The following is a 277,285-nucleotide window of genomic DNA, read 5'->3' as shown; positions in this document are numbered from 1 at the left end:
TTTCTCTCTCTCATTTTCTCTTTCCCTTTTTCTTTCACCACAACTTAAGGGGTAGCCTGCTCTACTTCAAGGGAGGTATGTGGTAGGAAGGACAGAAAATAAATATCGTATGCAAAATACTTTCCTTTCTGGCTTTTACTTCCAAAAAGGTAAAGGCCAGAAAGAGAAGAGGAATTGTGGGTAGAAGCAGAATATGTAGACGAACCATGAACAGAAAATGATCTCAACACCAAGAAAAGACTCACCAGGGAGCAGAGTAGCAAATTGATAGTCTCAGAGTAATGACACCAAAGATTAAGCTTTTTTTTCTAACATTAGATAATTATCTAAAAATTTTAAAACAACTTTTTTAGTAATTCATACACCAATGAATATAAAAGTAGAGGTGGAAAGTACTGATACAAGACAATAGTTAACATCAACAAGAGTCCCCTAAACAGGCACCTCCACCAAAAACTTTTAGAAAGTCTGAAGTGAGGAAAAAGTCACTGAATCAAGGATCTGGAGTTGTTCCTTCTTTGAAGCCACTCCTTTCATTTTAAGCTCTCTAGAGACAGAGATGAAACAAGGAGTAAAGTTCTGTGAAGATATTTTTAGTACTCTGTTTTCTTAAAAGCTTAAGGGAATTGGCACATTCATATTTCTTATGTGTAAATGGTCTGTCCTGGTTTCTTCTTTTCAGCTTCTGGATCTCATCCACCAAGGGTCAGTGAGCTGGATGTTCCATAGGTGTGATCCAAAATTCTTCCCTACTAGCCTTTTCCCTTCCATCTGGGGATTAGCCCAGGCCCATGGGTAAATCATATCTTTCTGCCAGGTAAATAACCCACTGCTCAAACTCAGAAAAGACTGCAGGGCTGGGAGTTGGGGGTAAAGAAAGGGCAAGATCTTACCACCTGATTCAGTTTTCTGGTTGTTTCAAATTTTTCTTACATAAACTTTTTATCCTGGAATAATTTTAGATGTACCGAAAAGTTGCAAACATAATATAGAGAATTAGTCTATACCTTTCATCCAGTTTTACCAAATGTTAACATTTTATAGTATATAATACATTTGCCAAAGCTAAGAAAATAGTATTAGCACATTTTGATTGAATAGACTTTATTCAGATTTTACCAGCTTTTCCTCTAATGTCATTTTTCTGTTCCAGGATCCAATTCAGGATACCATATTGCAATTTGTAATTCATTATTTTAAATTTTAATTGTATAAAATTAACACATATTCATGGTTTAAAAAGTCAAAAGCTTGTATACCACTTAAAACAAAGAAAAGCAATCTATCCAAACCTTCCTCACCTCAAGTTCCTTTCTCCCAAAGGCAAACAATTTTATCTTTCTCTCCCTTTCATCCTCCCTCCCTTCAATCCAGTCACACTGACCTGTGGACTGTTCCTTGAACATGCCAAGCCTACTTTCATTTTAAGGCCAAGTCTTTACTCAAATATCTTCTTCCCAAAGAACTCTACCATGACTACCCTATTTAAACTTGTAACACTCATGGACTCCCAATCACTCTTACTTAGCTTTCTTCTTTCTTTTTTTCTATAACACTATTGTTTATTATGCACATTGCTTATTCTCTCTCTCTACTAGAAGATAAGCTCTATGGAGGCAGAAATATTATCACTGATGAATTTTAAACACCTAGAACAGTGCTTGGCATACAGTAGTCACTCAAATCTTTGTTCAATAATTGAATGAATAAATGCATATTGAGAGAAAAGGAAGCAAGTAGGGAGATATAAGCTTGTTTCTTCTCCAGTTCTGCAATATTCTTCTTGTTCCCATGTTGACAGAGACTAACATGGAGCCAGCTGGCAAGGGAAAACTGTGGTGTGCAGGGTTCTAGTCCCAGCATTACAGAGCAAAGTGCAGAAGGGTGGGTTCAAAGCTAAGACACAATCATGTAATAACTGGCATGTGTACACACACACACACACACACACACACACACACTTATCTTGCCCTAATGCTTACAATATAGTGTACATTTCTATTTTTGGTTAAATGAATGTTTATCAATTATGTTATGGTTAGTATATACTATTGTTTACAGCTGAGTCATGTACTGTGCATGATAACATTTCCTTTCTTATACAACTTTCTCCTTTTCTTGAATTTAATAATTATCTTATCTTTCTGTGTTCTCAATTTTATCCCCAAAATTCTTCCATAGAACTATATAAAACTCTTCTCAAAACGAACACAATTGGTCTATGAGCCCAGTTCTTTTCTTGACCACATCTTTCTTGTCCTCCTACCTTATATTTTCATCTATTTAGTTTCTTTATTTCTGTGGTTAAGTCTTCCCATAAGAGCCTGTGAGTGTGTGTGTGTGTGTGTGTGTGAGAGAGAGAGAGAGAGAGAGACAGAGAGAGAGAGACAGAGAGGCTTTTAATACAATAGTCCACAAAATCAAATGTATCAGATGATCCATTAGTACTTTAAATTTCTTTCCTCCCAGAGTCCTATACCCTGCTCCAGGTTGGCTGTTGCTTGGTTGTTGTGCTGGAACTTTCCTTTCTGTCATCCTGAATGTCTTCTCACTTATGTTGAATCCTCTATATTTTAAATTCTAGGCTTCTTCTTCTTGGTTTAATTGTTTTTTGAGACTCACATCTTGCAGAATCTTCCTGAGAAAGTATGGCATGGGAGATAAGTGTTTGTCTGAATTGGCCTAGTCTCGGTCTTGATAGATAGTTTGTCTGGGTAAGAAAATTTAAGTTGAAAACTTTTTTCCCCAGAATAATGAAGGTAACGTTCCATTATCTTCTATTTTCCAAGTTGCAGTTGAAACGTCCTATGTTATTCCACCTCCCAGTCCTTTATATGTAACCTATTTTTCTTTCTCCTCTCCAGAAAGGCTTTGGTGGGTTGGTTGGTTGTGTCTTTGATGATCACGACTATTTACTCACATGTGAAAATAAGAAACCAAAAGTCTGATCAGTGTGTATGGATGGAACATGTTGAAAACTAGCTATTTTTTTTTAAATAAATCCATTCTGTCAGTATTTCTTTTTGGACTGGTCAGTTTCTCCAGATAGAAATAATTTAGTTTTTTATTTTAGGTATTTATGATGATTGGAGAGCCTGCTGAGTATACGGATTCTCACTTAATGGCACTCTTCTCAGTATAGTACTCTGCTCTGCCCTCTGCCCTCTGCCCTCTGCACCTGAGATCTCAACTCCAGAGCTTCTTTGCCACAGTCTCTGCAGAAAATATATTTGCTCCAGTTCCCTGTCAATCAATAACTGCTTGGTTGTATGTAGTAGGGAAAATGATATGAAGCCTAAGGGTTTTATTCAGTCCTCTTGTCTGAAGTCATACCCTGAACCATTTCTTGTTTTCTACCACTGTGTGTCCCTGAGCATATCATGTTGAGGCCTTCATTTTTTCCTCTGAACTCTGAGGATCTTTGAGACACATGTGTTCTCTAAGGTCTTCTCAGCCCTAGCCTATGGACCTTCACAAGGTAGAGCTCTCTGCCTAGCAAGTAGCACAGATGAGAATCTATAGGAGGCCAAGAAAGGGGTGGTAACAGTAAGACAGAGTTGTAGGGAGACGTCAAAGAAAAGATGGGACTTGAGACGGACTAGAGAGAGTTGGAGAAGTAGGTCATGAGAGAGAACCTCGTCAGGTGGTCCAACATGGAGATATATTGGGGCAGAATTGTCAGCAATTTTGGAGCCTGGTAAATAGACAAAGGATTCTAGAGGATTGTGAAGTTGGAGAGTAAATTTTGATCAGATTGTGACAAATTTATTCTCTTCTCTAAATCGGTTGTTCTGATGATTAAAATTATCTGGAGATCTTTGAAAAAAAATGCTCAGTTCAGTTCAGTCGCTCAGTTGTGTCCAACTCTTTGTGATCCCATGAATCGCAGCATGCCAGGCCTCCCTGTCCATTACCAACTGCTGGAATCTACCCAAACCCATGTCTATTGAGTCGGTGATGCCATCCAACAATCTCATCCTCTGTTGTCCCCTTCTCCTCCTGCCTTCAATCTTTCCCAGCATCAGGGTCTTTTCAAATGAGTCAGCTCTTCACATCAAGTGGCCAAAGTATTGGAGTTTCAGCTTCAACATCAGTCCTTCCAACGAACACCCAGGACTGATATCCTTTAGGATGGACTGGTTGGATCTCCTTGCAGTCCAAGGGACTCTCAAAAGTCTTCTCCAGCACTGCAGTTCAAAAGCATCTATTCTTCGGCGCTCAGCTTTCTTTATAATCCAACTCTCACATCCATACATGACCACTGGAAAAACAATAGCCTTGACTAGACGGACCTTTGTTGACAAAGTAATGTCTCTGCTTTTTAATATGCTGTCTAGGTTGGTCATAACTTTCCTTCCAAGGAGTAAGCATCTTTTAATTTCATGGCTTCAATCACCATCTGCAGTGATTTTGAAGCCTCCCAAAATAAAGTCAGCCACTGTTTCCCCATCTATTTGCCATGAAGTAATGGGACCGGATGCCATGATCTTAATTTTCTGAATATTGAGCTTTAAGCCAACTTTTTCACTCACCTCTTTCACTTTCATCAAGAGGCTCTTTAGTTCTTCTTCAATTTCTGCCATAAGGGTGGTGTCATCTGTATATCTGAGGTTATTGATATTTCTCCCAGCAATCTTGATTCCAGCTTGTGCTTCTTCCAGCCCAGTGTTTCTCATGATGTACTCTGCATATAAGTTAAATAAGCAGGGTGATAATACACAGCCTAGACCTTATAAATCAAAATGTTAGAGTCGAGCCCAAGAACCTGTATTTCTCTAAACTTGCCACTTGACTCTGCCAAACCAGAAAGTTTGGAACCACTTCTTCAGGCAATGGGCCATGGATGATTTGTAATCAAGAATCATGACTGGGGATTCTAGAAAAGATGAACTTGATGAACCATATGCAATGTAGACTGGAGTTGAGGAACAGGAGACAAGGAATCACTGGAAACAGTTTCAATTCCCCCAGCAGAAGGTCACAAGGGCCTACAGAAGGGAGGTGGGTAGGGAGAGAGAAAAAATGGAGTGTGCCAATTCATCTGTTATGGTAAACTTTGTCCACCACCACCACCCCCCAATTCACATGTTGATGTCCTAGCCCCTGGTACCTCAGAATGTGACCTCATTTGGAATTAGGGTCATTGCAGATGTAATTAGTTAAGTCAGGATGGCATTATTAGGGTGGGGCCTAATCTAACATGATGTGTTCTTATAAAAAGGGGAAATTTGATCACTGGCACAGACACACATAGAGGGAAGATGTTGTGAAGAGAAATAGGGAAAAGATGGCTAATTACAGACCAAGGAGAGAGGCCTAGACACAGTCTTCCTTCAGCCCTTGCAAGGAACCAATCCTGCCAACACCATGATCTTGGTCTTTTAGCTTCCAGAACTATGAGACAGTAAATTTCTGTTTAAGCCACCCAGTTTGTTTTACTTGGTTATGGCAGTACTAGCAAAGCAAAACAGACCATCTTTTTGGAAACATATTCCTGACTTCAAGGTACTTCTCCTTCACTTTTTCATGAGCAATGATTCCCCAAAGCCACACGCAGAGAGGACTAGAAGCAGTGGTTCCATGTACAAGATCCTCTTCTACCTGAAGAGTGAGTGGGGGTGGCTTTTCTGGGTCATTGGTCAATTATTCCCAGAACCCACCTGAAAAGTCAAAGAACCAACTCTAGTGATTGGAAATTGCTGGGCAGAAATGCCCATTCTCCCCACTTGAGAAAGTAATCAGTGCCAAGACTTTCAGATAGTGGGTAAACCACAGAGGAGAAAGGAAACTCATCTCTGTGGAGCCATTAACATCTCACTGGTGGCTCATTTAGAAAGAATCAGAGCTGCAAAGGTGGAACAACCTACAAAAAAAGGTAAACCCTGGCTCTGTAATTTTATAACTTGGCCTTTGCTGAAGTAACTATCCCTCTTGGCTAGACAAAGAATTTCCAAGAACTCTATATATCAACGTCCATGGCATGAGGAGCATGGACAGGCAAGGCTACCAGAGAGATCCTGGCCTCCAGCCAATCAGTGCTGCCATTGCTAACATCGTTGGCCCTGTTGGCCCTTTTACCTGCCAGTGTTCTCAACACCAACCCTCACTGTAGGTCACTGGACATCTGCTCTCTTCAGAGCTGCCAAGTTTTGCTAGAGAAAGTATTACAACCATTCCACAGGACCTGATAAACATTCCACTTCCCAACCACATCTGGGCCCTCCCTGCTTTCACAGCTATCCACCCGAAATCGACTTCCTGTTGCTTCTCTCCCAGACCTTGCACCATGGAAATATCATCAGCAAAATCTATACTGTGGATTTCTTCAGAAAAGAAATTCAAGGAACAACAGAAGAGGTAACGAGGTAGCTTTTAAAAGGTTTATGAGCTAGAGTAACCAACTGCAGTGTGTAAACTGCAATTTAATAACTAAATTTAAATAAACTAAAAACCAATTTAAATAAACTAAAAAAAAATATTATAAGACAATTGACAAATAGTGAATGCTGAATATTTGGTAATCTAAGGAATTATTGATGGTTTTTAAGTGTGATAATGTTTATGTTTAAAGGACATTTATTTTAGAGATACCTGTTGAAATATTCATAGATGATATGACTGCTTCAAAGTAATGAAGTGGGAGGAGCACGTGGCGGTTCATATGAAACAGATTGGCCATGTACTAATAATGTTGAAGCTGAATGAGTCAGGTTCATTAAAATATTTTCTCAGCTTCTGTGAATGCTTGGAAGTTTTCCATCATTAAATGCTTTTTTAAAAAAGAAGATTCATCTATACAACATTCAAAATTCATTAAAAATGAATTTCAATTTTGCTTCAGTTTTTCAATAAAGTACACAAGGAATCACATTGTTTAAGAACTGGAAATATCAGCGCAAAAATCTGAAGACTTATGTGTCTCCTCCAAGTCCCACTAACTCATGCCATGTCTCTCTTCTCTGATTCCCTCTCAAACTCTCTTCCCTACCTGGACTCATCTGCCTATTTCACCACCCTTTCCCTCTTGCATCTTCCTGCCCTCTTCCTGATCTTCCCTGATCCTTCATGCAAGGAGCTCCAAGCCCTTTTCAATCTAGTCTTCTGAACTCTTTCCAGTTCTCACCGGTACATATACCCTGATTAGCTCAACAAGAGCAGAAGAGCCTGGCAGAAAATACAGGAAAGCACTCCAATATATGTTAATATTTTATTCATGTAAAGAAGGAGTGAAGACTAAAGAAAATTAGGATGTTATATATAGTTTGTGTCCTCTCTCTCAAACTTATTTTATCTATGTATTTATTGCTTAATATTATATTATAAGCACTTTCCCAAATCCTTAAGCTTTCTTAGAAAACCTGGATTTTTTCATGTCCACAGAATATTCCACCATATGTATTTATCTCATTCTTTTGTTAGATCCAGTGATCCCTTAGTTGCCAAAGCATTCAGTCCTCTTTTTCTTTGACTTTCCACAGTACATTACCGATTATCCTTCTGCCTTGAAATTTTCCACCATTTGCTTTTGTAAAGTCCCCTTGGTCTCCCTTCTCGCTGAAGCCCTACATCAAGTCAGGGAGAGAGGCTTTATCCTAGCTGTTGGCTAGAGATTGGCTTTGAAAGACATACTTCTGCTCTTTATCACTGTTAGCAGTTTTCTAGGACTGCCCTAACAGACTGGGAGGCATCAACAACAGAAATGTCTTTCACAATTCTGGAGGCTAGAAGGCTGACATCAAGGGGTCATCAGGGTTGTTTTCTCCAAAAGCCTCTTTCCCTGGCCCTACACCCTCAGCCCTAACCTCTTTCCAGGGTTCCAGACCTGCATCTCCCCTGCCTATTGTGCACGACCACCAAAATATAGTCCAATACAGAATCCCCAACTCCACTGACCAACCTCAGGGGGCCATCTTCAACTAGCCCTGCTGCCTCCTTGTGCCTGCCCATGTTGCTGCCACTTCCTCAGGGTTCAGCTTGATGCCTCAGAGTCACTGTCCACTCTTTCCTTTACCCTCCACTTCACCGAGTGACAAGCCCTACAGAAACCTGTCTGAGATATTTCCCACAACAGTTTCTTATGTCTCATTCTCACTGCTCCACTCAGACTTTGGATTTTCATCTCCCACTTGCATTCACCACCTACTTGATCTTTCATCTTCTATTTCTGTTCTCTCCAATCTGTTACATCCAATCACCATATTAACCTTCCTAAAGTTTGGCTTTCAGTGCGTGGCTTACCTGTTCAATAATCTTCAGCAGCTCCACATTACTTACCAAACTGAGTTTTGATGTTTAAGGCCCAATTTAATATGACATGCCAAATAACATCCCCAATCTTATCTTTCACTTCCTCCCACACACATCTTGGAGGGGGAATAGCATAGCTCCAGAGTCAGAACCCAGCCTAGTGCTTTGGCCTTGGGTAAATTATCTTAAGCCTCTGCTTCACCATCCGCAAAATAGGAGTATTTGCAGCACTTACCTCATGTGTTATTGGGAGGATAGGATGAGATAAAGCACACAAAGCATAGAATCAGGCATAAACAACCATCAGACATTGTTACTATTATGACATCACTGCAATCAAACTGAACCTCTTGGTCTCCCCATACAAGTTTTGAGGTTTATCTTTCATCCCCTACTTTTGCTCATACTGTTCCCTTGCCTGCTGTTTTTATCTCATCTTCACCTTCTGAAATCCTATTCAAGGCCCTGCTCAGATGCTCTTTCTCTGAGATTTTCCTCAACCACAAGCTTTAAGAGCTTTATCCTTACCCCTCTCACCTTGGCTTACAATACTTTTAAGGCATTTACACCACCTTCTGGTAAGCTATGTGAATGCTTTATCTTCCTACAAATTAAGACAGTGCATGTCTTCTTATATTTAATAACCTCTACACAGCCCAGCACAAGAGCTGAAACTCAGGAAACTTTAATCCAAACTTTAAGTGGATGATATTTCCTGTTTCTCAACCATAAAGTGGCATCCCGATACCTGTTTATTAATCAAATATTTACTAAGCATCCTATTAATCTTATTAATACCTCTTATTAAGTCTAGGATTAATGAATATGGTTCTTGCCCTATCAAAACTTACAGCCTAGTTCAGAAGATTATGCTTTCAGAAATAAAACTGAGAACAAGTCAAGGCAATATTTAGCAATGTGTTTAATCAACTGTAATCAAATTTCACACCATATAATCCAGACAGTTTCCTGGGTGGTCAAGCTAGACAGGAGTCTTTGAAGGAGTCAGAAAGTGGGGAGGGGAGAGACAAAGACAGAAATCTTCACTAGAAGGTTGAGCTCACTGGAAGGCAGATGAATTCAGACAGAGAAAGTAGAAGGAGGAGTAATTTTACAACAGAATTATTATTATACCTGCCTTATCGGGGAGGGAGATAAGCTAATTGGAATATGATACCTACTAAGTTAATGATTCTTTGCTATGAAGTATCAGTAGATGACAATGGATACCAGCTACAGTGTTAACATACAGTAATTATCATAACTATAAACACCAGGGATTCGCATTTACCGGTCAGAGGTCCATGTGAGTAATGGGAATTTCCCAAACCTGTAGCTGAATAAAAATAGCTACAGTTTCTGAGGAGTCAACTTTGATTGAAGAAGTTTTTGAGTTTTTTGCCTTTTTTATTTTAAGGCTCTAAGTTGCTATTCAGATTACTAAAGTCACCTGTGCTTCATCCAACAGAAGAAGGTTTGCAGGGAAGTCAGACTTCCGCTACATCACATCCGTATGGTCTTAAGAAAAGGTGGGCTCCCTGAGAGTTCAGCTGGTAAAGAATCCTCCTGCATTGCAGGAGACCTGGGTTTGATTCCAGCTGGGAAGATGCCTTGGAGAAGGGAAAGGCTACCCACTCCAGGATTCTGGCCTGGAGAATTCCATGAACCCTATAGTCCATGGGGCTGCAAAGAGTCGGACATGACTGAGCGACTTTCACTCACACACTCAAAGACTTGAGCCAGTTGTGAGTTAGGAGATGCAAGGTGAGGAATCCTAGGAAGAAAACTATTGTCCTAAAAGATCTCCCCCAAAAGCCTGTCCACAGGCCTGAAGCAACACCATTATACACCATGCAGTTGCATCCAGTTCTTTCCTTCCCGAGGAAGGCCACATTTAGTCGCCCATCTTTTGGTTTGGATGTGATTAGCATTCATTTGAGAGGAGGAAAGAGGACGTAGAGACTGAGGATGAGTCCCTGCCAGGAAAATTGGGAACAAAATAACTGGGAAAAGGGGGAAATAACTTGGTAAAGGGAAAAGCCTCCTGTCCCGAGACGACTGAGCCCGGGGCGCTTCCTCCGCTCTGCGGGCGCCTGCAGCAAGTGGGGAGGCCTGGCGGCCGAGCCCGCCGGCGCGCAGCCTTCAGACGCGCCGAGCGGCAGCCTGTGCCCTGGGCGGGGAGCACGTGAGAGGGCTGCTGGCCCGCCCTGGTCCGGGTAGCAGAGGATGCATTTCTGTCCGGTCTTACGAAGTGGGAACGGCCGGCCGTGGCGCTGCAGTTTGGCCGCGAAGAGACTGATATCCACGCAGGATATTACTCAGCTCCCTTACCCACCGCGACTTTCGCAAAGGCTTCCTTGTGGGCCGGGCAGAGGATGCTGCGCCTGCCCTCCCTGGGCCCGCCCCGCACTGCGCGTCTCCGGGGCCCACAAGGCCTGCTCACCGGGAGTTTCAAGTTCAGCCAGACGGGAGGGGTTTAAATGAATGACATGTTTCATCCGAAGTCAGAATTCATGGGTCTTATTTCTGTATCTAACTCCTTTCCCGTCTTCAGTTTTCTGTGTCATGAACTTCGCAGCCCGCAGCGTCCTAACCAGACCAAGACCGGCGCTGCCACCTGTGGGTGAAAGAACTCGAGCGGCCAGCCGACTGTGTTGGGTGGCCAGTGACTGGAAGGAGGATTTCAAGACAGGATAGAGTATATTCCAGATTACTGGAACTGCTGCTGCTGCTGCTGCTAAGTCGCTTCAGTCATGTCCGACTCTGTGCGACCCCATAGACAGCAGCCCACCAGGCTCCCCTGTCCCTGGGATTCTCCAGGCAAGAACACTGGAGTGGGCTGCCATTTCCTTCTCCAATACATGAAAGTGAAAAGTGAAAGTGAAGTCGCTCAGTCGTGCCTGACTCTTAGCTACCCCATGGACTGCAGCCCACCAGGCTCCTCCATCCATGGGATTTACTACTGACGTTTAAACATATTATTTCCAAAGAGTACAGCAATTGGCAGAAGACTTGGTGTAGGCTCCACGGGTCCTCTGGAGGTTTCTCTTTGGTTTCTTTTTCCGTTTTGTGGATTTAGAAGGGGATTGATATTTGTACAAGTGCAGCTTAGGACAATAAAACAGATGTTCACCACCAAAGCATGTAATGGATCCACATAGGTCAGAGCTGGCGAGTTACTAATGCCACCTCCATGATGTCACTGTGATTTCCATCACAGTTGGCTCTGCCCTGCCTAAATTGCTCAGGAGGCCCCCTATGACATACCAGTGGTCATCATCTAGGTAGTCCACAGCCCAGCAGGTTAGCTCATTGCCCTGTATTCTGGGCCATAGTGACTCTTTCTTCAGACACCCTGATAGTATGATTTTGAAAGTGAATGAATATTTTAAAAATAATTTTAGAACCATTCTATTAGAGTGGTGGTTAAGAGTAGAGACCCTGAGGTCAAGCTGCCTGGTTTAAATCCTGACTCAAACTTTTAAGCTTTCTGGCCTTGACAGAGTCACTTATTCTCTCTATGCCTTACTTTCCCTGTCTACTAAATGGAAGTGATGATACAGTCCTCATAGAATTGCTGTGCATTTTAGATGAGATCATGCGCATGAGTGCATGCAGTGAGTCTACTGAAAAAGAGGATGTGCTCTAAGCTCAAATCACTCAAGTGTGTGTTCAGGCTTTGACACTTGCTCGTTTGGGGGATATGGGATAAGTTACCTCACTTCTCTGTGCCTTGGGTTTATCATCTGTAAAATAGATATGATAACAGCATTATCTCACAAATTATTTATGAGAATTAAATTAAATAGGTCTACTATGGTTCTTACACAGTAAGAACTCAAATGTCAGTCTGTTAAACCGGAACTAGATTTTGCTATATTCAGCATTTTGTTGCTTGGGAGATTCTGGTTTTTAAATTCCCGTATAAACAATTTCCCATTTGTTCATCATTTTACAGTTGTCTTCAGTACAATTGTATGTATTCTTTCCATTGCCTTGGGTGGTAGATGTCCTCATCCCCATTTTATAGATGAATAAACTGAGGCTCAGAGTGGTTTAGTGACATACCTGTGTCATACAGCAAGTAGGCCAGAATACACACCCAGCTCTTCTCTCCCCAAGATCAGGGCTCTACTTACTGTATCACTCTTGTCTTTATAATTCTTCTAAATGTGATGAGTACATATATTATGTTTTAACTGTTTGTCAAATATCTATGCAGTGCCTTCAGTTTTTCAAGTTTTAGTAACTTCCTAAAACCAGACCTCCAAATTTTAAGGAAATTGGGAGAAATAAGTGTATTATTAATAATTGAGCCCAATCCCCTCACACTCCCTTTTTGAAATGCTCCCCTACAGAGCTGAAATTGCTTCTTTCTTCTTTTTTCTTCCCTGCAGACTGAGAGCTCTGTGAAACTCAAGACTGAACATGTCGGTACAATTTTCTTTCTGTAAAAAAGAAATACAGAGAAGAAACTCTTTGCACTGAAAGGAGTCAGGAAACAAGATGAAATTTCTTTAAACTCTCAATAGTAGGTCCATCCCAGTCTATAGGGAAAGAGATTAAGGATAGATTGAATAATTGGGAGCCAAATACTTCATTGAAGATCTTTCTTTCCTGGTTAGTAAAGTAATAATAACAAGGAACAATTATCAAATATCAACCATGAGCAGGCGCTAAACTAAGCATGTTACATATGTAAGCTCCATTCACATTCTGCAGCAATCCTACATGCGAGTACTTTCGTTATCTTCATTTTACTGATAAAGAAGCAGTCTGAGAAAGAACTTGGGTTTGCCAGCATCACACAACTAGTAAGTAAAGTAGCAGAAAAGGAACTTGAACCCAGGTCTGTCTAACAGTAAGAGAAGAGGCTCTACCCTCTGCCTGGCCTGCCCCCCAGGAAGGAGCAGGGCAGCTGCTGCCAGGCTAGCACAGGGAAGCTGACTCGGGTGGAGCAACAGATGGGCGGAGTGAGTGCACACTCCCTACCACAACCATCTCATTCCTTCTCTTTGATTTATTCTCCACCTCCAGTGGCCAGGGTTTATACCAGAGTCATCTTCTTTGGCTCCTTCCCTGGTTGTGCCTGGCATTCCTGGCCCTGACTCATGCCCCAGAGCACTCTCTCCCCTAGTTCCTGGCAGCAGTGTCAGGGATCAGCAAAGCCCTTCATGTGACACAGGGCTACTCGCCTTCCCAGTGAACAGCACCTATGTCTCCAGAGAGTGGTTTCGATGACATCCGCCTGCCCAGAACTTGTCTTTCCTTCCACAAGTCCCGAGGGCCCAGCTCACAGGGAGCAGCTGCTCCTTGCAGCTCGCCAAACATTTCTACTCAATTCATGCAGTTCTGAGCCTCCCCATTCTCTTCCCATGCCCCTGTTTGTTCCTACTCATCAGGATCTCCCAGGGCCAGATCTTTTTATGACTGATGGCACAGCCAATTTGTTTATGGGATTTGATTTCCAAATAATCAACAGCTCCAGTAATTTCAACAATAACTGCACAAGTAGCCCCAGACGATTCATGGCTTCTGGTCTCAAAATTTTTTTTTAATTTTTCGAAGGTTGTTTAGAATTCCAAGCTCATTTTCATGTCATATCTGGTTCTGGTCTGCCAAATCCGTGGCAGACTATAAAAACCATCTATCACACACTGAACATCTGTAGTGGAAGTCAATGGAAAACTGAACACCTCTACAGGACTTGAAGAAAAGCAAGTACAACAAAGGAGGGAAAGAAGATGAGGATTCTGAGAGGTTAAACTTCTGAGGAACTTCAGATGCAATAGGAAAAAGAGTTCCCTAGCTCCCAGATGCCGAAGGACAAGAGGAGACCTTGTTAAGAAGCAGATTCCAGGGTCCCTCCCCCGGGTCTGATATAGGGCAAGAACTCTCAGGGTCAACAGAGAATTCTTCAGTGCAGGAGGTTCATGGAAAACACTCAGAGAAAGGCTCACTGCAGGACCAAAAACACCTGCTGAGGGGTACTTCACCCTCGAGGGAGGGGACTCCTGGAGCAAGGAGAGAGAGAAGGGCTTCCTGGGGAAAGCGTTCAGAAAGAACAATCAGGAAAGAGGAGAGGTGGGAGTGTGCTACAGATGAGAACGAGGTTAAGACCCCCAGAGGCCATATCATGAAGGGATCTAAAAGTTCAGTTCAGTTCAGTTGCTCAGTCGCATCCGACTCTGCGACCCCATGGCTGCAGCACTCCAGGCTTCCCTGTCCATTACCAACTCCCAAAGCTTACTCAAACTCATGACCATCGAGTTGGTGATGCCATCCAGCCATCTCATCCTCTGTCGTCCCCTTCTCCTCCTGCCTTCAATCTTTCCCAGCATCAGGGTCTTTTCCAGTAAGTCAGTTCTTCCCATCAGGTGGCCAAAGCATTGGAACTTCAACTTCAACATCAGTCCTTCCCATGAATATTCAGGACTGATTTCCTTTAGACTAGTTTGATCTTCTTGCAGTCCAAGGAACTCTCAAGAGTCTTCTCCAACACCACAGTTCAAAAGCATCATTCTTCAGCATTCAGCTTGCTTGATCGTTCAACTCTCACATCCATACATGACCACTGGAAAAACCATAGCTTTGGCTAGATGAACCTTTGTTGGCAAACTAATGTCTCTGCTTTTTAATATACTGTCTAGGTTGGTCATAGCTTTTCTTCCAAGGAGCAAGCATCTTTTAATTTCATGGCTGCAGTCACCATCTGCAGTGATTTTGGAGCCCAAGAAAATAAAGTCTCTCACTGTTTTCATTGTTTCCCCATCTATTTGCCAAGAAGTAATAGGATCAGATGCCACGATCTTAGTTTTCTGAATGTTGAGCTTTAAGCCAGCTTTTTCACTCTCCTCTTTCACTTTCATCAAGGGACTCTTTAGTGCCTCTTCACTTTCTGCCATAAGGGTGGTGTCATCTGCATATCTGAGGTTATTGATATTTCTCCTGGCAATATTGATTCCAGCTTGTGCTTCATCCAGCCCAGCATGTCTCATGATGTATTCTGCATGTAAGTTAAATAAGCAAGGTAACAATATACAACCTTGATGTACTCCTTTCCCAATTTGGAACCAGTCCGTTGTTCAATGTTCAGTTCTAACTGTTGCTTCTTGACCTGCATACAGGTTTCTCAGGAGACAGGTAAGGTGGTCTGGTGTTCCCATCTCTTGAAGAATTTTCCACAGTTTGTTGTGATCCACACAGTCAAAGGCTTTAGTGTAGTCAGTGAAGCAGAAGTAGACGTCTTTCTGGAATTCCCTTGTTTTTCTCTCTCTCTCTCTTTTTTTTGTCTCCTGTCAATATTTTTATTTTTTTAGTTAATTTATTTTAATTGGAGGATATTACAATATTGTGACAGTTTTTGCCATCCGTCAACATGAATTGGCCACAGGTACACATGCGTCCCCTCCCATCTTGAACTCCCCTCCCATCTCCTTCCCCACCTTATCCCTCTGGGTTGTCCCAGAGCACCAACTTTGGGTGCCCTGCTTCACACGTCAAACTTGCACTGGCCATCTGCTTTACATATAGTAATGTATGATCCAACAGATGTTGGCAATTTGATCTCTGGTTCCTCTGCCTTTTCTATAAATCTAGCTTGTACATCTGGAAGTTCTCGGTTCATGTACCATTAAAGCCTAGCTTGAAGGATTTTGAGGATTACCTCACTAGCATGTGAGATGAGTGCAATTGTGCAGTAGTTTGAACATTCTTTGCATTGCCCTTCTTTGGAATCGGAATGAAACTGATCTTTTCCAGTCCTGTGGCCACTGCTGAGTTTTCCAAATTTGCTGACATATTGAGTGCAGCACTTTCACAGCATCATCTTTCAGGATTTGAAATAGCTCAGCTGGAATTCCATCACCTCCACTAACTTTGTTCATGACAATGCTTCCTAAGTTCCACTTGACTTCACCTTCCAGGATGTCTGGCTCTAGGTGAGTGACAACATCATCATGTTTATCTGGGTCATTAAGACCTTTTTTGTGCAGTTCTTCTGTGTATGTTGCCACCTCTTAATATCTTCTGCTTCTGTTAGGTCCAAACTGTTTCTGTCCTTTATTGTGTCCATCTTTGCATGAAATGTTCCCTTGGCATCTCTAATTTTCTTGAAGAGATCTCTAGTCTTTCCCAATCTATTGATTCCCTCTGTTTCTTTGCATTGTTCACTTAAGAAGGCTTTCGTATCTCTCCTTGCTATCCTCTGGAACTCTGCATTCAGATGGGTATATCTTTCCTTTTCTCCTTTGCCTTTCACTTCTCATTTTTTCTCAGCTATTTGTAAGACAACCATTTGTTGTCTGAGGAGTCAGCCTGGTTGTGAATTTTCTCTAGCTAAACCTCAGCGGAGAAAATGAACAGTAGGGTGCTTTCAGAATTGGGAAATGGCCTGATAGGTACATAAGGAAAGCAAGTGGGAGGTTGTTGATGAGAATATAGCTGAAACAATTGGCAGTTGGTCCCAGGCTGGAAAGGGGAGGGAGGTAAACTCAGGAGGATCTGATACCCAGAGTGTCCCAACTCAGGCAAACTGTGGGTGACTGTGAGGATCTCAAAGGGATGAAACATAGGGCACCAGGGAAGACAAGTCGAGGACAGAGAAAACTAAGGCAACTGACACTCCCATGCCCAGTCTGGCTCAGTAACCCACGCAGCCTCATCTCTTCCCACAAGCAAGGCAGCAGAAATCCTATACAATCCCCTGTGGCCATGCCACATCCTCCTCATCAAAGACTCCTGAATATCTGGGCTAGTGAAACCTTAGCTTCCCAAGAACAACTCAGGCCCTCCAGCTGAATCTCTCCAGTTTCACCTTTTATTATGACAGAGGGTATCTCACAGTATCAGAAGCATGGCTGAAGAATTAAGGCTCAAGAAAACAAGCCCAGAAAAGCCTGGACCTCAAGGACTATAACCAGGAGCTCAAAATCATTTGGACCCTTATCTCTTTAGATTCCTTCTCTCCTTTGCTCTGGAAGTTATCTTCATTCTCTCTCATTAGAGGAACTTAAGAGCTTAGACTCTGGAACCAGCTACCTGATATTCTTATCATAACACTGCTCATCCACTTCCCAGCTGAATGAATGACACTAAGCAAGCTACTTACCCTCTCTGTGCTTCAGTTTCCTTGTGGAGATAACAATAGTTGTCTGCCTCATAGAGTTGCTTGAGGAGTAAATTATTTCCTATTCTTAGAGCACTTGGAAGAGCCACTGACCCCCCCAGGTTCTTTCTCATCCAAGAAAAGAGTTTGGACACCAAGGATTTAATCAGATATTTGTCCTTGAGGGTGATGGTAATAAACTGGGATCCCATTCAAGCCGATGGTGGGATCCACAGTTATCCAATCTTGTGGGTGGGTGGAGGCACAGCAGGAGCTGCGGTGCTACTCAGGGCCCGGCAGGAGACATATCATTTTGTTAGGAGCAGGGCAATATATTCCTCACCCTGGTAACTATTCTCAAATCCCGACTCTACCATTGCACCCCTTGATCATCAGTACCTGATGATACTGTCTATGTCAAGAAGAAACTGGATATCTTGCCCCTAACTCTCTTCCCCAACATTCCAATTCATCTGCTTTGAAACCCACCCACGCTGTCTTTTTTCCGTCTTTGTGAATGAGGCGCCCATTCCAATCCATAAAGGATCCCTCCTCATGTCCTTCACTATCCCCCCCAGTCTTCCTCGGGACCATCGTTCCATCAACCATCTTCTATCTCCCCACCCACCACTTCTCTTCCGTCTCTCCCTCTGTCTCAGCCCTTTCCCACAGAACTGACACAAGCTCAGGTCTCTCCCACTCTAAAGGTGTATAGATCTCCCCAGGCTTCCCCTTCCTTAGGGCTCCACTTTCCCTCCCAGCCTAGCATCTCAAAAATTCATCTCCACTCACTTGACTCTACTTCCTTGCCTCCCGTTCTCAATTCTTCTAGCTCTCACTTCTCCTAAGGAACTGACATCTCCCTCAACTGCCAAAAGCCTGGGCCTCTGCTACATTAGGCATCACTGCTACCCCTACTTTAAATTCCCTCCTCCCTGGGTTTCTAACACTCTCCCTGGTCATTCTCCTGCCTCTCCAACCGCGCCTTCTCCGTGTTCTTTGTGTGTTCTTCTCTCCTCCACCCAGCCTTGAACAATCCATTCTTTCCTTAACTCACGGCCCCCCAGGGCGACCTAATCTATGCTCAAAGTTTCAATCATGCCCTACACAAGCTAATGATTCTCCAATTTATATCCATTATCTTAGTTCTTTCTCTTGAATATCAGATTATCCCATCCAACTGCCTCCACAACACCTTCACTTGGGGCGCCTCTGAAGCATTGCAAATCTAGCATGTGGATTTAGGGAATAGTCCCTAAAACTGTATCATATGGAAGATAGTTGAAGATACTAAAGGTGTCTAATCCACAGAGGTGATTCAGATAGATTACAGTGGTAAACTGGGGCATAGTGGTCAACTGGTAAAGGAACTGAAGCTTTTCTGTATCGACCCCAAGGGGTCAGATTCAAACTAGTGATTGGAAAATTGGAGAATTTAGATTTCAGCCAAACCTAAAGAAGACCCTTTGGACGTCAGTGACTCAGATGTGGACTTCACTACCATACAAGACTGTGAGACCTTGGTTACTGAGAACATTTAAACACCAAGATTTAAATTCCTTCTAACTCCAGGAGTCAATAACTTTCTGAGAAAGTGAAGCTGAGCTTATGAAGACTTAAGCAAACGCAGTAAAAACCTGATAATATTGACACTGGCGCCAGTTAGGCATTGACTTGCTGGCTGGAATCACCTGAAATGGAAATAATAGGAACACTTTAGGATAGCTGAAAGGACAAAATAATCTGGATAAACTCTCAAGGAGGGAAGGACTGATAGTCAAAGAAAACTCACCGTGGCATGATTTTCATGGAGGTGTTTTGTGCTTAGTTATATTTTTATGGAACCGCTCAGCTGACAGTTTTTGCATTACCCACATCACAGAGGACTCTCGGAGTTGGTGATGGAAAGGGAGGCCTGGCGTGCTGCGGTTCATGGAGTCACAAAGAGTCAGACACGGCTGAGCGACTGAACTGAACTGATATTGCAAAGGGATCCTTGAGTTAAAGTTGTGCTTCAACAAACCCAACCACGTATTGCTTGAAGCAAAAGCCTCTGAATCTGGGCAGAACACGGTGGCTTGACAACCAGGCTGGAAAGGACTTTTGCCCGAGTCTACAGACACCTCTGCCTTCTGAGTAGAGGACAGAAGACAGTCAGTGCTTTGTACCTTCCTGTGACAAGATGCTCCAGCTCGAGACAGCTCCCTCCCTGCCCATCCCGACCGTCCCATTCCAGAACACGTGTTGCACTTGTGTCTTCCTGCTTCCTGGGCTTCTCCGACCTCTGCCTCTCTTCTGCCTCTTCAAACCCTTTTTACTATGAATATATTTCACTGACTCCTGTCTGGCTTGTTCATACCTGAATTTTCTATCTCTCACTGTTGCCTGCGGATTGATAATTTGATGGAACTCTTTCCCATAGTACTATCCATAGGCCCTGTATTTTAGAGGGTCCTGCTCTGACGAGAAGCCTATGGGCCCAAAGGGGTGTGCTCACCTGGAGTCTTAACTTCCCTCTAGACCATCCTCCAAGTACCTGAGATGTTGGGATTCCATATCCACGCAGCCCTAAGCCTGCTTCCAGGGTCTGGACAGGCCCTTTCCTTGGGTCTGTACGGTGGATCTTACTGCCTGTGTGTGAAATTCTAGGCCTAAGGAGGTGGATGAGGCCAGTGCACGGGGCTCCTGGAGAAACAGGGATGGGGCCATTGCTAGGTTTGGAAAGGGAGAGCTGGAGGCTGGCATCTTCCTTTTGTACTCTTGTCCCGAGCCCTGCAAATTCTAGAAGTACCAGGTATGAAGGTGGAGAAGGCCCAGTCCCTGGTCCATAGAAACATTGATGCAAGCAAACCAGGCTGCCATAGAGCACTTGAATTAAAGAGTCTACTCTTTTAAGCCTGGAGCCTAGAACCATCCTTCAGTGCTACTCTCTGCTCCCTCTGCATGACCTGCATCTCCTCAGCAGGAGGCAGCCCCAGCTCAAAAGGCCCCCATCTCAAACTGAAACCCCTAGTCTTACATCTGAGCCCCCTACCCTAAGAGAGGAGCAGGCAATCAGAGAGTGCTGTCTCACTCTTTTGTGCTTCGGTTTCTTCATCTGTCTAGTGGAAATTATAATTACTCCTCACATCCCACGAGATCACTTTAAGAATTGCCTACCTGATTACCCAATACCCAAGGTTATTCCAAGCAAGAGCCTCTCAAAGAGAAGTGCAGGAAAGAGCTAATTTTTGCAAGAAACACTGACACTTGTGGAACTATGTATTATGTGTTAGCTGTGCCAAGTTTTTAAGTCTAAGCTGGTTCCCCACGTTATCCAACATGCCTCGGGATGATATCAATGGTATTTACTCAAAAGATGAAATAAAATCGCACATTAGTTCAAGCAGAATATAACTTGGGAAGACAGATCACTAGCAAAGATCAACTCTGTGGGGGAAGAAAGCATGTTTCTACTCTGCTAAATGGAATGCAAAGTGGGTACAGTTCCTATCGAAGGCAGTCTCACAGTTTATCAAAACTATAGTTGCAGTTGTCCTTTGACCTCATAAATCCACTTCTGGGAATTTCTTCTAGAGACACACCTACACTCCTACAAGATGACATGTGTACAGGGATATTTATGGCAGCACAGGTTGCAAAAGCAAAAGATTGGAAATAACCCAAGGTCCATAAAAAGGAACTAGTTAAATACACTATCATTCATTCTTACAGTGAAATAGCTTAGACAAGAAAGCTTTATATGCATTGATATGCAAAGATCTCCTTGATACATTGTGTTAGAAAGAGTAAGAAATAAGAATCTTAATATTTTTAGATTTGCTTGTATTTCCACAAAGAGACACTAGAAGGATGCATAGGAAATTAATAAAAGTGGTGGGAGGGAATCTTTGCAATGTACATCTTTTCATAATGTTTTTGTTTCTAAATCATGTGAACATTTTAACTGTGCAAAATAGAAATGAATACAAGACAAAAAAAAGCCCCTCTAGAATGCATTCCAGAAGGACAAAGAGTACTGGACTGAGCAACCAAAGATCAGATTTGATCCTGGCTGGACCTCTGGGCACCCTGAATTTCCTAGGCTGAAACACAAGCGGGGCTGGCCCTGTCTGCTCTCTGTCCTCCCAGCCTCACACTTCTATAAATAAAATCCTTTCCTGGATCATGCCCTGTTTTTTTATGATTGCTACCTCCTGTGCCCTTTTGCTTCTTCAGACAATTTCAAGATACCTGAGTGTGTTTAGCACCATTTTCCAGAGAATTCCAGATCTAACAAGTCATATTCCTCACTCTTGGATTAATTTGTCAATTGTCCATGCCCCTATGCTCCTCTCTCAAGCTTTATTCAGAGGCTTTTAAATTTTCACTTTAACCTGGATTAATCCTTCTGTGTGTGTTAGTCGCTCACGTGTGTCCAGCTCTTAGCAACACCATGGACTATAGCCCGCCAGACTCCTCTGTCCATGGGATTCTCCAGGCAAGAATACTGGAGTAGCCATTCCCTTCTCCAGGGGATCCTCCCAACCCAGGGATAGAACCCAGCTCTCTCGCATTGCAGGCAGATTCTTAACTGTCTGAACCACCAGGGAAGCCCTTTCTAGGAAGCAGTTCGGTCATGTAAAAGATGAATCATAAAAATTTAATATAGCATCCTGTTTCTCAGGTAATTGCCCTCTACATAACAAAGTCCAGTTCTGTTCTGTTCATTCATTTGGAATTGCTTCTCTCAAGGGTTGTGGGAATGAGGGAGCAGGAGCTGAACAAGGGAGTGCAGTCTATCTGGAAGCTTTGGGAGCTGCAGGCGGGACAGAGGACTATGCTAGGGAGATGCCCTGCAGGAGAGTCAGGAAGAGGGCCTAGCTCTGGGTGGGGTCTGCGCCCGCTACAGAGGCGGTGGCTCCGCTGTCCCACCTAGCCAACTGTCTAATGCTGGTGTAGACAAATAACTCACTGAGATGCCCAAAGAACCCAACACCACAATTTCCTTTTTTTTCTTTAAAAATAATTTTTGACCATATACACTCTGCTATATTTAAAATGGATAACCAACAAGATCTTACTATGTAACACAGGGAATTCTACTCGATGTTATGTGGCAGCCTGGATGGGAGGGAAGTTTAGGGGAGAATAGATACATGTATACATATGGCTGAGTCCCTTTGCTGTCCACCTGAAACCATCACAATATTGTGAGTTGGCTATATTCCTATACAAAACAAAAAGTTTTAAAAAACCATTCTTGAGCAGAAACTAAATTTTTAAATAAAAAAATCCTGATTATCTTTATCCAAGTACAACTCTACTGATTTTTCCATATTTACTTCTAAGCCTTAATCATAACATCTTACTTTCCCAGAAGAGGAATAATTGTGTAGGTAAATTTCTGCTGCTTTCATTTATCATTACTTTATTAGTCTGTGGCCTCAAAGTCTTCACAATGATTATTTTAATGACTAAATAATATCCCATTGCATAGACCTACTCTGGTTTGGTTAACCACTTCTGTATTATGGTGAAGCACCTTGCACATTTAGATTCCCCATCCACAGAACAGTTTCCTTAGAATAAATTCTCAGAAAGAGGAAACTAAGTTAAAGGATATGAACATGTTGAACATTTTCACTATTTTCTTACTTTTTTTTCCTTTCTTGATTTTATCCTAGCTCCAGCCATAGAGTTTACTAATATCATAAGGCAAATTATCTGTTTACATTTGTTGCCAGTATTTGAAGGTGAGGTATTGCTTTCTCATGTATTTAATAAGCTTTTTAAACCTGGGTTTAAGTTACTGAAGCCAGTTTTTATTTTAAAAGTAATGCTTGCTCACTGTAAACCTTTGAATGTCTTTTATAAATTTTTGTATAATTTATCATATTGACTCATATAATCTTGTTCTTAAAAATGTATTGGAGTAAAGGTGATTTACAATGTTAGCTTCTGCTGTATAGCAAAGTGAATCAGTTATACATATACATGTATCTACTCTCTTATATTTTTTAAATTTATTTTTGACTGTACTGTGTCTCCACTGCTGTGCCCAGACTTTCTCTGGCTCTTGGGTCTTCGTTGCTGTGCCCAGGCTTTCTCTGGTTCTTGGGTCTTCACTGCTGTGCCCAGGCTTTCTCCGGTTCTTGGGTCTTCACCGCTGTGCACAGACTTTCGCTGGTTCTTGGGTCTTCACCGCTGTGCACAGACTTTCTCTGGTTCTTGGGTCTTCACTGCTGTGCCCAGACTTTCTCTAGTTCTTGGGTCTTCGTTGCTGTGCACAGACTTTCTCTGGTTCTTGGGTCTTCGTTGCTGTGCCCAGGCTTTCTCTGGTTCTTGGGTCTTCACCGCTGTGCCCAGGCTTTCTCTGGTTCTTGGGTCTTCACTGCTGCGCCCAGGCTTTCTCTGGTTGTGGCAAACAGGGGCTGCTCTTCATTGCAATGCTCAGGCTTCTCTTGTTGATGAGCGCAGGCCCTAGGGCACACGGGCTTTAGTAGCTGTGGCCCACAGGTTAGGTTGCCACATGTGACAGCCTGTGAGTGCTTCCTGGACCAGGGATCGAACCCACGTCCCCTGCATTGCAAGTGGATTCTTAACCACTGCACCACCAGGAAACTCGCCACCCATTTTTTAGATTCTTTTCTCATATGGGCCATTACAGAGAATGGAGAAGAGTCCCCTGTGCTACATGGTAGGTCCTTATTGATCATCTATTTCATATACAGTAATGTGTATATGACATATAATTTAGTGTATTATTTAAACACTTTTGCAAATTCTCCATTGTTATCTGTCTTTCCTACTTTATTTTTCTGTCGCATCCATTCTAATAAGGCTAATTCCTCCACAAGAAAAAGGAATGCTTTAATCTTTGCTAGTTTTTCCATGACTTGAATTAAATTTTTTAAAAAGCTTGTAGACCAGGAGTTTACATTGGTGTGTGGTGTGAGGGCCTCAGAAAGGAGCAGATCTGTCTGATTGTATATGTTTTCTAATATACACAGTCCCACCCCTGGAAAGTCAGTTTAGTATATATTATCTGGTGGAGTAGCTATTTTTAAGGTTAAGCAGTCAACTTACATATTGCTTTGCAAGACTGGATTTCAATTTGTCTGGATATGAGTCTTGATTTACACTTCAACATTTCCTACAGCAACTAGCCTTATGCCGTCCACATGGTAAACGGCCCAAAAACATTTGTTAATTTGACCTGATTCAACATAAAAATAGAGCTAGTAGCACAGAGCTGCCATTTGAAAGAATAATCCAGAAGCTGAAAGGTACTGTTTTTGATTAAGCATAAACCCACCAGTCAGTCTTTCCCAGCAGAATGGGAGGCTAGCAAAGCTGGGCATAGGAAGGGCAAGGTTAACAGAGGAGCAAACAAACTTGGCTTCAAATCCTGCCTCTACTATTTCCCAGGTGGGAGCCCTGAGCAAACTAAACTCTGGCTTCCTCATCTATAAAAAAAGACACAGAAGAGCTCCCAGTGTGCTTGAAGAAATAATACACTCAGAGCACCCAGCACTGTGCCTAAATCTGGGAAGGTGCTCAGTGTGTGATGATGATTACTGTCTTCCTTGTCTCCACCGTGACCTTCATCCTTGCTAAGTGGCTTCAGTCGTCTGACTCTTGTGATCACACGGACTGTAGTCCGCCAGGCTCCTCTGACCATGGGATTCTCCAGGCAAGAATACTGGAGTGGGTTGCCATGCTCTCCTCCAGGGGATCTTCCTGACCCAGGGATCGAAACCGCGTCTCTTACATCTCCTGCATAGGCAGGTGGGTTCTTTACCAGTAGTGCCACCTGGGAAGCCCAGGCTGTGCACAGCTATGGGAAAGCTTGAGTGTCAAGAAAGAAAGGTGACAGGTATCCAACAACCACTCCCATTCCTCCCCTCCCCACGTGTACTTGGGAGAATTCCAGCCCCAACTGTCTTTGCTGGTGCTGTTTTATCAAACCCAGGAATAGATTGTTGCCAAGTTATCTAAACTCTGCTTATCTGAGTCAGATTTTTCCTGTCTAATTATCTATCACTAAAAGGCTGAATGCTTCCCAATTCATTCTAACACACACGCAGCAGTCCATGAAAAGAGTGCAGCCTTTTTTATGAAACTTTCAAGAGCAGCAACTTCCCCTTCCCAGGCTGCAAAATCACGAAGACAGGATTCATTCCAAGAAACCAAGGTATTCTCAGCACCAGGACATTAGCAGGCTAAAGGGGAAAATCTGTACCATGTTAATGGATGATGAAAAGGTATTTGACCCCATTCAACATCCATCCTGATTCTCCTAAAAGAAAAATATACAACCCTGTTAGTGTTTGAGATATAGGAGTCTCCCTTAATACTATAAATGTATTAGAAACCAACAGAAAACGTGAAAATAAATGGTGAATTCTTAAAGGCACTGCTATTAAAATTAGATTCAGGTCAAGAATGAGCTGTATCTGGGCTTGTTTTGGAAGTTGTAGTCAATGTGCTGAAATAATAAACAAATTTATCATTATTCTAGGAAGATATGATGTTAATCAATAGAGGGGCTCATTAAAAAAAATATCAAGCAAAAGAATCTTAAGCAGCTATTAAAATAATGGTGTAGAACTACATATGTTATTGTGGAAAAGTGTCCAAGATATACTATCAAGTGGAAGAAACAAGATACAAAAAGCATTATCATATGATTTCATTAAATCTATATTTATATACTTACATTGAATATATATACGTATTGAAGTGAAAGTTGCTCAGTCGTGTCTGACTCTTTGCGACCCCATGGACTATACAGTCCATGGAATTTTCCAGGCCAGAATACTGGAGTGGGTAGCCCGTCTCTTATCCAGGGGATCTTCCCAATCCAGGGATCGAACCTAGGTCTCCCACCTTGCAGGTGGATTCTTTACTAGCTGATCCACAAGGGAAGCCCATATATATTGAATATATACATATATATAGAGAGAGAGAGAGAGAAAGAGAGAGAGAAGACTGAAAGGAAATTTACCAAAACATATTTAGAGACCATATTTCTGGCAAGATACAGTGGGATTCCAGGTGATACTTATTTTTTATACTTTTCTGTATTTTCTGAATGTTTTATACTGTAATAAGCATATTTGTATAATGGGGAAAAAAACAATGAATCTCATTTACCCACAAACACATGCACATTGGGCATGCATGCAAAATTCATTTCAAAGGATGAGCTGTTTTTTTCCTAAAGTGATTAGTGTTTGTGACCTAAGGCCACTTCCCTACTTACCAAATTGGTCTGTTCTGCCTGGTCCCTTCCCCCTGGAGAGGCCCAGATCCATGGGTTCCAGAAAGACCTAGCCCTGGGCCTGATTCCCCAAGTGGCTATGGCCCATGGTGTCAGCACCTGCCCATAGTCCTGCCCCATCTAATCTATTTGCAAAGAATTTCCAACCCTCTAAGGCTGCCCACCTTGCCCAAAGTTGAGAGGACTCTTCCTTGCAGTCATCCAGCAGAAGTCTTTGCCTCATTGGTAGGTAGATTTGGAAACCATTCTGGCAGTGTCATATACCAGGCTTCTTTGTCCCACTTCTGGGCTGAAGGTCATGGGCAGAGCATGCCAGGTCCAGTAACCTCATCCTAGGTTTCTTGGAGACCTTAAGCATTCCCCACCTGTGCCCCAGCCCAGTGCCTCAGATAGTTGGTTGGGTCCCTCCTGCTACCTCATTCCTAGTGGCCACAATTTTGTGTCTGAACTCTGCATCTGCCACTGCCCACCTCATCATACATAGACATTGTCTGGCATATGCGGTTCACCCAGTCCTCCATTCTGCGCCCTGGAGGTTGTAAGAAGGCCCCTAGTGGGTCTCAGTGCTTGCTAGGAAGAGGACTGGATCATCTGCAACTCCCTGTTTCAACCTGAGTCGTAATCTAGCAGCCCCTCCCCTCAGCCTCTTCTACCTTTTACTCACCCCATACTCCACCAGCTTTCCTCCTGGTCCAGAACCCACCAGGCCATCAGAGGTTGTCAGGCCAGCTCTATAAGGCTAGATATCCTCACCCCAGACTGGAGCACACCCTTCAAATCGCTACAGCATTGAAGTGAAAGAGCAAGTCCCAGGGTGACTCAGTAGACTGAAATCAAGACTGGTGTTGATTATTGGGATTTTTTAAAAACTTGGCATAGTCAACCCGCATCTCTCCAGAACCAAGTCCCTATCAGTTTGACCCAGTAAGTAACACACAAATTCAAATGCCTTCAAATAGATTCGCTTTGAACTTGCTAACTTCATTGTCATTTCTACCTAGCCTGGGTATTTGATTTATAATTCTATAACATTTGAGGTAAAGCAAACTAGAAAAGGGGAAAATAGCAACTACAAGGCAGGCATCAGGAGGTGATAACCCAAGAAGAATTGGGTGTGAGGTTTGGGAAAATGTAGACCCTCAGAAGGAAAAAGCAAAAACTATGTATCGGACATTACCACAAAGCACAATAATGGATGTTTACAGTGTAACTCGTAGCCCACACAAACATGAGTTACATTCAGCATGCTCCCCAAGGATGCCTGCTGCTGCTAAGTCATTTCAGTAGTGTCCGACTCTGTGCGACCCCGTAGCCTACCAGGTGCTTACAAAGAACTCACAGACTACTAAAGGCTGCCTACTTGCCCAAATTTCAGGGCTCTGCTTTGCAGTACATCCATCAGGAGCTTTTACACAACCACACTGCACAAGCAACATGGGTCAGTTCTCATCATCTGGATGTCAGTTCTTGGAAACTGATTTGAAAGTACTTTTACTACTGATACTTCTATATGCTGATATATTTAAAGCACAAATAGTGCTCTTTTGCTATACATGTGCAAGTTTCTAGAACTAGCCAATGGAGGGAAAAGAAACCTGAACCAATGAACTGTTGATGACTTAAGTTTCCTGGTTAACTTCAGTTTCCTCCTCTGTACACTATACTCTATACTCTATACTCTGCACAGGAGTATATACTACCTGCCTGCGGTACTTCAAACGATTCCTGTAAAGATAGGATGTATATGTGAAAAGCAATAAAGAGTATGTTTTACTACAGTAATTTCTCTTACCGAGACTGAGTCATGGAATAAAATGAGGAGAGGAAGGAAAATTACAAGTACATGGTACTCAGAGTTAGAGATTAGCTATATCTGGCAGATAGATAATTGGTTTACAATGAGCACTGCTCAAAGAGGACTTCGTTAACAATATGCAGCTCTCTGGGAAATAGCGGCACCTACTGTACCTTGTCTGGTACTGCAACTGATTTGGACTATGGAAAGCCTTCAAACAGGCGCAAAATACCATTGCACAAATTAATTTTTTTGATAGCAGCACTATTTATAATAACCAAGACATGGAAGTAAGTGTCCATCGATATATGAATGGATAAAGGAAATGTGGCATTTATAATACTATTCAGCCATAGAAAAGAACAAAATAATGCCATTTGCAGCAACATGGATGGACCCAGAAATTACCGTTTTAAGTGAGGTAAGTCAAAGACAAATATCATATGATATCACTTATATGTGGAAACTAAAAAAAATATGTAAATAAACTTATTTGCAAAACAGAAATAGACTCACAGACATAGAAAACAAATTTTTGTTACCAAAGGGCATAGTGGGTAGGGAGTGGTAGATTAGGAATTTGGGATTAACCTATACACACTACTATATATAAAATAGATAAATAACAAGGATTTACTGCATAGCACAGGAAACCATACTCTATATCTTGTAATAAACTATAATGGAAAAGAATTGAAATATATATAGCGAAGTCGCTCAGTCGTGTTCGACTCTTTGCGACCCCATGGACTTTAGCTTACCAGGCTCCTCTGTCCATGAGATTTTCCAGGCAATAGTCCTGGAGTGGATTGCCATTTCCTTCTCCAGAGGATCTTCCCAACCCAGGGATGGAACCCGGGTCTCCCGCATGGTAGACAGACACTTTTACCATCTGCGCCACCAGGGAAGTCTTAAAAATATATATACATACATGTATATGCATAATTGAATCACTTTTTTGTACTTAAAACTAACACAACATTGCAAATCAATTAGCTATTATTAAATTTTTAATTATTTGAACAATTTTAAAGAGCCACATAGTATTTTCCTTAGAAGAAAATCACAATTTTCTTCCATTTAAAAGTAACTTCTATTATTTTTCACTCGAATGTAATGTATATTAATTGTAGAAAATTTTAAAAAGAAAATATAGTCCAATAACATCATCAACACTTAATACTTCATTTAGAGCCACTGCCGCTACCACCATCATTCTCTCCTCATTCTTCTCTTTCTTCTTTCCTTTCTTCTCTTTTCTTCTCCTCTCCCCTCAAAAAAAAAAAAATAGTAAAGTAAAATCCCTCACCAGGTTTTGTAAAATCTCTCACCATTAACAACAGCTTGGTATGTATTATTCTACATATTTCTGTAACAATGGCAATATATATCTATTACAAACAACAATGGACTGGACCATTTGCCCTTGACCTCCAGCCAGAGATTACCAGGAACACAGTGGTACTTGGGTTTATCACTCTAGAGCGAGAGAGAATGCACGGCATGAGCAACTATGGGGTGTCTCAGTAACAGGCTGTCAGGAGGACTTACTCACTCTTGTGTTGGGGGCTTGCAGGAGGGTTTAAGGACGCAGGGCTTTGCTCTAGATTGGGTGTTGCCAGAAGCAACATAATTCTCTGCTGTTACTGTTGTTCAGTTGTTCAGTTGCTCAGTTGTGTCCGACTCTTTGCGACCCCATGGACTGCAGCACTTCCTGCAGGCTTCCCTGTCCTTCACCATCTCCCAGAGTTTACTCTAACTCATGTCCCTTGAGTCGGTGATGCCATCCAACCATCTCATCCTCTGTTGTCCCATTCTCCTGCCTTCAATCTTTCCCAGAATCACAGTCTTTTCTAATGAGTCAGCTCTTGGCATCAGGTGACCAAAGTATTGGAGCTTCAGCTTCAGCATCAGTCCTTCCAATGAATATTCAGGATTGATCTCCTTTAGGATCATCTGGTTTGATCTCCTTTCAGTCCAAGAGACTCTCAAGAGTCTTCTCCAACACCACAGTTTAAAAGCATCAATTCTTTGGCACTCAGCTTTCTTCATAGTCCAACTCTCACATCCATACATGACCACTGGAAAAACCATAGCCTTGACTAGACGGACCTTTGTCGGCAAAGTAACATCTCTGCTTTTATGTCTGTGTCTACATTATGTCTTTATGTCTTCTTTATGTCTGTGTCTACTTCACTGCTCTGCATGTAGGATCAATATCATCTTTCTAAATTCCATATATATGCATTAATATACAGTATTTGTCTTTCTCTTTCTGACTCACTTCACTCTGTATAATAAGCTCTAGATTCATCCACCTCGTTAGAACTGACTCAAACATGTTCCTTTTCATAGCTGAGTAGTATTTCATTGCATCCATAACTTCACTATCCATTCATCTGCCAATGGACATCTAGGTTGCTTCCATGTCCCAGCTATTGTAAACAGTGCTGCAAATGAACACTGGGTACATGTGTCTCTTTCAATTCTGGTTTCCTCAAGGTATATGCCCAGCCGTGGAATTGCTGGGTCATATGGCAGTTCCTGGTGACTCAGAGGTTAAAGCGGCTGCCTCTAATGCGGGAGACCTGGGTTCGATCCCTAGGTCAGGAAGATCCCCTGGAGAAGGAAATGGCAACCCACTCCAGTATTCTTGCCTGGAGAATCCCATGGACAGAGAAGCCTCGTGGGCTACAGTCCACGGGCTCGCAAAGAGTCAGACACGGCTGAGCGACTTCACTTTCGCTTTCACTTTTCATGGCAGTCCTATCCCTAGGACTTTAAGGGATCTTCACACTGTTCTCCATCGTGGCTGTACCAATTTACACTCCACCGATGGTGGAAGAGGGTTCCCTTTTTCCATACCCTCTCCAGCATTTATTATTTGTAGACTTTTTGATGGTGGCCATTCTGGCCATGTGAGATGATGCCTCATTGTGGTTTTGATTTGCATTTCTCTAATAATGAGTGATGTTGAGCATCTTTTCATGTGTTTATTAGCCATCTGGATGTCTTTATTGGAGAAATGTCTGTTTAGGTCCTTTGCCCACGTTTTGATTGAGTTTTTCACTTTTCTGGTATTGAGCTGCATGAGCTGCTTATATATTTTGGAGAGTAATTCTTTGTCAGTTTTTTCATTTACTGTTATTTTCTCTCATTCTGAGGGCTGTCTTTTCACCTTGCCTGTTGTTTCCTTCATTGTGGACACCAGCATTCTACTTGCTGTCTCCATGAATCTGATGACTCTGAGTACCTCATATAAGTGAAATCAGACAGCATTTTTGTGGTTGGTTTATTTCACTTATCATAAGTCCTCAAGGTCCATCCATGTTGTAGCATATATCAGAACTTCCTTCCTTTCTAAGTCGTGTAAAAAACATGTCGTTTCAAACCACTAAGAATATGGGGTTGCATATTATTACATCATAGCAAAGCCTGTCCTGAGTAGTACAGCAATAAATACCCAACAGAATAAGAACTTATCTAATAAAGCTCCTAAGGACAGCTTTGTCATAAAACTTTGCAGTGGTAGCATACGGACAACTTAGTTTGTCAACTAGGAACAGGTTCACGTTCCCTTCCAAGAATGTTTACCTGGGGATTACAAAGTGATCACAACACAGTGAGCTGAAGTATTATGATGAAACCACAGACACATTGCCACAATCCAGTAAATCTGAGAGGTGATCAGTTTTGAGTCTGATTAAAAAAATATTAATTTGATGGATATGTACGCAGATGAGCTACACTAGGGGGACTGACTCTGCAAAGCGTTGGAAGAAGCCCTTCCGCCTTCATTTCAGGCAACTAGTAGTCTCTCCGTTCTATTATGTCTACAGTCGGTTCTGCTCTCCCCATCTATGGGTCAGTTCAAAATGCAGGGGATCTAGACTCAGTTTCAGATACACTGGTGTTAGTTATAAAGTGTGTGGATTTTTCTCCACAAACTCTGAGTCTAATTAACCTGGTTCTGAACTCCCAGTCACTTCGTGGGGAAAATATTCTATCTCAGCCATTTGCAGATGGTTATCCTTCTCCCTAGAACTGAACATGAATTCAGGGTACTTCTGTGGCTCCCACCAAAGCAAAACAGAGTCTCTGGTTCCGTGATTGCTGCTGATATGTTCATCATCCAACCTCACACAAAAGATAGGCAGTTCCATCCTTCCACAACAAAGCATGGGGACACCTGCCCATAATCCTCAAGGCCATGACTGTCTCCAGCATCCATAACTTCTATCGCACCAGAGCAGGAGTCCCTCCTGGAGAAGCTGCATGGAAATGGGACACAGTTCTACATCACTGAAAGGAAAAAACAGCCAACTCCATCTTTACCTCTCTTCTGCCGCCTCACTTCTTCTAGGAAAGGAATAGCTTACCTACCACACACAATTAAATGCATCTCGAAAGGAGAGTATTGAAGCGTGTGCCAAGTCTTTGCCCTCTTGGGCTTTGCCCTCTTGCCCTCTTGGGCAGGGGAGAATTCCAGAGGACTCATCTGAGGCTAATTAGAACCTTTCCTGACAGATATGGGGCTTGCTGGCAAAGGCCTGAAGCCTGATCTTGTCCTAGGAGCTCTCCTCCTCAGCTTCTGATTAGAGGTCTGATCAGCCTCCTCAACATATAACCTTCAGAGAGTCCCTGGAGTGAACCTCAGCCCCAAGTGGACTGTATTCCCAGCCTCCTCAACCCAAAGGACTTGCTTGAAACTGAAGCTGAGATGTTGGTCTTTGGATCCCGTGTCAGCTGCCGACTCCTGCCTCAACCATAGCTCCAGCTGCAGGTGATGAACGCCTTCAGCCTGTGGTTGAGCGTTGCCATGCCTTGAAGTCCAGGAGAAGGGTGCCATACACACCAGTGGGAAGCTCTGGATTCATTTGTAGCCCTAAATCCTAGGCTCAGTGTGTTTAGGGAAAACCCAATCTCATGGGCTGGGAACCCAAGAAAAAAGAGAGGAAGACAGTTCCTGGCTTGCATTTATTTCTCCACGGGACCAGAAGCAGTTCTCTGAAACTGACCCCTTATCTGGGCTCTTCCAAATACCCCTGACTCCACCTAACATCCACAGGGAGCCAGGTCATTCTCTCTGTTGCTTGCCCCTCCGTACCCCAACCCAAACCTGGTGCTTTACACCAATCCAGTTGCACTTCACCTCACCTGGGACCACATCTTCTGTCTACTGGCCACACAAACTGCCATATCACAGAGAGGTCTGTGCCTGGACTCTACTAGCGAGAATTTTAAACTGCATAAACAATTCTTACTGCTTTTATTGCTAGTTTTTCCTCCATTTGGTGAAAACTGATCTTTAAAAATTCCAATCCTGGCTCTACTACAAACAAAAAAGGCAAGTCCAGTCCCCAAACCCTTGAGATAGGAGCTCTGTGCCGTTGACCAGAACAGTCTGTTGTAGCCATGACTGCCCCCTCTGACACGGGCACAGTAGCCAGGAGGGACAAGGTCCAGCAGATACCTAAAGGAAGCCTCTCCTCCCATCACTTGTGGGCCTACTGGGGAAAGGCAGGGAGTCAGGAGACTCCCAGGAAAAGATGTGAGTCTGCCTCCTGTTGGGTTAGGGCCAACATTCTGGAATTCACTTTGCTCATGACAAGTATGCTGGAATTCACTTGGCTTGTGACAGTCAACGGTGAGCGTCTCTTTCTGGCTCTACTTTCGGTAAGGTCACGTGGATAGTAACAGACCACTGGTTAGGGTTGACAAGCTAAGAGTCACAATGTGTGGACCAAAAACAGAGGGGCATGTAAGAGTGAGGGCCAGAAAGTGGATGATCTTTAGTTTGGAGGTAAACACAAATACAAACCCCATCCCCAACCCTCTCCCTGGTTGCTTTTATGTGCAAAAGCCAGTCAGGTCTCTGGTAGCCAGAACCCTCACAGTCCTACCCGCAGAAACCCTGCACACTTCTTCACCTCCCTTATCACTGGATTCTTTCCAACCCCACAACCCCACAGTCTAGAGATAATGCAACAGTTATTCACACTATTTCTTTGGGAACAGGTTTCACATTTCTATCCTATCACTCACTCTTGGGGCTTGAACCTTCCACAGCTGAAGATGTGGCTCCCCTCCATTCATGCCTATTTCCAACTTGCCTCAGTTTTCCTACATTTCACTTCTCATTTTCCTCTAACTATCCAAGGACCAAATGCCCCAAATCCACTGCGATCTGGCCCTCCCTCCTTGTGAAACTGTTCTCCCCTTTTCCCAGAGACTCCAGGTCCCTCGGAAATCTCCCATTCCCTTCCTTCCTCAAAATAAAACTAACCCATAACCTCAAGAGAGTACAGTGAGTGAGGATAAACCAGATATAGAGCCCTCCTCCATTCCCACTAAGATTAATAAGGTCACCAAGGTCAGATGCATCTGAAGAGTATAAAAATGACAGGCCCTGCTCCCAAAGCCTAGACACTGGCAGCTAAAATCTGACCAGAGATGACCCAGGACAGGATGCTTATGTGTGGCAACGACTCTTCTCCAACCAAATGAGGCTTCAAGTGATGGCATGTGCCATGGTTATCAGATGGATAAACTGTGTGATTATGGCACAATAAGCCAGCTGTTACAGAAACCACCACTACTGGTATAGATAGTGCTTTATTGTTTACATGTTCCCTCATTTAATCCTTGCAGCAGCCCTGAGGTAGGTATTATTATCCCCACTTTACAGATGAGTAAGCCATTGTTCCAAGGTTAGATTACTTGCTGAAGATCACACACTTATTTACGACAAAGCCACCAAAAGTCACAACCCAAGGGGACTCTTGAGTAGTTCACGGGCTGTTGTCAAGGAAAGTAGAGCTGAAAACTTCAACTGGGAAAGGCTGGACCATTTCTGAGAGTTCAGGGGGGTCCCTCACCAGGGATGAATGAGGCACATTCACAGGCCAAGACTGGAACTGAGCAGGAGAAGCTTAGAGCTCCTGGGAGTTGTGAAGCAAGAGGAGGTCTTTATATTTGGTGAGAGTTGACGTGTCTTCAAATAGGCACAGGGCCTAACTTCCATGGAATGGAGCAGCAAGAAGGTATCCGGCAGCTGCCAGTCCAGAGGCTAGCCACAGGGCAAGTGTGGCAGGGCAGGAAGAGTTGCCCCTGCTTGGCACTACTTCAGCTTGGCCAACACGGGTTGACTTTCAGGTGGTGGTCCTTTACTTTTGTTAAGGCTTGAGAATCTGATGAGAGTCATAACCCCTGCCCCCCGAGAAAAATACAGACGCACGTGTACAGACAGCATCTTGCATATGGTTTTAGGGAGGCCGTGAATCTCAGGTGAAATCCTGCTTTACAGCAAGGATGTCATGAGTAAAGTCACCGAAACAAACCTATCTTTGTGAGGCTTGTATTTACCATGACTGTTCCCATTTTGCTATCCCCTGATATTTAGAATGTTGTGAAGTTTTAACGGAAGTCAAGGAGAGGGTTCTAGTCAGAGAAAGGGTAGCTGTGCATGGCAGTGGTGGCAGCCAGGAGGCAGAAACAAAGAGAGAGAGAGGGTCATATGCACTATTCCACCCAGAAGATCACTTCCGGGGTTTTTGTCTACTCAACAGAAGGGCTGTGAGAGGTGATGGAGACAGGGCAGCGGTTTTCTCCTTTCAGAAAGGAGAGCCATTCCCTCACTGGCTACAGGGTCTAAAATCCTGTAGGCATTGCCCTTACTCCAACCTGACCCTCTCAACATCCCATGAATACACCTGAGCATCGGGCCAGTCATCCATGCACGTGTGGCCAGGTAATCTATGAACACCCATGTATTTACACATGCTCTTTCACGGAAGAAGGAAAACTGGCATGGGGTAGATCTCAGGACAGAGATTGCGTGTTGCAGTTTGGGGAGCATGCATTCCCCACAGAGAATCACATAAATTTCAAGAATCAGCAAAAGGAGTCAGTCACATGAGCCCCCAAACACTTCCACGGTTCCTCCTTCTGGCCAGGGCCCAACCCGAAAGCAACAGCGATGTCCTGGGCCAAAGCGCCAAACTAACAAGCCCAAGAGAGTGGGCTGAAGGGGTCACAAGGGTTGAGCAGGCAAGTGCAGGAAAAATCCTGATTCACCGCAACAGCATTTCTGATCTCTCAGGGGCATCAGGCAAAGGCCTGGCCCTGAACCCGTCCAGGCCCAGAGAGAGCAGACAGGGAAGTCGAAGTGACCATTCAAAGGACAAAGAAAACTCAGAGGCCATGGTGACAATCCAGGCCCACTGACCCCCCAGCATCCCCAGTGGTCATTCCATCCAGGGGTCACTCATGCACTGGTGCTTATTTGCCCGGCCCTAGATGGATGTCTCTGTGCTGGTGGTTATTTGCCCGGCCCTAGATGGATGTCTCATCACAGGTGGCTAGAGGAGCCCCAGTTAGCCGAATGTGGGCTGGGCTTGGGCAAGGATCAAGTAGAAAGGGTGGAGGGAAGCCACCAAAGCCACTGCCCCTCTTGGCCAGGGCCAGGGGCAGCCGCTCATCTTCAGGAGAGGGAGAGGGAGGATCCTGGCTGTAGCTTGTGGTACCAGATGGAGGGACCCCCAGGTCCAAGCCCACCTTGTCTCTAGCCAGAAGTTCCCTTTGTCGCTGCCGCTGCTGATGCCGGCCAATCAGGAGGAGAGTCAGGGATGCTGCAAGAACTCCCAGGAAGAAGCCTGCTAGCCCAGCCCCTACTGTGTGAGCCTGGCTCAAGGGGCCCCGCGGGGTGCCCCACACCAAGCTGTAAGCAGCCACCACGCGGGCTGCCCCACCCTCCCGACACTCACAGGCATAAGCACCCATGGCCCCTGGGGATATCACCACTTCTAGCCCCTCCTGCCGGCGGGGGAGTGCAGTCACGCCGCTGGGCTGGCGCCACACGCAGGATGCCCAGGCTGAGCTCGGGGAACACGGCAAGACCACATGTGCAGCTGCAGCCACAGGAACTTCAAACACCACTGGGTGTTCTGGAGAGAAAGCAAAGGCACAAACGACGGTGAAGATATAGGTTTGGGGTGACAGAAGTGTGGGGTGATATGAGAAGGGGCCTTGGGGGACAAAGCCAAAAAGTGGATTCCCAAAGACAGTAAGGCTGCCAAGTTTTAAAGTAGGTCCAAAAAGGACTACTTTCTAGGCCCTTCCAGCCACTCCACCTGTATTTCCCTAGACCATACAGACCTCCAGGCTCTTCAGGACACAAAGAAGAGACATCCGCTGACTCTATGTCTTGAACCAGCCTATAAGGAAGAAAACACTTGATAAATCCAGTATCAACATCCCCTCTACCCTCCTTGGTACCACTGAACGTTCACTTGCTAATTGCACCTCCTGTCATCTCATAAATCACTTCTAGAATTATCAGTCAACATTCTCTTCATCCCTAAACTTTTTCTCAATACCTTTTAGATGCATGACATTTTCTACAAATTCTACAAATATTTCTAGTAGTCGACAGAGAATTAAATCTGCACTAGGTCTGCCAGAAAGACATTTGGTGGGGTACTTTAAAAGAAACACAGGAGCCTTCCAAGAAGTACAGCTGGTTGTCCATAACCCCAAGATTTCTCTGGAAATCTCTGGTAAAAGATTTTTCTATTAAGAGAAAAGCTTCTTTTCTATCACAATTAATCAAAATCCTGTTAGGATCAGTGAGATGACTGTCTATTTCATAAAATAGCTCAGCTAAAGGCACATCTGTGGTTGTCACCAGCGCTCGGTACTGAATACAATGGGAATAAATCACCTTGTAAGTGCATAAAAGTGTAAAGAGAAGGATTAAACCCAGGGGAGTATTAGCGTTCAGAAACAAGCTGGAAAAAGAACCAGTAAGACAGACATCTAGATAGGTGAGAGAGGTAGGAAGGAAAACCAGGAGAATGCAGAATCATAGAAGGCAACAAGATACCGTTTTTCAAGGAAGGAAAGAGGGAGTGAAACCACTTCTAAGAGCACTTGTAAAATGAAAACTGAAAAGCAAATGGCAACATGCAAGTCAACCACAGGCAGGGCAGGTCCAGCAGGGATGAGGACAGACAGATGAGTTAGTGTGGGCTGACAGATGGACACACAAGTGATATGAGCACACAAACCACACACCTACACACACACACACACACACACACATAGGGCAACATTAACCCATGAGAAATAGACTCAGATGGATGGCTGGGCCAGAGCTGCGACACCAGGCAATGTAATAGCCATACTCACCCTCCATGCTCTCCAGGGTGGGCCACACACGCAGCTAGCCGAACGCTCCAGGCACAGGCAGGGTCTCGGGCCAAAATGCACTCTGAGCAGCTCTGCAGACGGCCGCAGTTGGCTGTATTCACTTGCGTCACCTCAGTGCGGGAGCCAACCAGGAGCCAGTTCTACAGAAAGGGGGTGAGCAAGAGGAACGTGCTAGCTCTCCCAGACCTCAGGGTCACCAACTGTCTCTGCATTCAGACGTCTTCCCACCAGACTTGCCAAAATCTACAACTCACTTGATATAACTTCATGCTCTCAACTGGCTGAGGCTCGGGGAATAAGGCCAGATCCTCAAGGACACTGAGCTGGGCTCCAATCTGCACTGCTCGGTGGAGGTGTCCATCCTCTAGGAAGCAGGCAAGGGGCGAGACATCATAACATAACTGTACCTGTGCCTGGGACCCTGATTACCTGTATGCAGGGGACCCTCTCTGGCCACAGCCTGTGTGCACTGGATGGGCAACTTGCTTGGCTATTAAACATACCTGTCCCCAGATAGAGCACATCATACTCTTTCCCTGAGAGGCTGGGCACCCTGTGGGCCACAACTCTGAGATAGGTTGTATCGGTCGTGACCAGGAGGGGGCGGCCATCAGCTGGAAACACTGGCCTGTCCATGAGTGGGTGGTCCCGGATGAAGGTGAGCACACGGTCAGGCAGGAAGAGTGATGAGCCAAACTGCTGGAGCTTCATGTTGTTGGTGATGCACTAGAGGGAACACAGAATGCGTGATGAAGCTTCGCAGGGGCCAGGAAGTGTCTGTGATGCTTAGCTGGACTCTTGTCCTAGTGGGGCAATTCAGTTCTTCAGCCCCCTCACCTCTCCAGGCCTGGGCTGGGGTACGTCATTGTCCATGACAGGCAGTCCCCTGTTGCAGTCATGTTTCAGCTCTCTGAAGGGACCATTCAACACAGCCCGAATATCTTGGGGTCGGAAGGAACAGACAGCAGAGATGGCAGCCCCTTCCCTGGAAGAGTCACAGATTGGAGCCAGATATTTGGCAGGAACTCGGGGGAGGCAACTCAGCCCCCGTCGAATGAGATGACCCATGAGAAACACACAGGGAGCAGTGTAGCCTGCCCCAGGGCAGAGGGAGCAGGGTTCTAGGGAGAATCCACCCCACTCTGGAGGAGACCACACTGACACTGAACCAATCCCAGGTATCTTCCACCCTGTAACTCTCCATATCAGGAGCCCCTCACCACTGGGAGGAAAAGATGCCGTAAAAGACAGGGGTCCCTGCTCCACTGTCAGGTCGAAGAATGGCCACGTCCTGCAGGACACTCGAGGCCCGGCCATGCTCAGGCCCTGGACACAGCAGGTCAGCCTTTAGAAAGGTCGTCCATCTCTGCTGGAGGGTCTTCCGGCCCCCAAGATCGCCCTGGGATGACAAGACACGTAGGAAGTTCTCTTTAGAAGACCAACGTTAGGGAAGGACCGTGGAGACCAATACACACTCCCCCCAGACACAGTCAAGGAGACAGATGCATAGAAATGCCAGGACAGAGAGAGAGTAACTGAGGAGGACAGTGTGAGACGGGGCGGGCAGGGTCACAGTAATGAGCGTGACCACGTTTATTGCACGCGTGTAAAGTGCTGCACTGTACCTGTTCCCGCCCAGAGTCACACAGGCAGTAAGCAGTGCAGCAAGCACTGGAACCCAGGTCTGTTTGTCAACAGTTCCCGCCTTTAACCTCTACACTGCAGTGTCACACGGGGTAACAATGGGGTAAAAGAGGCCAGAGCCCTTTCTCCCACATTCCTCACGCTGCCAGAAAAGTAGTAAAGGCCCAGCAGAAGAGGAGATGGGAGAGAGACACAAAGACAGAGGCCCGAGGAAAAGACGGGAGGACAAGCAGAGCAGAGAACAAGGCGGACAGCTGGGACCAGGGGCTCACCGCACACACACGAGCCACCCTCGGGACTTTAACGCGTTCATAGGAATCAAACGCTCGGGAAATCTCCGTAAAGAAGAAGTAGATCTCATCGTCTCCATCTTCATCCCCCCACTCGGCTGGGCTCAAGGCCATGGCTGCAACAAAGGCTGGGGCTGGGGAGACCGGCGGCTTCAGATCCCACGTTCGTAGCCTGGGGCCGCCCAGCCTCCCCCCACTCTGTCCCCGGAGCAGCCCCCCTCTGCCCACCGTTAAGCCAGGATGGCAAGGTCTCTGTCCGGACCCAGTCCTCAGCGCGACCCACGGCCCGAGAGATGATCGGCTCCGTCCCCAGGTAGTTCTTCACAGTGGCAGCGTAGAGGGCGCCCCCTGCAGGGTGACAGCGAGAAGACGGGCAGTCAGACGAGGGAGCCTGCAACAAGGGTCACAGGGGCAGAGGACGAGTAAAAGCAGGGGCAAGAACCCTCAGGGGCTCAGCACCCATGTGCCTGCCAGGCACTGCTAAGCACAGGGGGCATTATCTCACTTAAACAGAAACGAAGTGTTCCAGGGCAGTAACAGGAACCAGGGTTAAGGGGAAAATGCTGGAATGTTCATGTATAAGAAAGAAGAATAAAACCTATCCCTGTGGAAATCAAGATTTTTTGTTGGTCTGTTTCTTGTTGTCATTTTTGATGACTTTTCTGTTCTGCAATATGCTAATTACATGATAACTTTCCAGGAAGAGGTCTGCCCTGCAGCGTGTTCCCATATTGCTGAGCTCTCCCACTATGGTGAGTGTCTAAAGGAACTAGCGTTCTTTCTGAGCATTAGTGGCGTACGCTGCCCTGGAACAAATCACAGCTTTAGGGTACACTAGCATCATTTAGGGAACTGATCAAAATGCAGGTTCCTAAACCTGGGGCCCACAATTCTCACTCAGTAGAGTCAGGGGTTAGCCCAAGGACTACATTTCAAACAAGCCGAGTTGCTATGGTGTGGGCAACTCAAGACCTCACTTTGAAAAACACCAACCCAAGGGGTTTCTGGATATTTCACAGCCAGCCACAGGAAGTGGCGAGGAATCAGATCCTTCCTCTTGGTTCAGTGGCAGAGCAGAGGTGCTCTAGCGATGGTGGGGGGAGAAGTGAGATATCACAGGCACTCTGGGAAGAAATGGAAGGTGCAGCTCTGTGGGCTGAATATAAGAACTATAGCCACTCTGAGCAACACCGCCAAAGGCCCGGACAAGAGTGGAGAAAACGACTTAGGGGATGAAAGAAGGTCACAAACCCCCTATTGGAGTTTTGAGGATTACAGGGACTCTGCAGAGAACAGAGAAGCATTCCTTCACCACCTACTACATGAGAGGCACTGCGCTGGGTGCTTAGAACATCACTGCTCCCCCAAGAATTCCCAGTTGAGTCTAGAAGACCAATGTAACCAGATACCAGCAGGTGTGGACTCCTAGATGTGTTGGGGAGCACAGAGGAGGACCCAGCCACATCTAAATAGGAGAACAGCATCTCAGAGGTCATGTCTGAGCTGGCTCTGAAGAATGAGCAATTTGCCAGGCAGAAGGACTTCAGGGAGAAGACAGGCAAGTGGGGAAGGGGGGGAGCCATGTTTGGGGATGTGGGGCACTCCCTGTGACTGAAGCTCCCACAGGGCACAGGGCAAGTAAGCAGAGATTGCTAGAGGTGCAGTGATAGGCACTCAGTTGTGATGAATCTTCTCTGTATCACCAGGAAAATGTGGACTTTATCCTAAAGGTGAAGGCAAAACTGCAGAGATTTTCTTGAGGAGGAGTGACATAACTAGTTTTGTTTTTAGGAAGACAATGCTAATTAAAAGGGCCTTCTCACAGTAGAAACTAATACAAAATTGTAAAGCGACTGCACTCCAATAACAATTAATTGAGGACTTCCCTGGTGGTCCAGTGGTTAAGAATCTGCCTGCCAATGCAGGGGACGCAAGTGCTACCCCTGGTCCGGAAAGATTCCGCATACCGCCACTTGCTGCCACTAAAGTCACCACAACTCATGTCTGCGCACAGCAAGGAAAACCCAGAGCAGCCATTAAACAATTAATTCGTTTTTAAAAAGGACCTTCATACAGTCCTGGCAAGCATGAAGGAGGACTAAGGCACAGCAGAGGAAAGAAAGAGGTTGGATTTGGGAGATATTTCTGAGGTTACAGCCCATTAACAACATTTGAAAATCGAGTATGAGATATGAAAGAATGTACTGAGACAATGTCTCTAAGGTGTCCACCTATAAGATGGACAATAGAAGATGGTGATATTATGAACCAAGTGAAGATATGACGGAAGGCTCATAAAGGAGGTGGCCTGAGAGGAGGCGATTTCAGGTTTTGGATGCGCTAAGGTTGAAATGCCTTCGGGACATCTGGTTGGAGCCACTGGAAGGTAATCGAACAGAAGGGTGTGGCCAACAGGACCAGAGTCAGGCAACCTGGGAGTCATGTTTAGGTCACCATGTGAACCTAAAAGCCAGCGGAAAAGGGAGACGAAAGCCCTGGGGCACAGCCACTTGACAGCAATTGAGAAGATCATGTCAAGGAGGCTAGAGAAGCAAGCAAGGCTGGAGTGCTGGAGGCTGGTGTCCAGAAACCCCAGCAAGAGCTGCGGGGTCCTGCACGCTGAGGGAGGCAGCAGAGGGCAGGGCCACCTTGAGGGAAGCCCTGCAACCCGGGTTCACAGATGCTCCTGTGAAGCTGCATGTCTCAGGCACTGAAATGATAACCGCTAAACTTAAAAACACTTGATGCAGGGCAAAAAAAAAAGGTGGGAGGTCAGGAGGTGGGAGGGGAGACTACACTATCACTCAAGCTTGTAAAAGGAATCCAAGCATTTTAGAGTCAGGAAGGGTTGGGTCTGAACTCTGAATACTTTATTAGTAGTATGAACTTAGGCAAATTACCCTTCCTAAGCCTCAGGTTCCTCAAATTAGAATATGGATAATACTGCCTTCCACACAGAGCAGTAAAATAAAGTAAAAATAAAGTGTTAGTCGCTCAGTTGTGTCCAATTCTTTGCGATCCCATAGACTGTAGCTCACCAGGCTCCTCTGTCCATGGAATTCTCCAGGCAAGAATACTGGAGTGTGTTTCCATGCCCTTCTCCAGGGGATCTTCCTGACCCAGGGTTAGAACCCAGGTCTCCTGCACTGCGAGCTGATTCTTTACCATCTGAGCCACCAGGGAAGTCCTACTCAGAGCAATGCTAAAGGTTAAATGAGATAAACAGAGAAACCCAGGTGGGGCCTGGCACACGGCTGGCACTCACCATGCATCGGCTGCGGCAGCTTGCGAACCTTGGAGGGCCATATGCTTGCTTTATTGCCCTAAGGCAGGAGGCCACAACTATCAAATGGCATCCTGTTTCCTTCCAGAGTGTTTCAGAAGGGAGAAAATAAGATTTGGGCCATAGCTTCTGGCAGCTAAGGAGCAGCAAATAAAAAAATCTTCAGTAGTTCTGGGGTGGGGGGGACGGGGCGGGTAGGGGTGGGGGAGAAGTTGATACGGAAGCCAGAATTGGAATGAAAATTTTTCTAAAAGCATTGTATATGAAACACTTTAAAACCAAAATTCTGACAGAAGCTGTGTCATGGATACCCTGAGAATGGGGGAGATGTGCTGAAAGAGAGAGTTATAAATATTTTGGAAGCATAACTTGATGTGTTTGAGGGAGAACAGTCGAAAATATTGTGGAAACATTAAAGGACCACAGACAGCCATGCAGTGGCCAGAGGTGAAGTCCCAAGACTTTCTAAGGGATCAGTGGGGCAGCCAGCAACTCTGGAGCCTAGAACTGCGGAAGAGCACGTTCACTCAGGGTGGGAGAGTGGAGGGCCACAGAGGGACCGCAGGAGGGATCGGGTGCTTTGGGAGGGCGCAGCAGGGCTTCAGGTGTTCCAAGAATACCAAGGGTTTTACAACACAAATGTCACACACACACAGAGGAAAAGGAAGAGCAGCCTTCACAGTCACAGGGGCAGGAGTCCACAGGAGTCCACAGGATCCCATGCCCTGAATTTCCCAGAACAGTCCGTTTCAAATATTCTATTGTACTGTTCATACAATAAAATATCCCTGAGAAATTGTTTGGGAAATTATTGCTGACCAGATCAAGCTAGTAAACACGAAAATATACATCTACGATACTGGCAAAAGATGATACGTCACAGAGAGTGATGCCCAAAGTGCTGAATTCAGTGAATAAGGTAGTCAGAAAAAAACACCAGGTGTAATTCAACCCTATTTTTAAAAAATTATATATATATCTTTAGTTGCAGGAAAGATTGAAGGAGTCACAACTGTACAGTGTTACTGATGCTTGTTTCTGACTAATGAAATAACAAATAATTTTTATTTTCTCCTCTCTATTGTTTTGTATTCACTGAATGCTTTTTGTAGTTAGTATCTTTTATTTTTATAAATCTCCCCCCAAATTAAGATACTGTCATTTTAGAAATATGAGTAAAACAAGATTGAAAACCACAAAGATGAAGAATCACAGCCAAAGAAAGGTGACAACTATGTGCAGAAATAGGTCTCTACTTGCTCAGAGGTAAAGTCTGTGAACACAGACTTCCCAGATATGTTAATATCTCAACATCGACAGACTAGGATACAAGCCATGGTAGTGAATATTTCACTATACCCTTGAGGCGTTCAAATTTTAACTCTGGTATCAAAATGCCCACTTTTAAAGAAGTTTATAATAAGAATTATCACTCATTGGCTTTAAAAAGAGGGCTTTAAACATATCCTGTCCTGCCTTCTTCCTCTCTCTTTTCTTCTCATGGCCAGAGCTTTGCAGGGTAGACAGCTGGTGTGTGTGTGTGTGTGTGTGTGTGTGTGTGCGTGTGCACTTAGTGGCTTCAGTCATGTCCGACTCTGTGCAACCCTATGGACTGTAGCCTGACAAGTTCCTCTGTCCATGGGATTCTCCAGGCAAGAATACTGGAGCGGGTTGCCATGCCCTCATCCAGGGGATCTTCCCAACCCAGGGACTGAACTGGCATCCCTTGCGTATCCTGCATTGGCAGGTAAATTTTTTACCACTAGCACCACCTGGAAAGCCCAGGATAGACTATATTATATATACTATATACTATATTATATACCTAATATTCTATATTTCCTTATCTAAGGATTATACTAGCTTTTTTTTCAAGTCTATTATCAGGACATAATTATAGTTCATTGGAGATGCGGTTTTTACCCTACCTTTTCCTCTGCTGGCCATATAGGATTTCTCTAACTATCTCGTTTTGGTGTGTGAATGCTAGTCTCAGGGTATACACACTCATGGATTTAAGACATAAGCTTGACCCCAAAATGCAGGCAGCAGCCAGTACATCTGGAACACGTACAGGGCTCCTTGACTGATGCAGTAATCAAAAGATGCAATGAGACCAAAAGGAGAGAAGAAAAACAAGAGATGGATTCCCAAGAGAAAACAAAACTCCCTTCTGCTCTTCTTTGTAAGAGCCCTGTTTATTACCAGATATGACCGGGAGGGCCGAAGATGACAAATCACCTTCTCCAGCTTAGGTACGTTGGTGTGTGATGGCACGAATGCACTCACAGAAGGGGACACTGGTGGAGAAGGTTTGGGGGAGGTGAGTGAAGACGATGAGCTCGGTTTGGGACATGCTGATTCCGAGATTCCTGTGGGACATCTAAGTGGAGCTGTCTGGAAGGTAGCTGGATGTGTGGTCTGTAGCTCCAGAGAGGATATGGGAGGCATCAGAATTTGGTGGAAACAGAATCCATAGGGCTGGCTGAGATCACAGTCACAAAGAATACAAGAGAAGAGGATCTTGGGAACCCCAGCATTTAAAGGATGAACAGAAGACAGACCCTGCAAAGAAGACTAGAAGGAATTGCTGACGATCTTAGGCTAATGCGAACGTTACTGTCAAAATATTTGCATTTTTCCAAACAGGAATAGTGCAAATAGAGACATTGAGATCATTTTTTTATTTTATCTCAGTGTAGTGCAGATAAATGTCAAATTTGAAGATAAGATTTCTGAGACTTTTTCCTAAAGAAATACAAGTACCAGTAAACACATGAAAAGCTCTTGTGATCTAATAGAAATGCTAATCAAAAACATCAAATTGGACTCTGGAGAAAGTCACTGTTTTATGTTTATTAACTATTTTTGGTTATAGCTAACAGGGTGTAATGAAACAGACCCTCTCATCACTGCTGGTAGGACTAACTGAAGAGCAAATGTGGCCAAATCCATCAAGTACTATAAAAATTTTTTATATCCTTTGGCCCAGCTATCCTACTTTTTGGATTGACTGATGTAATTAATTGCTGTTGTTTAGTTGCCAAGTCATGTCCGACTCTTTTGTGACCCCATAGATTGTATCCACCTAGCTCCTCTGTCCATGGGATTTCCCAGGCAAGTATACTGGAGTGGGTTGCCATTTTCTTCTCCAGGAGATCTTCCTGATTAGGGATCGAATTCGTGTCTCCTGCATTAACAGGTGGGTTCTTTACCACTGAGCCACCTGGGAAGCCATGTAACTAGATTCATGTAAAGGATTTACATAAAAATTTATATAAAAGGATTCCTTATGCAGCATTATTTATAAAAGCAATATTTTAAAACCTGAATGTATAATTATATGGAAATAAATAATTGTACTAATTTATAGGATGAAAAAGTATGCAATCACTAAAAAAATCTAATTTTGAATAATTAAACAAATTCTACGATGATAAAATGCTCAGTATACAATACTAAGTGTAATATACATAATTCCAATTTATTATAAATGTACACATATTATATTTATAATACATGTACACACACAGAATAAAAGAAGATACCTGAAAATAATAATAGTGGTTCCCCGGTGATGACTGAATTACAATCAGCTTTTTAATTTCTTCTTTATACATTTCCGTATTTTCCCAATTTCCCACAATGCATGTTGCAATTTTTATAATTTAAAATAAGAAACACTCCTGCCATCATAGTCTAATACTTTCATTACTAAGAGCTTTTACTTTTCTTTCAAAATACCTCTATTATCCTTAAAAAGACATTTGTATGACTCCTAACTGGGAATTTGGGTTCTAATTCTTAAATAATGTTGCTGTTGTCTTCTATCTGCTATTTAATATTTTCAAAGCAGAGTGACAGTAGGGCACAATAGATCAGCATTAAAAGCCCCAGCTAAGTATCAGCATACATCAGACCAAGAGAAAATTGCATCATAGCGCTATACAGCACTTCAGAGGGAAATACTTAATTTGTATATAGCTTATAAGACTTTTCTTATAAAGTCATGCATAAGAAAAAAGCTTAATGCTAGATCTTACACCCAATTTTTGCTATTCATAAAATACTGTGCAATATTTAAATTAAAATGTAAATTGTCCACACTATTGACAATATGTATGAAATCGATAACTAATGAGAACATACTATATACCAGAGGGAACTCGACTTACTGCACTGTGGTGACCTGAATGGGAAAGGGAGTCCAGAAGGGAGCAGATACATGTCTATCGCTGATTCATTTCACTGTACAGTAGAAACTAGCACAACACTGTAAGTCAACTATACTTCAATAAAAATCAATTTAAACAAAAAACAAGTAATACAACTCCTTCCTGCTCTGCACCACACACTAGCCATCAGGCCAGGGACCCAGCGGAGTTTCGAAGGTTATATTGCCATCTCAACGCAGACACTCCAAGCAAATGCGCTTGTTTATTTTGAATAAGTAGTTTTCATAGTTAAAATTTTTAATTGATATTTTATATTAAAGTTTGCAGCAACCTTAGTGAAAGAAAAAACAGTATGATGAATGATGCTAAAAGTCAACTGATTAGCTAGTTGGGGAAAATCAATTTTGACTCCATTCTCATGCTATCTGAATAATAAACTTCAAATAGATTAGAGTTAAAATGTTTGGGAAAAAATTTGAGAAGAAAATTTTACCTGCTCTCTAACTGAAGAAGGGTTTAGTTTAAAATATATAATCACAAAAGAAAAGATATAGATTGGAATACTAATACCTTACCTGAAAATTGGCCCAAGAACATGAGCAGAGGATTGACCAAAGAAGAAATAAAAGTAAGTACTAAAACATGAAAAATGTTTACCTACACTAATATTCAAAGAAATACAAATCAAAGCAAGGTGCCATTTTTAGCCTCAAATCAGCAAAAAAGAAGAAGTTTAATAACAACAAAACAGTACAGTGAAATTTATGTGAGAAAAAAACTCGTTTACCGCTGATTTAGGGTGTAAACTGGTATACCCTTTCTAAAAACTCAATTAGCAACAGATAATGAGCTGTAAAATACTCACACCCTTTAATACAGCAATCCATTTACAAGAGTCTTAAAGAGACAATATAAAATAAGGACAAAAATTTATGTACAAAAAGGTTCACTACAGTGTTATAGTGGTGATGGTTTAGTTGCTCAGTCTTGTCCAACTCTTTGTGACCCCATGGACTGTAGCCCACCAGGCTCTTCCGTCCATGGGATTTTCCAGGCAAGAATCCCAGAGTGGGTTACCACTTCCTTCACCAGGGGATCATCCCAACCCAGGGCTCAAACGCAGGTCTCCCACATTGCAGGCAGATTCTTTACCAACTTATCCACTAGGGAAGCCCTTGGTGTTATGGACAATAGTAAAAACTGAACTGAACTAAATCAATTTGAGAATAAGTTCACATAAATGATTTGGAATTGTTAAACCAGCATATGCTCACAGGTTGAGTAAAATAATATCATTAAAATTTTTCTTCACAAAGAATTTTTAAATTATATAGAAATGCCTATGCTATAAAGTCACGTGACAATATTCAAATTTATGTCCATGAAGCATGACATTTTAAAGTTTCATAATACACACACTCATAAAATTTCTATTAACCTGCTTATCTTAAACTATCATGAGAAAAATGGTTGTGTTTTCACTGAATTTGCAAAGTGTATGTGGAGTGGTCTAACCTAATATACAGGCTATGTGGCATACAAACTGTTTACTTTGTGGCTACCAAACAATTAGTCATTCTCCAGAAAAGCTTAGGTATAATCTGTGATAGAACCACTCAACACTTGAGCAACTGTATACATATAACTTGTTCAAAGGAAGTAACAGAAGAAATTTATTTAATAGTCATTACTGATTCTTCTCGGAGAAGGCAATGGCAACCCACTCCAGTACTCTGGCCTGGAAAACCCCATGGGCAGAGGAGCCTGGTAGGCTGCAGTCCATGGGGTAGCTACAAGTCGGACACGATTGAGCGACTTTACTTTCACTTTTCACTTTCATGCATTGGAGAAGGAAATGGCAACCCACTCCAGTGTTCTTGCCTGGAGAATCCCAGGGACGGAGGAGCCTGGTGGGCTGCCGTCTATGGGGTCGCACAGAGTCGGACACGACTGAAGCGACTTAGTAGTAGTAGTAGTACTGATTCTTCTGAGCAACAAAGCACTGGCCAGCAAAATATACATGCATGAGCATATATGCGTGTGGACATAAAAAGGCTAAAAGGAAATACCCTAAAATACTAGCGTGGTTTTCAGAGTAGAAATACTCTAGAACTCTGTTAATATGGTACTCACTAGGTATGAATGGCTATTTACATTTAAATCACAATTACACAGAACTTAATATTCTTCCCTTCAGTTGCACTAGTCACATTTCAAGGGCTCAACAGCCCATGTAGCTGGTGGCTACCATATTAGTCAGCGAAGATACAGAACAATTCCATCATCACACAAAGTTCTTTTGAACTGTGCTGTTCTAAAAGATTTCTTATGTTCTTTATACTTTTTTGCAAACTCATTATAATATGCATTGTAGTAGATTCCTCTTCTACTGAGGAAAAAATGACTACAAGAAATAAGGGCAACAAAGGAAACGTTCACAGTCTACTGTGAAGAGCAGACACATTCTCTAGAGAAAAGCAAGGGAAATGGCAGTCTGTGGGGAAAAGCAGGACACAAGCACTCTGGGAAGAACAGGAAAAGCTAGAAAGAGATGTGGGGATAATAGACATTCCAAGGAAAGAAAAGAAAGGACACAGAAATTCAAACAGCAGGGTGGGGAAGGAGGCGATTTTAGCAAGAAGTCACAGGTGCTGGTCTCTCCCCACTCACCAGCCATCACAGCTGCTGACCGCTGAGCTGGCTCAAAAGGACATTTCCCCCGGCCACTCTCAATTCTTTCAACCTGCTGGAAACTGGACACATCCTACAGACCAGAAGGGGGCAATTGGTTTAGAGGTCATGGGGAAGTTCGCAGTGAGAATTACAAAGACGGTCAGATGAAGAAAAAAACCAATTCCCATCCATCTCTCATTCCCCCACTACCATCCCTGTACTCCCAGTCTGCTTTTCCTGATTCCACCACCCATTCCTGTATTCCCTATCGCTGCCATCCCTCTTTTCATCAGTTTATTCCTCTTCCCTCAGTTCCCATAGTACCTGACACCCACATGCTCTAGAAGAAAATGAGGGACTGAAAGGTAGATCGCTCTGAAATGCTGCTGAACTGCCAGCTTGACAACTGGCTGGAGGACGTGCTACAGGATAAGGAGAACCAGGGAAGACAGCAGGCCTCCCAAGGGCGGGAGCCCTTAAGAAGGATAAAGGAAAGTACAGGTTGATGTAGGACCATCTGAAGCCCAGGGGTCTAGAGAGAAGGGCCATCCTTCCCCTGATCCCACCCAACAAATAACAGACAGAACCAGAATCAAGGATAGACAGGAGGGAAGGGAATCTGCAAAATCAATGAAGACCTGAAGCTCGGCTCAGAACCTGAAGATTTGGTGAGGAAGTTTCTTCTTCATCCAGGGATTCCAGAGACTGACCTGGGTTGGGGGGTTTCAGGCGAGGGCAAGAGGTCTAAGAGTTGCACAGAGTCAGTCAGACAGTCCCTTAGCTGAGCATCCAGCACTAAGAGAGGCTTCAAGATAACATTGAAAAATGAAAATCAGGGGTGATTTCAACCTGGACTGGCAGGGACGTTAGATGTGGCCAGTTAGGAATCAGTTATGACATGAAGTGCCAGCACGATATGTCTAGTTCACAAACCAGGATGGACTTATGATGCTGCTGGAGCCTAATTGCTGTGACGGTAGTGGGAGTAGCAACTCAGATCTACGTCCCCTGAGCATACGTGCACCACCGGCCCGTTCTGACTACTCAATTACTTGCTGCGGTTGGTAAACAGGGTTTTATTTTATTGAGAGAGGCTTGAAGAAGGTCTGTTAAAATCAGGTATTATCTGATGTTCCCTCAAAGGGGACTGCTGCTGCTTTGTTTAGCCACTAGGTCATGTCTGACTCTTGCAACCCTACGGACTGTAATCTGCCAGACTCTTCTGTCCATGGGGATACTGGGTCGAGAATCTTCTGGAACAGAGGACCCCACAGAAGCACAACCACCTACCCTGTGTGGCACTGGGCACATCGCAGCTTGAGGAGAAAGATGACAGTTCAATGAGAGCTTACCAAGATGTTTAGGCTCTCTGAACATGGGGTTATTACGTGCGGCTCTGGCCTGTCTTATTGCCTCCTTTTCTCCATACTGCCTAGCCTTGCCCCTAATTTACTCTCCATATCCACCCCAGATTAATATTCCAAGACTATTAGTCACTGGCTTGATAAATGCTTGAGTCAGAGAAAGACAAAAAAAAAAAAAAAATGGCTCACCTATCGCCTCTTTATCCCAAACTACTGCTGCTGCTGCTGCTGCTAAGTCACTTCAGTCGTGTCCGACTCTGTGTGACCCCATAGACGGCAGCCCACTAGGCTCCCCCGTCCCTGGGGTTCTCCAGGCAAGAACACTGGAGTGGGTTGCCATTTCCTTCTCCAATGCATGAAAGTAAAAAGTGAAAGTGAAGTCGTTCAGTCGTGTCTGACTCCTAGCGACCCCATGGACTGCAGCCTACCAGGCTCCTCTGTCCATGGGATTTTCCAGGCAAGAGTATTGGAGTGGGCTGCCATTGCCTTCTCCGATCCCAAACTACTACTTCTAATCAAACCTGGATCACCTGTTATTCCTAGAAAACAATTCCTGAAGCTACACCCTTACATTTCACCAAGGACTTTAAAAGGATCAGCCTTTTCTCAGTTCTCATTCTCTTTGATCTTTTTGCACTACTGAATACTTCCGATTCACTCCCTTTCTTGAAATATTCTACTTCTTGACTCCCTTGAAATTCTGCCTCCTGGAGCCCCTCCTCCTATCGGTTGTCTGTCTCCTTTGGTTGGTTCTCTGCTTTCCAAGCCTCTAATCATGTATCCTTAGTCATTTTCACATATTTCCTTCAAGATCTCATTAATTTTTCACATTTCTGCCCAGACTTTCTGTGCGAATCATTCCCCTCTCTAAAGCCTGATGTCTTCCAAACTCTAGTCCATATTTGCACTTGACTGGTGGACTTACAAAGATGATCTATTAAAACTCAACACGTCAAAAACTCATCTTCTTCCAGTTTTTCCAAATGGCATCATTATAGTATGTAGGTTTATAGCCTTTGAGTAACTGAGCCTATTAACTACATAGGTTATGATTACTGTATGTTCAAAGTGACATTTCATTAGGGTCTAAAAGGATAAGACCACTCTACCACATTATCTGAATGCTGAGACTCTTCATTACGTCATCATGTGTCAGTTGGCAGTCTTATCAGCGTCAGTTGGGATGAAGGCAAGTCTCTGAAGTTGAAAGCCAGAGCTACGTAGGCAGGCTTTCAGTAATCTGTGGGGCTGGAACCCATCCTTTGACTTTGGCCAGCAAGAATGCAAGGCATATAAAGGACCTTTCCTAAAAGATTAGGGGTGAGGGATAGAGGGGAGGTGGTCCCTGTTACCTGAAACAAATCAAATGTCACATAAGACTGAAGCCACCTCACGTCTCCTCTTAGGGTACAGGCTGGATTAGAAGGACAGGGTAGTGGACCTGAGCCAGACAAACCCTGGGTTTGAATTTTGGCTGTTTCTTGGCCAGCATTATCTCTGACTTTTACCTAACTTTTGGGAACTTCTGTTTCATTCATGTAAACTGGAAATAAATACTATCATGATGTGCTATCACTATCATAATAAATAAATATCATGATATGGTGATAAGAATTAACCTCATCTGTGAATGTAAGTATCTAGCACCAAGCCTGAACAGAGTAGACACTCAGTTAAATTGCAGTTCTTCTCACTGATGTTGGTGCTGCTTTTTTAAGTCTAAAATTTATCTTTGTTAATCACTGGAGCTCTCTCAACAAAACAAATTAAAATATTTTCCTCCATGTCTAATGAGCTGTCACTGAAGGGCAGCACTCCGCATTTTTAGAGCTGGCAGGTCCTATGCTTCCTTTTGTAGTAACCTTCATTCTTCTGAGCAATCAACTCTGAGCAAGTTGTTATGGCTGGATCAGCTAGTCAAAGCTCTCAGATAATAGTTATACACAGTCTCCAAGTCATCCGTCTGGGACATGAGAAGTTCAGCACTAAGGACAAGGCAAGAAATTGCTCACGCAGATGGGGACTGCCAGGTAGCAGGATAAGACAGGTAAAAGCAGAAGAGAGCATTCAAGGGGTCTAGAGAGCAGTCTTGGGATGCTTGAAGAGTTAGCACAGTTGCTAGTTGTGACTTATATTTTCCTATAAACAACTCTTGATTAAAGGATGATCCTTCATTTCATGAGCTTGCTGGATAGGAGGGTTCAGAAAAAGAGCTGAAAGTCATAGGAGTGCAGACCACAGGCCCCTAGCTTCACTCTTGGTTGCTGATATTCCTCAAGAAAAAAAAAAAAAAAAAGGATAAGGGTCCACGTCACACCAATCCTGACAGGTGTGTCCAGAACATTTTCTGTCTAGATACTTATGTAATAACCATTAAAGCCAAAGAAGAACAGAAGGCCCTGTGCAACCAGCTTGGAGCGACGGCACCATCTGTAAACCGTGGCTCCGGTATTCACATCCGTGGGCTCCCTGATCCTATATATACTGGGAAAGGACAAATATGGCAATGGCTGCGCCACTGCTACTTTGGGGAGCTTCATGAGAACCACAGGGAAACTAGACTCTCAGTGTTACCTGAAGGGATACAGAGACTGTCAACATCATTCTGAACTGGGAAACCTTCCCAGGATGAGGGGACTAGCCATACCTCAACAGGGAGCCTATCACCAGCATGATGAAAATAACTCAACATAAGCCCAACTCCCTCTAGGGAGAGCTCAGAGGGACTGACTAAGGCATCAAATATATACAGTTAGAACATTCTTAAGTCAAAAATACAAGGATGACGTTTAACAAAGAGGTTTCAAGGTATATGCTGAGTAGACCCATGTGGCAAAGAGGATCAAGTCAAGATCTACTATTAATGACCGTGGTCAGGAAAGGGAACTGTTGCACTCCCTCCTATCCCTAGCAGAAAGGGATAAAAAGTGTCCAGTAATATGAAGGATGTTTGAGGCTTTTGACGCATTCCAGGGACTGATCACAAACGTGTGCTACCAGAATAACAATACTTGACTACCAGGTAACTGATGGGAAAAGGTGAAGGGTCAAAAACATTAAAACCCTTCCTAAGATGTCACCAACCCCAGGGGCTTTTGAGGCCATGGCCAATCTACATGTTATTAGGGGTATCCATGTCCCAAGCCTGCCTGGGTTTACGGTTGGAGATGCCCAGGGCTTTAGCAGCAATGAAGAGGATTAAGAAGAAAACATCATTGACAGAGTGCCCACCTTGAAGGCAAGATCCAGAGTATGAGGCCAACATGTACTACATTAGTGGGCAGTGACCTCAGAAGCCGTGAGAGCAAACAGTCACAGCCCACACGGAAAAAGGTTGACAGTGGAGGTGGGAGAAAATGATGAAAGTCAATTACATGCCATGGGAGGAAGACATGGGTACAGACAGTGGTGTTTGAGAAACGGACCCAGGTTACCTGGACAAAGCAGGCACGGGGCAAGGAAACCATGAATTACTGGCCTCTGAAGTTCCTCCCCTCAGCCCAGCTAGCATCCTCACTTCCTTCACTATCCCACTACGTCCCTCCTTACGCTTCGTATTCCTCACCTTCTACAGACAACCTCCCTCCCCTTCCCTTCCAAACCCTCCTTCAGTGGACAAAGGCTCTACCCTATGAGGGCATCCTTCACCCACAAGGTTTATCATGCACAAGGGCTGCCTGAACCATGACCCCTGCCACAGTGGATCACAGAAGACCCCTCCCATCCGCCCACCCCTGTCACTCACAATAACCCCGCACTTCGGATCAAAAGCGAAGGTGCCACAAGTGAGGAGGTGAGAGGCATTGGCAATGGCGAGAATCTGGACAAAATTGTGACATTCGTCCTAGGGGTCAGAGATGGTTAGAATCAGAAGCAGCAGGCACAAGGAAAGGGAGGGTTAGGACAGTTATATGCAGCTCTGGGTTAGAGTTAGAGTCCTTGCCTGGGTCCATTGGGATGGGAGCATTATGGAGGGCTGGACCAAGGCCTCAGCTGACACCCAGGACAGGGCCTGGATTTATACCTACCTCCTTCTTGCCTTTCTTCCTACAGTTCTGTCTGTGGGCCTCAGGCACCAGCCAGTCAATCTAGAAAGGAAGAGTGACCATTTCCCCCACGTTCTCACCCAAATCCCTCCCAAATCAGGGTAGGTGACACAATTCCACAACCTCCATCAACTTGGGAACTTCAGAGACAGAACCCCCTCTCCCAACCACAGAGCACTGCTTTTCATACTGGAGGTCTCCACCCATCAATGAGCAGTGAGATCTCAACCAACATTATTTTTAATGAAATAGAATACATCAGAATGTACCACATGTAGGAGAGTAAATATTGTTTCAAAAGTTTTCTTTCAGTACATACTTTGTGCACTGGGTCGAAATGTACCAGATATTTCTTACTAAGGGATGATCAAAAAAGTCTGAAAGCTATTGCCCTAGAGCAATGTGATGTTAATGATTCCTCTGCCCACTGCCACCTGAACCCTGGTCACTGTGGTCTCCTCCGCATCGTCGTGAACCTCCATCCTAGCTTCTGCAGTCACCATGACCCCTCCAATTACCCTCAGCTGAAACAATGAAGTTGATTATCTACCCTTATTCTTTTTCACCCAGCATTCCCCCTCCTACCACAATACCCTCCCTCATATGCCATAAAACCAAGGACCCAATCACATGCTCTGGAATCTGAGGTCCTCCCCACTCTCATCTCTCACCCTTCGAGGTCTCTCCCCTGAAAAGGGCAGGGATACAGCGAAGATCGTGTCCCGGGCGCCGACATAAAGCATGTGAGAAGCAGGATCCACAAGGAGAACTGAGTAATTGTATGTCTGAGGGATGGTGAACCGGGTGAGATAGGAGTCAGCCTCTAGCAGGAACAGAGAATGAGAGTGAAATGCGATATCAGCCATCATTTCATAACAGTTAGGTCCACAGGAGCAAAGCCAAAGGGGCCAATTTTTTGCTTTCTTCCAAGAACCATTTATTTAGCAGCCTTAAGGGCTAAAACAAAGCCTTGACAGGCCAACCATCTAATTTCCTCAGGGACAGATAACTGAGGCACACAATAAAGTATGCTTTTTCTATAAAACAGTTTATTAAAACAGCATAAATACTAAGTCTATTTAATATTGGGTTGGCCAAAAAGTTCATTCAGGTTCCCATAAGCTGGTTATGAAAAACCCAAATGAACTTTTTGGCCAACCCAATATTTATTTCCATTCATAGCAACATGATACATAATTGAAAATACCCTTAGAAGGTATGAGTACTTTCCTCTCTAAATCTCCTTTTTTAAAAAAATAATTACTTAATTGTTCAGTCGCTAAGTCGACTCTGCCACTGCATGGACTGCACCACTCCAGGCCTCTCTGTCCCTCACTGTCTCCCAGAGTTCACCTAAGTTCCTGTCCACTGAATCAGTGATGCTCTCCAACGATCTCATTCTCTGCCGCCCTCTCCTCCTCCTCCTCCTCCTTCTCTTGCCTTCAATCTTTCTTACCATCAGTCTTTTCCAATGAGTCAGGTGCAAACTATTGTTACTTAACAGTAACTTCTTTTTGCTTAGAAGGGAAATATCTCACTCTTCTTACCAACACATTAGTAGACTATTTCCTCTCTCTCCCACCACCCTTGATCCCAACCTGATTCTACCCAAAGAAGTAGACAGTAGCATGGACAAGAAGAGAATGTGCTTTGGAAACAGATTCTACCCACAGTTTCAGCCCACGCTTAAATGCGGCTCTTTCGCTTACCAGGTGTCTAATCTTGAGTATGTTACCTGCCCGCTCTGAGCATCACTTTGCTCATCTGTAAATACCACCATCCAGTGTTGTTGGGAATCAAACGAGATAACCTATGTGGAAGCATCTGACACACACTATGTATTTCACAAACTGTTCCTTCCTTCCACCCTTAAGCATGTGTTCTGTTTGGGCCAAATCTAAACACGTATCAGCATTCAAAACTCTGATCTAGGACTTCCCCGGTGGTCCAGTGGATAAGAATCCACGTACCAATGCAGGGGACCCAGGTTTGATCCCTGGTCCAGGAAGATTCCACGTGCCATGGAGCAATTAAGCCCCATGCACAACTCCTGAAGCCCACAGGCCCTAGAGTCTGTGCTCCACAACAAGAGAAGCCACCACAACGAGAAGACTACGCACCGCAACAAAGAGTAACCCTTACTCGCTGCAACTAGCGAAAGCCCACACACAGCGACAAAGACCCAGTGCAATCAAAAAATAAAGTAGATAATTAATTAATTTTAAAACCCTGATCTATTTAAAGATTATAACAAATAAGATGACTTTACCTTCTTCGCTCAGTCCCTGGCTCTGGGGCCCTGAATTAATACAGCTCTGCTCTACCTGCTTCATCTGCTCAGCTATCTTCAAGACTGGTAGAATGGCCATGCAGGCTTATATGTGCTGATTGGAGCCCCACCCACCCCATCCTCCCATACCCATACTCATGTCTGTGCTGTATCCTGCCTACTCTCCCATGCTTACTATTAGCCCCAGATCACCCAACCACCCTCAGATCCCCAACTCTGCCTCAGCTTGTCATATGGATTCCTGGATATGAACCCAACCTGGCAACCTCAATGCCATGCTGTGGCTATTGCTCCAACAGAAACTGAAACCCAGGCTCTGATCACAACTTTGTCTTCTGGATTCATAGCATCCCTATATGTTACTGGTCTGAAATGACACAGTAATTTAGAAAAGTCTATTACCCGGTTGTGAGTTTTTCCCAACAGGTTGTACTCTTGGCTTCACTGGTTCTGTCTGTACAAGGTGCTAACGCTCAGGGCCCACTGCGAAAAACACTAGGTTAATGGCTACACTCACGCCTAACTCAGCAAAGAGGCTTTAATGTCTTTAAATCACTCCAGTGACCACTTTTAACCTCATGGCATCCCTTGGCTATTTTCACATCTTTTGAAAGGACATCTCCCTCCTCCTTTTTTCCCTTCTGAAGATTTTAAAAACCATTTAAACACAATTTTAAATCAACTCATTGAATCGTTTCCCAGCACTCAATGTAGGGCATGGATAGAGGAACACTGAGGAAGTTAGGAGGGTTATGTTGGATCAGATAATGGGAGACCAGGAGTTGGTGTCAGAGATGAAAGGGCTGCCAGTGGGTTAGGGATATTAAGGCCATGAGTCGGACAAAAGGCTCGGAGGAGGTTAGAACTGAGGATAAGGGAATGAACTTGAGAAGCGGGCAGATGTAAATGCTTAGCTGGCAATCAGAAGGATGGGTGTTTGGAGTAGTGTGAAAGATCGATGGGTTTGATAGCAGGATGGTCGTCAGGCTAGCATGATGGAAACAAGTGCATGTGAGGAAGAAGGGAATAAGAGAGGAAACTTGGAAATGGACAGTCTCCGGCAACCCCCATTCCCCTCCCCGGGCCTCGGTGTCTGCGTCTACACTGTGAGAGGCGGCTGCATAAATAAGGGAGAGCGGGAGCCGCCTGGGCGTGTCGTAGGAGCCCAGTCGCCCGGTCGGGTGGAGCGGCACCACGTGGGGGTCCCGCCAGCATTCGGGCGAGGCACGGGCAGCGAAGGAAGCCGTGGACCGAGCTGCGGGGGCGCGGGGTGCTGCCCGGGTGAGACCGGCAAGTGGGTTTGGGTACCTGCAGGCGGAATCTGGGCCGGGAGCCAAGGGCTAAGGGCGAGGGCGCCCGCGCCTTACCGGAGATAGGAAGCGAGATCCTGGGGACCGAATGTGGGACGCGGCCACACACCGGGCCTCTCAGCAACGCCAGCAGCAACAGCAGAAATAAGGGCGAGGTCCGGGAGGGCCGCAGGCGCGGGAGGAGCCGCGCGACAGAGCCCGGCATTTTTGCCACCTCCTGGCCACCGGGGTGTGGCGCGCCCCGCAGCCTCGCTCAGCAGCTGAATAGCCACCAGCCTGGGCCCACTCAGTTCCCCTTGGTTCGGTTGGGCCTGCGGCTGCCGGTAACAAAGCAACCTGGCTCCACCCCTTCAAGAAGAGACCAATGATTGGACTAATTTTCTCCTCCCCCAAAGGGGTTGCGTGAAAGAGGCTGGACTAAGAGAAAAAATCCAACCCAGACAGAGGGAGAGCTACACCCAGGGTTAGGTGGGAGGTCTACCTCCGAATTGGGCTGGACTTGTCATCCCAGGACCCCCAGTGACAGATTGCAAAGGCTCTGCAACCTAGAAGAAATAGACAAATTCCTAGAAATGTACAATCTTCTAAGAGTAAACAGGAAGAAATAGAAAACATGAACAGATCAATTATGTAATGAAACTGAATCAGTGATAAAACAACTCCTACAAAACAAAAGTCTAGGACCAAATGGCTTCCTTCTACCAAACATTTAGAGAAGCGTTAACAGAAGTCTAGGACCAGATAGCTTCACAGGAGAGTCTACCAAACATTTAGAGAAGAGTTAACACCTATGCTTTTCAAACTAGTTCAAAAAAATTTCAGAGGAAGAAACGCTTTCAAACTCATTCTACAAAGCAGGCATCACCCTGATACCAAAACCAGACAAAGATATCACAAAAAAATGAGAAAATTATAGGCCAATATTACTGATGAACATAGATGCAAAAATCCTCAGTAAAATAATAGCAAACTAAATTCAGTAATACATTAAAAGGCTCATATGCCATGATCAAATGGGATTCAACTCTCATGACTTAATCAATGTGATACACCAAATTCACAAATTGAAGAATAAAAATCATATGCTCATCGCATGCAGAAAAAGTTTTAATGAAAGTAAACATCTATTCGTGATAAAAACTCATCAAAAATAATAAATTAATAAATAAAATAAAATAAAATAAATTATTTTTTAAAACTCATCAAAATGAATATAGAGGGAACAAATCTCAACATAATAAAGGCCATATGTGATAAGCCCACTTTTATGTGTCAGGAAAGTTTCAGGGTACAAAATTAATATACAGAAATCAATTGCATTTCTATACACTAAGGACTATAGTAAGTCCACCACATATGAACAAGTTCAGTTCCAGGAGCATATTCATAAGTCCACTTTATTCATTCAGAAGACATACAGATGGGCAACAGGGACATGAAAAGATGGTCAAGATTATTAATATCAGGGAAATGCAAATTGAAATCACAATGAGATGTCACCTCACATCTGTCACTATGGCTATTATCAAAAGGACAACAAATAACGTGTTGGCAAGGGTGTGGAGAAAAGGGAACCCTCATACACTGATGGTGGGAATTTAAATTGGTGCAGGCACTATGGAAACCAGCATGGAGATTCCTCGACAAATTATAAATAGAACTACCATAGGATTCAGGAATTCCACTCCTGCATATTTGTCTGAAGAAAATGAAAACACTGATTAGAAAAGATACATGCATCTCTATGTTCACTACAGCATTATTTACAATATCTAAGATACAGAAGCAACCCAAGAGCCCATCAATAGATGAATGGATAAAGCAGATGTGATATACCTGTGTGTACAAATATATATGCACATATATGGGGCTTCCCAGGTGGTGCTAGTGGTAAAGAACCTGCCTGCCAGGGCAGTAGATGTAAGAGACCTGGGTTTGATCCCTGGATCAGGAAGATTCCCCCTGGGGGAGGGCATGGCCACCCACTCTAGTACTCGTGCCTGGAGAATCCCACGGACATAGGAGCCTGGGGTTACAGTCCATCGGGTCGCACAGAGTCAGACACGACTGAAGCAGTTTAGCACACACACACACAATCATGCACATGTATACAACAGAATACTGCTCAGCCATTAAATTAATGAAATCTTGCCACTTGCAACCACATGGTTGCACCTAGAAAGTGTTAGGCTAGAGTGAAATGAGTCAGACAATTACAATATTTTATGATTTCACTTATACGTGGAACCTAAAAAACAAAACGAACAGTCAACCATAACAAAACAGAGTATAGATAGAACAAACAGGGGGTTGCCAGAGGGTGGGGGGTGGGGGTGGCAGGGAGAGGGGAGTATGGAATGAAATAGGTGAGGGGGAGTAACAGGTACAAACTTCTAGTTGCAAAATAAATTAGTTACAGGTATGAAATGTACAGTGCGGAAATATAGTCAATAACGATTCATGGGGTCGCAAAGAGTCGGACACCACTGAGCAACTGAACTGAACTGAACTGAACTGAACAATGTAATATCTTTGTGCAGTGACAAAGGAACAATGCATTGTGATATTCAGTTTGAAATGTATAGGAATACCAAATCACTATGTTGTCTAACAGGAACTAACATAATTTTAAAGGTCAGTTATACTTCAAAAACACAAGGAAAAAAAACTCATAGTAAAGAGATCAGATTTGTGGTTACCAGAGACAGAGGCAGGTTGGGTTGGATGAAGGCAATCAAAAAGTACAAAATCCCAGTTATAATATAAGTAAGTACTAGGGATATAATGTACAATGTAAATAACACTGCTGTATGTTATATATGGAAGTTGTTAAAGAGCATAAATCCTAAGAGGTCTCATCACAAGAAAAAATGTGTTTTTTTTTATTTTTTAATTGTGTATCTATGTGGGATGATGGATATTCAGTAAATTTATTGTGGTAAGACTTTCGTGATGTATGTAAGTTAAAGCAGTACTGGACGTCAATCACATATCTCAATAAAGTTGGAAGAAAAAGAGTGACAGTCAATGAGTGAAACCAGGAATAAGACTGGGATACCGCTGGAGTTTCATGGGGTAAGAGTAGCTTGAGGAGGTGTCGGGTTTGGCATAATATTCTCAACACAAATCCGAAACTCTACCTAAGCGCCAAAGAAGAGCTGTTAACCCTGGTGCAGCCTTGAAGACTGCCATCCCAAAGAGCAGCCTCAAGCGGACCCTGAGGAGGCGTCAGCAGTGAGCCGCCCAGCCTGAGGGGGGCGCCCTCAGAGGCGGTGGGGCACGCCGACCGCCGGAAGGGTCCGGTAGCTGGGTCTTTGCCTTCACGAAGTGGGGGTTCTCTGCAGGTGTGGGAACAGGGTAGAGGACCAAAAGCTGGGAGCCGGGTTGCGGGCAGCGCTTCGCAGCAAAGGCTTGGGCTGAGCTCGGGCCTGCGCTCACGGGGTGTCGGCAGGCAGGCCCGGTCAGCTGCCAGGGAAGCCTGCCGCCCGGAGGCCCAGGTCAGACGCGTGTCTGGAGCCGCCTGCCGCTCGCGGTTCTGACAGGGCGGGCCCAGCCGCGCCTCCTCCTCTGCTGACCCTCCCGCGCCTGGGGGCTAGGCGGCCAGTCCGGCAGGCCGCGTAGGTGCCCTGCTGACAGCCCAAGACACTTTGAGTGGGAGGGGGGCAGGAAAATATATTAACTTCCTGTAAATCAATAGGCAACAGTGAAACTTTTGGATCAAAAGGGATTCCGTTTGGTTTTTCTTACAAGGGTGGGGGAATGAAATTTGAGGGCCTACGAAAATGTTTAATTTTTTTTTTCTTTTAAATGCTGCTGCTGCTAAGTCGCTTCAGTCATGTCCGACTCTGTGACCCCTTAGACGGCAGCCCACCAGGCTCCGCCATCCCTGGGATTTTCCAGGCAAGAGTACTGGAGTGGGTTGCCATTGCCTTTCCTGTCTTTTAAATAAGGGTTCACGAAAGCAAAGGTATTTAGGATCATGGAATTTTTAATGCAGCCCTGGGGGAGGGAGAACCATTGACTCATAACACATAAAGTGTCCAATATAGAAGTTACAGGCGCTTTTATAGGGACTTATTAAAGGGTCCTAAGCTACAAAGACCTGAAGTTTGAGACCTAACGGATGAGTAGGGTTAAGGAGGGGACTACTCAAAAGAGAATATCCAAGGGCAGGATCCAGAGCATGGGGCCAACTGCCTTGGGGAGGTGAAGGGTGCCGGCAAGAGCAAGGAGGGTGGAGCAGGGGAAGGGGTTGGCGGGGTGTCTCATGGTATGAAAATAGAGAGTTGGGAGGAAGATGCCTGCAGAATTTCGGAGCCAGGGTAGAGATTTCAGATTTTGTTCCAAGTGTATGTGGAGGCCATTGAAAGGTTTTTTGGTAAGGGAGTAACTTGATGGCTTTTGGTGGTTCAAGGCCCAGATTTAACCTGTTTACAGAAGAACATCAATAAGTGGGCATTCTTGTCAAAAGTGGAGAGTATAGGATAAGATAAGATAAGATAGGAAATAGTCAGATGCTGCTTAGAACCGTGCCCAAATGCATTAGATGCATTAATTTATCACGTTTGATGATACAAGGAAGAAAGCTGCCTTTTACTTCATTTAAAGAACAGTATTGGAATTGTACAGTCTAAAAATGACTGTGGGGTAGGGTGATGAATTGGGAGATTGGGATTGACATATATGCACTATTGATAGTCTGTATACAGTAGATAACTATTGAGAACCTCATGTGAAGAGCAGACTCATTGGAAAAGACCCTGATGCTGGGAAAGATTGAGGGCAGGAGGAGAAGGGGGTGACCCAGGATGAGATGGTTGGATGGCATGATGGACTTAATGGACATGAGTTAGAGCAAACTCTGGGAGATAGTGGAGGACAGGGAAGCCTGGCATACTGCAGTCCACGGGGTTGCAAAGAGTTGGACACAACTGAACAAGAATCTAGCACACTTGATCTAGCACACAAGGGAGCGCGTCTGACTCTTTTGCAACCCCCATGGACTGTATCCCACCTGTCTCCTCTGTCCATGGGATTTCCCAGGCAAGAATATTGAGTGGGTTGCCATTTCCTTCTACAAGGGATCTTTTCAACCCAGGGATTAAACCCACACTCCTTCCTTTGTTGTTCGGTCGCTAAGTTAGTCCGATTCTAACCGCATGGACTGCAGCACACCAGGCTCTGCTCAAACTCAAATCCATTAAGTCGGTGATGCCATCCAAACATCTCATCTTCTAGCAACCCTGTCTCCTCCTGCCCACAATCTTTCTCAGCATCAGGGTCTTTTTCAATGAGTCAGCTCCTCACATCAGGTGGCTGAAGTATTGGAGCTTCAGTTTCGGCATCATTCCTTCCAATGAATATTCAGGGTCGATTTTCTTGGCAGGTGGATTCTCTACCACTAAGCCACCTGGGAAGCCCATCTCTAAGAATAACATTTAATAAAAGATGAGAGCTTTGGGGAAAATTATGAAATTATAAAATCTGTATATTCTTTTAGATTTTCTGTATGAACAATCAATCATATCATCTTGGCAAACAGTGACAGTTTTATTTCTTCCATTGCAGTCCCTTTTTTTTTTAATGTGCCGTTTATTTGTCTTGCCTTATTGCTACCTTCACTACTGTGTTGAAGTGATGATAGCAGCCTCCTTGTCTTGGAAAACTTTCAGGATCAACATTAAGAACTGTATAACATTTTATCAGATTATTCCTATTGTCTACTTGTTTGCTGAGGTTGATTCTTGATCATATATGAATGTTGTTTTCCTGCACCTATTGAGATGATCATATAATATTTAATCTTTCAACGTGATGAATTACAGTGACTTTTTCTAATGTTATGTCAACCTTATGTTCTTGAGATAAACCCAGCTTGGTGATGATGTGTTATTCCTTTTATATATTGATTTTTTTCAATTTGCTTAGGATTCTTACATCTAAGTTCATGGATGAGATTGTCCTATAATTTTTTTCTTATAAAAAATGATCTGATTTGGGTATCAAAAGTTATGCCAACTTACTAAAATGAGTGGTGTTCTCCTGTGCTCTGCAAGAATCTGTTTGAAATTCTTGATCTTTGAGAGTAATATGTAATTCATCAGTGGAATTATGTGGTCCTGTAGTTTACTTCATGGGAACATATTTGCCTACCAATTACATTTTTTCACTGGTTATAAGCTATTTATGTTTTTTTAAATTTCTTTTTGATTTAGTGTTTGTTAAATATGGTTTCCTAGAAATTTGTCCATTTTATTAAACTTCCTGGTATAAAGTTGTTCATTATATCCTTTTGTAACCTTTTCCATGTTTGAGTGTTTGTAATGATGTTCCCTTCTCATTGCTGATGTTTGTTCCAAGTTTTCATTTGTTCTCCTTTCCAAATCTGAGCCCTGGGGATAAGTGTAAGTAGCCAGTAAAGAAAAAAGGCAGGGCTGTTGCAGGTAGAGAAAACAGCATGAGCAAATGCACTGAAGTTGATGGTATACTTGGTTTTATTTCAGTGAAAAACTTGAGGTAAAGAATAGCCTCCAATAAGACTGAAGATCAAATCATAAAAGGTTTTGAGTGAGTCTTGGAGGGTGAAAATGTAGTTATATTTTTCATTTTAAGAATTACTATGTACAAAATAAACACTTTGCTAAGCTCTGATATACAGAATTGGTAATTTCTCTATCCTTGGGAAGCTCACAGTACAATGGGAGAGGCAGTCAGGGAGACAAATTATACTACAGTACAATGCCAGTAAAGAAACAAAGTTCCTGAGGGCAGATAGCTTACATTGAGACTGTAGTTTGACTTTTTTGATTAGTTCCATTCAACATTGCTAATCATCCTCAGCCTTACATTACAGGCAAACATCTAGATACCTTGGCAGCTGTTAAGATTAGGATAGCCTAGAGAAACTTGAGGAGAAGGCAATGGCACCCCACTCCAGTACTCTTGCCTGGAAAATCCCATGGACAGAGGAGTCCATGGGGTCGCTGAGGGTCGGACACGACTGAACGACTTCACTTTCACTTTTCATTTTCATGCATTGGAGAAGGAAACGGCACCCCACTCCAGTACTCTTGCCTGGCAAATCCCATGGACGGAGGAGCCTGGTGGGCTGCAGTCCATGAGGTCGCTAAGAGTTGGACACGACTGAGTGACTTCACTTTCACTTTTTACTTTCATGCATTGGAGAAGGAAATGGCAACCCACTCCAGTGTTCTTGCCTGGATAATCCCAGGGATGAGGGAGCCTGGTGGGCTGCCATCTCTGGGGTCGCACAGAGTAGGACACAACTGAATCGACTTAGCAGCAGCAGCAGAGAAACCTGAGTCATCACCTGGTTTGACTTCTTTCTGAGCTCTGCTAGATCTGTGTTCATTGTTTCAACCTTCAGTTTTACGAAAACCAGTGATTTCTCTTTTCTTCCTTACAGGTGTAGAGAATATCTCAGTGGTGGCTACAGGTCAACCTCTGGGCTGGCTGCCATGTATCATGGGCAAATAGCTAGTAAAAGGCCCTCTAATCCCACACAGATGTACCAGCAACCTCCGAGGCTTCTCATTGTGCATATTGCTCTACCATCCTGGGCTGATGTCTGCTCCAACCTCTGTGAGGCTCTGCAGAACTTTTTCTCTCTAGCCTGCAGCTTGATGGGCCCCAGCCGCATCCCTCTCTTCAGCTTATACATTGTACAAAATCAGCACGAGTGCATCCTCCCTTTTGTGGTGAGTATATCTATACTTGTTCATTTTATCCTGAAAGCAGAGGTGAGGGTTCTGGAACAGAGATCAGTTATTATTGCTTAAAGCAGTAACTGTGCCCGCTCCCCATACCCATAACTCACAGGCAACACAATGAGAGCCTCATATCATCCTACACACAGGGGATTTGTACTGAAGGAAGAGAACCCCAAAATTACTAATATGAGAGTGTAAATAAGCCATGTCTTGCCCCCCACCTCCACTCCTGAGAGAGAGAAATCTTGGCATTTACAGTCCTTTGGAATGTAAGCAGCTCACCTCTCTCATCCCCCTTGGAAATGTAAGCACAAGGAAATAAATCCCTAAACTTCTTCAGAAGTCTGTGGTTACTCTACCACCCTTTAATTTCTAAAACTTGTCTTTTGACCCAGGTTCTAGTTTTTTGCTCAGAAAGCCCCATCTGTGCGGAAACATGAAAATATTTTTTACACAGGACTCAGGTGAAACTCCCCCTAGTTTCAGAAGGCAAAGGATGGGCCAAGGGCAATGCTTTTACCAAGCTCCCTCACATATAGAAAACTCTTTTCCTCCTCAAACAAACTCAATTTTTTACTTCCTCCCCTTTACAAAGTTCAGAGTCTCAGGGATGGGAAAGACTTCAGTTCAGTTCAGTTCAGTCGCTCAGTCGTGTCCGACTCTTTGCGACCCCATGAACTGCAGCACGCCAGGCCTCCCTGTCCTGGAGTTCACCCAAACTCATGTCTATCAAGTCGGTGATGCCATGCAGCCATCTCATCTTCTGTCGTGCCCTTCTCCTCCTGTCCCCAATCCCTCCCAGCATCAAAGTCTTTTCCAATGAGTCAGCTCTTTGCATGAGTAGCCAGAGTACTAGAGTTTCAGCTTTAGCATCAGTCCTTCCAAAGAACACCCAGGACTGATTTCCTTTAGGATGGACTGGTTGGATCTCCTTGCAGTCCAAGGGACTCTCAAGAGTCTTCTCCAACACCACTGTTCAAAAGCATCAATTCTTTGGCGCTCAGCTTTCTTTGCAGTCCAACTGTCACATCCATACATGACTACTGGAAAAACCATAGCCTTGACTAGACGGACCTTAGTCGGCAAAGTAATATCTCTGCTTTTGAATATGCTATCTAGGTTGGTTATAACTTTCCTTCCAAGGAGTAAGCGTCTTTTAATTTCATGGCTGCAATCACCATCTGCAGTGATTTTGGAGCCCAAAAAAATAAAGTCTGACACTGTTTCCACTGTTTCCCCATCTATGTCCCATGAAGTGATGGGACCGATGCCATGATCTTCATTTTCTGAGTGTTGAGCTTTAAGCCAACTTTTTCACTCTCCTCTTTCACCTTCATCAAGAGGCTTTTGAGTTCCTCTTCACTTTCTGCCATAAGGGTGGTGTCATCTGCATATCGGAGGTTATTGATATTTCTCCCAGCAATCTTGATTCCAGCTTGTGCTTCTTCCAGCCCAGCATTTCTCATGATGTACTCTGCATAGAAGTTAAATAAGCAGGGTGACAATATACAGCCTTGACATACTCCTTTTCCTATTTGAAACCAGTCTATTGTTCCATGTCCAATTCTAACTGTTGCTTCCTGACCTGCATATAGGTTTCTCAAGAGGCAGGTCAGATGGTCTGGTATTCCCATCTCTTTCAGAATTTCCCACAGTTTATTGTGATCCACACAGTCAAAGGCTTTGGCATAGTCAATAAAGCAGAAATAGATGTTTTTCTGGAACTCTCTTCCTTTTTCCATGATTCGGCAGAAAAATCTCCTGGAGAAGGGAATGGCAACCCACTCCAGTATTCTTTCATCCCCCACCCACCCAAAAGACTTCAGAGATTCTAGTAAATTCCCTTCTTTCCTAAGACAGCCTTGCTGTTGGTATAGTCAGAAAAGAACCAATGGAAAGCCAGGACTTTGATTCCTACCTAGTGTGAATAAGACCTCCTCCCACATAGTGTCCATGAAGCCACATGGTAGCCTGGACTCCCCTCAACCCATTCAACTTTAACAGGGTAACTATTTCACCCCCTCCCTATTGAGGTGGTATTGGAGGCAGCAGAGTGGAGGCCATGTGGGGAGTGGCAATGGGGCATCTTTTTGCCTCCAAGGCAGAGTGGTGTCAGTGAAAGCCTAGTGGGAAGCCAGAAGTTACAGGAGTTTCTTCCTAGTAAAATGCGTAATGGTAATGAAGCTTGTCTATTCCCAGAGTGTCACTGGGGGGCATATGAGGAACCTGAGCTTCCACCCCCACCCAGAGATAACAAGACACTCTCCCTTCTGGGATATAATTAGAGACCAAATAGAGTCACACCCCAGTCTGGCAATAATTATGTGGAAACCACTTCCTTCACTGGTGCAGTAACAAAAAAGTCCTGCTAAAACAGAAGATTTAAACAGGATTCATTCTTACAGCATAATACCCAAAATGTCCAGAATACAATAAAAAAAAAAAAACTCCCATGATTATCAAGAAACAGGAAAATCCAAACTTAAATGACACAACAAACATTGAGATAACACAGATGTTAGAATTATCTGAAAAGGATTTCAAAGTAGCCATCATAAAAATGTTCCAACAAGCAGTTATGAACATGCTTAAATGGAAAAATATAAAGTCTCACCAAAGAAATAGAAATATAAAGAAAAACCAGATAGAAATTTTAGAACTGAAAAATGTAATACTCAATTTTAAAAACCAAAAAATCTACTATAAACAGGCTCAACAGCAAAATAAGAAGTTAAAGGAACTTGAAAATAGAATAGAAATTACGCAATCTGAGTAACAGAGAGAAAAGAGACTTAAAAAAATTTACAAAGCCTCAGGGATCTGGGAGACTATAACAGAAAGTTAATATATTATCACAGTCCAAGAAGAACGAGAAAGAGGAGGGTGGGACTAGAAAAATATTTAAAGAAATAACCACTAGAAATTTCCCAAATTTGGCAAGAGTTATAAATCTAAAGATTCAAGAGACTACCGAAATCCATTCTAAAACACATCATAATTAAAATTCTTGAAACAAAGACAAGGAAAAATTCTTGAGAGCAGGACACTGACACCTTACCTATAAGGGAGAAACAATTCAAGTAATAGATTTTTTTCATTAGAAACCACGAAGGCCAGAGGAAGTGTCACATTTTTCAAATGCTGAAAGAAAAGAACTGCTAACGTAGAACTCTATCCAGTAAAAATATCCTTAAGGAATGATTCAGAAATCAAGATATTCTCAGACGAAGGAAAGCTAAGAGAGTTTGTCACCAACAGACCTACCTTTTCAGAATGACTAAAGGGAGTTCTTGAAACAAAAAGGAAATTATACAGGCTCTTGGAATATCCAGAAGGAAGAAAAAATAGAAAGAATTAAAATATTGATAAATATAATAGATTTTCTACAGAATCTTCTAAATTATATTTGACAATTGAAAGAAAAATTGTAACATTGTCTGATACGGTTGTTAGTGTATATAGAGGAACTACTTAGGATAATTACATTATAAATGGGAGGATAAAAGGACTTAATAAAATTAACGTTCTTATGCTTCATTCAAAATGATAAAATATTGACAACAGTATACTGTGATAAAGATATACGTATGAATAATGTAACACTTAAAACAACCACTTAAAAAAATTTGTGTAAAGAGACACACTCAGAAACTCTATAGATAAATCAAAATGGAATTTTAAGAAAATAGTCAAGTAATCCAATGGTAAAAGAAAACAGAGAAATGAAAACCTGAGGGAACAAACAGAAAGCAAAAAAAGCCCAAAAACACCTGATAGTCTGACATACCAATAATTATATTAAATGTAAACAGTTTCAATTAACCAATTGAAAGAGAGAATTCCCTGACAGTCCAGTGGTTAAGACTCTGTGCTTCCACTGCTAAGAGGTCAAGTTTGATCCCTGCTCAGGGAACTAGGATCCCCCAAGCCACTCAAGGTGGCAATAAATTAAGAGATTGGTGGAAATGAAGGGATTATCCAACTGTATTCTATCTACAAGAAACCAGCTTCAAACACAATAAAAGCAGGTTGAAAGTAAAAGGATGGGGAACGATATCCCATGGTAACAATCAGAACAGTACACCTAATAAAATGTGGCTTCCTAGGTGGCACTAGTAGTAAAGAATCCACCTGCCGATGCAGGAGATGCTAGAGATGAGGATTTGATTGCTAGGTTGGGAAGATCCCCTGGAGTAGAAAGTGGCACTCCCTCTTTCCAGTGGCTTGGAAGATTCCATGGGTAGAGGAGCCTGGTGGGCTACAGTCCATGGGGTTGAACAAGTCAGACATGACTGAGCAATTGAGCACACACATACACAATGATAAAAGAGTCGCAGAACTAGAATAAATAATCCTAAAATTTATAGGGAATCCAAAGGCCTAGGATTGTCAAATCAATCCTGAAGATAAAGAACAAAACTGGAGGCATAACCATCCCCCGAGCCAAGACTTCAGAAAATATTACAAAACTACAAGAATCAAAACAGCATGGGGGCTTCTTGGTGGTCCAGTGGTTAAGACTCCACGCTTCCACTGCAGGGGCCATGGGAAGATCCTACATGCCATGTGGTGTAGACAAAAAAAAAAAAGCATGGTACTGGCACAAAAACAGACATATGGATTAATGGAACAGAATAGACAGCTCAGGAATAAGCCCACACACCTGCAGGCAATTAATCTTTAACAAAGGAAGCAAGAATATACAATGGAGCAAAGACTGTGTCTTCAGCAAGTGGTTTTGGAAAGGCTAGACAGCCAGGTGTAAACCAATAAAGTTAGAACACTCCGTCACACCATATGTAAAAATAAACTCAAAATAGCTTAAAGACTTAAAATATGAAGCATGGCAACATAAAACTCCTAGAAGAGAACATAGGCAAAACATTCTCTGAAGTAAATTGCAGCCATGTTTTCTTAGGTCAGTCTCCCAAAGCAAAAGAAATAAGGGCAAAAACAAACAAATGAGACCTAATCAAACTAGGAAACCATAACCAAAATGAAAAGACAACCTACAAAATGGGAGAAACTGGAAATTATGTGACTGACAAGGGCTTACTGTCCAAAATATACAAACAGCTCAATATCAAACAGTTCTATATAAAAAAATAAAATGAAAAATGGGCAAAAGACCTAAATAGACATTTCTCCAAAGAAGGCATATAGATGACGAACAAGCACAGGAAAAGATGCTCAATAATCTAATTATTAGAGAAATGCAAATATGAATGACTGTGGTGAGGTATCACCTCACACCAGTCAGAATGGCCATCCTCCAAAAAATCTACAAGTAATAAATGCCTGAGAGGCTGTGGAGAAAAAGGAACCCTCCTACACTTTGGTGGGAATGTAAATTGGTTTAACCACTATAGAGAACAGTATGGAGGTTCTTTAAAAAACTAAAAATAGTTGCCATATGATTCAGCAATCCCACTACTGTATAGCTAGGGAACTATGTTCAAGATCTTGTAATAATCAATATATATGATTCACTTTGCTATACACCTGAATCTAACACAACACTGTATATCAACTATAATTTTTTTTTTAATTTCCAAAAGAAAAAAAAGAGTCAATCCAACAAGAAGACAGAAATCTTTTTTTTTTAATACTTATGGCTTCGTTGCGACTCATGGACTTTCTCTAGTTGCAGCAAGTGGGGACTGTTCTCTAATTGCAATGCCACCGTTGTGGTGGCTTCTCTTGTTGTGGAGCACGGACTCAAGGCTCACAGGCTTCAGCAGCTGTGGCTCACAGGCTGTAGAATGTGGGCTCAATATGGGCTTAGTTACGTCAGGCAGAATCTTCCCGGACCAGGAATCAAACCTATGTCCCTGGCATTGGCAGGCAGATTCTTAACCATTGGACTCCCAGGAACGTCCAAGAAGACAGCAATCTTAAATCTGTACCCACTGAACAACAGAGCTGCAAATGTGTATTAACTGGTGAATGACTAAACAAAATGTAAAATTCTCACTCCATAAAGCTGGAGTTTCGTACAAGCACACTGCAGACAGAGTGAAAGTGATAGTGATGTTTACAGCCATATGACCCATATGACAAGTATGTTCTACTGTGCCATTTTCCTTGCGCATGTCTGTCCCATGACCACATTTGGCTGTAATATCTATCTTCTGTCTGGCAACAGGGGTGGAGAAAAGTTGAGAGTGGTCTGGAAGGGCAAATAGAAAATATCCAGCATAGGAAGCTTCTGGGAAATGAGCTTATGTCCCAAACAAAGATAAAAGGATTTTTATTTCCTTCTTCTAGTGACTATGTTCTGTGCCTCTGGTACTCAGTACATTTGTCTCTAGGTGAATCCCTTGATCCCTTAATCACTCTATTAGGAAAGACAGACAGTTCTAGACTAAAAAACACTGACTAGTAAGTCAGGAAAGATTAGAAGTCAAAATTTCCTTCCAGAAGATCGATAAGTTCAACCATGGTCAAAAGCTCAAGAAAATCACTGAAGCAATGCCATTACCTTGTGTATCCCTGTATGCGTGCTCACACTCAGTCATGTCTGACTCCTTTGTGACCCCATGAACTGTAGCCCGCCAGGCTCTTCTGTCCATGGGGTTTCCCAGGCAAGAATACTAGAATGGGTTGCCATTTACTCCTCCAGGAATCATTTCCAACCAGGAATCAAACCCATGTCTCCTGCAGTTCCTGCACTGGCAGGTGGATTCTTTACCACTGGGCCACCTGGGAAGCTCACCTTATGTACAGAAGAGTCCAGTCTTTGTTTAAATCCATTTTCTCTGACCTATCTAAGTATCGGACATTTTCTATCTACAGAGTTAGCTCAAAATATAAATGGAGAAAGAGAGCAGGTAGGGAGTCTTGCCTAAGTTGAACACTTCAATTTATCTCCTCATATTTGACTTATAAGTATAATAAAATAATTGTGAACTTTTCGTGAGGAATCTTGGCAAAGGATTCATAATTAAAATATTAGAATTCCTTTTATATCCATTGTGCTGTTAATATAAATAAATTCTAAAATGATTAATCTCTCAAAGAGTTTCAAAAGAATTCCATTATTGTGAAGATTTTATCAATTCTTTTACCTTTTTTTGAGAGCAAAGAAGTTATTTAAATCATATAAGATCTACAATGGTATTTGAAGATCAGTAGCACTGTAATTTGGCTATTACATTTATTTTCTTATCCTTACTAGCTGATCTTCAATAGAATCATTTAAAAGTGGCAAATAATGGGAATATATTATATAAAGTAATATAAAGATAAACTCCAATACAGATAATATGTTGCTGCTGTTTAGTCACTAGGTTATGGCCAACTCTTTGCAACCCCAAGGACTGTAGTCCGGTAGGCCCCCCTGTCCATGGGATTCCCATGGCAAGAATACTGGAGTGGGTTGCCATTTCCTTCTCCAGAGGATCTATCTGACCCAGGGATCAAACCTGTATCTCCTACATTTGAGACAGATTCTTCAGAACTGAGCCACCTTGGAAGCCCAAAGATAATATAATAAACTATAATTGAGGAGGGTGGGGAGAGTAAGAAAATGAAATGTACAAATTTTATGATTGTATAGTGGAGATTTTCATAGCTCATTAACGGATATTAATAAATAACTTACAGGAATTATAAACATGGAATTATAAAGACAACCACTAGAACAAATACAAACCTTTCTAATTATGACAAGAAAAACATAATAGAGCAGACAAATTTACACAGTATAGTGATTTTTCAAAATTTATGCAAACAGTGTATACCTTAAAATAATATTACTAAAAATAACTGTATCTGTCACATTAATAAATGTGTCCTAAACTTACCTGTTAAAACATTTAAAAAGCACAGATTTGATTGCAAAACAAAATTCTGTATTCAAGAGACTGTAACAAAGTGATTCAGAAAAGTTGAAAATAAAAGGAAGGGCAAAGGTATACTAAGCAAATGTACCCCTACAAAAAAAAATGAATTTAATATCAGACATCATTGAATTTGCAGCAAAAAGCACTAAACAAGACTAAGTATGGCACTATAATATTGACACAAAGCAGGGAAGAGTAGAGAATTATCAAGAGATGCATAAGAAATATATTCAATACAGAGGGCTTCCTGGAGGGGGAGTCTATTAAAAATATAACAGTTTTGAATACCAATTACCAAATAATAGAGTATCAACATTTTTTAAAGAAATATAAGTATTAAAAAAATCTGCACCTTCCTGAAATGCTCATGGAATATTCACAAAAGTTGACAGGATATTAAGCCACAAATAAATGCAAAAACTTAGATGAATTCTAAAAACTACAAATAGATCAGTCAACATTCTCTGAACACAGTGCAGTAAAACTGGAAATAAGTAACAGACACAGAGAACAAAAAGTCTCTACCACCTGGACGTTTTTATGCTGCTTAGTAAATAGCTTTTGCATCAAAGAGGAAATTCAGGCAAAAATTGTAGTGTATCTAGAAAATAATAATAATGAAACACTACATACCAGAACATATGTGATACAAAAAAGGCAATGCTAGAGAAAAAATCATCTTTAAACTGTATATTTTATTATTTTTAATTCTATTAGTAAACAAGAAAAACTGAAATGAAGCAAGCAACTCAAGAAGAAAACAAAAAACAAGCTTAAGGAAAGCTGAAAGAAAGAAAAAATAAAGGCAAAGAGTAATGAATATGAAAATAGAAAATGGTAGAACAAATGAATAAATCTAAATTTGTTGTTTGAGGGGAAAATAGGAAATATAGATCAACCATTATTAGTTAACTTAGTTTCAGGGAAAGAGCAGTGGGAAAAGCATGTATACACAAAATAAGGTAAAAAGAAAGTAACCATAGATATACTTGTGTGAAATACATAATTCTCCATGAAAATATAATTACCAAAAGTGAATTCAGAAGAGATAGAAACTCACCATTTTCCATAAAAGGAATGGGAAATTTATCAAAGAACTACCCTCCCCCAAAATAAAGTACTGGAACCAAATAGTTTTACAAAGGAATAATACCAAACTTTTAAAGGACAGATCTTTACATTTTTTTAACTATTTTATACTGCAGAAAGAAATAATATCTTTCCAGATTCTTTTTATGAAAATAACATAATATTGATCTTAAAATGCAACAAATATTGCAAAGAAAGAAAAACTACAAATCCGTCTCACTCAAAATCCCAACTAAAGTATTAACAGTAGAATCCAACTTATATTTAAAAAATCATGTACAGGAATGCAGAGATGGTACAATATTGAAATCTATTAATATAGTTTACTATGTTAATATATCTAAGAAAAATATAATAGTGTTTTTTCCATAAGTACTAAAAAAGGTATTTAATAAAATGCAATATCCAATCATTAAAAAAAAAACTTAAAAAACTAGGAATGGGTGGCTATTCCCATAGTGTCTGTCTATGACAACTCAAAAACCAGATCTTACTTAATGAAAGACATTGAATATATTCCTGCTGCTGCTGCTGCTAAGTCGCTTCAGTCGTGTCCGACTCTGTGCGACCCCATAGACAGCAGCTCACCAGGCTCCCCGATCCCTGGGATTCTCCAGGCAAGAACACTGGAGTGGGTTGCCATTTCCTTCTCCAGGCATGAAAGTGAAAAGCGAAAGTGAAGTCACTCAGTCATGTCTGACTCTTTGCGACCCCATGGACTGCAGCCTACCAGGCTCCTCCATCCATGGGATTTTCCAGGCAATAGTACTGGAGTGGGTTGCCATTGCCTTCTCCGAAATATATTCCTGTGTAAGTCAAATAAATTTACTATCATCACTGTTATCTAACAGTATTGGAAAGATTTTCACTGATATAATCACACACATAAAACGAAGTTAAAATATAGGAATAAGGAAGTGAGGGGCTTACCTGACAGTCCAGTTGTTAAGACTCCATGCTTCCACTTCAGGAGGTGCAAATTTGATCCCTGGTTGAGGAACTAAGACCCCAAATTCCACACGGAGTGGCTAAAAAAGAAAAAGAAAGAAGGAAGGGAAAGAGAGGGAGGGAGGCTCAAGAGGGAGTTGGTATGTGTATAGTTATGGCTGATTCGCATTGTTGTACAGCAGAAACACAACATTGTGTAACTCAATGAAACTATAAGCCATGCTGTGTAGGGCCACCCAAGATGGACAAGGTCATAATGGAGAGTTATGATCCATTGGAGGAGGGAATGGCAAACCAAAATCCAGTATTCTTAAATGAACAGTGCAAAAAAATAGAAGGAAGCAATAAATTTGCTGGCATATTGAGTGCAACATTTTCACAGCATCGTCTTTTAGGATTTGAAATAGCTCAACTGGAATTCCATCACCTCCACTAGCTTTGTTCATAGTGATGCTTCCTAAGGCCCACTTGACTTCACATTCCAGGATGTCTGGCTCTAGGTGAGTGATCACACCATCGTGATTATCTGCATTTTGATTATAACAGGATTAGTCAGAAGGTTTTCAAGAAGGAGGAACTGTCCTCAAGCAGGACACATTGTTGTTATATAATCCTTAGTACAGAGTTTAAACTGAGTTGTTTGTTGTGTAATCATCAGTTCCAGGCTTAAAGATTAAAAAAAAAAAAAAAAAACATTTTATGTGACTAAGACTAAGGAATGTAGAGGGAAAAAAAAAAAAAGGAATGTAGGGGGGAAAAAGTGTCTTTTCCTCCTCCTTGAGAATTCCAGACCCCTGTCTCTTCCTTGAGAGCCCCAGACCCCTTTCTCCTCCTTGGGGACCCTGGACTTCTTATCAACCTGCCTAGGAGTTGACTCTCTCAATAGCAAGGTGATCAAGCAAATCAATCCTAAGGAAAATCAACTGTAAATATTAATTAGAAGGACTGATGCTGAAACTGAAGCTCCAACACTTTGGCCACCTGATGCAAAGAACTGACTCATTGGAAAAGACCCTGATGCTGTGAAAGATCAAGGGCAGAAGGAGAAGCGGGTGGCAGAGGATGAGATGGTTAGATAGCCGACTCAGTGGACATGAGTTTGCGCAAACTCTGGGAGATAGTGAAGGACAGGGAAGCCTGGTGTGCTGCAGTCCATGCTATCACAAAGAGACATGACTGAGCGACTGAACAACAACAAAAGTACCCTTTGTATTCTGGTTGTTATTCCAGAACAACCAGCTAGAAGTTAAAATGGCAGAAAAGTTCTCATCATAATAACCAAAGTGATCAAATAAATGCTTATGAATGAAAATAATAATAAACATGCAAAATTTATATGAATTGAAATGCTGTTGAGAAACACAAAAGAAGACTTGAACAAACGAAAAGTCATTAGTTCTTGGGAGCACTCAGTCCAGAAAGATGTCAGTTATCTCTAAATGAATCTATAAATCCAGTGCAACTTCCAGTAAAATTTCTAGCAGAATAGATATTTAATAATAAAATTAGAAACAAAAAACAAGAATAGCTGGAGATTCTTTCTCTCAAATATTAAACAGGTATTCAAACAGTGTGACAAATTGAAAATTGTCAAAACAAAGAAATTGAAAAAACAAAGCAATAGAATATAATTTAAAGTCTAGAAATAGACCCAAATATATGGCGGGATTTAGTGTATAATAAAGATGCTATTTAACATTAGTTGGAAACAGTATTCAACAAACTAGGTAGTTGCGGAGAAAAATTAAGTTAGATTCACACTCACAGTTCAGTTCAGTCACTCAGTCATGTCCAACTCTTTGTGACCCCATGGACCATAGGACTCCAGGCTTCCCTGTCCATCACCAACTCCCAGACTTTACTCAAACTCATGTCCATCAAGTCCGTGATGCCATCCAACCATCTCATCCTCTGTCGTCCCCTTCTCCTCCTGTTTTCAATCTTTTTACTTACAACTTATGCCTATATAAATTCCAGATGGATCAAAGATTTAAATGTAAAAATTGAAAATGTGTAAGTACTAGAACATATTGTATCATTTTGGGTTCAATCAGGAGATAGAAACCACAGTAATTTTAAAAAGGAAAATTTAGGCCGGAAGAGGGGCGGAACTTTGTGGTGGCGACTGTTCCATTATGGATGGAGGAGATGACGGTAACCTTGTTATCAAAAAGAGGTTTGTATCTGAGGCAGAGCTAGATGAACGGCGCAAAAGGAGACAAGAAGAATGGGAAAAAGTTCGAAAACCTGAAGATCCTGAAGAATGCCCAGAGGAGGTTTATGACCCTCGGTCTCTGTATGAAAGGCTACAAGAACAGAAAGACAGGAAGCAGCAGGAGTATGAAGAACAGTTCAAATTCAAAACCATGGTAAGAGGCTTAGACGAAGATGAGACCAACTTCCTTGATGAGGTTTCTCGGCAGCAAGAACTAATAGAAAAACAGCGAAGAGAAGAAGAACTGAAGGAACACAGAAGTAATCTCAACAAGGTTGGAATTTCTTCAGAAAACAAGAAGGAAGTGGAGAAGAGAGCTGTGAAACCCACAGAAACCAAGAACAAGTTCTCCCAGGCAAAGCTGTTGGCAGGAGCTGTGAAGCATAAGAGTTCAGAGAGTGGAAACAGTGTGAAAAGACTGAAATCGGACCCTGACCCAGATGACAAGAATCAAGAAGCCCCGTCCTGTGTGTCTCTGGGAAGCACCTCCCTGAGCAGTCCCTCCATCCACTGCCCGTCCGCGGCTATCTGTATCGGCATCCTCCCAGGCCTGGGCGCCTACTCTGGGAGCAGCGACTCTGAGTCCAGCTCAGACAGCGAAGGCACCATCAACGCCACGGGCAAGATTGTCTCCTCCATCTTCCGAACCAACACCTTCCTCGAGGCCCCCTAGCTCCTCTGTTTTTACCGCAGGGTGCTCCTCCCCACGAGTAGACTGGACAGTTTATTCTGCCTACAGGCATTACTTCCCACAGAAAACTCCTTTGCCTGCTCCTTATGCACACCGTGACATTTTTAACTGCATCTAAGAATGTGCCAGAATCCACTTGTGGCCAGACTTATGTTTGGTTTCTCTTTCTACTCCGGTCCAGATGCCCAGACCAGTCCTGCAACCTCTGTCCGCACTGATGCAGATTTCGGCCCAGCCAAAATTTCACCAAAAACACCCTGGGAAGATAGAGCTACTCTGTGCTAATTGTTCCTGACTGTCAGTACAGGCGCATCAGCTCCATCCTAACAAACAAGACTGAGGTAAAACTGGAGGCACCTTCTGCCTGTGCTTCATTGTTCCTGCGACTGTGCTCCTGTTATTACAGCCTGTACCCAGGGCAACCTCGGATCATCTCAGGAGGCAGACAGAGGAGCCAAAGTCACGATCTTCATGTGGTTTGACTTTTCAGAGGCCATTACTATGCCTCATGGCCTCTGTTGATGTTGGGAGAAGCTGAAAAAGGGTTGCATGGATTAAAAGCCTCCATTACTTTGAAAGCTAATCCACCTGTCAGAGAACAAGATCTTGCTTTTCCTGTACTGGAGCTTTGCTTCCAACTCCCTCCCCATCCATTGTAACAGCTAGATTGTGTCGAGGAGGTTGAGACTCTTCAGACTGCGATTTCTGCTCTTTATGTCACAAGAGCAGTTGAAGATGACCGGTAATCATCTTTCCCCATACCTGTTAGTGGAGAGCCCTGGAGCTGAGACATGAGTTCTGTAGAAACTACCAGTAGCAAAGCAGGGTCTGGTTTGCCTAGTGGAGGAAGCTCCCCTGGAAAAACATCTAGTGTAGACTGTGTGTTTCAAACCCAAAGAACAGGAAAACCAAAGATAGAAGGAAACACTGCCTAAATCACAAAATGCAGCTCTCCTGCCTTGGTAGATAATTAGGATTTTATAACCAGATAATAAGGAATAAAACTGGGGTTTGGGGTGGCTTCTTAAAAAAAATAAAAATAAATAAAAAGGAAAATTTATACAGAATATTTTAACATAGTTTAACCTATTCAACTATGCATGCATGCTTGCAGGCTGAGGAAGAGATCTCAAAGAAGGACTAAGTTGGAAAGGGGACCCCTTTCCCAAGGCTGGGGTTTAGAGCCAGTTGGAGAATGTATGGTTGTAGCTCACTGGATACACAGAAGATACTGGTTTGCTCAAGCTGGTGCTGGTCCGTGGCTACTGGGAAAACAGGAACCCTTCAGGTGCAGGCGCAGTGGCCAGTGCACAAACATGCGGAGTGGAGTGCCACTGTGGGCAGGAGGCCTGGGGTAAGCAGTATCCATGCTGAAAAGAACAGCAGCACTGGGAGGACCTCCAGAGACAAACCTCTGCGGGGAATGACAGGTGAGCAAAGGGAGTCAGGCATCAGTGCAGGCACGAGGTCTGAAGCATGCAGTGTCCTGGCTAAGTGAGCAGCTGACAGGTGATCAGCTAGGGCTAAGAAGTTCCTAATGTCTTAGCTCAAATTGTGACTGACTGGTTTAAACAACAGACATTTATTTTCTCGAGGTTTAGAAAGCTGGAAGGCCAAGGTCAGGGTGCCAACCTGATCAGGCTCTGGTGAGAGCCCTCTTCCATCTTGCTATGTGCTCACATGGACTTCTTGCTATGTGCTCACATGGACTTTCCTTAATGTGTGTATTGTACATGAAGAGAGAGCTCTGGTGTCTATTCCTCTTGTTACAACACACTAATCCCATCATGGAGGCCCCACTCATGACTTCATCAAAACCTAATTATGTCCCAGAAGCTTTGCCTCTCATCACATTGGGAGTTAGGGCTTCAATACATGAATTTTAAGGGGACACAAACATTCAGTCCATAACACCAAGGACCTATAAGTTCTGGGCATTTGGGTGGAACACTACGAGGTGGCCTCATCCCATTGGTTTCAGCAGAAACATATCTTCCTCATGCAATGTCCCTCTAGTACACTCTACCCAGAAAACTTAACATCATGATTACTGTGAAGGAGAAAGGCTTAATTGACGATAAATTGACAGCATGCAGAGCTTGGGGGAAAATGTAAGAGTAAGAAAGGCCTTTCTAACCATAACATGAAACCCAAAATTCCAAAAGTAAAAGATTAATAAATTCACTTGAATAAAAATAGAAAATATACACTTGGCCAAAAAAATACTAGGTGTAAAATCTAAAGACCATATGAGGAAAAATATTTGCTTCTGTATCACAAGGAGTTAATTTCCATAACTGCATAAAGGTTTCCTTAAAATCAATAAAAATAATGACCATAGTCTAATAGGAAATGAAATATGATATATGTACAGTTTTCAAAAAAGGAAATACACATGACCTTGAAATATTGAATATGTTCAGTCTCACTCATAAAAGAAATACAAGTTGAAACTACTTTGAGATGCTATTATTTTTCAGGTATCTGATTGGTAAAGACTTTTTTAAGTTAAATGACAATGTTTTTGAGGATTTAAAGAAACAGGCACCCTTGGGTATATATTTTAACACAGTTGCTATAGCGGGCAATGTGGTGACAGTATCACAATTTACATACCCTTTAACCTGGCAAGTCTGCTTTTAGAAGCTTATCCTACATGTATGTTTTCATATGTGCAAAAATGGTTGTAGATTATTCATTTTAGAATTGTTTAGAATAGCAAAAGATTGGAAATAACCTACTGTTAATTAATAGGGAATTGGTTAAATAGAGTTATATGGTCCATCTATTTATTAATGGAATCCTATTTAGCCATAAAAATTAAGATACTTTTTATCTATTGAATGTAATGATTACCCAAATATACTGTGTAACAAAATCAAGATTCAAAAGAGTATCATAATCTCTTCTGTTTCGGTAAGAAGAAAGATGAAAAGTGAAAGTGATAGTCGCTCAGTTGTGTCCAACTCTGCAACCTCATGAACTGTAGCCTGCCAGGCTCCTCTGTCCATCTAATTCTCCAGGCAAGAATATTGGAGTGGGTTGCCATTCCCTTCTTCAGGGGATCTTCCTGACCCAGGGATCAAATCCAGATCTCCTGCATTGCGGACAGATTCTTTACTGTCTGAGCCACCAAGGAAGCCGATTTATATTTCCTTTTATGTAAAGAAATATCTCTGGAAAGATATCAAATAAGCTGATAATATTTATTGCCTGCAGGAAACTACTGGTTAGCTGAAAACTAAGAGTAGGAAGGTGACTTTTTCTACATATTCTTTTGTAACCTTTGAATGTTTGTTGAATGAAGGGGAAAATATTGCAACAAAATTTTGGAAAACCGTAATACAAGTGAAAAGTGATAAATGACTTAGCAGTCCCCAAGAGAGCTAAATCTTAAGCCAGTAGTGGGAAACCCAAAGAAGAAAGTTTAAACCACCAATTTCTCAAAAGGCTTAGGAACTAGCAAAATCAAGTACTTTTGAAAGTAAGAATGTAGATGGAACTAAAAGTAGAAAGATGTCAACCATCTGATTTAAAAGCAGTTTGACCTTTAGATCCTCTCTTCTACTCCAAAAACAACAAATTGATTTGTCACGTTTGATTTGACATTGCGACATGCCCCATACCAATGGACGTGAAAAATTTCACTGAGGTAGAAGTCCCCTGAATTTTAGTCGAATTTATTTCCTACATACTGGCTTGCAAATGTCTTACCAATAAGTTAGAATAGGTGCTACTTCTTGCTCACTAGGTCCACTCAGCATGTCATTAATGTAATGGGCCAGTGTGATAACTTGTGAAAGGGAATGGCAATCAAAATTCCTGTGAACTAAATTATGACATAAGGCTGGAGAACTGATACACCCATGAGGTAGGATAGTGAAGGAGGTGTGTTTCTGGTCTTGTCAGCTGAAAGCAGACTGCTCCTGTGGGACCTTATAGACAAGAGTGGAGAAAAGGCACTTACCAGATCAATAGCTGTATACCAGGTACCAAGAGATGTGTTAATTTGCTCAAGCAATGAAACTGCATCTAATACAGCAACTGCTGTTGGAGTTAGCACCTAAGTAAGTTTATCATAATACACTCTCATTCTCCAAGACTCATCTGTCTTCTGCACAGGCCATATAGGCCAATTGAATGGGGATGTGGTAGAAATCACCAACTCTGCATCTTTCAAGTCCTTGAAGGTACACTAATTTCTACAGTCCCTCCAGGAATTCAGTATTGCACTTATTGTTTTCCTAAACAGAGACAGCTCTAGAGACTTCCTCTTGGCCATTCCCACCATAGTTGCCTTCACTCCACAGGTCAGAGAACCAGTGTGGGGATTCTGCCAGCTGTGAGGCATGTCTATTCCATTTATACTTTCTAAAACTGAAGAAATAGCCATAGGATGCATGTGGGGACTCATCAGACCCAATATAAAATTTCCCTCATCTCTTGACTGCCATAAGCCCCTGCTCTGATTGGGGGCAACAATAATGTTCAGGACCTCTGAAAATAGTGTCCGTTCATAGCCAGTATCCAGTAGTAATGAAAGGTCTGATTATTCGCTTTACTTCAGTGTACAGATAGCCTCGTAATTTTCAAATCTTTTGGGTCCTTTTTGAATAATCCCTCTTACTTCTTTAAACATCTTAAAGGTACTTAAATGTATTTGATATTTCCAATATGTGAAATGGTATTCTAATTCTCCTCTTTGCTGTTTCTGTGGACTCTCACTCATAATGTTTATTTTTCTAACTGATTTTGTAATTTTGGATTATGAGTTTATCTTAAACTGACCTTAATGTGTGAAAATTCTGTGAGGCCTTTAGTTTATGATGTATGTGCATCTAGAAAGGATTTGTGTTTGCTTCAGTTAGATGCCTGAGGTGCTATCACCCCAGGACCACTTTAAGTTACGTTTTAAACTTAAGGTTTCCTAGACTCTGTAGATAAAGATAAATCCTAAACTGACATAAAGGAATGTACGTAGTTTCTAGGTTTTAGCAGTGATTTCTTTCTCATTTCTACTCAGAGCTCACATAAGTCAACAAGTTTTATTATCATCTGCTTTGAGCAGTGGGTAGATTCTTTCTAGCCCACCTTTTCACTGAGAAAAAAACCTTTAAATAACCTTTTAACTTTTTGAGCCAGAGTGGCAGTTCCAACTCTTCTTTACAAGGGCCTAATGCCTTGTCTCCTTTTCCCTTTCAACACAAAGCCCTTGGTTCCCAAGATCAGCAAATAAAGTCAAGGCTTTTATACCTGTCTCACACTGTAGTTTCCTTTGGTACTTGGGGATTACCCTTAATTTCTTATGAATTCAACTATGGATTTAAAAGATATTCTAAATAGACATTTCTCCAAAGAAGACATACAGATGGCCAAGAGGCAAATGAAAAGATGTTCAGTGTCACCAAATATTAGAGAAATGCAAGTCAAAACTATGCAATATCACCTCATACCAGCCAGAATGGCTATCATCAAAATATTCACAAACAATAAATGCTGGAGGATGTGTGAAGAAAAGGGAAGCCTCCTACACTGTTAGTAGGAATGTAAAGTGGTACAGCCACTATGGAGAACAGTATGGAGGTTCCTTAAAAAACTAAAAATAGAGATACCATACGACCCTGCAATCCCACTCCTGGGCATATATCCAGAGAAAATCATGATCTGAAAGGATACATGCACCCAAGTGTTCATTGCAACACTTCATTTACAATAGCCAGGACCTGGAAGCAAACTAAGTGTCCATCAGTATAAATGGATAAAGATGTGCTACATATATACAATGAAATATTACTCAGCCATTAAAAAGAATGAAATTATGCCATTTACAGCAATATGGATGGATCTAGAGATTTGTCATGGGCTTCCCTGGAATTCCAGTTGAGCTGTTTCAAATCCTGAAAGATGATGCTGTGAAAGTGCTGCACTGAATATGCCAGCAAATTTGAAAAACTCAGCAGTGGCCACAGGACTGGAAAAAGTCAGTTTTCATCCAATCCCAAAGAAAGGCAATGCCAAAGAATGCTCAAACTACTGCACAATTGCACTCATCTCACACACTAGTAAAGTAATGCTCAAAATTCTCCAAGCCAGGCTTCAGCAATACGTGAACCGTGAACTTTCTGATGTTCAAGCTGGTTTTAGAAAAGGCAGAGGAACCAGAGATCAAATTGCCAACATCCTCTAGATCATCGAAAAAGCAAGAGAGTTCTAAAAAACCATCTATTTCTGCTTTGACTATGCCAAAGCCTTTGACTGTGTGGATCACAATAAACTGAAAAATTCTGAAAGAGATGGGAATACCAGACCACCTGACCTGCCTCTTGAGAAATCTGTATGCAGGTCAGGAAGCAACAGTTAGAACTGGACATGGAACAACAGACTGGCTGCAAATAGGAAAAGGAATACGTCAAGGCTGTATATTGTTACCCTGCTTATTTAACTTATCTGCAGAGTACATCATGAGAAATGGTGGACTGGAAGAAATATAAGCTGGAATCAAGATTTCTGGGAGAAATATCAATAACCTCCGATATGCAGATGACACCACCCTTATGGCAGAAAGTGAAGAGGAACTAAAAAGCCTCTTGATGAAGGTGAAAGAGGAGAGTGAAAAAGTTGGCTTAAAGCTCAACATTCAGAAAATGAAGATCATGGCATCCAGTCCCATCACTTCATGGGAAATAGATGGGGAAACAGTGGAAACAGTGTCAGACTTTATTTTTTTGGGCTCCAAAATCACTGCAGATGGTGATTGCAGCCATGAAATTAAAAGACGCTTACTCCTTGGAAGGAAAGTTATGACCAACCTAGATAGCATATTCAAAAGCAGAGACATTACTTTGCCGACTAAGGTCCGTCTAGTCAAGGCTATGGTTTTTCCTGTGGTCATGTATGGATGTGAGAGTTGGACTGTGAAGAAGGCTGAGCACCGAAGAATTGATGCTTTTTTTTTTTTTTTTGAATTGATGCTTTTGAACTGTGGTGTTGGAGAAGACTCTTGAGAGTCTTCAACAAGCATCTACTCTTCAACAAGCATCCTCTGCTCTTATCAGGCATATTCCTTCTTTCTCTCTGGCACACTCCATTCACTTTCAACCTCCAGAGATGCTTATATTGAGCTTTCAGCCTGTCTACCAGCTCCCCAACACATATACACCTAAAATACAGTATTCCTTTTACAAACCTTATCCTTTAAATTCTAAGCTCAATCTCACCCCCTTTCCAACAACTCTTTTTCTAAATTTCTAAAGTATCCGTAGTCTATAAGTCTCTTCCAAATGTGATACACACAAAACTAGGGCTGTAAGAGTTCCTAGGCATAGGAATATATAATTTTCAAGAACTGTTATATAGATTTTCCATTTCTACTGTATTCTTTTCTAAAACTTCTATAACTATGCCTATGATGAGGGTGTCAGGCTCCTTCTTCATTCCTAGCATCCCTTTAGCAATTACTTCTCTTCCACTTCACAAAGAAAACCCAAAATAAAAAGGATGAGGTGAGAGGAACATATCTTTCACCCACCATAAATTTTACTGTGATGAATTGCCATGTGGTTTTAAAACTCCAGGGGCACCAAACAAAGGAATATTTCAAAATATTGACATCAGTGTAAGAAAGAAAATGACTTAATGATTGGGTTAAAAATCTTTTGCAAACCAGGTAATCTCCAATTTTAACAAAATTGAAGGAAGACTAAATTGAGTAGCAGCTAATAGATCATTAAAATAATTTTATTAGTATATCCATATGTAATTTTTGGCATATAACTCAGAATGAATTTGACAGTTTGTTTGACATCTGTATTTATCAGGATGAGGTTTCTCAGCACTAGAAACCTCCTAGAAAATAGGAATAGGATTAATACTTAATGTTGTGCCATTTAATCAATAATTTATTTATTCACACATACCTTAACTAATTAAAGAACCCAATGTGCTCACCACTGAGATGCATTTCTAATTAAATTTTATCCTTAATGCCAATAATTATCAAAATAGATAATATATATGTTGTTTTGATCAATTTATATGAACAATAATTTTTTAAATAGTGCAATCTAGATAATTCCTTAAAGCGTTCAGTTCAGTCACTCAGTCGTGTCTGACTCTTTGTGACCCTGTGAATCGCTATAGTCATAGGAAATTTTAAAATCTGATGACATATATTTTTGATGCATAGAAATATGATAAGATAATCAATAAAAGACTGCCAACCAGAAAGTTCTATTACATTACGATAAAACTACGGGAAATTGAAATGGAAATATGAATTCAGGGAGAAAATAAATAATATTAATTTCCATCTGTTAAAAAGAAAAAAGCTTGCTCATGTACTTTAAAAATTGAAAAATGAGAGTATCAAATTCCTATGATATTAATATTTAGATTAATAAACATAATTAGATTATGTTTTAAAGAGTTGTATTATAGTGTCATTTTTAAATATCGGTATTTAAATGTACTGGAAGTTATATGTCCTTAACAACTACTTATACTTTGAATTTTTAAATCTAGATGTCAACATAATATATAATAGAGTATATCATTTTTCATATTCTTTTATGGAGTACATGAAAAGAAATACTTAAAGGCTACTGGCCTCATTTGTTCTCATTTATTTCTTGAGTAGGTTTCTTATCTTCCTATCTAGATTACAAGTTCTCTTTGTGTAAAAATTATATCCTATTTCTTCTGTTTTCCCCAGAGATTCATGAAGAGGAGCAAGTAAGCAAAGTAACATGCTCATGAATTTTATGTGCGTTTTGCAAATATTGTTCAATCCTGCTCTTTGATCAGGAAAGTGTCTTCATCCCAAATATAATTTCTCCCCACCCCACCCCCACCTGCTATTGATGCCTGGCATTCCTTCAAATAGTGTCACAAATTTTAATTCCACATTTATTCAAAATGTATATATTCTTAGGAGATGTAACATTGATCTAGAATCATATTAGATTAAACTACTTCCTGAGAACAAGTTTTTGTGAAGGAGAGTGAAGACAGTCAGGAGATTTACATGTTGACTCCCTGACCTGATTGCAGACAAGTATCATTTCTTTACTGAAGTGACCCTGAGGGGTCTGTTAGGTAGGACCTTATTGGAAAAGGTCAGTTTTCATTCCAATCCCAAAGAAAGGCAATACCAAAGAATACTCAAACTATAGCACAATTGCATTCATCTCACATGTTAGTAAAGTAATGCTCAAAATTCTCTAAGCCAGGCTTCAGCAATACATGAACTGTGAACTTCCAGATGTTCAAGCTGGTTTTAGAAAAGGCAGAGGAACCAGAGATCAAATTGCCAACATCCGCTGGATCATCAAAAAAGCAAGAGAGTTCCAGAAAAACATCGATTTCTGCTTTCTTGACTATGCCAAAGCCTTTGACTGTGTGGATCACAATAAACTGTGGAAAATTCTGAAAGAGATGGGAATACCAGACCACCTGACCTGCCTCTTGAGAAACCTATATGCAGGTCAGGAAGCAACAGTTAGAACTGGACCTGGAACAACAGACTGGTTCCAAATAGGAAAAGGAGTACGTCAAAGCTGTATATTGTCACCCTGCTTATTTAACTTCTATGCAGAGTACATCATGAGAAACGCTGGGCTGGAAGAAGCACAAGTTGGAGTCAAGATTGCCGGGAGAAATATCAATAACCTCCAATATGCAGATGACACCACCCTTATGGCAGAAAGTGAAGAGGAACTAAAAAGCCTCTTGATGAAGGTGAAAGAGGAGAGTGAAAAAGTTGGCTTAAAGCTCAACATTCAGAAAACGAAGATCATGGCATCTGGTCCCATCACTTCATGGCAAATAGATGGAGAAACAGTGGAAACAGTGGAAACAGTGTCAGACTTTATTTTGGGGGGCTCCAAAATCACTGCAGATTGTGACTGCAGCCATGAAATTAAAAGACGCTTACTCTTTGGAAGAAAAATTATGACCAACCTAGCTGCTGCTGCTGCTTCTAAGTCGCTTCAGTTGTGTCTAACTCTGTGCAACCCCATAGACAGCAGCCCACCAGGCTCCGCCATCCTTGGGATTCTCCAGGCAAGAACACTGGAGTGGGTTGCCATTTCCTTCTCCAACGCATGAAAGTGAAAAGTGAAAGTGAAGTCGTTCAGTCATGTCTGACTTGTCAAGACCCCATGGACTGCAGCCTACCAGGCTCCTCCATCCATGGGATTTTCCAGGCAAGAATGCTGGAGTGGGTTGCCATTGCCTTCTCTGGACCAACCTAGACAACATATTAAAAAGCAGAGACATTATTTTACCAACAAAGGTTCATCTAGTTAAGGCTATGGTTTTTCCAGTAGTCAAGTATGGATGTGAGAGTTGGACTATAAAGAAATCTGAGCGCCGAAGAATTGATGCTTTTGAATTGTGTTTGGAGAAGACTCTTGAAAGTCCCTTGGACTGCAAGGAGACCCAACCAGTCCATCCTAAAGGAGATCAGTCCTGAATATTCTTTGGAAGGACTGATGTTGAAGCTGAAACTCCAATACTCTGGCCGCCTGACACGAAGAGCTGACTCACTAGAAAAGACCCTGATGCTGGGAAAGATTGAAGGCAGAAGGAGAAGGGGATGACAGAGGATGAGATGGTTGGATAGCATCACCGACTCAATGGACATGAGTTGGAGTAAACTCCAGGAGTTGGTGATGAACAGGAAGCCTGGTGTGCTGCAATTCATGGGGTCGCAAAGAGTCAGACACAACTGAGCAACTGAACTGTCAGTTTTAAATGATCAACCACATCAAAATCCTCATTTCTGGTAAAATGTCACTCTTGAATAGAGTGCCTCCCAGTTCCTAGACTGACTGAGAAATGAAGAGTGACACATTTTGAGAGTGACACTGCTAGGCCTCCAATTTGCAATAAAACTGAGCAATCACAACTGAACCTTCCTTTGGGTGAGTGAATGAATTAAAACACATTTTCTGTTTCTAGTAACTCCACATAATCAATGCCTTTTGGCTGCAAATTTTAGAGAAATATGCAAAATTTTAGGCAAATTTAGGGAAGGTTTTAGTGCAGTGCCTAGAATGGAATACACATTCCATAGATCTTGGTCAAATAAATAGATTTTCAGGAAGGGAAAAGTACTCTTAAGTAATAATTGATAATAAATTAGACTGCCAATTAATCTGTAACCTGGGTCACTAAAGATGTGCACCCTTGATTCATTTTCTCTGCAGCAAGTGAAAGGGAACTTTGCTAGGCTGCAGGCCTGCATCTCAGAACTCCGCATACTGCAAAGAGAAGGTTGTTTCAGACCACAAGGCACTTCTCTGCAGTTGGCAATAGAGGATGGGCTCCAGCAGTTCAAACAGTACAGCAGACACATGAGCACAGGTGCAGCTCTGACCTACAGTTCCCTGGAGGTAAGAGATGCTGGCCTTAGGACACTAAGCTTTCTTCCCATTTAAGTCCATCTAAATCCTTCACTATTTGCCATCCTTCTATTGTTCTCTGTTTCATTCACTTGAAGGTCATCACTAGGTACTCCATTGGGTGTGTGAATGAGTTAAAATACATTCAGTCTCTGTAACATCAGGCATCAAACAAATGAGTTTAAAAATAATTATGCTCTAAATGTCTAAGTACAAAAGAAAACTGCATATATTTAATACTTGCCTTCCAGAGTTTAATGTTCAGCCTGGATTCAGATTGAGCAAGGAGAGACATCCAATGGAAGTACCACTGAGAAAAGAGCATATAAGCTCTCTGATATTTAGTACACATCTAACAAGTGGAATTTAAGGATTCTGTTTCCTTTGTTTCTTCATGAAATCAAAGCATTTTGAGCAAGAGGGATACTGCCTGTGATTCAAGCAATCTTAAAAGCTGAAACACAGCGGGGGACTTCCCTGGCAGTCCTGTTGTTGAGACTCCGTGCTCCCAATGCAGGTGGTGTGGATTTAGTCCCCGGCTGGGGAATTAATATGCTACATGCTGTGGCATGGCCAGAAAAAAAAGCTGAAACAAGGATGGCTTCTCACTAGTCCCTTTCTGGGATAGATTCAGTTTGTTTGGAAGGCTGCTGTGATGATCTATCCCACCAGACCTCTCCCACCAGAATCTGTCAAATAAAACTTGATTTGCAAGTTACAATTAAATCCTCTTCTTTGCCCTAAGACACTACTACCAATTTCTTCGATGTTTATCCTCTAGATCTAACCTGTTAACATTCTTCACTCTGTACATCAGTGAAAGAGGGCACAATGATTCTTTGATTTATTTCCAGATTACCGTTCTGACTTCACAGCCTGGAAAAGAGGTGGTCAAACAGTTGGAGGAAGGATTGAAAGATACAGACCTAGTCAGGATCAGGAAGCTTCAGGTGGTTGAGATCACAAAGGGAGTCCTAGAATGTATTAACTCAGCATCCCCTGTTGAAGAGCCCAGCAATGAGGGTAAGGGTGTATTATTTTCCATGGTCTTTTTATATTCTTAAGTGAAATAAAGCCAACAGATTTCACTGTGGTCCAGAAAAGTGTTTCTAGGTGGTAGAGTTTAATTTTTAATCTTATTTTTGATTTTAGAAGCAATATATATTAATGTAAAATCTGAAATATTATAGGTAAAGAAAGTTTAAAATTCCTTCCTCCTCAAGAGATTGGGGTATCCTTTGTAATGTTCTAATGCCATTGCCTTCTCCAAATAAATAGATAGATAGATAGAAATATAAGACACACATACAAAGTCAATAGCATTTCTATAATTAGAAAAAAACTCTTAGAAACTTCCATTTTTGAAGAAATACCTTTTATGATAATAAAAGAATATTTAGAAATAAAGTTTAAAAGATTTAAACTATTAATTTTATTCTATGTTTATTCTATGAAATAAACATAAATAACATAAATAAACATAAGTAAAATAACATAAATAAACGTAAAATATGATTTATTCTATGAAAAGATTCATAGAATAGTTATTGGGGAAAGTTGAAAGCTTTACTGATGGCACCTTAAAGAAGATATAACTAAGTGGAGCATGTTAATGGATAGAAACATTCAATATCATAAGGATTCAGTTCTCCCCAAATTGATCTATCAATGCAATTCCAATCAAAATGCTATCAGAATTTTTTGATGTACTTACAAGCTAATCCTAATAAATATATTTAAAAGGTGATAGAATTCCAGTTGAGCTATTTCAGATCCTAAAAGATGCTATGAAAGTGCTGCACTCTCTCTCTAATTAAAATTAAAAGCTTCTGCACAACAAAGGAAACTATAAGCAAGGTGAAAAGACAGCCTTCGGAATGGGAGAAAATAATAGCAAATGAAGCAACAGACAAACAACTAGTCTCAAAAATATACAAGCAACTCCTGCAGCTCAATTCCAGAAAAATAAACGACCCAATCAAAAAATGGCCCAAAGAACTAAATAGACATTTCTCCAAAGAAGACATACAGATGGCTAACAAACACATGAAAAGATGCTCAACATCACTCATTATCAGAGAAATGCAAATCAAAACCACAATGAGGTACCATTTCACACCAGTCAGAATGGCTGCAATCCAAAAGTCTACAAGCAATAAATGCTGGAGAGGGTGTGGAGATAAGGGAACCCTCTTACACTGTTGGTGGGAATGCAAACTAGTATAGCCACTAAGGAGATTCCTTAAAAACCTGGAAATAGAACTGCCTTATGACCCAACAATCCCACTGCTGGGCATACACACCGAGGAAACCAGAATTGAAAGAGACACGTGTACCCCAATGTTCATCACAGCACTGTTTATAATAGCCAGGACATGGAAGCAACCTAGATGTCCATCAGCAGATGAATGGATAAGAAAGCTGTGGTACATATACACAATGGAGTATTACCCAGCCATTAAAAAGAGTACATTTGAATCAGTTCTAATGATGTGGATGAAACTGGAACCGATTATACAGAGTGAAGTAAATCAGAAAGAAAAACACCAATACAGTATGCTGCTGCTGCTGCTAAGTCGCTTCAGTCGTGTCTGACTCTGTGCGACCCCATAGATGGCAGCCCACCAAGCTCCCCCGTCCCTGGGATTCTCCAGGCAAGAACACTGGAGTGGGTTGCCATTTCCTTCTCCAATGCATGGAAGTGAAAAGTGAAAGTGAAGTCGCTCAGTCATGTCCGACTCTTAGCGACCCCATGGACTGCAGCCCACCAGGCTCCTCCGTCCATGGGATTTTCCAGGCAAGAGTACTGGAGTGGGGTGTCATTGCCTTCTCTGCCAATACAGTATACTAACACATATATATGGAATTTAGAAAGATAGTAACGATAACCCTGTATGCGAGACCGCAAAAGAGACACAGATGTATAGAATAGTCTTTTGGACTCTGTGGGAGAGGGAGAGGGTGGGATGATTTGGGAGAATGGCATTGAAACATGTATAATATCATATAAGAAACAAATCGCCAGTCTAGGTTTGATGCAGGATACAGGATGCTTGCGGCTGGTGCATTGGAATGACCCAGAGAGATGGTATGGGGAGGGAGGCGGGAGGGGGGTTCAGGATTGGGAACACGTGTACGCCTGTGGCGCATTCATGTTGATGTATGGCAAAACCAATACAGTATTGTAAAGTAAAATAGAGTAAAAAAAAAAGAAAGAAAGAAAGTGCTGCACTCAATATGTCAGCAAATTTGGAAAACTCAGCAGTGGCCACAGGACTGGAAAAGGTCAGTCTTCATTCCAATCCCAAAGAAAGGCAATACCAAAGAATACTCAAACTACAGCACAATTCCACTCATCTCACACACTAGTAAAGTAATGCTCAAAATTCTCCAAGCCAGGCTTCAGCAATACGTGAACCGTGAACTTCCAGATGTTCAAGCTGGTTTTAGAAAAGGCAGAGGAACCAGAGATCAAATTGCCAACATCCGCTGGATCATCAAAAAAGCAAGAGAGTTCCAGAAAAACATCGATTTCTGCTTTCTTGACTATGCCAAAGCCTTTGACTGTGTGGATCACGATAAACTGTGGAAAGTTCTGAAAGAGATGGGAGTAGCAGACCACCTGACTTGCCTCTTGAGAAATCTGTATGCAGGTCAGGAAGCAACAGTTAGAACCAGACACAGAACAACACACTGGTTCCAAATAGGAAAAAGAGTACATCAAGGCTGTATATTGTCACCCTGCTTATTTAACTTATATGCAGAGTACATCTTGGGAAATGCTGGGCTGGAAGAAGCACAAGCTGGAGTCAAGATTGCCGGGAGAAATATCAGTAGCCTCCAATAGGCAGATGACACCACCCTTATGGCAGAAAGTGAATAAGAACTAAAGAGCCTCTTGATGAAAGTGAAAAAGGAGAGTGAAAAAGTTGGCTTAAAACTCAACATTCAGAAAACAAAGATCACGGCATTTGGTCCCATCACTTCATGGCAAATAGTTGGGGAAACAGTGGAAACAGTGGCTGACTTAATTTTTTGGGCTCCAGAATCACTGCAGATGGTGATGGCAGCCCTGAAATTAAAAGACACTTACTCTTTGGAAAAAAAGTTATGACCAACCTAGATAGCATATTCAAAAGCAGAGACATTACTTTGTCAACAAAGGTCTGTCTAGTCAAGGCTATGGTTTTTCCAGTGGTCATGTATGAATGTGAGAGTTGGGCTATAAAGAAAGTCGAGCACCAAAGAATTGATGCTTTTGAACTGTGGTATTGGAGAAGACTCCTGAGAGTCCCTTGGACTGCAGGGAAATCCAACCAGTCCATCTTAAAGGAGATCAGTCCTGGGTGTTCATTGGAAGAACTGATGTTGAAGCTGAAACTCCAATACTTTGGCCACCTGATGCGAAGAGCTGACTCATTTGAAAAGACCCTGATGCTGGGAAAGATTGAGGGCAGAAGGAGAAGGGGACGACATAGAATGAGATGGTTGGATGGCATCACTGACTCAATGAACATGGGTTTGAGTAAACTCCGGGAATTGGTGATGGACAGGGAGACCTGGCGTCCTGCAGTTCATAGGATCACAAAGAGTCAGACACAACTGAGCAACTAAACTGAACTGAAGATATATACTAAAGCTAAAGGTTTCCCTTGCCTGATATTAAGATAATTATTAATATAAGGCTGTTCAAATTAAGATAGTGTTGTATTTCTACAGGGAAGGACAAATGTCCAGTTTAAAATAGATGAGAGAACCCAGAAACAGACAGCCACATTGTATGAAAACTTAATATGTGGCTAAGTTGACATGACAAAGCAATGGGAAAGAATGGATCTAATCATTAAATCATACTGGAACTATAAGTATTCCATATGGGAAAAAATGAAATTTGATCCCTGCTACTGCTGCTGCAGCTAAGTTGCTTCAGTCGTGTCTGACTCTGTGCGACCCCACAGACAGCAGCCCACCAGGCTCCCCCATCCCTGGGATGCTCCAGGCAAGAAGACTGGAGTGGGTTGCCATTTCCTTCTCCAAGGTATGAAAGTGAAAAGTGAAAGTGAAGTCACTCAGTCGTGTCCAACTCTTCGCAACCCCATGGACTGCAACCTACCAGGCTCCATTTACAATACTATATTTTAAATAGATTAAAGACTTAAATATGAAAGTTAAAACTTTAAAAATTTGCAGGGAAACACAGGAGAAAATTTTATCACCAAAGTTAGGGAGGAGGAAGAGTAAATTTGCTAACCATAAAGTAAAAGATTGATATTTTATGGTATTTGATTACTTCAAAATTAAGAATTTCTATTCATCAGAAATACCATAAAGAAAATAATGACACGTCATAACTATATTTACAACTCATATGACCAATAATGAGTTGGTGTCCAGAATACGGAATGCCTGAAACTTGATTTTTAAAAAAAGACCATCTAATTTTTAAATAAACAAAAAGTCTGAACAGGTATGTCACAGAAGAGGAAATCTCATGAAAAATTCTCACCATCATTAATAACCAGGAAAACACGAATTAAAACAATGATATCCCATCTTATACCCACTAGTTTACAAAAAATTAAGAAGTCTCACAAGAGTGTTAGCAATAGCAGAGCATGGAAACTTATATACTGATAGGAAGAATGTAATTGTTTCACAAATTATCATTTTGTTATAAAGTAACATTCATAATACCCTACAACCTAGCAGTTCCATCCCTAGGAGAATGTCTCCAGAAAACCTTTTATAAATGTGCACTTGAGGACATGTACAGGAACATGAATATTGACATTATTTAAAAAGCCAAAAACTAGAGTACTCAAATGTCCATTGAATGACTCATGAATAAATGTGTGTGCATGCTCAGTTGCTCAGTGATGTCTGACTCTTTGCAACTCCATGGACTGTAGCCTGCCAGGCTCTCTGTCCATGGGATTTTCCAGGCAAGAATACTAGAGTGGGTTGCCATTCCCTTCTCTAGGGTATCTTCTCGATCAAGGGATCAAACCTATGCCTCCTGCGTTGGCAGGCAGATTCTTTTACCATTACAACGTATATTCACAAAGTAGAATATCATACAGTTATGGAAATGAATGACCCACAGCTACCTACAACAATGGTGACAACTCTTTTCAATACTGAGGGAAAAAGCAGATAACCAAGAATGTAGACAATAAGATACCTCTTTATAAAGCTCAAGCAAAACTAAAATAATAAAGTATTTAATAAAACTAGCTTTAAAAGGAAAGATAAGATTTTTTAAAATCCAGCGTAGCAGTGTTTCCCTTAGAGAAGATCAGAGCAAAGCATATAGATACTTGACTGGCATTGTTGATCTACATCTTAAGTTAAAGGCTTTATGAGTGTTCATTTTGCTGTTATGCTTCATAGCTTAAATATGTGTTGCCTATATTCATTTGCATGTAATAAAATTTTTATAATAAGTTTCCAAAGAATGACTAAGTAATCAGTACAATAAAACTAAAACAGGCACTGTGATCAATGCATTTTGGCATCCAGAGGGTGTCATCCACGTTAGCAGCAGTCTGCATTCATTGGGTATGTAAGTCTTTCAGCCAGTTACAAATCATTTTAATGCTGCTGTCAGCCGGCCTCCATTTCTCAGCCTTGGTACCACAAGAATATCAGGTTTCTTTTCTAAGTGCTCACAAACCATCTGTTTAGTAGTTCCTCCTAGTCTTTGCCAGGGATCGATGTCAAGCTATTTTATCCATATGTGTTCTCAGGAAACACCAAATGTTAACAGCCCAAACATACAAGATAAAGATTCATTGCTTCCTAAAGGATTCCAGAAAAAAAAAAAAAACTTTTCTATGATTCATGCTTCAGTACAGTTGTCAGAATTCTACTTACTGATTTTTTTCTCTTTTCAGTATCCTTAAAAATACATTGGAAAATGCAGCTATCCATTGAATTTGTCTTTGAAAATTATATTGAAGTCATTTCTCTGTGGCATTAAGACTAAATTAGAACCACTGTTCTTTTACTACCTAAAGATTTTTTAACAGAGACATTTATTAACAGGAGGCATGGCCTCGGAAAAATGGCACCGCTTCTGTTCTTAACAATTGAATTTTTTTAGAGTTCAGTAGAAAACCTAAAGTTATTTGAAAATTAGGTCTTTTAATTTTTTCCTTACCTCTTTTGAAGAATAATTTGCATACTAACAGTTTCATTCCCGCTTCTCCAGTAGTTCAAATGGTAAAGAATCCACCTGCAATGCAGGAGACTCTGGTTCAATTCTTGAGTTGGGACAATCCCCTGGAGAAGGGATAGACTATCCACTTCAGTATTCATGGACTTCCCTGGTAGCTCAGATGTAAAGAATCAGCCTGCAATGCAGGAAACCTGGGTTCGATCCCTGCATTGAGAAGATCCCCTGGAGGAGGGTGTGGCAACCCACTACAGTATTCTCACCTGGAGAATCCTCATGGACAGAGGAGCCTGGCAGGCTACATTCCATGGGGTGGCAAAGAGTTGGATATGACTGAGTGACTAAGAACAGCACAAATTTCACCCAAACTGTACAAGCCAATGAGTTTTGACATTTGTGTATGTCCAGAAACCATCACCACAATCAAGATACCGAACACTTCCATCAACCCCAAAAGATTCTTCTTGCCCCTTTACACTCCATCCCTCACGTGTACCGCTGATCTGGTTTTTGTCTGTAGATTAGTTTGTATTTTATATAAATAGGATCGTATAAATGGTATACAATCTTTTGTCTGACTTTTTCATTAGATTTTGAGATTCATTTATGTTGTTTATATCAACAAGTAGTTATTAGTTTCTTTTTATCTCTAAGTAGCATTATATTATATGATTATGCCACATGTTGTTTAACCATTTTCCTGTTAATAGATGTCCAGTTGTTTCTAGTTTTTGACTGTAGTTACTAAAGTTTCTACAAATATCTGTACACATATCTTTGTATGGGCATATGTTTTTATTTTTCATAAGTCTTACCATATTTATGGTTAATCTTTTTCCATCCACTTACTTTTAACACATTTGTGTCTCTATACTTAAAGTGTATCTTTTATAGACAGAATATAATTGGGTCTTACTTTTTACCTATTATGCTATTCTCTGCTTTTTTTTTTTTTTTGGAGTGTATACTCCATTAACATTTACTGTAAATATTGACATTGTTGGATTTAGGTCTGTCTGTCATTTTATTTTTTGTTTGTCCTCTCTGGTTTTTGTTCATCTTTTCCCTATTCTCCTGCTTTCCTTGGGATTATCAAACATATTCAGAATTCAATCTTATCTATTATAATTTAGCTATATTTCCTTGCATTATTTTTAGTGGCTTCTATAGGGATTACATTATACATTCTTAACTTTTGAAAGTCTACTTAGAGTCAATATAGTATACTTCACATAAAACATAGAAACCTCAAGATTACAGTACTTCACATAAAACCGAAAACTTGTGGGGATTAAAATATATTTTAACTTGTTTATAGCCTACTTAGAATTAATACAGTACTATGTCATGGATATTAAACAAACTTTGCAACTATGTGGGTCCATTTATCCCCCTGCATACACACACATATACACACTGTCTTTTTGTCATAGTTGTCACGTGTGTTAAATCTACATTATAAACTTCACAAGGCAATATTATAAGTTTTTGCTTTAAACAACCATGTGTATATTATAGAAACTGAGAGAAAAGTAGTTTTTATATTTACTGTTTCCAGTGTTCTTCACTTATTCCTAAAGATCCAGCTTTCCCTTAGGTATCATTTCCTTCAGGTCAAAGAACTTTAATATTTCCTGTAGCTTTTTTCTGGTCATGACAGCTGCTCTTAGCTGTTATCTGAAAATGTAAATTTCACTTTCATTCTTGAAGCATGTTTTTATTATACATAGACTTAAGGGTTGACAGGATTCTTTTTTCTTTCAGCACATTAAAGATATTGCTCCATTGTCTTCCTGCTTTCCAGCGTTGCTCAATAAAAGTCACAGTCCTTAAATCACCTTCCCCTTTATGTAAGGATCGAGTCTCTGGATGCTTTCAAGAATTTTCTCTTCATGTGTGTTTTTAAGCAGTTTTATAATGATGTGACTGGGCACAGATTTCTTGTTTGGGTTAACTGAGCTTCTTTAATCTGTAAATGTATATCCTTAACCCAATTTGAGAAATTTGTAACATTGTTTCTTCACATTTTTCTTTTCTGTCTCATCCCCTCTCCTCACTCCTCTAGTACTCCAATCACCCACGTTAAACCTTTTAAAATTGTTCCACAGTTCCCTAAGGCTCTGTGGTTTTCTGCTTGTTTGTTTCATTTTGTCCAAACTCTTTTCTTTGTCTTCTTCAGATCAGATGATCTCTGTTGATCTATCTTTAAATTCACTGATTCTCATCTCTCATCTCCGTTCTGCCATTAGGCTCGTGTGGGAAGTTTTCATTTCAGATAGTAAACTTTTCAGTTCTAAAATTTCCATTTGGTACTTTTTCATATTTTCTACTTCTCCATTGATATTTCCTATCTTTTCATTCATATTGAACATATTTTCCATTCCTTAGGACCATAATTTTAATTATGCTGCTTTAAAGTCCTCGTCTGATAACTCTAACATCTTTGTCATCTTGAGTTTGCATCTGTTGACTCTATTTTCCTCTGAAATTGGGTCACATTTTCTGATTCTTTGTATGCCAAAAATATTTGGATTGTATTTTCTGTATGTTGTATAGACTCTGGAATCTATTATATTACTCTGAAAAGTGTTTGTTTTAGCAAACAGTTAACTTTGTTAGACTCAAACTGCAACATTTCATGACCTGCAGTAGGCCTCTCACTCAAATCTCAGTTTCATTCTTTAAGCTTAAACTAGGAACCGCTTTCAGTTTGTCCCACCTGGGGTCAGCTAGGTATCTGGACTCTCTGACCCTGGCTTTCTCCCTCTGTGGATTTCTTCCTCACTCACCAGAAGCTCTGGTTGTGCCAGACTGCTTCCCCTGGTAACGCTAGTGAAAGACAGAGGCCTTTGTACTGAAGCTTTAGTTGACCCCACACTGCTGTGATGGAGGCTACCTATAAGACGAAGGTACAAAAAAAATGGGAAACTCATTCCTTGCTGATCACTTACTTTAAGTTTCAACTCTTCTCACAAATCTATCTTTGTTCAGTCTCAAGAGACCTCAGGTAGTTATTTTGTTTTGTCTTTTAATATTATCCAGAGTTTAAAGCTGTTATTGACAGGAAAATGAGTTTGTCAGGTATTAGACTGGAAGACCCTTATCACTCTCAGCAGTTTGGTTCCTTCTTTTTACCTCCTCTTCCATCTTCTATTTAGATAAATAGAGTCAAGTTCTTCATCATCTCTCTATATATTTAGGAAATTATGACTTAAGTTATTCTGATTAAATTCCAACTCTTCTTTCCTCCTGTTCTTTCCCTCTCATCCACTGACACTCAGAAATAAACACACCCCTGCTTTACTTGGCAAATGACTTGATTGCTCCCATTCAATCGTAGTACAATCTGGCCACTTCTCTATCTGAAATCATACCTATCATATACCCAACACTAGAGCATAGTTAGCACAGTACAAAGATTGATTCCCCAAAGGGACTTTCAATAAAACTGAAAACCATTCCAATGGATAAAAAAAAAAAGATTGATTGCAGTCAAAAATAGACACAAGTACATATATAAATTTAGTATAGGATGAAGATGACAAATCATTAGAGCACAGATGGTTCAAAACTGGTCTGGGACAAGTGGTTAGCTATCTAGAAAATACTCCATATGGACCAGAGACATTAATGCTAAGAATGATATTTTTAAAGTAGCTAAAGAAAACCCTGGTGAATTTCTTTATAGTCACAGCATAGGGAAAGATTTTCTACCTATGACTCAAAATCCAGGTACAATAATTTATTTAGCTACATAAAAATTCAGTATGTAAAAATTAAAATCTTCGGCATGGCAAAGATCACCATAAACAAAATCGAAAAGACAACTGGGACTTTCCTGGTGGTGTAATGGGTAAGAATCCGCTTGCCAATGTAGGGGACATGGGTTCAGTCCCTGGTCTAGGAAGATTCCACATGCCTTGGAGCAGCTCAGCCTGTGCGCCACAACTTCTAAGCTCACGCTCTAGAGCCCAAAAGCCACAACTACTGAGCCCTTGAGATACAACTACTGAAACCTATGCGCCATAGACCCTGTGCTCCACAACAAAGAGTAACCCCTACTCCATACAGCTAGGGAAAGCCAGCAAAAAGCGACAGAGACCCAGTGCAGCCAAAAATGAAAAATTAATTAATTAATTACTTTAAAAAGACAACTGAAAAACTAGGAGAAAGTATTTGTAATTTATATCTTGAGGGAGAAAGGACAAATATCTCTAATATATAAAGAATATTTAAAAATCAAGTGGGGGGGAACCAAAAACTCTATAGAAAAATGAACAAAAGACATATACAGATAATTTTTTAATTAATAAAAAAATTTTGATGATCCTTAAACACATAAAAATATGCTCAACTTCGATCATAATTAGAGAAATAAAAACTAAGACTATACCATTTCCCACCTTTAAATGGACAAAAGTTAAAAAGTATGACAACAACAACAACAAAAAAAGTGTGACAACACATTCTGTTGGTGACGCCACATTTCCATTCAGTGCTGGTAGACTATATAACGGTACAACCCATTGGAAAAAACTCTGATGCTGGGAAGGATTTAGGGCAGGAGGAGAAGGGGGCAACAGAGGATGAGATGGTTGGATGGCATCATTGACTCAGTGGACATTAATTTGAGCAAACTCTGGGAGATAGTGAAGGACAGGGAAGCCTGGCATGCTGCAGTCCATGGGGTCACAAAGAGCTGGACACACATGACTTAGCAACTGAACAATAATTAGCAGTATCTAACAAAACTACTTAGGCGTTTGGGGTTTTTTTTTTAGGCATTTACTTTTGACTCACCACTCTCACTTCTAAGAATCTAATACCCTGAAGATACACCTCTAATAATGTAAAAATTCATACATATATAGAGGATTACAAAACTGTTATCTAGATTTTCATTGCTGTTGTTTAGGATATGTTTTAGGACTTTCTTTAGTTTCTGTCCCTTTTTTAAAAACATTTTCTTACTCTACCTAAATCCCCAGTAAGTCTTACAGTGTTTCTTGGTTCCTCCAACTTTTACTTTCACCTCAGAGTAGATCCTTCTCTTAGCTCGCTTGGGCATTAAGAAGGCAAAACTCCTTGGTCTGAGTTCTCAGGGCCATACCATTTCCTTCTCCAGGGGACCTTCCCAACCCAGGGATCGATCCCGTGTCTATTGCATTGGCATCAGGGCCACACCAATAGATTTAATGCCGTCCTAATAGGAACAAAGCTAGTGGAGGTGATGGAATTCCAGTTGAGCTGTTTCAAATCCTGAAAGATGATGCTGTGAAAGTGCTACACTCAATATGCCAGCAAATTTGGAAAACTCAGCAGTGGCCACAGGACAGGAAAAGGTCAGTTTTCATTCCAATTCCAAAGAAAGGCAATGCCAAAGAATGCTCAAACTACCACACAATTTCACTCATCTCACATGCTAGTAAGGTAATGCTCAAAATTCTCCAAGCCAGACTTCAGCAATATGTGAACTGTGAACTTCCTGATGTTCAAGCTGGTTTTAGAAAAGACAGAGGAACCAGAGATCAAATTGCCAACATCCGCTGGATCATCAAAAAAGCAAGAGAGTTCCAGAAAAACATCTATTTCTGCTTTATTGACTATGCCAAAGCTTTTGACTGTGTGGATCACAATAAACTGTGGAAAATTCTGCAAGAGATGGGAATACCAGACCACCTCACCTGCCTCTTGAGAAATCTGTATGCAGGTCAGGAAGCAACAGTTAGAACTGGACATGGAACAACAGACTGGTTCCAAATAGGAAAAAGAGTACGTCAAGGCTGTATATTGTCACCCTGCTTATTTAACTTATATGCAGAGTACATCATGAGAAATGCTGGACTGGAAGAAACACAAGCTGGAATCAAGATTGCCGGGAGAAATATCAATAACCTCAGATATGCAGATGACCCCACCCATATGGCAAAAAGTGAAGAGGAACTAAAAAGCCTCTTGATGAAAGTGAAAGAGGAGAGTGAAAAAGTTGGCTTAAAACTCAACATTCAGAAAACGAAGATCATGGCATCTGGTCCCATCACTTCATGGGAAATAGATGGGGAAACAGTGGAAACAGTGTCAGACTTTATTTTGGGGGGCTCCAAAATCACTGCAGATGGTGATTGCAGCCATGAAATGAAAAGACGCTTACTCCTTGGAAGAAAAGTTATGACCAACCTAGATAGCATATTCAAAAGCAGAGACATTACTTTGCCGACTAAGGTCCGTCTAGTCAAGGCTATGGTTTTTCCTGTGGTCATGTATGGATGTGAGAGTTGGACTGTGAAGAAGGCAGAGCACCGAATAATTGATGCTTTTGAAGTGTGGTGTTGGAGAAGACTCTTGAGAGTCCCTTGGACTGCAAAGGGATCCAACCAGTCCATTCTGAAGATCAGCCCTGAGATTTCTTTGGAGGGAATGAAGCTAAAGCTGAAACTCCAATACTGCGGCCACCTCGTGCTAAGACCTGACTCACTGGAAAAGACTCTGATGCTGGGAGGGCTTGGAGGCAGGAGGAGAAGGGGATGACAGAGGATGAGATGGCTGGATGGCATCACCGACTCAATGGATGTGAGTCTGAGTGAACTCCGGGAGTTGGTGATGGACAGGGAGGCCTGGCGTGCTGCAATTCATGGGGTCACAAAGAGTCAGACATGACTGAGCGACTGCACTGAACTGAACCCTAAGCCTAGGTATTATCATCATCCACTTTATAGATGAAGAAATTGAACTTAGAGAGAAGTGTTGACTGGTCTAAGATCATGAGGAAGTTAGGAGCATATTGGCTATGATTATTTGTGCAGTGAAGCATTTTCTGAGCTCCCTGTTGTATTCCAGACCCTGTGCTCATGCTAGGTCTATAGAGGTGGGTAAGGTGCTACACCTGATTTCTATAGGCATACAGATACCCATCCATAACCAGGACCCTCTTTATTGCATCTACAAGATCTCCTCTCTATTTGGGCTGGCCAGGGCAGGGCAAGTCAGGCATCTCAAAGCAGGATTGGATGGGAGTTCCCCGATGTCCAGTGATTAGGACTCTGTGCTTCTACTGCAGGGCGCCCGGGTTTGATCCCTGGTCAGGAACTAGGAAGCCATGTGGCTTGAGGGGGTGGGGGAGGATTGGATGGCAGGGAATATTGTCCACTCCTTGTCACGGGGTGTTGCTCCCACAGCTCCAGATGTGTGAGGATCCCATGCAGTTTCTCCCATTGGGAAGTCCCTACAACCAGTCACAGGCTTCTGCACCCTTAGGAACAAACAGGCCTGAGAAAGCAATTCTGAAAAGATTACTCTCCCAGCCAAAGTATTTGCTCTGGAAACATTTCTTTTTTCTAATTCATGTACTTACTAAGGACTGAAATCTTACATTTGGAATTATATTAGGACATGTCTCAGAGCTAGAGATGCCCATATGTCCCTGTTTTGTCTCTAATAATGTAAATCATCCATTGTGAATCATTAGTATTACATTCTTTAGTTAACAGTCAAGCCTTCTTTTTCTTTTAGCCCACCTTAGGCTGCACCAGCTTGACCTTCCATTGTAAACCTCTCTGGGTAACTGACTAGGGCTGGAAAAGAGGCATGTCCACTACAAGCTGAGGAGTCTCCGCTTGAGTTCTGCTCATGGGACTCCCAGATTCCTCTCTCATTTTTCGACCACTGCCCATTACTACCACAGGACAGGAAAGTATGTGTGGGAAGCCTTGACTGAGACATGGGTATCTCACACAAGCTGACAGTTTGGCACACTTTCAAACAAATATCTTTAGAATACTAATTCAACAATTGTTTAGGAGCCAAGAGCTATAAAGAAGCAAAGGGAAAGGAGTACGGGTTCTCTTCTGCCCCAGTCTTGCACACTTCTCCCCTAAGCAGAGTCAAAGGCTTGCAATAATGGAACCCACCCTTCTTAGAAACAGGTATAGTGACTACCTGTTGTTACATGAGTGTGTTCCTTTGGGGAGATCTCATCCTTCACCTCGGCTGCTTACCTGCCTGTCCTTACTTCCTCCCTTTTTCTGCTTTAGCCTTCTTGCTAGTCCTCCAATATACCAAGGTCATTCTCACTTTAAGACCTTTGACCTTGCTGATTCCTCTGTAAGGAACAGTCTTTCCATAGATGTTTTCATGACTCCCTCCTTCACTTGGTTCAAGTCTCTGCTCAGCTGTTACCTTCTTAGAGCATGCTTCTTCCCTGGCGAACCAAGAGAAAAATTCACAGACACACGCAAATATCCTGATTTATTTTTCTTCAAAGTTACCTATTATTTTCTGTAATTGTTTTCTACTTTGTGTGTTTATTGTCTGTTCTCCCGCTAGAATGGTAAACCATAAAAGCAAAGAATTTGTCTTCTTCATTGTTGACCCCAAGCAGTGCCTAGCTCATGGAAGGTACTAATAATCATTTGAATGACAAATTAAATAAGTGAATGAATGAATGAATGGCAATAGTATTCTCCCTGAGAATAGTTCCAAGAAATAAATGTTCTCTATCTCATTACACTTCTACTGATGTTTTAACCCCTCTTATAGACAGGGATCCTAAGAAAATGATCACCACTTGGTCAGTACTATGCTCACTTCTCTACAGAGGACACACTGCCTTAACTCCCACTACCCCACCACCTCCTTTCAACAGGCTTTCCCTTTCTCCCAGGGTTCAATCATTACCACCACAAATGAGGTTATAAGTTCAGAAAGACAAGCTGGACTGCCCCTAACATTGTAATGTGTTGGAGACTATCCCCTTGCAGTTACTGACTTAAAAACTGTGGTTGAATGAACCTGAACAGTTATTCCTGAGAAAACTCTCTGCTCTGGTTACTTATCCTAGTTGTTAGCATCCTAAAGCCACTCCTGTATTCACAGAGTAGATAGCACTGATTGTAAACTGACCCAGGAAGCTAAGGTACCATGATTACATAGTTTCTGTAGTAGTTCTTGACATTTTGAGGTTCACAGAGCTCTTCTGAGAATCTAATAAAAGCTAAGGACTTAACCATCTCTTCCACCCCACCAAAATACACCTATGCTCTTACAAACTGAGTTGTATTCAATTTCAAGGGTTCCCAGAACCCTTGAAGCCCATCCATGACACCAAAGGACAGGTAACATCATAGTCATTTAGAAAGAAATAGAATTTTCCTATAGGTCAAGACCTTTGTGGGACTGGGGAGGTTGTGCAGGACTGGCCAGGAGCACAATTTTCCTGGGCCTCTTCTTTAGACATTCTATGTCATGAGAGAAATATAACCATTACATATGTATGTACGTGTTAAAGTATTAAATTCTCCCATTTTAAACACATTTCAATTTTGTAACCCTATTTTAGGGTTAACTTCTGAGAAGCATTGCTTTAGGCATTACATTATTACCCTTAGGTTTTTTTCAGTTCAGTTCAGTCACTCAGTCGTGTCCAACTCTTTGCGATCCCATGGACTGCAGCATGCCAGGCCTCCCTGTCCATCACCAACTCCTGGAGTTTACTCAAATTCATGTCCATTGAGTCGGTGATGCCATCCAACCATCTCATCCTCTGTTATCCTCTCTCCTCCCACCTTCAATCTTTCCCAGCTTCAGGGTCTATTCAAATGAGTAGATCAGGTGGCCAAAGTATTGGAGTTTCAGCCTCAGCATCAGTCCTTCCAATGAATATTCAGGACTGATTTCCTTTAGGATGGACTGGTTGGATCTCCTTGCAGTCCAGGGGACTCTCAAGAGTCTTCTCCAACACCACAGTTCAAAAGCATCAATGCTTTGGCACTCATAGGTTTTCTTAGTCTTTCCCATTATTGTGGGTCTTCCAGAAAACCTTAGCTCAGTGAAGGATATCACCGCTTATGGCCACAGGGTGGCAGAGTAAGTCTAAAAACTGAACGAAAATGCTGGCTATGGCTTAACTGCAACAGACCAGGCCTTCCTCTCCTGTCAGGAACACCCAAACAACTCAGGGCCGAGCCTGAGAGCCACACGTTGACTCCAGTAAAGTTTTAGTTCATAACCTCAGTGGGACCGGTCCCACTGACTACCCTGCTCACCAGTCAGTATGAGAGCTGGTTTTCGTCTGAGAAGTCTCCTCCGCATTCCCCAGGTTTAGTACATTTAGTTGTATTTGTAAAGAACACAGTCCCAAGTGTTGATGTTCTTATGCTTGTTGGTGGCAAGGAGAAAGTCACCAAGATAAGCAAGTAGGGGGGAAAATACTTTTTAAAAAGGAAAGTATCTTCTTTTCCTATAAGAGCAACTCATTTTGTTGATGAGAGAAAAGGAAGAAAATTTCATTTGTTAGACCTGCTATATGCCATTCATAGATAATCATCTCATTTCTTATGCCTCCTATAACTATGAAATAGGTTGTGCTTTCCCTACTTTGCTCAAAATAGCATAGCTAACAACTTTCAAGCCACGACTCAAACCCTTGTCTTTCTACTACATTCCACCACCTTTCATTAAACAAATAAGCAAAAGAAAAAAAAAATCAGAAAACCTTTCAGGAGAAACAAGTAACAAGTATAATTAGTATTCCCCAAACTAAGCCCACAGATACTCAGGGGCTACTGATTAAAGTCAGATAGGGAGGATATAATTAAACATGTGCTTGCACGCCAAGTCACTTCAGTTGTGTTCGACTCTGAGATACTATGGACCACAGCCTGCCAGGCTCCTCTGTCCATGGGATTCTCCAGGCAAGAACACTGGCGTGGGTTGCCATTTCCTTCTCCAGAGAATCATCTCAACCCAGGGATCGAACCCACGTCTCTTATGTCTCCTGCATTGGCAGGTGGGTTCTTTACCACTGGAACCACCTTGGAAAGCCCATAATTAAGCATAACTCCCTAGAAAAAGTCAGTCTGAGTTGAATTCTGGAGAAATTGCAGGCCATAGATTTAAAAAGCACTAAGGACGGAAACAGCACGGCAAGGAGACTAATTTAGTTGAAGCAGAAGAGTTACAGGAAAAAGTAATAAGAGCTGAGGAATAGGCATTTGCTGAACTTCAGCTCTATGCAAGCTACTAAGCCAGAGGATGGAGGGGCGGGGGTGTTGATAGGCTCTCAACAGGTAGAAAAAAGAGGAATGTATGATAGGGCTTCCTTGGTGGCTCAGTGGTTAAAAAAAAAGTCTGCCCGCCAACGCAGGAAACATGGGTTCGATCCCTGGGTCGGGAAGATGCCCTGGAGAAGGAAACGGCAACCCACTCCAGTCTTCTTGCCTAGAAAATCCCATGGACAAAGAAGTCTGGTGGGCTCCATAGTCCATAGGGTCACAAAGAGTCAGACATGACTTAGCAACTTGAGCACATGCATATGGGGGTATCTGAGGAGTAATGAGTAGTAGTAACAAATGGTCCAGAATGAGTGAAGAGAATAAAGAAGCTGACAGCAGAAAGGCAGTATGTGCTCTTTAGCAAAGGAAGGATATGGTGAAACTATGTTTTAGAAAAATTAATTGGTAGTAAGAAGTACCAGAGGGAAAAGAATGGAGTTTGATGGGGCAGCTAAGAGGCTACTGCTATAATTCAGGCACAAAGAAATGAATGCCTTGACCAGTGACAGAGAATGTGGAAAAGAAGTTCCCCCTCTAAAGTGTTCTGGTTTCCACATTACTGTTTAGCTTAGATAATACGACTGTTTTTGAGAAGGTCCCCTCAAACCTGAAGCATAGCTCTCTATGCAATTACTAAGAACTGTTTCAAAGGAAGAAGCTCTACTCAGTGGCTCTCTGAAGAATCTATAGGTTAAGTTGAAAAGAACTCTCACACCATATACAAAAATAAGCTCAAAATGGATTAAAATATTAAATGTAAGACCTGAAACCATAAAATCAGAAAACATACACAGTGAACTCTTCAGTATCAATCTTAGCAATATTTGGGGGGATATGTCTACTCAGGCAAGGGAAGCAGAGCAAAAATAAATGGGACTACAGCAAACTGAAAAGGTTTTGCACAGTGAAGGAAACAATTGACAAAATGAAAAGGCAGCCTACTATCTTTTGCAAATGACATATCTCAAAAAAGGATTAATATTCAAAATATACATAGAAACTATACAACTCAACATCAAAAAACAAACAACCCAATCTAAAAATGGGTGAGGAGCCTAAAAAGACATTTTTCCAAAGAAGACATGCTCTGTCAACAGGCACATGAAAAGATGCTCAGCATCACTAATCATCAGAGAAATGCAAATCAACACCACAATCACTTGACACCTGTCAGAATGGCTATTATCAAAAAGACAACAAATAACAAGTGTTGACAAGAATGTGGAGAAAGGGGAACTCTCATGCACTGTTAGTGGAATGCAATATTGGTGCAGCCACTGTGAAGAACAATATGGAGTTTCCTCAAAAAGTTAAAAATAGAACTACCATATGATCCATCAGTTCCACTCCTGGGTGTTTATTTGAAGAAAAAACACTCATTTTAAAAGATACATGCATCCCTATGTTTATTGTAGCATTATGTACAGTAGCCTAGATATGAAAGAAACCTAAGTGCCCATCGATAGATGAATGGATAAAGAAGATGTGGAATATTCTTTATGGACTATTACTCAGCCATAGTTAAAAAAAACAACAACAACAACAAGTCAATCTTGCCATTTACAGCAGCATGGGCAGACCTAGAAGCTATTATTCTAAGTGAAATGAGAAAGACAAATACTTTCAGATTTCACTTATACGTAGAATCTAAACAGCAAAACAAATGAACAAACATAACTAAGCAGAAACAGAGGTGTAGATATAGGGAATAAACAGGAAGTATAGTAAGGAGAGCAGAGAAATAGCTGAGGGGGAGTAAAAGGTACAAACTTTCAATCACAAAACAAAAAGAAGTTGGAAAGAACTTAGCAACATTGATGGTGTGTCTGCAGGGAAGACTGGCATTTTCCTTCACAGAGGTGCCATGTTTCAGACTTGCTTCTCCAGCTTTACAGAGTCAGAAAGTTGATCTTGTCAACATCCTCTCAGAGATAGACTCACCTTATCAAGCTCAAGACTAAAGTTGTTGGCCAGACTACCTTAGAGGAAAGACCATAACCACTATAATCACCAAGAAGAGCAGAAACTTGACAAATGTATCCTGCCTTCCTGCCGCTGGGACTCCTCACTGAGCTAGCACGCCCTCTCCTTTGAGATATGCTTGGCTAATCAAGGCCAGCATCTACCGCTGTTCCTCCCTTTCTCTATGCTCCATTTCTGGTCAACCCTCTCTCCTTCTAATGGATCCATCCATTCTTTGGATGAGCCAGTACCATCCATAGGCTCCAGCCAAATCTTGCTTTGGTCTATAAGCCATTCTTTTTAAAGTGACTGTTTTTCATTGACCTCATCACTCTGTATTGACTTTATTTTTTAACTATCTGAGGAAACCCCTATTTTTCTTATTTCCAGATTCTTAATGGGGAGATACTTTGCTCTGTCCCCATACCCATGGTAGGAATTTTCTAGTCTTTTACCATTTCACTGGGGAGAAGAAAAAGAAACACTTATCTTCTCCAAAATTCTGTTGTTTGAACTCAAAGCAGTATCATCTGCTCCACTTTTTGAGATCCTTTTTTCTACTTCATTTATTTAGTTCTATATCTGCCTCCTTATACTTTAATAACTGTTTTGCTTCTTTGAAGAGAAGCTGTTCAGTCATTTCCCTACTTATTACTCAAGTTGAAGTCCAGACTCAGAAAAATTACTTCTTGTTTTTCCTATGACACAATAAGTTTCCCGTTATTAAAAAGAACATTTCTCCTCACTTATGAAGAGCATTTATTTGACAATGAGTTCATATTTATCACTGTAGTAGTTGAAAACAGTGGAATAGATGAGAGTTTAAGGAGAAATGGTTAAGAACAATGTTGCTTTATAAACTCATTAAGGTAAAGAGTATCATATATCTTTATATAGTATTTCACCTTCTGTGTAGTACATAATCAATATTATTGCTTGATGGAATGAGTTCATTAGCTAGTGAATCCTCATAACTATTCACAGAAGATGGCAGAAGTTTTTTTTTTTTTAAGTGAAAGCGAATTTATTTAGAGAGATTCACATCCCATAGGCAGAATATGGTCCGCCTCAGAAGGCAAGCGTAACCAGTGGTAAAGTTTTAACTATACTGGGTCAAAGAGAAATGCATTTGGTGCCCGTTTTCAGCCACATAATAAGTCGATAAATATGACATGAAGTCACTTAAGTCTCACCACACTTTCCCTGTGTGGGTGCCAACACGTTGGACTGAAGCCCTTTGTTCCCTGTGGAGAGTCTGCCACCTCTGCAGACTTGTCCTCAGGAATGTCGTTCTAGAAATAAACCGGCGTTCTCCTTGGGGTCCATGAGTCATACACAGAAGTTAATTCATTGGAGTGACTGACTTTTCTTAGGCCCTTTGTAAAAGTATTTCTGAGAGTCCCTCATGGTGAGGCAAAAAAAGCCAGGTTCCTCTTCGGTTTCTTTCCAGCTCTTGTCTCATTTCCTCTCTCTGTGCTTCCTCTATCACCTTATATTTGGCTTTTACTGACCAACTTTATGTCCAGATCCAGATCCCAATTCCTGAGCTAGTGTTGCCTAAAGAAGGAAATAGACCAGCAAAGTCTCATCACTCCGCCTACCTAGTCCCATTCATTCAGATTGGGAATCAAATCACACTCCACCAGACCATCCCTGTCTTCTTGGCTGCTACGCTTGTGAGATATAGTATGCCAATGGCAAACTTGTATAATTCTGTATCAGAAGGTAGAGCTTATAATTCATCTTTTCTCTTTTAGTCTTTTAAAAATTTTTGTTTTATAACAGAGGAAATAATTGAATACATTTTCACTGTGAAATAATAACATAAAATTGAAGACCTCATTAACTAAGTATTTAACTTGCATTGTGGATATAAGAGTTGGACCATAAAGAAAGCTGAGCACTGGAGAATTGATGCTTTTGAACTGTGGTATTGGAGAAGACTCTTAAGAGTCTCTTGGACTGCAAGGAGGTCCAACCAATCCATCCTAAAGGAGATCATTCCTGAATATTCACTGGAATGACTCATGCTGAAGCTGAAGCTCCAATACTTTGGCCACCTGATTGTGAAGAATTGACTCACTGGAAAAGACCTTGATGCTGGGAAAGATTGAAGGCAGGAAGAGAAGGGAATGACAGAGGATGAGATGGTTAGATGGCATCACTGACGCGATGGACATGAGTTTGAGCAAGCTCCAGGAATTGGTAATGGACAGGGACACCCGGTGTGCTGCAGTGCATGGGGGTCACAAAGAGTCGCACATGACTGAGTGACTGAACTGAACTGAACTTGAATTGCTATATTATTTTTGGCTATTTTTGTATTCTAAAATTTTTTTAAATATGGAAAATACATAAATACAATAAAATTCAACTGTATAGAAGTATAAATAATAAAAAGTGAATGTATCTCAGAATTCTGCCCCATTTCTACTCCTATCCACTATTAACAATTTAATAGCAGACTTCCAGAGCTCTGTAAAAGGCATTTCCATACATATGTATGCACTTAGGCTAACAGTTTTATTTTTATATAAATGAGTCACACTATACTCTGTTCTAGAACTTTCTTTATGCACTCTCTCCTAGCTTTCCATGTCAGTACATTTAACTTTGTTAACAGCTGCATAGTACTCCATAGTCTATGCCATAATTTATTTAAATATTTCCCTATTGATGGACATTTGAATTGCTTTCTGTTTGGGGCTTTGATTAGTTGTTTTTGCAACAATGCTGTGCTAAACATCTTTGCATATGTCTCTTTGGGTACTATCCAAGAATGTCTCTAGGCTAGATATCTAGAGGTAGAATTAATAGGTTCAAAAATGGGTGCTTTTAATATTTTATGTTTTTCAAAATTTGTAACTAAAGAATTAAACACTGTAACTACTGTTTCCCTTTCTACTGCAGAGAGTTCTATCCTGGCAACTGACATTGATCTTCAGACTATAGACAGTGATATTGTCAGCATGGAGATTTTCTTCAAAGCCTGGCTGCATAACAGCGGAACAGATCGAGAACATGTCCACCTTCTTCTTCCTTCACGGAGTATCAGCAACATTTCCAGAACCAGAGATGATTCAAGTACACTCTCCCTAAAAGATATATTACATAGACAATGATTATCCTAGTCTAGAATTAGGATTGGAAAGTCATCAGAATACAGAGTAGTTGAGGTTTAGGGACTGGAAAAGGAGAGGATGAGGCTGTCCAATGTCAGCATGAGAATTTCTAAACTTCTAATTTTCAATTAGGAAACTGAACCTGATTAAACCCAGACAGCAAGACCCAGTTCGTTTCAATGTAGAGACTTAAACACCTCAATAATAGGGCATCAGCTACACTACATGAGAGAACAATGAATCATATGTTTTCTCCAGTTTTCATTTTTGATGTGGCAGATATTATTGACATAATTTCAGGTAAGCTGGTACCTCAATAACATGATTAGGGCCTGTAAGGAGAGGAAAAGAACCAAAACTAAATGATTAAATAGAGATCTTCTCAATAGGAAGACACCAAATTGAGAGGAACTAAAGCAACTACAGAACAAGTCCCAGGGTGTTCAACTAGTGGCCCTAGACAACGTTAACAAAGTACGTTCTGGCAATTGTGGAAACCAAGAGGTCAATCCAGTGTTGTAGGCATGCCAGCAAGGTCCTGGATACTGCTCCAGTTGGCAGTGATAGCTAATCCAGGTCCCACTAGATTGTAGGGATAAAGCCATTTCTAGTCTCCATCCCCTTTGAAGGTGGTTCTAAGACCTGGGTGGCAGGGCCTTCAAATGGACCCATCAGTATAGTCAGCCTCAGCTTCAAAGGGAAAAGACTAAATTGTGTCTTCCACTTTAGGAGTGTGCGCTTAATGAGAAAAATGGATACCAGCTTCTGTCCCCAAAGGGGAAGATACACCTTGGTCCTTTCTTTATAGAGATAGCCATTGGGTTCTTAATATATCTCCCCTTTTCCCCCATTTCAGTCTAGGGCCTGGGATGCCTTTAACAACTTCGCTTGATTTTACTGTCTTTCCTTTGTGTGTAAAATCTTCCCAAGGCCTCCATTCCACCTGCTTTGCCCAAGACCAATTGCTCACTTCTTATCTATTTTTCCCAAACAGTGTTAACTCCTTTCTTTGCATTAGCCTATTTCATCTCCATAACAACAACATGATGCAGGTACTGTTATCACATGCCATTGAATCTAAAAGTGAAAGTGTTAGTCACTTCAGTCGTGTCTGACTCTTTGCAATCCCATGAACTGTTGCCCACCAGGCTCCTCTGTCCGTGGAATTCTCCAGGCAAGAATACTGGAGTGGGTTGCTGTTCTCTTCTCCAGAGGATCTTCCCAACTCAGGGATAGAACCTGGGTGTCCTGCATTGCAGGCAGATTCTTTACCATCTGAGCTACCAGGGAAGCCTAGATGGTGTCAATTATAAGATATACCATTATTTTATGTACCACCAAGAAAGAAAACCAATTCCAATTAAATGTGACACATTGCTTTTTATCACTTAGAAATATTATTTTATTCTTACTGAGAGAGTTCTTTTAGGTTAGAATAGGAAGTAAGGATTAAGAGTGTCTGCCTAGTCCATAGTGATTGTAAGACATACACAGAGACACTGCTAAGTCGCTTCAGTCATGTCCGATTCTGTGTGACCTCATAGACGGCAGCCCACCAGGCTCCACCATCCCTGGGATTCTCCAGGCAAGAACACTGGAGTGGGTTGCCATTTCCTTCTCCAGTGCATGAAAGGAAAAGTGAAAGTGAAGTCGCTGAGTCATGTCCAACTCTTAGCGACCCCATGGACTGCAGCCTACCAGGCTCCTCCATCCATGGATTTTCCAGGCGAGAGTACTGGAGTGGAGTGCCATTGCCTTATATATAGTAAGTGAAAAAAAAAATGTGTCTTAAAATCAATAAATATAATATTATCCCTGTTTACAGATGAGAAAACTGACACTCAAAGGAATTAAATATTTCCCCTGGGGCTGCACAGAAAATTAATAGCCAAGCCAAAATCTGAAGCCAAGCAACTCCAAATCCCATTCTTAACCCTTAGGATTAGAAATCTATATTTTATACATTTGATTACTCTCAGCCCAGAGGATATTCATCAAACCCTGGTCTGTCACCTCCAGAGCCTGGGCACTTACTTACCAAGCAACCTGCATCCTGCCAGGCACTTCTCTCAATAGGAGGGCTAGGGCCATCCAGAGCCAGGATCTCCGGCAGCCAGCCTTTCTTCTGCTGCTACATGGCATTTGCCCATGGTAATACTGAGAATTCTCTGCTTTGCCCTCTCTTTTCCCGTGGCTTTCAACACCAGGGTCAGACCCAGAATGTATCTCCATCTGCAGTTATTTTTTGGAAATCCACAGGTCTTCAGGGTGGGTGGTAGAACTTAGATCTAGGATGGTGGTAGAATTGCTGAAAACATCTTCACTGGAATCCAGATGCTCAGGTACCACTTGGAATGAGGTCCAAAGAAGGTAGGCCTCTCCTGGGGTGGGTATGACCCACATGAGAGTTTAAACAAGCACAATAAAGACCATATTATAGTTATCCATTGTTCACAAAACTGATGCATTGCTCTTTATGTGAATTTCTAGAAATGTGTTTCCCTAAGGGAAAAAAAGGCTAATTGAAACCCTGAGCTCTCCTAATATATAATCTTTTGAGGACTGCTCCTCAGATGTTCACTCTGACTTCTCCTTACAAGGTTCTCCACCCAACACTACCTGCTTCTGCAGCCACCTCGGGTCCTTCACCCTCTCCCTAGATGCTTCCTCAGAGGCCTCTTCTTGACAGAGCATAGTCTGCCTCGAATGAACTTCTTTTCTGATTTTGGTCTCTGCTGTCTCTGCACCTGGGTCTGAGTGATGAGAAGCATACCTGGTTCTAGACTCAAACCCTGCTAAAATATCTTTCCCAGCTTTGGAACATTGCTGAGACTACAGTTCCAGTAGTTCTCATCCTTGGCTACAGTAAGAATCAAATGAGGAACTTTTAAAAATACCAATATCAGCTCCAGCCCCAGAGATCCCAGTTTTGCTGGTGTGAGGTAGGGGCCAGACATCCGTAACAGACAAGTTCACTAGGTGATTCTTATTGCAGCCAGAGTCAAGAACCTCAGCCAGATGCACACAGCTGTCTAATCCTAAAGCCCAAGGACTCAACAATGAAGCAGTCAGGCACAGAGGAAGTAAGGGGAAGCTGGAATCCTAGGCCAGAGCAGGCAGTGGCACCCCACTCCAGTACTCTGGCCTGGAAAATCCCATCGACAGAGGAGCCTGGTGGGCTGCAGTCCATGGGGTCGCTAAGAGTTGGAGACGACTGAGCAACTTCACTTTCACTTTTCACTTTCATGCATTAGAGGAGGAAATGGCAACCCACTCCAGTGTTCTTGCCTGGAGCATCCTAGGGACGGGGGAGCCTGGTGGTCTGCCGTCTATGGGGTCGCACAGGGTCGGACACGACTGAAGCGACTTCGCAGTAGCAGGAGTCCTAGGCAGGGTCCCTCCTAATGACTTCCTGGGCTCTGGGACACACCTGGCCAAGAGCTCTCTCATCCAGAGTGATATCCAGGTCTGGATGCCAGGCCCAGCTAGATCTATTTTTTTCTACATTATTTCTTCTTTTGTTTTTACCTCATGTTGCAGGTACTTCAGTCATTTCACAAATCACTGACATCAACAGCTAACCTTCTCACAAGTACAGAACACTCATATATTCATAATTTGTTAACAATACTTAAACCCAATATATATTTCATTTAAAACCTTCTTAATATCAAGGATTCAAATCTAGAGCAACAGAACATTGTACACTGTGACATGTGAATGCGCCTGCTGGAGAAGAAGCTTATGGAAGCATAAAAAACCTCCACACATAGGGGAAACACCCTCAGAACTGTTGTATGTTGCCGCAGTGATGTTGCAAGGTCCAAAAGGTTCTATTCACTTGGGGAATTATAAAATAAACCGTTTCAGGAACTTAGTCCTCCCCCTCCCTCGAATGTCCTGGAAGAGCTCACAGAGAAGCAGTAGCTGTCAGCTGACTGCCTGACTTCTGCTTTCCTGCTCTTCCTTCATCTGACCTGCAGTCTTGCCAAAGCTTAGCCACAGGGAAGCAGGAGGGGCAAAATTTCCTTCTCTGATTGCCAAAAGGCCCTGCATATTGCAGTGTTAACTGCCTCCTCCACAGCGGACACACATTCCTCTTGTACTCAAACACAAGCCAGATCTCTCACTATGAGGAAACTGCTCAGCCAGCCCAGAAGTAAAACAAGAAAAAAAATCATGTCACACCCAGAAAATAAAATTACCTGTTATGTAGAGCAATATTATTTCAGATCTGCTCCTCTGTCCGCTTCCCTGCCTCCCAACCCTTACTTGCCTGGTGGACACGGAATGGGTGGCGATGAGCTCTCTTAATTATATAGCCTGAGGTAACTGGTGACAAACAATCCCTCCCCAAATGCCGTTTTTATTGTAGTGTGCCTGAAATGTGATCTCCAAGAGCGACTTCTCAGCCCATCCCTACTCCCTGGAACAGCTGATGGCTCCTTGAGGAGGGATGACCCCAAAGGAGACTTCAGCACCCTCTACCAGATGGTTTCCCAGTCATCAGCCTCTTGTTACAAGCTCCGGGTGATCAAGTATGGTTCAAGAGAACCTCCCTAATCCATGCAAATATTTACTCTTATTGGTTCCAGCTAGGAAGACTAAGATAGAGGGAGGGCAAGGGCATCCCCAAGTGTCAGGCAGCAGGGGGTCAATTCCAGAGTAGCAACTACAGGTGTGGGCATGAAATTTCAAGGTCAGACTGCTCAGTATGTGGAGATGAATGAGGAGACAGTGGAAGATATATCTCAGTAGAATATTCTAAATTCTGGATGAAGACTGGAAATCCAGAAAGTCTCTGAGAATGCAGAGGAAAAAAAGAAACAGAACGATGTTTATCTATTCAGCAAATGTTTATTGAACACCTACTATGTTTAGACATCAGGACAGAGATCTGATCTTCAAGGAATGAGTGGCAGCTAGAATCTACCTCACCTTTCTATTTCTTTAAGTACTAGAATTCTTGTTTCCAAGAGAATCAGTTCCAGAGCTGAATTAGGAATGATGGCAAAGACCACTTTTACTGCTTCCTAGTTGTATCACAGTGCCCCTGTACAGGTATCTGAGTAAGCTTGTCTATGGACTTGGGACAATGGATGCTGCTGGGGAAACTGCTTAAACGCAATCTCTTCTTAACTGTGTCTTCCATCAGCATCTTGCCACAGAAGAACCAGGTCTGGGATGCAGATCGTTAGCATACTGTTGTGTAATGTGGTTGCTGCAGCAGGAATGAATGGGACAGAGTAAGCTCAGGAGAGGAAATACCCATCAGAGTCTTGAGGTCTCAGAATAGGTGCTGTGTTCATTAATTCACAGACTTTGAGACTCTGCTGTGTGCCATATACCCTGATAGGTACATCCTAAGGTGAATAATTCACAGGCCCTAACCTAAAGGATTTCACAATACAGTCTTAGACTTAAGCTAAATTTAAGTGGATCTGGGTCAAGGTTCTGGATACCACTAAGGAGCCTCACACTTCCATTTTCTCTTCCCAGGGCTCTAAAATCCAGTGGGGTCTGCGAATCATTGACATATGGACTCCCCTTCATCCTCAGACCCACAAGCTGTTGGCGGCTGGAATGGGATGAGCTGGAAACAAATCAGCAGCATTTCCATGCTTTGTGTCACAGCCTACTGGTGAGTACCCACGTCACCAGGTGATGAAGAGTATTAAAGTACCCACCATAGGGAAGCAGCTAATTTAATCCTGCCCTGATCCCAAATCTGTCCCAGTCAGAGAATAGAGAAAAACTGGACATACTTTGAAATATGGATTAAGTATGACTTGCCTCTGTTGGTTTCATGCTTTAGAGAATTATTTCTGAATTCAGTTATATGACACTAAACTTGAAAATCCCTGATTTTACATTTTAATGGCAACAGGGAATTGTCCTTAAGTAACTATATCTTAAATCCTATTTTCTTCCTATCACTATGCTGGATATTATGTTTTATTTCAATGAAGAACACATAGTCTATGCTAGAAATTGTGCTAAGTCCCAGATATTCAGTCTATTATGGTAGACATCATCTGTGGTCTCAAAAAACTTTCTAATGAAAGAGACAGAATTAAATATGTGTATTCTTAATTGTGAGAAGTTTATGAAGGAAAACAAGGGCTTGCTATATAATACAGCCTTTCTATGAAAGTGACGATTAAACTGAGACCTGCCAGATGAAGGGATTAGCTAGGTGAAGGGTGGCAGGAAGACCATTCCAGGTGCAGAGAAATGCATGTGCAAAGACCCAAAGGCCAGAAAGAGCTGATCTTCCAATCAAGAGTGGAATGATCATTGTGACTGAAACAAAATGAGCAAGAATAGAGAGAGCCAAAAGGTAAGGAGCTAAAAGTGAGCAGGGTAAAATCATACCAGAATTTCTAGCCCAAACTGAGGACGTGGGACTTTATGTACAGAAAGAAATAATTAGAAATGACATCATCTATTTAAATGTTTAAATGATTAATTGTGCCAAAATTTAGAAATGAACTTTCTGAAGCAAAAATGAAAACAAGAAAATGAGGTAGGAGGGCACTGAAGTAGTCTAGGCAAGAGACGATTTTGGCTTGGAATTGGATATGGAAGTCAAAAATGAGAAAAGTAAACCAATTAAAGCAGTATTTTAGAGAAAGAGAACTTGTGAAGGATTGGATATAGGGAGAGAGGAAGAGGAAAGTATCAAATAACTGCCTGGTTTCTGGTCTACCATTTCCTGAAATGAAAAATCTAAAAAGATCATGCACATGGAACAGTAACACAACACTGAGAAAGCAAAATGAAAAAACTGCAAATACAATCCAGGGTTGAGTATAACTGCTTGGTGGCTACAGAATGACAGTTTGACCCAGTAGGATATGGGTGATCAAGACAACACAATAATGTGTCTCTTTCACTATCAGAAGCAGACTTCTTTTTTCCTGTTTCAAAGCCCACACTCCCTTTTAGGTCCACCCACTGAGTTCCTGTTTCCTATCTGACAAACACCCATCTCCTATCTTTGCAGAGCGGAGGCAACAGATACCTCCTGACTGTTAAAGCCCAACCGCGCAGTTTACTATACTCTACCTGATTCCTCAGGATCTTGGAGATCTCCTGGGGAGAAATTTCTCTCAAGGGGCTTCAATACATTCTTTTGAACATGATATCTTAAACAGACATTTGCATTTTAATACACTGATAGAGGGAGTATAAATTTTCTGAAAAGTGGTAACCCTCAACACTTTAATTCCACTACCAGGAATATAGCCCAAGAAAACAATGAGAAAAGAGAGAAAAGATATACGTATGGTCATGTTTATCTCAGTTATTTACAATGGTAAAAAATTAGAAACAACTTTAATGTCCTAAATAGAGGAATGGTTAAATTGTAATAGGGGAAAGGTTAGAGGAACAATTCACCCAAGCAATGAGGTATTATGTAGCAATAATAGTTTATAGTAAGGATGGGAAAGACTATTCTTTTCCATCCTGGGTTACATTACATGAGATTAGAGTCTCTCTGCCTCTGAACTTGGGGGGTGAGAATCCATATTTATTCATTCAACAAATGTTTATTGAGTGCTTCCCAGGTGGTTCAGTGGTAAAGAATCCGCCATCCAATACAGAAGACTTAGAAGACTCGGGCTTGGTCCCTGGGTTGGGAAGATGCCCTAGAGCAGGAAATGGCAACCCACTCCAGTATTCTTGCCTGGAGAATCCCATAGACAGAGGCGCCTGGCAGGCTACAGTCCTTGAGGCTGCAAAGAGTCAGACAGGACTGAGCAACTAAGCGTGCATTTATTGAGCACTGTGTGCCAGGTATAATTGTAGAGGCCAAAGAGACCTCTTCTTTATCACTCCCCTCTCATGGAAACTCCCAAGTATGTAGTTGATCCAAATCTAGCAGATACCCGTTTTTGGTAGCACTTGTTATAATAAGAGCTAGTCACTTAACCAAGTGCTTTGCATATCTTAACTCATTTAATCCTCACAGTAATTCCATGAGATAGATTGCTACCCCTATTTTTACAGATAGGGAAGACTGAAGAGATCAAGTGACTTACCAGAGGTCACACAGCTACTGAAGTGATCTAGTCAGAATTTGAATGTAGTTCTGCTGACTACGTACTTTTTAAAAATATATGTCATACTTTTAACTCCTTGGCTAAGTTTCTGCTACCAGTGTAGCCAGATAAACTCAGACTACAACCCCAAAGCTAATCCTTCTCCCTTCACTTAACACCCCATGCCTCCGTGCTTCACCGGACTTGAATTCACTTAAACTGGTAGTAAGTACTTAGTTCTTTACCCATGTTGTGCTTCTTGTGCTCCACTCCATCAGATCAAAGACCACTCTCCTTTTCTACAAAGGAAAGAAGCAAAATAGTGTTTGGATGGCTCTCTCTTCTTGCTTCTCACATGGCATCTCCAAGCAGCAAAAAGCCTGAAAGGCAGTGTGTTATGGAGGGAAAAATTCACAAGCTTCTGTTCATTCATTCAACACTAAATATTTTTGGAGTCCCTACTATGTGACAAGACTTATTTAGAGTTTTAACCTTCCTGATCCTATTTTTACAAGTTCTCAGCACTTCTTTAAGCCCATCCTTGGTTTAATTCTTTCTCACACCTCTTTCATATGTTCTTTCAAAATCTGATGTCATCGGCTCCCCGTGTAAATCTTTTGACTTCTTGTTTTTTTTTTTACTTCTGTTTCTCACTTTGTTGTTTCCCCTCCAGCTAACTTCTCATTCTAACTTCTGTCTTTCTGTTAATAGCAGCTCCACCGCTGTCTACTCACCCAGGCTTGAAACCTCAGTCACTTTCAGCCTTCTCACCCTTTACACCCATTTCATTCCTAAGTCATATCAAATTTTTCCTCATGAGTTGTAACTGTTCTTCCCTTCCCCTTCCCACTGCTTGTTCTCACCAAGACTTCTTCAATAAACTCCTAATTAGCTTCCCTATGTCCAGTCACTCTTCTAATTTCCTCTGTTCTTTAGGTCAGTTTTATCTTCGTGAAACATTCCCTTAATGTCACCTGATCACTTATGTCTTGCTTGCTCTAACACCATAACATCTATTGTATGTATTTTTTCCTCTCTATTCTTATTATCATTATCTTAGGCCAAGTCCCCTTCCCCTCTTTCCTTTAATATTACAGTAATCACTTAACTTGGCTCAATGCTTTTAGTGTTTCCCCCTCCCAATCCACTTTCCATACTGCTGCCAGGTTAATCGTCTTGAAACACAGCACTGATCCTGCCACTCTTCAGCTTAAAACTATTTTGTGGCTTACTATTAATCATATTTTAAAGTCTATATTCCTTAGCTAGGTATTCAAACTCCATCCTTGCCTCCCGTTATTCTCCTTCCTGTATCATACAGTCCAAACAAATTAATATACAAACTTAAAGTCACCCCACCATTGAACTATTTTTCATGATGTCCCTTCTCCTATCTCCATCTATTCAAACTCTACCTCATTCTGAAGGACCTGGCTCAGATGTTGCTCCTGCAATGAGGCTTTTCTGGATGCCTATATTTACCAGTAGACTTTGTGCATTCTGTTTCTTTTTGGAGAAAAGTATATTTCAATTTGTTTTTAAAATATATAATCCTATGATTTTGGTTAAAGCCTATGATATAAATTTGACTACCCAGACTCTAGGAAAACTTGGTTGCCTTTTCCTGAAATTTTTACCACTTCCCCATTTTACCAACTAGTTCCTCAGCCTTAGTCAAATTTAGGTTTAGAGTAGAAACTCTTCTTTTGCTATCTCTCTTTGTTGGAAGTCAAGACCAGGCAGTCTTCTTTTCTTTTTTCTTTTTCTTTTCTCATTTTCTTTATTTGGTAGGAATATTTTCAATATAATTCAAGTAGTACTTTATGCCAATAATGATTTTATTGGGAACAAGCAGCTTTGCATTTTTCTTTATAGTTCCCATGATTAGAAATGTACATGGAACACAGCAGGTTCTCAATAAATGTCCATAAATACCATTTAAATTTTTTTTTTCATTTAAATTTTTTATTTTTTAACTTATTTATGTTTAATTGGAGGATAATTGCTTTATAGTATTGTGTTGGTTTCTACTATATATCATGAATCAGCCATAGGTATACATATGTTCCCTCCCTCTTGAACCTCACTCCCACCTCCCACCCCATCCCACCCCTGTAGGTTATCACAGAGCATCAGATTTGAGCTACCTGCATCATACAGTAAATTTCCACTGGCTACTTAATTTTACTTATGGTCATGTATACGTTTCAATGCTACCCTCTCAATTTGCCCCGCCCTCTCCTTCCCCTACTGTGTCCACAAGTCTGTTCTCAGTGTCTGCATCTCCACTGCTGCCCTGCAGTTAGGCTCATCAGTACCATCTTTCTAAATTCCATACATGTGCATTAATATACGATATTTGTCTCTGTCTGAACTTACTTCACGCTGTATAATAGGCTCTAGATTCATCTGCCTTGGTAGAACTGAGTCAAATGTGTTCCTTTTTATGGCTGAGTAATACTCCATTGTACAAAAAAGATCTTCATGACCCAGATAATCATGATGATGTGATCACTAATCTAGAGCCAGACATCTTGGAATGTGAAGTCAAGTGGGCCTTAGAAAGCATCACTACGAACAAAGCTAGTGGAGGTGATGGAATTCCAGTTGAGCTGTTTCAAATCCTGAAAGATGATGCTGTGAAAGTGCTACACTCAATATGCCAGCAAATTTGGAAAACTTAGCAGTGGCCACAGGACAGGAAAAGGTCAGTTTTCATTCCAATTCCAAAGAAAGGCAATGCCAAAGAATGCTCAAACTACCACACAATTGCACTCATCTCATATGCTAGTAAAGTAATGCTCAAAATTCTCCAAGCCAGGCTTCAGCAATACATGAACCGTGAACTCCCTGATGTTCAAGCTGGTTTTAGAAAAGGCAAAGGAACCAGAGATCAAATTGCCAACATCCACTGGATCATGGAAAAAGCAAGAGAGTTCCAGATAAACATCTATTTCTGCTTTCTTGACTATGCCAAAGCCTTTGACTGTGTGGCTCACAATAAACTGTGGAAAATTCTGAAAGAGATGGGAATACCAGACCACCTGACCTGCCTCTTGAGAAACCTATAGGCAGGTCAGGAAGCAACAGTTAGAACTGGACATGGAATAACAGACTGGTTCCAAATAGGAAAAGGAGTATGTCAAGGTTGTATATTGTCACCCGGCTTATTTAACTTCTATGCAGAGTACATCATGAGAAAGGCTGGACTGGAAGAGACACAAGCTGAAATCAAGATTGCTGGGAGAAATATCAATAACCTCCAATATGCAGATGACACCACCCTTATGGCAGAAAGTGAAGAGGAACTAAAAAGCCTCTTGATGAAAGTGAAAGAGGAGAGTGAAAAAGTTGGCTTAAAGCTCAACGTTCAGAAAACGAAGATCATGGCATCCGGTCCCATCACTTCATGGGAAATAGATGGGGAAACAGTGGAAACAGTGGCAGACTTTATTTTTTTGGGCTCCCAAATCACTGCAGGTGGTGACTGCAGCCATGGAATTAAAAGACGCTTACTCCTTGGAAGAAAAGTTATGACCAACCTAGATAGTATATTCAAAAGCAGAGACATTACTTTGCCGACTAAGGTCCGTCTAGTCAAGGCTATGGTTTTTCCTGTGGTCATGTATGGATGTGAGAGTTGGACTGTGAAGAAGGCTGAGCCCCGAAGAATTGATGCTTTTGAACTGTGATGTTGGAGAAGACTCTTGAGAGTCCCCTGGACTGCAAGGAGATCCAACCAGTCCATTCTAAAGGAGATCAGCCCTGGGATTTCTTTGGAAGGAATGATGCTGAAGCTGAAGCTCAAGTACTTTGGCCACTTCATGAGAAGAGTTGACTCATTGGAAAAGACTCTGATGCTGGGAGGAATTGGGGGCAGGAGGAGAAGGGGATGACCGAGGATGAGATGGCTGGATGGCATCACGGACTCGATGGACGTGAGTCTGAGTGAACTCCGGGGGTTGGTGATGGACAGGGAGGCCTGGCGTGCTGCGATTCATGGGGTCGCAAAGAGTTGGACACGACTGAGCGACTGAACTGAACTGAATATTCCATTGTGTATATGTACCACAGCTTCTTTATCCGTTCATCTGTTAGTGGACATCCAGGTTGCTCCCACGTCCTACCTATTGTAAATAGTGCTGTGATGAACATTGGGGTGCATGTGTCTTTTTTAATTATGACTTCCTCAAGGTGTATGTCCAGTAGTGGGATTGTTGGGTCATATGGTAGTTTTATTCCTCGTTTTTTAAGGAATTTCCATAATGTTCTCCATAGTGGCTATATCAATTTGCATTCCCACTAACAGTGTAAGAGAGTCCCCCTTTCTCCACACCCTCTCCAGCAGTTACTGTTTATAGATTTTTTTTTTTTGACGATAACCATTCCAGCCCATGTGAAGTGATACCTCCTCATTATAGTTTTGATTTGCATTTCTCTAATAATGAGCAATGTTGAGCATCGTTTCATGAGTTTATTCACCATCTGTATTTCTTCTTAGGAGAAATGTCTGTTTAGGTCTTCTGCCCACTGTTTGATTGGATTGTTTGTTTTCCTGGTATTGAACTGAATAAGTTGCTTGTATATTTTGAAGATTAATCCTTTGTCAGTTGTTTCATTTGCTACTATTTTCTCCCATTGTGAGGGCTGTCTTTTCATCTTGTTTATAGTTCCTTTTGCTGTGCAAAGGCTTTTCAGTTAAATTAGGTCCTGTTTGTTTATTTTTGGTTTTGTTTCCATTACTCTAGGAGGTGAGTTATAGAGGATCTTCCTGCGATTTATGTCAAAGAGTGTTCTGCCTATGTTTTCCCCTAAGAGTTTTATAATTTCTGGTCTTATATTTAGGTCTTTAATCCATTTTGAGTTAATGTTTGTGTATGGTGTTAGGAAGTGTTCTAATTTCATTCTTTTGCATGTAGCTGTCTGGTTTTCCCAGCACCACTTATCGAAGAGACTATCTTTTCTCCATTGTATATTCTTGCCTCCTTTGTCAAAGATAAGGTGCCCATAAGTGCGTGGGTTTATCTCTGGGCTTTCAATTTTGTTCCATTGGTCTGTATATCTCTTTTTGTGCCAGTGTCCCATTGGACTATATTTCTGTTTTGTGCCAATGTCTTGATGACTGTAGCTTTGTAGTATAGTCTGAAGTCAGGTTGATTCCTCCAGCTCCATTCTTGTTTTTCAAGATTGCTTTGGCTATTCAGGGTCTTTTGTGTTTCCATACATATTGTGAAATTTTTTGTTCTAATTCTAGAAAAATACCATTGGTAGTTTGATAGAGATTGAAGTTGCACTGAATCTGTAGATTGCTTTGGGCAGTATAGTCATTTTCACAATACTGATTCTTCCAATCCAGGAACATGGTATCTCTCCATCTATTTGTGTCGTCTTTGATTTTTTTCATCAGTGTCTTATAGTTTTCTGCATACAGGTCTTTTGTCTCTTTAGGTAGGTTTATTACTAGGTGTTTTATTCTTTTTTTTTTTTTTTTGCCATGGTGAACGGGATAATTTCTCTTTCTGACTTTTCATTGTTAGTGTATGAGAATGCAAGAGATTTATGTTATTAATTTTATATCCTGTGACTTTGCTATATTCATTGATTAGCTCTAGTAATTTTCTGGTGGCATCTTTAGGGTTTTCTATGTATAGTACCATGCCATCTGCAAATAGAGTTTTACTTATTCTTTTCCAGTCAAGATTTTTTTTATTTCTTTTTCTTCTCTGATTGCTGTAGCTAGGATTTCCAAAACTATGTTGAATAATAGCAGTGAGAGTGGACACCCTTGTCTTGTTCCTGATCTTAGAGGAAATGCTTTTGGTTTTTCACCATTGAGAATAATGTTTGCTGTGGGTTTGTTATATACGGCCTTTATTATGTTGAGATTTTTTTTATGCCTGTTTTCTGGAGAGTTTTTTTTATCATAAATGTGTATTGAATTTGTCAAAAGCTTTTTCTGCATATATTCAGTTGATCATATGACTTTTATCTTTCAGTTTGTTAATATGGTGTATCACATTGATTGATTTGCATATATTGAAAAATCCTTGCATCCCTGGGATAAAGCCCCCTTGATCATGATGTATGATCCTTTTTATATGTTGTTGGATTCTGTTTGCTAGAATTTTGTTTGCTAGAATTTTTGCATCTATGTTCATCAGTGATGTTGGCCTGTAATTTTCTTTTTTTGTGTGGCATCTTTGATTTTGGTATGAGGGTGATGGTAAGACCAGTCAGTTTCTAATCTGTTGTGGTAAAATACAGTTTATATTGTCCATGAAAAGCATGGGCTTTGGAATCAGATGGTCCTAGGTTTCTGAAAGCTTCATTATTTTCCAATTGTGTGAACTTAGGCCATATACTTAACCTCTTTAAACATAAGTATATTTATCTACTTGTAACGCTAACAAATCTAGAGGCCCCATGTGCTTTAGTCTCCATATAAATGACATATAAAGAAGCACTACCCAGAAGACAAATAGTAATTTTAAAATTAATTTATGTGTGCTTTCAAAGAACACCAAATAGGAAATAGTTCATTACCCACAATGATATTTTTCAAATTTTCTTCCTCTACTCCTCAGTCGTGTTTATCCTAGAGATGTTCTAAGAGCCTTTCATATACATGCACACGCAAAAACTAAGACTCTGTTCCAGTCCCTGTTTCTCTATCTCCTTCCTCTCTCAGCCATATATATATACATATATTCTACAGATTGATTTAGCCTCTCCCTTCCCTCTTAGGTCCTGCCTTTCTTTACCTATCTAAAATATACAGGGAAAGAATCCATGCAGCTTCTCCTTTCATGAAGAGAAGTGGAGTGTGAGAGAAGGGAAAAGAGGGAGAAGGTGCATGATGGACATATTAGTAACCCTTGTCTCTTTCACATGTAAAACAAGACAATAAAAAATACCTCGTGTGGTTTTTTAAGATGATTAAGTAATACTACATGTGTAAAGCACCTGGCATACATCTGGCATATGATTTGTACATAATGGTTGGTTAGTAGTTCTGTGAATTACATATGTTTCTTTTTTATGGATTCTAATTCTCTAGAGAAGTTCTCCACATTTTAACATGTTTTTTAAAACAAACTAATCATAGTTATTTTAAGGTACTTTGCTAAACTCAACACCTGGATCACTTGTAGTTCTGTATCTATTGTCTCTTTCTTCATTTGGTTTTTTAGACATGTGTCTTGTCTTTTGGTGAACCTGGTAATATTTTAATGAAAGATGCTCTTTGTGCCTAAAGAAATTATAAAGGCTCCAGTTGGTGTTATCTTCCTCTGAGCAAGTTTATCCTGGCCTGCACTAAGCAGATAGTGTTGACAAATCATCCTTTTCTACTCAGGAGCTGTGCTGAGTCAAGGCTGGACTGCAGTTCTGCTAAGTCTCAATCTACCTCCTGGTTTGCTCCAGGCCCTCTAGAATTTCCCACTGAAAAGCTGGTCTATAATACGCATGACGATCCCAACTCTAATCACTGTTTCTCAAGTCTGCTAAAATGCTCTACTTCTATAGGCTTTCTCCTTGGGTGTCTTTGTCCTCGGCTCCATGCAGCCCCAGTATTTGGCAAATATGCTAAGTGAGAAATTGACTTGAGCACCCATCTTGCCCCTGTCAAGTCTCCACCAAAAAGTTCTGCTAGTTTCTCTGTTCCCTTGCAAGTGCCTCAGGAGATATAAATCCTAGATTCTCAGTTCCCAACCACCATTCCCTTCAACTCAAGATAAACATACGCCCTCAGGATTACAATACCTCCCTCAATTCTCTGAATTCTTCCTTTTCCAGAAACTTAGCTACCTCTCACTTCTATTGTCTCAGCACTTTCTCACAGCCCTCAATCAAATGGTTTCTATATATTTTTCAGCTTTCACAGATATTCTAGGCAGGAAAACCAGTCTGCCTCTGGCCATTCCAACCCACTTAAATGTAGAAGTTGAAGGTTATTAAATGTTCATTTACTCCCTTTTGCATCCTTTGTCTGGCTGGACAATCTGTAATCCATTTTCTAGTTTACCCTCAGTTAGTTGGCTGGTTCCACCGTGTTCTCATTTTCAGGTTCCTGGGCATAGATTCTAGCAAAAGTGGGTGGTTTGCATTTTTATGATCTTATCTAATCTTGGCTCTACTATCACCCTTCAACCCACTCCAATATTCTTGCCTGGAAAATTCCATGGACAGAGGAGCCTGGCGGGCTACAGTCCCTGGGGTCGCAAAGAGTCGGACATGACTAAGCGACTGAGCATGGAGCAGCACCTTTTATTTCCTTTGTCCAATCCCCCTAATTGTTTAATTTTTTGCTGTTGTTATTGCCTTTTTCTAAACTTGGATAACCACTTTGGAGAATGTGGTAGGGAATTATATATATAATTTTTCCAAGTATTTATTAGATGAATTTATTCATCACTAGGAAAACATCTTTTCAGTTACAAAATCCTACTACATAGTCCCCATTATGTAGCTAGTGACTCACTTTCCACATCCTCATTTCTCTTACAAAGTCATGTCTGTGTGAACTAGGAAAAGAAATGAAAATACCACCTATTTAATAGATCTTTATATTAAATATTTAATAGATCTTTCAGTTTCCAACTTAAAATGTCAGAGTTTCTGGATACACATTCCAGAGCTTTACAGCCCATGTCTGCCCTAATTGGCCACAGAAGTGACAGGATTCAAGCCAAGGTATGCCCAGCAGAAGTTGAAGTACATAGGCAATGACCTGGTTGGGCTGTAAATGGGTGGGGAAATGGAAATTCCTTGGTTATATTAGGCAAAGAGTCAAGAGCCAGAATCTAACATGAGAGTGGGGTGATGGCAGGTCAAGAGCCATTTGTTAAAAATGATCAGAATGTAGTTAGAGTATACAGCCTCCAGTGTATACAGACAGGGGCTAGAATAGCAGGACAGCACAGCATCAGTAGCCTTCTTGTGACCCAGCCTCTTGCTTCGTCTTTCACCATGTCCCTTCTATCCTCCACACCAGCCATACTTGTAAATTACTAAATGTTTCCCAAAGATGCTAAACTGCTTCACACCCCCACACCCTTTTTCATGTTGCTCCCTTCCCCTTGCCTCTAGCCACACAAGTTTTTTTAACTTTTTTTCCAGATTCTGCTTAAATACCTTCACTATGAAGCTGTTCCTGCCTCCCACCACAGCCTGCCCCTACTCATCCTTTTTCCCCTGTCCCCACCCATGTACCCATTGTCACATTCGACCTTCACAGAACTGGTAAATGGTATGAATATGCACCTTAGCTCTCTGATGTTGAGAAATGTCACATTATTATATTTTTCTAAATCAAAATTTAAAAATATTAGTCCTCAAGTGGTAGGATATTAACATGCTCGTAATCCTAGGGGGGCTAATAGTCCAGAAATGTGGGAAATGGCCCTTTGGCCTTCCATACATCTCCAACATTGTTGAATAGAAATGACAAGTGCAGACATGTTTGTCTTGCTCCTAATCTTAGGGGCAAAGCACCCAGCCTTTAACCACTATCTATGATGTTAACTGTAAGTTTTTTATAGAGGCCTTTGATAGGTTGAGGAAGTTCTATGCTGTTGAATGTTTTTATCATGAATTTTATCAAATGCATTTCCCACCTTTATTGAGAAAATTGTGTAGTTCCGTCCATTAGTCTATTAACACGATGTATTATATTGTTTGGTCTTTCAGATATTATGCCAATCTTGCATTCCTAGAATAAACCCCACTTTTAGTGTATAATCCTTTTTGTATTTGCTGGATTTGGTTGGCTGGTATGTTGCTGATGATTTTTGCATCTATATTTATAAGGAATATTGGTCTATAATTTTATTGTGATGTCTTTTTCCAGCTTTAGTATCAGGGTAATACTAGCCTCGTAGATTAGTTGCAAAGTTTTCCTTCATCTTCTATTTTCTTGGAAGAATTTTTGAAAGATTAATGATATTTATTTAATGGTTTGGCACAATTCACCAGTAAAGCCACCTACGCCTTGATTTTTTGTGTGTGGAAAATCTTCCAATTACTAACTGTATATCTTTACTTGTTATAGATTGTGCCAAAAAGTTAACATAGCAGGACTGAGATTTCTTTCCTTAGGAAGTCCTGCTTACAAGATTAACCCTTGTCTAGCATATGGGAATTTGGATTTAGGGAGTGTTCCCACCATCCCCCAGTGGCTCACTGTGCAAAAGGAGTCTAGAACTTTGGGATGTGCTGGATACAAGGTGCTTATGTGACCAGCCTCCAGAAAACTGTTGGGCACTGAGTCTCTAATGACTTCTGGGAGACAACATTTTACATATATTGTCACAGTTTAACACTAGAGGAATTAAGTATGTTCTGTGACTCTACAGTGTGTGTGTGTGCATGTTAAGTTGCTTTAGTCATGCCCCCAACTCTTTGCAACCATATGGACTGTAGCCCACAGGCTCTGTCCATCAGACTTTCTAGGCAAGAATACTGGAGTGGGTTGCCATGCCTCCTCCAGGGGATCTTCCCAACCCAGAGATCAATCCTGCGTCTCCTGCAACTCCTTCATTGCAGGAGGATTCTTTACCACTGAGCCACCAGGGAAGCCCAACTCTATACAGACAGAGGACTTTTAAAAGCTTACACTTTGTTTCCTCTGAACTTCACCCCATAAGCCTTTTCTCCATGCTGATTTTCTTTTGTATTCTCTTGCCATAATAAGTCATATTTATGCTAAGTCTTGTGAGTCCTCTTAGTGAATCACTCAACCCAGGAGTAGTCTTGGGGACTCCTGACACAGATTTATTTATTCAGAAGATTTTCTATTTCCTGTTGAGTCAGTCTTAGCAGTTCGTGTCTTTCTAGGAATCTGTCCATTTCATCTAGGTTACCTAATTTGTTGCCATACAATTGTTTATACTATTCCCTTATAATCTTTTTCATTTCTGTAAGGTCAGTAGTGATGCTACCTCTTTTTTTAATTTAATATTTATTTTTGTTTGGCAGTGCCAGGTCTTAGTTGCACCATGTAAATCTTAATTGAGGCGTGTGGGATCTAGTTTCCTGATCAGGGATCAAACCCAGGCCCCCTGCTTTGGGAGCACAGAGTCCTAACCACTGCTACCTCTTTTATTTTTTATTTTAGTAATTTAGATATTTTCTCTTTTTCCTTTATCAATCTAGCTAACAGGTTTTTACATTTCTATTGACCTTTTCAAAGAACCAACCTTGGTTCCATTGATTTTCTCTATGATTTTTATACTATTTTATGTTTTTCTACTCCAGTAATTTTTTAATTTCCTTCCTTCTACTTGCTTTAAGTTTAGTTTGGTCTTCTTTTTCTAGTTTCTTAAGGTATAAGATTAAGCTATTGATTTGAGATCTTTTTTCTTTTTAGTTTAATAGAGGAGTTATCAGCTATAAATTTCCCTCTAAGCACTGCTTTGGCTGTATTTCATAAATTTTGGTATGTTGTGTTTTTACTTAAACTCATCTCAAATTGTTTTCTAATTTTCTTTGTGATTTCTTCCTTGATCCATTGATTACTTAGGAGTCATTTAATTTTCTTATACTTATGAATTTCCCAAATTTCTTTTCTTTGTTGATTTCTAATTGCATTCTACTGTGATCAGAGAAGATACTTTGGATGATTTTCATTTTTTTAATTAGTACAGTTTGTTTTATGGCCTATCACGTGATCTATTCTAGAGAATGTTCCATGTTCATTTGACAAGAATATACAGTCTGCTGCTCCGGGGTTTGGAATCCCGTTTCCCGTCTCCCGTGGTCTCCTCTGTGGAGGCCAGTGTGAGAGCAGCAGGCGAGCTGGCACTGTGGCTTCTTTTTCTCCCCCTCCTGCATCCTGCCTTCTGGAGGGAGAGAATAAGCAAAGAATGCCAAATTAACAGCTTCTTCCTGACACCCTTCCGGATTCCAAAAAATTCCAGGTAGGCATGGCTTTACTATAACTGGCTGTAATTTCTCTTACTAGACACATTATGACAGTGAAATGTGTCTCTTCCCACAAGCAATGCAAAATGAGTGCTCTTGGCTCTTCCCCACTCTCAGTGGCTGCCTCAGGAACACTGCCACTCAGGAGCTGGTCAGTGCTTCTTTAATGGATGGATTTGGTCCCAGGTCATTATATTGATGGGCTTCCCTGGTGGCTCAGATGATAAAGAATCTGCCCACAATGCAGGAGACCCAGGTTTAATCCCTGGGTCAGGAAGATCCCCTGGAGAAGGGAATGGCAACCCACTGCAGTACTCTTGCCTGGAGAATTCCACAGACAGAGGAGACTGGCAGGCTACAGTTCATGGGGTTGCAAAGAGTCACACAGGACTGAGTGACTAATACTTTCACTTTTTCATCATTGATGGCAAGTCAAGGGAGGAATGGTTTAGTGAGATTAGAGTTTTTACCTGATGATGATAAACTCCCACCTGCCCTTCTAGCAAAGCCTACACCAGTGCCATTGAATTGTCCTTTCTACTCCTGTTTTCCATATACTAGAAGTAAATAACCACATCCTTTCCTTTTTCTTTGAAATATGAAAAAGATCCATCTGGCTGTAACTAACAGAAAACCAACCCAACTCTACTTTGAGTAATTAAGAGTTTATTTTTCTCACATAACAAAAGTACAAGGACAGAATTCTGGGGCTGATGCAGTTGATCAGTGCTGTCAAGGACCCAGGCTCTTGCCGTTTTCCCCATAGCATCCTTAGCAGGTGTACTTCATCCTCATGCCTGCTGCCTCATGGTCACAAGACAGCTGCTGCGCCTTAAGATCAAGTCCTGTCCTAGAGAGAAAGAAGGGGTAGGATGCAGACACGAAAAGCCTGCCAGCATATTACAAAGCTTTTCCAGAAGCCACACCTAGCAACTTCTGCTGATGTCTCATTATTTAAGTCCACATTACAATCACTGAAAGACTAACAGAGAGAAAAGGGGTGGGGGCAGTGGCCAGGAAACCAACAGTGGCTGCCATACCACACCTTCCTTCCTAGCTTTAGTGATTAGAAGTGGGGAGAATGACTTTAATCAGGCTGAACTTGGAATACAGCATGCCATTCAATTCTCCCCCTGTCATCCCTGTTCTAGTAAGAATCCACCTCCACCTCCTAAAATCTAAGCTCCCTGGCACCTTATGTAGCAAAGCCCCTAACCACAACATAAATATAGACATTTTTTCACCCACCTTCTGGTAAATTCAGCATCCAACTCATGCTCCTTTCTTTTGAATTAGAAAAAACATATTCTAAAGTACTCAGCAGTCAACTAATCATTCTAATCCCGAAGAAGGGCAATGCCAAAGAATGTTCAAACTACCATACAGTTTTGCTCATTTCACATGCTAGCAAGGTTATGCTCAAAATCCTTCAAGCTAGGCTTCAACTGTATGTGAACTGAGAACTTCCAGATGTACAAGCTGGGTTTCAAAGAGGCAGAGGAACCAGAGATCAAATTGCCAACACCCGTTGGATCACAGAAAAAAGCAAGGGAATTCCAGAAAAACATCTACTTCTGCTTCATTGACTATGTCAAATCCTTTGACTGTGTGGATCACAATAAACTATGAGAAATAAGAGATGGGAATACTAGACCCTTTACCTGTCTCCTGAGAAGCCTGTATGAGAGTCAAGAAACAACAGTTAGAATCTTACATGGAACATCAGACTGGTTCAGAATTGAGAAAGGAGTACAAGGCCGCATATTGTCACTCTGCTTATTTAACTTCTATGCAGAGTACATCATGCAAAATGCCAGGATGGATGAATCACAAGCTGGAATCAAGTATTGCTGGGAGAAGTATCAACAACCTCAGAGATGCAGATGATACCAACCTAATGGTAGAAAGTGAAGAGGAACTAAAGAGCCTCTTGATGAGGGTGCAACAGGAGAGTGTAAAAGCTGGCTTGAAACTCAACAGTCAAAAAACAAAGATCATGGTATCTGGTCCCATTACATCATGGCAAATAGAAGGGGAAAAAGTGAAAGCAGTGGCAGATTTTCTTTTCTTGGGCTCCAAAATTACTGTGGATGGTGACTTCAGCTGTGAAATTAAAAGAGGCTTGCTCCTTGGAAGGAAAGCGATGACAAACCTAGACAGCATCTTAAAAAGGAGAGACATCACTTCTCCAACAAAGGTCTGTATAGTCAAAGTTCTGGTTTTTTCATTTGTAATATACAGATGTGAGAGTTGGTCCATAAAGAAGGCTGAGCACCGGAGAATTGATGCTTTTGAATGGCGGTGCTGGAGAAGACTGTTGAGAGTCCCTTGGACTCCAAGGAGATCAGTCCTGAATATTCATCAGAAGGACTGTTGCTGAAGCTGAAGCTCCAATACCTGGCCATCTGATGGGAAAAGCCGACTCACTGGAAAAGTCCCTGATGCTGGGAAAGACTGAAGGCCAAAGGAGAAGGGGCGGCAGAGGAAGAGATGGTTAGATAGCATCACCAACTAAATGGACGTGAATTTGAGCCAACTCCAGGAGACAGTAGAGGACAGAGGAACCTGGCATGCTGCAGACCACGGGTCGCAAAGAGTCAGACATGACTTAGTGACTGAACAATAGCAACCCAGTCATTAAGCACCGTTCACTTTGAGGACCCCAAAGGTCTTCTGAGACATCCCCATGCCACTGCCTTTTCTCAACCTCAGATACCTGGTTTGTCAATTAAATATTTTCATCACAGGTACAATGCCTATAGGAACAAGTCAACCCATGACCTGGGTAACATGTTCAAGCTTGGTTCCAGAACTTCAAATAATCACTGTCCAGGAAAAGGTTAGAAATTCAGAGACAAAATAGGAGCCTTAAAGTTCAATTTCCCTACCTCTTACTTTCTCAGAATGTTCCTGGGAAATGCAGATAAATTAATATCTTTACCATTCTAATAAGGGTATATTTGCCTGTCTTCTTCCAGAGCCTCTGTCAATCTCTCTGTAAATTAGTCCAGAAATTTTAAAGCACCCTGTAATCCCAGGATATAACAGTTGTGAATTTGTCTTATAAGCCTGAGGTGTAAGAAATGTCACACTGCCATAGTTTTAGTCCCCAGAGACTTGCCACAGTGGCAAGATATTTTATTCTCCAAGGAGTCTTAGAAAGGTAACCAACTGCTCCACTTTGCCCAGGACTGAAGTGTCTTCTGGGATACAGGACTTTCAGTGCTAAAGATGGACAAACTGAAACAGTTGGTCATCCTAAATCTTGGACAAACATTAGTTTACAAACCTGCTTACTATATTATAAGCTCTAAGGAGACAAGGAACATGTCTAATGAATTTCTATATACCCATGCCTAGTGCTTGGGACATAATGGGGATTCAACAAATTCTTAATAAATAAACTAATCTACAAATAAATACATGAACCAGCATGAAAAAAAAAGATTAAAGTAATGATAATAATCTAAACCCTGAGCCAGATCAGAAGTTACTTGAAGGATTTCCCTGGTGGTCCAGTGGCTAAGACTCCACACTCCCAAAGCAGAGGGCCCAGGTTCAATCCCTGATCAGGGAACTAGTCCCACATGCTGCAACTAAAAAGCCTGCATGCTGCTCCAAAATCTAAGATCCTGCATGCTGCAACTAGACCTGGCGCAGTCAAATAAATAAATAAATACTTTAAAAAAAAAAAAGAATTGAGAGTCTAGTAATAAGCCCTCACTTTTTACTTGAGCCAACTGAAATGGAGTACCCTGCAATTTCCTAATATCCCTTCCAGCAAACATCCCTTCCAGTCTTAAAAAGTCCATGTGCTTGGACCAGGGCAAATTCTCCCCATGCACACATATACCGTGAGTTCTATATCATTTATGTCCAATTTGAGAGACTTGAGAAGCATCAGGTACTTTCCAGACATTTTGGATCTGTTCTTCAGGAACACGGTGCATCTCCAGATAACAAGCAAAATGTTAAGAAACCATGAACTTCTGCAGGCACCTACCACCTGCCTGGCTTACCAGACCTCCTCAGAGTTCTGTGCCGTACAAAATTATGGCACTGCTTTAAAGTGTCTAGAACTAGCTGAGGGGAGGGAGAGTAAACAGGCCAGCAATTGGGACTAACCTTCCAAACATGTCAGAGACTGAAGATGAGCCTACATTTTTGTATGTCTTTGTTTCAGAAAAGAGAATGGCTGCTATTAGCCAAGGGAGAGCCCCTGAACCGAGAACACAAACTGAGAGAGCCCGCTAGCACCTTCTACGTGATCCTGCCATCCCACTCTCCCACTCTGCTGGTGAAGGCAGTGGCCACTCGGGAACTGATGCTGCCCAGCCCTTTCCCCCTGCTACCTGAGGACATGCCTGCTGACAGCCTTAAGGCTGTGGAGGCAAGTGAACCCAGGTCTCTTGGGATAGAGGGGAGAGAAGAGAGTGGAGTTCAAGAAAGGGATGAGGGAAACGAATCAGCCCCAGAAGGAAAGGACCCGGGAGCAGAGGGAGAAGTGGTTGCAAGAGTATGGTAAGAGGAACAGAGAAGAAGGCAAGGAACTGAGGCAAGACGGAAGAAAGCACGCATCTGCGTGATGGTGTGTTCTCATGGGTCCTTCTCTGCAACCTCTGAATGCATGTGTGTGTGCCTATGTTTGTATGCCTCTGTCTCTGAGAGAAAGAGGAAAGGGCAGCCAATATAGGTGCTGAGAATAGGAAGAGCTTTAAAATGAGACTATGATGCCAAGGAGGGAACAGCTCTAAAGGCCACTTTTCTCCTTCCCCTCCTCTCATCTTGGATTTGGATTCTGGACTTCCTCTGCCAGCTCCGCCAGTTGAGGGTGGGAGGGGGGCTCACGGCGCAGAGAACTGGAACCACACCCCTGCTGCTGGATTCCTGGCTTAGGTGCTGAGAGGACAGAGCCTGGGATTGTGCTCTTGGCTTGGCAGCCACAGGGATGCGAGAGAGGTGGGCACGAGTGGCCGTGGCTCACTCAGCGTCTCACTTCAGGGCCAGTTGTTTCCTGGCACAGGATGCTGTGGCCGGAAAACCTGACTGCTCAGGAATGCTCTGCTCGCATATCCTCCGGTTATGCTCGCCTCACAGGCCGAGAACACCATGTGCTTGCTTTACAGGCTTAGCGCCTCAGCCCCCGACTCTCCCTCCCTCACAGCCTCACACACTGGCTCCCTTGTAACCTTCATGGCACTCTGGCCCCTCAGAATCCTGTGACATGGTTCTTGGGGCCAGAATGCTCCGTGTCCCTCACCATTCGGTTGCTGCTACTTCTTGAACCCCTGCCTGACACTTCACAAGCGCTCAGACCTGGGGGCCCGAACACCCAGGAGGACACGCATCTCTCTCATACCCTTCAGTGAAGCCTGGGGCCATCACACCTCCTCAGCTTCTCACGCTCAGGTCTCTGCCTGACATCTTGGGTTCTGTGACCTTGCGTTTCCCAGTGAGGTGCCTCCTCTCTCTTCTTCAGAGCATGCTTGATGACCTGGAACTAGAATCCACCTACAACCCCTTGCAAGTCTGGAGCCACCTGTACTCACACCTGAGCAGCACCTTTGCCAACCCTCATGGCCGGTTCCACCCAAGCTCGAAGAGCCGGGCTGTAAGAAAGGTACTTCCCTCCTTCCCTGTTATGCCCAGAATGCCAAAGTCCTCTTCCCCTGTCCCCCATCCAAGGGAGATCCTCCCTGATCTCCTCTGGAACAACCAATGGGAAGATCAATGGGAAGAGAAGCCTTTTGCCCTAGACAAAGAAAATTACAACCCTTACGCAGTACTGGGATTTTTTTGCTTGGGCATTTACATAAATATTTAGTTATCTTAATTGAGGTGTTTGGGAAATTCAGTAGTCATTTAACAGATCACTGTCCCACTAAGCAAACTGGCTGCACTGGAACCACAACCGCAGCCTCTGTTGAAAGAAGGTGGGATAAGAAATGCCCAAAGGAAGGGAAATTAGTATTTACGAAGCAACAGTTATTTGCCAGGTTTTATGACGTGTACTCTCACATATATTTTTCTGATTTAATCCTCACAGCATCCCTACAAGGTAAGTGTTATGCTCATTTTACAGATGGGGAAAGGGAGGCTGACCAAGGTTAGAAGCTTAGAGACACGGCTCCAGTGACAAGAGTTCAAGAGAGAAGAGGAATTGGGGTGGGGGGAGGATTTATTTTAATGAAATCCATGTTCTATAGTATATGGGCTTCCTTTTGTGCTCTTATAAATCTTTTCCTTGTTTCTCAGTAACAAAGCCTGTAGGAAAAAACTTTTGTTTTATCTGAAGTTACAAGAGAAAGAGGTTTCCAAACTACAGACAGTCTAGAGGTGGGAATAAAACCCACCATAAGTTAGCTGGTAGGCAAGCAAACAGAGGAGGACACTCAGCCAGGAGACAGGCATTGTGGAGGCTAGAGCCACGGGGACTCCGCTGCTCTGGGCCTTGAGGCTGTCACTCATGGGACCCAAGAAGGAGTTAGGACTGGAGACCCAGCAGGGAATGGGACAGGAAATCAGGACTAGTCTAGTCTTCACAGAGAGCTCTTCTTGCTTTCTCTGCAGGCTGAGCCTTTACAAATAAATCGAGTGAAAGCTACAGTGGCCCCTCTGCATATGACTCCAGCCCCTGGCAGAGCCCCCAAGATGCCAGCAGCCAGCAAAGCTTCCTCAGAAGTCTTCTTCCAGCCTCCTATGGAAGAGAAGGAGGAAGAAGAGGCAGAGGAGGAGTATCCCTCAGGGCCCTAAGTCACTAGCGCCATAGCCCGACTGCCCTGCTAAAGCACATCCATGCCAAGGTTCCAGATCTGTCCCACAGTGGCTTTCTGTGGCCAGACTTGCCTTCTGTCCACCTAACCCTCTGCGAGCTCCAGGTGACTGGGAAACAGAGCCTTCCCCTCCTCTGCCTCCAGTGCTTTCAGCACCCCACTCCTCAGGCTATGAGGAGACCCTTCTGACCCTCTTCTTTCTCCAAGAAGGGACTTTTTTTTTTTGGATCATTTGATACTGTTAACACAAATGAAGAATAAATACCCAGTAGGTCTCTACCGTTGTTAGGAGTATTCCCAGACCCAAATTTCTCCTTGTAGTTCTGTGTAAGCAGGTGGATGATGTCAGGTCACCTTCAGGAAACTGGACCTCAGGAGAGAAGGATGAGGTTTTCCAAGCTCATGAAAAACAAGCAGGAGTGAAATCTAAGCTTCATTTCAAAGCCTGTGCCCCTCCCATCACATTGCAAGTCCCATCAGCCTTCAAACAGAAAAGTGGCTGCTGCCTGCTAGCTACATGCAAACTGTGTTTGTGTGTGAGAGAGAAAGAGAGAAAGAGAGACAAGGGGAGGGGGGCATCCTAGAGCTGAGAACAGGGGAGAGGGTGGTATGAAAAAGGCCTATTCCCTCCCTGTTCCCCTTTCCTCACACCCGCCCAGCAGCCTTGTCCATCCACAGAATAACTACCTTTTGTAAAATGTTTATTCTGCACTTCAAATCAATTAAGTACTTGAGAAATTTAGCTCCTTCCATACAAACAACCCTGTGAGATTGTGCCTATAATTACGCTTTCCCATTTTACCTAAGGGCAACAGGGGAAACTGAGGGTTACCAACGTTATGCCCAGGGCCCCACCCACCCCAGGTGGGCCTAACTGGACCTTTCAGACTCTGAATGGTCACCCCCTCCCTGGGGCCTTTTCCTCCTTCAGTGGCCCCCAACACCTTTCTGGTTCTCCTAATGTCTGCCCAACACATCTTGCCTCTCTGTCCCTTTTATGACTGTTCACAGACACAGACCTCTTAAATCCAAACTGACTTTAATGAGAATAAAACTTACCCCCGCCAAAAATATATATATATATATGGTAAAGAACAATGAAGGGGGAGGGATCCTGACACAGCATACAAGCCTCTCAAACCACACCTCCTCTGACCAAATACCCTTTTCTATAGTTGTGCTCCAGCAGCTATCCCTTCCTTTGGTGGGGATGACTTAGAGGTGCTGGCCTCCCCCAGATCCCATCCCTGAGCCCCTTTATGACTCTGTCCCACTTCCATGACTTCTTGGGACAGATCGTCCTTCCCTTGACTCCCCTTGTAACCTGGTCTCTGCACACAGGCCCCTCTGGTTCCTGCTGGTTCTAACAGGTTTCTTTGACCCCATGCTCCTTCCCCATGGTCCTCCTGTCAGCAGCCTCAGCTTCGCCCAGGTCTCACGTGGAACCCTCTGACTTGGCCCCAGTGCTGTCAGTCACTGCTCCAGAGAGCCCACAGTCCCAGCTCCCTGGGGCCCCGCTTTTCTGGACCTGGCTGTACAGGGCAGTGTCTGAGCTACGGCCTTGGCTGCCACTGCCAGCTGCAGCACCAGATTCAGATAAGGCCAGGCCCTGGGGCTTGGGAGCTGGGAAGGGCTTTGTGCTCCGAGGGGGCGGCACAGCATAGTCATCCGTGGCAGGGTTGTAGGGGAGCTCATAGCCCTCCTCCTTCACCCGAGCCTGGCACCACCATGCGTCCTTGGGCTCCTGAGGCAGATCATAAAGGCCCCGGAGAGCGGCTGGGGCCAGGCCCTCAGGTTCATCATAAATGGGGTCTTCTTTAGGGTCTGTCAACTTGGCCTTTATCAGCTTTTGCTGCACATGCTCACACAAGTCCCAGTAGAGAGCTTTCTTTAACTGTGTCCCATCCCCTGCCCGAGCAGGGGTGCTGTCCAAGGGGTCTGAGTACAGGGAATCTTGGGAAGGGCCTGGAGGAACGCGCAGGGAGTCTAAGGGTTCAGCATACAGGGCTGGAGGGCTGCCTGGGAGCTCCAGAGGGGCCGAGGAGGAAGCCAACTTCCCGTCCGCCACTTCTTCATGGGAATCAGCTCTGAGAACATCCTGCCCCTGGCCAGCCTTTCCCTGAGTCTTCTGTCGGTGGATAGCAGTCTCGACTGCCTGAAAGATGTCATTTCCCTGTGCCGTCTGGAAGGTGAAGGTTCCAGGGCCGGAGGGACAGCGGCGGCCAGCCTCAAAAGAGAACATGACCTGAAGAGGATGTAGAGGGAAACACGTTACCAGCAGCCATCAAAGGAGGTGAGTCACAGGGCTACAACTAGTTAGGGGACCTACAAAGAAGAGACCACTGGAAAGGGAGGTTGGTCATGGTCTAGGCAAGAAAGAGTTATCTAGAGTGCAGTCTCCCACCTTCCTGTCCACCCCTCCTCCCACAGGTGTCCAACCCAGTCAGCCAGTCCTGTCTTGACAGCACCGTACCTTGTCACGGCCATAGCGACGCAACAGAGTGTAGGGCCAGGAGAAGAGTGGCTCCAATATCTGCCTCTGGGCCCCCATGGTCAGAAGAGTCAGCCTCTCTGCCTCCACTCTCAGCACATAGGAGCCATGCAGGCCACAGCGCTCAGCGGCCTCAGTCTTCTGCACCGTTACCCAGAACTGGGATCCTGGAAGGAATATACAATTAGACTGGGACCTGGCCGGGACTGGGGTGGGGGAAGGGAGCAGATTGTACACACACACACACACACACACTCTCCCTCTCTCTCTCTCTCTCTCTCTCTCTCTCTCTCACAAGCCAGCTCTGAGGAGCTTCCTACTTCCCCTCCTAGGACACCCTTTCTTTCCACCCCATCCCTGCTGGGGCTTTTCAGGCCATCTACCTTCCCAGGAGGGGCTATACAGCGAGTTCTCCAGCATCTCCAGGGCAGAAAGCTTGGGTGGGTTCTCGGCAGGTGCCAGGGCCCAGCTGCCTTTCTGGGGTAAAGAGAAGGAGTATGAAGGAGGCTGTGATTCCCTCACCGCGATTCCCAGGGTCTGAGCCAGCCCAGTTCCTCTGCCGCTGTAACTGCTCCCACCCTGCCTCGCCTCCTGGGCCCAGTGCAGCCCCGGGCCCCTCACCGGAAAAGCGTTTTGGCACAGCGTTTGCACCCAGGCTGCACTGGACGGCGCGTCGGCCGCCAGCAAGTGGGATCGCTGTGCGGTGTCCAGGCGAAAAGCTGCGGCGCCAGGCTCAGGGGGGCTCTCCACCGCCACGGGGGCCACGCTCACACATTCTGCCAGACGGATCACCTTGCAGTCCAGGCGGCGCGAGCTCCCTCGGCCACCTCCAGAGCTCGACCCCTTGTGGTCAAAGAACTCGAGCCGCGCGACACCGTGGGGACTGGCCGGGTAGAGAACCGCCCAGGTCTTCCTCCATCTCTGGGGAAAGAGCCGAGAGACGCTGGGGAGGGAGCGGACAAGTACCGGCTGCCGGGCCCCGACGAGGGAAGAAAAGACCCGCGCGGGCCGATTTCAGCACTAAGGTTTCCCGATCGCTGGCGAAGTTTCTCCAGGAGGATGCCGCTCTGTCTCCCCAGGGCTAGGGAGGCATACCCGGAGGCCAGCGGACGCTTCTCCGAAGAACATGCAAAGCATTTTAGCGGGAACGTCACAGGGCTCTCCGGGTCCCGGCGCCGCTCCCCTACCCGCCGCGCGCCCCCTCCCTCCGTTTGGGCTCAGTCGCCCACCTCCAGCTCGGATGGGGTTCGGTAACCCCTGCCCACACTACCTTGGCCCCGAAACGCTGACTCTGCAAAAACAGCGGCCCTTCCATCACGGCCCCGTCCATGGCCCCCGGCGGTTCCTTCCGCGCTTCCTGGCTCGGCGGCCCGGAGGCGGGGCGGGGCGGGGCTCGCGGGAGGCGTTCCCATCCCTCCCCAGCCTCCGCGAACCCAGAAAGGGGAGGAAGGAGATGGGCCAGAGGAAGGGGAAGGGGTACCACCTCTAGACCCCCATTCCCAGCCCTAGGTCTCGCACTAGTGGCTTCACCGAGAGAAACCTCGTAACTTCGGTCAGAGGACTCTGGCTCTTAGGCTTGGGGGCTGCGTACAACGTCAGATGCTCAACGTGACATCAGAGTGAAGGCCGTGACATCATCTAGAAAATGCCTACGGGCACCCTGGGGCATTGGAGGGACTTTCTGGGCCTTCGAGGCTTCAGTTCCCCGGACCTGACTCGACCCCTGCTCCGCGGGAATTCGGCTATTTACGATCCGCAGAGCCGGGGACATGGGGGAAGGGCTGGGGCTGGGGACTGAAGACTTCCCGGAGCTCGGAGCCGAGTCGCCGCATGGGGCGCAGCCCGAGATAGTCTACGGCCCCATGGCCTCCTGTGTGTCCAGCTCTCTGACCGCAGCTGCCCGGCACCCAACCCGCGGGAAAAGAGAGCTTTATTAAACAGGCTGGGAGGGGCGAGGAGGGGGGCGGGAGGGAGATTGAGCGGCGACAGCGGCCAGCTCCAAGGAGGAGGGGAGAAGAGGAGGGAACTGCCCTGGGAGGGATCCTGGGAGAAGGCGGAATGTGGGAGGGCTCAAGGGGACGTGGGAGGAACGAAGAGGGGGGGCGGGGGAGAAAGAGGGGCAGTCTCCCAAGTACTTTTTTTTGGAAGTCCTAGGATTGATCTACAGGATCAAGACTCTTCTCCCAGCCGCTAGGGTCCCCGTTCAGCCAAAGGTAGGGGGAGTCACGCTCCCGGTGGGAAGGAGAGGATGATGGAGGGACCTGGGAAAAGGGGTGATGTAGGATAGAATCAAAGGAAAGCCAAGCTACTGAGGGTTGTATAGTCAAAGAAGACACAAGAAGAGTGGAGAAAGGAAGCAGATATTGGGGAGTGGGGGCTACAGGATGTTCCAAATAGGGCATCCGAAGTGCCCGAAGGCTAGGGGCTCCTCTGTGAGGCCCTCTCCCTAGGTCCCCAAGCCAAAATGTCCCCAAACAAAGCTTCCCTGTTGTGTTGTTTGTCTGAGTTGGGGGAAGCATGGGGTAGGGGGGTGGGAGTGGGGGGGTAGGGGGAGCTCGCTGTAAAGGAGCTGTTCTCCCGACAGAGGGAAGGCCTTAGCTGAGAAGCCGACTAGTGCTCTTGCCTCCTGTTGCCCCGGGAAAGAGATGGCTGTGTTGGCAGGAGGCTTGGACAACCCCACCCCACCCCACCCCCACCTTGAGGCCTGGCCCTTCTGGGCCCCTTGACCCTGCAGGGCATGCGGGATGTGTACCAAGTTCTCCAGTGCATTCTGGTTCTCTGCCGTTTCTACCTGGAATCTGCCCAGAAAGGACTCTCAGCCTAACTGCCATTTAGGGGACCTGAGATCTGAGGGTGCCCTAAGCCCCTTCTTGCCTGCCTCTTTCCACAATCAGTAACTATCTGTCCTCTCTCTGACTGGCTGAACAGGATCATCTGGGTCCCTCCTGCCTCTGCTCCTTGGCTTTTGTCAGTCCCTCTCCTCCTTTTTGCCTTTTCATGAGGTTCGTGGGGTTCTCAAGGCAATTATAGAGTTTCAGCAAGCTCCGGGAGTTGGTGATGGATAGGGAAGCCTGGCGTGCTGCAGTCTGGGATCGCAAAGACTGAGTGACTGAACTGAACTGAACTCCTCCTTACTCATTGCCTGCCTTTCTCAGTTGCTCCCCAATTCTGTGTGCCAGACTCTCTCCTGACCCCCTTCTGTCCATTTCCAACACTCTCTCTCTACTGTCTGTTTGGTCCCCTTTTATTCCCACAGTTTCCCTCCCTCTCACATCCTGTCTGTCTGGGTCTCCCTCTCTGTGTCTCTTGCTCAGTCTCAACCTATCTATCTTGATGGGCCTCTGATCTCGGTCTCTAATCTCTGTCTTTTGATCACTGGGTGCCCTTGACCTGTGAGTCGGGACAGAGGTGATGATAGCAGAACCAGGGAAAGGACATTATGAGACATAACAACTAATAGTGAGCGTTTATTCTTTACAGAGGGAGGGAGAGCCTTCTCTCTCTCTCTCTCTCTTCCCACCTCCCCCCTCCCCAGTCTGGGCGTCTCAGTCTGTGCCTCTGTTACTCTGCATCTCTCTTCTTATTTAGGATGGATTTCTTTCTGTCTCTCTCAGCCCCTGGGTCCCTCCCTTTCTGTCACACTGGCCCTCTGTCTCTGGTCTTAGCCGGTGTCTCTTCTCTCATGATCTCTCTCTGAGACCTGGGCTTCTCAATTTCAGCTTCTCTCTCTCTGGGGCACCCAGGCCTTCCCTGCCATGGGACCTGTCAGTGTTTGGCAGTGGAGCCTGTGGGGGCTGCTGCTGTGCAGTTTGTGCCTGGGATCTCCAACCCCGTCCACGGCACCTGAGAAGAGGGCCGGGAGCCAGGGGCTGCGGTTTCGGCTGGCTGGTTTCCCCAGGAAGCCATTCGAGGGCCGCGTGGAGATACAGCGGGCTGGTGAATGGGGCACCATCTGCGATGATGACTTCACGCTGCAGGCTGCTCATGTCCTATGCCGGGAGCTGGGCTTCACAGAGGCCACAGGCTGGACCCACAGTGCCAAATATGGCCCTGGAACAGGTGAGCAATGCTTCAGGCACAGCCTAGGTACTGCCAAAGTACAGCCTAAATGTAGGGGAGGGAACCACCCTGGGGACACAGAATACCAAGAACAGCCAGTGTCAAGTACACCCGTGGAGGGGAAACCAACCAACATAAAGCCGCGTGAACTTAGGCTGATCGATGCCTTCTCTGAGCCTCAGATGCCTCCATGTGCAAAGTGACTAGATGATCTGTAAGTTACTTTCTTCTGCAAAAGTATGATTCTACAAAGCCACATGCAAAGACAGCCCTGACACAGAGGAGCCCTGTATGATTAAAAAACAGCTGGTTTCATGGGAAGCTGAGAGCAGGTAACTGACATCTGGATGTCCCAGAGACAGAAGTGATCGCAGATACTGCAGCCAACAAGATCAGATTATAATTTAGAGCTGAAACCGACAAGCTTGGCTTCCAAAGACAAGTATAAACTTTAGGATGTGGTTAGTAGGGGCTTAGGAGCAATTCTGAGACCTGGGGGCACTTGCATTGTATAAACTCACAGTGGGATCGGTAGAGCTGGCGCAATCTGCAGTTAACCCCCTATTCCCACTGGTTAGACCACATCTGGAATAAAGTATCACTTTAGATGCCACATTTTCAAAGAGACAATAGAAAATGGAAGTACTGGGCATTTCCTGGTGGTCTAGTAGTTGGGACTTTGCACTTTCACTCCCGAGGGCACAGGTTTAATCCCTGAATAGGGAACTTAGGTTCCTGGAAATGGAAGTACTTTCAGAGGAGAGCTATTGGATGTAAAAGATTGGAAGCCACATTTCAAGGAGGAATAGCTGAATAAACCAGGGATATTTGATATGAAATGAAAAAGCTTTGGATCATAATTACATGATGGTTGAATTCAAACTTGAAGACAGTCATTTGACTGAGGGATTTTTCTGGGTGGCATCAAAGGACTGAATCAGACCTGGAGTGGAGGAAAGTAATAAAAGAATCTCAATAGTTTGTGATAGTTCCAACAGCCTAATGGGGCAAGAGGTAGGTATCCCAGCAGAAGCTGGGTAAGTCCTGTCCGGATATGCATGAGGGTTCCCTGCACGTGGCCCTTTGAGGGGCCACCAGTTCTGAGAGAAAGTCAGTGATACTCATTTCAGTTTGGCCCAGGTCAAGAGAAGAACATGGGGCATCATGGCAGCACAGAGCCGTCACATGGGAGAACGTAAGGCTAAGGTGAAAGGATCTTACATTTCCAAGTCTCACAAATGGCTCGAATCTCTAAGCCCTCATGCATTGGCTTTATGGTCCTAGGCAAGCTACTTCACTTCCCTGAACTTCAATTTCTTTATACAAAATGGTGATGATATCTTCTGGCAGCTCTGTTCTAAAAATGATCACATATGTACATACCTTGGCAGAGTGCCTCACGCACACTAGGCAGCTGTCATTGAATGGGTAAGGACTGATCAGAACTTCAGTGTTGACTCTTGGGTCTTTGTATTCACCCTACCAAATTTTGGGGTATCCCCAGAACACTATCAACCCTCCATCAATCCTATACTCCCTTTCCTATTCCTTTCCAGGGTCCCCTGTCGCTTCCCTACCCATTACCAGGTGTGAGGCTTCCATGCTCACTCTCACCAACATCCCCATGCTACCTCTCCAAGCCTCTCTATCCCCTTATCTCCCCTCCCACACAGGCCGCATCTGGCTGGACAACCTGAGCTGCAGTGGGACTGAGCGGAGTGTGACTGAATGTGCCTCCCGGGGTTGGGGGAACAGTGACTGTACCCACGATGAGGATGCTGGGGTCATCTGCAAGGACGAGCGCCTCCCTGGCTTCTCAGATTCCAATGTCATTGAGGTCTGTAGTTCATAATCACACACACACATGCAGACAAACCACCCAGGACGGCAAGACAGAAAGGGCTGTGGGGTGGTTATGAGTGGGGATACGAGAATGTAGGGGATCCCATGTGCCCAGTGGGATAGTTGGGGTTAGTGGGAGACTGGGGGAGTGGGCAAAATGATAGAGCTCTGTGGCACTGCATAGTCCAGGTTTATTTTAGCATCAGCAGTCAAGTTACTAAGCCTGGCATGAATCTCTCCAACTTCATCCCTGGTCCCCAGGGCACCTGTGCTCTCTCTCAGCTCAGATATTCCTGAGGGAACCTTTCACTCTTACTTTTTCCTACTTCTTCAGTGCCACTCTGTGAAGAGTTCCCTCAGGCTCCAAGCAGAGTTAGATGCTCCTTCCCCAGCTTCTTCTGGACCCTTAGTCATTTCTCAGAGCCCAGCAAGTCCTTACACTCTGGTGGCTGCACCTCACAGAGCGTGCATCTCAGCCCCATCTCGCCATTGGGTTCACAGCCAGTACACTCAATCAGGGTTTCTTAAGTGGCCAGACATGGGAAAGGGGCCCCTGGGATGCCTTCCTCTGCTTGTGGTCCCATCCCCAGGTAGAGCATCAGCTGCAAGTGGAGGAGGTGCGGCTTCGGCCAGCCGTTGGAAGAGGCAGACGGCCCCTGCCAGTGACTGAGGGACTGGTCGAAGTCAGGCTTCCGGATGGCTGGTCGCAAGTGTGTGACAAAGGCTGGAGTGCGCACAACAGCCACGTGATCTGCGGGATGCTGGGCTTCCCGAGCGAAAAGCGGGTCAACGTGGCCTTCTACAGGTGAAGGGACGTGGGCGCCGGTGCAGCAGTCTGGAGTTGAGGGGTGCTTGTTAAGGAGTGGTGTTGAGGGACCTCCGAAGGGGTTGGTTCACCTGGGGAGCCGGGGGAAATGTGGAGGCCTCTGGGAAACGAGAGTTGAGAAATCTTGGCCCACGAAGCGGTCCCCGAGACGGATCTGCTGCGGGGACCAGCGAAGCTCTGGCCCCAGTGGCCAGAGCCGGGGCTGGGCGAGCGGCGGCGGTGGCGTCGGGGCCGCCGGTAGACAGGTGGCGTCTCCGCGCCCCGGGGCTAGAGCTGGGCCTCGCGGGGCCACGCCCAGCGGCCCGGGAGCCGGCGGGTCCGAGTCGCGGGGTGGGGCTGGCGACCACGCCCCGCCGAGGCAGCACCCGGGCGGGGCCAGACGCCGTGAGTCTGACTGCGACAGGCCCGGGGCGCCTGCGGGGCGGCGGTCCCATCCTGGCCGCCAATCCCCGAAGGCCGGAGGGCGCCGGAAGAGGCCGGGGCCCTTCTCTGGGTCCCGGCGGCCCTCTAGGAGTCTGTGAGCGCGAGAGCACTCAGGACTGCTAAGCTAGTTTTCCAGAACATCCTTCAGTCCTGGAGGCCGGCCCGCTCCACCTGCACTGGAGCCCTGGTGTACGCGCCGGCTTCCGGGGAATGTATCACACTGGGGACCGGCTCTTTGCTTACTGCGTCTCGCTTCCCTGCAGCGTCTAATTTGGCCGTTTTAAGAAATTTGGAGATCTCTTTGTAATTGAAAGGATCATTTTCTTCAGCTCTTCCTTAGACCAGTTTTGCAGGAAGAGCTCTTAACATCTGGGTGACCTTCCGGGCACGCTACTTCAGATGTAGGGCTGATCGGGGCAGGGTACACCATAAAAGCTCTTTTTAATGAAAGCATCTAGATTTTGCACTGCCTTTCCGTTGAGGCAGCATGCCATTGCTCATATTGACCTTGTAATCACCTAAATTAGGTCTTCCCTCCTCGTTGATACTGATAGAGCAGCCTATTTGAACCTAAATCTGTTGAGTTTACCCTATGAAATGTTTGATACATGATCTCATGTTTGATACATCATTTAAAAACCATAATGATCCCAAGAGATTATCTTGAATCTTGACATTATTTTGCACTTGTCATCCCTCCCTGCCCCCTCTGTTCAATAGACATGATACCTATCCCTCCTGACTTCATCAAGGTGACTGTTAGATGTGTTGAAATCTTTAAAACCGAAGTCTAACTCCTCTTATGAATCCTCCAGATTTACATCAAACCTTTAATCATTAATTGTGAAATGTTTTTTCAACAGTTGAGACAAACTGAACACTACAGTGATACAGCCAACATTTCATCATCTTATCTATAATGAAATTATAGGAGATTTTATTAGTCTTTTGCTAAAATCCAGATATACTATGTTCACAGCCATTCTGCAATTTTAATAATCTTAAAGGAAATTATGGTGGTTTGATTGAGCTGACTTTTACTGAAATCCTTTTAGATTTCTAAGGATCACCATATTTTTTCCTCAGTGCTCACAAACTTTCTACTTAATGACTATTCTAGAACATAAATTATCTGTAAATTGAGGAATCCTTTTCCTCCTTTTTGAAAGTCAGTACATTATCCAGCCTCCAGTCTATTCCATACTTGCTGAAATTTTTTTTTTGCCTTAGCTTTGAGACACATCTGAAAGTTCTTTAGGCCCCAAGGAATATCCTTTTTCTGGTATAGCGACTCACATACAGTTTAAAACATCTGTGTGCTGTGCTCCGCTGCTTTTATCTACCTTGGGCCTGTATTTTCCCTGTGCTTGTTCTTTACCTTCCCAAATCCAAACTCCAGGTTCTGAAAGATTAGTGCGACTTAAATAGCAGGCATTTCAGATGAAGAGGGTAGCGTGAACAAAGGTATAGAGAATAAACATTTATTGAGTGCCTATTGTGTGCCAGGGACTGTTGTAGACACTAGGAATTCAACAGTGAACAACAACAGCAAAAATCCTTGATCTCATGAACTAGGGAAGAATCAGGAAAAAAGTAAAATTACAAAATGTAAGGATGGCAAAGAGTGTAATAGGTAAAAATAAAGCAGGGAAAATGTTAGGAAGTGGGACTAGAATTTCAGTTTTAAAATAAGTCAGAGGAGGCATCATTTGAGAAAATATTTAAAGGGCACAATCTCTGCAAAAATCTTGATGAGCATCTCCAGGAAGAGCCATCATAAATGAGAAAATATCGGGGTGAGGAGTTAGGGGGAATTCTTGTCATACTCCAGGAGGCCACTGGGGCTGGAGCTAAGGGAATAAGGCAGAAAACGACAGGAGATGTAATTTAGGAGGAGATAAGGAAAGAATGAGGAGCCAGATCGTGTAAGGCCATTTGAGAGGCCTTCATTTTTACTGTGTGAGACGAGGTTTTGAGCAGAGGTGTGACATGTCTTCCACTTTTTGCGTATTATTTGGGCCTTTTTGTGAAGAATAGACTGTAAGGAGTGTGTAGAGTCAAGGAGGCAGGGAGACTAGTTAGGCAGTTATTGTCTCCTGAAAGCCAACTAAAGAAAGTGAAAGGTGATGTGACCAGTGAAAGTGGTGGAAAAGTGATCAAATTCTGTGTTGAAGATAAAGCCAACAGGATTTGCTGATGGATTCATTGTGGTATGAGAGAATGAGAGGAATTAGGGATCATTCCAAGGTGTTTGGCCTGAGCTAGATATGGAGTTGGCCTCATTTGATAAAGAAGACAGTGAGTGGGGCATGTTTTCTGTGGGGATGGGAGAGTGGAGATTGTATATTAGGAACTTGTTTTTAGACCAATTAAATTTGAGGTGCTTTAGACACTGAAATGGTGAGGCTATGGGCATATGACTCTAGAGTTCAGTTGAATGCAAGTATTTAAAGCCCTGAAACTGGGCAACATCACCAAGGGAGGGAGTGTAAATAGAGAAAAGGAGGCGCAGGGACTGAACTCTAGGGAGTTTAAACATTATGAGGTGAGGAAGATAAGGCAAAATGCAAACAGGGAGGTGAGGCAGAAAGAAAACCAGGGGAGTGTGGAGGCCTGGAAGCCAAGTAAAGTGCTTCAAGGAAGAGAGAGAGGGATCAGCTGAGGCACTACTGCTGATGCTTCCGAGAAGATGAGGACTGAGAAATGAATGCGAGTTAGTGACTTGGATGTCATTGTTGACCCCAACAGAGATGAAAATGAATAGGAACTTTTGAAAGACAGTTGATTAGAGTAGAAGATTGTTGTTTAGTCACTAAGTCATGTCCAACTCTTTTGTGACCCCGTGGACTGTAGCCTGTCAGGCTCCTCTGTCCATGGGATTTCCCAGCCAAGAATATTGGAGTGGGTTGCCATTTCTTTCTCCAGGGGATCTTCCCAACCCAGAGACTGAACCCATGTCTTCTGCACTGTAGACAGATTCTTTACTGCTGAGCCACCAGGGAAGCAAGAGAGAAGATGTATACTGAGAAACAGTGGAAGAAAAATGGATAAAGTAAGGCTAGGAAATGGAACACTTTTAATGCCAGATTGGAGAGTTTTATCTTTATCCTATGAAAAATTTAAAAATAAAAGTACTTGTATGAGACAGTGATAAGAATAAGGCCAGTTTTTTTAAAGTTTGTCTGATAGTAGTGAATTGGAAGAGGAGGTTCTAGATGCAGTAAGATTAATTAGGAATTATAAAATTAAGCTGATTAGGAGGATGACAACAAAGAGAAAGGAATAAATAGATGTAGGATGACTGATAGAATACAGAAAATAAAAGAAGAGATAATTAAAATGATTCTGAAACTGCTTAAGGGAAGGATGGTGCCCGGCATCTCTGGGCTTCAAGTTAATATGGACTAGCTTTAGATATGGGCCATCCCTGGGAATTTTGAGGCCCAGGAATTGTCCCCAAGTATGCACAGACTCAAGAAAGTTTCAGAAATCAGGAATATATTTGTACATATTGGAATCTCTTACTGAGTCTGGAATCTGAAGGCTGGAAAAGGAGATCTATATTAAGTACAGAGTTCATTCTTAGTAGGGAAGAGATTACAGTGGTCCTGGGAGACTCTGTGATGAGAATTTGATGTAGATATTCCGTCACAGGTCAAGTCAGACAGAGGGAGACTCCTCATAGGCAATGCAATTCTAAAGGCGAGGCAGGATAGTTATAAATAACTCCGCCTTCCTTGGAGAAGGAAGATGCATCTGCTAGCTTTTAGAGGAAGTTAGTAAGATTTAGAGAATAAGAAAATGAGAATGTGATGTGTTTATCATTTTTCAACTCGATTTGGTACTTCTACCCTAGGACATGTGAAAGTTGTAGAATTTTAGAAGAGGAAAAGAATGTACAGATAACTGAGCCATTTAATGCCTTTTTGCAGGCAAAGAAATTGAGGTTCTAAGAGCTTAAGTGCTATTTAAGAAGGCACTCTTCTAGTTCATTTCAGATATTCTTGTTCATATTCAGATATATTCATTGACAGATATTTATTGAACTCCCACTATTTGCCAAGCACTGTGCAAGGTGCTGAGACTACAGAGGTGATAAGAGAGTTGATTTGGCACCAGATCATAGACCTTGTAGGCTATGGTAATGATTTGAATCTTTATGATAAAAGTAATGGAAAGTGATTGAAGTTTTTTAATGAGGAGGACTGTGAGACGACGTGATCAGGTTTGTGGCTCCCAGACACCACTTTGACTGCATTTTGAGAATGGTTTAGAGAAGAGCAAGAGCAAATGCATTAGAAAGTCATTCAGGAAGGAACACTGACAGGACTTGGTTATGGATTGACTTTGGGAGCCGAAGAAGAGAGAGATGTCAAGGTTGATTCCTAAGTTTCTGGCATAGATTTTGCTAAAAGAATTGGACCCACATTAAATTTTAGATAATTTTGAGATATCTAAGTAGGAACATCAAGAAGGCAATGGGATATACAAGGTTAGATGTAAATGAGAACATATAAAGAGAGGATGTGAAGTGAGAAGGCCTTAAAGCTCCAAAAAAGTTAATGACTATATAGAGGAGGAGCCTGCAAAGAAGACCAAGAAAGAGCATCCAGAATTAGGACTCAAATAAAGCTAATAGTGTTGTGACAGCTAAGGAGGGAGAGAGAACAGCAGTGTCAGATGCTACCAAGAGTCAGTGGTATGTGAGAGAAAAAAAAAAAATTCTAGATTTATTATCACAGAGTGATGGGTAGGGAAAGACAGAAAGGAGTGGATTAAAGAGTGAGTGGGAAAGATGATGAGTGTTGACACTACTGAAAAGTTTTTCTACTAAGAAGAAATGTGGGGTGGAGTGTGTGTGTGTGTGTGTGTGTGTGTGTGTGTGTGTGAGAGAGAGAGAGAGAGAGAGAGAGAGAGAGAGAGAGAGAGAGATTTGAATATGTTTAAAAGGATTCAGTTGAGGAAAGGTTATTTGCAACTTCTCAATTAAGAGAGAAAGGATCCTAGAGAAAGAAATTCAGAAACATTTAGGGGTGGTGGCTTTAGAAAAGAGAGACAGATTCAGCACTGGTCCTAAATAAGTGCCAGGGCCTCAATGTAACCTATGTTTGCCTGATATATATTAATAATTATATATACCATATAATTATAAAGACCTTATAAAGTCCTTAAATAACTAGAGAAGAAGTACTTGGATAATACTACATTTTTCTGAGTACTGTTACATGGTTTTTCTTAGTTACTGGTGAAAGAAAGTGCCAGATATATTTCATTTCAGACATGTTTGAAAAAAAGACATTTGGAGAAGACATTTTACACTATACTTATCTGATGAAAGGTTCTAAACTCTTAGTAGTGTCTCAGGAAAGGGACCCAAGCGTTATTGTAGACTCTTTGCTAGGAATGTTGGATGTATTGGATGTTTTGGCAAACATCATCCTCAGGAAGCAGCCAAGGTAGGAAACACCAAGCAGATTCAGCCTTGTTTAAATCCATATATTAAAATCCTAGCACATCTGCATGTAATATACCACATCCAAGTATGACTCAAGAGAAACAGCAGAACAGGAACATGTTCAAGGACAGGATAACTAGGAGGATAATGGGGAATTCCATAAATTTTGTAAGGACAGACAGACAAGCCCTGCGTTCATCTGTATATAGTTGGACAGGACAAAGAGCAGGCAAAATGAAAGTCTTTGAAATCAAAGGGAGAATGAGAGGAGAAACAGACCTAGTTTCCATTCATCAGACTTAAGATAGCCTCTTGAAGAGTAAAATAGGTCAAATATTTAGGTCAATTAAGAAGAAATAAGGTTTTAGACCTTAATTCCCTAGAAGTAAGTTTGGGAGATGAGCTGTTTGTGAATGACTAAAGCATATGGGATTTAATTTAGACAGGAAGGATGCTGTCATCCTAAGCGTCCTGGCCTCATGCTCCCCAGTCAGACCCAGTTAATGTCCCTTGCTGTCCAGCCTTGTTCCTTGGTCCTCGTTCACTGGCCTCAGGCCTCGATATGCCAGAAGCCGGAGCGCATCCAGGAAAAAAATACACAGCCTCCCGAGGTCTGACCAGGCTAGTTCTCTCTCCTTGTCTAGTCAGTCTGGCAATCTTAACACCCTTCCACTTTAACCTGTTCCCCCAGCCCTCCCCCCTAGGTTTAGAGAAGCCCTAATATCAATCCAAGAATCCTGTTCCCCATCTGCCTTAGCCTACTTTCTGTGGGTCCTGGTACAGGGTCTTTATCAGCCCTGGGTCCACATTCTTCATTGCAACTCACCTGTCTCATTCATGTGCTTCTGAGGCCAAACAGCTGTGAAGGGTAGAGCCTTGGGGGCATCTAATGTTATAAGATCCTGCCACCAGGAGACCTCTAACTGCTAAAACAGAAATCTTGCCCCTGGTCCCTGTTCCACCAACTTTTCCCACTTGGTTCTAGACTGTTCCTGACTCTGCTGTTGTCTTATCCTCACAGAAAGTTGAGGAAGCGAGCGGCCAAAGCCTCGGCCCGACGCTCCAAACCCCTTGGAAGGTAATGGGGCAAGAGCCCCGGGACCTCCTGCTCATCCCTGTGGCCCCAGGAGGTGGATGGATGGAAGGCAGCCTATCCATGTCCATCCCAGAACCCAAGCTGATGAATTAGGGATATGGCTAGAAAGTGGCCATTCCAGGAGGGAGGGGAGGGGAGGCAGGCATGGGGATGAGTAAGTTTTGATTTAGGAAACACAAGGAGGAAATAATGTAGAGACCTCCGCATCTTTATACTGCCCCCAGATAGCTTGGACTCCAGCCTCAGCCGCCTGCATGCTTCCTCCCCCACTAACTCCTAACCTCCCTTCGTTCACCTACATTCCCACACTCTCTCCTCCCTCCACCATTCCTCCTATCTCCTCTCCCCTCACCACCTGGCCTGACATCACCAGATTTCTCATCAGTGTTGCTGAATCCAGAGAGCAGCATGTATTCCAAACATATAGCTAAGTGGTATTCAGCAGTGTATGTAGAAAATCTGACTGCCTTTGCTTTGCCCCTTCCCATGCTCTGCATGAAGGGTCCTTCCTAGAGACAGAAAGAAGAAAGAATCCTTTGCCTTTCCCGGGTAATGCACCTGACCACTACTGCCATTAACTTCTTTCTCCTTTTTTCAGACCAGTCACCAAGCTTAAAGCCAAACCCAAAACCCGAATGGGCAGGGGGCCAATTAAGAGGTAAATAAAGTTTAGGCTGGGTGGAGAGGAGAGGGAGTGCCAAGTGATGAGTCGGGGGCATCGGGCTGTGGTTAGGAAGGGGTCCAAGAGACGCCTCCACCAGGAGGTCGAGGAGCAGCAGCAACTGTTATAAGCCACCTTCCAGATGATTCACCAAAATGTAAAGTAAGATTGTCCCTTTTGTTTGGGGTTGTTTTGTTGTTGTTGGGTTGGTTTTTCTTTTTTTCCCCCTTATGTTTTTTGTCTGAGGAATTATGCTCATCACAGGATTTTTGAAAAATCTCCATAGAAGTTTACCCATTGACTACTCTTGTTCCACATGCTTACTTATCTTCCCCCAGCAGATTTTAGTAGATACTCTGGCACTCTTGTCCTTCAGATGCCATGCTTGCCTCTCGCCCAAGAAGTTAAGTTTCCCTGAGGGATCAGTGTTCCCATCCTACCTTTATTTGATTAATTGTTAAATGGAATAAGTGCTACTGGGTTGGAAGTGAGACTCAGGATCCCCTGTGGAACCTTTCCCAGGGCAGGAGTCAGATGGCAGTCCTGGCCCTCTGGCCCAGTTAACACAGTTAGGCTCCCAGTTCCATCATTTTCCTCCTGGGCTCCTTCAGAAACCCAGGGAACAAAAAGGTGCCAATCCCAATGACTGCGTCTCACTTGGCTTCTGAAGGCAGTTCGCCCATGAAAAGTCCCCTGGAGAGCTCCTTCAGCAGTGGGTGAGCTGTGGAGAAGTCAGCCCTTTCTACCGTCTCCTCCTCTCTTCACAGCCTTCCAGGGTCTCTCAGGGGCCCCAGGCACCCCTCACTCCCCAGCTCCTCCCTCTGGTGCCTTCAGCATGCCTTGGAATTTGGGGTGTTCCCATAGTGCCATTCTAGCTTAGGGTTGTCTTGCACAACATGGCCATACTCTGGCCTTCCCTGACCCCCACATTAAAGTGATGACCTCTTTCACTTTTATTTTCAGCCAGAAAGGACTTTGAAAGAATACTGAGTCTCTTTGAGCTTCAGAGTCCGCTTATCTTGAGCTTCCAAAGGTATTCTGTAAAGTCTCCAGGCTTCCTTTGTCTGATTTGTCTATAACTTATCCCTCTCTCTGTGTCTTCCTAGCCGGTGGCTTCAAAACATCATATTCCTCCTCTGACATCAAGTAATAGAGCACATTACTGCAGTAATTCGCCTCCAGACCACCCTCACAGGCCCACCCCACCAACACAAGACCTCATTGGTTCCTTCCCTCTCTGGGTTCAAACCGGCTGTTCTGGGAAGAAAGCACTTCTCTTATCACACGGCTCACTGCAACATTCCATTCCGTTGGCGTTGATAAGCAAGTCCCCTCATTCTCTCCAGCATCTCTCTGCTGTGTTTCAAAGTTTTAACGTCTCTAGTTTAGTCCCATTCTCCTGCTCAGGTGGCTATGGAACATTCTTTCTGTTACATTTAAACTACGGAAGCATGGACTACCTCATTAAAGACTCATGCAGTTCAGCTTTAGGTCTGGGGTCACGCGTACCCTTCTGGTGTTCATACTCACTCTCCTTCTCTGGTCCTGCGGTCTCTCTCTGTCTTGTATTTGTACATCCTCATTCCCATATATACCAGCTCGCCTCTTTCCTGTGTTCACCTCTGGTCTGTTCTCCCTGTAACTGCCCATCATCCTCTGGCCTGGAAGCCCCTCTGGCCTCTAAGAAGCCATGTAGACCCAAGACTTACTCACTTCTTTGCATCCTGACTCATTTAGTTCTTTCAGTCGTAATAGAAAGACCTGCTTACTCTGGCCATTCAGGCTTCCTGTTAGCTACTCCCTCCTGCCTATCTCTTCCAGATGGTCAGTCCTGGCTTCCTAATCTCTTTGCACAGCAGCTTCAGCCTCCATTAGGGCCAGCTCCCTGAAAGCACACAGAACAAGCTTTCTGTCAGGCAAGTCAAAACTAGCCTTCCTTCCCACAGGGTTCTTCTGTTGCAGAACATACCCAAGGACCCCCCTGTTTGGGCTCTTTCAGCCTGGAAACTCCCCATTACCGTTGTCTCTTTGTCTCTGTGTTTTTGCAGAGAAGAGAAGAAGAACTAAAGCAGTCATGGAAGGTTGGGGGATGGTGGAGGCATGGCGTGGGGGGAGGGCTGCGGGCAAAGAGGCAGGAGCGCCATTTCACCCTACTGCTCCCACTCCTGTCCCCCCAGGCTGCTGGCCCAGCGGCAGCAACACTCCTTTGGTCTGCATGGGGTGGCGTGCGTGGGCACGGAGGCCCACCTCTCCCTCTGCTCTTTGGAGTTCTATCGAGCCAATGACACCGCCAGGTGCCCGGGGGGGGCACCTGCGGTGGTGAGCTGTGTGCCAAGCCCTCTCTACGCAGCGTCCAGTGGCCAGAAGAAGCAACAGTCGAAGCCTCAGGGGGAGGTGTGTGAAAAACTATGACCTTCCCCACCGCCCAGGTGAAGAACCCCGTAGCCTGGCCATCCGTTGATTAAGCATAGTTCTGACCTTTGAGGACAGAGAGGAACCTTCCAGGGGTTGGGCCACAGACCTGAGACCACCTGCTCCCTCCCACCAGAATCTCCTTGATCTCCCAGGTCTACTGTCACTGTGCTGATGTCCCCCTTCACTGCTGGGCACCTCTCTCTCCTCTATAGGTCCGAGTGCGCCTAAAGGGAGGAGCCCACCCAGGAGAGGGCCGGGTAGAAGTCCTGAAGGCTGGCACATGGGGCACGGTCTGTGATCGCAAGTGGGACGTGCAAGCAGCCAGCGTGGTGTGTCGGGAGCTAGGCTTCGGGAGTGCTCGAGAGGCTCTGAGTGGTGCCCGCATGGGGCAGGGTGAGGCGGGTACAGGTTGGAGGGAGAGGGAGGTAGGAGGTACATACTCCTGGAGGGGTACATTCCTTGGGAAGGAGGCCCCTGGGCAGACAGTCAAGTTAGAACCTCCCGATCTCTGACTTCTGACCTTAGGCATGGGTGCCATCCACTTAAGTGAAGTTAGATGCTCTGGACAGGAGCTCTCTCTCTGGAAGTGCCCCCACAAGAACATCACAGCTGAAGACTGCTCCCATAGCCAAGATGCTGGCGTCCGATGCAACCTGCCCTACACTGGGGTAGAGACCAAGGTCAGTCACTCTTTCCACCCTGGTTCAGGAATCTCATGTCCTATCCAGTCCTGCCTGGTCATGAGGCAGTCTGATGGCCCTACTGCCCACTGCCCCAGGCCCCTATCATCAGGCAGCTCCCCCTTGATGCCACCACTTGCTAGCCCTGTAAGTGCTTCTGAATCACCATTCAGCCACAGGCCCACTGTGGACTCCCACTACTCCACCCCAAAAGCTTCCACAGCACTTCCATTGCGTCACTACAGATCCGACTCAGTGGGGGCCGCAGCCGACATGAAGGGCGAGTCGAAGTGCAAATAGGGGGACCTGGGTCCTTCCGCTGGGGCCTCATCTGTGGAGATGACTGGGGAACCCTGGAAGCCATGGTTGCCTGCAGGCAGCTTGGACTGGGCTATGCCAACCACGGCCTGCAGGTGAGTGGGAAGGAGAAGGGAACCAAGGCTATTGCCTCCAGAGGTGGTGTTTGGGATAGAGGTCTGTCAAAATGAGTCCCTTGGCTGGGGAGGCTGGATGGTGGCCTCACAAAAACATCTCTGTATGTCCCCAGGAGACCTGGTACTGGGATTCAGGGAATGTAACAGAGGTGGTGATGAGTGGAGTGCGCTGCACAGGCACTGAGCTGTCCCTGGACCAATGTGCTCACCATGGCACCCATGTCACCTGCAGGAGGACAGGAAGCCGTTTTACTGCTGGAGTCATTTGTTCTGAAAGTGAGTGACGTGTAGGGGGATGCAAGCCAGGGAGGGGAGGCTCTGGGTCACCTCTTTGCAGGAAGAGCTGCAATCTGGAGGGGTACACCTTCCCTGTGGAAAGCCAGTCTCACCTGTTTTCTGGGGGAGGGGGATGGAAGCACTCCCACCTGTCTCTGCCCCTCACCAGTGACGTCTAACTCTCCTCCCTTCCTCGGTGCAGCCGCCTCCGATCTGCTGTTGCACTCAGCACTGGTGCAGGAGACGGCTTACATCGAGGACCGGCCTCTGCACATGTTGTACTGTGCTGCTGAGGAGAACTGCCTGGCCAGCTCAGCCCGCTCAGCCAACTGGCCTTACGGCCACCGGCGTCTGCTCAGATTCTCCTCCCAGATCCACAACCTGGGACGTGCTGACTTCAGGCCCAAGGCTGGGCGCCACTCCTGGGTGTGGCATGAATGTCATGGGTGAGAGGGTCAAGTAGTAGAAGGGCAAGACCACTGGGGAAGAGGCAAGCCTGCTGGGGGCAGGGAAAGAAACAGGGATCCCCTTGTCCCCACAGGCATTATCACAGTATGGACATCTTCACTCACTACGATATCCTGACCCCCAACGGCACCAAGGTGGCTGAGGGCCACAAAGCTAGTTTCTGTCTAGAAGACACCGAATGTCAGGAGGGTGAGTTGGGGCCTAGAATAGACTGCACTATCCTCATCTCCACAGCCTTGCCTCACACGACATACGCTCATCTCCTCAGATGTCTCCAAGAGGTATGAGTGTGCCAACTTTGGAGAGCAGGGCATCACTGTGGGTTGCTGGGATCTCTACCGGCATGACATCGACTGTCAATGGATTGACATCACAGATGTAAAACCAGGAAACTACATTCTGCAGGTGCCGGGGCTCTGAGATTTCCAGTTGTTGAGTGGGATGAGTGTTTATTAAAGACCCCTCTGGATTTGAGGAATGCAGCTCACTTGTTGGCTTTCTCCTACTCACAGGTGGTCATCAACCCCAATTTTGAAGTAGCAGAGAGCGACTTCACCAACAACGCCATGAAATGTAACTGCAAATATGACGGGCACCGCATCTGGGTGCACAACTGTCACATCGGTACCTGGTGGGAAGAGAAGCCAGAAGGCCTGGGGGCGGGGGGGAAAGGCCTTCACGCCCATCTCCCTCGGTTGTTTCCAGGTCTCCCCACCCCTTCTGGATCTCCCAGTCTCTCCACTTCCACCCACCCTTCCCCACAATAGGCCCCACAATAGTGGGGTCTTCCCCACTTCCACTCCCCCTTCCCCTACCCAAACCACCTGTTCACCTTGCAGGGGATGCCTTCAGTGAAGAGGCCAACAGGAGGTTTGAACGCTACCCTGGCCAGACCAGTAACCAGATCATCTAAGGTGCCACTACCTTCCTCTGCAGACCACCACTGGCCCCTAACGGCAGGGGTCTGAGGCTGCCATTACCTCAGGAGCTCACCAAGGAATCTTTGACGTCAGCAGGCCCACAGCACTCTTCCATTGTGCACTGCAGATGTGGAACCATCAAGCAGAAATCACTGCCCTCTTTCTTAGGCCAGCTGTCCTGATCTGCAGCCAGGCACGGGGCATTCTGCTCCCAGGCCCAGCACCAAGCCAAGCACAACACAGAGAGGCGCACCTGACTGACTGCCCAGGACAACCGACAACAGCAGCTCATTTTCTTGAATAGGGAGGTCAGAATGGTTTAACTCCAGCATCTCCCCTCAGTTCTGGAAGATAAAGCTTTACCTCTAGCCTTTTTGTGGGGGGAAAGAGCAGTGTTCCACCCTTCCCCTCATTTTTCAGTATGACATGTTGTTAGGTATAATTTTATTTTATATAAAAAGTGTTTTTGTGATTCTTCAGAGCCCAGGAAGTGGTGGTGGTAGTCGGAGGGACCTGCCCCCAACTGGTTCAGTTAATCCTCTGTCCAGGCGCCCTCAGAGCCCAAGCCACGAAACCACGGTTGAAATCCGAGCAGGAGCCTCCTACTCTTGCTGATCCATTCATTCTGTGACTTCAGGGGTCACATATAAGGTCAGTGTTTCCTGTCCTCGCCGGATCCGCACTGCCAGTTGGGATTGGGTTCGAACAGCTTCATAAATATCTTCAGCATTTTGTACCAGCTGCTCCCCAATGGCCAAGATCACATCACCAGGTCGTAGACCAGCCCTATGGCAAAGGATAGAGAGATAAAGGAAGAACTAGATGGCCCACTTCAAGGGCGCATACACCCCACCCATCTCCACCTCCTAACGCAGCCTCTCCCTCACCGGTGAGCAGGGGAGTCCAGGATGACCTTATGGATGAGCACACCATGCTGAACATCAGGGAAGCTTGGTTCTCGAAGCTGTAGTTCAGCAAGGATGCTGAAAGGACACAGATCACTCTGTTGGTCACAGGGCCCTCTCCCCATTCGGGGTTTGCCTCACATCTTTCATCAGCACACCGACAAGTGTGTGAACAGGACGTGCACTAGATCCTCTTGATACAAAAACAATTCACTTTTTGCCTTCTAGCAGTTAGGAAGCAGAATGTGTATATAAAAGGTAACATTCCAAATGACACACAGGGTTAAATCAATAGCACTAATGTCATTCTAGAATCCTAAAAGCAGCTATAACTTAGGAAGTGCTATAACTTTAGCTTAACCTAGAAGAATCAATCTGATATTAAACTATATAAAACAAGAACAACATAAAAACACGGGATTAGGAAATCAAGTTGGCTGGAACAGAAAATACTCATAGGGAAGCCACATCTGGAAGGTTGGGTATTTATTGTAAATCTAAGCAATAACAGGATGGGAGGTATGCAAAATAGAGTGAGGTGAGAAAAATCAAGATAATGAGAGAGGAATGAGGCAACTCATCTTAGATAAATACAGAACTAAGAACGAAGCTCAGCAGAACTGCCAGGTACCCACCACTGGTTACACTGATGGCCCTACGTGTCACTACCCCTAAAGCTCATACCTGGGAGTCAAGGTCAGCATCATCACCCCAATGTAGCGGCGCTGGGACCCACTGACTCCAAACCAGGAATCTGTGTTAGAAGGACAAATGAGCCCCACCCAGGTATATCCTTACTTCCCCTCCTCCTCCCAATTGACCCCTCTTCCAGCAAACCCTCCCCACCCCTGCCACTAAAGAAACCCGTTTCCCCGAAAGCCAGGCTTACTCTTCTTTTCTCCACGATGCAGAAACTCTCGAAGGCGATCAGAAGGGATGGCAAAGGAGATTCCAGATGTGACCTTCATGGTATTCACCCCAATCACCTCCCCATCCTGTTGGGACACAGCCCACTATTCTCTAGCCCAGACAAATAATAGGAGATGGGGGTACCTGAGCAAGAGTGGCAGGGAGTTTTGGGGGAGATCTAGTTGGATTCTGGGAGACAGCCAACAAGAAACTGCTCAGAAACTTGACCAAACACCAGTGAATTAGGGGAAACCCACCCCTTCCCATACTGACCTGAGATAGGGATTCTTGGAAAGGATGTCACACTCACCAGGTTAACCAGGGGACCTCCAGAGTTTCCAAACTGCAGGACAAGGAGAAAATATGGCAGAGATCCAGGGACTCTATGCCTCGGGGCACAATCAGGATGTAGACACTTTCTCCAAATCCTCTCCTTTCCCAGCCCGTGAAGGAGTGGCCACATTTTTTGCAACCCAATCCCAGTATATAGGCTCATCCACCATCTATCACAACTGGTGCCTGTACCACACACCCCTCCCCTCTCCCCCAACCTAGTCTCATTTTTCTTATATCAGGACGCACATCAATAGCTGCATCAGTCTGGATATACTCCACATTGGTTTGGGGAAGGCCCAGATCTTTGGCTGGACGCTGAACAGAGCTGACAATGCCGGAGGTGATTGTGTTCTGCAGTGCAAACGGGCTTCCCATAGCAACAACAAACTCCCCTTGCCGGACATCAGCTGAGCGTCCCAGGCGCAGCGTAGGGAGAGGCTCCTAAGGGAGAATGGGTACAAGAGACCTGGCATCTGGAGATGTGAACAAATTCACAGCCCCAAGCAGACATGGCCTGCCCCGACCCCCACCTTGGTCTGAATCCTCAGCGTGGCGATGTCTGCCACGGGATCCACAGCTGTGACCACGGCCTCATACGTGTCGCCGCTAGGCAGCCTTACACGGACTCGGCGCCGATCAGCCACCACATGGGCATTGGTAACGATGAGTCCATCGGCAGCCACCACGAATCCTGAGCCATTCGAGATAGGGACTTCGCGGCCCGAAAAAGGGTGCCTGGAAAAAGGGGGGCGGGGGGACAGTACAGATGTGAGGAGGCTCAGACCCATCCTTCTCGCCCGCCCTCTAGCCCGCGGCTTCGGTGCCTTAGTGTTTACCCCCACCATTACCGGCCCAAGATCTCGATATAAACCACGGCAGGGGCCGTCTTCTCCACCACGTCCGCGATGAAGTTGTACTGGCTCCGGGGAGAGGTGGGCGGCGAGCCAAGGACCGAGGCGAACACAGCCGGGGGACCCCGCCCTCCGCCCCAAAACAACAACAGCACCGCCCCTCCAGCGCCCAGCGCCACCGCTAGCCACACGCGCGGACGGGTTCCGGGAGTTCCGGAGCCTTCCGGAGTCCGGGGATCTGGGGTCCCAGCGATCAGCCGTGCTCGGAGATCCGAAGTCCAGGACCTCAGGCATGTCCGTGGTTCAGGGACCCCCACAGACAACCGGGCCCTGAAACTGGGGGTCCCATAAGTCACTCGGGTCCGAGGGTCAGGAGTTCCTGACGTCAGCAGGGCCCGGAGGTCAGGGGTCAACAGGGGTCCCTTTCCCCAGAGACCCCCACCCAAAGCCCGCCATCCCGGGAGGCTCCAGCCAGCACCCCGCCCCGCCCTCAGTGCAGCCATCAGCTCCGCCTCGGCGGCTTCCTCGCCCGCCCAGCGCAGAGGCGGCGCCCTAGACGCGACCAGGAGGGCAGCTGGACGCTGAGGACGCCGGTACCTGAAGTCTCCAGAAGTGCACGCTGGGACCCAGGATTCCGGGAGGCCAACTCCGCCCCCGCCCCGCGAATGCCGGGAATTGTGGTCCCCGCGGGACGCGAGTTATGAGGTGGCCCACGGGTCCGCGAGGCATGATGGGACCGCTAGCCCTTCCGGGGCGCCTCAGAATTTCAGGTCCCGGCACCCTGGGCGGATGCCCGAAGACTCCGCCTTCCCAAGAGCCCCTGCGGCGGGGCGCAAAGATGGCGGCAGCGGGCAGACAATCCTAAAGCAGCGGCAATGGAGCCTCCGTCGTCGCCGGGGCCGGAGCGGCTCTTTGATTCGCACCGGTAAGAACCCCGGCGGGAAGAGACCGACTTCCGCGTCCACTTGGCCTTCGGCGCCCAATCACCCCGCCTCTCGCCCCCAGGCTCCCGGGTGACGGCTTCCTGCTCCTCGCGCTACTACTCTACGCTCCAGTCGGGTTCTGCCTCCTCGTCCTGCGCCTGTTTCTTGGGATCCACGTCTTCCTGGTCAGCTGCGCGCTACCAGACAGTGTCTTTCGCAGGTTCCGACCCGGGCGCTCGGGGAGGGCTGGGGCTGGGCCTGGCCCAAGGCCAGGTAGTCACCACTGCCTGCGTTCGCAGGTTCGTGGTACGGACCATGTGTGCAGTGCTGGGGCTCGTGGCCCGGCAGGAGGATTCTGGACTGCGGGATCACCGTGTCAGGGTCCTCATTTCCAACCACGTGACACCTTTCGACCACAACATAGTCAACCTGCTCACCAGCTGTAGCACCGTGAGTTAGGGAGGAAGCCGAGAGTGCCACGGAGTGGCTCCCTGGGGCCCAGCTCAAGGCACCCCTCTCCGTGTTCGGGTTTCCCATGGGGACCACAAGATACTGACCCTTACCCCGACCTCGCTTTTCTACCCATATGTCAATTTTTCTCACTTCACAGCATTCTTTTCTTCTTGCTTTCTCTCCTTCCGGTGCCCAGCCTCTACTCAATAGTCCCCCAAGCTTTGTGTGCTGGTCTCGGGGCTTTATGGAGATGGATGGTCAGGGCGAGTTGGTGGAGTCACTCAAGAGATTCTGTGCTTCAACAAGGCTTCCCCCTACCCCTCTGCTACTATTTCCCGAGGAAGAGGCCACCAATGGCCGGGAGGGGCTCCTGCGCTTCAGGTAGGTGAGCACAGGTATCTGTCTCCAACTGGAGGTGATCAGGCTTGGGGGCCCTGGGGTTTTCACAGCCCTCCCCACTACCTTCCTAGTTTATTTACTTTTTGCCCACTTTTAGTTCTTTCCCCTGAATCTGTTTATTTCCCACATTTCTATTTGTACAGTGTGACAGTATCTGTTTTAAGTCAGGTATGAGCTGCTGACTAGATTGGCTAGAATCCCATCTTACTTTTTTCACTCTTCTAGTTCCTGGCCATTTTCTATCCAGGACGTGGTACAGCCTCTTACCCTGCGAGTCCAGAGACCCCTTGTCTCCGTGGTGAGTGTGTTCCACAGGGAATCTCTGGGTTTGGAGGGGAAGTTTCCTACTCCTGGCCCTGGTTTAGACCTCACTCATGCCCTCCCCTCAGACGGTGTCAGATGCATCCTGGGTCTCAGAACTGCTGTGGTCACTTTTCGTCCCTTTCACGGTGTATCAAGTAAGGTATTAACTGTCCTCACTTTTTGGTGGCTGGGAGAAACTCACCTCAAGGTCAAGGAAGTAGCTGTCTGCCCTGTCCATTTGCAGATCTTTTAATGTCAAGGTTCTACCACAGAGGCAATATAAAGTATTTACTACCTCCCCTACTGTCACCACCAGTGTTCCAAGAAAAGAGGCATCAGAGTGGAGAGTGGGTGACCCCAACGTGGACCTGGATTCTTTTTTGCAGGTGGCTCCGTCCTGTTCATCGACAGCTGGGGGAGGGGAGTGAAGAGTTTGCCCTCCGTGTACAACAGGTGGTAGGGGACACGGGCAGGGTGGAAGTGGATTCTTTCTTTAGGGGGAAGGAGGAGAACACTTGAGAAACTTCCAATCCTCCAATCCTCCCTAGCTGGTGGCCAAAGAATTGGGCCAGACAGGGACACGACTCACTCCAGCAGACAAAGCAGAGCACGTGAAGCGACAGAGACACCCCAGATTGCGCCCGCAGTCAGGTGTGTGGTCTCTGGACATAAGGCTTTTCAACTCTTTTGCAGCCTGTTCTGACTTCCTCCCTATGCCTGTACTAATCGGGCTCTCTCCTTGAGTTTTCCACTCACCATATTTCGGATTTCTTTTTTGCAGCCCAGTCTTCTTTCCCTCACTCCCCTGGCCCTTCTCCTGATGTGCATCTGGCAACTCTGGCTCAGAGAGTGAAGGAGGTTTTACCCCATGTTCCACTGGGCGTCATCCAGAGAGACCTAGGTATGAGAAAGAGTAGCTTTACCCAAGGAGACAGGCACAGAGAGGGAAAGTGGGTGGTGCAGGGAGAAGGTGAGCAGAGGAATAGACTGTGCTGTCCACTCCTCCCTTCTCCGCAGCCAGGACTGGCTGTGTAGACTTGACCATCACTAACCTGCTCGAGGGAGCCGTAGCTTTCATGCCTGAAGACATCACTGAGGGGACCCAGTCCCTTGCCACAGCCTCCACTCCCAAGGTGAGACCCAGAAAATGAGCAGGTCCAGGACTTGAGGTGGGATGGGGCAGTCTGCATATTCCCTGTCCTGACGTCTGTGTTTTGATCCTGAGACCCTAGCACAGTACCTCTCTTGCAAAGTAGGCATTCGATGCGTGTTTAATGATGATGACTTCGCAAGCCCTCTGACATTGTGATCACCTCAGTTCCCCAGCTCTGGCCCGGCAACCCCTCAGCCCACAGCCCTAACATTTGCCAAGTCCTCCTGGGCCCGGCAGGAGAGTCTACAGGAGCGAAAGCAGGCGCTGTATGAATACGCGAGAAGGTGAGATGCTTAGAGGACAACTGGTAGGAAAGGGCAGGTTGGAGAAAGGGAATAATACAGCAAAGCCCATACAATGTCTTCTTGTGTCCCACAGGCGATTCACAGAGAGGCAGGCCCAGGAGGCTGATTGAGTACAGGATGGCACCCAGAGCCGCAGGACGGAGACTGGGGGCAGCCCTCACCCAACTCACAACAGGCCGGATGGGTGGGTGCTAAGGGGAGGAATGGGGCTCCCCCCAGTGTCACATTAAATTCAGGGTTTTCACTCAAGGTCTCTGTTGCCTCTTTGGGTCTCAAAAGCCCTGTAGCAGGTTCCTTTTCCCTTGGTTGCGGGATCAGGAATGAGGGCCTCCTTGTGGGTTTGTGGAGGGTTGGTCAGAATGGAACTGTCTGCACTCAGCTCCTCATGTCAAGAGATGAGTGATATTAAAGAAGTATAACTAAGCTGGATGCCCAGCAGCAAGTGGACCCTGGCCTCAGAATCCAGCCCAGGCATATGAGGAAACAGCTGCAGAACTGCAAGTCCCAGGATACCTTTCACTAATGAGCACAGTACACACAGTCTGTAGAATTCACACATGCTCAGTGTGGTGGCTAGAGCCTATTTTCCATAGGCTCCTAACTAGATTAAATAAGGTGGAGCACATGGCCCCACCCCAAAACAGCCTCTAGGATTGTGCCCCAGGGTGGATCCGGAATTGACCTTTGTACCTCACAGCAGGTCAGGGTTTGTGGTGACTTGCTGAGTGGGTCTGGAACTGGCTGCCATTCCAGCGCGTCTCAGAGCGGCAGGCAAAGGTTTGAATCCAGGATCCTTGTGGCCCTGCTCCCTGATTTCTGACCCCACTCCTGTTCCTCACTCTCTTCCCCAGGGGGCCTTCCCACAGGCCACCAGGTCTTTCTCTCTTTCTATTTGGCTATGTCAGTTCTTAGTCGTAGTGCATGGGCTTTGTTGCCCTGCCATATGCAGAATCTTATGTCCCCAGCTAAGGATCGAACCCACGTCCCCTGCATTGGAAGTTGGGTTCTTAACTACTGGCCTGCCAGTAGTCCACTTTTGATAGTCTATTACTTAGAGACTCAACTCTTCCCTGTTTCCCGGCAGACAAGAAGTACTGGGAAGGATGAACCCCAGTGCATTATCACCTGAGGGTACAGGTTAGGGATCAGGGCTGAGGTGGGAAGATGGTGTCAGTCACCAAATACAAGGCCTTGATGACTGCCCTGCCTTCTGTAGGTCCTGCTAGATGGTCACCATGGCCTCTCAGCTTCTCGGGTTGGAAGAAGAGTCTGGCCCAAACCCTGAGGAGTCTGAACTGGCTGTGAACCCCTTTGACGGGCTCCCCTTCTCCTCCCGCTACTACAGACTACTTGAGCAGCGCCGATCCTTGCCTGTCTGGGCTGCTCGCTTTATCTTCTTGGAGCACTTGGAGAGTAGCCCCAGTGGAGTGGTACTGGTGTCTGGAGAGCCTGGTTGCGGCAAGAGCACCCAGGTGGGGGTGGGGGGGTTGGGAACTGCCTCCTCCTGGGACAAGGCGGGGCGTGGGCTGGCGGTTGCTGTGTGGAATAATAGGGGAGGTGGTCAGAAGGAGACAGACACTGAAGCACCAGAGGACTCCTCAAATAAGGAGAGATGAAACTGGCCACAGCTCCTCCAGCACTTTTGACTGGAGTTCTGTGTCCGGCTGACGGGTTGTCCTTTCCTACGCTTACCCCAGATCCCACAGTGGTGTGCAGAGTTTGTGCTGGCAAGAGGTTTCCAGAAGGGCTGGGTAACTGTGACTCAGCCTTACCCTCTAGCGGCCCTGAGCTTGGCCCTGCGAGTTGCTGATGAAATGGACCTGACCCTGGGTCATGAGGTTGGATACAGCATCCCCCAAGAAGACTGCACTGGGCCTGACACTCTGCTAAGGTGTGGCCCCTTGCAGGCCCCACTCAAATCTCCCCCTCACTCCGTAGAAACAAACCCAGCCTCTGACATCTCATCGTACCCTCCCTCAGCTTAGCTCACCCTTTAAATCATGCATGATGCAACTTTTGAATTCAGCCATTTAACCCTAGCCAGCAACCTCAGACATTCAACCTCACCCTCATCATGAAAGTCTGACTTTCCTAACTGGAGTACAGCTTATAACAGTGTCATCAATAGGCCACAGAAACTCAGCCACAGGATCTTTTTCTGGCCTTTACTGTCAGAGCCTAGGCCCCCTGGGGAGAAGCTCCTCTGGACTTCCGGGGCTGGTCGGTGTCCACACTGACTCCTCTGCCCACTGCCAATGTCAACAGGTTCTGCTGGGACAGGCTGCTTCTGCAGGAGGTGGCCTCAACCCCGGGCACTGGAGCCCAGGGTGTGCTGGTCCTGGATGAGGCTCAGGAGCGGTCAGTGGCCTCAGATTTGCTCCAGGGACTCCTGCGAGATGCCAGGCTGGGAAGCCGTCCAGGGGACCTCAGAGTGGTTGTAGTTACCGACCCAACCCTTGAACCTAAGCTCCAAGACTTCTGGGGCAACCCTCCTATTGTGTGTGTCCCCAGAGAGACTGGCAGCTGTCCCGCTCCGGTCTACAGGGACTCTCTCCCTACTGACCGAGTAGAAGCTGCCTGCCAAGCTGTGCTTGAACTGTGTCGGAAGGAGGCTCCAGGAGATGTGCTAGTGTACCTGCCCAGTGAGGAGGTAAAAAAATGGCATGCGAAAGGAGGTATTCATGTCGAATGTCTGCCCCTTCCTGTCCCAGGGGAGAATGGGAGCAATGCTGGTTAGGAACATCGGAGTTCTAGTACTTATTCTCTGTTGGGGTCTTGAAAAATTCCAGGGTTTTGGTATAAAAACTTTTTGATTCCATACAAGGTAGAGATTTGCAGTTCAGTGAGTTCCTGAAATTATAACACCCCTACTTTATATGAGTATGTACACTTTTTCAGAGTGAAGGTCCATAGCTTTCATCAATTTTTCAAAGGGGTCTGACCCACAAAGGTGAGAATTACCCTAACACCCCACCTCTCTCTTCAGGAAATTTCTCTGTGCTGTGAGTCCTTGTCCAGGAAGGTAGGGTCCTTGGAAAACCAAGGGCCCCCACCACGGGTGCTGCCCCTTCACCCAGGCTGTGGACAAGCTGTTCAGGCTGTGTACGAGGACACAGAATCAGGTGCCCGGAAGGTTGTGGTCACTCACTGGCTGGCCGACTTCTCCTTTTCCCTCCCCTCCATCCGACATGTCATTGACTCAGGACTGGAGCTTCGAAGTGTGAGTGAAAGAGAAGTGAGGGGGACACAGGGGCTAAAGATAGAAATAGCCCACTCTCATCTGTCCTGGCCTTGGTTGGGGGTGGTGACAGGTTTACAGTCCTCAGATCCGAGCAGAATCTCAAGTGTTGAGACCAGTCAGCAAGTGTCAGGCAGAGGCAAGACGGCTACGGGCAGCAGGGATCCCACCAGGTAAGAGCTTTTGCCCTCAGTAGGATTAAACACGAAAAGAGTCACCGAACCATAGGCCCTGAGAAATCTACAGTGGTCTTCTTTCCCAGATCTTTCTCCCCTCAGGATCCTGCCTCTGCTTGTATCCTAAGTCCTTCCTAGAACTAGAGGCTCCCTGCCTGCCCCAGCCCAGAGTGTGGGCAGAGAATCTGAGCCCCCTGATGTTACTACTAAAGAGGAGACAGATTGCAGAGCCAGGGAAGTGTCACTTCCTGGACCGGCCTGGTGAGCACCCTTCCTGCCCACATCCTGCTGCTCTCCAGGTTCTGAGATCCCCTGACCTGTAAGCCTTGTTGCCTGTCCAGCTCCAGAAGCACTGATGCAGGCCCTGGAAGACTTAGACTATCTGGCTGCCCTGGATGATGATGGGGACCTGTCAGACCTGGGAGTTATCCTATCAGAATTTCCCCTGGCCCCTGAGCTGGCCAAAGCCCTGCTGGCCTCGTGTGAGTTTGACTGTGTGGATGAGATGCTCACCCTGGCCGCCATGCTCACTGGTATGAATCACTTACCTCTCTGGCTCTTAGGACTACTTCAGCCCTCCCTCTGGTGTTCTGGTGCTCCTTAAGCTGGCCCCTTCCCCTTTGCTCTAGTTCCCAGCCCTCACTGTGCCTAAAGAGTTAGGCTTCATCATTTACCCCTCTCCTGTCTCTGTTGCTTCTTGTCCCGCAACAAGTCTCTCCTACCTGTTTTTACTAAAACTGTACCTGTCGTGCTCAACCCTGTAATCCTTTCATTATTCAGAATAATCTCGATCCTGCTCAATCTAGGGTATTCCTTGCCCACTGCATTCCAGCTTCAGGCCCACCCCAGCAGAAGGGTGACACTTCTGCTCACCAGTGGCCTCCTAGAGACCTAATCCAGTGAGCACTTTTGAGCCCTGTTCATGACTTTCTTTTGACACTTGAGAATGGCAACCACTTTAACACTGCCCCCTCCCTAAGCCTCTGTGATCTGCTCCTTGTGGTTTTCACCCTACCTCTCTTGCCACTCCCTTAATCTCTTACTTGAGCTCTTCCTCCTCTGCTTCATCCTCTGCTTGCTCAAAGTAAGTTGAACCTCAGGGTTCTACCCTTGCCCCTTTTGTCTTCTCATTCCCTGAACTCTCTGAGCAAGTTCACTCACATTCATGGTCTGAAATGCTACAATATCATTCTTCTGAATCTTGCATTTATATATCTGACTCCTGATGGCCGTTCCTATCAGAATGGTCCACAAAACTTCAACCCAGAACTGAACTCGAGCACCTCTGTTGTTGCTGAGCTGAGCCCTTTTAAAATCTGCTCCCTCACCACCACCACCAAAAAGTCATACCATCACCTCAGCGGCTCCACTATCATCATTCTAGACTAACCTTTCTCCAGGTTTGTTTTTTTAATTTTTATCTCCTAATTAAAAAGAAAATTTACCTGTTCTTCACCTGTTCTTCTCCATACTTAAGGACTTCCCTGGTGGCTTAGAGGGTAAAGCGGCTGCCTGCAATTCAGGAGACCCAGGTTCGATCCCTGTCAGGAAGATCTCCTGGAGAAGGAAATGGCTACCCACTCCAGTACTCTTGCCTGGAAAATCCCACGGATGGAGGAGCCTGGTGGGCTACAGTCCATGGGCTCGCGAAGAGTTGTACACGACTGAGCGACTTCAGCTTCACCTTCACTCCATACTCAGAGTTAATGCCAATGTAGCTCCTCATCGCTGCTCAGCTGGATTCCTTGAGTAGCCTCCTAACTAGTCATGTGAACTTCTTCCAAACATGTGGATTCTCTTAAAAACTCTTTATCAGTTATTCTCTACCTTCCAAACAGAATGTAAACTCATTTGCACAGCCTTGCCCATACCTCCCTCCAGTTTTATCTCCTGCCACCCTGCCACGCATACCGTTCCCTCTATCCATAATCCTAGGTGCTTGCAGTTCTCCAAACATGCTGTTCCCACATCTAGAATACCCCCTCTGCCCTTCTCCACTCAGCTAATTCTCCAACTTCAAATATTGGCCCACACACCTATCTTACGTGTTGGTCTCTCCCACTAGACTCTAAGCTCCTTGAGGGCAGAAACTGTTTTTCATTTATTTATCTTCAATGTCCAATAAAGTGCATAGTGTCTAGAAGTCTTTTGAGTAAAGTTCCCAGAGTGACATTGCTGCCTTTTTCAGTGTACTGCTATCTGTTCTCATGCCCCCAGTGAACTTCCTCTCTTCTGCCTCCAGCTGCCCCCGGGTTTACTCGTCCTCCACTCTGTGCAGAAGAAGCTGCCCTGCGTCGAGCGCTAGAACACGTGGATGGTGATCACAGCTCTCTGATCCAAGTGTATGAAGCCTTTATACAGAGTGAGTGCTCCACTCTGCATCCTCTTACAGAATCCCAGATTTTCCAAAGAGAGGAAGTGGTGTGCAACCAGCTGACAGATCTCTAGTCCCAGGAAAAGGAAGCCCTTTGACTGAGAGTTGGGTTCTTTTAGGGGTCCCAAGGACTTTAGCTATCGCTGGTCCCTTTCTGTTCCTAGGTGGAGCAGACAAGGCTTGGTGCCAGGCTCGGGGTCTAAACTGGGCAGCATTGTGCCAGGCCCGTAAACTTCGGGGAGAACTCCTAGAACTCATGCAACGGATTGAACTGCCCTTGTCTCAACCAGCCTTTGGATCTGAGCAGAATCGCAGAGACCTTCAGAAAGCGCTGGTGTCAGGATACTTCCTTAAGGTTAGGGGAAAGAGTTGGGGTAAGGATCAGAAAAGGAACAGAAAGTAGAGGGAGCAACGGTTAATGTATGCCACCTCTGAAATTGGGACCCAGGTGGCCATTCAAAGAACTCTTTAGAACCAGGAGAAACTTTTCCTTTGATGTTTTGGGGTATAAGGGGCTATGGAAATGCCATACATTATGGTAGTATGGTAGGGCTATAATACCTAGAGGTATGCCTAGAGGTATACTCTCACTACCCTTGCTGATAAGTCTTTCTCAACCCCCCTTTCTTTCTTCTACTGACTGACACTTCACTCTCACTTATTCCTTCAATATCTTTGTCTTTCAATGAGGTGGCCCGAGACACAGATGGAACTGGAAATTACCTGCTTCTAACCCATAAGCATGTGGCCCAGCTCTCCCCATACTGCTGCTACAGAAGCCGCAGGGCTCCTGCCAGACCCCCACTGTGGGTGCTTTACCACAGTTTCTCCATTTCCAAAGACAACTGTCTTTCCATTGTTTCTGAAATTCAGCCACAGATGTGAGTTCCCTGACACCCCTCCTGCACTGTCCATTCCTCTTCCTGGGGCCAAAATTACAGCTGGAGACTTAGAGAAGCTAAGTGGGGGTGGGGGGTGGGGTGGCAGGGGCGGGAATGGAGGGGAGTGAAAGGGTCTTTGCGGTTTGTAGTAACATGATTTGAGGAGACAGGTTTGTGGAAGGGGTAGTAAGAAGTTCAACAATATGCATTATGAAAGAAGACATGGAAACCATCTAATTATGAATGTCTCTATCAGGCTGGTGGAATTGGCTCCTCCATACTTCCTGAGTAACTTACCCCCTAGTGAAAGCAGAGACTTCCTGAACCAGCTGAGGGAAGAAAGGACAGATTCTTCAACCAGGAGTGAATCTTCCTCCACCCAAGAACTTGAAAATGCCTGTCTCCTGCAGTGACCTGCCTATGGGGTGAAGTTGAATTCATCTCATCACATGAGATCTTCCCTCAGGCAGCCATCCAGATTTAGAAGCCCAAGGGTCAAATGTAAATACTGGAACCTGAGTCCCAAGAAATGGAGCTGGGAGTGGAGCAAATTGGTTAAGCCCTAGTCTATACAGGGTAGGACCGATTTCTTAGCTTTCTGCTATTTATTAAAGAGGAATTGATATGCCCTGTATACCCCCAACTTATGCCAAACCTATCCTTTTGGTCTATAAAAGTTCTGTTTATATGATACCAAATTTGAGTTTAGTTCTCTAGTAGCATTTACAGTATCTATGAGTTAAAGATGACACAACATAAAAGAATCAGGGTGAACTTCAACAGTGATACCCTCTTGCCTGGCTCCCACCTCTGGTCGACCCTTTGTGCTCTGACTGACCTCGCTGTCACTAACATGGGAAACAGGTAGTTTGACTACAGTTGGCCTCTGACCCTGCCTAAAGCTTACCTCACTCTATCAACTGCTCTTGCCTGCAGGGGAGGAAGAATGGGGGTGCTATAAGAATAAGAAACAATTGACCCTTTTGTTCTCATACAACTTAAATCTTGCTCCTTCTTAAACCTCAAGGCGATTGGATCTGTACCCAAATCCTTAACTTTCCAGCAACAAGCTTCCCAGCAGCCCCTGGCCCACCCATAAGTTCTAGCAACTTCAGGAACATCATGCTTTTACCAGCTGGGTACTCCTTTCTCTTTTCTTTCCTTAGACTATTAACTTTGATATCCTCAATCATCTTACACATTATAAATGTGTTTATAGAAATTGATAGAAACATTTAATCCTTAGAACTCTGCTTTTCTACTCAGACTTCCCTCCCTTGAAGATGCTGTCTGCTTTTATCATTTCATGTATTTCCTCCTCTATGTGGATGTCAACTGACCTTCCCCGAAAGGCATTTTTCCAGAATGTATTCTCTCCAGTGTGCTTGCTCAGTCACTCAGTCGTGTCCGACTGTGACCCCATAGACTGTAGCCCACCAGGTCCCTCTGTCCGTGAAATTATCCAGGCAAGAATACTGGAGTGGTTGCTATTTCCTACTCTAGGGGATCCTTCTCTCTAGGTTTAGCATTTAGTTTTGCCTGCAGAGTTAATCTTGGTCTTGTCTTCCCAATTTCCCTTTCATCATCCACAACACCATTGATTTCTTGATCCTTTACATTTCCAACCTAGGAGTTATCTCTGATTATTTTTAAGCCTATCACTTCCTATTATTTGCCAGACTCTGCTCACTCTAACTCCCCTGGGCCCATTAACTTTGTCCATTGCTTCCCTCTCTGTCCCTGAGGGACACCAGAGCCTGATTAGTGTTCTTAGATTTTCTCTTTCATCAAGTGTGTCTCGCCCACCACTCACTTGGGAGGTGCAAGTGGGAGGACACAGTCAGCAGGTTAAACACACAGACAATATGGGGCTCAAAGTCCTTAGCGATTATTTTACAGTTGAAGAATGACATGCCCGGCATGGATAACCCTCTGGTTCCCATCACAGTCAGACTCGCCCTCTAGCACCTCCTCCATTACTCCCCTGTCATTGGCATCTTCCTTCCTTCCCTCACACTTTTGGTACAGACCCGGCAGGCTGCAGCTGCCGAATCCCAGCGGGGCCTGTGAACAGCTTGGGCCCGACAGAACCCTGGTTCCACCCCACCCACGGAAGAATCCGGAGTCCCTCGAGAGGGCAGCCATAGGACAGCCTGCTCTCCTCCCCGCACCTCATTGGCTATCAAACTGCAGGTCCCGCCCCCTCAGCCCCTCGGTTCCAGCCGCCGAGCGACAAGAGTGTGGGAAATGGCGGGAAAGATCGCATTTAAGCGCGCAGGGCAATTGCGCGACGTTGGCCTGCGAACCGACGGTGGCCGAGGAGCCCTTGGCGATAGCCTCAAAGCCAGCTCCTCCTCACACGCTCCACTGCTACAGAACCACGGAGTGGGCGGCCATGCGCTCCTAGGCCCCAGCTCCGGGGCTCCACGAGGCGCCTCGGTCCTGAAGAGCGCTTGCTCGCTCGGGCAGGCGTCGCTCACACCACTGAAGCAAGCCCGGACACGGAGGCCACCTTGTTGTCCTCGGCCCAGGGCTGCAGGTTCTGCAGCGCGAAGAGCGACGAATTGTGCAGGCAGAGCGGGTCCGGAGGCAGCGGCGGCCGCAGCGGCCGAGGCAGCGCGTCCTGCTGCAGGTGCAGAAGCAGTCGGCCCGCGCGGTGCCGCTCCGCCTCGCGCTCCTCGGCCGTCTGGCGCCTGGGCGGGCGGAGACGCGGGGTCAGCGAGGCCAGCCCCAGCCCGCCCCGCGCCTCACCGCCACTTGGCCCAGCCCGGTCTTTCACCCGCCCCGCGCCTCACCGCCACTTGGTGCGCCGGTTCTGGAACCACGTCTTGACCTGCGCGTCGGTCATGCGCAGGGCCTTGGCCAGCGCCGCCCTCTCGGCCGAGGCCAGGTACTTCTGGCGCAGGAAGCGCCGCTCCAGCTCCAGCACCTGCGAGCGGGAGAAGGATGTGCGCGGCTTCTTCCGCTTTGGGGGGGTCCGATTTTGGTAGGGATGACCTATACGGCGCGTCCCGGAGAAGGGCGAGAGCGCCGCTACAAGGAGGAAGAAAGAGCAAGGCTAGGTTTTCCGGGCGGCCCGAGGTGTCATAGAAGAGAGCGCGGCTGCTGAGAGCTCCCGCGCCGGGTCCCTACAGTGCCCCAACCTCGACTCCGCACCAGTAGAGTCTTCTACACAAAAAAGGGGAGCCTCGGAAATGGCCCTCCCTCTTGGGTGAGGGAGAAACCTCCCCTGTAACTTCACCCTGCCCTCCCCGCCGTGCGGACAGTGAACTGCAAAGGAGAGCGCGGGCATCGACGGCAGCTATCTCCCCAGCGCCTCTCAGTAGCGGGACCAAGAGATACAAGTTGAGGGAGGATCCCCTGGGATTAGGGGCGAAGGGTATTAAAGGGACCTTGAGTTGGAGCAGAAGGATCAAAGATGAGAAAACAGGGTCAGTGTGGGGCATGACACTGGAGGGATCGGGCAACCTCACCCGTGAGCCGGTCCTTGGCATAGCGGCGGCCGCTGTCCATCCAAGGGAAGGTGAGTCCCGCCAGGCCCCCGGCGCCGCCCAAGCCCGAGGGCCCAGGAACTGCAGGTGCGCCTCCCGCGGGCGGCTGCACTGGCAAAGGACGATGCGCCGGGACGCGAATCACGCCGCCCGGGCCAACACCAGAGCTGCCTGGGACCGGGGCCAGCGAGGCCGCGGGGCCGTAGCTTGAGGCTCCGTGAAATCCACCCGAGAACGCCGCACTCTCTCCATGGCCCTGGCCCATGCGACCCGGGCCTAGGCCGCTCCCGGGGGGTTCCGGGCAGCTCAGGATCTGATCGATGCCGAAACTGATTGGCTCGTGGTGCGGGAGGTTGTGCGAGGCCAGCACCCCCGGCTCCATGGGTCCGGGTCAAAGAGGACCTCAGGAGGTTTGGCGGTTAGGGAGGGCCCCCCAAACAGCTGTGGGAGCCCAGCAGCGGAGCGTTTAGGGCGGTGGCTTCAGGGACCTGCCGGGCTGGCCGCAGAGAGGCGCCGGGACGCCCAGGACATCTTCATCCCTATGTACTGGAAGTAACCCAGCCCTTGCCGGCCTCTGCCGGGTGTCGGCGCAGGGACTCGCATCCCGGGGGAGCGCGACCGCCTGGGGCCCCAGGAGCGCCCTTCTTGACTCTGAAGCGCGGATGGACGCTGGACTGCCAGGGCCTCTGCCCGAGTCCGGGGTGGAGAGGGTTGGCCGACTTGGGCTGGGGCAGTGACTGACAGATCAGTCTTGGGTGGGCAGTGGGGGCTGGGGGTAGGGCAGGGGCGGGGCCGGGCCCGTTAAAGGGGAAGAGACGCCTGTTTGCTCCAAGCGCGGGCAAGACTGGCCGGCAGGAGTGGTGAGGGTGCTGGAGGGGGGAAGGTGGCGAGTGTGTTATGAACTTGCACGGGAGGGGCCAGAGCTCGGGCCGCTGCGCGCTGAGTCAGCCGAGATGCGCAAGGCGACTCCATCCTCACTGGCCTCCGCCTCTGGGTTTCCTCTCCTCACCAACTTCCTTGCAGGTGCCGCCTCCCACAGCCCCCACTCTTCGCCTCCCGATGGGTCCAGCCTGACGACTCCCGGATTCGTTGTGGCCCCCGCCTAAATGCTCTCGAAGACCAAATTTCGTTGTGGCTTTCTGGCTTCGATGGGAAGCGGCTGGGGAACGCCGCCGGCGAGTTGGAGGCTGGGGAAGAGGACAGTTGGAGGTGTGGCAGGGTGTCCGGTGAGCTAGGGCGGGGAATCGCTGGGCCAGTGATCCTGATGCTCCTCCCGGCCTCTCCCGTAGGGGCCCCAGCTCCTCTCCAGAGCGCCAGTAATGGGCGGCCAGTGTTTCTTAGAATTTCGATTTCCGTAAATCGGTGTAAAGCGGACCGGTGGTTGTACCCGAGCCAATTTAGGTCGGTGAGGACTTGGGGCTGGCCTTCTGCCCCCGACAGGGAACCAGCAACGCGGACTCTTCGCCCAGGAAGTCTATTCTCACACACTTCTGCCCAGCCTCCAACGAAATCGCCACAGGCGACACTTGGAACCTTACGAAGTCCTCGGAGGATCCTAACCGCCTCATTTCGCATAGCTGCTTCACCCCACCCAAGCCCAGGAAACTGTGCCTGGAGCGTGTCAGAGAAGGGAGGTGGGGAAAGACCGAAGCCGCTCAGCGACCTTGTGACCTCTGGCCGCGGACCCAGGAGCTGGGAGCGTGTGAACTCTGCATCCTTCCCCGGGATGGGACCCCGGGCCTGCCGGGCCCCTGAGCCTTAGACCCGCCCCTGCCGCCACCCGGCCCGGTGCAGGCCGCCATAATCGGGTTAGCTGGGTCGGAATTACATTACCTTCCCCGGCCCGCCCCGGCCCCCGGGGGTTGGGGGGGGAATCCTGGCGCCTCCGAGCCGGTGAGACTGGGCGCCTGGAGGCGGATGTTCTTACCATCCCTCGGAGGGTGGGCACCCGATGAGCAGCTTGGCGTGTCTCAGACACTTGGTGGCCAAAGGACCCTGCCCTGCTGTGGCAGTCCTTGGCCCCTCCACCGCAGCCCACTCAGGTGCTCTGATCCTGACTGCCAGTGACCCTTGTGAGCTGAAGTGGCTTCTAAGTCTTAATAGCTGTGTCTCCCCGGGAGCACGGATCTTCCAGTTGATTCTCCAGGATCTCCTGGGGAAAACTCTGCCCCTCCTTTCTCCCTAGCAGATGGGCTGGCAGCCTGGAGCCTAGGGCAGGGTAAGAGGTCTTTTCTCTCGAGGGAACCAGGAGTGATATTTGGGCATCTGGGCAGGAAGATAAAGAAGAGGAAGAAGGGGGTAGGCTTTCTCCCCACACAAAACCTCAGTGTTCTCAGAAGCCTCAAGGTGAAGGCTGAGGCAGGGAACCATGGGGCAGGGAGGCAGTGGGCATTAATAACACGAGACATCCTCCCCCAGACTTGTCCACCTTCCTCACCCACTTATCCAGCTCTCCCCGCACCCTGCCAACAATCTTCTGAAAGGGTTGGGGGTGGGGAGGTACTGCCCATTGGTAGCTGTTTTTGTTTTGGTAAAGAAGACAGATAATATCACCTTCCCTAAGCCTTCACAGAACTCCAAGCATCTTTTCTCAGCAGTTAAGGGCTTGGGCTACTAGAGAGCATGAAACCTCTGGTGTTCAGGCAAACCTTTCAGAGATAGCATGGGCTGGATTCCCCTGGATGAGAACAAAGAGCCTGGGGGGACAGTGGATTAAATAACTCTGGCAGGTTAGGAATTTGTCAGTCCCTTTCCCCACTCCCTTGGGGGCTTCCCTTGTGGCTCAGCTGGTAAACAGTCGGCTTGCAATGCAGGAGACCTGGGTTAGATCCCTGGGTTGGAAAGATCCCCTGGAGAAGAGAAAGGTTACCCATCCAGTATTCTAGCCTGGAGAATTCCATGCAAAGAGTTGGACATGACTGAGCGTCTTTCACTTTCTTTTGCCACTCCACGGGTGGGGTGGGCCTCTAGGAGGAGAGAGTGGGCACTAGTGTGTCTCCAATCAAGCTGAATAAAATCCTTCTTGAATAAATCAATACAAGTGAAAAACGTAGCATCGTGCAGAACTTTATACCTCCTTATTCTACATCCTGCCTTTTGAGGTAAGCACAGATGGCTCTGCCATCCAGAGCTTGCCCAACTGATCCTTAGAGGAGAATGGGCACAAACCTGGTAGTGTGTGTGTGTGTGTCCCTTTTGTCCCTGAAGCAGAGCACAGTATATATAATGCGAATTAAAAAAAAAAAAAAAAGATTTCAGTGCTCTGCTTCAGGGACAAAAGGCATCCAGTTCTGTCAGCCACAGTCCTAGGAGTTTCTCAGTTTGCCTCTACCCTGCTGATTCCCTGACTCTATGAAAAGCATGGTTCTATTGGTTTATGTTGAAGAGAGGCTCTGGAGTCAGCACCCCCACCTCTCATACAGACTTCCTTGGATCCATCTCACCATATCTCACATGCATGTGGCTGCCCAACTCTTCAAACCTGCAGCTTCACAGAGAGAGGCCACACTCCTAGCCTGTTTTCCTGCATCTTCTCTTCATCCTGCTGTTGGTGCAGTATTCTATGGTTGAGGTGGTCCCCACTCCTATATCATCAGTTTCCTTATCAACTTAGTCCCTCCTACTGCCGACTGTCTTAGGTCTCTACTGTCTGGACAAAGTTTTTGCCCAACTCTTCAAGAGAAATTATGTTTCTTTTTCTTTTTTACTGCCCATATCCATTGCCTCCATTTCCTTAGTATTTATTCTTTTAATCCACTGTAAGTTAGCTTCACTACATGGACCCTATCTCAGAGATATCCAGTATCCAGTGTCTATTATCCAATACTTCTCTGACATGTTTTACTTTGTTGACCATCAACTCTTTCTTGAAATATCCCTTCTTTTGGCTTCCATAATATTGTATTATTCTACATCCTTGGACATTCACAGTTGCAGCTTATCTTTTTCCTCCACTGACTTTTCTTCTTCCACTGAAGACTGTGAGCATTCAGAGCTCAGACTTCAGCTTTACTCATATCTACATCTGCTCAGTTTTCATCCTTTCCAATAGTTCCATCTAATACATCTACCCAGAAAACTCTGTGACCTCAGTCCCTGGTTGCGACCCTTGCTGTGTTCCATCCCACCATTCTAGTCTTCTGGCCAGCTCTACCTGCTTTTGCTCTAGCCACCTTAAGCCAACAAGCTGGAGGAAATGCTTCCCCCGAAGCTCCGTATTCACTTCCTCCTATTATTCTTTGAAATGTTTCATGCACAGCCCTTCCTTTCCATTTCCACAGATAAAACCTAATATAGGCCAGGCTTCCCTGGTGGCTCAGTGGTAAAGAATCTGCCTGCCAATGCAGGAGACACGGGTTCAATCTCTGGTTCAGGAAGACCCCACACTCCGGAGCCACTCTCTAGCTAAGCCTGCATGCCACTACTATTGAGCCTGTGCTGGAGGGTCCAGGACCCACAACTGCGGAGCCTGTGCATGCCTTAGAGCCCATCTCCTGCAACAAGAGAAGCCACCACACTCTGCAACCAGAGAGTAGCCCCACTCACCACAACTAGAGAAAAGCCTGTGCAGCCATGAAGACGCAGCACAGTAAAAATATATTCTTAATAAAAGCCTAATATAGGCCATCATCACCACCCCCCATATTCATGTGTTCGTCCACAAAATTTTGATTGAAGGTACTATGTGCTTGGTACTACGTACTAGCTACTGTGTACCTGGCACTGGAAATATAGTTGTAAGTGAAAGTGAAGTCGCTCAGTTGTGTCTGACTCTTTGTGACCCCATGGACTGCAGCCTACCAGGCTCCTCTGTCCATGGGATTTTCCAGGCAAGAGTACTGGAGTGGGGTGCCATTGCCTTCTCCAACAACAAAAGTCCTACCACTGAACAGCTTACATTCCAGTGGGGGAGGCGGTTGAAAAAGAAAATGTATACCATATACTCAGAAATGCTAAGAAGAAAAATAAAGCAAGGAAGGGGGGCAAAGTATAAGAGTAGGAGATGATGATTTATCTAGATTGATCACAGAAGGCCTCATGGAGTAAAGACCTAAAGGAAGAAAAGGGCCATTTGGATATCTGAGCATTTCAAGTTGGGGACACAATGAGAGTATATACTGGTGTACTTGTGGAACAAACAGTGGGAGGTCCTGTGTGTCTGGAGAGACTGAGAGACTGTGAGAGACCACGCAGTCTTGAAGGCTTTTATTCTAATTGGAAAATGACTGGATTGTTTTAAACAGAAAAGACACCTGATTTTTACATTTGAAACAACTTCAAGGCAAAACTGACATACAATAAACTGTACATAAAATGTGCAATTTGATACACTGATATATGTGTACACCCATGAAACCATCAACACAATCCAGATAATAAGCATCTGTCAACTCAAAAAAATTTTCTATGTATCCTTTTGGATTTTAATTCATGTTTTACCAGAATCACTGTGAGCTGCTATGTTTAGACTAGGCTAAAGAGGGTAAAAGTAGAAGCAAGAAAGCAGGCAAGAAGCCACTGCAGTCACCCAGAGAAGAGATAATGGCATCTTGGAACAGGGAAGTAAGCAGTGGCTATAGCAAGTAGTTATTTTTAAAAATCACTTATAACTCCTTGCCTCTAATCCACTCTGAAGATAAATGAATATGTTTCTTTCATCGGATAACCCCCTTTCTTCAGAAAAGTTTTTTTTTTTTTTTCCCCTATTGCTTTCACACTGAAGTCCCAACTCCATAAGGTTCTGCTGCTTCTCATTCTTCTCTATCATTGCTCTCAAATCTACACCTTACCCTCTTTCAGGTCCCTCTCCACTGTGCCTTTCTTTTCTATTTCCACCACACTTCTTTCCCCTACTCCCAATCTCCAATTGTGCCCACACAAAGACCCACTTCCTCCAGAAAGTTTTTCCCCCGTCTCCGCTGGTATCTCTCGCTTCTTGATTATCCAACTGTACGTGATGTTAATACTCCACAGTAATCTTATCCTTGTTTTCGATGGATTTTGAATCCCACTTTTTAGAAAGTACCTAGGGACGTCGGTGTACCAGGTCCAGTGCCCCTGCATCCTCCCCAAGTGCGGGACTGGATCTATGCCATCGCGGGAGCTCGCTGCCTCAGCGTGTCCATGTGTGGTAGTGTCCTAGCCGTCCTCCCCTCCTCCTTGGGCATCTGCTCTGCATTAGTCTGTCCCAGGCCTCCGCAGGCGCCGATGATTGAATCATCATCATTAACCAGGGCCTGCCCCCCCAACCTCGGCGGCAGGAGGGAGTGATGGGGGTGGGCACGATCACTACCAAGTCCCTGGGGTCCCTCCTTCCCCGCCACCCTCTACAAGATTCCGCAGAGCTCCAAGAAACCTCCGTTGTGGAGGGGGGACAAGGCCTTCCACCGGGATGAAGCTCCGTAATGCGGGCGCGTAGTAGGACACAAGCAGGGGACGCGGAGGGGTTTCTTTTATCAGGGACGTCGCCACAGGAGATCGACAACCCTGAGTGGTGGCGGGCGGAGACCGCCGGGCCTTTGGGATAGAAGGCGGCAGTCTTTTGCAGGCTCCAAAAGTCAGTCCCGAGATCATGTAGGGTCTACTATGACGATTACTACAGGAGGTCGAGGAGACAGGACCCCTTCCCACGAACCCCCTGGACTCCCTAATTACACATTGAGGAGGGGGAGGGGCCAATGGGGCTCAGGTGAGCACACGGGGAGAAGGGACATGGGCGGGGCCTTACAGAGGGTCAGCGAATCCGAAAAGACCTAAGCCTTCGTTGCGGGGCGACAAGTCCCGCCCCGCAGGCGGCACCGGAAGTAGCAGGCCGAGATCAGCCTTTAAGATGGCGTCTCCTCAGGGGGGCCAGATTGCGATCGCGATGAGGCTTCGGAACCAGCTCCAGTCAGTGTACAAGATGGACCCACTACGGAACGAGGTGAAGGGGCGGCAGGGTTACCACTGCGATCGGCTAGCAGTGAGAACTGGGGCCGGCTAGAGGACGGGCGGTGGCTGGCCGGGCGCCCAGTGCGCCTGCGCAGAGACAGGGTGCCCAGTGCGCCTGCGCGATTGCGATTGGGCTGCCAAACTCTGGGCTAGGACGCCTGCGCATTGCGCCGCTGACGTTTTGTAGGCTCCCCTGGGAAAGGAAGGTCGGGTGAGTCAGGCTAGAGAGAACCCCTGCTGTGCACAGAGCCCTCTGCTGGGTGGAGGGGGAGTGTCAGCCCCCTGGGAGCTAATCAGCTGACGGCGCCGGGTGGCGACTTCCAGATCGTGAAGGCACAGGGGTTGGGGTTGGGGAAATGATCGTTGACGGAGGGTGTGTCCGCAGGAGGAAGTACGAGTAAAGATCAAAGACTTGAACGAGCACATCGTCTGCTGCCTGTGCGCAGGCTACTTCGTGGATGCCACCACCATAACAGAGTGTCTTCATACGTGTGAGTGCCCAGAACCCTGGCTGTGTTTTCCAAGCCCTATATCCCACTAAGCTGGCCGTCAGCCTCTAGGCTGCTTGCCCTAGCCACCCAGGAAACCCAGCCAACCCATAAACCCAGTTTTCAGAGGGCTTGAGAGTCTGCCTTTCTCTTCTGACAGTCTGCAAGAGTTGTATTGTGAAGTACCTCCAAACCAGCAAGTACTGCCCCATGTGTAACATCAAGATCCATGAAACACAACCACTGCTCAACCTTAAACTGGACCGGGTCATGCAGGACATCGTGTACAAGCTAGTGCCAGGCTTGCAAGACAGTGAGTAACCAACTGGACTTTGAGGGGCCTCTAGAGCACTGTTGCTGGGGGGCAGCTTGAGGTGGCAAGGGCTTTGGTAAAGAGGTTGACAGCTTGAGGAACAAAGAATGAGAGAGGGCTTATATTTTACTTCCCATACTACCCTCTTCTAGGTGAAGAGAAACGAATCCGAGAATTCTACCAGTCCCGAGGCTTAGACCGGGTCACCCAGCCCAGTGGGGAAGGTATGTTGCTTGGTAGCAGGAGGGTAAGGTAAAGCCCCCAGAGCATTCCTCCTGCCCAGATTTGCCACCTGGGGAAAATGGAGTGTGGAACATGTGCCACTTTCCTTGTTACTCTGTCTTTCTCAGAGCCAGCCCTGAGCAACCTTGGCCTCCCCTTCAGCAGCTTCGACCACTCAAAAGCCCACTACTATCGCTATGATGAGCAGCTGAGCCTATGCCTGGAGCGGCTGAGGTGAAGGATAGGTCATGGGCTATCTGAAGTGACAATGACAGTGACCCAGAGCCAGGGAGGGGCCTAGGGAGAAGGCGAGCAGTAAGGGAGTGTCTTCCATTCAAGAGAATATATCCTAGTTCTGGGTGGGGGGCAGGGGAAAAGCCAGGGCTCCCTAACCTGTGTCTGTTTCCCCCCAGTTCTGGCAAAGACAAGAATAAAAGCATCCTGCAGGTAAGAAGGGCTGAGGGGAGGGCCTCTCTAAGGAGACTCAGCACTCCATGACCCTTGCCTCACACATCTTGTCTTCTTCCTGTCCCTCCCGCCCCCCACAAACCCCCAGAACAAATATGTCCGGTGTTCTGTTAGAGCTGAAGTTCGTCATCTCCGGAGGGTCCTGTGTCATCGCTTGATGCTAAACCCCCAGCATGTGAGTATCCCCATGTAGATTTTTTTGAGGGGGCGGAAAGGGGTAAGAAAGGAGGAACAGAGCCAACGGTAGACTTGGGTAGTTCTTGACCTGGGCAAGAAGATAGTTTCTGAAACTTTGCCCCTGTCTCCTTCCTAGGTGCAGCTCCTTTTTGACAATGAAGTTCTCCCTGATCACATGACCATGAAGCAGATATGGCTGTCCCACTGGTTCGGCAAAGTAAGGCAGTGCCAAGGCAGTCCCCAGGGCAGAGGTGGGCTGGGGGCCCTTCTGGGTAAGAACGTTCCCACTGACTACTTCTTCCCCTTGTTTTTTCCTTAGCCATCCCCTTTGCTTTTGCAATACAGTGTGAAAGAGAAGAGGAGGTAGGGGCCAAGCCCCCACCCATCCTTGTCCCCTCCCCTCCCCAGATATTTATGTGAAATTAACTTCGGCTTTATTTTTTGAAATAAAAACTTGAAAAAAGCATCTCTCCTTGCCCTTTTTCGTTCTGCCACACACTCCTGCTTTGTCCTGTGTCCTGCTTCCCTGTTGAGAAGTCTTCTTGAGTTTCATCGAAAAGGAGGGCCTTTCTGTGTTGGTGTTCCCTCAGTGAGTTACCAAAGGACAGCCGTAGAGGACCCTACATATGTAAAACTCAGAACGTGAGCCGAGTGAACCAGGTCACTCATACCTTCCTCTTTCGGTGGAGGGAAGGGGCGCTCTCGCTGTCCTTGAATGTTACCACGTGTAAAGCAGACCCGAGTGCACCAGGTGTCCTGATTCAGTAGTGGTGAGAATGGGGCTAGGGTCTGACAGTGGCCACTGCAGGATTGAAGAAGAGTGATATTTTAAAGAAAATACAAAGAATTGCACCATGGGAGGAGCCTTAAAAAAAAACAAATTGGGATGCAAGAACACACTGGGGATTGTCACAATTGGAAACCTGGCTGTCCATGTGAGATTCAGGTGCCTGGGCTAGGTGAAGCCAGGGTGTGGAGAGGGTGGTTGAGGGAAGGGAACTGGTTCCCAGAAAGGGCACCTTTTAGGAACAAGAGGGAAGCAGCAGGGTGAGAACTCTCTTGAGTAGTTTAGCAATCATTCCTTGTAGGCTGATTGCTACAAAGGAGGGAACTGGAGGCCAAAGCAAGGCATTCCTCCTGTAAGAAGCTAATGGGCTGCTGTGGGATCTGGGACAAGCTGAATGGTGCAGGCAGCATTGATGTTGCCAGAACCTGATGTTAAAGCCCAAATCTGGCGTTGGCCAAAGTTTGACAGTATGAGTTCAAGGGGGTCACTGAGCGTAGCTTGTGAGGGCTGAAGGTGCCTGAGCTTCCCTGGATGGAGACTGGGTGGCAGAGGACTTGGGAAAGGGGACAGTGAAAGACCCTTAACTGGCCAGAGGAGCCAGACGCTCCGGGGGCAAAAACCCTGAGCTCTCTCCCAGGACACAGTAGGCCGGGGCTTTGCTCCCCATGGATGAAGCCTGTAGGCCAAAAAAAGGCCTGTGGGAGAGACTGCAGATGGCAAGGCAGAGCCCTGGTATGAACTGGGCAGGCAACAGGGCCCAGGGTAGACACTGAGGCACAATTCCCTCCTGGTACCATATGCAGGATTCCTGAACCTCTCACGCTTCAGGCCTCATGCCTGATTTGTATCCCCCATTCCCTGCCCACAGCTGTTCTTGAAAGCGTAAATTCACCTCCTCCGGAAAACCTTTCTTCAATCAGAATCAGGCCTTCTTCCAGTGTCTTTGGCCTGCCTCGACACCAGCATGTATCTCGAGAATTCTGATTAATTATATCTATCCCAGGGTTCCCTATTTTCTTCTCCCTGAATTTAAGCCCTGGGTATTCCCAGGCCCACTCAAGCCACAGTACTCAGATTGTTCTCAAGGCATTTGTGTGTGAAATGGCATTTCCAAGGCAGGTGGGGTGGGGTGTTGGAGGTAAGGAGAGTGGAAATACCCCTGGGGACTTTTTCTGGCACAGTAGTCCAGTTGGGGCTTGGCGGCAGCTTGATGTCTAGCAGGCTCAGTCAGAAGATAACTCTGGGGGAGACCTGAGGACCAAGCCTTAGGATGAGGCCTTTGATGACACATGACTTGCAGCCAAGAAGCCCCAGAAGGCGCTCAGGCCTGGATCTGGGGTGGCATGGCTCATGCCTGACCCCCAGCTCAGCAGAGCCTTCTTTTTGTCAGCAGCAGTGGCAGCCGGCTAATGCCGGCCATCTGCAGGTACCACGCCATTCTCTAGCTATGGGTCCATTACTTCCCTCCCCAGCCTGCTCCACACAGATCCTGCCCCTTGGAGTCACTTGGGTCTCTATCTGTGCCGGGGTGGGCAAGTCAAGCCCGCGGTGCTCTTGGGTTCGGTGGCCTAGAACACACATGCCTGCTCAGAGAAGTAGCTGCAGGGCTGCCCCAGTATGCTCCCAGGTGCCCCAGACCTCATGGGGTGCCAGGTTGGAAATGTCAGTCCTCACCTGCAGGGCCAAGCTTGCCCCTGCTCCTGATGCCCTTTCTCACCAAGCTCTTTTTGTGGTCCACATTCACCTGGGCACTGAGACTTGCTCTCCTCTTTGGCACAGAGGAGGAAAGGTCCCTCTCAGGCTGGTCCCTCTCCCAGGACTTGGAGGTGAGCGACGGTGAGGAGACAGGGAAAAGGGACTTCCCTGGAACAATGCGCCTCAAGGGGTATGCCAGTGTTGGGGTGTGGTGGGAGTGGTGAGCATCCCACTGCTCCCCCACCCCAGCCTGCAGACCCCCTGAGTTGGCAGCAATTGCACAAAGCATTTTGTGAGGCGGTGTAAAGAGCCTAAGAACTCACAGACCCAGGGTCTTGGAAGTAAGGAAATGAAGATTTATGTCTGAATCGGGTCACTCTGCATTAACATTTTCTGAAAGAGAAAACCATCCCAGAGTTGTCTGAGATGGAAGGACTTCCGGGCCCAGCTCTTCTGTCTGGAGTCTCTTCACTTAAACACCCATGGCCCTCTCACCCTGGTTAACAGGTTTTCTCTAAGATGGGGGGATGGTGAGGAGAAACACACCTCTTTGGGCTGTCCTTCTCAGTCATCCACCACCCCTAGGAAGTTATTCTGAGGATCCCCGTTCCCCCGTCCCCCTCACTCACAGAACTCAGAGAAATGTGTGCAGTGGGAAATCCAGGGGCCTGAAGACCATTTATTGAGCCGATATGGAGAAGGAAATGGCAACCCACTCCAGTATTCTTGCCTGGAGAATCCCATGGACGGAGGAGCTTGGTGGGCTACAGTCCACGGAGTCGCAAAGAGTTGGACACGACTGAGCGACTTCACTTTCACTTCTGGATGGCAAAAAGAGGGGTACATCTGGCATAGGCCTTGGTAGAGGCATCTGCAAGATGAGAGGGTGAAGTGGACAAAGGCGAGTCAGAGATGCAGTGTCAGGGAATGAGAAATAAGATGGGGGTGACAGGGAAAGGGAATTCTGAAAGAAGGTGGTGTGTGTGTGTGAGAAGGCATCCTTAAGTGAGAAAGAGGGGATCTCTACCAAGTGAGGGACCAGAGGACCCCCAGATGTCCTCTGAAGGGACAATGGGGAGAATCCATCGAAGAAGGGGAGTGGCGGGCAGGAATGTAGGCTCAAGTCCTTCCAGAAGGACCCAGGGCAGAGAGGCTTGGGCCGTGAAGGTGGGAGGCATGGCGGGGAGAGGTGCGCTGGAGCACAGCACCACTGTCAAGCTGGGCTTGGGGGAAGCCTAGGAGACAGCTGAGCACCCCCTCCTCAACCCAGGTTTAATCTCCTAATCTCCCTCATTAATCATTCCCCCTCCTCCTACACCCCTCAGAGGATCTGGTTTCTCCCCAGCTCAGGTTCCAGGGGCTTTGCTGGGAAAAGTCCCCTCCTGAGGCCCCACAATTGTCTGGACAAATCCCTGGCTGCTGGGATGACCTTAGCTGGGCTCTGCTGTCAGCAACCTCTTCCTTGACTAGTCTCTCCTTCCCTCTCCTCCCCCCACACCTACATCTGGGGATTGCCCAAGCCCATTGTCCAACCCCATCTGTAAGCCTGGACAAGGTTGAGAGACAGAAGGGCAGGAAAGCAAAGGCCCTTCAGGAGCGCTCCACAAGAACACACAAGAGTAACTAAGAGCAGAAGAGATGACATAAAAGCTACATGGAAGATGCACAAGTGAAGGTCAGAGTGTCTTTTTGGTGGCAGGACACGAGCTAGGCACTTCCTGTAGCCTCCCTAGAAAGACCTTCTTTCATTGCAGACTAAGTGAAACCACCAGCATGGTTCAGAGGGCTGAGGCCTCCTGCCTCTCTGCCACCTGCCACCATTAATAATCAGTTAACAAGGTCCTGAGGCCTCTCAGCTTTCCATTGTCTGCTCTCTGACCCAACAGTGGGCCCACTGGGCTGAGCTTGTTGCTTAGGCTGCCGCGAAGGTGCTATGTGAGTATCTGGGTGTGTCTTAGGGGATAGGGAGTGTCATAGGAGGGAGTCCTTTATCAGTAAGACCCTGTGTTTCTCCACCTTTGCTGGAGGTGGACTAGGTCAATGCCTCAGGTTACATGAGGTTCCCTGACCCCATTATCAAAGTGCCTTCCTGTCCTTGTCAAGGAATCTTTATCCAGGTGTCTTGGCTCTCCCAAGCTCTGTTTGGTGCACCCCATCTTCAGGCTCCACTTGCCCCAGAGCAGACAGGTGGACTCAGAGGATCACTGTGCAAATAGTGGGAGGGAGTCTGCAGAGAAGGTGACCAGGAGGGACTTCATGGCACTGTTTGAAGAAAACCCCACATTCCCCAGGAATGGTGAGTTCCTCAGGAGTGGTGGGGCTTCTCTGCCTCTGTGATGTGAGCTGTGAACAAAATCCTTGCCCTGCTGAACCTTCACTGGTGAGCAGTGCTGTCCCAGAGCTGCCTTCTTCCTATAGTGGAAGGACGTGGTGGGAGCCCAGAACTAGAATAAGTGTGGGAGAGAAGGAAGACGGGACACAGATAAAATAGAAAAAGATATCCCCGGTCTCAGAATTTGCAGTTGGGTTTGTAGGGGTTCTGTCTCCAAATCTGGTTAGGTAGGTGAAGTCTGCACTTGAGGTTACTCTTCTACAGCGAGTGGCCCTGACGCTCCCGGGCAGTGGGTGGTTCCCACTGTTGTAGATGCTGGGTGGTTTCTGGGCCTCTCCAGGCTGAAGGACCCATACTTCAACTATAGGAGCTTAATAGGAAGTCAAAGACAGACAGTTCGACTGATAGATGGAAAGACTAATCAGGAGGCCCTCAGTGGAGGCCAGTCTTTACTGGCCTCCTGAGCAGTAACAGCAGCTCTGGTTTGCTGTGTTCTCTTTCCTGAGATCCAGGTCTCCGGCCGGTTCTCCGTGTGTTTAGACTTCCTCGGGGCCTCCGAGCCGTGGCAGCACGGCCTTGGATTCGGCCAGAGAGCCTGCAGAATCCACTCACCTGCGCTTGCTTCCCCGTGGCATCCCCAGAATCCCCGGTTACAGTCGCCCTGCCTGGCGGTCCTTCCAAGTCTCCAGTCCCCCAGCCCCCAGCGCCGCGCTAATAACTTCCAGCCGCAGGACCTCTTTAAGAGCGTTCCGCAGGGGTGGGGCGGGACGAGGGGGCCAGGTCAGGAGACAGAGGTTCTTACTAGGTGAGGCTGGGGACCCTGCCACTGTCAGCTCTGCTCTTCCTCCTTGAAATTTCGCAAATCCCCAGCCGTTGGGGCCAGGGAAGGCAATTTTATTGCCGACGACTTTATGAGCCAGAGCTGCGGCTAGGCGGGGAGTCTGCGGTACACAGAATCTGGGGGCCGCCCAGGACGGGCCCAGCCCGAGTGTGCACTGGGCCGCGTCTGGCAGCGCAGAGTAGCCCTGCGGCCCGGCCTGGCGGGTGGTTCCGCCGGTTTCTCTCCGCACCTCCCCACCCTGTAGAAATACCGCTGCCGGGACGTCTACCAGCTCCAGACCCACCGCGGACCTGGGGTGGGGGGTGGGGGCGCAGGAGGAGGGGCACACAGGCTCTGGCCCAGCGCGGGGGGCGGGTCCGAGGCGGGGGGCCCAGATCGGGAGCCGCGCAGGGGCCCAGGCAGCTGCGGATTCGAGCGCGGCGGGCGGCTGGACCGCCACAGCCCCGCTGGCCATGAGCTCGGGATCCGAGCCCCGGACACCCCGGACATCCTTCAGCATCGCAGATATCCTAGGCCCGTGCATGATTCCCCGAAGGCCCTCTGTGTCGCAGCCTCCAGAGTCGAACCAGGGTCCCACGTCGCCGCTGTGCGCGCTGGAGGAGCTGACTAGTAAAACTTTCCGCGGACTTGACGGGCACACACCGCAGCCCTCTGAAGGTATAGCTCCGGCGAGGTCGCACACTGTGACTTGGCCTTCTCCCCATTCCTCTCCTCCAGGTTCCTGGTCTCGAACCTTCGTTCACCCTGGCCGCTACCCTAACCTGCCCCCTGCCCGCGGCCCACGTGCCAGGGTTTGCCTCTTCCTCTCCTCCCCTCCCCGCCGTTAGTTCCCAGGCTCCGCTGCCGCTCCTGGAGGCCGCCAGCGCCGGAGGGAAAGGGCCAGACTGTCGAGAACTGAGCGACCCTTGGGTCCGTTCGCTGTAGGAGGAGCAATCGCGATAGAGACAGGCCGGAGAGGAGACAAAAGGGCTGGCCTGGAGGCTGTAAATGAGCGAGCTAGGGTTAGGACCGCACAGACAGTGCTGGGAGGTGAAGTTTGGGTCTCGCCGGGTGACCAAGCTCCGCTCCAAGCCGCTCTCTTCTCGAGAGGGCTCAAGGAGCAGAGGGGCCCTAGAGCCGCAAGGGCCGCGGGACTCTGGACTCTGCTTTTCCTCGCCCTTTGTACCCCACTCTTCCCATTTTGGGCTTGAGGAGGGAGTGCTTGTGTCATCCAAAACGAATAAGCCGAGAGTGCCCGACACCCACGAGTTTAAAACAGGGCAAGATCAGGGTTCTGTTAACACTCACCATGCCAGCTGGCTGTCCCTACTCTGACCATGGTCGGCCCCCGCCACTGGTGCCGGCCTGGACCTGCAAGTCCGTTCAGCAGGAGCTCCGGAAGGCCTCAGAGTCCCCGCCCCGTACTCCAGACGGTGCGCCCTTTCTCCTCTGGCTTGTCCCGCCTTCCTCGTAGTCCCCCGACCCCGCGAGATGCCCTCATCCTTCTGCCTCCCAAGGGTACCCTGGAGGCCAGCTCCACTTTGCGCCCCACCCCCCGGGCTGAAACACCACCGTCGCCACTCGGAAAGTTCGGGAAGGGTCCGCGGCTCTGGCTCCGGTTCGCCTTCTGGCTCCGCACCAAACCTCCCCCATCTCTGGCTTGACCCCACGCCCGCTTGTCCTCGCGGACCGAAGCCTGATTCCCCCAGGCTAGGAAGCTGACCCCCACCCTGTCCCCGCAGGCCGCGCGGCCCCGGGCGCGCTGGGCTCCGGCCGGGCTGGCCGCAGACGGCGGAAGTCACGCACGGCATTCACCGCGCAGCAGGTGCTGGAGCTGGAGCGGCGCTTCGTCTTCCAGAAGTACCTGGCGCCGTCCGAGCGCGACGGGCTGGCGGCTCGGCTCGGCTTGGCCAACGCGCAGGTCGTCACGTGGTTCCAGAACCGGCGCGCCAAGCTCAAGCGCGACGTGGAGGAGATGCGCGCCGACCTGGCCTCGCTGCGCTCGCTGTCCCCAGAAGCCCAGTGCCGCCTGGCGCTGCCGGACGGCGCCCCAGGCCTCGGCCCTGGCCCCGCCAGGCCTGACTCTGAGCTCCACCTTTCTGACGAGGAGATACAGGTGGACGATTGAAGGCAAGGCTGCCTCCAGGGCTCTGCGGCGCTGACCTCCGCGCCCCCGCGCCCTGTCTGGGTTCCGGGGTAGGAGGGAACGTGTCGATGCGCGCCCTTTCCGGCTCACAGTCCAGACGCCCACCTTCCCCAACTGTTGAGAATAAAGTCCAGACTTTGCTGCTGCTGCTGCTAAGTCGCTTAAGTCGTGTCCGACTCTGTGCGACCCCATAGACGGCAGCCCACCAGGCTCCCCTGTCCTTGGGATTCTCCAGGCAAGAATACTGGAGTGGGTTGCCATTTCCTTCTCCAATGCATGAAAGTGAAAAGTGAAAGTGAAGACGCTCAGTCGTATCCGACTCTTAGAGACCCCATGGACTGCAGCCTACCAGGCTCCTCCGTCCATGGGATTTTCCAGGCAAGAGTACTGGAGTGGGTTGCCATTGCCTTCTCCGCTGCTGCTGCTGCTGCTGCTGCTAAGTCGCTTCAGTCGTCTCCGACTCTGTGCGACCCCAGAGACGGCAGCCCACCAGGCTCCCCTGTCCCAGGGATTCTCCAGGCAAGAACACTGGAGTGGGTTGCCATTTCCTCCTCCAATGCATGAAAGTGAAAGTGAAGTCCCTCAGTCACGTCCGACTCCTAGCGACCCCATAGACTGCAGCCTACCAGGCTCCTCCACCCATGGGATTTTCCAGGCAAGAGTACTGGAGTGGGTTGCCATTGCCTTCTCCACAGCACTCCTCAGTCCTGGCGCCGGGAGCAAAACCTCCTGATTATTGCGAAGATTCCATGCTTTGCACTGTGCCGAGGGCTTTAATCCCGATGTTTCCTTTAACTCTCATAGCAACCCTATAAGGTAGGTGATAGGGTTATGTCCGTTTTACAAAAGAACCCGTAAGTCAGGATGTAGACCCAGGCATCCAGCCAGCCTTCAGATCTGGTGCTTGTCAGCTTTCTGCTCCAGAAACGCTGGGTGAGGGGAAGGGCACTGGACTCTGACAGCTGCCAACCCCTCCTCTAGCCCCTGCCTCGGGGCTTCCCTGGTAGCTCAACTGGTAAAGAATCCGCCTGCAATGCAGGAGACACAGGTTTGATTCCTGGGTCGGGAAGATCCGCTGGTGAAGGAATAGGCTACCAACTCCAGTGTTCTTGGGCTTCCCTGGTAGCTCAGCTGGTAAAGAATCCGCCTGCAATGCGGGAGGCCCCGATTTTATTCCTGGGTTGGGAAGATCCCCCAGGGAATGGAAAGGCTACCCCACTCCAGTATTCTGGCCTGGAGAATTCCATGGACTGTATAGTCCATGGGGTCTCAAAGAGCTGGACACAACTAAGTGACTTTCACGTCACTTCACTTCAGGGGCTGCCTTAGTTCCAGAACTCCACTCGGGGTTTGATCTGCCACCGCCTGGCAGACTTTGTGCCAGACTGACAGACTGGTGCCAGAGTGACAGCGTCCCACGTTCTGCCAGAGGACGTTCTGCCTCTCCTCTTTCCCCACCCTGAGGCCATTTGTTAATAGGGTCCCGACCCTTCGTCTTTTCCGCAGGAGAGTCCTACACTGAGACCCAGGCAAAGTAATAAGCGCTGGGAGAGGTGACGCACCCCTGCTTCTGGGACCTCCATCCCACCTTGCGCTGGTGGGAAAACGTCCCCACCAGGATGGTGGTGGTGGCTGCGGGATGGTGGGGAGGACTGATCCTACACTCTGAGGCAGAGCTTGAGGTAGCTGCTTGCAGGGTAGAAAGCCCAGCTCACCTCCTCCAGCAGGCTTTCCTGAGATAATTTCTAACGCTGCTAATTAATCATCCTCCTGCTTGTGATGGGGAGGGAGTGCAGGTCTTCCCCGAGCCGGCCATCCCCACTCATGGTTAGGAGCCTTCCTGCTTCCCCATCATTGACAGGAACAGATAATGACTACTAACTAGTATAGAGCTAAGAACCTGTCATCTATCATGTACAAGAAGTGTTCTTTGCACCTGTGTTGCCTCTTCAGTACACATATACAACACACACATACCTCCCCTGGTTCCTGTTCAGGATCCTTCTGTATTCCCTTCACGCCCTTCTAAAGTCTGCCTCTCTGGAACCTTTACATTGGAGTGACCAACTCATTCGTGTTTGCCCAGGACTTTCCCACTTTTTGCACGGAAATTTCTACACCTTTGGAAATCCCTCAGTCTCAGGAAAACCACGATGTTCGGTCATTCCAACCATTCTGCTTTCCAGCCCCAGGGACTCAGAGCTGAGGCACTGGGTCAGAACCCTACCAGTTAGCAGTGTGAGTGTGGGATAAAGTGGAGGCAAGGGGTCAGGAGTCCTATGGCTCTTGGGGAAGATTCAAGCCCAGGACAGTCTAAGAGGTACTGGGGAGGAGACATTGCTTTTGAGAGGCTAGAACCCTTCTCTACTTAAGGCTTCCTAAATTCTAGCTCAGGGCTGCCACCTCTTATAATCAAGCCTTGAATAAACAAAACTCAAACCTGTAACACCAAAATAGCCTCTTGGATGGGTGTCTCCTCTGTTAGGTCCTAGAGATGCTGCTGCGGCTGCTGAGTCACTTTAATCATGTTTGACTCTGTGTGGTCCTATGGGCTGTAGCCCATCAGGCTCCTCTGTCCATGGGATTCTCTAGGCAAGGGTACTCGAGTAGGTTGCCATGCCCTCCTTCAGGGGATCTTCCCATCCCAGGGATCAAATGTCTCTCCTGCATTTCAGGCAGATGCTTTACCGCTAAACCACCAGGGAAGCCCAGGTCCTAGAGCAGAACTTTCAAATGTCAGGATGCCTCAGAATCACCTGGAGGGCTTATTGAAACATAACTTGTTGCGCCCTACACTTAGTTTCTGATTCAGAAGGCCCAGGGTGAGCCTGAGAATTTGCATTTGTGAAAGGTTCCCAGGAGACACTGATGATACTGGCACAGGGAACGTGAGAAGCTCAGTCCCACAAACTCCAGCCCTCTGTGAGATAAGCGGCAGTTCAGTCACACCCGTCTCTTTCTGGCATTGCAATCATGAAAATGTAGGACAACTTCAGATAAAAATCAGTTTATTGAACACTCACTATGTCCCAGACTTTGGGTAGGTATTTTCTCACACTTTCTCTTTCAGCCCTCATAGCAGCCCTGTGAGGCAGGGATAGCCCACGTTGTACAGAAGAGGAAACTGAAGCATAGGTGTTAAGAAATCTGCCCAAGGTGACGCAACTTGTAATGACAGACTGTAATCTGCCATACAGTATTTAAGAGGGCTACAACCATAAACGAAAGAATTTGGGAAAGCCTTAAACAAAGGAGGTGTCTCAGCTCCTCCAGTCTCTAGGTACAAATGGTGTTGAGTAAGACCCATAGGGCGGCAAGAGTCATTTATCCCGATAAATGGTTCTCCAAAGAAAAGCACACTGGGAGGCCTGCAGACCCACACTTTAATGAACTGAGAGTCCCAAGCAGAGCCAGGGAGGAACCAGAGAGGAGCTGTCAAGATCTTAGAGGAAAAACTAGAAGGAGGTCGTGTTTCTTATAGAGAAATTAGAGAATTTTAGTTTTTTTAGGGGCAGTGATCCTGGGTAGAAAAACTAAGTAAATTCACATGGGGGAAATGCTAGTTACAATGCCCAGCGCTGGAGTGGAGAAAGAGTAAGAGCAACGTAGCAGAAGCCTGTGTATCTGCTGAGGCTGCATCAGTGGGAGAGCCAGCAGGTGGGGTGTATGGAGATGTATGGATTCTGCCAGCTCCAGGAAGGGGCTGGTAAGGGGCTTCCCAAATGCATACCCTTGGTGAATCTTCTAGCAGTGGAAGGAGGTGAGCATCAGAACCACTGGACAAAGGAGAGGTCAGAATATGCGTAGAAGAGTGGACAGGAAGCAAGGCATGAGAACGGAGGCTGGAGAGAACAGGGTGAGAACTGGGATTAGGAAGAAGTGGGCTTCCGTCAAGCTGCAGATCAAGACTTAGGCCTTATTCATCACTGCGACCCCATTCCTGAGCGCACAGCTCTGGCTGGTGAGTTCCCCAAGACCAAGAGCAAGCTTCAGATGCCCCTACAGACTGGTCTGTTATAGTCTGAAAATCTGAATTTTTGTACAGATCCCTTCTTGAGCCTTGGGGGATTTTATTTTTCCTTACTGCTCCCAGGAGAAGCCATCTGCTTAAGAACCAAAGAAAGGCTATTTCAGTGGAAGCAGGGCTCCTTTCTCGCATCAGAGGGTTTCTGTGTCAAAAGGTATGACTGCCAGGGCTGTTCCCAGCCATGGTTTTAGAGTACAGGTCTTACAGTGTGCAGTGGACTGCGACTACACCGTGTCCTTTCTCCCTGTGGGATGCACACACAGCCCTGCCTTATCAGGGACAGGTTCTCCTTCATCTGGTGTGAGGTAGGTGCTGGGGCCCAAGTTCCAGGGTGCCCCAGCCCTCTGAGGAGTCCTGGAGGTGGAGAGGACCGGGTCTTCTGCTCTGAGTCTGGGGGAAGGTTCAGTCAGACTGGCTCAGGTTGGGGATAATGCAAGGGTGGAGACAGAAGGCCAGGGGCCCTTGGGGCAGTACTTCCAGGGCAACTGCAGGAGAAGAGGCTTAAAGGCCCCAGCACAACATGGAAAAATGGATGGAGAAATTCAGTTGACGGAGGCAGCCCAGAGATTCCTCTTCGCTGGTACTGCTGAGGAAGGAAAGGGAGGGGCACCTGACACCTTCCGGCAGGGCTGCCCGTGTCCCCCTTATCCTATGCGTCCTGTACCCCTTATCTGTCTGAGGCAGAAAGGAGCACCACTTGTTATTGCAAACTCGGCCAGTTCCCTCTGATGCCCCCTCAGCATAAGAGTGGGCCTGATCCCCTTACCAGGGTGACTTGCAGGAGGCAGGAATGTTAGCTCCCAGACTGCGTCAGGCTGGGACCCGCCTCTCAGAGTCTCCAGAACACACCGCTGCCTCTTCAAAATGCTTTGGTCCCAGAGGAATTAGAAAGCAGAAGGTTGAGGTGTCAGCGGAGTCAAGGAATGTTAAAACTTCCCTTTTCTCAAACTGGCTCCAGCTCCTAGTACCACTAAGACATTTTGGTAGCACCTTAACTAGAAAATGCCAGTGTACACCTGATCCCCACCCCATCCCACCCAAATTCCTCCTCTGCTCCCAACCTCAGACCCATTACCTGCAGTCCCATCAAGGCCTTGCCCAGGCGGAAGAGGCCCCAGGGGCTACATCAGTCAGGGCTCACACCTGCTGACCCGGCCGTTCATTGCAGAATGAGCAATTTCCAAATAACCTGATAAAAAACAAATGGGCAAAAGTCTCGGCCCTTGGCACCCAGCCTTGCCCTGATAGCTCAGCACAGAGGCCCGCCCCCCCCCACCCTCGCCACCTACTAGTGGTCCTGGGGGTTGAACTTGAAGACTCAGGTGAAGAGGACCATGGCCTTGTAGTAGAAACCATTTTCAGCAAAGCTGGTACCCAACTCTGGGGAGAAGGGAGAGTGGGCAGTTCAGATGGGGCTATCCTAGGGAGGGATGGGTGAGGAAGGAGAAAGAATCTCACTTGCCAGCTCCTGGCTCTGTTGTAGGGCAGCTGCTAGCAGTCCTGGAGATAACCTAGGGATGGGAAGCAAAGTCAAGGCCTCAGCCTCCCCAAATCCTTCTCCTCTGTTCACTTTGCATCATGCACCTCATGGAGTCCTCCTGACAGTTCTGCAAGATCGAATCAGCCCTAATTTCCTGTAGCGGAAACTACCCTGGATCAGGGGGACAGTGATGGATCTTGATCCCTGGTCTCTTAGCCCTGGGGCCAGAGAACTCGTTCTACTAGTCACTGCGCTCAGCCTTTACTAGATCGCCTCTCTTCCCAAAGCCCTCTGGCACCCCTTCCCCTGGCTCTAGCTGAGGTTCTTCTGCCCACCTCCTCACCTCTGCCTTACGACTCTGCCTGGGCTCTCTTCTTTTGGAGTGCTTCCTTCTTCCCAGTTCATCTTTTCTTGAAGGCCCAGGCTTCTGCCTTGGGGCTAATGACTTAGTCCCTTTTCTCTGTGGGCACTGAGGGGTCAATCTCCAACCTTGTCGAAAGCCAGAGACACCGAGCTACTGTTAACAGATAGATCCAGTGAGTCTTGTGAGCAGAAAGTTAAGGAAGGGCAGGGATGAGACGTACGTCCTAGAGTAGTGGGAGGAGAGGGCGGGCAGAGACCATGAAGGGAAGGAAGGAGGCTCTTTCTTTTTCGTCGCTACACTGTCCCTGAGCTGGGTTCCCAGAGCTGGACGGGGGGCTGCCATCGCCATCTGTAATGGCCTCAGCCTGAAGGGAAGGTGAAAAGCTACAGAGCTGGGATCACCTTGAGCTGCCTGCTTTTCCAGTCCCACCTCCTGGAACTTGGTGCTCTTGGGATCTGCCTGCAGGCATTCATGTTGGACTCCCTGCCATCCTTCTCCAAGCACTCTCTTTGCTTCTGATCCTTTCGACGCTTAACAATGACAAAGAAGAGGACGTATTTTGAGCACTATACTTAAACATCCACACACATCCACACACAAAATTTGTAACTTGGGACCAGCTCTTCATGTGGACAATATATACTATATCCCATGTTACGGGGCTAACAGCTTTGCATACACTATGTGACTTAATCTTGGAGCTCTCCGAGGTAGGTTTTGTTGTCATCCTCAGTTTACATGTGAAAAAGCAGATAAGACTATCACCAGGCAAAGGGCTCCTAGAAAGCAGGCAGATTCCAGCCCAGGCAGCAGAGTGTGGCTCTTCAACCACCGCACTGAATGGCCTCCAGGAGAGCCTCCAGTCCCTGAGCCCTGCCGGCCCCTCAGCCATCCTGAGTTCTTTCCTACTCCCGCCCCCAAATCCCTCAGGGCTCCCACCCCTTTTGCTGCCCAGCTACCTTCTTCCCAAGTTGTTTCTTCTCTGCTTTCTCTTCCACACGCTCCTCCTTAGCCACCAGCTCCTTAGCAGGTTGCTGGCTTCCTGGAAGATCCTTCTCCACAACCGATCATTTCTTGATCATTTCTCCATCAGTGAAAATCCACTATGTCCTGGGATGGGAAGGGGGAGGGAAGCTGGTATTGTGGGGAACTCTGGGACAGGGCAAGGAGCTTGGCTGGGATAACCTCTCCACCACGGCAATCACAAACTAGCTAACCAGCCTGGAGAATTTGACAGGCCGGCCTCTCCCTGCTCAGCATCTCAAAGCATGGTGCTGGCTTTCATGGTGTTATCCCCTCCTTCACTAATTCTCCTGCTTTCCCAAGGGCTGATGATGGCGGCATTCAGTCCAGCCTTCTTCACCATCCTGTCCCTACTCAGCCACAATGACGCCCCTGAGATGGAGCCCTGTTACCTGCTCTTCCAGCTGTGTCCCTTGTCATATCCTTGAATATGAACATCCCCATATAATCTACGCTGGGGCTAGCTCAATGCCTAAATGAGTGCCACAGTTCCTGGCTGGCCTCTCCCCTGCATTTAATCTGTTTCTTCCCAAAACCAAGTTCTCAGCAATTACGCACAGTCTCAAAATTTTCCAGTAATCCCCCAATGCCAGGGCCACAGGCAGGATTGAGTCTACCCTGGGACTTGGACCCTTCCAAAAAGCCCCCTGGCTAAGCTTTCCAGTCTTCCTTTACTTAGCTGCTGCCCTCCCTCTGCTACCAGGCTTCTTCCAGCCTTGAGGGTCTTCCCCCAGCTGTCCTTGAATCCTTTCTGACTCTGAGCTTCTTTGTTACCACACTTTGCCTTACCTTCAAGATGAAGTTCAAGTTCAAATCCCATTTCTGCCTAAAGACTTTCCAGACTCTTTCATCTCCAGTTTGTGTATGTATGTGTGTGTGCGCACGTTAAGTCACTCAGTCATGTCTGACTCTGTGCAACCCCATGGACTGTAGCCCCCAGGTTCCTCTGTCTGTGGAATTCTCTAGGCAAGAATACTGGAGTGGGTTGCCATTTCCTCCTCCAGAGGATCTTCCCAACCCAGGGTTCGAACCTAAGTCTCCCACATTGCAGGCAGATTCTTTACCATCTGAGCCACCAGGGAAACCCCTCCAGTTCTCTCTGCCCTCACTCAAAAAAGCGGCACTAACATAGCCTGTGTTATATAATTTAAAACCTTGTTATTCATTGGTTTTTATTGCTCTTAACTAGCTGGGTAGCACAGAGCTGGAAAGAACACTGTACTGGAGCAGAGCTGCTTGCACCTTAGTTCCACCTCTGCCACTGCCTGGCTGTTTGATTTTGGACAAGTCATTTAACCTCTCTGGACCTCAGATTACTCATTCACAAAATAAGGCAAGTGCCTTCAAGGCTTGGCCTGGATATTCTGTGGTTATAATGAGGATTGTTTCCTTAGTAAGTGTTCAGTTCAGTTCAGTCCAGTCGCTCAGTCGTGTCCGACTCTTTGCAGCCCCATGAATCGCAGCACGCCAGGTCTCCCTGTCCATCACCAACTCCCGGACTTCACCCAAACTCATGTCCATCGAGTCGGTGATGCCATCCAGCCATCTCATCCTCTGTCGTCCCCTTCTCCTCCTGCCCCCAATCCCTCCCAGCATCAGAATCTTTTCCAATATGTCAACTCTTCGCATGAGGTGGCCAAAGTATTGGAGTTTCAGCTTTAGCATCAGTCCTTCCAATGAACACCCAGGACTGATCTCCTTTAGAATGGACTGGTTGGATCTCCTTGCAGTCCAAGGGACTCTCAAGAGTCTTCTCCAACACCACAGTTCAAAAGCATCAATTCTTTGGCACGCAGCTTTCTTTGCAGTCCAACTTCCACATCTATACATGATTACTGGAAAAACCATAGCCTTGACTAGATGGACCTTTGTTGGCAAAGTAATGTCTCTGCTTTTGAATATGCTATCTAGGTTGGTCATAACTTTTCTTCCAAGGAGAAAGTGTTTTTTAATTTCATGGCTGCAATCACCATCTGCAGTGATTTTGAAGCCCCAAAAAATAAAGTCTGACACTGTTTCCACTGTTTCCCCATCTATTTACCATGAAGTGATAGGACCAGATGCCATGATCTTCATTTTTTGAATGTTGAGCTTTAAGCCAACTTTTTCACTCTCCTCTTTCACTTTCATCAATAGGCTTTTTAGCTCCTCTTCATTTTCTGCCATAAGGGTGGTGTCATCTGCATATCTGAAGTTATTGATATTTCTTCCGGCAATCTTGATTCCAGCCTGTGCTTCTTCCAGCCCAGCGTTTCTCATGATGTACCCTGCATATAAGTTAAATAAGCAGGGTGACAATATACAGCCTTGACGTACTCATTTTCCTGTTTAGAACCAGTCTGTTGTTCCATGTCCAGTTCTAACTGTTGCTTCCTGACCTGCATACAGATTTCTCAAGAGGCTGGTCAGGTGGTCTGCTACTCCCATCTCTTTCAGAATTTTCCTCAGTTTATTGTGATCCACACAGTCAAAGGCTTTGGCATAGTCAAGAAAGCAGAAATAGATGTTTATCTGGAACTCTCTTGCTTTTTCGATGATCCAGAGGATGTTGGCAATTTGATCTCTGGTTCCTCTGCCTTTTCTAAAACCAGCTTGAACATCTGGAGGTTCACAGTTCACATATTGCTGAAGCCTGGCTTGGAAAATTTTGAGCATTACTTTACTAGCGTGTGAGATGAGAGCAATTGTGCAGTAATTTAGTAAGTGTAAGCCATCTTTAAAACCAAACAGAAAAAGGCCTACCTTGACCTTCTATTTCTCCCCAAAACACAGTCTACTCTACTCTCTTAATTCACGACCTGGCCACACATGATCTGGCCACCCAATCTCTTCAGCAAATCATCTCCTACCCTTTCATCCTCTTCCAACTGCAGCAGTCTCCTTTGAAGTTTCTACAATGCGCCAAGTGTGCTCCCATTTCAGAGCTTTTGTATGTGTTATTTCCTCTGCCTTGAATGCTCTTTCCCCAGTGAATGGCTCAGTCCTTCACCCCCTTCAGATCCCTATTTAAATCTTTCAGGGGAGGACTTCTCTGACCACTCCATTTAAAAAGTGAAACCTCTCAATTCTTCTCAGTGTTCCCTAACTTCCTTTTTGCTTTATCTTTCTTTATACTTCTCATATTTGACATATTGTTTATTTATTGACTGGCTGCCCCCACTAGACACTCCTGATTCAATGAATAGAGGGATTTTTGTCTGTTTGGCTTAATGTTTTCTTCCCAGTGCCTAAAACAGTGTGCAGTACATAGTTGGTGCTCAATAAGTGTATGCTGAATGCTCAAAGATGGGTGAGGTGGCTACTGTAATTGAGATTCAGCCAGGAGCTGGGCCTGAAGAACCCTGTGTGATCTAGTGAGTTTGGATTTTGTCTTATTAGTGATACCAGTGGATCTGATCTAGGGAGTGAAATGCTCAAATGAAAGAGTACTGGGGAAAGAGATGAATCTAGGCGTGAAATGATTAGTCAGCAGGTCATTACAACTGTTCACGTCAGAAATAATGAATTCTTGAACTAGGGCAGTGGCTGCAGAAGCAGGACTGGAAATAATGGGTTTGATCCAAAAGACACTTCAGAAGTAGATTTTGTGACTGACAACACAAATGAGGTAAAGGAAAAGAGGAATGTGGAGACTGGTTCTCAGATTTCTGAATAAAGCAACTGGAAGGACATTTGCGTGGTTAATCAAGATTAGAGGAAATGCAGTGAATCTGCAAAGATGATGAATTAACTTCTGGACTTGTCGCTTTTTGAGATAACCAGGAAGCAGCTGGAAGTATAGCTTCTCAGTGCTCCCAAATCTGATCCTGTCCCTCCCTCAATAACCCTCCAAACCCATGTGCCACTCTTTCAAGCCACTTGCTGTCCTCTTTCTCGTCTCTTCTCTCAAACCCATAACTAAGGTCTCACTTCAGTGAAGTTCTCTTTAAGGTTTGTTTTTGGTTTTTTTTTTTTTGCTTTAGCATCTTTGTTCCCTCTGTTCATATCTTTCCCCAAGCAACTCCTTGTTGTTTAGTCACTAAGTAGTGTCTGACTCCTTTGTGACCTCATGGACTGTAGCCCACCAGGCTCCTCTGTCCATGGGATTTCCCAGACAAGAATACTGGAGCGGATTGCCATTTCCTTCTCCGGGGGATCTTCCCCATCCAGGGATTGAACCCACGTCTCCTGCGTTGGCAGGTGGGTTTTTTATTACTGAGCCATCCCCAATCCTCAACTACCCACTCCCAATCCGCAACCCTCCTTTGCCCAATCCTGCCCATTTATCACCGCCGAGTTGTCCCTGGCTCCCCACCCTCCCTCCACTTGCATCGCGCTGCTTGAGAGTAAGCCCCCACAGTCACTCCTCTCCAAAGACCCGGGAGAGCACCACAGGACAGCCAGAGAATTCCCATGGAGTCCTTTTTACCTCTGCGGCGCCTCAGTCCTCAGGACCGAATACCCTGCAGTGTTTGGAGACAGCAGCGACCCCCAGCGGGCAGCCAGGCCGCAGAGGAAAGCCTGCTGCTGCTGGGGCTGCTGCTAAGTCGCTTCAGTCATGTCCGACTCTGTGCGACCCCATAGACGGCAACCCACCAGGCTCCCCCGTCCCTGGGATTCTCCAGGCAAGAACACTACAGGAAACTAAAGCGGCAGCGCGTCGGGTGGCTTCGAGGTAGGCGAGTCGGAGCCCTCTGCCCGCCTCGCGAAGCACAAAATCCCACTGAAAACAGATCCAAGTGGAGCCCTCCTGGACCCTCTCTGGTCTTGTCTCACCTGTTTACCAAATTTGACTAGCCCCACAGTCTTCGGAATCGGCGCCATCCCCGTCAACAGTGACGCGAGAATGAAAGACAGTAGGGTATTTGATACCGGCCAAGGGCGAAGTGAGACGGAGGGTGCAGCCATCTTTGTCGAGGGCGGAAGCATGCGCTTACGGAGCGCCAGAGAGTCCATGACGGTCTCGGCGGCACCCTGGCAAGAGTTGAAGGCTCCGGGGATAGGGCGGAGCCGCCACTGTGGCGGGCGTTGGGCAGTGCGGGGTGGTGGGAATCGGTAGGCTGGCTCCGGACACGGTGTCCCATGGCCCAGGCGTCTCGCTCTGGTGGCCTTCTGCCTCCGCTGGCTACCGTGCCGCCGTTACGGGCGCAGCCCGGGGGCGCCGAGGAGGAGCAGTGGCAGAGAAAGCGGGCAGGCGCTCTCCGCGGGGACGTTCGTGGCTGGCTGGCGCTGCCGGTCGCCCGGAGCATCCTCTGCCAGGACCCTCGGCCTGACGGGGCTCCGAAAGAGCAGCCGTGGTGGGTGGCGCCGGCGGACGCAGGAGAGCACAGTGAGGCTGGCGCTGTAGACTGTGGGCGGGAGCTGGCACCCGGCGGCCTGATTCCTCCGGCGCTACGGCGTCTCAGGGCTGTGCTGCTGCGACTGCAGCGCGAGCGGGAGGAGCTCCTCCAAGCGCGGGATTGCGCCCTCCACCTACAGGCGGCCGTGCGCTTCCTGAGGATCCTGAGTCCCGGCGCTCCATCTCCCAGCCACGGCCCCTTGCTTCAGCTGTGTCGCGACCTGCTACAGCACCTTTCCAGAGGGGCGGTCCTGCGAAGCAGGCTTCTGGAGACGCCCCACCCGCGACTCCTGGCACGCCCCGTCGGACTAGCAGCCCAGCGCTTGGATGCTACTGTCGAGATGCGGCTTCGAGCTCTGGGCCGGGCGCCCGCCACCCCAGCCCTGTCGTCCCAACTCGCCGACCTGCTGCTGGCACTTTCAGCGTACCACCAGCTGCAGGGGAAAGCCTTCAGCCAAGTCCCAGCATCAGCGCGCCCGTATCCTCCCTGCCGTGTGCTCCGCCTCCTGACAGGGGAGCGGGGTTGCCAGGCGGCAGGTTGGCTGGATGAGGCGCTCAGGGGATCTGGCTTGAGGGACCAGCTCCTCAGATGGTGCCAAGAGGAGCGGGAGCTGTTGCCAGGGCTACTGGGCCTGTTGGGGGGCGTGACGGGTTCAGCCAGCAGTGAACTGGGGCTTGGAAGGGCCGGAGCCTTGTGGAGCCAGTACTGGACCCTGCTGTGGGCAGCCTGTGCCCAGAGCCTAAGTCTAGGACCCTGGAGGGACCCCAGGGCAGCGGCACAGCGACTGAGTCAGGCACTGGGTCAGGGTGAGTGATGGGCCTGGGTGGGTGTTTGGGAAGGCTGAGTCTTACTTCCGTATACACCTCACTCACCTGCCACAGGACTACAAAAGCAGGCCCTTTAGAAGGAACATCCCCCACCCCTCCCAACCCCTGGGGGTTCAGGTTATAAGCTTCTTAGCTTTAAAGGCAAGGTCTTGCTTTCCATGCCAGCCTTGAGTCTTGGGGGAAACTTCCCCCATCACTGAGTGGGGGCAGTGGCTGTGGAAAAGAGAGACCTTGTTTTCAGGCTCCAGAGTCATTTCTTCCACTAGCATCACTGCCTCAGGAGTGTGAGAAGGAGCTGGCTTCTTTGTGTCGCAACCTAATTCATCAGTCTCTTATTTGGAGCTGGGATCAAGGTGAGGAGGAAGGGGTAATGGCAGTCACACAAGCCCCAGATTGCCCCTTCCTTATCAAACCATACCCCTCATCTTCAGGCTTCTGCCAGGTCTTGGGATCTGCTAGTGGAAATGAGAGCAGCCTTCCTGCATCCTCTTGCACCAGCAAACTTTTACAACAGCTCTTCCCTCCTCTCTTGGATGCCCTCCGGGAGCCCAGGTCAGGACTCCTCCTCTGCGGGCCACCAGGTGAGACAAGGTGCTGGGGATGGGGGGGGATAGGAGAACACAGGATACTCCCTTTATTCCTTATTGTGTTCTGAAACCTGCCTCTTCCCAAAGGTGCTCCATATCCCTTCAGATATTGTCCCTCCTGTCCGCAGGTCCTGCACCCCTTGCCCTGGGGCTCTGTACCCTGCAAACTACCTTGCTCTGGTTTTGGAGCAGAACTCAGCAGTATCTGGCAGCATGGGCCCCAGGTTCCTTCCTGCTCCTGATCCAGAAGGACTTACCTGTGAGTAGCTAGGGAGCAGGAGGGGAGCATCCTGCGTTGGGCTCAGACCTCACTCTGTTTCTATCAAAGCCTCTACTGCAGGAGGCAGAAGCTTTGTCTCGCCTGGCCTCAGAGGAAAGCTTGGCTCTGGATGTGGAGCAGCAGCTGGGCCTGGAGATCCGGAAGCTGACTGTGCAGATCCAGGTAAGGAGAGGCATCAGCTTCGGGGCTGGTTGTGATGGTGGTGGAACAACTAAGTGCCTTGGAATTGCCACTGAATGTATCTTCTCTTGTGTGGACTGCCACTAAATCCACTTTTTGTCCTCTCATTATGGAAAAAATTTTAAAAATACATAAGTAGAAGAATATAATGAACCTCCATATTCCTACCACTGAGGCTTTAATAACAATCAACTCATGGTCAGTTTCTTTCATTTGTATATCCCAACCCCCAACTCCTATGTCAGGCTCTCCTGTTGTGACTTTAACAGCCACTGATGATCACTGTCTATAACCATTATTTCATTAGAGGGTGCAAGGTGGTGACATTCTAATTCTGTCATCCTTTCTTCATTGTTAATCAGATTACTCTTACAAAGTGAAACCTTAAAATTTTTAATTTACTTATTTGGCCGAGTCTTAGTTGTGGCATGTGCAATCCTCATTGACGTATGTGAGATCTTTCATTGTGCATGAGCACCAGTGTGGGGGCTCAGGTGCCCCCTGCATGTGGGATCTAAGTTCCCTGACCAGGAACTGAACTGGGGTCCCCTGCATTGGAAACTGGACTCAACCACTAGACCAGCTGGGAAGTCCCAAGTGAAACTTGGCCTGAAAAATTATTTGGTTACTTTGAGGTATATTTTGTAGAGAATAAGCAAGATAAATGATTGACTTTACTAGTTTTTGATAGAATGTTTCTTTTTAAGTACAACTTGTATTTTTATTAAAACAAAATATTCTTCTAGAAGGCTTGTGATGGAAAAACTAGCACTTTAATTGCCTCCACGACTAATCCCTGTTCTACAGTGGTGATGCTCATTCATTCTTGGCTGTTTCTTCTAATATGTTATTATTTTCCTCTAAATTTATGACTTAAACTCTATTTTTTTCTCCATCTTACACTCTGTCTGTCCCTATTGTGGATGATGTCCCTCTTTTTGTTTTCTCTTCCTGCCTAGATGTCGCCTCTTTGCCCTGAATATAGGGGCATAGTTGTGGAGTGTAGCCCCTGTCCCTCTGCTCCTCTCTCTGCACCAAGGCGCTGTGAACCCTCACAGTTTGGCCCTAATCCACCATCTGCATCTGCCTGTTGGGCATTTCTACTCCCATGTCCTCTTTCAATTCAACATGTCCCAGAACGGGCTCTTCATGAGTAGGGTTGGGCAGTGATGATTGTGGGAGCTCTGGGGAGGGAAGGCTTTGGTGGGCATGTAGTAACAGAAGCTCCATACAGGGCCTGTGGCTCACGCTGGTGGATGGGTAGCCTCAGAGGAGCAGCAGGGGTTACTGGAGGTGGGGAGTTCATAGTTCCTTGGGGAATAGTGGGGAGATGGCCTGACCAAAGCAAAAGCTCCCTTTGTGTGTGTGTGCGCATGTACATGGGCATATACTTGTGCACATGTCAAGGGCAGGGGCGGAGGATTGTGGAGTAGGTTGTCATCAAGACATGGAGGGCAGTGAACACCAGCCCACAGATTTTAGACTTTATCTCATAAGTGACAGGGAGCCATTCTAAGTTGTAAGTGATAGAGTCTGATCTAGCTATAGCAGTCAGGATAGAAGGGAAGTGGGGAGACATAATATGAGAAAGGTCCAAGTTGTGGTAGCTGCAGTGAGAATGGAGCAAAATGGGCAGGGACAGTGTGCTCACCATGTGAACAAAACACCGTCTAGTTTCATGCCTTGCTCTACTGCTGGGTCTGTTCTGGGCTTTCACCTACATACAGCACTGGGACGAAAAAGAAGAATCAGATATGCATTTTCTCCTCAGCTGGATTGTAATGTCTCAAAGAAAAAACTGTCTCATAGTGTGACCTTGTATTTCCTGAGTGCTGAGTACAGAATTTCCTGACAAATGTCAGTTGACAAAAGGGTAACTTCTTTACCATACATAAGGGAGAAAGGGGTTCTGATGTTTGGTCTAAGAGAAGAGTTTGGATTTAGATAGGCTGTTGTCAGGATGTGTATCAGGAGCCACAGGGGCCCTCCCCCACCAAGTCTGCCCACCCCCGCCCCCCAACCCAGTCCCATCCTCTTCAGGCTTCAGGCATACAGTCACCTTTTCTTTAGACCGGCCACTATACACCCCAGTTCGTGGGGTTCTTCTCCAAGATGGGCTGTAGACACCTCTCTCTTTTTGCTGTCTTCTCCCGCATCCAAAAACAAAACCTATCAAACCAGAGAAACCAAACCAGCACATGGACTTTTTCTTGCTTTGTGGGTTATAATGCTTTGGGGAAATGTAAGTGGCTATAAAGAATATTCAGTGTGAGGACATTCCAAAGGTTCTTGAATCTCAGAAAGTTACATTGATTGCTCCTGATGTACAAGCAGTCCATGCCTTCCTTTCATAGATGACAGATCATACAATTCACTTCTCTTTTCAGCCACTGCCTGTCTGCACATCATGCAGACCCCTCTCTGTAGCATTTGTTTTTGAACACTGGTGGTAGTGAGGGTGTCTCCATCTTTTTTTTCCTATTAATGTTCCTACAGAATAAACCTGGAGGATATCCATTTTCTAAATCAAGCTGAGGAGAGCAGGGTAATCTTAGGTCAATTGTCCATAATCTTTTCTCAGTCCAGGCCTTTGGAAAACTCAGTAAAGGCTATAGCACCTCTCCTCAGAAAATGCCCAAGCCCATACAATTATGCATACAATTCTGTTCTGGGGCTTTATGGATGCCAGGTTAATAAACACCTCAGATTTAGAAGAGCATATGACTTGACAAATCCCTCACAGATAAGCAAGCCCTTTTACTTTTTCCTTATCCCCACAGCTCCTGCCTGAAGAGTCACTGAGTCTCTTTTTTCAAGAATGTCATAAACAAGCCACACAGGACTTCGAACTCCACATGCCACGGGGTCGGTACTGGCGGCATCGTCTGTGTCCTGGTAACTCATCTCAGCACTCCCTCCCAGGCTTCCCAGGGTAACAGTGTCCAAGCCCCTCCGCGTCCTTGAGGGGCTCCACCTCTCTGCCTCCATCCTTGTCCTCACCTTCTTTGTCCCCACACCCTGAAATCCTACCCTCTTCCCCCAAATGCTCCATTAGGGGTTGGAGGGATCTCCCTAACCTCATATCCTGTCCTTTCTCTTCTCTCACTCCAGAACTTCCCAGCATTCCTAGTGAGTATGCTGGGTTGGTGGTCCGCAGGATACTGGAGCCTGTGTTGCAAGGACTGCACGGACTGCCACCCCAAGCCCAGGCCCCTGCCCTGAGCCAGGTGCTGAACGCCATCCTGGGTGCTTGGCTTGACCACATCCTCTCTCATGGGATCCGGTTCAGGTGAGAAGAAAAGAAGGAAGTGGCAGGGCAATGAACAGAACTGAAAAAAGGGAGGGGAATGGTGGGGAAGAGCAGTTTGGAGAGGCAGGAGGGTCAGGTGGCCACACTGTACCTTGGCCTTCAGCCTGCAGGGGGCGCTGCAGCTCAGACAAGACTTTGGAGTGGTCAGGGACTTGCTGGAGGAGGAGCAGTGGGGCCTGTCCCCAGAACTTCGCCAGACTCTGTTCATGCTCAGCATCTTCCAGCGGCTGGATGGGGCCCTGCTGTGTCTGTTGCAGCAGCCCCTACCCAAGACTCAAGTCCACAGGGGGCTTCCCTGTTGCTGTGAGTCACTCTCCCTCCCCAACTCCAGGCTCTCTTTGCCCCTAGCTCATTATTCGTAACCCATTCCCATCCTCAGTCTGGCTTTAGTGTCCCCCTTGCTAGCTACCTGCCTTCCCCTCCTGCCTTACCAGGTGCATGTAATGAGGTTCAGACCATGGAATTGCCCAGCAGCAGCCTCAACAGCCTGGAGAGCTTGGAGCCCCCTCTTCAGCCTGGAGTATTTCCAACCCAGACAGCTCAGCTGCTAAGTACACTGTGGGGAGGAGGACCTAGCCCTGATGCTTACCTGGTAGGAAACCAGCAGGCCTGGCTTGCTCTGAGGCAGCACCAGCATCCTCGCTGGCACTTATCTTTTCTTTCCTGCCTGGGGACCAGTTCTGAATCCTAAAGACCCTCATCAAAAGCTAGTCAGAGCTCCCCATCTCTGTCTGAAAAAGCCCAGACATTTAGACATGCATATTTTAAAAGCTTAATTGGGAGCTTGGAAGAAAGCATATCTGAGAACCACAAGCTACACAGAGCCTGGACTTGAAAAGCTAATCCAAGATCACTACTCCAACTGCCTGGAATCCAGAGTAAAGGGCATAATCACAGCTTGAAACCTGGAGGTCAGCATCCTTGGGAGGCTCAGGCACAGTTCCCCATTAGTAAAGACATCTCAGGGCTAGACACTAGCAGCTAAATCCTGGGAGTAAGACTCTAGGGTTGGATCCCAGGAGAAAGGGAAAACCAATAGAAAGCAGGGAGCCTTGATGTCACTTCCTCTTAAATCCCAGGAGCCAGGCTAAACACAAGACAGGTTGGGACACTACTACAAAGTAATTCCTCAGGAACCACAGAGGTGGAATTTCTGCACCCAAATCAGTCCCCACGGCCTATGTTACAGTACCCTGTACTCCCCTCCTTACTATTTTTAGTCATTTAAGAATAGTGGGCTGTAGAACCTTCACGTGTAAGCGTTAGCTACTCCAGAGTCCACACATTTAATCTGAAATTACCTGAGTGGGGTTCACCCTCTGGTAGGTTTATAATCCCTACGGTGGTAGTGCCCTCCCCTTGGAAGGGACCAGCACTTAAGACGGTGTTAACCTAGATCAGCAGGGTGCAGAGAGGGAGAGGCTGCAGAAGGCGTGTCATCCGAGCCAGGAGCAAATGGCTTTCGCATTATTCACTGTCTTCACCGTGGTACAAGAGGGCTACTGATGTCACGTAGTGTTTATTGAGGGCGTACTTTGGGCCCTCCATACCCTGTGCCGAAACCGTCTCTCTCCTTCCTGGCGTTCCTCCTCTTGTCGGTTGGGGAGCCCAGGGCGGCGGCTTGGGGACCAGCACCGCCAACAGCGGCGGAGAATCCGCACCGAGCGGAGGTCCGTGACTGCGGAAGTGCGCCGCGGCTCGCAGACTCTCGCACTAGAGACACTTCCGCCAGCCACGAGTCCTTCCGGGGCGGGTGTCACCATGGCGGCGGCCTTGGCTCGGCTCGGACTCCGCTCGGTCAAGCAGGTTCGGGTTCAGTTCTGCCCCTTCGAGAAGAACGTGGAATCGACGAGGTACGAGGGGCAATGGTGCGGGGCGAAGGGTCACGCCTCCCTCCCGCTGAGGATCTAGTCCCTTCTGCCCGGCGCTCACGCCGTTTTTTCACTGCAGGACCTTCCTCCAGGCGGTGAGCAGCGAGAAGGTTCGCTGCACGAACCTCAACTGCTCAGTGATTGCGGACGTGAGGCACGACGGCTCCGAGCCTTGCGTGGACGTGCTGTTCGGTGGGTTTCGTTGGGAGTCGGGCGGGAGTCGCGCGCCCTCGGCCCTGGCCCCGCAGTCCTGGTGCCTGACTCGTTTTTCCCCTCCAGGAGATGGGCATCGCTTGATTATGCGCGGCGCTCACCTGACCGCCCAGGAAATGCTCACTGCTTTCGCCTCCCACATCCAGGCTAGGGGCGCGGCGGCGAGCGGGGACAAGCCGAGCGCCAGTACCGGGCGCTGACAGCACGGAAGAGACCAGTCAACGGATTCTAACCCAAGACTGCTAAGGACACTTATTTAAGAAGAACTTAATTACTCATATCACTGTCTGGAAGGCCACAGAACGCCAAAAAAAGAAAAGAGGCCTGTGACTCCAAGCCTAACCGGTGTTTCTGGGACGAGGAAAGACGGGAGGGGTGCGGACAAATTTGAATTTATTTCAGTTTCTTACCATCACTCACTGCTTAACCCTTTTGAATTTGACTGCTCCTTCCACTACTCAAGGTACCTCTTACTCTTATTAGAAATGCTGTTTTCCCAGTCCTCATCTTTCCATTCCAGTCGCATTTGCCGCTCTTTATTCACTCCTTGTGGGACTTCTCTTCCTCTCGGGCCCCTTGTCTTCTCTTGACCATAAAGGTGTACTGCTCTCCCTCTTATTTTTGAGGCATCTTGTCTTCTGTCATGACTTGAACTATCCTCTTGGGTAAAATGCTATATTTCTGTTTGGCTCTAATCTTAAGTTCTGTGCTATATAGTCAGGGTACCTACTACCAATTTTCTCCAAATTCCAGCAACACTCTTTTTCCAAAATAAAACTGATAATCTTTGCGTGCTGTCTATAGTGATCCTTGAACAATGGCAGGTTTGAACTGCAGGGGTGCTCCTATATGCTTATTTTTTAAATAAATACTACATGATCTGTGGTTGTTTGAATCTGCAGTTGTGGAATCATGGATGCTGACTGTAAAGTTATCCCCCACTTCTCAACGCTGAAGGAGTGGAGCCCCTAACTCCCTTCCCCACCCCCATTGTTTTAGAGTCAACTGTACTTGCCTCTTCTTCTGAATTCCTTATTCCTTTAAAAGGCACTTAATCTGCTTAGCCTCTTGAGCTGGAAACCGCAGCTTTCTCTCTAGTTCTGCCCTCTCCCTTTCCATGCATATCCAGTCAGTAAGTTCAGAATATTTTGTCTTAAACAAAATCTCCTGAAATGTTCTCTCCATTCCCATTCATGCTCTTGTATTATTGCTGTATTTTTTCACCTGGTCTCCTTTTTTTTAACCATTTTCATTCCTTAAATTTATCTTTCCAAAGCATTGGTTTTATGTCTTACTACTACTTGTTTCTGGAGAAGGAAGTGGCAAACCACTCCAGTATTCTTGCCTGGAGAATTCCATGGACAGAAGAGCCTGGTGGGCTACAGTCCATGGGGTTACAAAGAGTCAGACACGACTGAGTGACTAACTTTCACTACTTGTTTCAGAGAACAGTGCCTATGTGTTTTTCATACTAGATAAAGGCTGTGGATCATGAAGTTAATTTAGGGGTTTAAATCAGCCTTAAAAAAAATAGTAAAATAGAATAAAAAGTATCAGAGTGCATGGCACATGGAGTGGGAAGTATTCTTTAAGAAATGTAAGTTTTAAGCATGTAATCATGAATATAGTTGTATAAAGTGTGTGGATGTGTTTTTATTTGCATGTACTTGGTTGCAGTATAGAATTATTTCTTACCATAGGTTGTAAGAAACAATGCTTGATAGCCCTGGTTTAGAGAAAAACTTAAGAATGTTCAGCCAGGCATTCAAGAATCTCTGGACACGGGCTGCTATGTACTTTGCCAAATATATCCTCCTACCACATTACTATAGTACTTCTCTGCTTAAATCAGTGATATTTTCAAAGGACTGGTTTTCTCCTCTCTCCCTTTAAAGAAAAACTATCAGGAGACAATCAAGTGTAGTAAAAACCAGAATGCCTGGGATTGAAATCCTAAGCTTTTCCCTTAAGTAGCTATGTAACTTTGGACACATTACTTAGTCTCAGTGCCTATTTCCTCATTTGTAAAATGGGGATAATAGTACCTACCTCGGAGAAGGCAAAGGCACCCCACTGCAGTACTCTTGCCTGGAAAATCTCATGGATGGAGGAGCCTCGTAGGCTGCAGTCCATGGGGTCGCTAAGAGTCAGACACGACTGAGCGACTTCACTTTCACTTTTCACTTTCATGAATTGGAGAAGGAAATGGCAACCCACTCCAGTGTTCTTGCCTGGAGAATCCCAGGGATGGGGGAGCCTGGTGGGCTGCCGTCTATGGGGTCGCACAGAGTCAGACACGACTGAAGTGACTTAGCAGTAGCAGTACCTACCTCATAGAACTGTTGAGAGGATTAAGTGAATTGATATCTGGGACTTCCCTAATAGTCCAGTGATTAAGACTCTGCAGCTTCCACTACAGAGGGCACTGGTTCAATCCCTGGTCTGGGAACTAAGATCCCCACATACAAATAAGTAAATAGATGTCTGTAAACTGCCTAGAATATTGAGTGAGCATAACATAAGCATGTAAGAGGCCTTATGCTACAGGCCTCTGTATAGTGATGAAAGGATACTGACTACCTAGATTTGAGTTATCCACCCCCATGGTTAACCTCTTATCTTTGACTAGATTAACCACTCTGATCTGTAAAAACACAGATGGTTCAAACATTGCTGTAAACATGGATTGAATGCTGGCACTGTGCTTCTAGATTGTGAACTTGAGGTTGGGATTGTTTTCTCTGTGTGCCCAACATTTTGCTTAGTGGCTGATATGCAGTGTGCAATAAACGTGTTGAATTTATAGATGTTTAGCATTAACCTTGTGACTTGAACTGATTATTATTACTGAGATTCAAGGATGAATGGTGAAATTCAGGTGTGTACTAAGTGCTAAAATATAGAAGTGGACCAGGTGTAATGGTAGCAAGAAAGGACTGACCATTAGATTTAGTCAGAAGGTGATTGTTAAATGAGTAAAAAGTCTACCACTGGAGGGTAGGGCCAGAAGTGAAATAAGTGAGCATGCAACATAAAGTGTTAGTTTTATATAATTAAAATTTGGATGGGAGGTGTGTAAATAGCTAGAATAACATAAATGTGGATTAGGGTCTTTTGCGTCGTGAAGTTGTTCAGTCTGTCCGACTCTTTGTGACCCCATGGACTGTAGCCCACCAGGCTCCTCCATCCATGGAATTTTCTAGGCAAGAGTACTGGAGTGGGTTGCCATTTCCTTCTCCAAAATATTTCTTTGAGCCACTTTTTTTGGGGGGGGCAAGAATACTGGAGTGGGTTGCCATTTCCTTCTCCAAAATATTTCTTTGAGCCGCTTTTTTTTTGCGGGGGGTGGTGGGCAAGAATACTGGAGTGGGTTGCCATTCCCTTCTCCAGGAGATCTTCCTGACCCAGGGCTTGAACTTGGGTCTCCCACATTGTAGGCAGATGCTTTACATTCTGAGCCACCAGGGAAGTCAGGGTTTTTTTTAGAGGATGATAGAAATTTGTACTTTATGAAAACACCTTTTATGCTGAGCTGTTGGTAAGAAGTAACTACGAATCTAAGTTGCATTTCTGAACCATCATCAGATGTAACCTTGGGACTTACTTAGTGGTCCAGTGGTTGACTCCTTGCTCCTGAGGCAGGGGGCCCGGGTTCGATCCCTGGTCAAGGAACGGATACTACATGCAGCGACTAAGAGTTTGCATGCTGCAACTAAGACCTGATACAACCAAATAAAAAATGTTTTTTTCTAAAGCCCTCAACAAAAAAACCAAAAAGAGTAGGGCTTCCCTCATGGTCCAGTGGTTAAGGATCCACCTTGCAATGCAAGGGACTTGGATTCAGTCCTCGGTCTGGGAAGATCTCACATGCCCCAGCCAGCTAAGCCCTTGCGCTGCAACTACTGAGCCTGCACTTTAGAGCCCCAGCTGCACAGTGAGAGAAGCCAGAGCAGTGAGAACCCATGCATCACTATGAAGAGTAGCCCCTACTCACGACAACTGGAGAAAACCCGTGTGCAGCAAGCAAGTCCCACTACAACCAAAAATAAATTTTTTTTTTTTGGTAACCTTGACTCTATGTCACCACCAGGTGCAGATGCCACCTCTTTGCTACAGCCTTCCCTGACCTGGACATAAGCAATCTTTCCCCTAAGCACCTTTGCTTCCTGGGTTGTAGAAAAGGCTAAAAAAAAAAGTATACACAGCACCATTATGATCCTTTTAGGGTTCATCTAAATTAGGAACCCTAGACTGGAGATGCCACAGCTAAAGTCAGAAGGAGGCTTAAAGACACTGCTGGAAAAGATGCTCTTGTATCCACTCCATTTCACTAGAAAAGAAGGCATAGGTGGACAATATGGTGCAGTCTGATTCAGATACACCTAGGTTCCAAGCTAACCACTTAGCTCTGTGGCCAGGGCCAGCTTACTGAACTTTCTAGGCCACGGTTTTCAGCCACCAGATTGGGGCGCTGTGGGGAGACGTTAAAAGTAAAACAGGATGGCGTCTCAGGCTCTTATATATAGAAGTTACTAAAAGGGGAAAAAAAGACAAATGTGAGATTGGTTTCTCTTACTAGCCTATGAACTCTGCTGCTGCTGCTGCTGCTAAGTCGCTTCAGTCGTGCCCAACTCTGTGCGACCCCATAGACGGCAGCCCATCAGGCTCCCCCGTCCCTGGGATTCTCCTAGCAAGAACACTGGAGTGGGTTGCCATTTCCTTCTCCAAAGCGTTAAAGTGAAAAGTGAAAGTGAAGTCGCTCAGTCGTGTCCGACTCTTCGCGACCCCATGGACTGCAGCCCACCAGGCTCCTCCGTCCATGGGATTTTCCAGGCAAGAGTACTGGACTGGGGTGCCACTGCCTTCTCCGGTGAACTCTGTGAGGAGGCCAAATAAACGCTGATCCAGTGGACACAGCTCAGAAGGCCCACCCTGGAGATCAACCTTACGCCACGAGGGCGACAGCCTTTCCCGGTCGTGGAGCTTAACCTGACGTGGCGGGGCGGGACTTCCGGGAGGAGGCGGAAGCCGAGCTGTAGGCACCGGCAGGCAGGTGCGGCTGACACATCGGTGGTCGCCCCCGGCGCCGAGCAAGGCTAGGAGGCAAAGCAGGACCGGGCTCTGTTGCCATCTTCCCGGTCCCCGCGACGACGATTTCTATGCAAGGATGGCTCGGGGCGAGCGGCGGCGCCGCGGAGCGCCGGCAGACGGAGCGCGGACGGCAGAGAGGGTGGCTCGGGGAGGCCCCGTACGGCGGGATGGCCGGGGCGGCAGGGCCCGAGGCGCGGCTGGGGGCGCGGCTCTGGCCATAGTGGTCCTGTCTCTGGCCCTGGGCCTGTCCAGCCGCTGGCTTCTAGCGTGGTACCGTTCGCGGCGGGCTGTCATGCTGCACTCCGCGCCGCCGGCGCTGCCTCCTGACTCTTCCAGCCCTACAGTGGCTCCGGACCTCTTCTGGGGCACCTACCGCCCTCACGTCTACTTCGGCATGAAGACCCGAAGCCCGCAGCCTCTCCTCACCGGTAACCTGGACCCGGGGCGGGCAGGCAGGCGGGCATTTAATCTGGGCTCCCCAGCTTCGCGCCAGATCAAGGGTGGTGAGGAGTGGATCAGGAGAGTTAGGAGGAGGGATGACCCTGAAGTAATAGGCGACCCAGAGGGACAAGAGCTCTCTCTTTGACTTACGTGGCCATTCTACCCCCAGGACTGATGTGGGCGCAGCAAGGCACCACCCCAGGGACCCCTAAGCTCAGGCATACGTGTGAGCAGGGGGACGGCGTGGGTCCCTATGGCTGGGAGTTCCACGACGGTGTCTCCTTCGGGCGGCAACACATCCAGGATGGAGCCTTAAGGCTCACCACTGAGTTCGTCAAGAGGCCTGGGGGTCAGCACGGAGGGGACTGGAGCTGGAGAGTGACTGTAGAGCCTCAGGTCAGGGCCCTCAGGACACCCCTCCCCCAGTCCAGACTTCCTCCACCCTTTCTTTCCTGCCTGCAAATGCAGGATAAAGTGGGGGTAAACAGAAGGGGCTCTGAGTTTGCTGCTTGATTTAAACACTTGCCTGTATGACCATCTCTTTTTACTATCTTCTGAGCCTTGGTTTTCTCGTCTGTAAACTGTAAATAAAAATAGCACCTAATTCACAGAATTGTTAAGGATTAAAGGAAATACCAGTAATATGTAGAGTTCTTCACACAGTACATGGCACAAAAGTACTGTTATTTCCCAGAGCTGAGCATAGCTCTTTATCCCACCCCACTGGTGCTTCCTGTCAGTGACCCTTGACACTGCTAGATGTATGTTGTTTTCACCTGCTGTCCCTTTCCCTAAGGCTGATTCTCAGGGGAAGGCCTGCTAACCTAATGCTGTTTTTCTCTCCTCATTGGTCACCCAGGCCTCAGGTACTTCTGCCCTCCCTTTGGTGTCCCTGTTCTTCTATGTGGTAACAGACAGCAAAGAAGTCCTTGTGCCAGAGGTTGGGGCTAAGGGGCAGTTGAAGTTCATCAGTGGGCACACCAGTGAACTTGGTGACTTCCGCTTTACACTTCTGGCACCAACCAGTCCAGGAGATACCACCCCCAAGTATGGCAGGTAACTGGGGGAAGAGTGTGGGATGGTGGGAGGGGTAGCATGGATGCTGACTTAGTCTGATTTCCATCTCCTTAACCCTACCCTCTTTTCACCAGGCATTTCCCTTCTCACTAGGCTCCATGTTCCCTGCATTGCCTAGACCCTCCCATCCTGACTCCTCATCATCTCCTTTCTCTTTATAATCCTCACCGCTTCCTCCTGCATAATATTTCCTGTTTATTTTTTTCCTTTCAAGCTACAATGTCTTCTGGTCCTCCAATCCAGGACTTCCCTTGCTGACAGAGATGGTGAAGAGTCGCCTAAATAACTGGTTTCAGCATCGGCCCCCGGGGGCTCCCCCTGAACGCTACCTCGGCTTGCCAGGATCTCTGAAGTGGGACGACAGAGGCCCAAGTGGGCAAGGACAGGGACAAGGGCAATTTTTGATACAACAGGTGACACTGAAAGTCCCCTTTTCTGTGGAGTTGGTGTTTGAATCAGGCAGTGCCCGGACAGGAGGCAGCCAAGCCTTAGAGCAGCTGGCAGGCAGCCTGCTGACCCACGCCCTCGAAAGCCATGCTGAAGCCTTTAGAGAGCGCTTTGAGAAGACTTTCCGGCTAAAGGAGAAGGGCCTGAGCCCTGAGGAGCAGGCTTTGGGTCAGGGTGCCCTCAGTGGCCTTCTTGGTGGGATTGGCTACTTCTACGGACAGAGTCTGGTGTTGCCAGACATGGAGGTTGAGGGGTCTGAGCAGAAGGTGGACCCAGTCCTCTTTCCATCTGTCCCTCTTTTCACAGCAGTGCCCTCTCGGTCATTCTTCCCAAGAGGCTTCCTTTGGGATGAGGGCTTTCACCAGCTGGTGATTCAACGGTGGGATCCCCGGCTCACCCGGGAAGCCATAGGCCACTGGCTGGGGCTGCTTAATGCCGACGGCTGGATTGGGCGGGAGCAGGTGCTGGGGGATGAGGCCCGAGCCCGGGTGCCCTCAGAGTTCCTGGTGCAAAGGACAGCCCATGCCAACCCTCCAACTCTGCTTTTGCCTGTAGCCCACATGTTAGACGGTGGTGACCCTGCCGACTTGGCCTTCCTCCGCAGGGCCTTCCCTCGCCTGCGCGCCTGGTTCTCCTGGCTTCATCACAGCCAGGCAGGGCCAGTGCCACTATCTTACCGCTGGCGCGGCCGGGACCCAGCCTTGCCAACCCTACTAAACCCCAAGACACTGCCTTCAGGGCTGGATGACTATCCCCGGGCTTCACACCCCTCAGCCAGTGAGCGGCACCTGGATCTGCGGTGCTGGGTGGCCCTGGGTTCCCGTGTGCTTATGCGGCTAGCAGAGCAGTTGGGAGAGGCTGAGGCAGCTGCAGAGCTGGGCCCACTGGCTGCCTCCCTGGAAGAGGAGAGCCTAGATGAGCTGCATTGGGCCCCAGAGTTGGGAGTCTTTGCAGACTTTGGGAACCATACAAAAGCGGTGCAGCTGAAGCCTCGGCCCCCTCAGGGGCTGATGCGGGTGGTGGGCCGGCCCCACCCTCACTTACAGTATGTGGATGCCTTGGGCTACGTCAGTCTTTTCCCCTTTCTGCTGCGGCTGCTGGACCCCAATTCACCTCGCCTTGGACCCATGCTGGATGTTCTAGCTGATCGGCGTCAACTCTGGAGCCCCTTTGGTTTGCGCTCTCTTGCAGCATCCAGCCCCTTTTACAGCCAGCGCAATTCAGAGCATGATCCTCCCTACTGGCGAGGTGCTGTGTGGCTCAATGTAAACTACCTGGCACTGGGGGCTCTGCACTACTATGGGCATCTGGAGGGTCCCCACCAGGCCCGTGCTGCCAGGCTCCACAGAGAGCTCCGTGCCAACCTGGTGGGCAATGTGAGACAGCAGTACCAGGCCACAGGCTTCCTGTGGGAGCAGTACAGTGACCAGGATGGGCGAGGCATGGGCTGCCGCCCTTTCCAGGGCTGGACCAGCCTTGTCCTGCTGGCCATGGCTGAAGACTACTGAAGGGGAGCGTGGGAGGGGAGCCAGCCCCCTTATTCCATTCTGGACTAAAGGGACAGGTCTCTCGCTTCTGTCCCTGCTGTCAGATACCAGTGCTTCAAACCCTCCTCAGCTCATCTCAGGTGTCTCCTAACTGACATCCCACATAGCCCTGGGGTGAATGTGAATTCAGAGTCTATTTTTCTAAATAAATGGGAAAACCATGCCAGACTCTATTGCTTTTGCCAGCTTTGCCTCACCAAGAGGTCTTAACTCAGTCCAGGCCTTAGGGCTGCCTGTTCTCCTTCAGAGAAGGTGGGAAAAGTGGCCACTGACCGTCCCTTCCAAACCTAGTCAGGTCAAGTGCAATGCAGTCAGTCGAGCACTAGTCTACCCAAATCCACAAGCAGCTGGTTCACATCTCTTTAATGAGATCAAAGGCTCCTGTGTATATCCTGGGGGATAGAGCTCACACAGTCCCCCAAACACTGCCCTTTTCAGGACTCCAGCCTTTTCAGATTCTAGGAGGGCAGGGAGAGGCCAAGAACCCACGGAGCTGGGATTAGGGCTGTTTCTAGTGGGCAAGTAACCCACCCCCTGCCTCCCAAAATTGCTTATGGGATGTCCCCTTCGCTGGAAGCCAGCCCCATAGGAGAGACTTGGGGTGCAGGATTTAGGGGCCGTGCACAAGGGGACTGGTCTTCCACCTCTCGTGAGGTGGCACTAACCCTAGTCTCCTTGACTGGCTCACCCTCACTGGAGTCAGGACAAGGGCAGAGCTCAATACCTGAGTCACCAGTCAGGCGGCGATAGCGGCAGGAGGGGGGTGTGGGGGCAGGGCTCACTCCTGCCCCAAGCTCACCCTCCTGATGAGGAGGGGCACTCTGGTGGGAGGAAACGTCTTCCACGTTTGTTCCCTCCTGGCGGGCAGGACAGCTGGAAGCGGAGGAGCAGCAGGTGCACTGGCTGGAAGCAGTCGAGGGGCAGCCTGTGGCTGCAGTGTAAGGAGGCGGCGGAGTGCCTGGGCGGTGAACCACATCCTCATAGGCTGGGGGTTTGAAGGCGCTGAGGAGGCCTGCAGGAAAGAATGGTATGGTCGATAGAAGGCAACCAGGGGTGGAGTGGTGGTGTCTTTTCCTATGAGGGAAAAGTGTGCCTTGAAATCTCTGAAAAGGGAGTGTGGAATGAACCAGGGTCCTGGTTTGGAAGGGACCACTGAGAGGCCAGAGCCTCAAGTCACTCACGAAGATCAAGCAGTGAGCCAGTAGGGACAGGGCCAGCCCCATGGCACGCCCCATGGTAGGCCAACAAGTTGATCTCCCGCTGCCGCTGCTGCTGCTGCAGCCGTAGTTTAGCTCGTCGATGGCGGAAGGCGCAACAGCAGCTAAAGAGAATGAGGACAGTCCAGAGCAGCCAGAACCCTGCAGGAGGCGAGGAGGAAGAGACTTAGATACCTCCTATGCAGAGACGGGTCCTTGAAGGCTGAAGTCCAAAGGCGGGTGGGCAGAACAAAAGAAGAGCCCCCTTGAAGACTCACACCAGAGCTCATAGTAGTACGTGCAGCAGCCAGTCTCCCCACAGCAGTGACCACTCTCACAGAGGTAGGGCTGGTTGTTCACTCCCGGGCACAGCTCTCGAAGCTGGGAGCAAGGAAGCACTTAAAGGGAGATTCCAGCCCAAGACACTGTCCACCCCCACCCCCTGCATACACATACACAATCCCATCCTGTGAGCCAAGCTTAGCTCAGAAATCTATGGGGAGAGGAAAAAGTGATGTTGAGAGGAGTGTTCAAATACCTGAAGGGCTGCCAGCATGGAAGAGGATTTGGAATAGCAAGAATCAGTCTAGAGACTTAAGATGCAAGGTGTGGGCATACAAAGAGGCAGATTGCAGCTCTGCATATAGGAGACCTCTCATATTCAAGCCTGGCTCCCTAGGGTGTTTAATGTTAAGGGAGTGTTTTGGCAGAAGTCCGAAGACTGGGCTATCTCAAAGTCTCAGATGATGGATAAGGGGTTTAGGTAATTTTCAAAGCTGTTTTCATTATCATTCCCTGTGGTCTGCCAATCCCCGCTCCTAAGCTGGATCTTTCCACCCCTGGGTCTCAGGCTTCCTAGGGTAGAGGAGGAGCAATAAGAGACCCAGAGCAGGGTTCCCAACCAGATGGGATTGCTGTGGATGATAAAGGATGGCATCCAGGGCGTGATTCCATCTCTTCTCCAAATTGCTCCCTCAAGAGAAGACGCTGCCAGACTCTGTTATGACAATAGGCACATAGAAAAACATCACAAATAACTGTTGCAAGACAGAAGGAACCTCCCTGGGGCCTCACTATGCCTCTGGTCACTGGAGAGCCACTGCAAGCTTCCACTGCAGCTAAGGGATGGGATCTATGAAGCTGCAGGCAAAAGTCAACAGCACCTACATCACAAAGTTTACACAGAGTAGAAGGGCCATATCTAGGAATTTCACAGTACCTTTGGCTCCGAGAGTTCCTCCGCCACCCGCCAAAAGGCAGGGGCAAGGAATGGGGAAGGAGAAATAAATGGCTGTCGTGATAGGCTTTTGGAGCTGTTGGGATACCTGCTGTTGCCGCACTCGAAGTGCCCCCCAGGCCTCCTCGCTGCCGTTCCCGCCGGTAGCCCGAGCCATGCCTCCACCTACAGCTCCCTGAAGACCACAGTCTCCTCTACCGCCAGCTGCCCCGCCCCTGCCACCTCTGCCTCCACCGCCATGGTCCCTGCCCGGCCCATCTTCGCTGCCGCCACCATCACTCTGCGACCGGACCTTCCATCCAGCGAGAGCTCTGCCAACTAGCACCCAGGTTGTTCCGCCCCACCAATCCGCATCACTCTCGGACAGATGGGCCAATAGGAAAGATCACAGGCTTCTCCCTGCGACCAATCTACAAAAGCGCCTCCGCCACTCTCCCAGACAACAGGAGCTTGCACAGACAAAGAGTGGGGAAGGTTCGACCCATGGCTCTGACTGACAGCAACAACAGCCAATATGGACGACAGAACAGGGTTCGAGTTATCAACCAATGAACAGCCGCCCGGGACAGCAAAGTTCCCGCTGACTGGCTTGAGCCCTATTTTCTGGATGACGCCAAACGCTTGACCACGCCAGGCAATCCCACTAGGAGCCGCGGAGTCCCGAGAGCCTGCTGGAGTCTGGGTGGGCGCCGACAGGCTATTTTGGGGCCTGGTGGACGTTTCCCGGCACCAATGCAAGCAGCGGGGGGGGGGGGGGGGGCAAGCTGTGTGTATGGGGAATTGGCCTACCCGTACTCCATCCCCCCAATTCTGTACAAGTCAAGGCACTGGATGAAATTTAATAAAGTGGGAAGGGCACTGAAAACAAGGGGCAGAGGAGAAGGCACAGAGTCCAGGTGGTGGGGGGGGGGGGCGCTTAAGTAGCCAGAAGTGGGGATCCGGGGCCCTCAGGCCCACCTAGTCGCATCTGCAAATTGATGCGATAGCACTGAAGGCTGCAGAGTGCCTGGCCCGTGCGCGAGCAGGCATAGCGGCGCGGATGGGGACAGCCGGGGACAGAGCATCGAGGCGGCGGTCCAGATGGGGATGGCCGCTGAGACACAGGCGCGGGGGCAGGGACGCCAGGCGGGAAGGAGAGGGTGGAACCCTGTGCCCCGCTGCTGTAGCGCACCATGGGGGCTGGGGCCGCCGCCCGCCCTCCCCGCCGCTCGCCCCGGGAGGCCCCTCGGCCTCCCCGCCCACTGGGCGCCGCAGTCTTGGTGAGGCGCTCGATAGTCTGGTTCTTGTGCTCCTCGGCCCGCCGAGCTGCCTGCAGCCGCCTCTTCCGTGCCCGCTCCTCACGCTTCAGCAGCATTTCTTCGGTGAGAGCGGGGGCCGGGCAGCCCCCAGCCACAGGTAGTGACAGCATCGGGGAAGGCTGACTTCGAGCCTTCTGCAGCAGAGCTCGCTAGGGAGATATGGAGATGTCAGCAAATAGAGAAGGGAGTTCTGCCAGAACGAGGGAGGGGGAAGTGCGGACACGGAAACCAGGGTCTTGAGGAGCTGGCCTTGAGAAAAGAGTCCAATGAGAACAGTCTCCAGCAGCCTTTCATACTGCCTCCTCTCAGATCTCCAGACTTTCAGCTTTAGATCCTTGATCCTCAAGGACAAATGCTTTAGTAACATTACCTTCCCGCCCTGAGTCCCAAAACTCTGTACTAGTTCTCCGGAGGCTTTATTGTTGTTTTCAGTCTTTGAATCCCAATGGATAGCATCAACTGGATAATTGCTCAAGTCAAAAACTCAGGGTTATCCTTGATTCCTTCCTTCCCCCAACAAGTGTCTGTTTCCTAAATATATCCAGAATCTATCTGGTTTCTCCAACTCATTTCACCTTGGTTCAAGCCACCACCATCTCTTACCTGACTACTTCAATAGCTTCCTAACTGGTCTTGCTTCTATCGTTTACCACCACTAAGAAACCAAAGTAAACTAATGAAATATAAACCAAACATATCATTTCTCTGCACACCACCTTTTTGTCACAGTCACATTTATTCTTCTCCTTGGCCATAATTAGGCATGTTCCACTCTCAGGGTCTTTGCTCCTGCTGGTCTCTCTGCCTGGAAAGCTTCTCTGGTATTGGAAACATTATATTTTTAGAGAGGTCTTTCCAGATTACCCTATCTAATGTTGTTTGTTTTCTACTTTCTATTTCATCACCCTATTTTTGTTATAAACATTTCAGTTTTTCAAAATTATTTACTACACAAGAATACTAGCTCCATGAGAACAGAAACCTTGTCTGTCTTTTCTCTACTGCTGATATCCCTGCTGCCTTGCAAAGTTCTCCAGATGTGGAAAGCTCTCAGTATCAATTTGGCAAACAAATAAAGAATGAACCTACTTACCTGCCGAGCGGTGAGCAGCCGTTCATTGATCTCCTTCTTGAGATCTCCATTGTCATCCAGCTCCCCCTTCTCCAACGCATCCAGCCACCTCTGTTCTTCCTCTTCCTCCTGACCTCCTAACCCCCCGGACAGGTCCCGCAGTGGGGAGGGGGACAGATTACTGTCTTCATCTGGAAAGTAAAGTTGGAGAGCTAAAAGTAGAATTGTTCAGATTGGGAACCTTAATTTGGCCAAGTTAATACTGGGAAACACAAAATTTTCACCTTCCTCAGAACGAACCCTCTTCCCTTAACCAGGTGTAATGAGAAACCCAGTTTCCCCACCTCTAGATCCTTCTCACCCAGCCAGGCACGGTACTGCTCCAGGGGGACTCCTTCCACAGGTTCCTCTTCATTGTCCACGACCATAAGGGGAGAGGGTGAGCGAGGACCTTCAGGGATCACAGTGAAGGTAGGAACACTGCAGAGAAGCAACCACTCTGTAAGGTGAGCGATTGTCTCCTCCTGCTCAGTACATCTAGTCTTCCCCATGCGCTCTTGGGCTCTTGCTACATTAACCTGGGCCCTGAAGTCACAGCATCCATTCTCTGTCTTATGAAAACTGCAGCCAGTTTCTCCTTCTGTCTCGGCCTGCTTCTAAAGTCCCCCAAGGAAAACTTCGGCTCTCTTGGCCTCACCTCTTGGTGCCCAAGACCTGCCCGCCCAACTTGATTTTGAGTTTGAGCTGGGGCTTGGCAGGAGACTGCTGCGTTGGCCCAGACTCCTCTTCCTGGTAGTGTTTTTTCTTGTGTTTCTTCTTGTGTTTCTTGTGCTTTTTCTTGTGCACTCCGTGGCCGTGGGCACCCGCTAGACTCAACTCCAGGGCTTCCCCTGCAGAAGGAGAGCCTGTCAAAGATGTATGGGAGGGGCAAGAAAAGCCCAGTACCCCGAAGGGTCCCATTGTTCCCGCGGTATTCTGGTATTACCATACAGCCCCGCCTTTTTGCTTCCCACCTGTGGCGAAGTACCCAGGGGAAGCTCGGAGGAGCACGAAAGAGACTGCTTTTATGCGAAGGGCAAACTTGCCTTATGGATCCACGCTTACCAGGCTCAGGGGCCTCCATAGCCCCAGAGGTGCTCCCGCGCCGCCACAGCTTACTCATGGGGCCCGGCAAGGAAAGGGGGCTGTAAATAGTCGAAACACATTCAGACATACCTTTTCCGCCCCGCGGAAGAACTTATCCCAGCAAATAGCCGGGTACTTCCGGTGCGTAGGAACCATGCTTGTGCGGGGCACGCTTTGCGACAAACATGCTCCAGGAGAAACAAGGGTCCTTCCAACAATAGTTCCGGACTCTTTCAGGCCAGAAGGGTTTTCCGCTCGCCCGCAGCCCCACAGTCGAGATCAGAGCTCAGCGCCGGAGATTCAATTATTACACGCAAGCGTGATGAACGTATCTATATGTTCCGGACCAAATTCGGGGCTAGGCAGTGATAATACAAAGATAAATATGAATACTCCTCTCTGCCTTTGAGGAGCTTACAGTTTGATGGAGAAGCACGAAACAAACTATTTGCCAGCAAAATGAAGGAGGGCTTAATAGCACAAGTGCCCTACAAGGTGGGCAGATGGTATTTAAGCCTCAATTCTTTATCAGTAGAGAAGTGGATAGATGAGTTATGGTACAAGCTAAGAGTTGATCGGTAATTGATAAGATAGACGTAGGATTTAGATCCTGGTGGGTAATAGTATTGGAAACAATCTAAAGAAAAACCAAAATTGGTACAGGGATTTGATACACCATAGTGGGAAGCTGTGGTGCTATTAAAAGAAATGGGGCCCCAGAAGGTTACCCAAGAAATTGGTGACAGCAATTCCAATGGATGGTTGGGAGAGCAAGGGTGAAGGGAGACTTACTCTTCCTAATATACACTTTCATGCCTATTGAACTTTGTATAAAGCGTGCGTAAGATAACTCCTGTCTCAGTGGTAAAGAATCCACCAGCCAGTGCAGGAGACGCAGAAGACTTGGGTTCCATCCCTGGGTTGGGAAGATCCCCTGGAGGAGGAAATAGCAACCCACTCCAGTATTCTTGCCTGGAAAATTCCACCGACAGAGGAACCTGATGGGCTGGAGTCCATGAAGTCACAGAAGAGTCGGACAAGGACTGAGCACGCAAGTGCGCGCACGCGTAAAACGTGTGTTTTACTAATTTTAAAAAAAGGAACAAGGTAGCTCTATATGTGCTGACATACGGAATAAGAAAAGCAAGTTTCAAGATGAGGTGATTCCATTTTATGAGACTGACCCACTACCTACTGCCCTCATGAAGCACCTGGTGTTCCATTTTTAAAAGGCATAATATGCTGCTACATTGGGAGAAAAAACTAAGGAATGTATACTAAATGGTTAATGGTGATTATCTTTGAAACTTAGAGTTGGGGAACTTTCACTATCTAGATCTGTAGTGGTTTTTTTTTCTTTTAAAATATTCCTTAGTATTTTGTGTAATGCATTTTCTTACAGCCAATATATATCACATTTATAATTAGAAAAAAGCACTATACATGTAGTGTATAGATATATACATGGGATACATGTCTGAACAGAGTAGCAATAGTGAGCAAAGTAAGGAAAGAACTGACTTAAGAAATATTTCATTAATGAAATTTAAAGGAACTGATAAACAATTGTATATGAGAATTCAGGAAGAAATCAGTATAGTATAGTGATTGAGAATGAACTTTGGAGTCAGACAAGCCTATTATCAAATTCCAGTTTGTTGGCTATGTAACCTTGGGTTCACAGTTATTTAAGTTCTCTGAACCTCATATTCCAGCTTTGTAAAATGGAATGAAGTAGGATCTAGTTCAGAGAAGGCAACAACACCCCACTCCAGTACTCTTGCCTGGAAAATCCCATGGACAGAGGAGACTGATGGGCTGCAGTCCAGGGGGTCACTAAGAGTCAGACACAACTGAGCGACTTCACTTTCACGCATTGGAGAAGGAAGTGGCAACCCACTCCAGTGTTCTCGCCTGGAGAATCCCAGGGATGGGGGAGCCTGGTGGGCTGCCGTCTATGGGGCTGCAGAGTTGGACACGACTGAAGTGACTTAGCAGCAGCAGCAGCAGGATCTAGTTCATAGTGATCTCAGTAACGTAGCAGTGAGTGGTGGCATGAAGTACGTTCTTAATTTCCTGCCCAGGAACTGCACTTGGGTAGCCTGGATGAGAACCAGGAATCCTAGCCACTGGACCAGCAAGGGCCAGAGACTAAAAGCTATTTTTCCCTGGATCTTTGCCCCCAGTGAAAAAATGCATTTATCACAGAGGCAGAAACTGTAAATGCAGGTCCAAAGTTTATTATTAGAGACATAGTACAACAACAAGTGGGAGAGAAAACAGAGAAACAATGTGTTTAGATGAGCTAGAAGCAAAACAGAGAGAAAGGGTGTGGACATCCTCCCTAGAGAGGAGGAGGAGCGCAGTAAAGAGGTTAAGTCATTTATATAGGTCAGTTCTCCTGGGCCTTTGTCTTCCTTTGACCAATTATCTGGTTTCGTTTTCCACACCTGAGCTACCCTGGGACCCTCTCCTGGGTGCTCACGCACCCCTCAGCCAAGATGGCTCTCAAAGTGAAGGCTTCTGAGAGGAGCAAGGCTCATTATGGCCTGGAGTTATACCTTGACTTTTGACCCACAAGGAGCCTTTCTGCCTGTGTGTCCCCAAAACGGGGGTAGCAGAGATCCCTTAATCCTTGACTCAAACAGGATTTTGCCCCTCTTTGTCCTTGCATGACTATTACCTTGATTATTGCCATGACTATTACCTTAAGATGTTTACAAGAGACAAACACTGGCTATTTACCCTGTTTATGTTGTTACTTCCATTTCAGAGAGCAAACAGGAAGTTGACTGTAAATGCTTAACTGGAGCCCACCTATCTCTTATCTCAGAAAACGCTAACAGTTTTAAGTATCCAGCCTGAACCCCACTTATTTGTGCGCCATGAAATGCAAACAGGAAGCCAGTTGTAAATATCTAGCCTGAAGCCCATCTATTTCCTGAGTCAAAAGGACTCTTTCAAAGAATGAAGCAAATAGAGAATGCAAAGTATGTAGGGTAGTATCTTGCACATAGTAGATGTTCAGTATGCATACAACCACAATAATAAATGACTTCTACATTTCTAGCCCAAGTATTAGAGGGAAATAATATTTTAAATACAGAAGGGAACATAAGAAGAGAAGTAAGTAAAAAGAAAACCATTTAGTGTCACCTAAGGTGAATTTAAAGTGCATGTGGAAAGTCAAAACTATAATGAGTTATCACTTCACACCCGTCAGAATGACCATCATCAAAAAATCTACAAACAATCATTGCTGGAGAGGGTGTGGAGAAAAGGGAACCCTCCTACACTGTTGGTAGGAATGTAAACTGGTACAACCACTATGGAGACCAGTATGGAAGTTACTTAAAAACCTTAAATAGAGCTACTACTATATGACTCAGCAATTCCACTCCTAGGCATATGTCCAGAGAAAACCAGAATTCTAATGGATGCATGCTCCCTGATGTTCATTGCAGCACTGTTTACAATAGCCAGGACTTGGAAGCAAACTAAATATCCATCGACAGAGGAATGGAGAAGGAAGATGTGGTACCTATAGTCAATGGAATATTATTCAAGATATAAAAAGGAACAAAACAGTGCCATTTGCAGAGATGTGGATGGACCTGGAGAGTCAAGTAATTCAGAAAGAGAAAAACAAATATTGTATAATATTTCTTACATGTGGAATCTAGAAAAATGATACAGATGAACTACTTGCAAAGCAGAAATAGTAACGGATGTAGAGAACAGACTTACAGTTACCAAGCGGAGAAGGGGGATGAATTGGGAGATTGGGATTGACATATATACACTACTGTGTAGAAAATAAGTAACTAATGAAACCCTACTGTATAGCGCAGGGAATTCTACTCAGTGCTCTGTGCTGACCTCAATGAGAAGGCAACCTAAAAAAGAATGGATATGTGTATAGGTATAACTGATTCACTTTGCTGCACAGCAGAAACGAACACAACATTGTAAAGCAACTATACTCTTAACAGAAATTAATAAAAATAAAACAAAGGGCATGTGGGAATGCCCACATGGAGATGGAATACTGAGAAGAGAAGTCTTCTTCTCTTCACAGAAGGTGTGAGCTGGGGTGTCATCAGCACTGGAAATGCTGATGAAGGTCCTCCTCAAGAGATGGGAATAGATGAGACATTCCAGAATGAGCAGATGAAGAAGAAAGGACCAGGAGCAAACCCAAGTGGGCCTCAGTCTTGAGCATACTGGCAGAGGGGGAAGGCAGGGTTGAGAAGAAGTCAAAGGGGCAATAAAGGCACCAAGAACAGAGCTTATCAGCAGACAAAGTCTATGATGAGCTCTGTACAGTTTTGCAGAGCCTAGGTTGAGCTCCAAGAAGAGGGTGCACTGTAGCAACGTGTGAAGACGATAGTTCTGTATCACCAGGAGTTAGAGTGTAATTAGTATTTGTCAAACATGTTAAGAGTTTATAACCTGCTTTCATATTCCTTCCCTCCCTTGAGCCCATGGCAGCTCTATCAGGGAGATGCTATTGTTCCCTCATGAGGAAACTGAGGGTTAGAAGGGTTAAATGATGTGGCCAGAGTCCCATAGTTAAGGAGTGGCAGAACCAGCATCAAAGACTTCCTGACACTAGGCCCAGTGGAGTTTCCTCAACATCCTGATGCCCAGCAGGGAGGAAGTGGTGACAGTAAAGAGCTATGGGCTTCATTATTTTGTGTTGTTTTTAGTGTTGCTTTGTTTAGTGTCAGAGAGATTTGAACAGGTTTGTAGGCTGAAAGGAAGAACTTTGTCCTTCTGAAAAAGTTCTTAGCTTTAATTTTTCAGATATTTTTTGGGGACATAATTTCAGAACTTACAGAAAAGTTCCAAGAAGACTACAAAGAACTCTCTTAGCTTCTTAAATCAGATTCTACCGTCATTAACATTTACCATTTCTTCCCCTTCCTCTCCGTTATCATTACTCCTCTTCCGATCATTCTGAGAGCCAGTTGCAGACATGATGCCATTTCACCTCTAAATATTTCATTGTGTATTTTCCTCAAATATGAGTACATGATTCTATAACCTTATTGCAACCCTCCCAATCAGGAAATTAACACTGATACAATACTACCATCCTTTCCATGGATCCCATTCAAATTTTACCTACTGCCCAATGTCTCCTTTTCCTTTCTAGGTTGGAATTCAAATCCACAGTCCTACATTACAATTCCTTGTCATATTGTCTTTGATCTGCTTTAATCTGCTAAACCATTTCCTCACTCCTTCCTTATCTTTCGTGACCTTGGCAATTTTAAATAGTACAAGCCTTTGATTCTGTAGTATGTCCCTCAACCTGGACCATCTGGTGTTTCCTCAAGTCAAGACATAAGTTTTTGGCAGGAGTGCTACTCAAAAAATATTTCGCTGTGTTCTTCTCAGTGTATCACATCAGGAAGTACAGGACATCAGCTTATTCCACTGATGATGCTAACCTTAATCACCTGTTCAAGGTGGTGTCTGTCAGTTTTTTCCACTGTAAAGTCACAATTTTTTTAAAATTTATTTTAAATTTGGCCATGCCGTGTGGCTTTCAGGATCTTAGGTCCCCAACCAGGGATTAAACTTGGGCTCCAGCAGTGAAAGTGCCAAATCCTAACCACTGGGACGCCAGGGAATTCCCAAACTCACCATTTTCAACACTTTACTGAGTGTTTTCTGGGGAAATACTCTGAAACTACTCTGATATACTATCCTCCATCAAACTTCCACCCACGCGGTATAATATCCATTGATGAATACTGTATGAATCAATTCTACTGAAATAATTGCCAAGAGGTATTCTACTTCCATTATTCCATCTACATTTGTTAGTTGGTGTTCTATAGTGAAGTGCAGTTTTCTCTTCTCCTTACATTCAGTTACATTAGTGTTTATTATATCAGTATGGATTCTTATTTCAGTCAATGAGTTGTAATCCATTTTGATGCTTAAATTTGTCCCAAATTTGGTCAGTGGACATTTATTTAAGATGGTTTCTATATTCTTATCCCATATCTTCATCATTCCCTGAGCACTTTTTACTTCCCAGCACTACAAACTATTTTGGTCTCATCTTGTACTCTCCCTGGATAAGGGGTGGAAACCCTTGGGAGGCCAGGCATTGGGAATATATGGCTGAGGTTATGCTGAGCCCAGTTGGTTCAAGGATGGCAGCTGGAGAGCATGGCAGCAGTAACTGAAGAGGCAGTGGTGCCCTAGAAAGGTGGTAGTGTCATGGGCAGTGGGTTTGCAGAGATCCCCATGGAGGCAGAGCAGGGTAATGACTGGAGCCCCTGAGTTCCTAGCACAATGGGGTGTGAAGTCAGGAAGCACTGAGAGCCCCACTCAGTCAGGCTAGTCTCGACAGGCTTGGACAATAACGACAAGGAGCCAGAGAGGAAAGGCAGGGGCCAGAGATCAGCTGGCAGCGGGCCATGCAGGTGGCAGATCAGCCCCAGGGCATCTGGCAGCAGCAGTGAGGCTGGGGAGCCCTGTGCTCCTGGGCATCCTCCAACCTTGGCTCCAGCCTTCCTCGGACCCCCTTCCTGGCAACTGTAGTAGGATCTTTGCCCTGGCCCCTGGCAAAGGTTTACATGCTCAGTGAGGACCAACAGTAGGTCAACCAGGGCACTGGGCATGTCCTTCAGCTACACGGAGTGGTTGAAGGGCATGTCCCTGCTAGTCAGGGCCCGACAAAATGTGGTCCACTGGAAAAAGAAATGGCAAACCACTTCAGTATTCTTGTCTTGAGAACTGCATGAACACAATGAAAAGGCAAAAAGATATGACACTGGAAGATGAGCTCCCCCAGGTGGGTAGGTGTCCAATATGCTACTGGGGAAGAGTGGAGAAATAGTTCCATAAAAAATGAAGAGGCTGGCCTAAAGTGGAAATGTCACTCAATTGTGGATGCATCTGGTGGTGAAAGTAAAGTCCATTGCTATAAACAACAATATTGCATAGGAACCCGAAATGTTAGGTCCATGAGTCAAGGTAAATTGGACATGGTCAAGCAGGAGATGCAAGAGTGAACACTGACATTTTAGGAATCAGTGAACTAACTAAAATGGATGAGAATGGGTGAATTTAATTCAGATGACCCTTATATCTACTACTGTGGGCAAGAATCCTTTAGAAGGAATGGAGTAGCCCCCATAGTCAACAAAAGAGTCCAGAATGCAGTACTTGGGTGCAGTCTTAAAAACAACAGAATGATCTCCATTCATTTCCAAGGCAAACCATTCAATGTCACAGTAATCCAAGTCTATGCCCCAGGCACTAATGCCAAAGAAGCTGAAGTTGAATGGTTCTATGAAGACCTACAAGATCTAGAACTAAGTTAAGTTGCTCAGTCGTGTCCGACTCTTTGCGACCCCATGGACTGTAGCCTACCAGGCTGCTCCGTCCATGGGATTCTCCAGGCAAGAATACTGAAGTGGGTTGCCATTTCCTTCTCCAGGGGATCTTCCCAACCCAGGGATCAAACCCAGGTCTCCTGTATTAGAGGCAGACGCTTTAACCTCTGAGATCTAGAACTAACACCAAAAAAAAAAAAAAAAAGCCCTTTTCATCATAGGGGACTGGAATACAAAATACTAAGTCAAGAGATACCTGGAGTAACAGGCAAGTTTGGCCTTGGAGTACAAAATGAAGCAGGGCAAGGCTAACAGAGTTTTGGCAAGAGAATGTACTGGTCATAGAAAACACTATTTTTCCAACAATACAAGAGATGACACTACACATGGACATCACCAGATGGTAAATACTGAAATCAAATCGATTATATTCTTTGCAGCCAAAGATGGAGAAGCTTGATACAGTCAGCAAAAACAAGACCTGGAGCTGACTGTGGCTCAGATCATCAGCTCCTTATTGCAAAATTCAGGCTTATATTGAACAAAGTAGGGAAAGCCACTAAGTCAGTGAGGTATGATCTAAATCAAATGCCTTATTATTATGCAGGAGAAGTGACAAATAGATTCAAGGGATTAGATCTGGTAGAGTGTTTGAAGAACTATGGGTGGAGTTTCATAACATTGTATAGGATATGGTGTCCAAAACCATCCCCAAGAAAAGAAATGCAAGATGGCAAAATGAATGTATGAGGAGGCCTTACAAATAGCTGAGGAAAGAAGAGAAACAAAAGGCAAAGGAGATAGAGAAAGAAAGATATACCCATCTGAATGCAGAGTTCCAGAGAATAACAAGGAGAGATAAGAAAGACTGCTTAAGTAAAAAGTACAAAGAAATAGAGAGAAACAATAAAATGGGAAAGACTAGAGATCTCTTCAAGAAACTTGAAGATATCAAGGGAGCATTTCATGCAACGATGGGCACAATAAAGAACAGAAACAGCTAGGACCTAACAGAAGCAGAAGAGATTAAGAAGAGGTGGAAAGAATACACAGAAGTGTACAAAAAAAGGTCTTAATGGCTCAGATAAACATGATGTTACTCACCTAAAGCCACATATCCTGGAGTGTGAAGTCAAGTGGGCCTTAGGAAGCATTACTATGAACAAAGCTAGCGGACATGATGGAATTCCAGTTGAGCTATTTCAAATCCTAAAAGATGATACTTTTAAAGAGCTACACTCAATATGCCAGCATATTTGGAAAACTCAGCAGTGGGCATAGGACTGAAAAAGGTCAGTTTTCATTCCAATCCCAAAGAAAGGTAATGCCAAAGAATGTTCAAATTACCATACAATTGTGCTCACTTCACATGCTAGGAAGATTATGCTCAAAATCCTTCAAGCTAGGCTTCAACAGTACATGAACCAAGAACTTGCAGATGTACAAGCTGGATTTAGAAAAGCAGAGGAACCAGAGATCAAATTGCCAAAGTCTGTTGGATCATAGAGAAAGCAAGGGAATTAAAAAAAAAATCTACTTCTCCTTCACTGACTACGCTAAAGCCTTTAACTGTGTGGATCACAACAAACTATGGAAAATTCTTAAAGAGCTGGGAATACCAGACCACCTTACCTGTCTCCTGAGAAACCTGTATGTAGGACAAGAAGCAACAGTTAGAACCAGACATGGAAAAACAAACTGGTTCCTAACTGGGAAAGGAGTACTTCAGGGCTGTATGTTGTTACCCTGCTTATTTAACTTACATGTAGAGTACATCATGCGAAATATCAGTCTGGATGACTCACAAGCTGGAATCAAGATTGTGGGGGAAAATGTCAGCAACCTCAGATAATGCAGATGATACTAGCCTAATGGCAGAAAGTGAAGAGGAATTAAAGAACCTCCTGATGAAGAGGTTCTTCATGTGATGCGAAGAGCCAACTCATTGGAAAAGACCCTGATTCTGGGAAAGATTGAGGGCAGGAAGAGAAGGTGGCAACAGATGGTGAGATGGTTGGATGGCATTATCGACTCATTGGACATGAGTCTGGGCAAACTCTGGAAGATGGTGAAGGACAGGGAAGCCTGGCATGCTGCAGTCCATGTGTGCTAAGTAGCTTCAGTTGTGTCTGACTCTTTGTGACCCCATGGACTGTAGGCTGCCAGGCTCCTCTGTCCATGGGCTTCTCCAGGCAAGAATACTGGAGTGGGTTACCATTCCCTTCTCCAGGGGATCTTCCGGACCCAGGGATTGAACCGGCGTATTTTACGTCTCTTGCATTGGTAGGAGGGTTCTTTATCACTAGTGCTGCCTGGGAAGCCCAGTCCATGGGGTTGCAAAGAGTCAAACACGACTGAGTGACAACAAAGTTGTATTTAACAGCTGGAATGCACAATTCCAGAAAATTCAGCAATTTTCTCTTATGAGCTAGTATGAGGCTTCAGCATTCTCTGGCACCAAACTGTCTCAGTGTTTTCCTGTGATTATGGGGAAAGTGTGGTTTGTTCATGTATTTTTTACTTTGTATTATTTTTTAAGTGGTAGAAAAAGAAATGTTTCAAAAATGGAATGAGTACTTTCAAAAAAAGAATTTAATTAAAAAATAATAACTCCTCAGAAATTTTGGCCCTTGTCTCTCCACCTTCAGTTGAGGACAGTGTCAGCTGGCTTCCTAAACCCCAGACATAACCTCGTCCAGCAGATTTATGCAAATGCGCGTCAGATTATGATCCCTAAAATATAACTCTTGTTGTGTCACTCCTTTCCCAAAATCTGAAGTCACATCAAGTACAAATAAATTCTCAGGCAGGATTTGAGCTCTATTTCCTTTCCAAATGCTTTGTATTCCTCCAGCTCTTGTTCGGGGTTTTCAAAACCTTCTGTATGGCCTCTGTTCCACCAGGTGTGTGTGTGTGTGTGCGTGTGTGTGTGTATGTGTGTGTGTGTGTGTCCCTGCATGCAGCTGAGGGAGCCTCTGGAGAGGACAAGATTTGGGGCTCCAGCCCCTGCTTCTATTACAGCAGCTGTGATCATATTTCATATATTTCAGGTGACATTTTCATTTGGGGAAAAAAGCATTCTGCTGCTAAAAGTTAAACATTTGAAATGAACCATTTTAGTCCCATAGCATGGCTCATCCCAGTCAAGCACTCTCAAATCTGTATGTTTCCTTTGGGCATCTCATTTGTTCATTTAGTTCAACCAGTGATTTATTGAGAACTCTGTATGTGCCAGGCACTGGGCATAAAGCAGTGGATAAGATAGACTGTCTCTCCTTAGGGAGCTTACAGTTTAGAAGAGTGATGATAGATATTTGAAGAAATTTAGAAACAATGCCTTCCTTTCCCCTTCACTCTTCCTTTGAGATTTATCTCAGAGGCCACAGATTTTTCATAATCTTTTGATCTGCCTTTCCTAGTGACAGAAGAACTCCCTTCTTCATGTAAACTTCTGTAAACAACAGAGATGTTTGTTGTTTTTTTCTGTCCAGCATCCATTCTTTCACTTTCTGGTGGTAGTACCTGTAACCGTTTTTCAGAAACCATGTCTCCCTCCCCTCTCTCCCAGCTCATTGGGTTCCATTTGGTTTCCAGGACTGGGAAGTGACCTAGGCCTGGCCAGCTGGCACATGGAATCCTATTTGGCCATAGCGATTGGTTCAGTTCTGGCCACCCCTCTGCCTATAAAAATCGGTTTGAGATGGATAAACGATCTGAAATGGCCCATAGTGAATCCCAGACATGCACAGGAGCTTCAAGAAACAGCTCTCTTTTCTGGTGCATTTAAGCCTGAAAGTACACAGACCCAGAATTTTTGACAACCATTTTATAATGCTGTGGAGAATGAAGCCCTTGGAGAGAAAAGTAGATCGAGATGAAGGAGAAAGACAGGATCCTTGTGGATGCTGAATACCTGGGTCAAGCCACAACGAAAGCCTGAGCCCTAGATATCATCATTCCTTAAGCCATAAATTTCCCCTTTTGGGTTGAGTAATTTTTCATAGCCCAGCAGTTCTAACCTGGGCTCTCTAAAGCTATAGCCTGGTATTTCTCTGGCTCTAGCTTTGAAGGGACCTTTCTCTCTGTCTCTCTCCTTCTCCCCAGTAAATTTCTAAGTCCCCGGAATTCCTCGTCTGTGGTCAGCAAACTAATCCTCTGCCATTTCCTTCTGTCCCACAGAGCTGGGGGTGGTGGTGAGGGGTCCCTTTTTCTGCAGAAGATGAGAATCCTAACCCTGCCTCAGCCACACAGCAAAGCAGCAGAGAGCCCATCTTTAGGTAACAGATATCCTCACCCTCTAAGGCAGTCAAGGTCTGGGTCCAGGGAACTGAAGGTCGCTGGTGCCCCATCCAAGGGCACAACGGTGTTGCCTCCTACCATTTTTCTTCATAACTCCGCTTAGGGGGCGCTTGTCTCGTGCCAGGCACTCATACTGTATGTAATCCTCATAGCGACCTGAGGAGTGCGGTAATGACTGTATCCTCACCGTACAAGTGAGAAAGCTGAAGCCAAGAAGTTCTCTGACAGTCAAGGATCCACGGTTAGTAACGAATGGAGCAGAGTTACCAGACCTGCTTAAGCACTGCTCGGTGAACTGTGGCCACTAGGGACGGAGGGGAGCTTAAAGTGGGGAGGAGGACGAAGAAGGGACCTTTGGGGCCGTAGGAAGTTGAAACCCTGAGAAGCTGCTCAGGGGTGAGATTGGGCGCCGTCCCAGGGCGGCGCGGTGTGACTCGCTGTGATCCCTGGGCCTTGGGGTTTTCCGCGGCAGGTAGTCGGCTCGCCGAGGGGGCGCAGCCTTTGGGGCGGGGCTTCTCTAGGCCCGCCCCTCGCCCAGGTGTGGCGCCCGCACCCCCCGCCGCGAACCCCCCCAGTGCTGCCGAGGTGTAGGCCTGCCTGTAGCCCGGGCCTGGCCCGGCCGCCCGGGCCTTTGGCGGGGGCGGGGGCAGGGGGGGGTGGAGGGAGAGAGTGCCGCGCCCTGCCCGGCCCAGGTGTCGTCTCCGGAGGCGGAGTTTGGGAATCCGGCTGCGGGAGATTCCCAGCCGGACTAGCTGAAGGGCAGCGACGGAAAGAAGCCTAAGGGCCAAAGCAGCGCCGGGCGGCGCGGGGAGTGCAGAAGGCAGGCAACGGCGCGGGACCGCCAGTATGTTCTCCCGAAACCACCGGAGCCGGGTCACCGTGGCCAGGGGCTCTGCCCTGGAGATGGAGTTCAAACGCGGCCGCTTCCGACTCAGCCTCTTATGCGACCCGCCGGAGGTGAGAGACGCGCGTCCCTGCCTTCCCCTCGCCCGGCTCCCGCAGTTCGGGCCGCCCGGGCCGCCCGCCCCGCCCGCGCGCGCCGAGGGGCGGAGACGCGGTGGGTCGGGTACAGAACAGAGGTTGTTGACTTAAAAAGTCAGGCGCGGACCGTCTGCACGTTAATCCAACCGTGTCACCCCAGACATTCTCTGGCCCAGTGGGATGATTTGCCTCCGCCTGGAAAAACTTCAGTTTAAGGAGCCCTAGGCTCGATTCCTAAGATGTGCCTTATGGCAGCCCTTCCTGGACATGTGCAACTAGCCGGGGTCTAACAAGACTCCTGGCCTGTGCCCGCTCCTTCCCTGGCCTCCAGCCGCATCCCACAGCCCGTCTCTACCGTCTGGGACAGCCTCCGCCGTCAGTCCTGACTTCTCGGCCTCCTTCGCTGAAACTCTCCGCAACTGCTCCTCTGTGGCTGGGGGAATCGGAAGTGAGGGGTTCCCGATTAACGATTTGGGATTATTTCCCACACTCAAGCTTTCAGCCTCCTTTTCTGTGGCCTAAGAAGGGTCCAGCCTTTACAGTTCCCTCCCTGGCCCACTACTTTGCCCAGGTCTGAGCCCTACTTGTAATTCCTTAAAGAGGCTCAGGAGAGGCTGAAAGATGTGAGGACCGAGCCAGGACCGAGAGGGCCAGTAGCGACAGCAGAGGCTGTCCCCCCAGGTCAGTTCTCCTTCGCTGCTGGTCCTGGAAAGAGTTAAGTGAGGGGGCCTTCCTCACTCCTCCCGGATTCCAGTCCTGGCTTCTGCACTGTTACCCCACAGCCTGCCCAGAACAAAGGCTCTTTCACACTCCTGTCCCACAGTCCCAGGCCTTCTCTGACTCAGAAGCTAGTGGGCCTGGGAGACAGGGCCTCTGTCGAGTCCCGCATAAGCAACGCCGCGTGGGGCCAGCGTGGGGGAGTGAGGGGCGAGGCCCAGGGACCAGGAGGAGGGGCCTGTGAGCTGGGGCCGCCCCCGGGATAAGCCCGGCCTTTTTGGGGGCCATCGCGGAGGAACCGGGGTGGAGCCGCTGGGCCCCGGAGCGGAGTGTGACTCCGTGGGCCTAGGGTTGAGGGGGCGGTGGTGGCAAAGCTGCAGCTGGCTGGGAATCGGGGCTGGTTTCCTGTCTGGAAGGGAAGGGGCCCGCAGAGGGGAGCGGGGGCAGCGCAGCCAGGCACACCCCTGCCTTTCTCCCTCCCTCTCCTCCCTTCTGCTGGAAAAGCAAGGTAATTGTGAACCCAGGGTGGGGCGGGCTGGATGAAGGTCCCAAGTTGGAAGAGGTGGCCCTGGGGGTTGGGCCGCAATTACCCCTCTGTCCCACTTCCTAGGCTCAATCAAGTCCCCACCTCTATCCCTCTTCTTCCTCAAACTAAGCCCGAACCCTTTCAGAAAGCAACCTCCTGACAATCCCCACGACTCCACAGAACCTGCATGAAGTGTCCCTTCCCGGCCCCCTTCCAGTTGTGCCTGCCCCTCACACCCTACAGCACACAGATTCTCTGTCCAGCGGGCCAGGGTTGTGGGCGGGGGCTGGGGAGGGGCCAGAGTCGGAATGAAAGAGCCTTTTTCTTCCACAGCTGGGAGAACAGCTGCCACCAAAGCAAGACTGGACACTCTGTGCCCAGAGCCCCTTCTGCAGCTGGCCTCCTCTCCGGGTACCCTGCTCATCCTCACCTCGCGTTCCTTTCCTCCCATGCCTGGCTCCTTCAGGGCCGGGAACAGCGGTAGGCAAGGAGACTCTGTCACAGCAGCCAGAGGGGTCTAACTGGAGCACGAGAGGGACAGGGGCTGCCTCTGCCCTCTGCCCAAGAACTGCCCACCTCTTTCAAGACGAGGAGAGCAGCGGGAGAGGAATTGTGGGGCAGCGTGGGGCTTGCTTGCCCCACCCCTCTGAGGGATCAGCAAGGGAAGGGGAGCCCAGGGGGCACAGAGATGCAGGACAGATTGCACATCCTGGAGGACCTGAATATGCTCTACATCCGGCAGATGGCGCTCAGCCTGGAGGTAACGACCCCACCCCTGGAGTGCACCTCCTCCACAGCATCCCAGCCCCAGTTCTGCCCTGCCCTTTCACACTGGGCTGCTCCCAGTGGGGAGAGGGATTAGGTGGTTCTGTGTGCCCTTCTTTGGGTGCTACTTATGGACCCAGGTTCAGTTCTGCCAGTTAGACTATTGTGTTGGCAACAGGGTCTTCACCCTTATTTCTGGAAGCTCTGTGGGTTGGTGTGGCTGTGTGTGCTGGGGCTGAGGGCCCCTTTTAGGTGTGGGAAGAAGAGTACACTGTGAGCGTGATCTTCAGGAAGGAGATGGCCTTACCGGAGAAGGGGAAGAGGATTCTAGAGCAGGATGTAACGATTCTGTGGCCCTGAAGATGGCAGGGAGCTGTTTATTCAGTTATTTATTCTTAATCACATTTATCGAGCACCTACTATATGCCAGCTGCTTTCTAGATCTTGGGACACCTCAGTGAACAGGGAAGGGTCCACTCTAGGGGACCTAGAAACATGCAAACACATAAATAATCTCACAACGAAATTACCATAAACATCAGGTAGGACAGGCAGCATTAAGTGTAGGAGTCAGGGAAGGCCTTTGTGAGCTCTTTGAGCTGTGGCCAGAAGGATGAAGATATGTAAAGATGGGAGGAAGAACTTTCCAGACAGAGGGCAGAGTAAGGACCTTAAATGAGGATGATGATGATGGGGAAGAAAGAGAGCCAGTGTGGCTAAAACATACTGGTTGGGGTCAAATGATGGGCGGGGACAAGATTATGCAGGGCTTTGAAGGCCATGACAGGTCATTTAGATTTTACTATAAGTGTGATATTGGCCCGTGGAGGGTTTTAAGCATGTGGGACAACTCCCCTAATGTTTTAATATGATAGCTGTTGTGTTTGAAAGGAACAGGCTAGGTGGGGGGGGAGGGGGGGGCGTGACCACCAGCTAGGAGATCATTACAGCCTTTGGGGAATGAACCTGATGGTGAGGATTAAATGCTCATGGTGAAGACAGGGAGAAAAGGGCGGATTTGAAATGATGGTGGTAGATCTGACAGGGCTTGTTGATGGATTGGACGTGAGGCTGAGGCAAAGAGAGGGCTCCCGGATGATTCTCAGGTGTGTGGCTAAGCACTTGGGCAGTGTGGTCATTTACAGAGATGGGAAAGATAGAGGAAGCTGTGGCAGTGACTGCCTGGACCAGGCAGAGGGTTGCTGCTGAGGAAGGTCAGAGGCGGGACAGTACAGAGTCTAGCTCAGAAGGGGGATTTATCACATGTTTTTGCACCCTCAACCTGGTCTCCACGCCCTAGATAATGACAGACATTACTAGTCAATCATGGCACTCTTCACCAACAAATCCATGCATGGCCTCACAATCTTTCTCAGCACAATCTTGGCATAAATTATGCAGATTGTGTCCTTCACAAGGGCATTGCATAGTGGCAAGAGTCCTGGCCTAGTTTCAGGCTGTGTGAGGAGGAAACACCTTTATCTAAGTTATTTCCCTAGTGAGGGTCCTCTTTTTCTAATATGCAGAAAGTTGCCCAGGGTCTTCAATGGGACTCTGACACTACCTATTGTCTTGGGTTGGCACATGAGATAAAATCTATTTGCCATCCCTAGTCCTCTGCACTGTTCATGTTACTATGTGGGTATTTACATTTAAATTTTAATTAAAATGAAATAAAATAATTTTCAATTCCTTAATTACTTTAGCCATATTTCATGTGGTCCATGGCTATTGAGCATTTCCATCATTGTAGGATGATAGAATGATCTTATTGGACATGACTGGTCTAGGTATTTAAGTATTCAAATTCTGCATCCCTCCCCCTCCAGGTAATTGTTCTTCATAGGAGCCCTGCCCAAGTTCTGGGACAGAAAAGGGGGCTTAGATTTCACTTTAATCATCTCTTATTCAGCCATTGGTTGGTTGAGGGTGCTGTGTTCTTTCTCCAGGAGGCTCAGCAGTTCTCCAACCCCCAGCTCATTGATGTTTAGGGATTAGCAAGAGGGGTAGTTGTGAAAGTGTAAATTCAAGAAGATTTTTCTGGAGAAGGCAACTTAAGGTGCAAGTAAGGAGGAGGTGGGAGTGCTGGGCCCAGGCAGAAGTTAGATTTTCCCATTTAATCTTCAAACAGTGCTATGGAGCAGGTGGAATACCCAACTCCCACCGCCTACCCCTACCCCCAGAGATTAAGTTCTTACAGCTAGTCAAGTTCCTAAGCCAGGATTTGAATTTAGTCCTGGTGGAGTTTCTAAAAGGATCATAAGGCGATGAGAAGCAGAGCAGGAAGTTAGAGCCAGAAGAGAGTGGGAGGAACTGGAAAGGATGTCCAGAGAGGGCCTAGTATGTGCTGGGGTTTCGGGCCATGACTCAGCCTTCTTCAGCCCCTTGGGTCCTGACCCAGTCCAGCTGACATCCAACTGAGGGCTCTTTCCCAGGAGAGCCTGGTGAAAGTACCACCAGCTTGGGAAGAGAGGGCATATGGGTGGGGAGGAGGGGACATGGAGCTATCCCTGAGGTAGGGAGAGGGGGTGAAGGTCTGGGATCCAGATCCTGTGTCAGGATTCCCAAAATGGTCTGCCCAAAGGATGGGAGGTTTTTAGGGCATTCTCCACTGTGGGGCCATCAAGAGTGGATTCAAACCAGAGGGCTGTGGGGGCAGTGGCAGACAGGGTGTCTGGGCCCCTACACCAGCTCATCCGGGCTGGATACCGTGACTTCTCTGCAGCCCATTATACCAATGTATTCCAATGTATATACCTTCCTTCCTCTGGCAAGCTCCCAGGCCAGGAGTCACCCTGGGGAGCACTTATAACATGGAGGGGTCTCCTGATCTCCGGCAGCTCAAAAGCCTGGAGCCCTTTCCAGGGTGAGGGCAGTGCTTCTGGAGGCACCGCCCCTCTGCTACTAGGTCTCTCTGGTTAATGCTGCCACTGGAGCCAAATGGGGTCAGGCGCACAGAGGGACCGAGGGGTGCCTGCGGCTCACTCTCGTGACAGCTGGGAGCTGTCATCGGCGCTCACTGCAGCCGTGGCAGCTCCCCAGGTACCTGGTGGTGAGGTTCCCTGGAGGACCAGCCACACTGCCTGCATCGTGCTGCATGGGCAACGGACAGGGCTAGGGAAGAATCCGCGAGTGCTGGGGCTGGGACCTAAAGGCAAGTTAGGAGGGGCCCTGAGGATGTTGCTCAGCCCTACCCCCCTCACTTGTTTGGGGTATTTGTGGTAGAAGCTGGATGGAGAATGAGACGGGGATGGGCAAGCAACAAACCTTAGCAGAGATGGGATCTTGGTGCAGGCAGGCATGGTGGAGGTGGGGACAACTGGGTAGTCTGAGAGGGCTTTCTGGTGGAGGGGGCACTGTACACGTTGGCCTATTTATAGTCAGGAAGGGAAACGTGGATAGTGAGGGTGATGAGATGAGGTGAGAGGTGATGAGAGTCTGGCCTAGCCCAAGTAGGGAAGGAAGAATCAGCAGGTAGGTCAGACAGGGCAGTTCCTGGAAGCAGTAATTTAGGGTGTTCAGGTCTTGGAGACTTGAAGGCTGGAGTCATCAGGGACAGAAGCAAGGGCACAGTGTGAAAGAGAGCTGGTGTGAGGGAGAAGACAGGTTTTGATGTTGGGCAGTCACATTCACCCTCCTTTTCCAACCCTGTGACTCCACTTGGCTTGCTTCTGATGTATAGGGTTAGTCTTCCAGTTGCTCTCTGAAGCCTTCCCCATCACCTCAGCCAGAAACAAATAGGGTCTGTTTCCTGAGTGCCTTTGTGCCATGACCTGGCACTTACAGAACAGCCATTAATGTCTGCATCTCTCACCTCCCAGCTGGATTTCAAATGTGAAGCCTTCGACAGCACAGGGATGCTCTAGTGTTATTATTGAGTGAATGTTACTGGGGCTGAGGTAGCATCATTAAAATAAGTACACACTACTTCCTCCCCGCCCCCACCTCCTTCCAAGTACACCATATGTTGGGCATTTTGCTAAGTGCCTGCTCAGCAACTCGCTCTTGACCTTCTGTTTCACCTGCCTTCATGTCTGTCTTCACCTCCCTTACTCAGAAGGCCAGCAGGTGGCACGCTCCAGAATCTGGGGTGTGTAGTGCAATCTGTACAGCATGCGTGAACACTGTAGGTAGTATGCTTCTTCTCCACTGACCCCTTGCCAACTAGGGTCTCTCATCACTTGAGTCTTTGGGGTAACCCAGGATCTACCATCTGTGGCCATTCACTTTAGGTGGTGGTTCTCAGCCTGGGCTACACCTCAAGGTCACTTGGGGAATTTTCCCAAAAATGCACACGCCCCACCTCTTAAGAGATTCTTATCTTGCTAATCTGAGGTGGGCCTTGGTGACCTTTTTTTAAATAATCAGAAGATTTAATTTTTTTAAAAGGTAACACTTTCCAATAGTATGGAGGTTTATAAACTATCATAAGTTGACTTTCTATTCCTGGCTCCCAGCCCCACAACCACTACTATTTTATGTGTGTCTATGGATATGGATATGCATATATAAATATATGCATCTATAAATATGCTCCAAATAGGAGCATGCTGTAATACTGCTCTGCTGTCTTTTCTCATTTCATGTATTTTGAATAGTCTCATTTTTGCATACATGTCTACCTTAATGTCTGCAATATTCCATATTCTGTGGTATAGATGTACTATGACATATTTAACCAATGCCCTATTGAAGGACTTTTAATCTTGGTGTTTTAAATTGATGCTGCAATGAATATGGCTCTGCCCACAAGTGTCACTGTATTTGTAGAATAAAATCCTAGATGATGCATAACTGGATAAAAGGATGTGAATTTGTGGTTTTTACAGATTTTTCCAAATTGTGCTCCAAAGAGGCTGAAAAAATTTATACTCCCAAGGGCATCTGTATTTTTACAAAGCTTCTCTGGTTATTCCTGGGCAGTTGAAATTGAGACTCAGTCCCTGCCCTTTAGTTGCCTGAAACCTAAGTTCATCAGTTTCTTGTTGACCACAGCCCACTAAGGGACTGAAGGGTGCATCAGTCTATCCCCTGATTGATATTTCCTTCTCTTCCTTATCCCCACTCTGGCTAGGACACAGAGTTGCAAAGAAAGTTGGACCATGAGATCCGGATGAGGGAAGGGGCCTGCAAGCTGCTGGCGGCCTGCTCCCAGCGAGAGCAGGCTCTGGAGGCCACCAAGAGCCTGCTGGTGTGCAACAGCCGCATCCTCAACTACATGGGCGAGCTGCAGCGGCGCAAGGAGGCACAGGTGCTGAAGAAGACAGGCCGGCGGTAAGCAAGGGGGAGGCGAGGCCTTATGGGGATAGTGGTGCACTGGATATATATATGAAGCATGGAGTATGGGGCACCTCGAAGACGACTTCCTGATGAAGACTTCCCAGGGACCTAGAAGACACCTTGGTGTTTTATCATCACAGTGTGCTGCCCAGAGGCACACTAGTGAGTTGCTAGGGCCCAGTAAAGCCAGTGTGTCTGGTGAAAGGCCGGCAGTCTGAGGAGAGTAATGCGGAAGTGCTAATTTGCTAAGCCGTTCCTGTGATCTGATGAGCCTGTTTGTCTGGCTTCTGGAAAGCTAATTTTCTCAAAGCCAGTTCACCAAATGGTCAATTTGCTAAATGACCAATTAGTCATTTACTGTAACAGACAGTAGCTAATTGTACCTGGGGTTTGCCTCATCTGAGGCAGAAATTGGGAGAAATAATAATAAAAAAAATTTAAGTAAAAGCCTACCCATTCATATAAATTAGACTGTGTACTAAAAGGACCCAATCTGACAAAACTGTAGTGAAATGGTTGAGGTGATGCTCTGGTAAGACTAAAATGTGGGAGAAAATATTTGGCAAATTGATCATTCTGAGAACTGACCATTTTTTTGTAAATTGGTGGCTTGGAAAATTGGCTTCTGGCAGAGTAACCTGTTTGACCCCACAAGGCTGAGTGGGGAGAAGGTGCAGGCCCCTTACAGGCATAGTGTCCATTCCAGCTCACACACAGGAGAGGTTGCCAGGAGGCCTCTAGAGTTCACCCGTGAAGACAGCAGGGAAAGGCAGGAACCCCTCAACGGCTGCTCCATAAAGTTAAAGGAAGAGCAAGCAGGCATAGGGACAGCTTCTACTGTGAGTCTGCTGTCTCTTAAGAGGTGGCTGTTGACAAGTTCTGCCTTGCCCAAGTCCCCACACGTCCCATACAGTGTGATCTGTGGTGCACCCTAGGCCCTGGCAGCTGAACACATTGCCATCAGTGCCACGTCGTTTAGTTTAAGGCTGTTCCAAGTCACTAGTTTCATTATGAAGAGTTGTAAATTAGTATGGAGAAGCTGGCCACCACCTTAGGAAAGGGACACATGCTCAGTGAGTTCTAATGATAGGCAGGGAGGGGAGGAAGATCTGATGTCCCTCCCGCAGTGGAGGAACTGGGGAACTTGGGGCACTGGGAAGGTTTAGCCAATTTGGCCAGAAGGGTAGAGGAGAAATCAAAGCTGGGGGCGAAGATGGAGAGAGATTTGTGATAAATGGGACATAAATGTCCCCTATTTGGGTTCTTGATTTTCTGACTGACCGAGTACCCTCCTTCATTGAAGTGATGAGATGGTGGAGACAAGCAGCCTCCTTTGTTGTTAAAAAGAAAGCCTGCAAACTCCTCCAAGCCTGAGGAGAATCCTTGAAAGGGAGTCTCTCTGTGCAACCTGTCTCCTCAAGCCCCACTTCTTCCTGGCAGGAGTCTAGGGAGGTGGTCAGGAAGGGTGCTTGTTGGGGGTGGCCTGAGCTTGTACTGGGTGTGTAAGCTAAGTGCCTCTAGTATTTCCAAGCCCAGCAACCTCCTGGGTTCAATGGACAACTCTCCCTAACAGTCCTTCAGCTCTGCCAGTGTCAGCCTGGCAGGGATCTGGCAGCTGAGCTCTGGGCCGGGGGAGTCCTAGAGCCTTTGGGAACCAGAACCAGGGGGAATAGTGTCAAGAGGCCAGGCTAGGATGTTGTGATTTGCCCACAGGCCTTCGGACAGTGGGCCACCCACTGAACGCTCTCCCTGCCGTGGCCAGATCTGCATTTCTGGTAAGAAGCACAACTACCCCAGCTGCTGGCATTCTTTGCCCAGTGGTAAGATCTCCTGTCCCGGCTTGACGTCTATTCCTATCCCTCTGCCCCTTAGATCTTCGGATTCCACTCATGTGGAAGGACACAGAATATTTCAAGAACAAAGGCGGTGAGACAGACTCACGTGGGACAGACTTAAGGGAGGGGCCCTGAGACTGGAGGTCCCCTTGGGGGCACATCATTACTGATTTTGCTCTCGGCCCCCAGACCTGCACCGCTGGGCTGTGTTCCTGCTGCTGCAGATAGGGGAACACATTCAGGACACAGAGATGATCCTGGTGGACAGGACCCTCACAGACATCTCCTTTCAGAACAACGTGCTCTTGTGGGTACCTCATCCCTGTGGCTCCCGGCTTTCTCTACTAGGCTCTGATCACATAGCTTTAGAGGAGGGAAGAGAAGGAGGGAGGGAGCTGGGCCTTCCCTGTGGAGCTGTCCTGTACTTGCATGACATCCATCCTAACCCCAGCGCTGCTCCCTGGACTGGCCCAGACTATCCTCCTCTCCTTGCTTCCTCCCGTATTCCTACAGTGCCGAGGCAGGGCCAGACTTTGAACTGCGGCTGGAGCTGTATGGGGCTTGCGTGGAAGAGGAGGGGGCCCTGGCTGGAGCCCCCAAGAGGCTCGCCACCAAACTCAGCAGCTCCCTGGGCCGCTCCTCAGGGAGGCGTGTCCGAGCATCGCTGGAGACTGCTGGGGGCTCAGGCAGCAGTCCCATCTTGCTTCCCACCCCGGCTGTGGGGTAAGCACCTATATCCCTCCCCAGCCCTCAGCTGGCCACCGGTGATCTCTGAGCTGTGTTGAGCATGCAGAACCTATTTCCTACTGTTGCCAGGACATGCAGACAGATATGAATGAGCAGTGGTCACATACTGGGAGGCACTCTGGCCCATACCTCAGGTACCCCAAACAGCCAACTGAGGAGACCAACAGGAATGCAGGAAGAGCTAGGTTCTGGGGTCTTCACTGCTTCTGCAGCAACAGATACACCTTATGTAGATATAACAGAGTGCCCCTGGCTACAGCAGAATACCTGGGTGCTGTGGTGTTGCCTACAGGCAGCTGGAGGCACCTAGCAGACTCACTGGGTCTCTGAGGAGCAGTTTGAGAACCTTGCAGGTAATGAACAGATTGCTTATTTTGGAGATAGACGCAGATTCAAATTCAAGTTCCGCCACCTCAGTTTTATTTTGGGGCAGACTTCTTAATCTCTTTAAGCCTCAAGCTGCCTCGTCTATTAACTAAAGAATGCCACCAACCTCAGGGCTGTTGTGGGAATACAGTGGGATAACATATTTAAAGCACAGGCACCAGCACTTATCGGGAGTACAGTAAATGTTTGTTTCATCCCCTGTGGGGGAGGCAAGCTAGTTTTCTGTGGGGCAGCCTAAACAGTGGGGCAGACAGACCTGCTCAGCTCTTATTGCTCTTGCCACCCAGCATGCCCCTCACTTGGCTGCTGCCCACTTCTCTGTCCTGCAGTGGTCCTCGTTACCACCTCTTGGCTCATACCACGCTCACCCTAGCAGCTGTGCAAGATGGGTTCCGCACACATGACCTCACCCTCGCCACTCCTGGTGAGTATGTGTCTATGTGGGGGATGCTGGATGATGAGAAGAGGGGCTGTTAGATGGTCCCTTCCCCTTCACATTTCCCACCCTCACCCTGCACTTCTTTCTCCCCCAGAGGAGAACCCTGCCTGGCTGCCCCTTTATGGTAGCGTGTGTTGCCGCCTAGTGGCTCAGCCTCTCTGCATGACTCAGCCTACTGCAAGTGGTACCCTCAGGGTGCAGGTGAGGGGCCCTGAGGAGTGGAAGGGAAGTGGGAGAAGACAAAGGAGAGCCAGATCACCTAGGGATCAAGGAACTATTGGAAACCTAAGATCTGGGTGGAGGACGAAGGGGCATGGTAAGATGAAAGGAGGGTAAGATAGGAGGGTGGGCAGAAAGGAGTCATTTTTCTGTGGGGGGCTGGGAAGAAGGGTGTGATTCCCCTAGGAAACCTTGAGTCATTTATGCAGCAAGCTGGGGAGCCGCGGGACTGGGTGCAAGTACATGGAGTCCTGAAAGGCACAAACCTCTTCTGTTACCGGCAACCTGAAGACACAGACGCTGGGGACGAGCCGCTGTTTACTATCGCAATCAACAAGGTGATGAGTCTCTGGTGGTGAAGCCACCAGGTGCCAGGGTTCGGGAACCTCTCCATCAGGCCCCAGGAGGGTGGGCACAGAGACCTCAGAGAGATCAAAGCTAGCTTCCTGCTCCCAACAGCACCACACCCAGCTTCAGGGCCAGGGATGCCGAGGGACCGTGTTCTCCCCACCAGCATCACGGAAAACGCGTCCCTTCTACTCGCCAGCCTCAGCCCTTGCCAGAGGGTTCTAGTGCCAGTTTAGGACATTTCATCCTCCTCCCGTCTTTCTTCAGATTCCAGTCTGCATCTCTTTTACCCTTTCCTGGTTTTCTCTCCCAGCCCGAGTCCAAGGACCGTCTTTGTTTCCTAGCCCTTTTGCTGGCATTCCTGCTGACTTTTATACAAGTATTGAGGGGCCTTAGTGTTCCTGTTCCTGCCTGCCTCCTCACCTTCCCTGCCTTGCTCAATCTCTCCTTTCCTGTCTCCATCTGCTCCTTCTCCTGACTAAGGATGACTTGTCTCATTCTCCTTTCTTGCCATTTCTTCCTACTCTGATCAGTAGGAGGCAAATGAGACGGCTTGGTGAAAGCTCCACAAGCTCCTCCTTCTAAGGGTAGGGATGACCAAGCCTGCCTGATGTCACAGCTGACTTCTGTGGCCAAGGTGAAGGTGGAAGCAGATCTTGGATTTCTCCTATAGGAGACTCAAGTCCGGGCAGGGGAGCTGGACCAGGCAGCCGGCTGGCCCTTCACGCTGAGCATCAGTAACCGGTATGGGGAGGAAGAGGTGACACACGCTCTTCAGGCAGAGAGTCGGGGAGCCCTGCAGAGCTGGATGGAGGCTCTGTGGCAGCTCTTCTTTGACATGAGTAAGAGGAGGGGTCTGGATTGGGGCTTGTTATTTTTACCAAAATAATTTGATAATTCTTATAATTCAAAATTATATAATTAATACAATATTAAATTATTATAATAATTCCTATAATAATATAATACTTTTTGAAATGAGCTTATTTCGAGAATGTATGGAAGGGAATGTAGCAGGGGAGAAGGCAGCCCACCCCCACCAATGCTCTCCCCTCAGGTCAGTGGAAGCAGTGCTGTGATGAGATCATGAAGATTGAAACACCTGCTCCTCGGAAACCACCCCAAGTGCTGGCCAAGCAGGGGTCCTTGTACCATGAAATGGGTGAGTGAAAACGCACTGTGGGATCCTCGTAGGAAGTTGCATTGGGGGCTTCAGGGGAACCCAGATAATAGAGACAGAGAGAAAGCACACTGTGGGCTAAGGCAGAGCTCTGGGGACCCAAGTCCCACCCAGGATTCCTTTCCCTTCTCCAACTCTTCTTAAAATCACCTCCACCAAAGTTCAAACAAAACCCTGTAGAATCAGACTCATTTCATGGATTTTTTCCCCTAATTTTTTCTTTCCTGTTTCCCTTTCTGTATGTGGATTCCTGTCTCTTCCTCTGACCCTCCACTTGCCTGGCAATGCTTTAGTTTTCCCCCTCTTTCTTGGTTTCTTCACCTACTTCTGCCTACTCCTCTCTTGCTGTCCGTCCACTGCCCCCATGTGCCACAGTCTTATCAGAGCCTGTGGCTCCTGGGGGCCCATGTGAGGGGCTGCTCCTGCAGGATGATGCAGTCTCAGCTGAGATCCGGGCTCTGCTTTCCTCCGCTTACAGTGACAGGTGATGCTCAGGGCTGAGTAGCTCTGGGGCCCAAGCTCTGACTCCCCTCCCCTCAATCCCTTCCTGATACCACAGCTATTGAGCCGCTGGATGACATCGCAGCGGTGACAGACATCCTGGCCCAGCGGGAGGGCGCGAGGCTGGAGACGCCCCCACCCTGGCTAGCAGTGTTTACAGACCAGCCTGCCTTGCCTGGCCCCTGCTCACCTGCTTCAGTGGCCCCAGCTCCAGCCCGGATCCATTCCTTGCCTTGGGGGAGACCCCGAACATTCTCTCTGGATGCTGTCCCCCCAGACCATTCCCCTGGGGCTTCTCGCTTGGTCGCCTCTCTCCCCCTGCAGCGATCCCCACGATCCAGAGGCCTCTGCAGCAAAGGCCCACCCCACACTTGGCTCCAGTCACCAGTGTGAGAGAAAAAGGTGCTGGCAACAGGATCTGGCCAGAAGAGGGGAAGATCTGTGTGCAGCTGGGCTCGGATTCAGCACTGTTTGTAGCAGGCTGACCAGCTTGGCCTCCCCTTCCTCTGCTGGAGTTGGGGTAGGCTGAGAAGGGGTAGCCGAAGTCCCTTTAAGCTGCGGTCGCCATGGTGCTGAGGGACTCATTCCCAGGGCTGGCTGGGACCCTGTAAACCCTTCCTGGGAGAAAACTGGAACCAACCCTGCCCTACCTCCCTTCATTAACCAGCTTTGAGAATGGCACTGAAGAGCCCTGGGAGGGAACACCCCTCCCTTGTGACTTTTACATTGACCATTAAAGTTATTTAACATCACCCTTCACCTGGTTGTTGAGGACAGACTGCCTCTTGACTTGGTCAGGACCCGCCATAGCCCCTTATCCCTGGAGCTTAGTTCACTAGTTGTGAAGTGTGACCATGAGATTGAGTAATCAGACAATGGCTGGGTGGATGGGGGGTACTTTATAAATACCACAGGGAAATAGAGGGCTGCTCTTCTCTCACATGCTGCTGAATCTCAGGATCTCAGCGAGGTCATAGCCAGTCACAGCAAAGGAGCTGCCTGAGGGGTCACAGAATCGGGCACCACACAGCTGGGTGTCAGGCACACACTCACCGTGACAGTGTTCCACCTGGGAGAGAAGACAGCTGTTCAGGGCCTGTGGCCTCATCCTCCGGCCCTCATTCCACTCCTCTCATGACACATACCTCAATGCAGCCATCCTCTGGGCTTCTGCTCAACTTCCAGATGTGTATGAAGGTGTCTTCAGCCGCAGAGAGTAGCTATTTTAAAGAAAGGCAAGGACCAGTGGGAGTCAGATGTGCTGACCGAGGGCTGGTATAGGCTGTAAAGCCCAGTCCAGGTGCCTGGGGAGGGGGCTACCCTGAGAGGCAGAGATAAGTCTGTGGAGTGCCTCTCAACATCCCAGCACCAGGAAACAAGGCTATGCAAGGACAGAGCGGGAGACTGACCTTGCCCACCTCAGGAGCCAGGTCCAGGGCACAGATGGCCCGGGCATGGGCATCGATCTGGACGTGTATAGATCCTGTACTGGCTTCATACAGACGCACTTGCCCGTTCCCGTAGCCTGCTGCTACGGTCCCCTGCCACAGCTGCACAGAAGAACATGGCACCCTGCAAGGGTGACATCGCACTTGGATTTCCCAGACCTAAGCCCACTCCCCACCTTGAAGCTACCTCAGGAAGGCCTCAGCCCCCTTTTGCCTCACCTACCCGAATCCTGGAATCTGGGTCAGTAATTTGAATTTGGGCCCTGATCTCCAGACACACAGCAAGCCCGAGTCATCTGCTGTCACAGTGTCAGCCATGCAGTCCTAAGGGGAAAGGCAGGATTAGCCTTTTTTTCTCCCTGCTGGGTCCTATATACAGGGCAGGAGGGGAAGGGAGGCAGTATTTGCATCTTTGCCTCTCCAGGGAAAGGGGAAGATGTGGACCCATCACTGGCTGGAAGGGTCTCTTGGAAGCATTAAACGCTTTCGTTGTATTCCTTATAGACTCTGACTCCCTACCCCAACCCCAGCACACATCCTGTATGTTAGGGTATATAACTGTCCTCATTGGATGAATGATGAAACTAAGGCCACAGTGTTAGGACCTTCTGGAGTTCTTGCATTGAGCCAGTCACAGTCATGACTAGACTCTGGGACTCTTGACAGCCCCTCAACTCAGGCAGCCAACAGAGCCCACGGGCCCAACTCTGTGCCAGGTGTAGCGTAGCACAGGAATTATAAGATACATACCCTGTTTTCAAGAGGTTTACAACCTAATCAGGGAGATAAGAGTTGTCTTTGCGGGCAGTGTCAATTCAGGGTTCAGCTAAGGGAGATGAGTCAGGGCTGGAAGAGGGGGAAGGCTTCCAGGAGAGGATGGCACTGGAGGTGGGCCTCAACAGGGGGCACTTGCCCAAGTTTGGAGAAGGAAGCCACACATGCCAGAAACCATCAGTCCCAACTCCTCCATTCACACCAGGAGCATAAAGTATGAGTGAACTATTAAGTACCACGTAAATATAAAATATTTCTGGACTCATCACTGGACCTAAGATTGCTAAAACTCAGCAAAGTGCACTAATTTGCCCATAGTCATTCAGCTGCTTAATGACAAAGCCAAGGCTTGAACCCAGGTACCCTGCTTCCCCAAGGTGGGGAAGGCCCTCAGATTCACTGGAACAGGTAGGGGGGATCGACTCACCTGTCCCTGGGCAGGCTCAGTGGCAATGTCTGAGATTGGCGTCTGGTGCCTTGCCAGCTCTTCACTCAGTACAATGTTGGGACCCTTGGTGGGGATGTCAAACACCAGTACCCGGCCTGACCATGTTCCTGCAGAACCAGTGCTCCACTGATGGCCTCCTGATGCTCCCAGGCCTCCAGCCACCATGCTCAGCCCTCCCTCCATCCCAGAAACCTTAGTAACAAACCCACCTCTCACTGCTCCAACAGCCCCACTCCCAACATTCACTGCCCTTTTCCTATACCATCCTGCCCCTCTGAACCCCTCCATGGCTTTTTGGAGTTTCTCAGACCCTCCTTCACTCCCACCCCGCTAACACTCCACAATTTCCTCAGACCTGCAGCATCCTGGTCAAAGCCCACACCCCTATACCTCAGCACTCTCCAATGCCCTGCCTTTGGCCCCCTCACCCACACAGACGTAGTGGCCACTGGCAGCAATTCCTTGGGCAAACACAGCCTGCACTGAGTATGAGAGGGGAAAATGATTAGAAGTATTATCCCCCCTAGCCCCAGCAAACACTCCCTACCCCCAACCCAGTCCTGCAGGTACCTAGAGAGGCATCTCCAGCGTCCAGTGCATGCCAGTAGACCATGACGGAGCCGTCAGACTCGTACATCTGGAAGACCAGGGCAAGGATGGGTCATAACCCAGCTGACCTTTGCTGAGCTCTGTACCAGCTACTCCACATACTCATGTTAACCTTAGCCTGTTTAATCCTCAAAATTACCCTGGGAGGGAGGCGCTACTTTTATCTGCATTTAGCAGAAGACACTGACGCTCTGAGAGAAGTTCACTAAATTGCCCAGGGTCACACAACTAATAAAAGGGCAGATATTGGAGATGGCACTTAAGAACTGGAAAACAAGAAAGCTATGAAGATGAGAGATGAGGGGGCTAAGCATGAGAACAGCTTGGAAATGTTTAGAAGTAAGATCGCTGGGTTGGGAAGATCCCCTGGAGGAGGAAATGGCAACCCACTCCAGTATTCTTGCCTGGAGAATCCCATGGACGGAGGAGCCTGGCAGGCTACAGTCCATGGGGTCGCAAAGAGTCGACTGAGCGACTAAGCACAGCACACACACTAGGGGCCTTGGAGAGAAGTTAAGTCTCTAGCGGGGGAGGATAGGAAGGTCCTCTTACTTGTATTCCTCGATGAGAGGTGAGTACCAGCAATACTCGGAAAGGGAGGACACACCAGTGGATCTAGAGGGAAAGGAATCAGAGTAAAAAGTAGTCAGAGCAGAGGACATGAGGACTCCGAAGTGTGGAAATTCAGATGGTCAGAGAAGGCCTATTCCTTGGGGTTTGGAGAGGAAGTACCGGGTTCTAGGTAGGGCGGGGGTTCAGCAACACCATTCCCAACTCCACGCCTCACCTGGGTGATAAGTGGGGGGCTCACTCCAGCGCCCTCCTTAGCGTGGAGTTGGCGCTGGGCCAAGGGCACACCCTCAGGAGCAGCGCTGAGTAGCTGGGCGCTGGGTCCATGGACTACTCCAAAATGAGTGAGGTTGCGGGCGGGCAGCTGCAGCACACTGAGGTTGTTGCACAGGGCGGCCGCCGAGCCTCGAAGCGGGATGGAGCGCTCCCGGCGGAACATTCTTGGGGAGAGATGGTCGATCCCAGGCGCGCGGAAAGCAGCAGACAGCCGAGATTCCTAAGGGGGGTTGGGGGGGGGGGTGCTGACAGGAGGCACTGGGAAAGCCCCCGGCGACTGGGTCGCGATGTGAATGAACGAGGGCCTCGGGGATGGTGATGGGGGTTGGTGGTCACATAGTGTGGGAAGGGTAACGCGGAGCTGGCGAGGGGAACCCTAGGGCTGAGTCATGAGGTGATGGGGGGAACCCCAGAGGAGGAATGGTGATGGCCCAGGACCCAGTGGCCCCAAGAGCCCGAGTCAAGGCAGGATGAAGCAGGGTAGCCCCTAGGCTCTTCCTCCCTCAGCCTGGCTCCCCGAAGCCCCCGGACCAGGTCAGAGTTCACACCAGCAGCTCCGAGACTCCAGAAGCGTTCGGTCTCTCCGAATCCGCCGCCACCATAGAGACGACGCACGGACGCACGGCCGTTGGGTGGGGTGAACTACCCTAACGTGCGACGCGCGCCCGGCGCGGCTGCCGGGGCAACTGTGGGCGGGGCGAGCCTGCCTGCGGCGCGGTTGCCGAGGAGACCGATAGGCTGCAGCAGCAGCTGCTGCTGGACAGGAAAGCTGCTGGAGCCTGGGGGTTGAAGCTACAGTTGAGGCGATGGCCCACGAAGGCCCGGTGAGCTTGAGCTCAGCTGAGGGTGGCCCAGAGCGGGGTTAAGACCAGTGTCCGGAGCCGTGGGCCAGCTCTGTGCCACCCGGCATCCGCCCTTCACGCGGGCGTTCAAGATGACCGAAGAAGCCCTGTCGGTGCACTAGGACAGAAAACCTACCCCTGTACCACGCGTACTCACAAGCATTGTCACACTTGGAGCCTGAGGGAAGGAGGTTAAATGGGTGATGAAGAGCCCAAGAACAAGAAGTGACTTTGACAACGGTTAATGCGTTTAATGAGTCTCTTATATTGAGGTACTCATTTAAATGGATAAACCAGAATTGGTCAGGCACTGAGGAGAGGGTGTTGCTAGATAGGATTCATTTGAACAATTTCGGGAGGAAGAAATGGATTAAACAACAATTCTGAGGCTGCACTTAAAGTCTATTGTTTAAAAGCCAAGAAACTCTAAAATAGACTGAAGAGCATTTATGCAGTAATATCTCCAACCCCTCTGGTCAGGCCATCTAGGTGTAGCCATTAGCGCGGGTGTAATGAGAGCCTGGGCGGGGTTGTCTAAGGAATCAGCTCTCCTCTCCCAGCCCTACCTACCCGTGCTCTGGCCAAGCCTGAGCGGGGCTGCGGACCGTTCCTTGGGCTTGCCAACAGAACTGTTCTCACTAGCAGAGATGGAAAACGAAACTTAAGGGATTTTGAGTTCCGTGTGAGGTTTAGGAAACACCAGATTTGGGGGAGAATGAATTTTGGGGAACACCATGTATGAAGCAATAATGTTAGGGGGTGGGGAGACAAAAGTTAGGGAAATTGTGTTGGGAAGGAATCAGCTTGAGGGAGACTGTCGTGGGGAATTTAAGCGGCTTCCAATAATTTACTAGTAAATTCGTATGTCCTTAAAATAGGTTTTTGGGAGACTAGACTTTTCTTTTTCAGTGGATTTTTCTTGATTATAAAAGGATATAAAGTCAATGTAGAGAACTTATAAACTGGAGAAGAGTGTAGGAAAGAAACATATACACGGTGCTTTCCTTTGCTTCAACACATATTGGTTTACATACCTGAGGTCATACTTGATGTGTAATTTTATATCGTTTCTTTCATTTAACATTACATCATAAGTATTTTCTTATGCTATTGTAAGACTGCCTTTAATCGTCACATAATATTTCATCATATAGGTAGCACACAATTAGCCACCTATTTTCCTTGTTAGATGTATGTTTTCAATATTCTGCTATTATAAATGACATCATGGAATATTTTAGAGAATATATTTTCATTTCAGAGTATGCCTTTGTGTATTTATAAAACTGGAATTGGTACTTTTGAAGACTGGACATCTTTTCAAATGTTTATTAGTCAATAGTTCCACTTTTTTGAAATATTATGTTCTTTGTTTATTATCCTTGGAGATCTTACGGTTATAAAAATTTATATGCATTTTTAATGTATTTGGGAATATCTTTTTAAAAAATTTGTTGCATGTATTTTTTGTTTAGGAAGCAGGATAAAGCCAAGCTCTGGAGTCAAACAAACCTGCATATGAGTTATGACTCCACTACTTCCTTACTCTGTGATCTTGGGCAAATTCTGTGAAATGGGGATAAAAATAGTATACAGTCTAAAAAATGTAGGAACTGAATCCATGTATGTGACTGATATACTTTAAGTGCCAGTAAATGATAACTATTATTATCAGCTTGTAATTAGGAATTTATAAAAAGTACAGGAAAAATTGACATATATATATGTACAGTTACCTACCCATTTCTGTATTATTTCTTACATTACTTTTATGCTTAGGCAGCTGTTTCTCACCCAGAGATTATATGACAATTTAAACTATTTTCCCTACATTTTATCTTTTGTTTTAATTTTGTTTTGTTTGTGTGCATGCTTTAATTCATCTGGAATTTATTTAGATGTATATTGTGAAATGAGGATCTAAGTTGATTTGGGGAGTGGGAGAAGATGGGAAACACACCAATAATTCCTGTACTGTTTATTGACTTTTTCAAATTCCTGAACTCTCAAGAATTTTGAATACTTTGAACTAGCGCAAATAGCAAGGACTGTGCAATTAGAGCTATATATAGCCTGGGTTCACTGTGTAATCCCAAGCAAGTGGAGGTGAACTGCTGTCAGGCTTCAGTTCCTTTGTCTGTGAAAGGGACTGAGTGAGCTGTTTGAAAAATTAAATCGTCTAGGTCACCTGAAAAGCATCTGTCACATAGTAGGCTCTTAGTAGTAAAGTGACCCTTTCTAAAGGCCTTTCCTTCATCTTAGACAACCTAAGGAAGCTTCCTCCTAACCCATGATTGCTGCTCCACTCCTCGGTTTCCCACCCTGAGTGCCCTGTTCCTTTCCCACAGAGGCAGGTCCGAGACCGTGGGGTGACCCGATCCAAGGCGGAAAAGGTGCGGCCACCTACGGTTCCGGTGCCACAGGTGGACATCGTGCCTGGGCGGCTCACTGAGGCCGAATGGATAGCATTCACAGCTCTCGAAGAGGGCGAGGACGTGGTGGGTGACATCCTGGCTGATCTGGTGGCCCGAGTCATGGACTCCGCCTTTAAAGTCTATCTGACCCAGCAGGTAGGCCTGGATCCTTGTCCTTCAGACACATCTCCGCCCTCCCTGACCCCTCCCTCTGGACTAAGAGCCTTTCTCGCCTTCGTAGTGCATTCCATTCACCATCAGTCAGGCACGCGAGGCCATGCTGCAGATCACCGAGTGGCGCTTTTTGGCTCGGGACGAGGGAGAATCTGCAGTGGCAGAGGACCCCACATGGGGCGAGGATGAGGAGCCCTTGGCTTGCACGACGGATGCCTGGGCTCAGGGATCCGTGCCAGTGCTGCACGCCCGGGCCTCGGTGGGGCTGGAGGAGATGTCTCAAGGCGAAGTAAGCCCAGCCTCCAGCTGCCTCCCACCTCTCACAAGCCGCCCCCGATCCATTACTCACCCCTAACCTCCACCCCTGTGCATTTCCCCAGGACCAGGAGAGCGTGGACCAGATTCCTTTAGGAGGATCGTGGACGGATTCAGGTTCTCAGGAGCGGATGGAATCTTGGGAGCTAACAGACACTCCGGGCTCTCCACCCACGCCCGAGTTGCTTCAGGAGACAGGGTCCCGGGGTCCTTTGGAGAAACTGGGTGACCAGTTGAGGAGCGACCAGACTGACCTGTTTGCAGTCGGATCCTCGAACTCGAGCAGCCAACTGTGGATGGAGATGGTGCCGGCAGGCAGTACCCACGCTTCTCTGGAGCTGTCCTTGGTAGCCAGCCCTCAGGCCTCTGTCGAGCGGGCACAGCCCATCAGCTCTCAGTTCTCTCTGGAGGACCTCTACAGTTGCACGCCCCAGCCGCACGCGGCTGGAGACCGGCTGGAACTCAGGGAGGAGAAGGTGCCCCTCATCCCCTCGCGGGTGTTGGTGTCTGATCCTTCCGAGGGCTGCCCCACCACGCTCAACCCCTCGGCGGGATTCCAGCCGCAGCCGCCGTGGCTGGCTGACGAGCAGCCCAGCGCACTTCACTCCAGAACTGGCCGTAAGGGGGCAATGACGCGTCTGGACCCCGCGCGGCTGCCGCGCCCCTGGGTGCGCCCGCTGTCGGAGGTCCTGGTCCCAGACTCGGAGGGCCGCCCCCTGGAGGCCTACCGGGGGCGCCAGCGGGGCAAGAAGACCGAGGCCCCAGCCGGACCGCAAGCCTCCCTCCCCAGCTTCCGCGTCTCCGGGTCAGAGTTCTTCCCTTTCCCCCCAGGCGTTCCTGTCCGAGCTTTGGGCCCCGGTCTCAGCCTCCAGTTCCCTACTCTAAGCTTAGGCCTACCGTCGCCAGGCTTTGGTTCAAAGCTTCCCTTCCCCAGTCCCGGGCTCCGTTTTCTCGCCACACACCGGGCACGCCCGGACATGGCACGCAGCCCCAGCCCCAAGCTATGGCCGAGTGCTAAGTGGCCCAGCGGCTGGGAGAGGGAGGCCGAACTGCTGGGTGAGCTCTGGGCCGGCCGCACCCGTGTACCTCCGCAGGGCCTGGGCCCTGGGGACCGGGAAAGCCAGGATCCTCACCAATGTCTTCATCCCGTGCCTCAAGTTCTGGAGGCCACGTCCCAGGTGACGTGGAAACCCGTGTTACTGCCGGGAGCACTGAAGCTGGCTCCTGGTGTGAGCCTGTGGAACCCAAGTACGCAGGTGCTGCTTAGCTCCGCTGAGGCTCAACGGGACGACAGAGAAGGCAGCGCCTCTCCTCCCATCCATACAGGTGCCCCGAAGCCGCAGGTGACTGTGGCACAGCTAATGAACTCAGCCCTCAAAATGTGGTCACTCCCCTCCAAGCGCCTGCCCCATTCTAAGCCCTAGGCAGTGGGAATTTTGCCTTCCTTCTGTCTGCTTGCCAGAAATAAACAGCTGAGTTGCCTTAAAAATTGGCCTGATGTCCAGCAGTTCCTTCTAAGTGTGTGCTCTCGCTGAACTGGAGAGGTCTATAAGAACACAGCACATAATTACGCTACACCCTTAGGAGAGCCTGCTTTAGGGTCAAGGTGGCGCTCCAGGAGAGGCATTCTGGAGAGCCATCCCCATTTCCACAAAGGAGCACACAAGTGTTACAAGAGGGATCTGCCTCAGTTGGGAGAACTTAGTGTCCTTCTAGTACGCGAAGAAGGGGGTAGCTCTGTTTAAGCACAGAGTGATTCAAGACATAAGGAATTTGATTTTCAGCCCCTGGAGTTCTATCAGTTCACCTTAGAGTGCATATCCAAGTTTTCTTTGGAGACAAATTTGAGGCTATGCAGGATTTAGGGAAACTCTGACTCTTTTGATCTTTGACTTCGACCAGCAATGGAATGAGGCAATCAGATAGCTAGTGAAAATAATTTAAGGAGGAACTCACTCTCAGGTCCAAATGGGATACTCGAACACATCCAAGAGTGAGTGCCTCCTTAAATTTTGTGCTCCACATCAACCTGTTGGCTAGTGCTACTCAGCTTTCACTAGTCCTTCCCTGCCCCCCTCCTGTGGGCAGCAATTCCCGGTGGTGGGCCAGTCTTCTCTGCCATGTCGCTGTGGTCTGTACTCAGCAGCCCAGTATGGGGTCCTGGCTCTGTCGTCCTCATTCTGGTCCTCCTGCTTAGACTAAGTGTGCAGATCTGGCATAAGTTTTATCTCTGGGACCTCCAGCACTGCTCCACGGATTTGACTGGGAAGACAGCAGTGGTGACTGGGGCCAACAGTGGTGAGTGTTCCTCCTGACCTGCCACAACCACAGCTTCCAACTGCCCCAACAGGGAGGGCAGAGAGGAGGACCAGGTCCCACTGTCAGAACCCTTGTTTCCCACCCTACTTGCTCCATTGCCCTCTAGTCACTCCCCAGACAAGCATACTCTGAAGCTGCCCTCCCACAGGCATTGGGAAGGCTATATCCCAGGAGCTGGCCCGCCGCGGGGCCCGTGTGATCCTGGCCTGCCGTAGCCGAGAGCGTGGACAGCAAGCCCTGGCTGCGATACAAGCAACGTCTAAGAGCAACCGCCTCCTACTTGGTGAGGTGGACCTGAGCTCTGTGGCCTCCATCCGGAGCTTTGCTCAGCGGCTGCTGCAGGAGTGTCCTGAGATTCATCTGTTGGTTAACAATGCTGCAGTCTCTGGTATGTGCCTTGACTTACTTCCCCTAAATGCATTTCCAGAGTTTCATTTCTAGCTCAGGGACCTCAAAACAGGCATCCTTCAAGCCTAACCTGTACATACCATGGAAACTCTAATTCAGACACTATCCTGAAAAACCTAAAATTATAGTCTCAAACATCATTGCCCCCATCTCAACACATCCATGCTCCTTTGGTGTTTCTGTGCTGGGTTTAGTCACTCAGTCGTGTTCAACTCTTTGTGACCCCACCAGGCTCCTTTGCCTGTGGAATTCTGTAGGCATACTGGAGTGGTTACCCTGCCCTCCTCCAGGGGATCTTCCCAACTAAGGGATCCAACCCAGGTCTCCCGCCTTGCAGGTAGATTCTTTACTGTCTGAGCCACCAGGGCATTTCTACTGAACCCAATATATCCTCGCCAGACTTTGTCTCCCTAAGAATTCTCACTCCATTACCCACCACCTATGTTTTCATCTCTCACAGGGTTCCCTACCACACTTACTCCAGAGGGCCTTGATCTCACCTTTGCTACCAACTACACTGGACCCTTTCTGCTCACAAATCTGCTCCAAGGTAAGGAAGGATGGGTACTTACCTTCTATGTGACCCCTGCTTTTCCATTCCTCTAGCATTTTCATGGCTTACTGTCTATCATGCTCATCTCCTTTCCCTTGGCACCCAGATACATGCTGAGTAATGAGCCAATACATTGTTACTTTCCATACCTGGCCTCAGTCAAGATTAGGAGACTGGTAATGGAATCAGTTAGCCCCCAAATATCAATACATCCAGCAAGAGGATATAAGATCTACACCACACCTCTCTTTCCCTCAGGTCTGAGTTCTAGCCAGACCAGTAGAGTCAGTCATCTCAACAAAAGCTTCTTGAGGGTGGCATTAGGCTACTAGGTTTAAGGAGGCTGTGTTCTTCTAGGGAAGGGAAGGGTTAAGCAGCAGGCACATTCTCCCTAACATTTCCTCTGGATTGTCTAATAGCCTCTTTATAATTTTGTTTATTGATTGATTGCTTTTTGGCTGTGCTGGGTCTTCCTTGCTGCATGGGCTTTCTCTAGCTGACCTGCATAGGCTTCTCGTTGCAGTGGCCTCTCTTTGTGGAGCACAGGCTCTAGGGTGCGCGGGGTTCAGTAGTTCCAGCCTGCGGGCTCAGTAGTTGCAGCTCAGCTATGCTGGGGCTCCGTGGTCGTGGTGCACGGGCCCAGCTGCTCTGCAGCACGTGGGATTCTCCTGGATCAGGGATTGAACTCATGTCTCCTGTATTGGCAGGCAGATTCTTTACCACTGAGCCATCTAGGAAGCTCTCTAATAGCCTCTTTAAAAGAAAATTAATTTTTTGGTCAGGTAATGAATATATGTCCAAAGTACAAAAGGGTATATAGAAAAAGAAAGAAAAGGAAAACTCTCCTCCTCTCCTGGAAAATCAGCTGCCCATTCCCGTCCTGGGGGCACCTCCTATTGCCAGGTCTCATGTACCCTTTAGTGAGCAATTAAATTAGTCCTGACTGGAAAGTGAACAAAGAGCAAGGCCAAGCTCTATGGGTTTGTAATGTGTTAATATATGTTTTTCCCTTTTCCAAAAATTGTAACATGCTACAATACCCTGTGTCTTGCTTAGTAATAATTTCTTGAACTGTCTTCTTGTTACTGAAAAGTGTGTGTGTGAGACGTCTGACTACTCGCCACTCAAAAGCCAATAAACAGGCCAGGTTGATGGAAAGGAAAGTTTGCTTTATTTCGGATTCTGGCAACTAGTGGTAGGGAGGGTGGCGGACATCTGTGCAAAGGCCGACTCCACCACCTGACAAGCAGCGGGTGAGAGCTTTGATAGACAGAGTGTGTAGTGGGGAGATTACATGTGGAAACAGCACATTTATCTCTAACAGTCATCTTCAATTGGTCATCAGTGGTCTGACTAGCATCATCTTCATTGTTTTAGTTCAGTTCAGTTCAGTCGCTCACTCGTGTCCGACTCTTTGTGACCCCATGAATCGCAGCACGCCAGGCCTCCCTGTCCATCACCAACTCCCAGAGTTCACTCAGATTCACATCCATCGAGTCTGTGATGCCATCCAGCCCTCTCATCCTGGGTCATTCCCTTCTCCTCCTGCCCTCAATCCCTCCCAGCATCTGAGTCTTTTCCAATGAGTCAACTCTTCGCATGAGGTGTCCAAAGTACTGGAGCTTCAGCTTTAGCATCATTCCTTCCAAAGAAATCCCAGGGCTGATCTCCTTCAGAATGGACTGGTTGGATCTCCTTGCAGTCCAAGGGACTCTCAAGAGTCTTCTCCAACACCACAGTTCAAACGCATCAATTCTTTGCCGCTCAGCCTTCTTCACAGTCCAATTCTCACATCCATACATGACCACAGGAAAAACCAAAGCCTTGACTAGACGGACCTTAGTCGGCAAAGTAATGTCTCTGCTCTTGAATATGCTATCTAGGTTGGTCAATCTAATCACACTAGGACCACAGCCTTGTCTTCACTGTTTTAGGTAGCGTTAATCTTCCATTCCAGGGTCTGTTTGTTCCCATTTCTTTGTAGTCAGTTTTCAGAATTGTGGCAGCTCATGTCCTGGGTGCAGTCTGGTCACCATGGAGTTAACTTTTCTACCTGATATTCTGGTATCTGTAAGACAACTCACAGGATATGGCTCAACATATTATCTATAACCTTTGAGAAAGAACTAAAGGTCCTTGACTGTGCTTAATGACTAAATTACTATTATTTAGTCACTTTAGACTGTTTTCCTTTGTTTCCGCCATTTTTCACTTTTCTGATTAAACTTATTCTTCAATTAAAGTTTTCTATAGACAAAAGGCAGGCAGAGGACATGGGGCAGGGAGGGGGGCAAGGACCACATGGTCCTACTTTTTCATTCTCTCCTATCTCCTCTGTCTAGTCTAGTCTCCCTCTGTGTCTTCTAAGAAATCACCTTTCATCACATCACTTTCTTGCTTCAAGTTCTTGGAAGGTATTCTGACCTTTATACAATAACTAAGCTATTTATCTCCACTTACAAAACCTCCTGCAGACTGAGAGCCTCGCCTTGACCTTTCCCAAACCCACACCCTCATCTTCAGCCAAAATTTTTTCTCTCTTAGGCCACACTCTGTCTTCCAAATCCTGGCTGTAATTTGCACATGTGTTTCCCTCTATTTGGAATATCCTTTCCCATCCTTTCAGCCTGGCTAACTTAATTCAGCTTCCAGCACTCAGCACAGATACTGTTCGTACTGTGGATCCTGTCCTGACACTTCTGCCTCCCACCAGGTGCCCCCATTTACCTCATAGCTCAGTTGGTAAAGAATCTGCCTACACAGCAGGAGACCTGGGTTTGATTCCTGGGTTGGGAAGATCCCCTGGAGAAGGAGATGGCAACCCACTCCAGGATTCTTGCCTGGAGAATCTCATGGACAGAGGAGCCTGGCAGGCAGTCCCTGCGGTCACAAAGAATTGGACACGACTTAGCAACTAAACCACTACCACCACCTGAGCCCCTGTAAACAGCTCTGTTCCTGTACAGATGCTTTTGCATGAAGATCAGCCTCCAACTAGGTTGTGAGCCCTTTTGGTCTTTATGTCACTATGTTTGCAAGTCTGGAGTTCACTGTCCTCTTTGAGAATAATTTTCTCTTCAGCAAATTATGGCTGAATACCTCAACTCAATTTTTCATTTATGATTCTTCATCTAAATGGAGGGCTCAAAATAGTTTTAGTATTTTGAAACAATAAGTAAACTCATATGTGATAACTATAATTTTTTATACTTTATGTAATCTAGACTTTTTTTTTTGTATAGTTAGGACACTCTTTTCTTCCCCAAAGATTTGCTTGTACCTCTCCTATTGATAGTAATTTTACTTTCATTCTTTTGGAAGATAAATTCAAAAAAAATTTTTTTTTAATTTAAAAAAACGTTTAATAAAACTCTTCCCCAAGAATCTCTGCACATATTTCTTTCCCCCTAAACTGAGGACCCATATGTCTTTAGTGCCTAGCATGGTGTCTGCCATGATTCAGGGGTGCAGTGAATATTTGTGGGATGAATTAGTGAATGAATGAGTGTACGAGTGTGTGAAAGCCAATTTTCACAGCCTTTCCAGCCTCTCCTCCCCATTCTTAGCCATCAGCAAAATAAAAATATAAACAAGGATTAATTAAATCAGCTTCAACTGGCAAGTGGCAGAAAAGGGAAAACTCCACTTTTACTTTAGGCAAAAAAACCCACAAAAAACAAAAAACACTAGAATAAAACAAGAAGAAGAACCTTCTGAAAGCAGTTAATGAAAATAGTCACCATTCACATTACACTGTGCGCTGGGCCCACTGACTGTCTTCTGAAAGCCTGGGATGGACCCTGCTCTCCTGTAGTCTTGTGGAGAAGCAGGTTGGGGAGTGGGCATGGGGGTTTACTCCATGACTTGGATTAAGGGTATGTGGTCTTCTCTCCACCTAGGGGCCCTTCAGCGGGCAGGGTCAGCCCGGGTGGTGAATGTATCTTCCTTCCGGCAATCACATGGGTACATTGATGAGGATCATCTGATAGGGGCCGGTAGACCTTTGACCTTCAACCAGAACTATGATTGCAGCAAATTGCTTTTGGCCTCATTCACTGGGAAGCTTGCCCAGAGACTTCAAGGGACAGGTAACTGCCTCTGACACTCCCTGCCCTTCCACTCCCAACACTACCTCCCAACCCTTCCCATCTCATTCCAATATATTCTGGCCTTAAAATACTCCCAATATCCCCAAGCCCGCTGTTAATCTCCTCCATTTATCACCTGTGCACCCAGTATTTCTCTCAACCCCATCTTCCTACCTCCTTTTCATTCTTTTCCAACACTCTCATCATCTACAACTTCCCTCTCCTCCAACACCATCCATCATATTCCCCCTCAAGATCACCCCATGCTTTCTAATACTTATATCTCCTTACTGGCTTGGGTATTGGCACTCATGTAAATTACGAAACATGGACTTCTCTGGCACCACCCCCAAGTCTCCTGTCTCGTCTACCCGACAGGGCTGGTAGGATCCTTCCTTAGTTGCACACTGCAGAACCACACTTAACTCTTCCTTCCCACCGTCCTCCTCTCACTTCACTGTGCACTACACTGCTCAGGTGTGACTGTGAACTCTGTGGACCCAGGTGTTGTGTACACGAAAATCATGAAGCATTTCTCCTGGTCATATCGCTTCCTCTTCTGGCTCCTCAGCTTCTTCTTTAAGGTGGGTAGTGGAGAAGCTGGCGCTGCCTGAAGACGGTGGGTCAGGGCTCTGCTGCTGCCCGTCCTGGTAAGTTGGAGCTTGCCTGGCTTTGCTCTCCACTTCCTCTGTGTCTCTACAGGATAGCAGACAAGGTGCAGTCCCAGTCCTCTACCTGAGCTTAGCAAAGGAGCTGGATGGCATTTCTGGGAAACATTTTAGCAGTTCCTGCGTGATAACTCTACCCCCTGAAGCTGCTCAGGATCCTCACGTGGCCCAAAGCCTCTGGAATACCTCAGTCCGACTAACAAACCTAGACAAGGTGGACTGATCTTCTGTGACCCCTGCCTTAACCAGCCACCCTCCCTCTGACTCCCAGCCCTTACTCTGATTATGCCTTCTGTTTGCCAGCTCCAAGGATCAATCTCTTTGTCTAGTAGAGTGACCACTTTCTCTTTCTGTTGGTTCAGGGGCATGGGACCTCAGATCAGCCAGGGGACAGTTTCAGCTTCTACTTTATTGCTAGTTGTCTGATAGAAGTATTCATGTCTTAGGCACTGGGATCTCCAGACCTACTGAGTCCCACATTATAGGGACGGGGAGTGAGACTCCCCGTCTCACGTCTAATGGGTATTAGACGTGCCAATAAGAGGGGAAACTTCTACCTGTAGCCCTTGGTTCCTGGCCTTGGGAGAGGCGGCACCACACTGCGTCCTCTGGATCAAGGTGTGTGCCACATCCTGCCGGACAGCACTCTAACTCCGTAGGGTGCTGTCTCCCAGCTGTGCTGTAACTGAGCCTGCAGGTAACCCTTCCACCTGTCTATCCAGCCAGCTGCTCCTGAGTGCTGAGTCCTGCAATAAAGAGAGTGAATTCTGAGAGTGAGAGACCACTGTTTCCTTCAAAATCTAAATGAATTGTGAACTAAACTTTTCAAATTTCACGTATACAAAGCTTGTATGTGTATGTATCTACTTGGGAGGATTGAAGTTTTTATGACAATGAGTTGTCCTAAACATGAACAGTGTGTACTTTTATCTAAATCTTTTTAATATCTTTATAAATTTTTGAATAAAGATCTTATGCAAGTTTTACTATATTTAATTTCAGATACCTTACTTTTTATGCTATTGCAAATGATATTTTAAAATTTGTATATTAATTGTACATCCTTGAGCAACTTTCAGTTCAGTTCAGTTCAGTCGCTCAGTCGTGTCTGACTCTTTGCGACCCCATGAATTGTAGCACGCCAGGCCTCCCTGTCCATCACCAACTCCTGGAGTTCACTCAAGCTCACATCCATCGAGTCGGTGATGCCATCCAGCCATCTCATCCTCTATCGTCCCCTTCTCCTCCTGCCCCCAATCCCTCCCAGCATCAGAGTCTTTTCCAATGAGTTAACTCTTCGCATGAGGTGGCCAAAGTTTACTGTTATCTAATTGTGATAAGTCATCCGTACATTCTTTTGGTTTTTGCACATGGACAATCATACCATCTAGGAATAATAACATTTATTTCTCCTCTTTCATATTAATATAAATTTTATTTCTTTTCCTAGACCTTAACTGATTTTCTACTATTAAACCAAACTTGCATTTAAACCAACTTTGTCAGAGTGCTAATTTTGTATGAAAAAAAGTGGAAGTTAATTGCACAGTCGTGTCTGACTCTTTGTGATCCCATGGACTATAGCCTGCCTGGATACTCTGTCCATGGAATTCTCCAGGCAAGTTTACTGGAGTGGGTTCCTTCTCCATGGGATCTTCCTAACCCAAGAATTGAACCTGGATCTCCTGTATTGTAGGCAGATTCTTTACCAACTGGTCCACTAGGGAAGCCACTAGTATATAACTTGGTATACATGGCTAAATTTAGTATACTCATGTTTTTATTTGGAACTATTTATTCATAAATGAGACTGACCTGTACTGTACTTTTTCCTACTTATATTGCCATTGTCTAGCTTTGCTGTCATGGATAGATTCATTTTATAGGATGAATTTGGAATTCATGTTAGTGTAGGGACGTTATATAAGAAAGTGTTAATTGCTCAGTTGTGTCTGACTCTGTAAGACCCCCATGGACTGTAGCCCACAAGGCTACTCTGTCCATGGAATTCTCCAGGCAAGAATACTTGAGTGGGTTGCCATTCCCTTCTCCAGGGGATCTTTCCAACTCAGGGATTGAACCTCTTTGCGATTCCATGGACTGTAGCCCACCAGGCTTCTCTGTCCATGGAATTCTCCAGGCAAGAATACGAAGATTCCCTTCAGATTTAGGGGATCTTCCCAACCCAAGGATTGAACACAGATATCCTACATTGCAGGCAAACTCTTTACTGTCTGAGCTACCAGGGAAGCTCTTATATAAAAAGCAGATGCTAATTAATTGAAGATTAAATGTGCAAGAAACGTGCTAAGGGAAGTGGCTGAGAGAGGAAAGTGGGGAGAGAAAGCTGAGAGATCCAGCAGACCATGATACAAGTTTGACCCAGAGAGAAGGCTGGTTGGAAAGAGTGCAGTGGAATGCTTTTTCCTTTATTTTGGGCCATGTTGCATGAGGGATCTTACTCCCTTTACCAGGGATCAAACCCGCAGCCCCTGCCAGTGAAAGTACAGAGTCTTAACCAGTGGACAACCAGAAAAATCCCAGTTTTTCCTTTTAAAAAGTCCCTCTTGTATACAATCTATTTCTGTTCTTTAGTGGTTAGTCTAAAAATGTTATTTTAGTGGTCATGCTGAATGCAGGATCTTTGTTCCCCCACCAGGGGTCAAACCTGTGCCCCCTCCAATGGTAGCATGGAATCTTAATCACTGGATTACCAGGGAAGTCCCTGCATTTTAAAAGCCTAAAATCTTAACTGTTTTTAAAATTAATTTTTTTTTTTTTTTTTTGTTTTTGCTGCATGGAATCTTAGTTGCCTTGCGAGGGCTTCTTTCTAATTGTGGCCTTTGGGGTCTGTAGTTTTCCACATACAGGCTTAATTGCCTAAGGCATGTGAGGTCTTGGTTCACTGACCAGGGATCAAACCCACATCCCCTGCATTGGAAGGCTGATTCTTAATCACTGGACCACTAGGGAAGTTCCATCCCTGCATTTAACATTATCTTTAATCTATATCTTTATTCTTCTTTCAAACAATACATAGATCTTAGAGGTCTTTAACGTTCTTTAACATTAACCATTCTCTTTGGATTCATATGCTTTTATAATCCAATACTTAATTATATTGTTATCTCATTAATTTCACAAATCAGATATTTTGTTATTTTAAATAGTTGGCATTTATATGGATTTACTCATATGCCTAGTATTTTCTTAGTTCATTCTTCTTTCTTGTGTCTCAGATCCTCTACCTGGGATTATTTTTCTTCTACCCTGAAGTATATGCAACCTTTAGAAGAAGTTCCTTTCATGAGGATTTGTGGTAAACAGAATTCTAAGATGGCTCCCAAGATCTGCACCCTACCTTTCGTACACCTTCTCTATAATCACTTCTCCCTGAGTGTGAGCAGATCTCATGAACATGATGGAATTTTACTCTTGTGATTATGTTGCATATCAGGTTAATGGTAATTAAAGTCTGTAACCATTTGGCTTTGTGTATGTGCTGTGCGTGACTGCACAATAGTCACATCTGATGTATTTTTCTTACATCTTTTTTTCCATAGTTTGTGTCAATCATTTATTCATCAAATGAATTAATGGAGTGTCAGCTGATCCAGGCATTATTCTATATGTTATTGTCCTGAAGTAAGAAGTAAAATAGATAAACGTCCATGAATTCAAGCAGTATATATTCTAGTGGAGTAAGAGAGATAATAAAAATATGTGGTAAAATTACATAGATATGAGTGCTTCTTGGCAGAAAAGCTATGATAAAGCTAGACAATGTGTTAAAAAGCGGAGACATTACTCTGTCAACAAAGGTTCATATAGTCAAGGCTGTGGTCTTCCCAGTGGTCATATACAGTTGTGAGAGCTGGACCATAAAGAGGGCAGAGCACCCAAGTACTGATGCCTTCAAACTGTGGTGCTGGAGAAGACTCCTAAAAGTCCCTTGGACAGCAAGGAGATCAAACCAGTCAATCCTAAGGGAAATCAACCCTGAATATTCATTGAAAAGACTGATGCTGTAGCTGAAGCTCCAGTATTTTGGTCATCTGATGTGAACAGCCAACTCATTGGAAAAGTCTGTAATGCTGGGAAAGATTGAGGGCAGAAGGAGAAGAAGACAGAGAATGAGATGGCTGGATGGCATCACAAATGCAATGGACATGAACTTGGGCAAACTCCAGGAGATGGTGATGGACAGGGAGGCCTGGTATGCTGAAGTCCATGGGAACGCAAAGCGTTATTAGACACAACTGGGTGACTGAACAAAAGCAACAGCAATGAGTGCTGTGGACATAAGTGAAGCAAGAAAGAAAAGGAGTGTCATGATAAGGGGCCTGGGTAAAAATTTTAAATAGGTTGGCCAGTAAAAAAGATTCAAGTAACCTGTTGACTTTGAGATAATCAAAGGGGACCTCATTTTGGGTGTGTTCGTTGCTCAGTCATGTCTGACTCTTTGCAACCCCATGGACTGTAGCCTGCCAGGCTCCTCTGTCCATGGAATTTTTCCAGGCAAGAATACTGGAGTAGGTTGCCATTTCCTTCTCTAGGGAATCTTCTCAACCCAGGGACTGAACCCAGGTCTACTGCATTGCAGGCAGATTCTTTACAATCTTAGCCACCAGGGAAGCCTAGCCTAAGTAGGTGAGTCCTTTAAAAGGGCTTAGTCTTAGCAGTCAGAGACGTTTAACAAGACAGCTCCGGCCAGACTCTCTTGCCCCACCCTCTCATGCTCTCTGGCACCATGTTTTGTAAACAGAGACTTTGCACAGTTATGTAGCTGAGATCACTTAGAGCACTGTGTATGAGCATCACGAGGTACTCACCGGGTCACGGGCTGCTTTGTGCTTTATACCTACATGAGCTTCAGCATGGAAGCTGCTGAAGCTGGCTGCTGCTGCCCTGAGACTACGCTGGAGTGGCATCACGGTGCTGTTACACGAGGTTATGTTAGGGCTGTGCCATGGCTGCATTATGGTTACGTTATGGCTGCTGTTACA

General features: G+C 46.4%; 20 protein-coding genes, 4 long non-coding RNA genes and 1 pseudogene across 48 annotated transcripts; 13 read left to right on the top strand and 12 right to left on the bottom strand.

The window, feature by feature from the left end:
* Positions 1-35,009: 35,009 nt before the first annotated feature.
* SEMA4F (ssemaphorin 4F) lies at positions 35,010-60,226 on the bottom strand. 2 transcript variants are annotated; one of them, XM_069580556.1, is made up of 14 exons: positions 59,755-60,049; positions 56,769-56,920; positions 56,080-56,139; positions 55,797-55,895; positions 50,685-50,778; positions 40,785-40,904; positions 40,539-40,690; positions 39,843-40,021; positions 39,460-39,607; positions 39,126-39,348; positions 38,877-38,986; positions 38,602-38,762; positions 37,570-37,628; positions 35,010-37,358 (listed from the first exon to the last, which is right to left on the bottom strand). In XM_069580556.1, exons 1-14 carry the CDS (start codon positions 59,900-59,902, stop codon positions 36,748-36,750), a joined length of 2,316 nt encoding a protein of 771 aa, XP_069436657.1. In that variant the 5' UTR covers positions 59,903-60,049; the 3' UTR covers positions 35,010-36,747. The 2 variants fall into 2 exon arrangements, with proteins under 2 accessions (XP_069436657.1, XP_069436658.1); XM_069580557.1 differs by lacking the exon at positions 55,797-55,895 and having other exon boundaries at positions 59,755-60,226.
* A 6,949-nt stretch (positions 60,227-67,175) lies between these two features.
* Positions 67,176-142,417, top strand: M1AP (meiosis 1 associated protein). The gene is made up of 9 exons (XM_069581931.1): positions 67,176-67,415; positions 91,422-91,607; positions 92,471-92,639; positions 114,711-114,884; positions 119,298-119,460; positions 120,422-120,563; positions 139,070-139,276; positions 140,366-140,506; positions 141,457-142,417. Exons 1-9 carry the CDS (start codon positions 67,176-67,178, stop codon positions 141,637-141,639), a joined length of 1,605 nt encoding a protein of 534 aa, XP_069438032.1. The 3' UTR covers positions 141,640-142,417.
* LOC138435643 (PSME3-interacting protein pseudogene) lies at positions 79,418-80,284 on the top strand (annotated as a pseudogene).
* Positions 142,418-142,681: 264 nt separating the features above from the next.
* On the bottom strand, positions 142,682-146,059 carry DOK1 (docking protein 1). The gene is made up of 5 exons (XM_069580555.1): positions 145,421-146,059; positions 144,772-145,071; positions 144,534-144,627; positions 144,133-144,317; positions 142,682-143,904 (listed from the first exon to the last, which is right to left on the bottom strand). Exons 1-5 carry the CDS (start codon positions 145,478-145,480, stop codon positions 143,095-143,097), a joined length of 1,449 nt encoding a protein of 482 aa, XP_069436656.1. The 5' UTR covers positions 145,481-146,059; the 3' UTR covers positions 142,682-143,094.
* A 171-nt stretch (positions 146,060-146,230) lies between these two features.
* On the top strand, positions 146,231-164,186 carry LOXL3 (lysyl oxidase like 3). Of its 7 annotated transcripts, none has more exons than XM_069580546.1 (16): positions 146,263-146,363; positions 147,870-148,209; positions 149,883-150,046; positions 150,642-150,856; positions 157,777-157,833; positions 158,450-158,509; positions 160,690-160,906; positions 161,140-161,320; positions 161,453-161,607; positions 161,853-162,020; positions 162,155-162,317; positions 162,520-162,763; positions 162,859-162,974; positions 163,054-163,190; positions 163,298-163,409; positions 163,625-164,186. In XM_069580546.1, the coding sequence occupies exons 2-16, from the start codon at positions 147,906-147,908 to the stop codon at positions 163,696-163,698; spliced, it is 2,367 nt and encodes a 788-aa protein (XP_069436647.1). In that variant the 5' UTR covers positions 146,263-146,363; positions 147,870-147,905; the 3' UTR covers positions 163,699-164,186. The 7 variants fall into 7 exon arrangements, 6 of the variants coding, with proteins under 6 accessions (XP_069436646.1, XP_069436647.1, XP_069436645.1 ...); XR_011255160.1 differs by having other exon boundaries at positions 146,264-146,363; positions 162,520-162,743; XM_069580549.1 differs by lacking the exon at positions 146,263-146,363 and adding an exon at positions 159,476-159,545 and having other exon boundaries at positions 147,910-148,209.
* On the bottom strand, positions 164,133-167,986 carry HTRA2 (HtrA serine peptidase 2). Its single transcript, XM_069580553.1, has 8 exons — positions 166,704-167,986; positions 166,386-166,590; positions 166,102-166,296; positions 165,830-165,862; positions 165,500-165,605; positions 165,295-165,364; positions 164,593-164,688; positions 164,133-164,491 (listed from the first exon to the last, which is right to left on the bottom strand). The coding sequence occupies exons 1-8, from the start codon at positions 167,207-167,209 to the stop codon at positions 164,326-164,328; spliced, it is 1,377 nt and encodes a 458-aa protein (XP_069436654.1). The 5' UTR covers positions 167,210-167,986; the 3' UTR covers positions 164,133-164,325.
* On the top strand, positions 166,503-170,491 carry AUP1 (AUP1 lipid droplet regulating VLDL assembly factor). Of its 2 annotated transcripts, none has more exons than XM_069580554.1 (12): positions 166,503-167,631; positions 167,712-167,849; positions 167,929-168,079; positions 168,279-168,463; positions 168,707-168,779; positions 168,871-168,944; positions 169,171-169,237; positions 169,333-169,435; positions 169,566-169,685; positions 169,802-169,917; positions 170,103-170,221; positions 170,316-170,491. In XM_069580554.1, the coding sequence occupies exons 1-12, from the start codon at positions 167,582-167,584 to the stop codon at positions 170,350-170,352; spliced, it is 1,233 nt and encodes a 410-aa protein (XP_069436655.1). In that variant the 5' UTR covers positions 166,503-167,581; the 3' UTR covers positions 170,353-170,491. The 2 variants fall into 2 exon arrangements, 1 of the variants encoding a protein (XP_069436655.1); XR_011255161.1 differs by having other exon boundaries at positions 166,620-167,631; positions 170,041-170,221.
* Positions 170,492-170,817: 326 nt separating this feature from the next.
* Positions 170,818-177,609, top strand: DQX1 (DEAQ-box RNA dependent ATPase 1). 2 transcript variants are annotated; one of them, XM_069580550.1, is made up of 12 exons: positions 170,818-171,019; positions 171,459-171,714; positions 171,940-172,133; positions 172,508-172,892; positions 173,229-173,462; positions 173,554-173,653; positions 173,759-173,917; positions 173,998-174,189; positions 175,899-176,018; positions 176,195-176,385; positions 176,721-176,911; positions 177,168-177,609. In XM_069580550.1, the coding sequence occupies exons 2-12, from the start codon at positions 171,469-171,471 to the stop codon at positions 177,322-177,324; spliced, it is 2,169 nt and encodes a 722-aa protein (XP_069436651.1). In that variant the 5' UTR covers positions 170,818-171,019; positions 171,459-171,468; the 3' UTR covers positions 177,325-177,609. The 2 variants fall into 2 exon arrangements, with proteins under 2 accessions (XP_069436651.1, XP_069436652.1); XM_069580551.1 differs by lacking the exon at positions 176,721-176,911 and having other exon boundaries at positions 170,939-171,019.
* A 1,168-nt stretch (positions 177,610-178,777) lies between these two features.
* Positions 178,778-181,777, bottom strand: TLX2 (T cell leukemia homeobox 2). Its single transcript, XM_069586348.1, has 3 exons — positions 180,385-181,777; positions 179,707-179,944; positions 178,778-179,604 (listed from the first exon to the last, which is right to left on the bottom strand). The coding sequence occupies exons 1-3, from the start codon at positions 180,782-180,784 to the stop codon at positions 179,388-179,390; spliced, it is 855 nt and encodes a 284-aa protein (XP_069442449.1). The 5' UTR covers positions 180,785-181,777; the 3' UTR covers positions 178,778-179,387.
* Positions 181,778-186,858: 5,081 nt separating this feature from the next.
* On the top strand, positions 186,859-189,466 carry PCGF1 (polycomb group ring finger 1). Its single transcript, XM_069580543.1, has 9 exons — positions 186,859-187,324; positions 187,718-187,823; positions 187,981-188,133; positions 188,286-188,357; positions 188,484-188,589; positions 188,769-188,802; positions 188,912-188,998; positions 189,137-189,217; positions 189,320-189,466. Exons 1-9 carry the CDS (start codon positions 187,232-187,234, stop codon positions 189,365-189,367), a joined length of 780 nt encoding a protein of 259 aa, XP_069436644.1. The 5' UTR covers positions 186,859-187,231; the 3' UTR covers positions 189,368-189,466.
* Positions 189,467-192,129: 2,663 nt separating this feature from the next.
* LOC138435635 (uncharacterized) lies at positions 192,130-196,655 on the bottom strand. The gene is made up of 2 exons (XR_011255158.1): positions 195,943-196,655; positions 192,130-192,353 (listed from the first exon to the last, which is right to left on the bottom strand). It is a non-coding gene; the product is annotated as an uncharacterized lncRNA (long non-coding RNA).
* Positions 194,579-196,945, top strand: LBX2 (ladybird homeobox 2). Its single transcript, XM_069580542.1, has 2 exons — positions 194,579-195,312; positions 196,377-196,945. Exons 1-2 carry the CDS (start codon positions 195,108-195,110, stop codon positions 196,760-196,762), a joined length of 591 nt encoding a protein of 196 aa, XP_069436643.1. The 5' UTR covers positions 194,579-195,107; the 3' UTR covers positions 196,763-196,945.
* Positions 196,946-199,771: 2,826 nt separating this feature from the next.
* Positions 199,772-201,996, bottom strand: LOC138435630 (uncharacterized). Its single transcript, XR_011255154.1, has 3 exons — positions 201,883-201,996; positions 201,574-201,674; positions 199,772-201,482 (listed from the first exon to the last, which is right to left on the bottom strand). It is a non-coding gene; the product is annotated as an uncharacterized lncRNA (long non-coding RNA).
* A 99-nt stretch (positions 201,997-202,095) lies between these two features.
* Positions 202,096-208,609, bottom strand: TTC31 (tetratricopeptide repeat domain 31). The gene is given in 8 exon segments (XM_069581930.1): positions 202,096-202,187; positions 202,266-202,318; positions 202,631-202,834; positions 202,939-203,009; positions 203,119-203,181; positions 203,611-203,715; positions 208,098-208,195; positions 208,591-208,609. Coding segments are annotated over 8 exon segments (705 nt in total).
* On the top strand, positions 207,612-214,867 carry CCDC142 (coiled-coil domain containing 142). Of its 4 annotated transcripts, none has more exons than XM_069580519.1 (9): positions 207,612-209,798; positions 210,086-210,172; positions 210,251-210,400; positions 210,535-210,665; positions 210,735-210,848; positions 213,647-213,731; positions 213,978-214,155; positions 214,280-214,479; positions 214,611-214,867. In XM_069580519.1, the coding sequence occupies exons 1-9, from the start codon at positions 208,736-208,738 to the stop codon at positions 214,865-214,867; spliced, it is 2,265 nt and encodes a 754-aa protein (XP_069436620.1). In that variant the 5' UTR covers positions 207,612-208,735. The 4 variants fall into 4 exon arrangements, with proteins under 4 accessions (XP_069436620.1, XP_069436619.1, XP_069436621.1 ...); XM_069580518.1 differs by having other exon boundaries at positions 213,647-213,761; XM_069580520.1 differs by lacking the exon at positions 210,086-210,172 and having other exon boundaries at positions 213,647-213,761.
* Positions 211,548-214,439, bottom strand: LOC138435632 (uncharacterized). The gene is made up of 2 exons (XR_011255156.1): positions 214,268-214,439; positions 211,548-213,035 (listed from the first exon to the last, which is right to left on the bottom strand). It is a non-coding gene; the product is annotated as an uncharacterized lncRNA (long non-coding RNA).
* Positions 214,868-214,958: 91 nt separating the features above from the next.
* Positions 214,959-219,076, top strand: MRPL53 (mitochondrial ribosomal protein L53). Its single transcript, XM_069580541.1, has 3 exons — positions 214,959-216,029; positions 216,127-216,239; positions 216,327-219,076. The coding sequence occupies exons 1-3, from the start codon at positions 215,938-215,940 to the stop codon at positions 216,458-216,460; spliced, it is 339 nt and encodes a 112-aa protein (XP_069436642.1). The 5' UTR covers positions 214,959-215,937; the 3' UTR covers positions 216,461-219,076.
* A 1,946-nt stretch (positions 219,077-221,022) lies between these two features.
* On the top strand, positions 221,023-225,036 carry MOGS (mannosyl-oligosaccharide glucosidase). Its single transcript, XM_069580517.1, has 4 exons — positions 221,023-221,779; positions 221,962-222,188; positions 222,652-222,848; positions 223,084-225,036. Exons 1-4 carry the CDS (start codon positions 221,428-221,430, stop codon positions 224,822-224,824), a joined length of 2,517 nt encoding a protein of 838 aa, XP_069436618.1. The 5' UTR covers positions 221,023-221,427; the 3' UTR covers positions 224,825-225,036.
* Positions 225,037-225,211: 175 nt separating this feature from the next.
* On the bottom strand, positions 225,212-227,819 carry WBP1 (WW domain binding protein 1). The gene is made up of 4 exons (XM_069580540.1): positions 227,385-227,819; positions 226,338-226,440; positions 226,045-226,221; positions 225,212-225,875 (listed from the first exon to the last, which is right to left on the bottom strand). The coding sequence occupies exons 1-4, from the start codon at positions 227,451-227,453 to the stop codon at positions 225,415-225,417; spliced, it is 810 nt and encodes a 269-aa protein (XP_069436641.1). The 5' UTR covers positions 227,454-227,819; the 3' UTR covers positions 225,212-225,414.
* A 301-nt stretch (positions 227,820-228,120) lies between these two features.
* Positions 228,121-230,913, bottom strand: INO80B (INO80 complex subunit B). The gene is made up of 5 exons (XM_069580539.1): positions 230,771-230,913; positions 230,364-230,556; positions 230,028-230,146; positions 229,688-229,857; positions 228,121-228,743 (listed from the first exon to the last, which is right to left on the bottom strand). The coding sequence occupies exons 1-5, from the start codon at positions 230,877-230,879 to the stop codon at positions 228,213-228,215; spliced, it is 1,122 nt and encodes a 373-aa protein (XP_069436640.1). The 5' UTR covers positions 230,880-230,913; the 3' UTR covers positions 228,121-228,212.
* Positions 230,914-242,574: 11,661 nt separating this feature from the next.
* Positions 242,575-257,125, top strand: RTKN (rhotekin). 9 transcript variants are annotated; one of them, XM_069580531.1, is made up of 13 exons: positions 242,584-243,405; positions 245,006-245,432; positions 250,512-250,711; positions 252,431-252,492; positions 252,590-252,643; positions 252,742-252,859; positions 253,066-253,275; positions 254,016-254,110; positions 254,220-254,326; positions 254,554-254,682; positions 255,366-255,534; positions 255,750-255,854; positions 256,432-257,125. In XM_069580531.1, the coding sequence occupies exons 2-13, from the start codon at positions 245,361-245,363 to the stop codon at positions 256,764-256,766; spliced, it is 1,656 nt and encodes a 551-aa protein (XP_069436632.1). In that variant the 5' UTR covers positions 242,584-243,405; positions 245,006-245,360; the 3' UTR covers positions 256,767-257,125. The 9 variants fall into 9 exon arrangements, with proteins under 9 accessions (XP_069436630.1, XP_069436632.1, XP_069436627.1 ...); XM_069580528.1 differs by having other exon boundaries at positions 243,108-243,405; positions 254,512-254,682; XM_069580530.1 differs by lacking the exon at positions 242,584-243,405 and adding an exon at positions 244,219-244,654.
* Positions 257,126-257,253: 128 nt separating this feature from the next.
* WDR54 (WD repeat domain 54) lies at positions 257,254-261,177 on the bottom strand. 3 transcript variants are annotated; one of them, XM_069580536.1, is made up of 10 exons: positions 261,047-261,177; positions 260,440-260,718; positions 260,205-260,267; positions 259,614-259,680; positions 259,472-259,525; positions 259,023-259,150; positions 258,045-258,145; positions 257,783-257,945; positions 257,519-257,593; positions 257,254-257,442 (listed from the first exon to the last, which is right to left on the bottom strand). In XM_069580536.1, the coding sequence occupies exons 1-10, from the start codon at positions 261,098-261,100 to the stop codon at positions 257,311-257,313; spliced, it is 1,116 nt and encodes a 371-aa protein (XP_069436637.1). In that variant the 5' UTR covers positions 261,101-261,177; the 3' UTR covers positions 257,254-257,310. The 3 variants fall into 3 exon arrangements, with proteins under 3 accessions (XP_069436637.1, XP_069436638.1, XP_069436639.1); XM_069580537.1 differs by having other exon boundaries at positions 257,792-257,945; XM_069580538.1 differs by lacking the exon at positions 260,205-260,267 and having other exon boundaries at positions 261,047-261,127.
* Positions 261,178-261,192: 15 nt separating this feature from the next.
* Positions 261,193-265,732, top strand: C3H2orf81 (chromosome 3 C2orf81 homolog). 3 transcript variants are annotated; one of them, XM_069580522.1, is made up of 4 exons: positions 261,193-261,322; positions 263,689-263,910; positions 263,996-264,217; positions 264,309-265,732. In XM_069580522.1, the coding sequence occupies exons 1-4, from the start codon at positions 261,305-261,307 to the stop codon at positions 265,665-265,667; spliced, it is 1,821 nt and encodes a 606-aa protein (XP_069436623.1). In that variant the 5' UTR covers positions 261,193-261,304; the 3' UTR covers positions 265,668-265,732. The 3 variants fall into 3 exon arrangements, with proteins under 3 accessions (XP_069436623.1, XP_069436624.1, XP_069436626.1); XM_069580523.1 differs by having other exon boundaries at positions 261,208-261,612; XM_069580525.1 differs by lacking the exon at positions 263,996-264,217 and having other exon boundaries at positions 261,208-261,322.
* Positions 262,254-265,576, bottom strand: LOC138435633 (uncharacterized). The gene is made up of 2 exons (XR_011255157.1): positions 265,377-265,576; positions 262,254-264,609 (listed from the first exon to the last, which is right to left on the bottom strand). It is a non-coding gene; the product is annotated as an uncharacterized lncRNA (long non-coding RNA).
* Positions 265,733-266,197: 465 nt separating the features above from the next.
* Positions 266,198-273,772, top strand: LOC138435620 (retinol dehydrogenase 12-like). The gene is made up of 6 exons (XM_069580516.1): positions 266,198-266,541; positions 266,711-266,950; positions 267,431-267,520; positions 271,423-271,611; positions 272,089-272,195; positions 272,314-273,772. Exons 1-6 carry the CDS (start codon positions 266,364-266,366, stop codon positions 272,500-272,502), a joined length of 993 nt encoding a protein of 330 aa, XP_069436617.1. The 5' UTR covers positions 266,198-266,363; the 3' UTR covers positions 272,503-273,772.
* Positions 273,773-277,285: the final 3,513 nt, after the last annotated feature.

Source organism: Ovis canadensis, chromosome 3 (genome assembly GCF_042477335.2).
Source record: "Ovis canadensis isolate MfBH-ARS-UI-01 breed Bighorn chromosome 3, ARS-UI_OviCan_v2, whole genome shotgun sequence".
Taxonomy (NCBI): Eukaryota; Metazoa; Chordata; class Mammalia; order Artiodactyla; family Bovidae; genus Ovis; species Ovis canadensis.
The sequence above is the reverse complement of the archived record's forward strand: the minus strand, read 5'-3'. Positions and strand labels throughout refer to the sequence as shown.

Bases quoted from the DNA above. Each gene is read 5' to 3' on its own strand.
- SEMA4F (XM_069580556.1), bottom strand. From the start codon at position 59,902: ATGCCGGGCTCTGTCGCGCGGCTCCTCCCGCGCCTGCGGCCCTCCCGG. The intron at 40,905-50,684 runs GTGAGTGGGGAG...GTCACCCTGCAG, and splicing joins GTCAGCAGCTGTGATGGCTG to GGGGCGCCCTCTACGCTGCC. The intron at 37,629-38,601 runs GTGAGTATGGCT...TCTTCCTTATAG, and splicing joins CACCCTGGAGAGCATGGAGG to GCTGGTTCAAGACATAGAGT.
- M1AP (XM_069581931.1), top strand. From the start codon at position 67,176: ATGTATCATGGGCAAATAGCTAGTAAAAGGCCCTCTAATCCCACACAG. The intron at 92,640-114,710 runs GTAAGGGTGTAT...TTTCTACTGCAG, and splicing joins TGAAGAGCCCAGCAATGAGG to AGAGTTCTATCCTGGCAACT. The intron at 114,885-119,297 runs GTACACTCTCCC...TTTTTATTGTAG, and splicing joins CAGAACCAGAGATGATTCAA to TGTGCCTGAAATGTGATCTC.
- DOK1 (XM_069580555.1), bottom strand. From the start codon at position 145,480: ATGGACGGGGCCGTGATGGAAGGGCCGCTGTTTTTGCAGAGTCAGCGT. The intron at 145,072-145,420 runs GTAGTGTGGGCA...CTCTTTCCCCAG, and splicing joins GTCAGCGTTTCGGGGCCAAG to AGATGGAGGAAGACCTGGGC. The intron at 143,905-144,132 runs GTACGGTGCTGT...CATCCTCTTCAG, and splicing joins GTCGCTATGGCCGTGACAAG to GTCATGTTCTCTTTTGAGGC.
- LOXL3 (XM_069580546.1), top strand. From the start codon at position 147,906: ATGGGACCTGTCAGTGTTTGGCAGTGGAGCCTGTGGGGGCTGCTGCTG. The intron at 157,834-158,449 runs GTAATGGGGCAA...TCCTTTTTTCAG, and splicing joins CGCTCCAAACCCCTTGGAAG to ACCAGTCACCAAGCTTAAAG. The intron at 161,608-161,852 runs GTCAGTCACTCT...GCGTCACTACAG, and splicing joins ACACTGGGGTAGAGACCAAG to ATCCGACTCAGTGGGGGCCG.
- HTRA2 (XM_069580553.1), bottom strand. From the start codon at position 167,209: ATGGCTGCACTGAGGGCGGGGCGGGGTGCTGGCTGGAGCCTCCCGGGA. The intron at 166,591-166,703 runs GTAATGGTGGGG...CCCTTTTTCCAG, and splicing joins TATATCGAGATCTTGGGCCG to GCACCCTTTTTCGGGCCGCG. The intron at 165,365-165,499 runs GTAAGCCTGGCT...CTTCTAACACAG, and splicing joins GCATCGTGGAGAAAAGAAGA to ATTCCTGGTTTGGAGTCAGT.
- AUP1 (XM_069580554.1), top strand. From the start codon at position 167,582: ATGGAGCCTCCGTCGTCGCCGGGGCCGGAGCGGCTCTTTGATTCGCAC. The intron at 167,850-167,928 runs GTTCCGACCCGG...CTGCGTTCGCAG, and splicing joins CCAGACAGTGTCTTTCGCAG to GTTCGTGGTACGGACCATGT. The intron at 168,080-168,278 runs GTGAGTTAGGGA...TCCGGTGCCCAG, and splicing joins TGCTCACCAGCTGTAGCACC to CCTCTACTCAATAGTCCCCC.
- DQX1 (XM_069580550.1), top strand. From the start codon at position 171,469: ATGGTCACCATGGCCTCTCAGCTTCTCGGGTTGGAAGAAGAGTCTGGC. The intron at 172,893-173,228 runs GTAAAAAAATGG...CTCTCTCTTCAG, and splicing joins TGTACCTGCCCAGTGAGGAG to GAAATTTCTCTGTGCTGTGA. The intron at 176,912-177,167 runs GTGAGTTCCCTG...TGTCTCTATCAG, and splicing joins TCTGAAATTCAGCCACAGAT to GCTGGTGGAATTGGCTCCTC.
- TLX2 (XM_069586348.1), bottom strand. From the start codon at position 180,784: ATGGAGCCGGGGGTGCTGGCCTCGCACAACCTCCCGCACCACGAGCCA. The intron at 179,945-180,384 runs GTGAGGTTGCCC...TCCTCCTTGTAG, and splicing joins TGCCAAGGACCGGCTCACGG to CGGCGCTCTCGCCCTTCTCC. The intron at 179,605-179,706 runs GTGAGGCGCGGG...CCGCCCGCCCAG, and splicing joins AACCGGCGCACCAAGTGGCG to GCGCCAGACGGCCGAGGAGC.
- PCGF1 (XM_069580543.1), top strand. From the start codon at position 187,232: ATGGCGTCTCCTCAGGGGGGCCAGATTGCGATCGCGATGAGGCTTCGG. The intron at 188,590-188,768 runs GTGAAGGATAGG...GTTTCCCCCCAG, and splicing joins CTATGCCTGGAGCGGCTGAG to TTCTGGCAAAGACAAGAATA. The intron at 188,999-189,136 runs GTGAGTATCCCC...TCTCCTTCCTAG, and splicing joins TGATGCTAAACCCCCAGCAT to GTGCAGCTCCTTTTTGACAA.
- LBX2 (XM_069580542.1), top strand. From the start codon at position 195,108: ATGAGCTCGGGATCCGAGCCCCGGACACCCCGGACATCCTTCAGCATC. The intron at 195,313-196,376 runs GTATAGCTCCGG...CTGTCCCCGCAG, and splicing joins CACACCGCAGCCCTCTGAAG to GCCGCGCGGCCCCGGGCGCG.
- CCDC142 (XM_069580518.1), top strand. From the start codon at position 208,736: ATGGCCCAGGCGTCTCGCTCTGGTGGCCTTCTGCCTCCGCTGGCTACC. The intron at 210,401-210,534 runs GTGAGACAAGGT...TCCTGTCCGCAG, and splicing joins CCTCCTCTGCGGGCCACCAG to GTCCTGCACCCCTTGCCCTG. The intron at 214,156-214,279 runs GTGAGAAGAAAA...CTTGGCCTTCAG, and splicing joins TCTCATGGGATCCGGTTCAG to CCTGCAGGGGGCGCTGCAGC.
- MRPL53 (XM_069580541.1), top strand. From the start codon at position 215,938: ATGGCGGCGGCCTTGGCTCGGCTCGGACTCCGCTCGGTCAAGCAGGTT. The intron at 216,030-216,126 runs GTACGAGGGGCA...TTTTCACTGCAG, and splicing joins AAGAACGTGGAATCGACGAG to GACCTTCCTCCAGGCGGTGA. The intron at 216,240-216,326 runs GTGGGTTTCGTT...TTTCCCCTCCAG, and splicing joins TTGCGTGGACGTGCTGTTCG to GAGATGGGCATCGCTTGATT.
- MOGS (XM_069580517.1), top strand. From the start codon at position 221,428: ATGGCTCGGGGCGAGCGGCGGCGCCGCGGAGCGCCGGCAGACGGAGCG. The intron at 221,780-221,961 runs GTAACCTGGACC...TTCTACCCCCAG, and splicing joins CCCGCAGCCTCTCCTCACCG to GACTGATGTGGGCGCAGCAA. The intron at 222,849-223,083 runs GTAACTGGGGGA...TTTCCTTTCAAG, and splicing joins ACCACCCCCAAGTATGGCAG to CTACAATGTCTTCTGGTCCT.
- WBP1 (XM_069580540.1), bottom strand. From the start codon at position 227,453: ATGGCTCGGGCTACCGGCGGGAACGGCAGCGAGGAGGCCTGGGGGGCA. The intron at 226,441-227,384 runs GTATCCCAACAG...CCTTGCTCCCAG, and splicing joins TTCGAGTGCGGCAACAGCAG to CTTCGAGAGCTGTGCCCGGG. The intron at 226,222-226,337 runs GTGAGTCTTCAA...CGCCTCCTGCAG, and splicing joins GTACTACTATGAGCTCTGGT to GGTTCTGGCTGCTCTGGACT.
- INO80B (XM_069580539.1), bottom strand. From the start codon at position 230,879: ATGTCTGAATGTGTTTCGACTATTTACAGCCCCCTTTCCTTGCCGGGC. The intron at 229,858-230,027 runs GTGAGAAGGATC...TTTACTTTCCAG, and splicing joins GCAGTACCGTGCCTGGCTGG to ATGAAGACAGTAATCTGTCC. The intron at 228,744-229,687 runs GTAAGTAGGTTC...ATATCTCCCTAG, and splicing joins GGCTGCTCACCGCTCGGCAG to CGAGCTCTGCTGCAGAAGGC.
- RTKN (XM_069580526.1), top strand. From the start codon at position 243,295: ATGTTCTCCCGAAACCACCGGAGCCGGGTCACCGTGGCCAGGGGCTCT. The intron at 250,712-252,430 runs GTAAGCAAGGGG...ATTTGCCCACAG, and splicing joins CTGAAGAAGACAGGCCGGCG to GCCTTCGGACAGTGGGCCAC. The intron at 252,644-252,741 runs GTGAGACAGACT...CTCGGCCCCCAG, and splicing joins ATATTTCAAGAACAAAGGCG to ACCTGCACCGCTGGGCTGTG.
- WDR54 (XM_069580536.1), bottom strand. From the start codon at position 261,100: ATGGTGGCGGCGGATTCGGAGAGACCGAACGCTTCTGGAGTCTCGGAG. The intron at 257,946-258,044 runs GTAGGTGAGGCA...TCACCCTTGCAG, and splicing joins ACCCAGATTCCAGGATTCGG to GGTGCCATGTTCTTCTGTGC. The intron at 257,443-257,518 runs GTATGTGTCATG...CTTCTCTCCCAG, and splicing joins CAGAGGATGGCTGCATTGAG to GTGGAACACTGTCACGGTGA.
- C3H2orf81 (XM_069580522.1), top strand. The intron at 263,911-263,995 runs GTAGGCCTGGAT...TCGCCTTCGTAG, and splicing joins AAGTCTATCTGACCCAGCAG to TGCATTCCATTCACCATCAG. The intron at 264,218-264,308 runs GTAAGCCCAGCC...GCATTTCCCCAG, and splicing joins AGGAGATGTCTCAAGGCGAA to GACCAGGAGAGCGTGGACCA.
- LOC138435620 (XM_069580516.1), top strand. From the start codon at position 266,364: ATGTCGCTGTGGTCTGTACTCAGCAGCCCAGTATGGGGTCCTGGCTCT. The intron at 267,521-271,422 runs GTAAGGAAGGAT...CTCTCCACCTAG, and splicing joins GCTCACAAATCTGCTCCAAG to GGGCCCTTCAGCGGGCAGGG. The intron at 271,612-272,088 runs GTAACTGCCTCT...TACACTGCTCAG, and splicing joins CCAGAGACTTCAAGGGACAG to GTGTGACTGTGAACTCTGTG.